This window comes from Lepidochelys kempii, chromosome 4 (genome assembly GCF_965140265.1).
Source record: "Lepidochelys kempii isolate rLepKem1 chromosome 4, rLepKem1.hap2, whole genome shotgun sequence".
NCBI classification, from domain to species: Eukaryota; Metazoa; Chordata; order Testudines; family Cheloniidae; genus Lepidochelys; species Lepidochelys kempii.
Genome location: NC_133259.1, coordinates 46,213,641 through 46,501,998, shown reverse-complemented (window position 1 = coordinate 46,501,998; position 288,358 = coordinate 46,213,641). Strand labels below are relative to the sequence as shown.

At 39.4% G+C, this 288,358-nt stretch overlaps 1 protein-coding gene and 1 long non-coding RNA gene across 9 annotated transcripts; one reads left to right on the top strand and one right to left on the bottom strand.

Annotated features, from left to right (window-relative positions):
- Nucleotides 1-64,018: 64,018 nt before the first annotated feature.
- On the bottom strand, nucleotides 64,019-132,921 carry PCDH10 (protocadherin 10). Of its 7 annotated transcripts, none has more exons than XM_073341124.1 (6): nucleotides 129,465-132,921; nucleotides 127,608-127,666; nucleotides 126,891-126,997; nucleotides 117,670-117,975; nucleotides 115,157-115,189; nucleotides 94,677-96,116 (listed from the first exon to the last, which is right to left on the bottom strand). In XM_073341124.1, the coding sequence occupies exons 1-5, from the start codon at nucleotides 132,063-132,065 to the stop codon at nucleotides 115,176-115,178; spliced, it is 3,087 nt and encodes a 1,028-aa protein (XP_073197225.1). In that variant the 5' UTR covers nucleotides 132,066-132,921; the 3' UTR covers nucleotides 94,677-96,116; nucleotides 115,157-115,175. The 7 variants fall into 7 exon arrangements, with proteins under 7 accessions (XP_073197223.1, XP_073197227.1, XP_073197225.1 ...); XM_073341125.1 differs by lacking the exon at nucleotides 94,677-96,116 and adding an exon at nucleotides 111,806-111,869; XM_073341122.1 differs by lacking the exons at nucleotides 94,677-96,116; nucleotides 115,157-115,189 and adding an exon at nucleotides 64,019-64,553.
- A 2,138-nt stretch (nucleotides 132,922-135,059) lies between these two features.
- LOC140910384 (uncharacterized) lies at nucleotides 135,060-165,566 on the top strand. Of its 2 annotated transcripts, XR_012158558.1 has the most exons (5): nucleotides 135,060-135,414; nucleotides 136,294-136,491; nucleotides 147,948-148,087; nucleotides 162,199-162,256; nucleotides 165,391-165,566. It is a non-coding gene; the product is annotated as an uncharacterized lncRNA (long non-coding RNA). The 2 variants fall into 2 exon arrangements; XR_012158559.1 differs by lacking the exons at nucleotides 135,060-135,414; nucleotides 136,294-136,491 and adding an exon at nucleotides 142,890-143,012.
- Nucleotides 165,567-288,358: the final 122,792 nt, after the last annotated feature.

Below are 288,358 nucleotides of genomic sequence, written 5' to 3'. Positions count from 1 at the left end.
TCATGTCCTTACCAAGCGGTAATAAAAATAAAGTAGTAATATATTTTTGATAGTAAAGAAGAAAAGACAGCCAACAATTGTTTTTCTGATATTTGCAAGTTTTATCTGTCTAGGAATACTGAGAACCAATTTCAATCCATTATACAATCCCTCACAGAGTAATATTACATTACAAAAAAAAGCAGAAATATACATTTTGGGCTCTGGCTTTTATAAGTTATAACTATTGCAGCTTTGAAATATATATATATATCTCAATATAAGTGAATTTGGAACAACAAAATCAAGTTTTGGCCAGTTTCACAAAAAGTGCAAACATGGTTTGGGGGCAAGCTGCTAGCCAAAGAAAAAATGGTCACATTATTAAATCCTGGGAGTAGCTCAGCAAACATATGAAGACTTGAGGAACTTCAGCGTGGAGATATTAATAAAAAAATCTAATTACACCCACAAATATCTTTTGCCTTATAATATCTAAGGTGTATGATGCCCAGGACTCTGCTTCCACATACAAATTGTTCTTGAGAAAACTGACCAACATAAAGCTGATCTACACCACAGTCTGCTATTGCCTCTGATTTTTTATTCATCAAGTGACAACCAGGAACTTTCCTATATCCACCCATGTAAATCAGTAAATCAGGCCACTGCAAATCCATTGATTTTTTTCCCTTAAAAACAAACTCTCTAAGCCTCAGGGAACCATTCAAATCAATGTACAACAACTGAGGAATACTCCCATATGCCACTGTAAATATATGAAAATCTGTCTTAAACAAAGCCTTCCCTTTAAAATGAGTTTTGATTTAATCAAGTTATGAATATTGCCTGTTGAGTCTAAGTAACTAAAAAAATGACAGAAAATTCCACGGGGGAGAGTTCAAAAGTTCAATAATCGGATAGGGTGTTTGCTGTCCAACCCCTTCACTTTCAAAGAATAAAGGGCACTGCTGTGGCCTCTTTCCCAAATTAGCATCCTTAAAGAGATACTTCTTGAAAATAGTAGATACATTTGAAATTCTGACTGGTTATTATTGTCATGAAAATAATTACTTCACAGTGAATATAATAAGGAGCAAGGGCTGAAAGTTAGAGCCAGAAAAATTAAAATCAGAAATAAGGCACTTTAAAAAAAAATCTGTGCAGGTGATTAATCATTTGAATGAACTACTAAGACACATGATGGATTCTCCATTTCTTGACATCTTCATATCAAGACTGGATGCCTCTCTGGAAGGTAGAGAGACAAAGTGGGTGAGGTAATATTTTTTGTTGCATCAACTCTTGTTGGTGAGAGAGGCAAGATTCTGAGCCTGCACAGAGCTCTTCTTTAGGTCTGAGAAACATACTCCGAGTGTCCCAGCTAAGTACAAGGTTGAACAGATTATTTATTCTAAGTAATTAACACATATTTCAAGGGGCCATTCAGGATGAAATCGTCTGTTAACACCCCTCCTGTCCTAAGGGGGAAAGAAAGGGGGGAAGGGAAAGGCAGCTGAGGGAGGGTGTGTGTGTGTGTGTGGGGGGGGTAACAGTGGGTTATAGATCGTTGTAAGAAGCCATAAATCCAGTGTCTCTGTTCATGGTTTTTAGTATCTAGCAAAGCTATGAATTTAAGCTCATAGGCTCATCTTTTGAAGTGTGGTATAGGTTTCCTTAGAGGATGAGGACTGATAGGTCAAATTAGAGTGATCGCTTAGGAAGGTAGTTACGCCAAGTTATTGGGCTCAATGCAGGGGTAACTGGGTGAAATTCTATTACCTGAGTTATACAGGTCAAAATAGATGATCTAATGATCCCATGAGGCCGTAAAATCCATGAATAGTATGTGAATGTGTACATATACTGCAAAATGTAGAGTAAGTGTTGCCTCATTGGAGGCATAACAGTTCTGGTCTCACTCTTAAAAGGACTGTTAACTAAACAATTTACCCATGACTATGGTTTAACCAAAACAAACCAACCACTAACACTACTTGAATTTTACAGATAACTAAACTATTGTTAAAAAGGATTTTATCCATACTTGTTATACTCAGCTATCATGCTCTGGTACAGGGATTGTCAACCTTTGGCACGTGGCCCACCAGGGTAAGTCCCCTGGTGGGCCAGGCCAGTTTGTCTACCTGCCACATCCGCAGGTTCGGCCAATCGCAGCTCCCACTGGCCGCGGTTTGCAGCTCCAGGCCAATGGGGGATGCAGGCATAGGCGCCGACTCTGTGACGGGAAAAAATTGGTGGGTTCTCTGCACCCACCGGCAGCCAAGCTCTCCTCCCCACCCCTCCGCTTCACCTCACCTCTACCTCCACCTCCTCCCCTGAGCGCGCTGAATCCCTGCTTCTCCCCCTAGCTTCCAGTGCTTATCGCAAAACAGCTGTTTCATGGCATAACAAGCTCTGGGAGGGAGGGGGGGAGGAGCGGGAACACGGCTCACTCAGGGGAGCAGGCAGGGAAGAGGTGGGGCTGGGGCAGGGATTTGAGGAAGGAGTCCAATAGGGGCAGGGAGGGGGCGGAGTTGGGGCTGGAACTTTGGGGAAGGGGTTGAATGGGGACAGGGCAGGAGCGGAAGGGGGCGGAGCAGGGTGGAGTCAGGGTGGGGCAGGAGCAGGTCAAGCACCCACCAGCGTCAGCAGAAGTTGGCACCTATGGCTGAGGGAAGTGGAGTGGGCTAAGGGATGTGCTGGCCGCCACTTCCCGCAGCCCCCATTGGCCTGGAGCGGCCAACGCGAGCTGCAATCAGCCAAACCTGCAGATGCGGCAGGTAAACAAACCAGCCCGGCCCTCCAGGGGGCCAAAGGTTGCCAATTCCTGCTCTGGGACATTCCTAGAATCAAAACCAACAATAAAATGCACTTAAATCAATGGTTCCCAAACTGTGGGGCTTGCCCCCCAGTGGGCCATTGAGGAACATTGCGGGGGGTATGCAGTGGGGCCTATGCCAGGGGGGCAGTGAGTGAGCGCCACCTAGCCCCACTCCTGCTCCAGCTCTGCTCCACCCTCATCCTAGCTCCAACCCCAGCCCCAACCCCAGCCACAGCTCCGCTCCACCCCCTGCTCTGCCCCCAACCCAGCTTCAGCTCTGGTCCACCCCTAGACTAGCTCCACCTCTAGCCCCAGTTCCTCCCCCATCCCCAGTTCTGCCCCCAGCTCTTCCTTCAGCTCAAGCTTCTCCACTGAACCAACTGTGCAGTAATGGAGGGGGGGGCACGGACAGATTCCATTACTGATGGGGTGTGGGGAGTGACAGGAAAAGTTTGGTCACCACTGTCTTAGAGCCATTTAGAAAAGTTACTGGGAGAATAATGCTTAGGTTTGCCCCTGTAAAAGGAATTCTTTCTTCTTCCATCAGTTAAAGGGAGTTTGCCAGGGCACATGACTATGTCTGTGTCATAAAACCAGATGTTTATGGGGTCAACAATGGGTGTTTATTCTTTTTCCCCACTTATTTCCTTACACAATCATCCTTAGAATGAATTTGAACAAAGTAGCACAAGCTTTACTGATTTTAAGGATCTGACAATTGTTCAGGGAACTGCTGAAGAAGAAAAAATTCTTTCTGATTCTTTTCCTTATGTAGCAGAATTTTCACTACCACTAGCAACAGTTTCCCTTGTGACAGTAGGAGAAATTCCTTTATGGGTCACATGTTTCTGCCATATAGGAAATTTTATATGAAAGAACTTTTTGTTCCATTATTAGACAACACATGCCTTTAATACTGTTTTTTTTTTTAAGTGGGGATCAAATAACAACCAGCATTTATGCTTCTGCTTTAAAAGATCATTTATTTATGGTATTTTTAGAAACATATAATCTTCCAGAACATTAGCAACACAGTTAGACTTTTCTTCAAAATCCTTTTTAAAATCTTCTGATAAAGAGTAACTTCTAAAGATACTTTATCTTTGGATGGTTTCAACTGAGGCAAGCAATGTTTGCAGTGATTGTCAAGAGTTCCTGCTTTAAATAGCTCTAGACACCTAGGGCATTTTGCATGACCCTGCAAAGATTTGCAGATGTGTGTGATGACCTGTCCTTCATCAATATTTTTCTCTGCTCTTGCTTGGAAAAAACTGACTGGCTGGCAAAGGCATCTTAACCTTCCAAATGTGAACCTCCAGGGACAATTGAAAAAACATTTTGACATTTGGAGAGATGGTCAAAGATTCTCCTTAGCAGCCTGAACATGATAGTTGCACACTTAATTACAGATAAAAAGATTTATGAATGAGGAATGAGTTATACTTTATCTTGTGTTCTTCTTACCACATGACCAACCATATTAGAGCTGTGATGAACCCTTGGTAAAGTTGATAGGCAATGAGGCACTACTGGGGTGAATTGATAGTACCTGCAAGAATTGGCTGTGATATGGTCTTGTTCAACTCAGGGAACTATTCACTCACTAGGGAACTACTTTTTTCTTATAGGGAGCATATAGGGTTAGAATCAATAGATTGACAATTAGTTCATATATCAGAGATAACATCCATTTTCTTAAAACATACTCTTCAGTTATATCCACAGTGCTTCACTGAAGGGGCAAAGGGAAAAAAAAAGACAGAACATGATATCACAGTTGTGTTCCCACCTGATGTCCCCCCCCAACACCCGTATTCACAAAATCCTGGGTAGAAATGTAGTAGGATAGTAAGTAACTGGAAATTATGTAATCCCCACATTGCTGTGGTGCCAATGCAGATGACTTTTATTTCCCTGCCACAAATTGTTGCATTAGTTGGTGTTCTACAAATCACTCTTCCACATATTTGATGTTAAGGGGCTCAGAATGAGTGACAAGTACCACATGGTTAAATGTTTGCTTACATACTTGTTATATAATTCATTGTGAACTAGAGGAAGATGGTGACAAGTGCACATCCATGCCAGATGTGATTTCAGCTGTCCTGCTTTTACTTTCTAGCACAGGCTTTTGTTTTGTTTTTTAACAAGTGACTACCATCCTCACTGCAGTCTTTTTATCCCCAGTCAACAGTGTACACCACCTTTAAGAAATGTTTCAGAGTTTACAACTTAAGCTGCCTGGGTTTTCCACGACAGACGCTTGAATCACACAATGTGCATGTTGTACAATGTGTGTTTCCTGGATCAAACAGGAAAAAAAAAAGCTATAATACAAAGAGATATTCTGCATTTTGGGTCACATGCACACACACACACACACACACACACACACACACACGGAAACCAGTCATTTGACTCTGATACATTTTTGTTTGTTTTTTTCTTTCTCACCTGTTTCAGTTTGCTTGCTCATGCTAAAAGTTTGTTGATCTAGTTTGCTGCTTCTCCACTTCTACTACCTCCCTCTAAACCTACTGTACCTTCATATGAGGCTCTAGTATTTTCATGTAACTGTCAACTTCTCTTCTTCCAGATAGAATCCTCCTCTATCCATCTTCCCTCTGAATCAAAGATTTTTCTTCTAGAAATTGTTTTTTTCTCAGTACATATACGTAGATAAGGTATCATGCTATGACTGCTCAGGTAGGATTTTCAATAGTTCTAGAGGTTTTTAGTATGGTATTTACCATTCTTCCAATACTCTAGTTTCTTTTTCAGTGTTTGTAAAAGTATGGAGCATTCCAATCATCCTGCACTCCTCTTCTTTTTCTGCCTGCATCAACACAGGTACCTAAGGTTTTTCCATGTCACCTGAGTTCTGGATTTACTTTGAGGGGTTTCAGCAATGGCTTCATCACTTTACTAAAAGTTTCCTGCCCAAAAGCCAGTTCATGAGGATCATCTTTTCCTTTCCTAAGCCCTTGTATGGATGATGCAATTTAATACTATAAATGAAAAAGGTAAATGAAATGGTAATATTGATCTGTTCCTGAGCCAGAAATCAGAGTTAACAGAAAGGCCTAACTATGCCACCCTTAGTCCTGAATATGAAGCATTCAGATTCTACAGTCATGGGTTACATCAAAATGCCGATACAGATAGAGATGAATTACAGAGAATCATAAGACTTTCTTTAACATCCCACTCTCTATGACATGTGAAAAGTTGTTTCAAAATGTAGAAGACCAAAGAGCAATAGATTCCATGGAGAAATTATTTTAAAATATTTTGCCGAATGTAACAATAAATGCAGAAAAATGTATGATTTAAGCAGAGGTGACCCTTTAAAAAGACTAATAAAGGACTGGCATGTTGTACTTTCTTCTTTAATTACTTTAAAGATAAAAATACCTCAGCTCCTTACACATTGTTGTCATCCTCCAAGTGATTATTTTAGCCTCTGTCAAACCAGACTCAGTTTGGCTAGTAACAAGGCCCTTCATTTCCATTTTTGTGGATTTTTACTAAAAAATTCACAAGTTTTACAAAAGCTATTTGATTTTTACTGATTTTCACCCAAATTTTGGACCAATCAAATTTATGTAATTACTGATTATGTAAAGAAAGCCCAATACATTACATTTGGCAGATGTGTTTATATTAATAAATTAGTCTAAGTGTAACTGCGAGGCTGTCTATTAAAGTAAGGCAATGTAGTAGAGAAGATGCTTAAGCATATATGTATGTCAGTGCTTGCGTCCTTAAAAAAGGAAGTGCTGAAACTACCCAGACCCAGCTCCAGAAGGAAAGATGATAGCTCAGTACCCTGGGCACCCCAGGTTACCGAGCAATCATTCCTTCTTCCAGAGTGGGAAGCTGACTCAGAAGGAGAGAAGATGGCTTGGTTAGCTGGGCCATCCAGATTACCAAGCAGCCATTTCTCCTTCTGCAGCAGAAAGCTAGGTCAGAAGTACTCTTACTTGTCTAGTTTTTGCTTTTTTTTCTGTTCTCTGTCCCCCAATATTTACCCCAAAACAGCAAAGTTGATTAGTTACACCAATTTTCCCCCTTATTTATTTGTATAATAAATACCAATAAAATCCTTGGAAATTTTAAACAAAAGAAGAAATGAAAATGAAGGAATCTTTGCTACTAAGAATTACAATATAAGTTTGGAGGGAATCTAGCCCAGAGTAAATGAAACAATAACTATGTGGCTACAATCTTCCCCAACTTTTGCTTCAGGGGGATGAGTCCTTGCTGATGTTGATAATTGACTGAGGGTAGGATTTGTAAGAGTGTAATAGCCAAAGATATGGTTTGATAGGACTATCTACATTAAATACAGTCATAATTAAGTTGTTGCATGCTTAAGTGTTTATTGGTTTGGACCTTTTGTTGGTGTAGTGACATGGTAAGAAAACAAAATATGAACAGTCCTCTACCAAAGATTGTGTCTTTTCCAAGCATATACTGATGTTGACTTAATAATACAAATGACAAATTGTGCCCTGTCCAGATGCAAGGCATTAATTATCATAATAAATAATAAGGATGCAGGAGGAAAATGTTTTATAATGGATCATTAAATTATAGGCTCAAAATTGGTGTAACTAATCAACTTTGCTGTTTTGGGGTAAATTAATATTCATTGTTGTTTAAGCTCCATAATATTTTGGATTGAATTATGTGTCAATTGGAGAAATCTTTCATTATATGTTACAAAATGCAGTTTTATTTGTCTGGTATATAGAAATAATTGTTGTTTCCTTTTATCTGCAAATTACAACATATTATGATAGTTATATATAATTTGGAAAATAAATTCCACCTCAATCAGTATAAGCCTTGTGGAACATCCACCAAGGATCTAGAGATGATGTGAGTCATTCACTTAGCAGATATCTGTATTCCCCTATAAAATTAATATGGTCACTAGAAAAGTTAACTGGATATATTGCTAATTTTAATATTACTAAAAGTTTGTTTCCAAGGTACATAGACAGAAACTTAAAAATATGTTGTTTTTTTACTTTATTACAATTAAAACATTTTCTACATAGTATAAATTAAGAAAACAACAAGGAGTCCGGTGACACCTTAAAGATTAAAGATTTATTTGGGCATAACCTTTTGTAGGTAAAAAGCCCACTTCTTCAGATGCATGGAGTGAAAATTACACATGCAGGCATTATTATACTGACACATGAAGAGAAGGGAGTTACCTCACAAGTGGAAAACCAGTGTTGACAGGGCCAATTCCATCAGGGTGGGTGTAGTCCACTCCCAATAACTGATGAGGTGGTGTCATTTTTTTGTGGATGCAGACTAACATGGCTACCCCCTAATACTTGACACCATGCAAGGCTATAAATTAAGAGTAATCAGTCTGAAAACTTATACCTGATTTTCTTTGTATATGCATACATGTATTTGAACTGCAGTGAATGTGCATTTGTATTTTATTCATAAACAAGGGTTAGCTGCTTCATCCCAGATACATGGAATAACACTCAGTAAGCTCTGCGATACAACCGCATTTGCTCCAACCCCTCAGACAGAGACAAACACCTACAAGATCTCTGTCAAGCTTTCTTACAACTACAATACCCACCTGCAGAAGTAAAGAAACAGATTGATAGAGCCAGAAGAGTTCCCAGAAGTTACCTACTACAGGACAGGCCTAACAAAGAAAATAACAGAACGCCACTAGCCGTCACCTTCAGCCCCCAACTAAAACCCCTCCAATGCATTATTAAGGATCTACAACCTATCCTAAAGGATGACCCAACACTCTCACAAATCTTGGGAGACAGGCCAGTACTTGCCTACAGACAGCCCCGCAACCTGAAGCAAATACTCACCAACAACCACATACCACACAACAGAACCACTAACCCAGGAACTTATCCTTGCAACAAAGCCCGTTGCCAATTGTGCCCACATATCTATTCAGGGGACACCATCACAGGGCCTAATAACATCAGCAACACTATCAGAGGCTCGTTCACCTGCACATCCACCAATCTGATATATGCCATCATGTGCCAGCAATGCCCCTCTGCCATATACATTGGTCAAACTGGACAGTCTCTACGTAAAAGAATAAATGGACACAAATCAGATGTCAAGAATTATAACATTCATAAACCAGTCGGAGAACACTTCAATCTCTCTGGTCACGCAATCACAGACATGAAGGTCGCTATCTTAAAACAAAAAAACTTCAAATCCAGACTCCAGCGAGAAACTGCTGAATTGGAATTCATTTGCAAATTGGATACTATTAATTTAGGCTTAAATAGAGACTGGGAGTGGCTAAGTCATTATGCAAGGTAGCCTGTTTCCTCTTGTTTTTTCCTACCCCCCCCCAGATGTTCTGGTTTAACTTGGATTTAAACTTGAAGAGTGGTCAGTCTGGATGAGCTATTACCAGCAGGAGAGTGAGTTTGTGTGTGTATGGGGGTGGAGGGGATGTGAGAGAACCTGGATTTGTGCAGGAAATAGCCCAACTTGATTTTCATGCACATTGTGTAAAGAGTTGTCACTTTGGATGGGCTATCACCAGCAGGAGAGTGAATTTGTGTGGGGGGGTGGAGGGTGAGAAAACCTGGATTTGTGCTGGAAATGGCCCACCTGATGATCACTTTAGATAAGCTATTACCAGCAGGACAGTGGGGTGGGAGGAGGCATTGGTTCATATTCTCTGTGTATATATAAAGCCTACTGCAGTTTCCATGATATGCATCTGAGGAAGTGAGCTGTAGCTCACGAAAGCTTATGCTCTAATAAATTGGTTAGTCTCTAAGGTGCCACAAGTCCTCCTTTTCTTTTTGCGAATACAGACTAACACGGCTGTTACTCTGAAACCACTCAGTAAATAAACTATTTCAATAGTACTCTTCATCCCAAAATGTTCTGCACGTTGCACACACACACACCCATGGAAAGGCAGCCACCTTCGGTGTGGAATATGGCACGCATTCTGGATCAGCAACAACACTGCACAACAGATCGTAGTTAGAAAGTCATGAATACCAAGTTCACGTTGAATTGCAGTGCTAGTTAGGTGGCTTTCTGTGACTACTTGTTGGAATTTGGATAAGATATCAGCTTAGACACCCAACTTTTCAGGAAAGCACTATGAGGTTTTAAAGGAAAAAAGTGGTCATCTTATCTTTAAAATGGAATCTCCAACAGCATGAACCCCTTGCTTGAGTTGGTGCTCAAGGGCTCATGCAGTTATGGCTCAGTGGTGACAAAGCCACTTTTGAATCACCAACTTTTGGGGGTGTGGGGCAGGGGTTTGAGCAGGGAACAGAATGTTGGTGCACTGTCCTTGCTGAGTGAGGAGGTATCTGAGTAAATGTTTGGGCTGTAAAAATTTTAATTGGAGCTGATTTTTTTATATCTGATGGTATGAAATCACCTGTTGTCTCTTCATCCTCAGAAAGTCAGTGCCTCATTGTCTCCACTGCAGATGTGAAAATACTGTGTCTTATTTATTCTGAAAGCAAATGGGCTTGTGAATGACAGGATGAAGTCTTTGCCTGGGGAGCTGGTTTTAATGGTAGAGATCAGAGGGCCCTCTTTGTATTTTGCTCCATACTCATTAGCACTGTCAGAAATTGTTGTATATGAGAAATCATATTATTCTGCTCCTCCTCCTTTGAGATGCCAGTGATTACTAAGTTGGACTGACATGATCTGCCTTCCAAATCTATTAAATGTTCTACTGCTTTTAAAATGCTTTTTTGCAGCTCTCACCTCCACAACACTCTAACCTTCATTATAATACCTCTATAACTCAGCACTGTATAGCTGATTTTATTCATAGAAGAAAGGGATTTTAACTTATTGTTATCTATCCCACATTCATTTCATTATAGTAATTTTAGGGTAGATTCCCTTTTCCCTAATCTTCCAACACTAGCTTCTCCTCCTGTCTATGGATTCCTTAGCAGGGACTGTGATGGAACTGTTAATTAAAACAAACGTTCCTTTTTCAATGAACACCATCTTGCTGGACCCTGTTGTATGGGATCAGAGAGGCAGGCAACAAAAACAGCTAGATTCTACACTCCAGTGGTATCAATTGGTAATTAGCAGGATCTGCCTCACTGGAGTGTAGAATCTAGCTGTTTTTAGACGTTTTAAATCTAAAATAAATTAGGTGAAAGTAGAGCTGGGCAAAAGGAAAAATAATTTTGGAAATGGTTGAAATGGTTAGTTTTGGTTATTACAGCACTAACCAGGACATTATTTAAAATATATGTATCTAATAAAAACACACTGCAAAATGAAACAAGGAAAAACAATTTTGATGAAAAAAGAGATTTGTTTCTGTTCAAACCAAACTGAAGTTTTTTTGTTTAGTTTTTGTTTTCCAATTTTTTGTTTATTACTATCTCAGCTCTAGGTGAAAGATTTTTAAAAAAATTAATCTGACCTGGAAATACATGATTGTGAAAACATTGGTAAAAGCAAGGACAACATTATCTTTACCAGGCATGATGGAAATTAAAAGTACTATAGTAAGAGCAGTAAATAAGGCTTTTTGATGAAGTCGTAAATCACCATGGAAATGAAACAAAAGGTCTGGAAAATTGGAGCACATCTATATTTAGAGTTACAGAAAGCCAATCTGGATATTTTGTAGAGGACACTTGCTAGAGAATCTTCTCCTTTTGGGTTCTTTCACTGTCCTGGATTTTAGACTGTCCTGAATTTCTTCGGTCTCTGATTCTGGAACTTCAAATCCTTGTTTCTGAGACCAATGACAACAGGCTGAAGCTATAACTAGACTTACACCAGGCAAGAAAGACCACTGGGAAGGCGATGGAATGAAGAAACCAAGCTTTCCACATTCCTTTGACTAGGCACCCAGGTCTAACAGTTTATCTGGAAACGTAGGTACCTTGCCTGAGCTGTAATGCTCCAACACTTCTAACATGAGTGAGTACAGATAGTCCTTTCCTATGTCCATTTTGTGTATGGTTTTGAAATATTAGTCTGAGACAATACCTGGATCCTTAATCCCAAAAGGAGGCTACTTGTTAAGAAGAGTCTTTTAAGCAAAAGCCTCTTTAAAAAGAATATTTAAACGAAAGAAAGGGAAAGGACTCTTTTAGAATGAATGTGTAGCTTATTTGATTTTTCATACATTTTAAGCTTAGTCAGTTTTTCTTCCTTTGTTATTTAATAGACATTAAAAGGCTGGTTGTTCATTGTCAGCTGCTTAAGTCACTGAGCACAGAAAAAGAACCTGGAGAATACTTTTTTTACTGGTACAACATTAGGCAGTTAACATCTCAAAACCCCTTTTTCCCTTAGTCTGAAAACACCTGCTGCCTCAGATAGGCAAGTGTCATGATAAACTCTTCTCTCATTGGTGAATGAAAGTGATTAATGGACTTTTTTGTTGTTGTTGGGGCTGATGGGATGAAGCTAAAGCTTATTAGTTTTCCCCTAGTGGTTCTAAGAAGGTGCACCAATCTGGTAGACCACTCATCTGCTTCTCTGTTGGCAGAATCCTCCATTTCATATATTTTCTACACCCTTTGCCTTCTTGTCTCATGTACCTCAGTTTGGCATAGATTAACATTTGGGAAAATATACAGATTTGCTTTTGGCAGACTTGTGCCTACAACAAGTTTTGGAGACAAATTCAAGAAGATTCATTATTACACAAAGAGCCTGAACCAATTGTCTGGGTCAAGAAGGGATTTTCTTCCTGTAGCATATTGAATGTGTGATGTAGTTTCCCTCCCATTCTCCCATCTAGTGAATTCTACAGATATCAGTATTTTTTTTTTTCAGGAAGGCCGGCTAATGGGACCCTATTTGTGGCAGGAGTATGATTTGCATACTGTAAGGTGGGAAACTATCCCAATCCAACCAATTTAGGGTTAATCAATTTTCTCCTTTATTTTGTACGTTTTCAGATATTACTATAGTGCCTTTTAGTTTGTGAACATATGCTTATGCCAAACAATAAACAGAAAAGTTGGAAATGGTAGGAGGCCCAAGTTACCGCATTCAGGGGCACCGGGAAGTTCGCCTGTTCTTCATGATAGTCATTGCCACCTCTGATAACTGGTGTGGTTCTTCAGTCCTGTTCTTTTAGTGTCTGGTCCAGTGTTTGTCCAATTTGCAGCTTGTTCACTTGGGTCTTCCACATTACATATGTTTTAATATTTCTCCAATCAGCATTAAGCATGTCAAGCATTTGTTGTAGGTAACCCATACAGTGCACATGCACAAGCTTCAATTTTAACACCTTTTTTGTTTGTTATTCTGTTTGTGTCACCCTGCTCCTAGGTTTTCCTAGTAAAGGGAGTTTCTTGTCATAATCTGTTTGTGTACTTTTCTACATAAAATCATCCACTACAACATTTTACCTTTGCCCTGTCAGAAACAGCAAATTTATACATGATTAGAAAAACTGGCAAAAACCACCCTCATGACCATAAGGCCTTGGCCTAAGTGTTATCTGTTCTAAACTCATTCACTAGTCATAATTTGTAAATTATCAAAGTTTAACTAACAAAACTTTAAATCTTACCATTTAGCAATGCTTCCTTTTTATATTTCAGTATCATAATTCAGTGTGTGTACATTATATCACATACACTGGTGTGGTGGAGGGGGGAGAAGGAATAAAGAGCACCATGATCTCAAAATATCAATATTTTCTTTATAATTTTTAAACATGAATTTTCAGAGATTTTTCATTCATGTTTTTAAATCAAAAACAAAAACAAAACCCCATTGTTAGTAAATTTTCTCTGTGTTGCATTTTGAGGGATGTCTTAATTTTAAGCCTCACTAATGATCATTCCCCAACAACAGTATGGCAGCAGTGGGTTCGTTTTGTTTTATTAGGACTAATGTTGTAGAACTGTGAGACCTTTAGGGTGGATTCTGTAGTAGTTAGGGTTGTGCTGTCCATTCTTTTTTCTTCAGGAATGGGGTTCATGTTAATTATTAGTAGACTAAAGGACACACAGGAGTAAGTCAGGTGTGGGGATGGGTCTCAAGATAGGGTACAATGAATCTGATGAATCTGACCCCTTTAATGCTTGTGGCTACAAAGGGGTCACAGCCTAACTGGTTGCACACAAGCTTTGTGCCCAGGCAGTTTTCAAGGCCTTTAGTGATGTTTCAGACTGCAGGGACTAAGAGGTGCTGAGTAACTATGATCCATATTAAAATCAATAAAGTTGTGGCCACAGGCCTTTAAAATCCATAGTACTTGTCTGTGTGCTTATTTGATGCTGTCACAAATGGCACCAGCAAAATCCATTATTGTTTGTGTCAAGCATTTAGAAACAGATGTAAGGCTCCCCCAAGGGAACACAATTATTTACATCCTTTTGTTGTTTTAATTGGCAAGAGGTGTTTTCTAGTTGAGAATGAGTCTGGAGAGAGTGGACAATTAAGCTGTATGATTTTGCACCAATCTCCATTGGTGATCACATAATTACCCTTCATTTTTAAGTCACTGTCTATTGTGGTCCCATTGCAACAAGCAAGCAAGACCCCATCACACAAAAGAGTACTCCCTTAAAAAATAAAAAAAGATTTCTACCAGCAAGAAAACCATACATACAAATGTACAATTGTACCATTCTTAATACAATTAGGCTCTTGGACACTAACACAGTACAAATAAATAATAAAATGTGCAATATCCAGAAATCACATTCAGAGCAGCAGATTTATATTCCAATAGCAACAGCTTTATGACCAGCTGGAACAGGGTACAGGGATTGCCACAGTTCACCAAAAGAATTTCATGTTAGGTCTCTAATGAAAGCCTCTGTCATGTTGGTCATCATAACCATTGTAAAATGTATATACATGGGAAAATGTGAGGAGTTATGTATATATACTAAAAATATGTTCTCTATGCCTAATTAATAATAGGTCACTCAAAGATAGTGTGTCTTGAGACAAACTCTTCCAGACAGGGGGTGAGAGAAAATTATCTCCAGGGAAGACTTAGAATGTTAATAAATTCCTATTATATGACATACAATACAAGTCAAATGCTAAAGAAGAACTGTCAGAGACTTCATAAGGAAACTAACAGGCAGGGGTAAACAGCAGTGGCAACCCTATCTTGAGGTGAACATCAAAGGTCTATTCTGGTGTATTTAGGGACACAAAGAGACACCCTGGCATCCTTCACATAGGAGGAAACAAAGAACAAGTTTGCTTAATGAGAAAGGGATCCCAAAAAGGCTTGGTTGAAAAGTAATGAGATTTGGAAACAAGGTTAGGGTCAAGAGTCAGGTTAAGGGGAAACTGTGAATGGCTGAGGCATTTCTATTCCAGTTTAGGAAGCAGCTATACAGCTGTCAGACAAATTGATGCACTGATTGGTGGCTAATGGACTTCATCCAAAAAGAGTGGCAGGGTTTTCGTAACTCATGATTAAAAATATTTTAATAAATCAGTCAGAGCACAGGAATTGGAGTAACATAGCTGTACAGTAGTGAGGACAGTGATTCAACAGCATCTCTGTCCTCTAACTGGCTAAAACAATTCCTTTTCTTTGAAAAGAATTATCTGATACTATTTCTTTGGTTTTACTGGTCTAAAGCCTCCACTTGTATTCTAATTAAGATTAATGTGTTAGTGAAAACTTGTTGACATTGTAAAAGTTAATAACCCAAGGCAAGTCTGTGTAAAATGCTCTTGAAGTTAACTTAGTTGAAGTAATTGTAATACAGTTAAAACTGAACAACACGGAGCACACTGACAAAGGCAAAACAGCTTGGGGTTACTGCTGGAATTGTATTAGCCTACCGAGTAATGATGTGGTATGGCATCACCATAAAGAGCACTACATCTTATTCCATTCCACCTGGAGATAATATAATGCTTGCTGCTAGTTCCAACACAAGAAGTTGAGGCGGACTATTGAGTTAGAGTAGACTATGATTGGAGGCAAGTTTCTTTTAGCACTGCTTGTTGTTACAACTAAAATTCATCATTGTTTAATTATAAGCCATTTTTACATTATCACCATGCTGTTTTCTTTTATCCTGAATATCTAGATAGCACTCTTGCTGCTTCCGCACTATCCCTCCCCATTCCTCCCCAGCAATAGGATCTCCATGTGGCAGTTTGCAAAATGTACAGATTCTGTTTTGGATGCCACAATCAATCATACTTCAAATCAATGATTCCATAGTTTCCCCAATCCAGCATTTGCTTCCTGTAAAAGCTGCAAGATGTTTTCCATCTGCTTCTTTGCTGCTGTGTCTGATGAAACTTTTCCCAAGCATGCTAGGAATGAAGGTTTGAATTACTCCTACCAGACTGCAGTAATGTGCATCCATTTGCATGGTTAATTGTAACAGAATCAATTGACGTTTTTGTCCTCCCATGACACTCCTTTAAAGTTTTGTCCAATTAAAAGAAAAAAGATTGCAACACTAAGAAGATATAGGATCTTTGAGGCAAGCAGGATTTATATCTGTGTGCATGGATAGTGTCTAGACTACCACTTTGTGGGTACTATGATAATACAAATAATAAATAAAATTGAAAGATACGAAAAAGATTTAGTAAATTTTAGCAGCTGATACCATGTCACACATTCTGCTTCAGCACTTATTATTCTAGTCGCTTGATTCCTGTGGGGAGGAAGTAATGTAGTATAGTAATACTATATTATGGTAATAACATTGTGCATTGTAAAGGTGATCAGATTATCTTCATGTTAATACATCTGTGAATTTAATGAAAGGTGCTGTTGTCAGTCTGCATGGGAGTGAAGCACCCTACAGTGCAAATGGCCTGGATAGTTACATCCCATTTGCTTCATTGAACAAAAAATATTCCAATCCAGTAGACAGAAGGCAAAATTCACCACTGAGGCATTTGTAAAAGGGCTTGGTCAGAGAGAGAAAGCATGAAATGAATTTATGACAAAGAAATCTGTATATTGCAGGAACCTGTATATTGCAGGCAGATTTCCAGGCCCTCTTTCACAAGAAGAAGCAATGAAAAGGTAAAGAGGAAGAGTGAGAAAAGGAAAAGGGTAAGTATATTTCTATATATGATGGCTCTGCCCTGCAAACTGGTAGCTCCCTTAACTGCCATTATCTTTCGTTGGAACTCTCAATATGTGGGTTCTACACCTCACAGGAACAGCCCTTCATGACAATGAAGAAAAGACCCCCAGAAGAAAAATAAGCCATTCTAAATCTCCTCTTTCCCAAAAGCTGGTAATACTATGGGTGACATTGTTCTGACTAAAGTGAAATGAAACACGTATATTATTCAATGAAGAGTGATGAACCCAAGCTACGTGTTGGTTTGAGATTTGGTGAATAAAAAAAAAAAACACATACAAAATCTAGGTTTTAAGTACATTTAGGCATATGTTTAAATCATGTCTTTTATGTTTGAATAAATGTATTATGAAAAGAGCCTGAAGGGCACCTTTTTATGATGTGATTCTTTATTTTAAACAAAGATTTAACCTATTGCACAGCAAGGAAGTAGGCAGTTATGGACATTATAAATATTTTTAAAGTTATATATTTCGTAAACAGCATTGTATTTTAGCTTTGTTGTTATATGCTAGAAAGACTAAGTTATATACATTTGACCTTTAATGTTACATTTGTCCATGAGTATACAAAAAACGGTTGTATTTTTTTTAAGATTTCTGTTCTACAGCTTTGTCATTTAAAACCAGTGGTACAATACAGATGGCATTACTGATATTCCTCTTGCTACATCAGGGCATCAAATAAATGATTTATTTGTATTTATGTGTGCCTTTTCCAAAGACTATAAAACTCTGCCATTCAAGAGAAAGTTTGACTGTTTAATCCTATATGCTGTGTACCAGATCCCTTTTCTCTAAGAGATTTTGTTGTAGTCACAATTGAAGCAGAAGTTACTGCTTTATTACTGATACTATGATGCACTTAAGTTAATTTTTGCCATGCTTGTTCTGCAGCATCTCTGTAGCAATCACCATTGACTAGCCATATTTAGTCATTTGCACAAAACTGTTTCACTTAAGACAATATTAAAGAAGCGCTAGAACAATTGTTATTTTAGTTACTCTCTACAAACATTAACCACATAGAGTGCTTAAGAAGAGTGCTAGACTGAGAGGCCTTCACTTCCTAAGGCTATTTCTCTATGAAACAAGACTAGTACAGGCAACACATGGTATCTGAATTTCTCCATACTGCCTTGTCAATATACATTTTCTAGAGGGAACACCAGTAGGGGCAAGATGCTAATTCCACTTTTAAGACCAGGTTAGTTTATGATCTCTGTGCTGAGGCCACCAATAAGGATGCCAACTAGTAACAAATGGAGCAGTGATTATGCAATATGCACACTTCATAAGAACTGAACTAAGGCCCACACATTTCATATAGACTAAAAACAGACCTAATCTGGATTCGATCTGAATCAGCTCCCTAGGGATCAAGGCTCACTATCATTCAGTCTCCTGATTTTTCCAGTCCTTCTGTTATAAGAGAAGCAAGACTGTAGCAGAGACATACCTTGTAGGTGTCAATCCATTGAAGAGAATGAGAGATTTGGATGCCAAAGAACTGCAAGGTCAAGCTTATTCATAACACACAAAACCAAGTCCCTGACCACTCTTTAAAGATTTCATGGCACATGAGTGGAAAGTGTTTGTTAGTGCCCTATCCAAATTCTAATTGAAATTATTACAGTTTGGCTACCCATAGTTTCTTCTGGTGCATTTAGCATCAAATGTCCTTTCTAAAAACTGCTGTGAAACATTACTGACACAGAATACCTGTCATACTGCACTTCCACTCCATGTGGCTATGGTTCAGTGGTTGGCAAGAGATTTCATGACTGTATATGCAGTCTGTAAGGCATTTGGGGATTCTTCTGGAAGAGTGGAAGTATAGACATGTAAACTGTCACAACTACCAATTTCAGACTAATCATTGAGATATTGCCATAGTTGTAATCCTAAAATTAAGTGCATTGGTTTCCTTTGGGCTTGCAGAAACACTCATTAATGTTGTGTTCTACTCTACTTGTATACTCTACTCTGCCTATTTTGTTATAGTGAGCAAGCAAGGTATTGAAGTGAATGAGGATTCTTTCAATCCTACAATCTCAAAAAGATACAGAAACTTGATTTTGTTTTCAGTGGCTCATACTGCAGAAAAACTGGTATTTTAGCATTACAGCTCTTCTGTCGAAGGATTTATAAATTGTTTGCATGCTTTTTTTAGCCATAATCTATAGGGATTTCTTTAATATTAATAATTACTAAACAAATTTAAATTGGGAGCCTATACATTTTGATCTGTGCTTTTAATGTCACTTCTTAGCCCAGTCCAGCTACCCAATACAAGTAAGGTTTTCAATAACATTAAAACTACAATTAACTGCCCCTTAGATTTCACAGACTGGCTGTGTGTTAACTTGATTTGTGCGGCACAGAGAGGAAAATGGAATTCTAAAGAGCCGGAAGGAAACCACAAAACTGTCAAAACTACTTTAAAATATTTAATGTATTATTCCAAAGGTTTGAACATCCGTGTGTGTCTCTCTTCCTTAATGTCTAATTAGATACCATATAAATTGAAGACGCAGTCTTTCAAAGACAATAACTTTATTCATACAGGTTCAGTTCAATGGGATGTTTCATTTGAGTGAGGGTTTGCAAGATCAGGCCCTCATTTACTTTAATTGAAAACATTTACCTGTTTGCTTCTTTCTTACGTGTGGATGGTGAAAACTTTAGAGGTTCATTCACGTTTGGTGCAATTCCACTGACTTTAAGATAACTGTATTGATTCCAGTGGAGCTCCATAAATGAACTTGGTCCATTATTCCTTGACATTCTATTTTCTGCTGATTTATTTTGTTATTCTTTTAATAATTAAAATCTGTGTATGATTTCTTCATTAAGTAACCAGCGGAAATAATAATTTATTATTTAAACAAGTGAGAAAGCAGATACAATTTGAGCTATAGTTGATTTTGAAAACAGTTCATTTTTGTTTTTGGTTTTTTAAGTGACAGCAACAATTTGTCAACATAGATCTTTCTTACCCATTTAATGGAAATGGTAGCTTCTGTAAAATGTGTAACTAGAGTTAGGTTGTACAATACCGTTTCTATCAATCATAATTCTGATTTCAAGCAAAGAGCTAAAATTCCCCTAATAACTTCTAACAATCTGTGGATTTGCAATGTTAAATGCTATTTGCTATTTTCATATGTTCAAGCTATGTGATGTTAGTTCCAGCTTAGTTAGACAAGCCATATATGAAGTGACTGCTAATCAGATTTTTCTCTTATATCTTCATTCAGATAGGAGTACAGGCAGATGCAGGAATCTGTTCCACACCTAAGGGAAAGGAACCCGTGCAGTGCACTGGAAATGTTAACCTTGTGAGCCTGACTCAGATGAAGGGCACAGTGGGAATCACCTCCCACCAAAGAATGTCAAAAAAGGGGTTGCACAGCAGGATGTCACAGCTTTGACACAATTGGAAGCAGTGGAGAAGAGAGCTAAAAATATAGGAAAACAGAGTACCAAGACTGAGACAAACCAAAGTATGAGGGTGCATCAGAAGGCTGCAAAAACTACAATACCTCCAGAAACAAGCCACAGGTTGTCTCAGAGCTATTGTCCTCAATGGTAAAGGGTGGGAAAATAGTTAGGGTTTTGACAGAACTCCCCCGAAAGATATTTTCAAGGGCAAGGGGATATACAATCTATCCCTAAAACCATGAGTCAATAAAAGCAGAAAATAGAAAATTAATTATAGTAACCCCTACCCTGCAGATGGAGGGCCAGATAACCCAAATAACCAAAACCATAAAAGAAACCTATGCAAAACAGATTAGCATGCTTTCCTGTCTCTGTATGTGTAAAGCGTGCAGTGTAAAGCAAATACCCACTAGTTACTATTACAGAAAAGCAACCCCCTATAGTTGTACACAAATAACTTCACAGAGAAGGTTTATATAACAACCGTCCCCTGCTGCCTCTCATCCCCCCCCCCACACCAAATTTTAATAAGAAGCTTATCATTGTTTCATAGTCAGGACTGAAAGTAAGACATTCCAGAAATTTATTCTCACGGATAAATTAATTTCCTTCAACATAACGCTCAATAAAATGGGTTTTGTGTACAGAAAGCTTTATGTAGAGTGATGTTTGAGGAGCAGGAGAAAAGAGGCTGGGTGGAATCATAGAATATCAGGGTTGGAAGGGACCTCAGGAGGTCATCTAGTCCAACCCCCTGCTCAAAGCAGGACCAATCCCCAACTAAATCATCCCAGCCAGGGCTTTCTCAAGCCTGACCTTAAAAACCTCTAAGGAAAGAGATTCCAGCACCTCCCTAGGTAACCCATTCTAGTGCTTCACCACCCTCCTAGTGAAAAAGGTTTTTCCTAATATCCAACCTAAACCTCCCGCACTGCAACTTGAGACCATTACTCCTTGTACTGTCATCTGGTACCACTGAGAATAGTCTAGATCCATCCTCTTTGGACCCCCTTTCAAGTAGTTGAAAGCAGCTATCAAATCCCCCCTCATTCTTCTCTTCTGCAGACTAAATAATCCCAGTTCCCTCATTCTCTCCTCATAAGTCATGTGCTCCAGCCCCCTAATCATTTTTGTTGCCCTCCACTGGACTCTTTCCAATTTTTCCACATCCTTCTTGTAGTGTGGGGCCCAAAACTGGACACGGTACTCCAGATGAGGCCTCACCAATGCCGAATAGAGGGGAATGATCACTTCCCTCGATCTGCTGGCAATGCTCCTACTTATACAGCCCCAAATGCTGTGAGCCTTCTTGGCAACAAGGGCACACTGTTGACTCATATCCAGCTTCTCATCCACTGTAACCCCTAGGTCCTTTTCTGCAGAACTGCTGCCTAGCCACTCAGTCCCTAGTCTGTAGCAGTGCATGGGATTCTTTCATCCTAAGTGCAGAACTCTGCACTTGTCCTTGTTGAACCACATCAGATTTCTTTTGACCCAATCCTCTAATTTGTCTAGGTTCCTCTGTATCCTATCCCTACCCTCCAACATATCTACTGGTCCTCCCAGTTCAGTGTTATCTGTGAACTTGCTGAGGGTGCAATCCACACCATCCTCCAGATCATTAATGAAGATATTGAACAAAACCGTCCCCAGGACTGACCCTTGGGGCACTCTGCTTGATACCAGCTGCCAACTAGACATGGAGCCATTGATCACTACCCATTGAGCCCTATGATCTAGCCAGCTTTCTATCCACCTTATAGTCCATTCATCCAGACCATGGAGGTGGAATTTATGCAACTCTTCAGCTTTCAGACTGTATTAAAAAATTGGCTTTTCACTTGTATCAAAGGTAGAGAAGCTGGACCATATTCTGACCTCACCTAAGCAGGGTAAATCCAGAGTATCTCCAAAGTCACGTAGATCACTGGAGTTATTCCTACTCTATACCTGTATACCTGACATCAGAATTGGGCCCACTACATTAGGGGGTGGGGGTGGGACTGGAAGTGTTTATTTCTCTCTGATCTGACCAAGGAAGGTAAATTTATGTGTGGTATAATTTCAGAGGCATTTGATTAGCTAAGGAAGAAACGCAGGAGGAAGAGTCCAGTTTACAATGAATATCCAAGTGTTCTGGCATTCTTGTGAAAGTGAACATTAGAAGCTTGGGCATGACCACACTCTCATTATATATATTTTACATGTGATATTAATGTTAAATGTCCTGCCATTTAAGTTAAAATGAGCTAAAGCTATGGAGTTTATAACTAGAATGTACGAATATTGAAAAGAAGTGGAAAACTTACATTTACCAAAATTATACCTAACTTTACAAGTTCAAAAACGTTCTCTAAATGTCGACTCACCTAAAAGATGGATACTAGTCCCATTTATACTGATATTACACTGGTGTAATTCCATTTACATCAATGGAGTTATTCCTGATTTTCACAACTGTGAAATCAGACCAACAGGGTCTATGAGGCACTACTTTATCTTTACTGAGGGATAATCTTCTTACCGTCCTTTCTAAGATATTTATTTTAGGAATATTCTATTTATTTCAGGACTTGATACAAGTGTCATGGTTGGTCCCATTCATGTCTGCAATTGGCACACATTCAGGTCATAAACCAAATAAATACACACAGTTAAACATTAGATTTGAAAGTCCACCTACATAGTAAAATATCATTAGTCAGTGAATGCCCCAGCTCAGTTATTTGTGGACAAATTCAGTGCAGTTAGCTACATTATCAGCAGACGATAGTATATGCTAGGAAACAACAGTGAAGCAAATTGATGATATTCACAAATATTTTCATTGGACAAAACTTATGGCTCTGTTCTGGCTTTTTGACTAATGCATGCATACTGTAGCAATGCTATAAGCACAAAAGGTTGTGAGCAGGCTGATAAAATCCAGGGCCTCAAGGTATGTAGGCAGCTCACACTGTGCTCAATTGCGTGAGTGCTAGCTACCTCTATTAAGCAGCCTGGTATAAAATAAACAGTCGCCTTTGATGTATACTCTGTTTTTCTGTTCCTAATGCTGTAGTAGCTGTGGTACCAGTCTTCTCCTCACACCAGTGTACACCTTCCTTGTATCCTGTACACCATTGTAAATGTGTTGGTTTTACCACACAATCCAAATGGTATTATGGAATAATTCATCTAAACATATTGGGCTGATGGTTTATTTGAAAGCAGATTTGAACATGAGCAGGGGGACTCCATCCTACTGACTATATAATTGAACAGTGGACAATCCACAGTGGACAACAACAGACAATCCAAACTTTTCATGCTAATATCCAATAAAGAGCTTCTTCCAACTCTGAGTAAGGCACAGGAACTGCACAGAGATTAGAAGAGATGCTCTGTACAGTCTACTCTTGCTGGTATACCAATTATGCCAATTCTAAAGCTTAAAAAGCTTCTACCTTCTGTTGTGCCATAAGGATTCTCCAATCGGTTGAGTTTTTAAAACATTTTACTGTTAAGCTCCCTCAGAGTTCAGCCTGTCACAACAGCAACTACAGAATAAATAGAGCCTTAAAGGCAGTTTTCACCCAATACGTGAGATCCTTCATATCTTTTATTGTTCTTGCCAATGCACAATATGGAGATTTTCTACTTGAAACAGATTGCCCATTGTACAACTGAACTCAAGAAAATAGAATTCCGCTGTGAAGGCACTAATATATATTTTCTGAGGAAAATAGGTGTAGGAGGAGATGAAAATGCATGCTCATGTTTCCAAGGAAAGCATGTTGATGCCTAATGCTTAGAGAAAAAAATAGTAAAAATGTATCCATTATAAAAATATGTTGCTTAAGTGCTTTCAGGGGAACATCAGTGAGACCTTTGGTGATCTGCTGAGTAAATGCCAGTCATGCAAGTTAAAGTTGCCCGAGAGCAACTTTCAATGACACATCCAATTTCAGCATTTACAACGCATGAACTATTAAACCCTACCAATATGACTCTTTAAGGCAATCCTGTTCAAAGCTATGTGCTGACTGACACTGAAATATAAAATAGAAAAATATTTCCTTAGTGCTTCACAACACATTTTTGAGAAAAACACTAGTGGATACTAGGGACTGGTTGTGATATTGATCAAAGAAAAAAAATAACAGTATTTCTATTCAATGGCCCTCCATAGCCCAAAATGACCTGTCATTTAATGTGGTCTGTTCTCTTTGAAAAGCAACAGTAACAGTGGGAAGAATTTAAAAATGGAACAAATGAGTTTTCTTTGGATCCCAAGCCATGCTTGTCTTACACAGATGTGTAGTTCCATTGATTTCTAAGGGACTAACAACATGATTAATGGTTTGTTTACACAGAGACACTCAGGAAATTAACCTGAATTAATTTTTAAAGTGGATTAAATAAACTGTATTAAATCTCTGTGTGGACACACACATTCAGAAAATTAAGATAAACTGAATTAATGCCACTTTAATTGTCAATAGCTAAGGGCTAGCCTACATATGAAAATGAATCCAGCGTAAAGTAGGATGTGAATTAAATGGTATTAACTATTCCTGATTAACTCCATGGATTGATGTTGTTACTCTAGAATAAGAATGCCTTATTCTGGATAAGATTATTCATTTTTATTCCAGAATAAATAAACGGTGTTGATAAGAAATCAATATTCCAGAATAATTTCCTGTGTAGATAAATCATAAAGCAGATAAGATATTAACCTATACACATAAATCTTTATAATTACCTGTAATTTGTTCATGTACCTGTATTATGTAATATCATCTTTAGTTGAATATATGACAGTGTAATTCTACTTTTTTTCTGGGAAAATGAATTACAAATTAATGTTTAGTAGGCTTATTTAAGGAACAGAATTATAAATCTATTTTTCCTGAGAAATTTATATTGTTTTATGTGAGGAAAAACTTGTTCTTTTGGGTTAGTTTTTCTACCCTGCATATCATCTTATTCTGCACTGCTGACAGATTTCCTGAAATGTACAGAAAATTTGGGGAAAATAGAACTACAGGATGGCATTTGAATTCAAATGTACAGACTTTGTATACAAAATAACACACTGCATTTGCAAAAAGCAAAAGAAGGTTAGCCCTTGAGACAGTCATCTGAATGGGTTATGGCTTGCCTACTCTGGTACTCTAATGACAGGGTAACTGTACCTTTAGGGTGAAATCAGTGGCTTAAATCCCATAGATTTCAATGGGGCCAGAATTTCACCCTTAGTACAACTGTACTCTCTCAGTATGATCCAGGAATTGCATCAGTGCTGTTAGAAAGTGGGCAAGCAGCTCTGAGGCAAGTTGCAATTTACACCAAGGTGTCTACACTAGGATCTAACAATTTTAGTGTAAGACAAGGCCTTAGGGCAAAAAGTCCAACAGACTGTAAAGGGATTCCTAAGGATATATTTATCTAGAATTTTATTTACATCAGGTATATCTTCTTGTCCATTAATAGATTTTGGTCACAACCATAGGAGGTTCTGAGTGTCATCAAAGCCCATTGAAGCCAGGGGAGTTGAAAACAATTAGCACTTCACTGGAGATATGCAGCACTTTAGCATTTGGAGGGATCTGGCCCTTTATTTGCAACATGTATAAACAAATGCTTAGCAAATCAGAAGATTCTTAATGGATTATTCAGTAAATCATGTGAGACTAAATTAGAGTTTAATTTTAAGAAAGGATAGAAATTAACTCTGATCAGACGAGGATCATAAACAAGCACCAAAACCAGTACTGCAAACAGTATCTCTCCCAAACACTGTTCTTTGGGCAAAAACCAGTGCAGTCCATCTCTTATTCATCTCTACTTCAGAAAATCTAGTTATTCTTCTACAGAATTATCTTACTGTGAATGAACCCAGATACTTTTTTGCAGACTTCTATTGCTGCATTTACGTATACTTGTCAATTCTGAGCCATATGGAACTCTTCTCACTTTATCTACTGACCTAAATCAAGCAATACTGAGTGACAAATGCCCCAGGACCTTTCATGATAGAATTATTGAATTTTGTTGCCTTTCAACTGAAGATGGCAATTATTAGGATTACATTTAGTCTTATTTTATCAGAGTATTTAGAATCAGTTGTGATGAAGTTATGTAATATTCTAAAAAAAGTTTTCTGCCTGTGTGTTAAACAACTAGATACTAATCATTATAGAATAGACCAAAGTAAATTGTTTACCAAACTGATTTCTCTGTTCTGGCTTCGACATTTCCTCCCCACACAGCTATAGTAACCTTAAATTAATCTGGGTACTTTAGAGCTAAAGTTTAAATTAACACATTTCACTAAGTAAAGAAAAGCTCAAAATAAAGACTGGAAAACTGAATCTAATGACAATGAGGATAAATCAAGCGTATGCTCAAGTGAACTTCTATATTATTCAAAATGAGTAAATGATTATCACTTTTCAAAGCTCATTTGGACAGATTCTGCTAAATTAGACTGATTTAAACTGGAACAAACTCCACTGTAGTTAACGGAGTCACAATAGTGTAAATCTGGAGTAACTGAGAGCAGAATCTGACCCAATGTACTCAGCTAATGGCTCACAGAAAGCAAACCAGCATCAAAACCAATATCTTTTATGAATATGCTGTGTGCATGTGAGACACAGTCTATCCAATATTCACTTAGGCTCAAAACCTCAAGCCCAGTGCCTGACCTAATAACTGGGCTTGTGGGGGTCATGCCATGTCCAGCTCTCCTTCACTGGCATAATAAGAACCAAACTAGCTGCAATGCAGAAGGGACCTCCAGGGACTCAGAGAAGAAGGCTAGATTTGGCCCTTAAGTAATAAAATACACCAGGGTGTGTGTCACACTCAGACATCACCACACCTTGGACATATTGCTTATGGGTGAAGGATGAGTACTGTAGGCATCGGGAGAGGACCTAGTGGATTAGAGGACCTAAACCTAGTGGATTAGCAATATAATATCCCAGTACAACAGCTATGTTTTAAAACAACATTATTTATATAGGGCCATTTTAGAATCATAGTAAGAAACTGTATAGTGTTTGTGTGTTGGGATATGAAGTTGTTACTTCAGCAGCGATTATGGCTTTCACTCCCTTGACCATAACCACCACACCAAACTGGAGTAAAATGGCAGTACAACACAAACACTGGGGACTGTGTGATTGCTTAGACTACTAAAATAGCATTACAAATACAATTTTCTGAATTATTTGTACAGTATTTAAAAGAATGTATTGTTACCCAGAAATGTAAGAACGCTATTAATATTAAACATTCAAAACAGACACAAATGATTTGTTAGTGTACTTTAGTCCTTACTCCCCTGCAGAACCCTGTGAAGCTATTTCTTTGAGAACCTCTATGTGCAAAGTCTCTGGTTTAATGTAAGCTAAACACACACTAAGTCATATGAATTCTCAATTCAAGTATTGAATACTCAAATATAAGAAAGAAAATACAGTCCTAGGCAGATGTAGGCAAAGCATTTAGGGAAGAAAATGACAAAAATACTACAAATATACAAAAAAAAAATCACAACAACAAAAAAGTATGTACTGTGCCTGAAGACCTGCACAGAGAGGTGATAAAAGGATGCAGTTCACAGCTCAAACCTCTTGGTTTAGAATGAAAAATTAGAACAAAGCTTCGGAGGGGTTCAAAGTGCATCCAATTAAGAATAAAAGAAAAGATTTGTGCTCTTACTTCATATAATTACTCTGCAAAGAGTTGACATAGAAATACTTTCAGAATCCCAAGATTTAGACAACTTAGGAGAAGAAATGCTAACATTTTGCAGGTTTCAGAGTAGCAGCCGTGTGAACTATATTTTCCACACTTGCTTTTTAGACTTGCACCTGTGTTAGTTATCATGAACCAACTTTATTTTTGTCATCACTTGGGCTCCCTAGCTCAGAATAATTGTTTTAAAGTAGGTCATGTTGTAAAATTAAAAAAAAATAATTTTAGTAGGGGTCTCTTGCTATTGGGATTGAACGTTTCTAGAAAACCACTAATGTGCCTCCTGTTATGCTACTGATGTTATGAACCTGCATGACCTGAGGCCTCAAGTCCATACAAACCTGGGGCCTGATCCTTATTTACTCTAAGACTGCTTTACACTGTGGTTAATTACATTCACATTCACTTTTAGGACTCTTTACACTGCCAGAGTGGTAAAAGGGGTCTTAGTGAAAGAGACAATCAGGTCCTGTATATATATTACAAAATAATATGTACCCTTATGATTGGGAAAATCTTTTATTGCACTAAGGCCTTGTCTACACACAGCAGTTGTAGAGCTCTCCTAGTGCGGATATAGTTATATCAGCATAAAGGTGCTTTATGCTAGCATAGCAATTCCCATCTAGGAAGGGGAATAAGATATATAGGTTTTAGATACCTTTATATCAGCATTCTTCACCCAAACTAGTGGCTGTGCTGATAACTTTTTTTATCTGAAATAATCACCCTAACTGAAATAGCTGTACCAGTACAAAAACTGTGGGTAGATCAGGCCTAATCATTTGCCTTGTCAGCCGGAACTCTGAAGTTGTAAGTATCATTTTTTATATGTCATCCTCTTCCCACATAGAATTAGCAGTGTTTTGTAATGTATATGGAGGGAAGAAATAGGATTTCAGGTGAATATATTAGTTCTCCTCTGCCTCAGAACCTCTAGCTAATGCCTTGATCTTCTCTTTCCTTTACTATGGAAACTTACTCTTTTCAGGACACTTTTCTTTTCCTCTCCATTTCTTCATCCAAAAAGCCACAGTTAAAAGTCATCTTCTCTCTCAACATCTCTGACCTGGCTCCATTACTTGTTCCACATGAAGTTCTAAATCTCAACTTCGTCTTTAAGACTCTACACATCAGATGAGATTTCAATGCCATGGAGTTCAAATCCAAATCCTGTTTATGAGTCAGCATCAAACTCTAACCCTAGCGTAAACCTAACAGTATTCAGATCCAGATCAGGTTTTATTTATTTCAAAGCTAAGTCATTATGAGGAATCTGGTCTCAAGAAAGGATGTTGAGAGTTTTGAGAGTTGTGAAAGAAAGATGTTTTTTCCTGTTATTTTGAAAAAAGACTTGCAGTAGTCAATGCAAGAGATGACCAAGTATATTCATATTGGCTAATTATACACACATGCAAGCTGCATATTATATATAAGCCCATGCAATACTTAATATGACTTCTAATAATATCTCTAGTACTCTAATGCCTTTGTCAGTTTTGTTGTGCAGTAGGATGGAAAGGTTCATGCAGATGGTTTTCACAAAAATAAATTCATTGAAGCATCTCAGAGGTACTTGAGTACAGTCAGTTTTATATGTTGCCTGATTAGTGTATCTAGCAGATAGATGTTAAAAATATTGCCATTTTCCCCCTTCTCAGAGAGCAGTACACTAAGCTAATCACACAGATGGAGTTTCATATTTTCATTGTTTTAAGTGTGTGTGCAGTCCCCCTAATGCAAGAATAAATCTTTCAGAACCTATAATGCTTCTCTAACTCAGCACTGGGTGACACCAGTCATTCCTTATTTCCTTCAAAAGTATGTGCTAATCACATATCTTATATGTAACTGTACTCGGTGTTGCTAATGAGGAAGATGCCTATATTTTACCATGTTCAAAATCATTATATTTATAGTAAAATATTGAAATTAGCACTCACTGGCTCTAGTGTGCATGCTCACCCCCATATTCTCCAGTTACTATTGTTAAGCAGCATTCTTTTTTTTTTCTTTTTATTACCAAATCCATGCATTCTAACAGCTGAAGGCATTAAAACCAAAGTAGCCTGGAGCAGTATAACGTCTGCTTTTGTTCAAAAATACGTGACTTAATAGAAGCTGTTGTCTAGTTACATTGACATTTTTTCTGTAATTTGATTGTGTGAACTTTAAAAATAAGGGCTTCACTTCTTAGTGTGTTTCTCTTTACTCCCCAGCCACAACTCAAACTTCAGTAATGCTTTTCAAACAGGACTGGCTCTAGGCACCAGCAAAGCAAGCACATGCTTGGGGCGGCACCATTCCAGGGGAAGCGTTCTTCCGGCCACCCTTTTTTTTTTTTTTTTTTTTTTGATTAGGCAGTTGCGCTCTCAGAGCTTGGGGCGGCAAAAAACCTAGAGCTGGCCCTGTTTTCAAAAGTGGGTACTTCCCTGCGTGGACTGTATACTACTTCAGTCTGCAAACAAAGGGAAAGCATAAAGGGACATCTGCACTGCCAAAGTGAGAAGTATTTTGTTCCTGAAGCATATTACTTATGATCATACTTCTCAAGAAAAGCAAATTCATAGGGTAAGTGAGAATGGTATGTGTCATAAATATAAAGGGAAGGGTAAACCCCTTTGAAATCCCTCCTGGCCAGGGGAAAGCTCCTCTCACCTGTAAAGGGTTAAGAAGCTAAAGGTAACCTCGCTGGCACCTGACCAAAATGACCAATGAGGAGACAAGATACTTTCAAAAGCTGGGAGGAGGGAGAGTAACAAAGGGTCTGTCTGTAGTCGTCTTGGCCGGGGACAGAACAGGAATGGAGTCTTAGAACTTTTAGTAAGTAATCTAGCTAGGTATGTGTTAGATTATGATTTCTTTAAATGGCTGAGAAAAGAATTGTGCTGAATAGAATAACTATTTCTGTCTGTGTATCTTTTTTGTAACTTAAGGTTTTGCCTAGAGGGGTTCTCTATGTTTTTGAATCTAATTACCCTGTAAGATATATACCATCCTGATTTTACAGGGGGAATTTCTTTATTTCTATTTACTTCTATTTTTTATTAAAAGTCTTCTTGTAAAACACTGAATGCTTTTTCATTGTTCTCAGATCCAAGGGTTTGGGTTTGTGGTCACCTATGCAAATTGGTGAGGCTTTTTATCCAACATTTCCCAGGAAAGGGGGGGGTGCAAGTGTTGGGAGGATTGTTCATTGTTCTTAAGATCCAAGGGTCTGGGTCTGTAGTCACCTAGGCAAATTGGTGAGGCTTTTTACCAAACCTTGTCCAGGAAGTGGGGTGCAAGGTTTTGGGAAGTATTTTGGGGGGAAGGACGCGTCCAAACAGCTCTTCCCCAGTAACCAGTATTAGTTTGGTGGTGGTAGCGGCCATTCCAAGGATAACGGGGGTAATATTTTGTACCTTGGGGAAGTTTTGACCTAAGCTGGTAAAGATAAGCTTAGGAGGTTTTTCATGCAGGTCCCCACATCTGTACCCTAGAGTTCAGAGTGGGGGAGGAACCTTGACATGGTGGCACAGCGGTGGGATTAACCTGAAATCATTTTGAGATCCAGTTGAGATTTTTTGAACTAGAAATACAGATTTTAAAAAGGAATTTTTAGGAAGTCCAGAAGGCAGCTTTGAAACTGAAAGCAGCTTGGTTTCTCTCTGCTTTGTGGCCAAGCAGAGACAAAAGGGGATTATCTTGTGAATTGCAGATTTTCTTTGCCTGGAGGCAGGGTACTTAACTCCTGCAGGGAAATTCACAGTCTTCCAACCCAGAGGTTTTTTTTTTTTCTTTTCTTCCTAAAAGTAAATAGGGGGTGTGTGCTCTACCCATTTGCCTGGAGACAAAAGTGGCAGGGTTTTTTTTTAGGATTTTGATTTTTTTTTTTTGTTTGTTTTACAAGGAGCACAGGTTTGAAAAGAAATTTTTTTTCTTCTTTGGGCTGGGTAAGCAGGTTTCCAAGTAGTTGGAGGGTTTTTGCTTTAATTTGGGCCCAGAGCAGAGACAAGGGAATTGTCTTTTTCTGTAGGCTGACAATCACTATCAGAGAATAGGTATTCTATTCCAGCACAGCAAAATTTTACAGCCAAGTTTTGTTTGTTTATTTCTAAACCTCGGGTGTAAAGTTAGTTAAAAACAGAGAGGTTAGAATGGCCAAATCCTCATATCGACTACAGCTGGAATTAGCCAAATTTCAGGCTGAGGAAAAACAAAGGGAACATGAAAGACAGATAGAACTCATGCAGCTGAAGAAGGAACAAGAAAGGGAGGCAGAACAACACCAAAAGGCTGCCCACAAGAGGGAAATGGAGGCAAGGAAGCATGTGGAGGAGGAGAAGGAAAAAGAGAGGAAGCATGTGGAGGAGATGGAGAGGATAAAGGCCCAGCAGAATATACCAACAAACCCTAGCAATCCTTCTCCAGGTACCACTTCCCATCCCAGAAAGTTCCCCACCTACAAGGCAGGTGATGATACTGAGGCCTTCTTAGAAAACTTCGAAAGGGCCTGCCTTGGGTACAACATCTCTACTGACCAATACATGGTAGAGCTGAGGCCGCAGCTCAGTGGACCCTTAGCTGAGGTGGCAGCTGAAATGCCTAAAGAACACATGAACAAGTATGAACTGTTTAAATCCAAGGCGAGAGTCAGAATGGGGATAACACCCGAGCAGTCTCGTCGGAGGTTCCGAGCCCTAAGGTGGAAACCAGACATGTCATTTACCCGACATGCCTACCACATTGTAAAACATTGGGATGCCTGGATATCAGGAGCAAGTGTTGAATCTCCAGTAAATTTGCCCTTCCTAATGCAAATGGAACAATTCTTAGAGGGTGTTCCTGAGGAAATAGAAAGATACATCCTAGATGGGAAACCCAAAACTGTAATTGAGGCAGGAGAGATTGGAGCCAGATGGGTGGAGGTGGCAGAGAAGAAGAAAACTGGTCGCAGTTGGAGCGGAGACCAGAAGGGACCACCCCAGACCACACCCTATTACCGGGGGCCGCCCAAAGCCCCACCTACCTCCCAAAGAACCCTCCAGACCCCTTATCGTCCCACCACCCCGTTCTCCAGCAACCCTCCTCGCCCCAGTGACCCGTCAGCTGGACGATGTTTTAAGTGTAACGAGCTGGGGCATGTAAAGGCCAACTGCCCCAAGAACCCCAACAGATTACAGTTCATTGCACCGGAATCACACCAGAGGTCCACAGGCCCAGATACCTCCCAGATACCCTTGGAGCGGAGGGAAACTGTGAGCGTGGGTGGGAAGAAGGTCACCGCGTGGAGGGACACCGGAGCACAAGTGTCAGCTATCCATGCTTCCTTAGTGGACCCCAGTTTAATCAACCCAGAGATCCAAGTGACGATTCAACCCTTCAAGTCCAACTCTTTCAATTTGCCTACAGCCAAGTTGCCTGTCCAGTACAAGGGCTGGTCAGGAATGTGGACTTTTGCAGTCTATGATGATTATCCCATCCCCATGCTGTTGGGGGAAGACTTGGCCAATCATGTGAAGCAGGCCAAGAGGGTGGGAATGGTCACCCGCAACCAGGCTAAACAAGCCGTGAGGCCTAGCTCTGTTCCGGAAACTTCTATCAGGACCCAGTCAGAGGTGATGGACCTGGACCCCAGGCCAATGTCTGCAACAGCAGTAGTGGATCCAGTCCCAGAGACCCAGACGGAACCAGTCCCAGAACCGGAACCAGCCGAACAACCAACACCAGACCCCGTGTCAGCACTGAATCCAGTACTTGCAACCTCAACACCAGAGGGCCCCACCGAACCTGAACTGGCAGCAGCCGATAACCCTACACAAGAGGCTCAGCTGGAGCCTGAATCCCAACATAGTGCACCAGCGGAGAGCGGTTCACAGTCAACAGAAACAGCTCCATCCCCTATATCGCTTCCAGAGGGACCAAGCCTAGGTCCACAATCCCATGAGGAACTGATGTCTCCAGCATCAAGGGAACAGTTCCAGACCGAACAGGAAGCAGATGAAAGCCTCCAGAGAGCTTGGACGGCGGCACGGAGCAACCCACCGCCTCTCAGCTCTTCTAATCGATCCAGGTTTGTTGTAGAAAGAGGACTTTTATACAAGGAAACTCTTTCTGGGGGACACCAGGAAGACTGGCATCCTCAGAGACAGTTGGTAGTTCCAACTAAATACCGGGCCAAGCTCTTGAGCTTAGCCCATGATCACCCTAGTGGCCATGCTGGGGTGAACAGGACCAAAGACCGTTTGGGGGGGTCATTCCACTGGGAGGGAATGGGCAAGGATGTTTCTACCTATGTCCAGTCTTGTGAGGTGTGCCAAAGAGTGGGAAAACCCCAAGACCAGGTCAAAGCTCCTCTCCAGCCACTCCCCATCATTGAAGTTCCATTTCAGCGAGTAGCTGTGGATATTCTGGGTCCTTTTCCGAAAAAGACACCCAGAGGAAAGCAGTACATACTGACTTTCATGGATTTTGCCACCCGATGGCCGGAAGCAGTAGCTCTAAGCAACACCAGGGCTAAAAGTGTGTGCCAGGCACTAGCAGACATTTTTGCCAGGGTAGGTTGGCCCTCCGACATCCTCACAGATGCAGGGACTAATTTCCTGGCAGGAACTATGAAAAACCTTTGGGAAGCTCATGGGGTAAATCACTTGGTTGCCACTCCTTACCATCATCAAACAAATGGCATGGTGGAGAAGTTTAATGGAACTTTGGGGGCCATGATACGTAAATTCGTAAATGAGCACTCCAATGATTGGGACCTAGTATTGCAGCAGTTGCTCTTTGCCTACAGAGCTGTACCACATCCCAGTTTAGGGTTTTCCCCATTTGAACTTGTATATGGCCGTGAGGTTAAGGGGCCATTGCAGTTGGTGAAGCAGCAATGGGAGGGATTTACACCTTCTCCAGGAACTAACATTCTGGACTTTGTAACCAACCTACAAAACACCCTCCGAACCTCTTTAGCCCTTGCGAGAGAAAACTTACAGGATGCTCAAAAAGAGCAAAAAGCCTGGTATGATAAACATGCCAGAGAGCGTTCCTTCAAAGTAGGAGACCAGGTCATGGTCTTAAAGGCGCTCCAGGCCCATAAAATGGAAGCATCGTGGGAAGGGCCATTCGTGGTCCAGGAGCGCCTGGGAGCTGTTAATTATCTCATAGCATTCCCCACCTCCAACCGAAAGCCTAAGGTGTATCATATTAATTCTCTAAAGCCCTTTTATTCCAGAGAATTAAAGGTTTGTCAGTTTACAGCCCAGGGAGGAGACGACGCTGAGTGGCCTGAAGGTGTCTACTACGAAGGGAAATGTGCTGGTGGTGTGGAAGAGGTGAACCTCTCCATGACCCTTGGGCGTATGCAGCGACAGCAGATCCAGGAGCTGTGCACTAGCTACGCGCCAACGTTCTCAGCCACCCCAGGACTGACTGAACGGGCATACCACTCCATTGACACAGGTAATGCTCACCCAATTAGGGTCCAACCTTACCGGGTGTCTCCTCAAGCTAAAACTGCTATAGAACGGGAGATCCAGGATATGTTACAGATGGGTGTAATCCGCCCCTCTGAAAGTGCATGGGCATCTCCAGTGGTTCTAGTTCCCAAACCAGATGGGGAAATACGTTTTTGCGTGGACTACCGTAAGCTAAATGCTGTAACTCGCCCAGACAACTATCCCATGCCACGCACAGATGAACTATTAGAGAAACTGGGAAGGGCCCAGTTCATCTCTACCTTGGACTTAACCAAGGGGTACTGGCAGGTACCGCTAGATGAATCTGCCAAGGGAAGGTCAGCCTTCATCACACATCTCGGGCTGTATGAATTTAATGTACTCCCTTTCAGGCTGCGAAATGCACCCGCCACTTTCCAAAGACTTGTAGATGGTCTCCTAGCGGGATTAGGAGAATATGCAGTCGCCTACCTTGACGATGTGGCCATATTTTCGGATTCCTGGGCAGACCACCTGGAACATCTACAAAAAGTCCTTGAGCGCATAAGGGAGGCAGGACTAACTGTTAAGGCTAAGAAGTGTCAAATAGGCCTAAACAGAGTGACTTACCTTGGACACCAGGTGGGTCAAGGAACTATCAGCCCCCTACAGGCCAAAGTGGATGCTATCCAAAAGTGGCCTGTCCCAAAGTCAAAGAAACAGGTTCAATCCTTCTTAGGCTTGGCCGGTTATTACAGACGATTTGTACCGCACTACAGCCAAATCGCTGCCCCACTGACAGACCTAACCAAAAAGAAACAGCCAAATGCTGTTCAGTGGACCGGAAAGTGTCAGAAGGCCTTTAACAAGCTTAAAGCGACACTCATGTCTGACCCTATACTAAGGGCCCCAGACTTTGACAAACCGTTCCTAGTAACCACAGATGCATCCGAGCGTGGTGTGGGAGCAGTTTTAATGCAGAAAGGACCTGATCAAGAATTCCACCCTGTAGTGTTTCTCAGCAAAAAACTGTCTGAGAGGGAAAGCCACTGGTCAGTCACTGAAAAAGAATGTTATGCCATTGTCTACGCTCTGGAAAAGCTACGCCCATATGTTTGGGGACGGCGTTTCCACCTGCAAACCGACCATGCTGCACTAAAGTGGCTTCACACCGTCAAAGAAACTAACAAAAAACTTCTTCGGTGGAGTTTAGCTCTCCAAGATTTTGATTTCGACATCCAACACATCTCAGGAGCTTCTAACAAAGTGGCTGATGCACTCTCCCGTGAAAGTTTCCCAGAATCAACTGGTTAAAATCGTCCTTGAGATGTGGAAAATATTGTTAGTCTTTATGTACTTGGTAGTATATTTAGAGATGCATGTGTCTTATTAACTCTGTTTTCCTAGAGCTCCAGGAAGAAATCCCAGCCAGTGTTTCACCCTAGCTGAGATTTGGGGGGCGTGTCATAAATATAAAGGGAAGGGTAAACCCCTTTGAAATCCCTCCTGGCCAGGGGAAAGCTCCTCTCACCTGTAAAGGGTTAAGAAGCTAAAGGTAACCTCGCTGGCACCTGACCAAAATGACCAATGAGGAGACAAGATACTTTCAAAAGCTGGGTGGAGGGAGAGTAACAAAGGGTCTGTCTGTAGTCGTCTTGGCCGGGGACAGAACAGGAATGGAGTCTTAGAACTTTTAGTAAGTAATCTAGCTAGGTATGTGTTAGATTATGATTTCTTTAAATGGCTGAGAAAAGAATTGTGCTGAATAGAATAACTATTTCTGTCTGTGTATCTTTTTTGTAACTTAAGGTTTTGCCTAGAGGGGTTCTCTATGTTTTTGAATCTAATTACCCTGTAAGATATATACCATCCTGATTTTACAGGGGGAATTTCTTTATTTCTATTTACTTCTATTTTTTATTAAAAGTCTTCTTGTAAAACACTGAATGCTTTTTCATTGTTCTCAGATCCAAGGGTTTGGGTTTGTGGTCACCTATGCAAATTGGTGAGGCTTTTTATCCAACATTTCCCAGGAAAGGGGGGGGTGCAAGTGTTGGGAGGATTGTTCATTGTTCTTAAGATCCAAGGGTCTGGGTCTGTAGTCACCTAGGCAAATTGGTGAGGCTTTTTACCAAACCTTGTCCAGGAAGTGGGGTGCAAGGTTTTGGGAAGTATTTTGGGGGGAAGGACGCGTCCAAACAGCTCTTCCCCAGTAACCAGTATTAGTTTGGTGGTGGTAGCGGCCATTCCAAGGATAACGGGGGTAATATTTTGTACCTTGGGGAAGTTTTGACCTAAGCTGGTAAAGATAAGCTTAGGAGGTTTTTCATGCAGGTCCCCACATCTGTACCCTAGAGTTCAGAGTGGGGGAGGAACCTTGACAGTATGATTCAACTGCATTTCAAGAGCAAATCCACAGATGCTATAGTTGATAGTAATAGCAAGGTATTTCTTTTTATAGATATAATGCATCTGGGCTTCAGGGATGCCATTCCCCATGAAGATAACTCTGGATCCTTAAATAACTTCAAATTCACATTACAGAGTTTAGGATAGCCATGGGATATACATACAAAATGAAAATATACTTCATACAGCATGTGAAAGGTGAAGTTTGTGATGAATAAAACTAAGTAAAAACCATCATGAGATTTTATTAAAAGCTTTGCCAAATCCACATCTGCTTTGTTTGTTTGTGAGAGCCAGAACAAAAGATAAAGAAAAAGAATATTTTATAAAGACTGAATGCTAGCTACAAGTGTCTCAGGAAGAACTCTGTAGCCTACTGAAAATAAACAGCATTTTGACAATGCTACATTCAATAAAAAAACAAAACATAGAGTACAAACTTCCATCTCCTCTCCCACACATAAATACACATTTTTCATAATATTTTTAATAAACTTATCTTTTTCTCTTGAAGTATTAGCCAGGTTCCTTATACATTACCAGAAGCTACTAAACTTTTCATCGTTTCCTTGGATTCCTGACCCTACTTTCAACATCTTGAATTAAAGTGCTTAATATATTTGAGTGAAAATGTTCTTTATATGTATCTAAATTGGTTTCTCCATGAACACATAACTTCTAGTAACATATGGGTGTGCTTGTTTTTAAACTGAAGCCCAGCCAGAATGGTTCTTCCAGCATTGTTCTGAATCAGCAGAAACACAAACTGTGTGCCATTAGAGTGACAAAGGCTAAAACAATTAGCTTTAAATTTGATCACTAGCTTCACCATCCATTTACTAAATCATGTTGAAACATTTTAATATCCTTTTATTTGTTTGTAACTGCAGGTGCCCTATGAATTAGCCCTAGTGTTCTTGTCTGCTACTTTGACTTGTAAGCATGCATACAAAGAACACATTATAGACTTGAAAGACTGATTGTCTCCATTGTCACATCTCTCTATAGTACTGTATAATTGTTTCAACTGCTAGTAAATACTAGTGATGCCTTAGTTCTGAAAACTGGATAAGTTTCTACTAAAACTGCCTAAATGCTAGTTATTTTACAGCAGGAAGAAGAGGTCCCATCAAAGACATTTAAGTCCTAATACATTCTTTTCATGCTGACTGAGCTATCAAAGACATTACCCCAAGGCTATAAGTTAAAGAATATCAAGTCGAACAAGTAGACTACATTCTGTAGATGGATTATAGTGGAATCTGTTATAAGGATTGATTTGGGCAAACCCTGTTTTCATCATCAGATCAGAAAGATCCAGAGTCAGAAAATAGTGAGTGTCAGCTTCCCAAAATCAGAAAGCAAAATCTTCATCTTGTAAGGAAAGATTAAAACTCTACTAGGTATTTGAGTACCCTGGTGGCTTAGCTGAGTGCCATTCAAAGACAAGTTTTGAAACAGCCAGTGGTTCCCCATTAGTAGAGTTAAACTATTCATAGGCTCTGCTGTGAAAAAACACCCCCCTGAGCACAGCAAGTTGCAGCGCTGTAAAGCACCAGTGTAAACAGTGCCCCAGCCCCTCGTTGAGGTGGGTGTTGTAGAGCGCTGGGAGCTCTATGCTGCGACCACACAAGGCACGTTAAAGTGCTGCCGCGGCAGTGTTTGTTTTAGCGTTGCCAGCGTAGACGAGCCCTGAAGCAGAGATCCCCCAGGGTCAACATGGGTCTGCCGTAAAAGACATTTTGAACTGACTGATTACTGCATCTCTGTCACCTTAGCAACCACAGATGGTAATTCATTTGTGTGTGTATGCTTGCTTGCTTTAACCTGTAAATAATGTTCTATTATGTCTATTTCCTAGTTAATAAACCTTTACTTAATTTATTACAGGATTGGCTACAGCTGTTGTCTTTGGTATAAGACCTAAGACACAGATTGGTCTGGGGTAAGTCACTGGTCTCTTGGGATTAAGAGCAGCCTGAATATTTTGTGATTTACGGTGTAAGTGTCTATTTATCATTAAGTCCAGCTTGTCTGGGTGGCAAGATAGTCTGGATAGTCTAAGGGGATTGTCTGTGACTCTATGGCAAGACTGTTATAGTGAGTCAGGAGTTCACATTTGTCACTGACTTTGTAAAATCTAATTACAGAACATACCGCCAGTTTGGAGTGTCTGCCCTGTTTTGACAGTCTGCCCTGATGTAGCCACTTTTGGTTGTGAACCACTCGAGACAGAGTGACACCACTAATTCAAAGATTTCACTTTCCCAGAGAATGCTGTTGATTAGAGGACCATGCCATGGTCTTCTGCATTGCTTGCATCCAATTTCATAGTATAGGGACATTTCCGTAAGTCCATTAGAGACACAGAAAAGCAGCTGTGCTCTGTGTGGTCGCTGAACCAGTATTACTATTTTTCAGATACTTTGGAGTTTGCCTACCTCTCTTTAAAGCCCCTGCTGCTTCTACACTTCAATATTTTCTTTACAGCCACTAATTAGCATGCTAGTGTGTAGCAGAATTGACAGGCAAATTATCCTTTAAAAGCATTAAAAATATTCTTCAGATAAATTATATTAAAATATGTGTGAGTAGTGATTATTTCCTGTCCTGGGTCTTGAAAAATATCATTTTTAAGATCCTCAGTAGAAATTAGTATGAATTAACCCATCATTTTTATTTCTTTCCCCCTGTACAATATGAACAATAGGAAGGCAGAAAGTTCTAAAAAGAAAATAGTTCTGCCCTTGGAATACTAGCAGAACCTCAAAATATCAGCCAGTCTTAGTACACAATCAGAGCAGGGGAACTTTTACCAGATCCTGCTCTTTGTTTTTTGTAGATCGAGCACATCTGCTCCATTCTAATGCCATCCACAATCAAGTTTTAACTCATACATAGGCTCATACACAGGTTTGTATAATGCATTTTTAGCAGCACTGTACCTCATTTTGACTTTTAGGTACCAAATGGTATGCTTAGCTAATTACTCAAAAAACATAACAAAGGTCAAAAAATAAAAAAATACATTACCTGATGTTCTTCCGTGTTGTTATGATACTTGTTTACTAGGGAAGATTATTTCTACAATATTTGCCTGTGAGAGGGGGGATTTCTCTTCTTCTCTCTGCACATAATCATCCTATAGTTCACAAACTTGAATTTAAGTAATTAATATAAAATAGCACTTCTCATTAATTCTTAGGATTTATGTAAAACGTTAAAAAAGAGATGGCTCTCAGTGAAGTAAATTGAACTCCACCATGCCACCTCCTCACACAGTAGCATGACTTTACACCAAGCTCTGGGGTCAAGAAATATAGGCTTGTCAGACTAAAAGGGCCAATCCTGCAGCACCCTTGCAGCTCTGCTCTACTGGGTGGTAGCAGAAGCACCTTATCTGATTTCAGCTATCATTTAGAAAAGGAGTACTTGTGGCACCTTAGAGACTAACCAATTTATTTGAGCATAAGCTTTCATGAGCTACAGCTCACTTCATCGGATGCATCCTGTGGAAAATACAAAAGATGTTCTTATACATACAAACCATGAAAAAATGGTTGTTTATCACTACAAAAGGTTTTCTTTCCCCCCACCCCACTCTCCTGCTGGTAATAAATCTACAACCTATCCTGAAGGATGACCCAACACTCTCACAAATCTTGGGAGACAGGCCAGTCCTTGCCTACAGACAGCCACCCAACCTGAAGCGAATACTCACCAGCAACCACATACCACACAACAGAACCACTAACCCAGGAACCTATCCTTGCAACAAAGCCCATTGCCAACTGTGCCCACATATCTATTCAGGGGACACCATCACAGGGCCTAATAACATCAGCCACACTATCAGAGGCTCGTTCACCTGCACATCTACCAATGTGATATATGCCATCATGTGCCAGCAATGCCCCTCTGCCATGTACATTGCTCATACTGGACAGTCTCTACATAAAAGAATAAATGGACACAAATCAGATGCCAAGAATTATAACATTCATAAACCAATTGGAGAACACTTCAATCTCTCTGGTCACGCGATTACAGGCATGAAATTTGGGATATTACAACAGAAAAACTTCAAAACCAGACTCCAGGGAGAGACTGTTGAATTGGAATTCATTTGCAAATTGGATACAATTAACTTAGGCTTGAATAGAGACTGGGAGTGGCTAAGTCATTATGCAAGGTAACCTATTTCCCCTTGTTTTTTCCTACCTACACACACCCCCCACACCCATTCCTCAGACGTTCTTGTTAAACCCTGGATTTGTGCTGGAAATGGCCCACCTTGATTATCATACATATTGTAAGGAGAGTGATCACTTTAGATAAGCTATTACCAACAGGAGAGTGAGTTTGTGTGTGTGGAAAAATGGGGCGGGTGGGGAGAAAACCTGGATTTGTGCTGGAAATGGCCCAACTTGATCATACACATTGTAAGGAAAGTTATCACTTTAGATAAGCTATTACCAGCAGGAGAGTGGGGTGGGGGAGAGAAAACCTTTTGTAGTGGTAAACACCCATCTTTTCATGGTTTGTGTGTATAAAAAGATCTGCTGTATTTTCCACAGTATGCATCCGATGAAGTGAGCTGTAGCTCACGAAAGTTTATGCTCAAATAAATTGGTTAGTCTCTAAGGTGCCACAAGTACTCCTTTTCTTTTTGCGAATACAAACTAACACGGCTGTTACTCTGAAACCAGCTATCATTTAGGTATAGAGGGAGTGAGGCATTCTAACTTTGACAAGAACCAAATCGTATAGGATCCCTATAGGAGACACTAAACTTATTCTTAAAAATGGGGCCAATATTTTCAGATATGAATAGTGATTTTAGGTGTTTGAACTTTTAGGTGCCCAACTTGCGACTGCACATTCTGAAACATCAGGCCCTTAAACTGGACACTTTTGAAACTCTTGATATGGAAGGTATATTGTTGGCATTTAGCCATTGTCCCATTGTCGGAACTGCTATGTCAAAACCAGTTGTAGTGAATATATTTTTGCCCATTTAAACAGATTCACAAACCATTTTGGACAACTAAACAAATGCAGGGGAAAGACTTGCCAAAGAGCTGTCTCTATGGAGCTCCCTATTAACCACACATCTGTTCAGGCTCACACCCTTCCAGTGTTATTTTACATCAGTCAGTTCACTGTCTCTAGAGCTGCCCATCTAATAGGGTAGCATGTGAACATATTATGCACTTGAGATCCTGCAGCACAGTAGAATTGACTTTCTTTCACCATCCCTGAAGAAGAGCTCTGTATATGCTCGAAAGCTTGTCTCTTTCACCAACAGAAGTTGGCCATCAAAAGATATTATCTCACCCACCATATCAGCCAGGCAAAACACATACAAAGTTCTAAGAAATCTAAGAGAAAAGTAAATAGCTAGAAAAACCTGTGCAACACATTATAAGACAGTGCAATTTGTACTGATTACTGTTCTATTTATATCAAAAGAGCAGTATATATGCAGATCTGGCTGTTGGTAAATGTCCATATCCATAGCTGCAGCTAATACTGTCCTTGGGGAAGATTTTTCAAAAGCATCTGAGGGATTTTGGAACATGCATCCCATTGAAATCCATATGGACCCATGCTCCAAAGTCACTTATGCACTTGCAAATGTGAAAAGGCTTTTATGACACATTTGGGATTTATGTTTTTGTTTGTTTTTAACTCTTCCCTATGGTTCTGATTGTCCAGTTCACATAGATCCCTAGCCATTTCTTTCTAGCATATTAGAAGCTAACCTTATTTGAGAAGAGCAGAATGTAGGACATTTTTAAAAAGTCATCTGAAATGGAGATGTATATGTTAGACAAACTCTTCAGGAAATATATTTTTCTTCATTCATAACCTGTTCTGGACTGCTGCACTCACAAATTACATATAGCTCAGTGATACAACTCTATATACTGGGCCTGAAATTATTGCAGCATTTTGCAGTTAGGGTTGCAGTATTTCATGGCCTGTGGCCTGCCTTTCAGTGAAGTAAAAGACATATCACAGGCTAGCTGTTCAGTTGTGACATGCCTTAGCCTAGGTCTCTCAGTCAAAAAAACAGAGTGTGACATGCTTTTCACTTCACTGAGAAGCATGCCATACATCACAAAATGCTGTAGCCCTCTCTCACATTGTGTATAAACACCTTTTATTCTGCTGTGTTCTCTCAAAGAGCAATCACCCTAAAAACCTGCTAATTTATCAAAATTCCTACAAGAAGCACTGCTAATACTGGGATGATCTTATTTTCATAATCTGTACATTTTTAAGAGTAAGCAATGTACATGTAATCTGAAGTAGATCAACACAACAAAGATATTCATATTAATAAATGTAGTATTGAATTATACATAAATCAATCTATGTTCCTATGTTGCATATACCAAAGTAGTATCCCAGCACCTAAAATTACCTATATTAAATCTCCCAAAAGATGAGGGAGATTTCTAAAGAGACAGTAGAAGTTAGCTGCCTAACCTCTCACAGGCTTTCAATGGGAATTAGGAGCCTAACCTCTATATGTGCATTTGTGCGGCGGGGACCAAACCCTCATCCCTACATGCACTATACATGGGAAAGGGTAATATATTCATTTATGGACTCAAAAAAAGAGAACACTCAGAAAGTATCATTAATATTCAGAAAATGCCTTGATTGTTGGATACTGACAGCCTAAATCTGCTCTCACACCGGTTTTACACCAGTGTCACTCCAGTCATTTAAATGGAGTTACTCCTGATTTACCATGGTGTACGAAAAACAGAAGTGAGCCCTCCATTTAGATCATAGTTGGCTAAAAGGTATGCATATCACATCCACTTTAATAGCTCCTATTGATTACATATGCAGAGGGTGATGTGCATTGCTTGTTATGGTAAGTACATGAAATACATATGAAATATGAATCCAGTTTTCTAATTTCATATACAAATGTGCAAATAACTGTTGTGCATGGATGAAGGTTCTTACTTTCACATTATTGTGCATCCTTAATTCAGGGTCTTTGTGAAGAAGTATTTTGAGAACCTTTAGAAAACTGGCTAGGAGGGAATGCTTTTAGGTAGTGTCCTAATTAAGTTTTTGGGAGACAACAGTGACTTTAGCAAAGCTACCTCCATTTATAAGAGCATTATACTTGTGGTACATTAGAGAGCAGAAGTGGGTCTATAGTACAGAGAGCTGGCTTTTATGATAGCCTCTGCAGTGCTTTGCTCATTCCATCAATCAGAGATTCATGAAACAGATCTGAGGAGAAAACTGAGTTCTAAGACATTGTTAGTAACCAGGATTTCTAGACTAAGGACCGCAGCATCAAGTACTAAATGATTAAAGCCCCGATCCTGCAGTGAGCTCCAGGGCATATGCATAGAGCTCATAGAAGACTTGGGGCCTAACTGAATTGTCTGAAATTAAATAACGTTTGCATAAGTTTGCTCTCTGTCATGACAGAAAGAAACCGTACCTCATTTATCTGTTCAGATTTCATATGCTTTCCTTTACGAAGGGTTTATTTTGTAAGATTACTATAATGGAGGTAAAAAAAATAATATTATGTTACAAAAGTTAAACTTACTTGATCAAATTCAAACTGCAAACCATTGCATTTCATGAAGTCATATAATTCAACCCTCCAAAGTTATTTCTTATGCATTCTCTAAATATATCAATACAGTATGTAGTAGAGCATAGCAACTGCTGGCATACAAAAAAAAAAAGATGAAGTAATCTAAATAAAGGCCACCTTCTACTCTGAGAGCTCAGTTCCCCATGTCTCAAAGGGACTTAGGAACCAGCTCTGGGTTGGAGGCAGGCACCTGTTTCTCTGTGAGCCTTCTCCTGGAGTGATGTTTCTATGCGAGGTGGGGGAGTAGAAGTGAAGTCATATTTCCACTGCCAATAGCCAAGTGGTTTAGAGCACTCATCCATGATGTAGGAGACCCATATTCAAGTCCAGACTCTGTCCAATTCAGAGCAGGGTCCTGAACCCAGTTCTCTTGCCTCCTAGCTGAGTGCCCCCAACCACTGAGTTATGGGGTATGCTGGGGGAAATGTCTCAATCTGTCCCGTTGGAACTATTCTACTTTATATAAATACATTTTCATTAGGTGACAGAGAGAGCATGACTATAGCCCAGTAGTTAGGGCACTCACCTGAGAGACCAAGATTCCAGTCTTATATTCCATTGAATATTTAAGTATTTTATAATACTATAGGGCTCTGAGAATGTCTATCAGATTGGGTTCTATAGGTGAGATAGGGAGGGGAATGCCTAATTTGAGAATCCCACTGGGATTTTAGCTCTGAGCAGCTTGGCAGCGTCAAGATTTAAGCAACTTTGTGCATGCACACCACCACCACCAGCAGCTTAGGCACCTAGAGGACTTCAGGTAACTAAAGAGTTAGACAGCAGCTAGGCAACAGTTTGGATAATCTAAATTTTAGACTTTGGCACCTAAAGAGACAGTTAGGCACCAAAATCCCTTTGTGGATCTAGCCCTTAGGCATTGATCCTGGAAGCTCATACACACAGGTAGATCTCTAGGTCTGGATGATACTCCATGAAAGTCAACAATGGTCCATTTAGGTTTATTAACTTGCAGGATGGGGGCCTTTACACATTTACATAACCTTATTTGCATGAGTAACCCCATTGAAGTTGATAGGACTATTCATATGAGTAACAACATGCATATATGTTAAGTATTTGCAGGATTAAGATCTATTTCTTTTACTTTTATTTTATCAAGTCCAATGTGTGAAATCATCTATCCTATCTTTTGAGGACCACTATATATACAAAACTATTGATACATGAGTCCAAATTTTACTGAGTTACACTTATGAAAATCTGAAATAACTCCACTGAAGTTCTATACAAGCCAACAGAATTTGGCCCACAGTGCCTAGACAGTGAATAATCATATAATAAGAGGAATATTTAGGTAAAGGTATCCAATTTTAAAAAGTAATTGTACAGTATTTTAAACTGCTTCTATTATTTTTCCACTTCTGCCCACACACAAACTAACAAAAACAATTACCTTTGTAAAGTAATACATTGAGGAGATCTGTGAGATGAAAGCTACTGCCCACAGACTTGCCCAGTTGTGACCACTGAATGTTTTTGATGATATCTCTACTCATGTTCTACAGTGAAAGTGGAAAAAAAACCCAAACACTATTTGGGCTTTTCATTGTGACTTGCTTAATCTAAATTTTGTTAGGGACTCAGTGTGTTTGATCTAGGAAAGTAATTTAGAATGGGTTTCAGTAAATCCTAAAATGCAGTTTTAAGCAGATAAATTTAATAGCTCCAAAACAATTATAATCATCTTATGATACAGCAACGGTTAAAGTCAAAAAAGGATATTTATCCACATAGCTAAGCATATCAATAACAATTCTGTTTTTATTTGTAGTTGCTATGGTAGTATCTGTGCCAAGTTCTGCAAACTTCACTGTCATGGGTTGTATATACCCCTTGCTGGTGCAGCAACCAAGGGTTTAATGCAGAAACTGCTGGCTAGCACTGATTGGCAGCTGCACAGCAGCTGGGAGAATAAAAGAGCTGGGAAGCAGAAGGGCAGGGTGGCTGCCATAGAATGAAGGGTCTGTCTGCAAGAAGCAAACTAGAGTGATGATAACCCAAAGAAGAGATAATGATAGGCAGAGGCTGCAGAAGCCTGCAGAACCATGGGAGGTAGGAAGGAGCTCAGGGAAGAGCAGGAGAATTGTGTTGAACTGATTCTGCCTGCCTAGGTAAAGGGTCCTGAGCTTGAACTCAGTGGAGTGGGTGGGCTTTGGTTCTCCTACCTATTGCTTAATGGGGATTTAAAAGAAAAAGGGGTTTCAGGCCCCTGAGGGCAAGTTCCAGATAAACCATGCCAAACATAAGGAGAAGTCCGCACGCCCCAGTGGGACAGACATTAACATTCTTGCTTCCGGAATAGGACTATAAAGACTCAGACAACAAAGGTGGACTGACTGCTCCACTGATCTGAGCAGACTCTGCACAGCACCATGCCTGACCGAAAGGGGGTGCTGACACACTGGGGCACCAGCTCCCACTCACTGATGTAAGTAAGTACTTCTTTACTTGCACAAATAGACATTCATGTGTGTCAGTGGGACAATTCTTGTCAGCAAGACTTGAAATAAGAGAATTACTAAACTATTAAGCTATAGTACTTCCTTATATGCTGTGATTAAACAGCAGGTACCATATTAGCTGAAAGAAGTTCTTCGAGCTGGGTGGAGAAAGGTGATTCTACTTTGTGGAGGATTTCAATATTCTGAGATTTGGGATGAGTCAAATGTGGAATGAAAACCAAAAATTTTGAGGGTCTTCATGGAAGAGAGTGGAGCCCTGGTTCTGAGGCAGTTTCCCTAGCAGGGAGCCCTGGATCTATGGGCCCTGTAAACCCTGGCTGCCAAGGCACAGCGAGCTTGCGTGGCAGTGCTCCCTGGACTGGCAGGCTCTCAGCTCCCTGTCATCATTCATGGCAGGCTGAAGAGGAGCCAGGTGCCTCAGACCTTCCAAGCTTTTGGCTTTCTTTCAGCTTAACAGGTTGGGCTGACAACAAGCCAGGCCAGTGAGTTAACAGGAAACCAGATAGGTTTATGTCAGAACCTGGACTGAGTTCCATTGCACCTTTACTGAAATCAAACCACCTCTGTGAAAAAATTAGTTTTTGACAAATCAGTGTTCTCTGATGATAAAATGTTCTGTCAGATTTTTCTGACCAGCTCTAGCACTGTTGCCAATACCTTATAAGCAAGCTTTTTTATATTTTGATATTGTCCAGTTCAGTTACCTTCCACTTCCTGTAAGTTATTTTTTCCCTACTAACACTCTGGGATTTGTTCCTGGTCTTACTGCAGGTCCCAAAGAGTGTTTAGCAGGGCTCTTGGGCAGAGCCTCCCTTCCTCCCAGGCACCTTATCAGCAGCATCCTACCTCCTCTCCCAGGCCTCTATTTCTGCTTCTTCCCTGCCTCCTCAATCAGCTGCTCTGAGTGAGGCAGCAACTACAAAGGAAGAAGGTGAAGAAAAGGCATCTGCTATGCTGTTCATCAGCAGTGAAAGCAGCTCTTAGTGGCAAGAGTGTAAAACAGCAAAAAGCCTTATTCCTTGCACTTATTCAATCCCCTTTCTTTAGGCCTGGTCCCACACCACTGAAGTAAGTGAGAGATTTGCCATAGACTTGAATGAGAGCATAACTGAGCCCTTGAGCAGGGAAGCCTAGTGGAAGCTCTGTCTGCACACATGATCTTGGGCAGAAGCCAGTTAACTAAGTCTAACAGAGGGAAAGGACAAGACTAAAGAACTCCACCAGTTATCAGAACATTTCTAAAGTAATTTATAGGGGTGATCTTCCCCATGCTCTGTTCTGCAGGTAGACGTGGGAAGAGCAAAGGCCTTAACTAATAATCCTTTAGCACTAGCAATTTCCAACGTATTCATAGCCTGGTTGCATGCATTTTCCAAAACTAAAGAGTTAACCTTCCAAGAACATTGAAGTGATTGAGTGAGAGAGATGGATCAAAGTGGAACTTATAAGGGACTGCAAGTGACCTTTACTTACACTCCTTCTGACTCAGACTTTCATTTAACTTCAGTAAGAAAATGGTGCTACATGTATCTCATTCAAATTACACAAAGTCTTTATTCTTTCCTTCCTTGAATATGGGGAGTATTTGAAGAAATCAATAATGTGGCAATACATGCTGGCAATTACTCAGGTCAAAGGGAAAGTGGAAATTCTATAATATGTGGCAAAACTCGCATTCCTTCCCTCTCCCCCCCAATAATCAATATTTGAGTTTAAAACTGGGATGTAAGTTAGAAGTGCCTATGGTTGGCTTTAAACTTAGTGCTAACACTGACCTTAACATACACTCTCAGCATTATCCACTAAGCCATTTTCATCTTTTCTAAATCACTCCTGACAACTCACCTCTTGCGGGATGCACAAAATACATGAATCAATAATATCCTCCATCCCCCTCACTTTGTATTTGAAAATATTTTCTTAAATAAGCCACCAAGATGTGCAAGAACCTAAACTGTATACTCAGATTGCTATATCCATCAGTCTCCCTTAGCCCACCCCTCACCAGTTCTTTGTCACCCTCACTTGGCATACACCATCTAAAACTTAAGCCCCTTATTCTGTAATTGGATGGACAGACCCTGTGGATTCAGCAGGACTGTGGTCTTAAACAAAGACGTGTACATGCTTAACTTCAGTGGGACTGTTCACAGTGCTTAAAGTTAAGGATGTGCATAAGGTTTTGCAGGATTTGAGCCTAAGTGTACACATTCTCAGGTAGAAACAGTGGGCTGGATCCTAACCTGCATTAAGGCTATCCTACCAAGCCTCAGTCTGAGGCATTCCTTGTGCAGGGAAACTTCAGGTATTGCAAGCTACCATTATGGAATGGGAATATAGTTAGGGCACCACACCTTGGCAATCCCATTTCCAGAACTACTCCTGGGGACTATGGGCAACCAGCATAAAAAGAGAAGCATATAGACTACTCTCTTTTATTCTGGGCCCTGACCCAATAGCTGGACAACCCCAAAATCAGACAATTGGAAAAGACAGTACAGTGGAGGATTTGACCTGGCATCTTTTTGTATTTTGTGGAGCACCCACCATGCATGTGGGTACTGTGAAATATAATCCATTATTGGTTTGTTTTGTCATTAATAATTAAACCTAAATCTAACTACAGTTATACACCAATCAATATAATTCAACACTTGGAGAAAGCTATTTGTCAAACAGCAACATAAGTAATGCATACAATACTTATGTTAGTGTCATTTTGACATACTGTGAATTTCACTCTCCATTCTATAGACACTGACAATTCAAGAAAGCCAAACTCAGTCAAAGATTTTCATAGCAATCTTCATTGAAGAATAAAGATCACCCAAAGTAAGTTTCATAAAAATTACCGTCGGCTACTGCAGAGTCAATAGTTAATCATTTCATCCAGATGAAATTAGAACAATTTTCAACTATCCTCACTTTAAATTATGTTCTATAATAACTTATTTTGTAGGAATTAATGTGGCTTTGATAGAGAGTTATGTTGACACTGACTGCAGGGAGCAGTGTATATGGAAAAAGTTATATCCTCATAAACCTCAGGTCTCTAGGTAACCCCAAAGGAAAGAGAAATGAGCATTAGGTCTCTATGCATGTTGTGAGTGTATGAACTGGGGGTTTCAGTTGAGAGGTCTAATATATTCAAACATTTTGTCAGATTTATGTTCCTTAGCCTGTGTTCTTTCAAAGGGAGACATTTCAGGCAAAATTTTAAACAAACTTTCTTTATTACACAACTTCTACAGCCCCACTTTTAGAGCTAGTCAGAAAAATTCTGTCACAGTTCTTGTTGGATCCTTTGTGCCTGCCTTAATGAGAACCTAGTTGCACAAAATGTAATTAGAGCGTTTCTTTATGATGATGTGCTTAAGTCCCAATTTGAAGTATTCTATACAAACATAACAAGTGTTGACATTCTGCAAACACTGTCACGCTTAAATTTATTTGAATTGCTGAAAACTCTTTACCTGATATTATAAACAAATTAGTCGAAGGAATGTTCACATAAGCACAGCTAAGCAAGGACTGAGTTTGTACTTCATGCCTGTATTTCCAATTTGTGCCTCAAGGCACTTCTGTAACACAAAAATAAATATTACATGAAAAATTTAGACACTAATCTTATTAATTCTTGTCCTTGGTATTTCAACTTTGGTCTGTTGGGTCTACCACATGTTAGTGTGTTAGGTTTTTTAATCTTTACAAAGCTCTAATCTCTTAGATAACTGAACTTCTATAATCTATATTGATGTAATATAAAGTCAGAGTTTTGTGCCAAGCTGTGACAGGCAAAAATCATTACACATTGTTCTTCCTTTTCTTCCATGGACTTTCCCATTTCCATATATTAGAATGAGTCCAATTTACTTCTCAATTTAGCTATTCCAGGAAAAGTCACCACCAGATTTAAAACAGTAGAAATGTTTTTTGTGCTAAACTCAATGATATTTACAAAGAGGTCAAGCCAATTTTATGGACTAGATGTAAAGCTGTCTTTTATTCATACTATGCCATCAAACAAATCTAGCTAATACAGTGCACAGACAAAGCATAAAAAAACTGCTAAGAGTAAGAATTGGGCTATAACTGTAAAAGAACCCTATATAAATGAGCTAAAGTTATTATGTAGGTGGTACGCTCATTTATATTATAGTTGCACTGAGAAATACTGCTATATATTTAAGTGTCTGTCAGTGTTTTCATCATAAATTCCATTTTGGAGGGGTTTATAAATCATCTATGTTAATTTGGATTGGACTGAAATCTGGTATAATAGTATGTTCTAGATGCAATTCTGCTTTATTTTAACCAACATTTTATTTAAATCACTCCAGACATTAAGAAAAAAGTCAGCACATTAATATTAGGCTTTTTGATTGGAGAGAAAAGCAGTAAAATGAATTAATTTTCAGGCCATATTACTCCATAAACTTGAGCTAAAACTTGTAAATTAAATGTTTTAAACTGTTCACTTTTTACATGTATTTAACTCTAACCAGAGTAGCTTCACTTCCAAACTTTCCTATTGTATACAGTGTATTTAATAATCTTTGTACTATCCATCTAGTACAGAGTAAGTTAAATCATACTGACTATACATACTACATTGTTTGGAACAATAAGGGTCTGACTGCTACTATCCTGAGCAATGATTGCAGGATTAAACCAATTACATTAACTTTTGCCTTAGCTTTATAATAAAAATACTATGTTCATTCCATTCGTCATAAAGTCTTTTTTATGACGAACTCTTACTGTGAAACTCATGATGGAGTTTCTCAAAGGAGACTTCAGTGGGCTTTGGATCAGGCCCATAATAAAGCTTCACTGCTTTTAGGGGAAAGTCCTGGCCTCACTTCCTCAAATGCAGAGGCCATCACGCACGCACACCGAACCAGTGCAGTTCAGTTGCACAAGGAAGCAAGCAGAGTCTGCAATTTGGTCTGCTCTTCATATCACACAGAAGCATAAAATGGGTGAGGGCTTGAGAAACCTTCCAAGGAGAGATGGTTCTAATGCAGCAAAACCTACTACTGCAAAAAGCTGAAGTCATTATTGTGGAGTGGTTGATGTCTGCGGTGGAGGGTTTCTGTCATCACTTGCTTCTATGGAGCTTCCCAGGCCTCAGCCCATCTGCTCATGCTGGACTATTGGAGAAAAGCTCCACTACAGCTACAATCTAACTCCACCCTCAACAGTTCCACTGGGGTAATCCTGTTGATATTAAGTAACCAGAAGTCAATGGTACATATTAAGTGCTGCCTTTCAAAAGTATTATCACTTCCTCACCTTCTCTTCTTGAGCTTAACTATAGGAGGGGGGATGGAGGGGGAGAAGAAGAATAACTTCCAATTCCTCAGAGAGGATGGATGAAGAGAAATTCCTGATTTCAAAACAGCTTCCTTCTGGCAACAATTATGTCCTCTCAAAGAGCCTTCATTAAAACACATGGATATAGCTTCCAGTAGCGGAAGTGAAAAAGGCCCCTGCTACCCACTCCCAAAGTGAATGAGAGAGGGATCCTGTTTCCATGTAGGCTCCCTCTTGTAGTATTGCAACTCTAGTCATAATGCAGTATTCTTGGTTCTCCCCACCCTTCCTGTTTCTTCTCTTTGTGAGAAAATAATCTTCTATAGAAATCCTTGCCATCCTTTCTATGGAGAATTCTGACAACTATAATGGCATATGTTCCTGTTTAATGTCTCCTCTTTTGCCTTTCCTGGGATTGGCATCTAATCTCAGTCAATGCTTTTCCAAATCCCAAAAGCATACTTTTGGGTAGTAAAAGTGTGAAAGAAAACTGTGTTCATACCATACCATGACATGGAGCAAGGGGAACTTAAAGGAATTGTGAATGGTCTGATTAAAATTGAAAAATGGATAGCTGGCATTGTGCATTGCAGCACAATTCTCTGAGCGCTTTGTTGCCCAGTTATAATGCAATGCTATCAGTGCTCAACCTGGATGAGTCCAGATGTCTATTTCTTTCTGATTGCCCCTAGTTAATGGTTGAACAAAGGAAAAAAGCTGGAGTCCTGTGATGTTTGTGGAGTCATTTTATTTCCAGTTCACGTGCTGAGGGACATAAAGATGATGAAGCGGACACTTTGACCCACTCAGCAAGGAACCTAGGCACATAACTTTAAATCCATGAATAGACAGTCCAAGGGACTGTTGTGTGCTTAGAGTACCTTACTGAAGCAGAGCCTTTACCTGGCACAAACAAGGACATTCAGAATTAAAGTCAGACTTCAAATTGTTTCACCTACTTGCTACACAGAAACCCTGGACTGCACACAGGCAGTGTTTTGAAAAGCTAAGTGAACAATTAGCCTAAAGTCTCTAGTCTTTAAGTTAAATATCTAGAAATAAATGAAAGCCAGAGGTGAGTAAACATCCCACAGTTTGCATTTATAGTACATCTAATTCATGGACAATACATGACTGTTCACGGACTGAGAATGTCATTGACAATTCTGAGGCCAGATTCTTTTGTTGGGATAGAAGAGATACTTCCTGCCCCCTCATCCTTGGGTGTGAAGGTCCCGCTCAGAGCAGAACTAATGTGCATCCCCACATGCAAAGGGCAGCAGGTATCTGTGGGTCTGATCACACAGGTATTCCTCTCCTGTAATGGGTAGAGCTCCACTCTGAATTCCCAATGTGGAGGGGGGAGGGGGTTGGAGAATGACATAAGGGAGAGAATGGGAGGACCCAAGAGTGGAGGGATGATAAGGACCCAAAGAGGACTATAAACTGGGGTAGACTCTGCAGAACAGCTACAAAGCCACTCTGTAACTTGGGAAGAGCATTCCATCCCTATTTCATAGATTCATAGATTCATAGATATTTAGGTCAGAAGGGACCATTATGATCATCTAGTCTGACCTCCTGCACAATGCAGGCCACAGAATTTCACCCACCACTCCTAAAAAAGACCTCACACCTATATCTGTGCTATTGAAGTCCTCAAATTGTAGTTTGAAGACCTCAAGGAGCAGAGAATCCTCCAGCAAGTGACCCGTGCCCCATGCTACAGAGGAAGGCGAAAAACCTCCAGGGCCTTCCAATCTGCCCTGGAGGAAAATTCCTTCCCGACCCCAAATATGGCGATCAGCTAAACCCTGAGCATATGGGCAAGATTCATCAGCCAGATACTACAGAAAATTCTTTCCCGGGTAACTTGGATCTTACCCCATCTAAAAACCCATCACAGGCCATTGGGCCTATTTACCATGAATATTTAATTACCAAAACCATGTTATCCCATCATACCATCTCCTCCATAAACTTATCGAGTTTAATCTTAAAGCAAGATAGATCTTTTGCCCCCACTACTTCCCTCAGAAGGCTATTCCAAAACTTCACTCCTCTGATGGTTAGAAACCTTCGTCTAATTTCTAATCTAAATTTCCTAGTGGCCAGTTTATATCCATTTGTTCTTGTGTCCACATTGGTATTGAGTTTAAATAATTCCTCTCCCTCTCTGGTATTTATTCCTCTGATATATTTATAGAGAGCAATCATATCTCCCCTCAACCTTCTTTTAGTTAGGCTAAACAAGCCAAGCTCCCTGAGTCTCCTTTCATAAGACAAGTTTTCCATTCCTCGGATCATCCCAGTAGCCCTTCTCTGTACCTGTTCCAGTTTGAATTCATCCTTCTTAAACATGGGAGACCAGAACTGCACACAGTATTCCAGGTGAGGTTTCACCAGTGCCTTATATAACGGTACTAAAACCTCCTTATCCCTACTGGAAATACCTCTCCTGATGCATCCCAAGACGACATTAGCTTTTTTCACAGCCATATCACATTGGCAGCTCATAGTCAACCTATGATCAACCAATACTCCAAGGTCCTTTTCCTCCTCCGTTACTTCTAGTTGATGCGTCCCTAGCTTATAACTAAAATTCTTGTTATTAATCCCTAAATGCATGACCTTACACTTCTCACTATTAAATTTCATCCTATTCCTATTACTCCAGTTTACAAGGTCATCCAGATCCTCCTGTAGGGTATCCCTGTCCTTCTCTAAATTAGCAATACCTCCCAGCTTTGTATCATCTGCAAACTTTATTAGCACACTCCCACTTTTTGTGCCCAGGTCAGTAATAAAAAGATTAAATAAGATTGGTCCCAAAACTGATCCTTGAGGAACTCCACTGGTAACCTCCCTCCAACTTGACAGTTCACCTTTCAGTAGGACCCGTTGTAGTCTCCCCTTTAACCAATTCCCTATCCACCTTTCAATTTTCCTATTGATGCCCATCTTATCCAATTTAACTAATAATTCCCCATGTGGCACAGTATCAAACGCCTTACTAAAATCTAAATAAATTAGATCCACTGCGTTTCCTTTATCTAAAAAATCTGTTACTCTCTCAAAGAAGGAAATCAGGTTGGTTTGGCACGATCTACCTTTTGTAAAACCATGTTGTATTTTGTCCCATTTACCATTGACTTCAATGTCCTTAACTACCTTCTCCTTCAAAATTTTTTCCAAGACCTTGCATACTACAGATGTCAAACTAACAGGCCTATAATTACTTGGATCACTTTTTTTCCCTTTCTTAAAAATAGGAACTATGTCAGCAATTCTCCAATCATATGGTACAACCCCTGAATTTACAGATTCATTAAAAATTCTTGCTAATGGGCTTGCAATTTCTTGTGCCAATTCTTTTAATATTCTTGGATGAAGATTATCTGGGCCCCCCGATTTAGCCCCATTAAGCTGTTTGAGTTTCGCTTCTACCTCAGATATGGTGATGTCTACCTCCATATCCTCATTCCCATTTATCATGCTACCATTATCCCTAAGATCCTCTTTAGTCTTATTAAAGACTGAGGCAAAGTATTTGTTTAGATATTGGGCCATGCCTAGATTATCCTTGACCTCCACTCCATCCTCAGTTTTTAGCGGTCCCACTTCTTCTTTCTTTGTTTTTTTCCTATTTATATGACTATAGAACCTTTTACTATTGGTTTTAATTCCCTTTGCAAGGTCCAACTCTACTTGACTTTTAGCCTGTCTCACTTTATCCCTACATATTCTGACCTCAATAAGGTAGCTTTCCTTACTGATCCCTCCCTTCTTCCACTCCCTATATGCTTTCTGCTTTTTCTTAATTACCTCTCTAAGATGCTTGCTCATCCAGCTTGGTCTACAACTCCTGCCTATGAATTTTTTCCCCTTTCTTGGGATGCAGGCTTCCGATAGCTTCTGCAGCTTTAATTTAAAATAATCCCAGGCCTCCTCTACCTTTAAACCCATAAATTCTTCAGTCCAATCCACTTCCCTAACTAATTTCCTTAATTTTTGAAAGTCAGCCCTTTTGAAATCAAAAACCCTAGTTGCAGATTTATTTTTGTTAATCCTTCCATTCAGTTTGAACTGAATTAGCTCATGATCACTTGAGCCAAGATTATCCCCTACAACCATTTCCTCTATGAGATCCTCATTACTCGCCAAGACCAGATCTAAAATGGCATCCCCTCTAGTCGGTTCAGCAACTACTTGTTGAAGGAATCCATCAGCTATCGCATCTAGGAAAATCTGAGCCCTATTATTATTACTAGCACTCATCCTCCAGTCTATATCTGGGAAGTTAAAGTCTCCCATGATCACACAGTTTCCATTAGTATTTACTTTATTAAAAACATTAAAAAGGGCTCTATCCATATCCAAATTAGATCCCGGTGGTCTATAGCACACCCCAAGCACTATCCTAGGGGAGGCTCTAATAGTTTTCTTCCCCAATTTAATTATTGCCCAGACAGACTCAGTCATATCCATTTCATCGCTTCTTATTTCTTTACATTCTATCTCATCATTGATATACAGTGCTACTCCACCACCTTTACCTTTATTTCGGTCTTTCCTAAACAGCACATACCCTTCAATACCTGTAGCCCAGTCATGACTACTATTCCACCAGGTCTCTTATACCTATAATATCTGGTTTCACTTCCTGCACCAGTAACTCTAGTTCCTCCATTTTGTTACCTAGGCTCCTTGCATTAGTGTACAAACATCTTAATTTTTGCTGTTTGGCCTCACTCACATTCTGTACCCTATTAGGCACGGTTATTTTACTACCAGTATAACCTATTAGACTTGTATCTACACTGCTCTTCCTCCTACCTACAGCTGTATCCACTCTTACTTCATTTTCTTTCCACTCTATGCTAAATTCTGGCGTGGAGATTACCTGGACATCTCCCAACCATCTCCCCCAAATTCCTAGTTTAAAGCTCTCTTAATCAGTTGTGCCAGCCTCCATCCTAGAAGTCTATTTCCTTCCCTACTCAGATGAAGTCCATCCCGAGAGAACTGTCCTCTATCCATGAATGCCTCCCAATGGCCATACATCCCAAAGCCCTCCTTATAGCACCACTGCCTAAGCCATCTATTGATAGTCATAATCTTGTCACACCTTTGTTGCCCTTCTCTAGGAACAGGCAAAATCCCACTAAAGATCACCTGAGCCTCAATTTCCTTAAGCGTCCTCCCCAGCCTAACATAGTCTCCCTTAATACTTTCCAGTGAGAATCTAGCCGTATCATTTGTTCCCACATGAAGGATAATTAGGGGATTCTTTCCCGCTCCCTTTAGAATCCTTTTTAACCTCAGGTCTACATCCCGTATCTTAGCACCTGGAAGACAGCACACCCTCCTATTTTCTGGATCAGCTCTGGTTACAGGCCTATCTATTCTTCTCAATAAAGAGTCCCCAATCACATAGACCTGCCTTTTCCTAGTGACAGTGCTATTCTCCAGTCTATCCCCTGTTCCCTCTGGCTGCAAGTTTTTTCCATTCCCATTCTCCCTTGTAATCCTTTTTACCCCATCCTGTATCCTCCTGGGGCTCATATTTGGTGTAATCTCCATTAACTCTTCCCCTTTTCCTATAGGACTAACCGCTCTTCTCTTCTTCCTTGCCCTGTCACCTTCAGTGACTACCTGCTGAGCCCCTTCTTCATTTTCCAACTCTGCAAACCTATTCTGAAGCTCTATTTCTCCTTCACTAGCCCGTCTTTTCCTCTGCCTAGTTCTTTTAGTCACATGCTTCCACTGACCACTTTCCTCACCCAGTCTCCCCTCAAAATTCCCTAGTCCTGCTTCCATCTGCAAGTCTGAGCTTTTCCCTTCAGATACCTCATGTCTTTGCTCCATAATCTGCTCAAACCCCTTCCTAAACTCTACCAGACTTTCCACCTGCATCTCCAAACCTCTGATCTTTTCCTCCATCAGCTCTATCAGACGGCATTTCATGCAGACAAAACTCTTACCAGGTGCCCCCTCCAGGATCATGTACATACCACAGCTTCCACATCCAGTCATCTTCATTGTGTCATCTGCTACATGGGTCACTCCCACTGCCACCTCTGAATCTGTCATAGCCTTCCCACCTAAATCCTGTTAATCTGGGAAACACAAACCACACCAAAACACCACCACCCACAGCAAAACCAAACCCCACACAAGCACCACAAGACAAACTCCCCTTTCAAACTCCCCTTTCAAACTCCCACTCAAACTCCCCTGTTTACAGCTCTGTTTGCTAGCTCCTGTGCTGCTGCAGCTGTCTGTGATGTCATGTCATACATGTCTTCCCATCTTGCCGCTCTGCTAGTTGAGCTCAAGGATTAGCTCCTAATGGCAGATTTTTCTAACTGAAACTGAACATTTTAATGGACCACAAATCTCGTAACCCATCATACTTGTACATAAAGCAGATACAACATAGTCATCACAAAGGGTTGCAGGAGAAGAGCTGGGGGATAATTATTTTTTTTCAGGTCATCAAATAAAGTCAGAAAAAATATTTGGTTCATTTTCAAAAATGTTTGGAGTTCGTCAGCAAGTTGGAATCATCTGTTTTGAGCCAGGAAAGAGTTCCCTTTATAACACTCAGCCCAGTGGCTAGGCCCATGCCTGAGGTGCAGGTTTGAATCCCCATGCTGGAATAAGACTTGAATTCTGATCTCCCCGCTGAAAAACTAGTGCCCTAGCTTCCAGCATATAGATTATTTTGTGGTGGGTTGCTTTCAATCTCTCCTGTTGAAGCTGCTCCACTTTGTTTAAATATCTACATATTCATTGGGACCAAAAGAGTAAGAACTGTAGGCTAAAGATTAAGGCATTTACCAGGGAGGACAAAAATATGGATTCAGATTCCTCCTCTAAATCAGGCAGTGTACAGCCTTACATCGTGTGACCTTGAGTTTCTTGGTGCCAGGTTGTTTCTTTTTTTTTTTTTTAAATGAAGATTAGTAGGCCAGATGCTCACTTGGTATGAGTCAGCATAACTCCATTGACTTGAATACAGCTCTGCCTCTTTCTACAAGCCAATCTAGTTCACAAACTTTAACGGTATCTTCTTGTAGATTTACAGATTATAGGCCAGTTATTCAGAACAAGAGAACTGTAGTTTTAACATTGCTATCTTTATGACATGGATGAAATAATAGATGTTTGAAAACATGGAGCTGCTCCTGCTCCCTTTGAACTGAATAGCAGAACTCTGGCCAATTGTGATGGGAATGGGATCAGATCAAAGAGGCATTTATTCCTAGATGGGAAAAGAAAATGCATGAAGTCTGAGCTCTAGTCTGACCTTTATCTTCATATTTGATGATTCTCAAATGACCAAAAGGTTAACTAAACTCTAAAAAGGTCACCTGTCTTTAATCTAGCTACATAGGTCCTTTTCTGGTGTTTAATAATTATTCAACTTTTGTTCATTAAATATCATCCCTCCTTTGTGATTCCCATCCCCCTTCTGTGTTAAGAGCTAACTTAATTTTGTTTATTAAATAATTAAAACTTTTTTGAAAAGTGATGCAATTTGTTTGCTGTGGGAAATATTTGTTAAACTATATTAACATTCAACACAATCCTCAAGATAAATTCTTTAGAAGAATTTTTGTTGTTGTTGTTGTTTCTACTATGTAACACTTCCTACAATATAATGACACCATAATATTATATTCTAGTTTCATTCTAGTTTGGAGTATGCAATTAATGTACTTTCAAAACTGAAAAGTCTTTTTTTTTAAATCCTATTCATGTGAAATAAAAAACTGATAATCTTTAAAACTGGCAAACACACCAGGCTCAAAACATGTAAAATTATATATTCAACCAAATCATACTTCAAATGGCACAAAAATATAAGTTTGTTAATCAAAACAAAAGGCTGAGTAATATATAATAACAAATATTCAGGGCAGAAAGAGTACAGGAAAGTGTACAGGATGTCTATGGACTTCTAAATGATGCAATGGAATTTGAGAGGGAAATAAGTTTCCATTTAGTTGACTCAATCATATTGCTGTGCACAGTCTAGATAACCAAATGTTTGCGGTCATTGTTACTCATCGTTTCTCCCCATCCCCTTCATGTGTTTGTTATACTCAGAAGTTGCTTATAGTCTAAATTAGACTGTAAATTCCTCATGGCAGAGACCGTTACGGGTTTCCAATGAATAATGACCAAACACATGCATGTGAAAATATGTTGCTTGACACTAGATGACTGGAATCACTGGTACAAATGTTGCTCCTTTCACTGTTTACATCACTTGTCAAAATTAAGTTGGGTCAAATAGAAAGATGTTATAAACTGATGGCAGTTCAATTATCTATGTGAAATAAAGAGGTGCAGTTTTTAGTGGATATGTTTTCATATCACAGAAATAATTACCTTTGACAATGACTGTCAACCATTTTTTGTGAATCTCAGCACATACTTCAGAGATTCAATGATATAAAAATTGTATTACCTTCTCATCCCTAGTCACCTTGAAGTCAGGGTTCAGGCACATTGGCAGGACACTGTAGTAAATGCATGGTGTGCATGCGGCACATGTTGTATGGATAAATAGCTGGCTTGAGTCTCTACAAGAACTGTCAGTCTGGCACCTTTCACCATAATCAAATGCACTAAAGAGCTTTTATAAAGTTCATTCATGAATCTTTATACCTTGTAACTTAATTTTCATTCTTGTTTAGAAAGAATATTTTGGATGGGCAGGAGAACAGTTAAAGAAGATCTCCTTTGACCTTTAAATAGCTCTTTCAGCTATGCAAGGGGCACTGAGTAACTTTCTCAGAAGGCAATTGCATTTCCTTCAGAACCTCATCCCAGTGAAAATAAATATAAATGCCAGCCAGGAAAAGAAAGATGCTGCAAGTGCTTTCTCCATTACTCCTTGTAGATTTACCGGTTTAGAGCAGGATCAATACCCAAATACGTTTCTTCACTCCTCCTTTCCCTCCCCCCCCCACCCCAGTTTTATGAACTAAAGGGAAAAGAGAAAGGGAAAGAAGGGGAAATGTTAGCAATCTACGGGGTAGTGATCTTGTTTAGACCTTCCCCTAATGCTCCGGTGTGTCTAATTATAATGCACTATTTATGAAGATCAGGAGCAATAGTTAACCACCTCTCTTCCCCCATCTCCCAATGTGTGTACATAGAAATCAGTTTGGTTTCACCAGGTGTGGGGATGTGAAATAAATCAGGATGATCATACTGGCTTCAGGAGATTCTCAGCTATTCTCCCAGTACCATAGAAACCCTTCCACAGGTACACCATGGAGGTGTGGACAGACACAAGGAACAGGCTTGGAAAAGGGGAAGCTTTCAAAGCAACATCTCCTAAAACCCCATGAACTAGGCAACACAAGTTACTGCTAGTAGCCTTTTCATACAGTGATCTCCCTTGCCTTGTTGGACCATTTGAGGCAACCATAGGCAGATATGGCATGGCAACATGATTCCTGAAGGAACCAGGATACTATGGGAACTGGAAGAGCAGTTGCTCAAGAAGCTGTTTGGATATTCTTGGCCCCTAGTGGTGTCCCAGGAGCTGTATACATCTTGGGACATCTCCTGGTTTTGAGGGTGAATACCATAGTTGATTTGTCTTCTCAACAGAACAACTACAAAGAAACTCTGCGTACTGAAAATATTCATATCGGTGTATACGTTCCTATGTGAAGGCCACTAACCCATTGCAAATTTCTATGTTGTCGTATTGACTTTGGGTAGTCTTAAAATTCAGTGAATGATTTTAGAGGCTCCAAATTTACTAAACTGATGCAGTTCATCTCTCCAGAAGTGGGAAGGACTAGGGACTAGAGTGAGCCCCAGGAAAGCCACATCCCTGTGTGCTGCTGACCACAGCTTTACAGGATTCCTGTTACCCTAAACAGGTATATTTTGAGGTTGGGTAAGGGGACGGATAACAATTCCTGGGTCACTGGCTATGTGGAGCTAACGTTCAAGTTCTTTCACCATGCAGGAGAATTGAGCCACCACCGGGACTACTGTCAAAGATGATCTCCAGGTTGTCAGCCAGGTGACAGGGAGAATGATGGTGCTGTCAACAGCAATAAGGAATGGAGGAGGTGCAAAGAGTTTTAAAATAATGAGCTTTTTTAGCTTTATTAAGCTTGAATTGTTGGTGAACTATCCAGGAAGAAAAGGCAAGCTATTACAGGGGACTAGATAAACAGGGTAGTCTAGGTGCAGGGAAGATTTGAGCCAGCCTAACACTGACATTTGAATTAGGGTAGGTGACACTCATTCTCCATAGCAAACCTTTTACTCAACTATTTTATAATGATTTCAAGACATACAAAATGGCTTGGAGGATCAGTAGTGCAGCATATGTCTCCTCTAGGTCATTAGTTCAAATCTGGCTCCAGTAAGGAGTGATGGAAATAATTGTCTGACCACTGTTTGGTGACCTATTATGAAATGGGTTTAGCAGTCGCAGTCTACTTTCTAGCATAGTGGTGTTCATACTATACATGGCACTAATTGGCTCCCTTGTTAGCAATTTCAGCAGAGAAGGCAAGGAGTGAATGGATATGGAGACTAAAGTGCCTTCTTAGACTCCAGGTCGGGTTTTAGGCACAATGGCACAGATTTTCAAAAATAAGTCCTTGGATAAATGCCATTTTATTTAGATTTAGTGAGTGAATGTTCCTTTTGTCATGCATGCAGCCAGCATCCATTAAAGAGGCATGGTTATACATTTTTTGTAAATAATGGTGTACAGTGGAAGTTTTCATGCAGCCTTGGTACAGCATTCAAAACCCAAGTCTAAAACAGAATGCTGTGAACAGTCAAAAGATATAAAAGTGCTGTAATTATTAAATCATTTGTATAGTTCTCTAGAAGTGCCATTTAGTTTCTGTTTGAGCTTCTGAATTAGTGGGGGAAGGCTTTTTTTCAGGCAAGGTAATTTTAGTGAAAGCCATATTTCTCAAAGTGATTAGGCATTTTTACTTAGTCCACATAGAAGCCGCTTTACAAGCAGCTGCTTTTTTAAAGAAGAGGTTGCATTGCAGACTGCTTTTGAAGTGCAGTTACTTTGATCAAACAATTTCAGAATGTTCTGTGAGACAGTACAACATGGCAGGGGGCACTGTTTCTTTCAGCTTTCTGATACATGCTTTGCCCTAGAACTTTGCAGTCCTGGAACTTGGTCTTCTCTCTGAAAAAAAAGAAGTGTAATAATAATATTAAGAATGAAAAAATGAGAGGAGAGAACATCTGAAAAAACAAGTGATTAAGCAGCTGTAACCTTAAGATTACTAATTTCAGAGTTATCTTTGCCAAAGAGTCTTGAATCCCAGTGTTATATTTAAGAACACTCCATGACTTACTCACAAAACCCCAGAATGTTGAAAGTAATTGGGGTCATTAGATGGCAAGTTAGTGGCTGTACAAGTGGGTGAGTAGGTGGCTGGATAACCACATTGAACTACAAATATTAGGCCTTATTTGCCACTGCCTTGCAAATACATAAATACTTTTAAAAAATCAGTACCTAAGAGGCATGATTTCCAACTGTCACTCCAGTTTTGAAGTCAATTGTTACACGACAGTAAAACTGAAGTAACACAGTTATGAATCATGCCACTACCATTGTAGTGACCATACCAAATGTGGGGCAGCACAAAATGAGGTCCTGAAAGTCCTAGGAAAGGATGGCATAATGCTGTAAGGGGATATGTAAGAGGTGGGGATCTGGAAGCACACTTCAAGGATACAGAGGACCATAAGTAGGGTCTCTCCTCACTAGGACTACAGGGCCAACCACATAAAAAAAGAGAAACTAGATCTATTTGTTTTGTACATTATTTCTAAATGAAGAAGCAAATAACATTTCTTGATAAAATGACACACACGTGTAACTAGTTTCAGAGTAGCAGCCGTGTTAGTTTGTATTCGCAAAAAGAAAAGGAGTACTTGTGGCACCTTAGAGACTAACAAATTTATTTGAGCATAAGCTTTCGGCTGTAACTCACGAAAGCTTATGCTCAAATAAATTTGTTAGTCTCTAAGGTGCCACAAGCACTCCTTTTCTTTTTACACATGTAACTAGTTATTGACAGTCTCCTTTAATATCTAGTGAGATGCATACATAATTAGTGAACTCCAAACTACATTTTAGTTAAATCATCCACTTCTTGTCTGGGCTTACTGTTTATAAAGGTACAGATTGCATGTACCCATTTGTTTTAGCTCTAAAGATTCAGCTGCAATTTGTATTTCATGAACATTTGCTTCTTGTCTTTTTTTTTTCCAAAAAAGCCATTTTCAATGCGAAATAGTAAGCACTAAAAGTTTGTTTCTTCTTCTAAAAGAAAGATGACAAAACATGAGAGAAGGATCCAGTAGAGGAAGATTCAGAAAGACTTCTAAAGCACTCAGATGGCATGTCTGGACTACAGAAAGACTTTCTGTACAGATCTGTCCATGTGATACTTGAAGCACAGCTGAAGACGATCATGAGAAGAAGGTGAATATGAATAATAGAACTGTAGTCCACTTTCGCTGTGTACTGTTTCTCTAAGTCTATAAGGAAGTCAGGTGAAGTTCTAGGTAGAGGCTGTGCTTCACTGCAATATAGACAGAATAGATGAGGGATCCTCCTGTCAGTACATATGCAGCACCATATAAATAGTACAATACATTCACACCGCTCCAAAAATGATGTCATGCTCGGGAATGCATTAGGAGGAATTAGGCCATTGCTATGATCTGTGGGCTGCCCCCATCTGATCAATAGAAAGTTAGATGAGAATTTCTAGCTTTGGATCTGTGGAACCTCAGAATTTCACTGAAGGAGTAAATTTCATGCTGCCACTATCATAGAACCAGTAGCAGCATTTCAACAGAGTAAACAATGCAGCCAGTTCTTGGGAAGTGGGTGAACATGGTACTGTCCAGAGACTCAAAGGATGTGAATTCATTGCGGCTATGGAACTCCCATGACATAGCTATGACAGATATGGCAATTTCCTAATATATCCCCAAAAGACATTGTATTAATTTCATGTATTATTGTCGGCCAGGATTGGATGTAACCCCTTTAGGTGGGAGATGTGACTAATGTAAGACCTAGGAGTTCAAGAGATTATACTGAAAACATGTCGTACTTTTGGGATAAAAAGTGTTAAGTGGATTTATTGGGGAATCCCTAGGGAGAAATTAATACAAATTACTCACCTCTGTTATACAAAAAACTCAGCCTTTTGTTGGTATGACCTGAGGAAAATGTCACTGTCAATATCAAAGACCCATCTTGTATAAAGAAACAGTTTATCTGTCCAGTCTTTGTTCTGATTGTGCATCCAAGATGGATATGAACTTAACCAAGTGGGGTGGGGAATGTGGATTTTGAAGGACTGACATCTACCAGAGCCCTAGATTGGAGCTGGGGGTGACCTCTGATCACCTTTAACATGTGTGTAGGTTTTATTATTGTTTAAATATATTTCCTCTGTAATGCTTTTACTGTTAGAATGAGAATGCTTGCTTAGAAGCAGCTGTATGGTAACTTATAACTGCTGGCAATACAATGGTCATAGCTGCTGAAGAGACAGCAAAACAGAAACACTGGCTTTGTAGGCAGTCTGGCTGCTGGGAATATCACAAGATAGGCACGGAACTGTGCAGCCTTAAAACCTCCAGACAGGAGAGAGTGAGACACATGTTTCTGCCCAAGAGGTGACAGCCAGCAGCCAGAAACCTTTTAGTGGGCACCCTCAAGGGACCACAAAAGGGGAATACAGGTGTAGTTACCCTGAAACTGTGACAGTAGCACCTTCCTTCCCTCATGGTGGGGGGAGGGGGAGGGAAGGGACTGAGGCTGTCATGCATCATTCACAGGAGATGCAGTCTGACCAGGGTACCTGGCTCATTGTGGAGAATAACAGGAGGTACCATGTCAGCTACCCAAATCTAACTTTTTGGCCAAAATGTCATATTTTCATGCATGAGAGAAATTCAGATGAGCTCTAAGCTCAACTTCTGATTTTTATTTGCCATAGATCTCTCCTGCATAAGCACATGCTATTTTCTTATCACTGGTCTCTCTTAAGAGAGAAAGCACATGTCTCAATTAGCCTGGGTCTGGAGAGACCATAGGGCCAAACCTTCATCCCATTGAAATCAAAGTGTTGTCACTGACTTCATTAGGACTAGAATTTGACCCCTAGTTACCACAAAGGACATTTAAAAGAAAAGGTCATGATTTACCCCAAAATATAGCATGCCATCCTTATAGATATGAGGCATGAAGCTGGAAACCAGTGATTATTCTTCAGTTGTCAGCCTTCACTAACCAAGCCTTACAAGTCACAGAAGTGGAGACAGCCATAACACTTTCTCTTGCAAGCCAAAATAAAGAGAAATGGACTACATGGGTGATATACTGGTAGCAATGAGTGATGAATTATGGATCTTGGATTACAGGGTGATGAAAGGAGAGTTAGAATTTAGCTATGGATAAGTAATCTAAATATTAGGGCCTATAGGTCCCACTTCAACAAGGTACTTAAGCAGGTGTCTAACTTTAAATCTACAAGTAATCCTATTTATATCAAGACTGCCAATATAAATTAAATTAGGCATAGTCTTAAATTCCTTGTTGGATCAGGCCGCAGTGATTAAATAAATCAATCAATCTGAAAACATCTGCTCAATGGTAGCAGCAGTCAAAAAAGCTATCAGAATGTTAGGAACCATTAGGAAAGGGATAGACAATAAGACAGAAAATATCATAATACCGCTATAAATCCGTGATATGCCCACATCTTGAATATTGTGTGCAAATCTGGCTACCCCATCATCATTGCAGAGTCCTAGATCCTGAGCTCCAGCCCAAGCCTGAGCAATTAAACAGTGCTTTAGCCCAAGCTCTGGGATCCCAAGTCAGCTGGTACCGGGGGGCGGGGGGGTCTAATTGCAGTGTAGGCATTAACCCTTTCATCACCTGTGTGGAATAATCATCCCCATCACAGAGAGAGAAATATTGGTGGCACTCTCCTATGAATCATATAGATCACTGAAGCACTTTTATCTGTTCATAACAGTACTATTATGTATTATCTCAGTCCCATATACCCAAAGTCTGTCTCTGCAAAATTATGGAATAACGTAAACACTTTATAGGTGTTTAAAAAGATATTGTTTAAAATCCTTATAAAATATTTACTTCTGGGTTTTTTTTAATATGCACCATTTATTAAAATTCCTGTAATTATCAAAAATCTTAACAAAATCTCCAAGACACAATGGAAAATAGTAAACAAAAATATTACTTAGAGAACAAAATAATAATTTTTTCTCCCTGTCCCCAAACCAAAGCCTCAGTGTTTTACTGTATTTCTACTCTGTTTTTACTCACTCATAGATCAGATGAAGTCCACTGATGTATGGAGGTGATTTTCAACAGCACAAATTGAAATTAGGTGCCCAGCTCCCATTTAAAGTCAAATTAAATTTTAAATGATCCTGATTTAGGACTGAGGGGAAAAACTAAACAAAAATGGAGAAAGAACCTCTGGATTTGGTCCACTCATAATAAAAATTACAGGGCCAGATCCCAAGATCCTTACTCATGTAAAACGCCAGTTGTCAACCTGGGGGGGGGAACCACACCTCATCAATATACATAAATAATTTCAAGATTCAGCAAGTGTTGCATCCAAAGTAGTTTTTTTTTTCATTACAGATATTCAATTATTCATTATGTCTCTATTTTTAGACTAATATCAATAAGGAGAGTAGGGAGTCTGGTTTCTGTTTATTGGATAAAAATGGCACTTAGGTCAAAATCCTCCTTCAGAGCCTTAGGCGAAATGTATCCAAAGTAATGATCCAGAATATGTCTCTGCTACATAGCTCTAAGTCTGTCAGTTACAATCCTTCATTCCTTTTATTCTTGAAACTTGTGTGAAGAGACAGGATGTTACTATTTAGGGTTTGAGGGTGAAATTAACAGAGCAATTTAGGCACCTCAACTCCCTATGTGTGGTACAACTGTGATTCACAAAACTCCTTCTTGGCTGCTGCAGAACCTCCAAGGTGCCTAGCTTTCTGCTTAAAAGTTCCGTAGGTTTTAGACTGGGGCACACACACTGTTGCTTTCCTCTAGGCACCCAGCCTATCTGCTGACTAAGCCCCAGAGCAATACACAAACTAGGGGAAGAAAGATATTCATCTGCCTGAGTGAAGTGCAGGACCTGATTTGATAGGCAGCTTCTTAGCTTGCCTAGCAGACTGAGTCCCATTCAAAATCTGACTAGACAAGGAGGCCATCATAACTCTCAGCCCAGTGAGTCAAGCACTCAGGATGTGGCAGACACAGATTCAATTCTTCTTTTTCCTGGGGAAGAGGGTGACTGGAGAAAGGATTTGAACCAGGGTCTCCAGACCACTGAACTATGGGATCGTCTGACACTTGAGAAGGGGAGTTCTTCAATCTCTCTTGTTGAAACTGTTTGATTGTGGATAAATAATAAAAGAGTGATAAAACCCAGAATTTGCCACCTCCTAGCTGGTTGCCCTCACCACTGAAGTTCAGAGTCATTCTCTCACTCCCTCTGGTCCAATGACTGTTCCATTGTGGATAAAATACCTAAATAGTCCTTGGGCCAGAGATTGTGATTGTAGTTCAGTGGTTACTCAGCGAGGAGATACTGAGTCCAGCCCCCAACTTTCAATCAGTCTTTCATCATGTAGCCACAGTAGAATAACTTCCCTAGAAGACCCTGAGGGGGCCCCATGTCAGATTATCTCAGAGGTCAGTGGTTTGAGCATCTATCTCAGAGGCAGGAGAACCCTGTTCAAATTGTTTCTCTCTGTCTGCCAGAGAAGGAAAAATCAAACCTGGGTCTCCCACTCCCAGGTGAGTGCTCCGACCACTGGGCTAAAAGTGTTTGTACACCATTTCGCACAATAGTTTTCTGATATCACTTGAGGCCTCTAAGGATAAATTTACACTGCAATCAGGTACCCATGTGGGGGGATGGTCCCAGAGCTCAGGCTCCAGCCCAAGCCTGAACGTCTATACAGCAAGTAAACAGCCCCTTATTTCAAGTCCTGCAAGTCCCAGTAAGCTGGCACAGGCCAGCCACAGGTTTTTAATTGTCCTGTAGACTTACCCTGAGTGCTACTGAAATACAAACAGAACAGGTGTTTTTTTGGGGAGGGGCTGGAGAGGGGACGACAAGATCCATTAATACTTTGTAGGACCCAATGTCTTAAATAAAACAAAAATGTACAAACATTTTAGATGTTTAGAATGCAGATGTTTTCTGTGCAAATTCAAATGGAAAAAAGAGAACATTTCTGTAAACAGTAGGTTTTAAATAAAAATTGAAGATTTATGCACGTAATGTAACTATTAAAAATACAGATGAGAAGTTTTTACACATAAAAGGTCCCTCTACATTTTCATTCATGGAGGAATTTGCATGAATCTTTTAAATAAAGTATTAGTAGCACAACTGTTATGCATCTTTGTGCCATGAAAAAGTTCATAAAATGACCAGATATACATGCACCATTTGCCCCTCTTTGTCACTCTCATTTCAGCACTCTGCCATAGAGACACAATCTATCTTTCTAAGAGCAAGGAAGACAATACTGACCCCTAACTGTGCCCTGGATCCCACAATACATCACAGGAGCAGTCCTTTTGAAGTTAATGGAACTTCATGTGCTGTAAATTAAGCACCTGTTTAAGCACTTTCTTAGACTGAGGCTCTTACACAGATAATTCAACAAATAATGGCAATTGATTGTGGTGAGTGAGTGGCACATCAAGGGAGAGGTAATAGTAAATAGTGGGAAGGGAAGATGAGAGCATTGTTTTAGGAGAAAAGGAAAGCAGATAGTGAAAGTGTTTGGGAAAGTGTTAGATCTTTCACAGATTTTTGAGTAGAGAGAACACATGACCCCTGCACATGGACTAATCACAACTGCAGTCCCTATCCTCCTGCAAGCACAGGGACTCCTTTCTAGTGAAAAGAAAAGGAGTACTTGTGGCACCTTAGAGACTAACAAATTTATTTGAGCATAAGCTTTTGTGAGCTACAGCACACTTCATCGGATGCATGCAGTGGAAAATACAGTGGGGAGATTTTATATACACAGAGGACATGAAACAATGGGTGTTACCATACACACTGTAACCAGAATGATCAGGTAAGGTGATATTACCAACAGGAGGGGGGAACTTTTTGTAGTGATAATCAAGGTGGGCCATTTCCAGCAGTTGACGTCTGATTTGTGTCCATTTATTCTTGTGCACATGATGGCATATATACCAATGTGATATATGCCATCATGTGCCAGCAATGCCCCTCTGCCAAACTGGACAGTCTCTACATAAAAGAATAAATGGACACAAATCAGACATCAGGAATTATAACATTCAAAAACCAGTCGGAGAACGCTTCAATCTCTTTAGTCACTCGATTACAGACCTAAAAGTGGCAATTCTTCAACAAAAAAACTTCAAAAACAGATTCCAATGAGAGACTGATGAATTGGAATTAATTTGCAAACTGGATACAATTAATTTAGGCTTGAATAAAGACTGGAAGTGGATGGGTCATTACACAAAGTAAAACTATTTCCCCATGTTTATCCCCCCTCCCCCCCACTGTTTCTCAGACGTTCTTGTCAACTGCTGGAAATGGCCCACCTTGATTATCACTACAAAAGGTCCCCCCCCCCCCCCCGCTGGTAATAGCTCACCTTACCTGATCACTCTCCTTACAGTGTATATGGTAACACCCATTGTTTCATGTTCTCTGTGTATATAAAATCTCCCCACTGTATTTTCCACTGCAGGCATCCGATGAAGTGAGCTGTAGCTCACGAAAGCTTATGCTCAAATAAATTGGTTAGTCTCTAAGGTGCCACAAGTCCTCCTTTTCTTTTGCGGATACAGACTAACACTACTGCTACTCTGAATCCTTTCTAGTGGAGTCCTCTGAGACACACGCTACCCTAAAGAGGGCAGGCAAGGACGTGGCTATACTGCCACCTCCCTTTTTTCCTTATCCCTGGACAACAGAGATGGCTGGTTGACAGAGGAAAGCATGCTGCACCACCCTAGGGGAAGGTGTAACAACTGCACACCGCTGAGTGTATCTGCGAATGGAAGAGAGAGAAGGGGACACATTCAGGAGAGATTTAGAATCTGAGGGACTCTAAGATGGGGACATTTACACCTTGCTCCTCGCACCTCAGCTAGTAAGACACAGACTCCAAATTTTGCCCATAGAGACCTAGCTTACAATAAATAAATGTGGTTAACATTTACATCAGAACATGTTTTGTATTTAGAGTAACCCTGTTGCTCTGTGATGTGGCTATTTCCACATGCTTTTCTAATGGATATCAGAGCAAAAATGTGTCAAACGTGTGAAATTCACCTTTATGTTCTTTAACTTGGTGAGAGTTGGATTTCTATAGTTAAGATGCTGTTAGATATTTTGAAATATATACATTCACATTACAAAACAATGCATTATGCGAACATTTACACAGACAGGTTTATGAGTGGTGTTTAAACCTCACTTGATTACCTTAAATGCTTTTAAGTTGGCTCTTCCATTTATCATGCAATAATTCTGTAAAAAAGAATGATGACACTGAGTTGTGCTAATTCAAATAGCCATAATGCCTGACTTTTTGGTTTCAAACAGACAAGAATTTACTCTTTTTTTTCCTTTTATCCCTTTCCACGTGATAAGGAAAAGTCTGGCTGCATTAAGCAGAAACTTGACACATCTGTCAGTAGAACTACCATCTCCCCTCCTGCACTGAGGAGCCAGTTGTCTGTCATCTGGATCTCAATGGACATGGAGGTTGGGCTCTGGAGTCTCTATCTGTTTCTCCAGATGGCAAGCCCACTCTCGATGTGCCATTCCTTGCTTGACAGCTGGACTAGATGATTCCTTCATCAGATCGCCTTCTGTTTTACCACTAGGGGCCAGGTGTCATTCTTCAGGGAAGAGAGTTAAAGCTTTTGTCATGGTATATTTCTCTTGTTTTACTTAACATCTACTCACCTTTTAGTATTAAAAAGAAAAATACAAACTGATACGAATATCCCTATGCAGAGTTTTCATGTTACCCAAGACAGTCTCTGTGGCTGCAAAGATCCTTCAATAATCTGTCAAAAACTGACATCACTGTGTAAAGAGCTGTTCATTTCTATATCTTATTTTGGACTGATGAATGTGCCACTTCTATATCCTTCAGCTCATAATAACATTTGCCCTTTCATGTTCTCAGTTTAAGCCACTGGGAATTCAGAGCTATTTTCCAAGCATAATTATACCAATCTGCATATAAAAGGCTATCTGTCCTACAGAAGGTTCAATAGAAAAAGCAAACTCTTCCAAAGAAGAAAATTAGAAGTAAATCCCATAACTAAGATTCAGTAAAGTTAATACATTTTTCATCTGATGTGAACAATCTGTGGGTTTGTAAAGGCACTGGAAAATTGTCTAAGCTACTGCTCTGTATCAGTATTGTGTCAAAATGTAGCTGGTACAAGGTCCTCTCAGCTTTGGAACTAGTTCACCCCTTTGGTGTATAACACTGCTACTTTGAGAAAGAGTGCGTGGGTTTTGGTTTTGATTTTAATTTTTCTACCAGTGTATTATTGGTTGTGGAAGGAGTAGTTTATTTCATTATTGCTTATTTAGGAATTATCAAGGAACAACTAGAGCAAGAGGTAAAGGCTCTTTTCTAATAGATGTGTAATTCTTTATTTTATTTATTGAGACTTCTTCACAGTAACTTGCTTTTACAGATGTTCTGATCCCATTGGAAATACCAAAGTCCTGTTATTCCAACAGTTGACTTGCATAAAATGTAGTCACAAATATTATCATGAAACTAGGGGACACCCAGGAAAAAATAAATTGATTTGTAGTATTGCCAACCCCAAGCCTTCAAAAATAGTCAACCCTCTCAAAACCATGAGATTTACAAAAATATGCTTGGGATTGTTTTTAAAGCATCTTTTGAAACTTTAGGGGCATGTTCTCAGGCTTCTCTCTGTAATGATGACAGTTTGACAGTTAGAAACTTCCTTTTTTGTGTATGTTGTGTATGTAAATGAGCTGAGATTCTTACATATATGCAGAATACTAAGAGCTGGGACATTAAGAAATACACCAAATATCACAATAAAATCATGACCATCTTCTCTCTCTTTCCCTCCTTAAGTTCTAATAGGACTTATATCTGGGGTTTCCAAAGTAGCTTAAAGGATTTAGGCACCCAACTCCCAAATTTCCCTTAGGCTCCTGAGAAAATCCCAGCCTGTATCCTCTGTAGCTGGTGGCCAAAGGGGGCAGCTTGAGCATGCATAATTGAGTGGGTCTGAACTATTGCGGCCACGGAGGGCAGTCTTTCTGAGGTAAGAAACACATGCAAACTGAGTATATTATTATATACAGACAGTAAACAAAGACTCCTCACATTTGTCCCCTGAACAGCAGCTTGAAGGCTAGCAGCTGTAACGAGGACTCTACCAGTTCTCTACAAGTCTCCAGAACCAGCAGCCTATTCCCTCCTGTGGGGGCAGTTTCTGAGGCACGAGCCACCCCAACACTGCTCCCAGGGGTGTGGCCACAGCTCCCAGGAGACAGACATTTTCTGGCCATTGCAAGTGGCAGAGTGGGAGCTTAGAACTGCCTTTCACAGCAAAACCAAGGATTTGGAGAACTTGTGATTTGGATAGTATGAGATAAGGAGCTGTCTGATCATTCTGTAGAGGAGTGGAGCTATGGCTGTGGGAATGCAGAGAGAAAAGACTTTGGATTAACAATAGCAAAACAGATTGGCTGGGACTCTGGACTACTGGACAGGGTTTTGGAGCGGAGCCCGGAGCTTAGGCACGGAGCAGCGGAGCTGCAGGTTTTTGCCTGGAGCTGGAGTGGAGCCGGAGCACAGCTCAAAAGCCCTGCTACTGGAGAAGGGCTCCTTTAAACAATCTTGAAGAAAACAAAAAACAGAACATAATCAATCCAAATTTGAACAAACGTGTTGGTTAAAGGAAATTAAAATCAAATGCTCAGTAAGTAAGAAGAGATGTTGTTTTTCATAAAGTGTAAAGAGCTACCATTCATTCCTGGTATTATATAAGCATTTCTTGCTTCTTTTTTGGAATTGCCTTAGTATGTTTATATTTCAAAAATGTTGTATATTCTAGAAAATGAGAACTGGCTTTTAGCACAGAAGCATTACAACATATGTAATCCCAGTCCTAAACACTTAAATGTGCCTGTCTGTGCCAGCTCTTAATTACCAGCTCATTAACACTCAGGTGTCAATTGCTGGTGGCAAAGGCAATACTCAACTGGCCTGGTTTCTGTCATGCACAATGTAATTAAATTGACCTCAGCAAAAGGAGCCCAGTACTTGCCTGATACCACTTGGACACTGGTTTCAGGGACTAATCACGGTAGTGTAATTTGGTGAATCACACAGTGTAATGAGGGAAAGGCTCTGGAGAGTAGAAAATTGTACTTGCATATGTAATAATGACTTTAAGGACAATTAGAGGAATAATCACTGCTCTGTTTTGTTCCAAGCTAATAATGAACTATGGTAACTATTTGATTTTTGCCTTGTTGATCTAAAATTCTAGATGCTGTTGGGAATCCTTTTAAAATAATGGTTACCAGCAAGGGTTGGTTGGGTGTTTTTTTGTTTGTTTGTTTTTGTTTTTAAGTATTTCAACACTAAAGATGGCATCTCACCCTCACTCTAAGGCTACATCTAGACTACAAAGAAGGGGTGTGATTTCTAGCTTGCATACATCGTCATGCTATACTTGCTCTAGCTCTCATTGAGCTAAATGTTCGTGTCGCTGCGGTATCATGGCCAGCAGTGCCATCACATAGCTGTGCTGAGTAAGCCCTTATGGGTGCAGGTGGGCTTGAACTTGGCATGGATAAGCTGTGCCTGTGCTGCCCACGCTACCCCAGCTACACTTTTATTTATACTCACGCTAGCTCCCATCAAGCTAGTGTATGTGTGTGTGTTAGAGCTGGGAATCACAGCTGTAGGTATGAGTGTAGATGTAACCCTCACTGTCACGGTTAGAGCTTAAAGAGTTAGCTGGGTGCGTAGTCCCTGAGCAAGCCACAGTGGGTCATGTCAGCTAGTGGATATGATTACACAACTTTGGAGATTACTAAGGACAGCAGTGTGCACCCATTTCACTGTGACCTGTATATATGGAGGGTGGGATAGGGATCTCAATGTTCCCCAATCTAATTATTTATTATATGGTCCTCCTAACCATAGTAGCTGAGCCCTTCATGCTAATTAATGGTTTTTATCCTCACAATATGTTTGTGAGGCAGAAAAGTATTATCCCCACTTTACAGATAGGGATCGCTTTACAGAGGCACGTGGTAGATTAAGTGACTTGCCCAGTCACATGAGGTCTGGCTAGGAGGTAAACCCAAATCTCCATCCATTTCCATGTGCATTTGGCCATCCTTCTAGCACAGTATATTTCTTTAGAGTCATGGAGCTTTAGCTCCATGTGGGCTGATGCCCCTCTTCCCCTTACTGTTTCATTCTTTCCTGGTGCCCCCCTTTCTGTCTCCACCTGTTCCCTCCTTTTTTATTATATCATTAGATTTTGTTTGCTCTTTGGGACATGGAAGCTTTTTTAGAAATGTTTGTACAGTGCCTAGCACAATGGAGGCCTGATTCATGACAGGTCTCCTAGGTGCTAAAGAAATACAGATAGAGATAAATAATAACCCAGTGTCTAAAACCAGTTGAGAGTGAAATGCATATTCTGTCCAATTACATTACTATGGTATTATCCACCCCCAAAAATCCTCATACACTTACAATATGTGGCACTGTATTTTTATTATTATTATATTCTGGAACTTTCTGTTCTAGTGACTTTATGTATTTTTATGTATGGGTTGAAAAGCATAGAAGCAATTTAAAGTAAATAGTAAAACTAAAGAGAGATTAAAAATCCAGAGGACAATTCAACTTGGAGCCACACATGTTTTAAATATAATATAGCCACTGATCCTACAGATTCTATAGCTCAAAATTTCACTGATGTTGATGGGCTGTCTGAGTGTAGGGTATATGTAGAATCAAGTATATTGTCATGGCGAATGGTTTAAAAAATATTCATGACAAAGAGTGCAAGTCATCTGATGAAAAGTTACTGAGCTGGGAAAAGAACAAAGAAAAAACCTCTCGTGCCTTAAGAATGATGTAAACAGATTTGCTGACAAGTTTGTTAGATATGTAGAAGGAGAGAAGTCATTTCTAGTGGCATTACAAAATTTAATGAATAGATGAAAGCATTTTGTTGATGATGTGTTTATTAAAGATTGTGAATTCAAGGGGAAGTGATCTAACAAAGGAAGAACAATGCTGTGCACAGCTTATGAACAAAAGAGAAAGAGCTCTCTTGAAGAGTAACAGGCAGTCAAGGAAAGATGTTTTCCAGTGAAGTGCTGACAGATACAGAAGGTGGTCTTGAGTAAGTTGAAAGGTACCCACCATACAAACAAGGGTGTGTCAACACTGTCTCATGAGTAAATTTCCATCTGGAAATAAACACTCTCTTTAGACTCAATAAACAAACTGTTAGAGGGGAAAAAGCTAACGCCTCCAGTAGATATTCGCAAACTGATCCTATGTTTGTTGACCAAGGAAAAGCAGGAGAATGGGCGTTGTGTGTTACAATGGTGGTAGAAGTTAGGTCTGACTTTTACATGTTAAAAAAAAAAGTCTGCTTTTCAGACACACTAAGTAGCTATGGCTCCCATTGACTTGGATGGCAGCTCTGGGCATGAAAATCTGTAGACATTATGAAATGCTTTCAAGTAAAACATAGCTCAAAAAGACATTTAGAAGGGTGTTTGAAGCCAGCCAATCCACGTTTCTTGGGTCCAGGTTGCAAATGAGATTTTCACAGCTAAATATGGGAGAGGGGAGCCCTTCTTCAGCTTGCACTAGGACTAATCTTAATTACCTCAGAAATAGCTCACTCTGTGGCCACAATTCACCCCCAAGGGAGGCAGCCCAAAAATGGGCTGAGTGCACAGGGTGGGGGGACCAGAATGCAGTCTCACAGGAAACAGCCTGCTGTCATCTCTGGGTCTGTACCCAGTAAAACCTGTGCATGGGCTAGCCTCCTGAGGTAGTTTATAGTCAACACCCAGCCCCTCCCCAGCTGGCCTTCATCTTCAATTAAGCCTGCTCCACCCTTCAGGGAGCATAATTGGTGGCTCAGGCCAACATTAACCCTTTCATTGCCTGTATGGATTATATACCCCATAACATAGCAGTTAACACTGTTTGTACTGAGGAGCCTGGAACCCCCATCATCTCAGGCATTGGCACCCTGACAGCAGGACTGTCTGGCTATGTAGACTCCCTCCTCAGGCCGTATGCTACCAGCACTCCCAACTATCTTCGGGACATCACTGACTTACTGAGGAAACTACAATCCATCAGTGATCTTCCTGAAAACACCATCCGGGCCACTATGTGTGTAGAAGCCTTCTACACCAACATTCCACACAAAGATGGACTACAAGCCGTCAGGAACAGTATCCCCAATAATGTCACGACAAACCTGGTGGCTGAACTTTGTGACTTTGTCCTCACCCATAACTATTTCACATGTGGGGACAATGTATACCTTCAAATCAGCAGCACTGCTATGGGTACCCGCGTGGCCAAAGTATGCCAACATTTTTATGGCTGACTTAGAACAACGCTTCCTCAGCTCTCGTCCCCTAATGCTCCTACTCTACTTGCGCTACATTGATGACATCTTCATCATCTGGACCCATGGAAAAGAAGCTCTTGAAGAATTCCACCATGATTTCAACAATTTCCATCCCACCATTAACCTCAGCTTGGACCAGTCAACACAAGAGATCCACTTCCTGGACACTATGGTGCTAATAAGCGATGGGCACATAAACACCACCCTATACAGGAAACCTACTGACCGCTATGCCTACCTACATGCCTCCAGCTTTCATCCAGACCACACCACATGATCCATTGTCTGTAGCCAAGCTCTATGATACAACTGCATTTGCTCCAACCCTTCAGACAGAGACAAACATCCACAAGATTTCTATCAAGCATTCTTACAACTACAATACCCATCTGCTGAAGTGAAGAAACAGATTGACAGAGCCAGAAGAGTACCCAGAAGTTACCTACCACAGGACAGGCCCAACAAAGAAAATAACAGAACGCCACTAGCCATCACCTTCAGCCCCCAACTAAAACCTCTCCAACGTACCATCAAGGATCTACAACCTGTCCTGAAGGACGACCCATCACTCTCACAGATCTTGGGAGACAGGCCAGTCCTTGTTTACAGACAGCCCTCTGTAAACAAGTAAATACTCACCAGCAACCACACACCACACAACAGAACCGGGAACCTATCCTTGCAACAAAGCCCGTTGCCAACTGTGTCCACATATCTATTCAGGGGACACCATCATAGGGCCTAATCACATCAGCCACACTATCAGAGGCTCATTCACCTGCACATCTACCAATGTGATGTATGCCATCATGTGCCAGCAATGCCCCTCTGCCATGTACATTGGCCAAACTGGACAGTCTCTACGTAAAAGAATCAAAATTAGACATCAAAATCAGACATCAAGAATTATAACATTCAAAAACCAGTCTTAGAACACTTCAATCTCTTTAGTCACTCGATTACAGACCTAAAAGTGTCAATTTTTCAACAAAAAAAACTTTAAAAACAGACTCCAGTGAGAGACTGCTGAATTGGAATTAATTTGCAAACTGGATACAATTAACTTAGGCTTGAATAAAGACTGGGAGTAGATGGGTCATTACACAAAGTAAAACTATTTCCCCATGTTTATCCCCCCGCTCCCTACTGTTTCTCAGATGTTCTTGTCAACAGCTGGAAATGGCCTACCTTGATTATCACTACAAAAAGTCCCCCCCCACCCCCGCTCTCCTGCTGGTAATAGCTCACCTTACCTGATCACTCTTTTTACAATGTGTATGGTAACACCCATTGTTTCTCTATGTATATAAATGTATATATGTATATATACATATATATATATGTATATAAATCTCTATGTATATAAATCTCCTCACTGTATTTTCCACTGAATGCATCTGATAAAGTGAGCTGTAGCTCATGAAAGCATATGCTCAGATAAAGTTGTTAGTCTCTAAGGTGCCACAAGTACTCCTTTTTTTTTTTTTTTTGCGGATACAGACTAATACGGCTGCTACTCTGAAACCTGTCATTGTTTGTACTGAGTATTTTTGACCATTCTTAGAGTATATTGAAATATTTGCTCATCATTTCTGTTTTCTTCAGAATAGCATACCTTTTGTCATCTGTTTTTTTTTTTCTTCCTTGAGTAATCATGCCATTATTTTTAGATACATAGTTTGGCACAGATCTCAGCTATGACCAAAGAGTGCATAATACAGCTTAAGAGTGGGGATGCAAAGTGTCCTTTATGATACTTTGATCCTTGGCTAGCTGGGTGGAAATCTGAATCCCTGGTGTAACTGAGAGAAGTCTGACAATTACTCCAAATTATGGCAGCTGCCAAGAGCCCCAAGAGACCAATATGTCAGCTAGGTAACAGTAGGTCAATGTTTCCCAAACTTGGGACACCACTTGTTCAGGAAAGCGCCTGGAGGGCCGGGCCGGTTTGTTTACTTCCCGCGTCCACAGGTTCAGCCGATTGTGGCTCCCACTGGCCGTGGTTCGCCGCTGCAGGTGAATGGGGTCTGCGGGAAGTGGCACGGGCCCAGGGACATACCGGCCACCGCTTCCTGCAGTCCCCATTGGCCTGCAGTAGTGAACCACAGCCAGTGGGAGCCACGATCGGCCGAACCTGTGGACGCAGCAGGTAAACAAACTGGCCCGGCCCACCACGAGCTTTCCTTGAACAAGCAGCGACCCAGGTTTGGGAAACACTGCAGTAGGGCATAGAGACGCTCCAGCCATGCACCTTTTCCCTTGACCACAACTGCTATGATGGCAGCGGGGAGAAGGAGTGATGTAGGAGCCAGTAAACTGTCTCTAGGCCATGAGAAGATTCATTTACCTTGAGTTGTTACTCCTGTGGTCAGTTATGCCATTTGAAGGGCTCAAGACCATCAGAAGATTTGGTCTTTTTGGTAAGATCTTCAAATGCTCTCTTGCCTTTGTATGCCAAGTTAAACAGCCTTAAAAACCCTAGATCCACCCAGAGGAGGACTCCCCTAACCACAGTATCAGAGGAGACAGACATAAGGCTATTATTCAAAAACCCCTTGACAAAGTCCTGATGCAGAGGGCATGCAGGGGTAAGGCTGGAGGTATGAGACTTTTAAACAGCGAGTATTGCAGCCCTTAGGGCAACTCAGGGAAACTGCTGTAATGTAGACAGACCCCCAGGGTCTCTAAGTTATGCCAGGGGCCAAGGGGTAGCTCAAGATCAGGAGGGCCCAAAGGTGGCTTAAAGTCACATTAGGCCCTTCTCCCCTGGACTGCGAGTTCTGTGCGCTGCTTCCTAGGGTAACTTGGGTGGACACTCCGAGCTCAGGAGTTCCAGCTCAGGTAGACATACATGTGCTAGCTCTACTATTTAAGCTAGAACCTAAACATAGTCATGTGGCTACAGTACCTGCAGATTGCCAGGGGTCAGGCGGGATTGTACTTGGGTGACTAGCTATTTACATATAAAGTGAAAATATGTAATTTAAAAACCTCCTTTAGAAACTAAACACCCACTTCTTCCATCTTGCCTCCATGGAGTTAATTTTTACCATTAAAAATAGCTTTAATGGAAGCATTAAGAGATGCATATACTGTACCATAACTGTATAATTATGTGATCATAGTGCTATGATTTTAGTCCATTCTGTAGTATTAGCCAATGGAATCTGAGGACCTTGAGTATAATTAGTACAGAAAACTAACTGATGTCAATTACATTGGGCTTACTGCTGCTTTGCATTGTCAAAGTGGTACAAAAGAGCCAGAGGGCACTGGGGAATCTGTCTCTCGGTTTGACACTAGCATTCTGTGTGTCAGACCTTTATTATGTCTCCTCACATTCTCTCCACTCTCCTATGGTTTGTTATTTCCTGAAACAGAGAGGCAAAGCGTAGACTGGATCTCCCAAAATAACAATTGGTAAAGAAATCCCATTGATGTCAAATGCATAGTTGGGGGAGAGGGTGGAATTTATCAGATAGACTTTCTGAACATTCTGGCATTATGGACTTTCCTGCACCAACCAACATTAATACCTGTAAATCTTTTCCCAGTGATCTATTCTATTCTAGATCGGTTTCTATACCAGATTCACCATAATATCTGAGCACCTTCCGGGGGTGCATTAAGCATTGTGACTAAAAGCTGTTACATGACTAAAAGCTGTTACATGTTGTTCTCTCAAACTCTTCAAAGGGTCCATCAAGGTCTACAGATCATTAAGAAGTATCCTTTCTGGTTGATATTCAGAGTACAGATGAGCCAGGCACAAAACTGGTTTATAAGTCCTGAGTAGCACTGTCCCAATTAGGGAATCCCTACTGTTCAAATCCATATTATTTCCTGCACATTGCTCAGCCTGATTATCCTGTTCAACTGAGTTACCTGACAGAATTCTATGACAAGTCCTTCTACTGCAGATGCCCCACACCAAATTGGTTCCTTACAGACCAGTAGCAATCTGGAGTGGCAGGTTCCATATTGCAATTGTCATGTGCTTCTAAAGAGGGGCTCTGCATTATTCTTCTGGATGAGGATAAGGTTAGTACACTGATCCAGGAATATAGGCTTCTACATCCTTCTAGATTACAGTGGAAATCATGATGGGAGTTTGATCTTGAAGTAGGGCAGTCACCATATCGAGCAGCTCCCCTGCAGCAGGCCATGTTATGGCCAATGCACCTGTCCCCCTTTTCCCTTCATTTGCCCCCCGCCCCAAAAAGAATACAGTCTCTCACAGTGTCCATTCAAAATTCCACCTTTGGGTATAATTTATTTATATATGTGTGAAATTATCACAAGGATTCTTCAGATTAAACTCTGCTTCTCCAAATCTTAAAGTACAATAGAATCATTACATTTTCCCCTGCCCACTCCAGGGACATCATTTCCAGTTCATCCACCTGAGAGTCCATCTCCACTCTGTTCTCAGTCTCTTTGCCTATGTTCCAGGGCCCCACCCTCTAGGCCATCCACCTGAGAGTTCCCAGAATTGCTTGCTTCCCATAAACTCTTCTCCAGTAGCCTCAAATCAGGTTAGTCACAAAAGGGCTTCCCTCGATGTTCTACTCACTCTCCCTGCATGTGGGTCCTACTCCTGCTCCTGGGATCCACCCTGCAGCATCAAGCCTCTTGTTTCAGGCTCAGTTTCTCCTAACCAGGTTGATTCTTACCCTTCTTCCTGGGGCCCCTCTGTACAACCCCACATGTAACTCAGCTGGGATTTCCCAGCTGTGGCCAGTCTCAGCAATGACTTTCTTCACTTTTTGTTCTCCCCAGTAGCTCCAGATATTCTCAGCCATTCCTGTCTCTCTCAGGCAGCTCTCACATGCCACTCTCTTGTATCTTTTCATATGCTTCAGATACCTTCTCTTAGACCCAATTGGAGGCAGATAAGTCACAAGTGCACTGGACCCTACCTCTTAAAGGAGACAGTCACCCTGTGACATATCCCTGCTTCCAGAATTCCTTTAAATCCTAGTGGACCATAAACATTTCCCATAAGGCATTGAACCCATGGAGAGGCCCATGGGATATCTAACTACAATGAACTATACTTATATAGATGGAGCATGCTGCTGTATGACACGGTCTCCCACAGTATTTTTGTCAGCAAGTTAAGGAAGTATGGGCTGGATGAATGCACTATAAGGTGGGTAGAAAGCTGGCTAGATTGTCGGGCTCAACGGGTAGTGATCAATGGCTCCATGTCTAGTTGGCAGCCGGTATCAAGTGGAGTGCCCCAAGGGTCGGTCCTGGGGCCGGTTTTGTTCAATATCTTCATAAATGATCTGGAGGATGGTGTGGATTGCACTCTCAGCAAATTTGCAGATGATACTAAACTGGGAGGAGTGGTAGATACACTGGAGGGGAGGGATAGGATACAGAAGGACCTAGACAAATTGGAGGATTGGGCCAAAAGAAATCTGATGAGGTTCAATAAGGATAAGTGCAGGGTCCTGCACTTAGGATGGAAGAACCCAATGCACAGCTACAGACTAGGGACCGAATGGCTAGGCAGCAGTTCTGCGGAAAAGGACCTAGGGGTGACAGTGGACGAGAAGCTGGATATGAGTCAGCAGTGTGCCCTTGTTGCCAAGAAGGCCAATCAAATTTTGGGATGTATAAGTAGGGGCATAGCGAGCAGATCGAGGGACGTGATTGTTCCCCTCTATTCGACATTGGTGAGGCCTCATCTGGAGTACTGTGTCCAGTTTTGGGCCCCACACTACAAGAAGGATGTGGATAAATTGGAGAGAGTCCAGCGAAGGGCAACAAAAATGATTAGGGGTCTGGAACACATGAGTTATGAGGAGAGGCTGAGGGAGCTGGGATTGTTTAGCCTGCAGAAGAGAAGAATGAGGGGGGATTTGATAGCTGCTTTCAACTACCTGAAAGGGGGTTCCAAAGAGGATGGCTCTAGACTGTTCTCAATGGTAGCAGATGACAGAACGAGGAGTAATGGTCTCAAGTTGCAGTGGGGGAGGTTTAGATTGGATATTAGGAAAAACTTTTTCACTAAGAGGGTGGTGAAACACTGGAATGCGTTACCTAGGGAGGTGGTAGAATCTCCTTCCTTAGAGGTTTTTAAGGTCAGGCTTGACAAAGCCCTGGCTGGGATGATTTAACTGGGAATTGGTCCTGCTTCAAGCAGGGGGTTGGACTAGATGACCTTCTGGGGTCCCTTCCAACCCTGATAATCTATGATTCTATGATTCTATGAACGTAAGCAGTGCAACATGCACTGCTTGATGCAAGCACAACAGCGTGAAAGCGCTCTCCTGAAATAGTTGTACTGATCTAAGTAAACCAAAATAACTTATATTGGTGCAACTTCCATCTGTAGACAAGTTCTGACTTGTGACACATCTAAAATTGGATTGTAATCTTTTGGGGGCAAGGACCATAACTCTCTATTTGTTCAGTAATGTGCTAGCACAAGTTGAATTATTTATATATATATATATATATTGTATTCCATATGAGAACTTTTAAAAAATAATATTAATGAATCATTAGCCAGGTTCCTTGAATATTAACCTGACCCTGAATAAGCAATATATGACATAGTGTCTTTGTCTTAATAAAAAGTAAAGTTAGGAAACACCAGAATTAAGTTTGCCTGTGACTAAATTATTTCCTCTTATGTATATGCATTAGGGTACAATCTTCGATTACATGATCACATACACCTTTTTCCACAAGACCCCTGCCTCATTCAATTTGCAAAATGGATTGTACTCTGGCAGTGAGGTAGAAGTTCAACTTTTCTTTTTATCCTCATCGTTTGTTGTGAGCCTTCATTACTGTACCCTTCCAAAAGGTGAAATCAATATGGAATATGTTATTTCTTTATAGCTTCTCTGATGATGCTCATGGACTCTCCTGGTTGTCTTAAAAGCATTCATGAGGCAAGGAAGTATTAGTATCCCTATTTTACAGAGAAGGACTCAAGGCACAGAAAGACTAGGGCCAACATTTGCAAATCTATCCATTAATTTTGGCTGCCCCAATAATCTGGCATTCAATTTGACACAGCTAGGGCATAATTTTTCCATTTTTCTGAATTTCTGAGAATCTGAGAAAATGAGCAAGGATCATATGTACTCAGTCACTACACAACCCTAATACATTCCCTGAGCACTAGCCATGCTGTACATTGAATATGAGAGGGGTCCTGAGTACTAAGTTTTGCATCCTTAACATTATTTAACACAGGATGTTTAATATGTATGAGTGGGGAATGGCAAGCAGGGAGGCTGTTATGCAATTTCTTTGGTGGTTTTGGGGATGAAAAATGAAAAGAAAATAAAGGGCTCCCATCATATGCATCTGTAATAAAGTTCACATAAACCATCATCTGGGTTTGAATCCAAGATCTTCAGATTTATAACAGACCTTTGCGACTTAAGATAAAAGTGTAATTCTGTTAGCTGTAGTAGGCTGTTATCCTCTGTTGACAAGCTCTAGAAGGAGATGCATAACACAGTGAACCAGTAAATTACAAACGAGCTTTACAGACTGCATAGTCAAGCACATAGAGTTGGTAGCTTGTATGTTGGCAGCATTGTGGCTATATGGATGAGACCACATTAGAGACTGTGGCTCTATTCCCAGCTCTGTGAGAAATTGCATTGTGCAACCTGTTTGTGGACCTGAAGAAGTGCTCTGCATAAGCTCGAAAGGTCTTCTCTTTCACCAACAGAAGCTGGTCCAATAAAAGATATTATCCCACCCACTTTGTCTCTCTAATTGTGCAACCTCAGTAATTCCTTCAGTAAAATGAGGAGACTAGTACTTTTATCCCTCTTAAACCAGGGATCTGAGGCCTTGCTTAATAATAAATTATGCAAAGTACATAGGATACCTGTTAGTAGAGAAGGTGAGTCTCGAATACATGGTTTCTTGGCTTCCACGCACGTGCTCCTTCTTCTAGGCTAAAGGTTATTCTGATGGATTAAAATAGGAGGACTGTTTCATCTGTGTCCAGTCTGAAGGTTTCAAGTCTGTATGGTTACTTCAGAACAATACAGGAGGTTCAGTGTGGCATGGGAGCATTCTCAGTGCTGTTGGGACTTTCATTCACAACATTAAGGATTAAATGTCTAACAAATTCTACTGTGCACATGCAAATGGTCGTTTTGTTTGGCTTATTACTGCCAAATCAGGACTGATTTTTCATGGTCAGATTTTTCATTTCTCTGACCCCAAGAGTATTCCCTGGATCAATGTCAAGTCCCTGCTCCTAGCCACTTGGGTGCTAGAGGTAGTTCAAAATTATCCATTTTTTTTAAAGATTGGCAAATATCCAGAGCCCTGAAATTCACAGATATTCTCTTTATATCAGCAGAAATCCACATCCACGGATGTAGATAGCTGTGAATCATTTTTGTGGCTCATGGATCAGATGTGATACAAATTTTGTATCTGCACAAGGCTCTACAAATATCCTATTTTTCACTAGCATTATTCTTGGAAACAGTGGAACTTTTTGGCTAAAACTTTGAAAAAAAACTTAAAACTGAGGCTGAGACAAGCATGGAAAAATTTTGCCCAGATGTTTGCTAAACTTTAAAGTTATAAGTGACTGAAAAGCATTAGGCATCCTCTATGTAAGCCTTACACCTGCTCCACCTATAATTATATTAGTAGTATTAATTGAGTACAAATTTAAACTGACTGGCCAATTTTTAACAATCCACATTAAGAGAAATGCAAACTGTAAACAAACAGTATTAATAGTGAAAGATTGTTAGGTTGTTAACATTTTTCCAAATCTAATCATCTAAATGATAGTAATAAGGATATATGTTTGTAAATAATGATTTACTGCTCCTTTAAAGTCAGCAGTATTTGTTTTATTAACAATATATACCTCAAATGGAATGAGACTGATTTTGGGGTTTTTTTGGATGAATCTTTCTGCTCTAGGGTCTGATGGAGGTTTATGGTATCACTATAACGTATACTGTATTTTCTCCTTAGAGTGTATTAATTAAGTATTTTCCCTCTCAGTCCTTCTCTCTCCCCCCTTCACAATCGTAAATATAAATCAAATAGAACATTCTCATAACAGCTGAATGGTTGTGAGTTCCAAGGGCAACATTGACCGCCGTCTTCAGGGTGTGTAATGCTCACTTACATTCTTCATCTTTTCCCAGCTACAATAAGGCAGAATAAACACATTGCTGTCACAGTTAACTCTTTCTCTCTCTCTTTCTCTCTCATGATATTTATGATGATGAATAACAGACTATTATTATGTACCAATTCATGGCATCTGTGAGACCAGTAAAACTAGAGTTATTACCAAGAGAAAAAAAGATCAAACACTTCCATAAAATTCTTTGTCCTATGTAGATTCTACACCAATATACATCTGGAGTTAACTCCCTGATGTCAATGGAATTACTATGGACGTAACTGGAAGCAGAATTTATCCTACAAACTGCATCAGAGACAGGAGGCTTTTTTTTTTTTACACTGAGATATGAATGCAAAATTAAAACATCTCCAAACAGGTAGGGATGGTGTGGGTGTGTGTGTGTGTGTGTGTGTGTGTGTGTGTGTGTGTGTGTAGGGGGGGCACATTACAGCAGTGTTTCTAACAGAAAGGTTTTGAGATCACCCTCCCACCCAGACATAAAAGGTAGTAGCATTGCACCCTGGAACCTTGGGGTGGAGTGAATTACATCACCTAGATTGAGAACCTATAAGCACAAAGATTTAGTAGTGTCCAGTACAGTTAAGGCTGAAGAGCCGTTTCTATAATAATTCCCTGTAAACTTTCCACATTCACTCTTTGGGCTGATATTTTCTATTCTTACTTTCTGCCTACAGATTTATATTTATTTTCCCCCAGAAAGCATGAGCATAACTCTTTGGCCAATTTTGAGTTCTTTTGTGAGTGGAATCAACACACCTTTTTCATTTAAAAAAAATAATAATGTTTTTTTTAGACACAGTTACACCCTGAAATTTGAAGCTTTGAGCACAAATATAATCCTCTCTGCCTTTGCTTAATTTGAGATAAAATCTTTGGAATTAAAATATGGCCATGTGAAGCCTTCACACTGATCAGGTGCAGTAGAAGATTTCATTAAGTTTATACGTGTTCACACAGCTATAGATGCTGCATGCATATCTTAAATACACAGTGAGCTGGGTTTTCCCTTCTTGTCTTCAAATAATTTAAAAGCTCATCTGGAGAAGCTGGTGAGCTACACATGCTAAAAAGCTGTGTGGAGAAATACAAAGCTTCATCCTATTCGTATTTAATCAGTGAGATTTTGGATAGGCTTCAATGGAAACAGGTTTGGGCTCTGAATGCACAAAGCAAGTGTTAATAATATGTTAAGGTTGCAAGATCAAGCACTTGAGTCAGGAAATTCAAAAAGTTAAGATTGTTCTGGCTACCTTCACTCTGCGATGTTGTCAATGTAACCCTTTGTTAGTAATGTTTATTACCCTTTTTCATTAATGTAATTCAAAGAACAGTTACTAAAAATAGACAGATTAACTCAATTTTGTTGTCCATCTCACCAGAGCAATCTTTGTTTTTGGCCTTTCCTGACTTTTGTGCACTTGAGTTCAGAGATGTATTGTTTGATTAGCACATGGTTTTATTACATTTGTGCATATTGCAGATTTGCATTGTGTGTGTATGTGTGTGTTTTTCTTCTTCTCATTGAGTTGCAGCAAGAACAGTAAATGTGTTACCTAAATCCAGTGTTGATGCTTTCTGGGTAACTAACTTAACTAGCCTACATCCAGTGGATACTTTCATCAGTTCAGACACACAGAACAAGAACACTGCCTCTGTAGCTTCATCACAGTCTGTTTCATCTTCACTCGGTAAAATTTCCAGCATTTAGGTTTCTAAGGTTTCAGACAGGATGCTTCCTGGATGAGGCATTTGCTTCCTGGAGAATTACACCCACATAGCTTTCATTTTTTCTAACGTTTCAACCAACATACCATATCATGAACTTTATTAACAAATTCAAATTCAAAAACAATTTCAGTTCAAGAAAGCTGTCCAAATTTGTTTTTGCCCATTTCTTACATATGAGGATATCTACAAAGACATAGATTTTCAACAATGGATTTTAAATGTGTGTGTGTGTATATTTGTATGTGTATCTATTTTATACCAAAACAGATGAGCAGATTAGTAAGAAAATAAAAGGGAAGAGCTTTTTAAGAAGCTTTTGGGCTCTGGTTGTCGGGATCAGTGGAACAGATTAAACTCAGTTTCAGAATTTGTTCATAGTGGTAATATCATAATGAAGTCTTAATGGCCTGCTGCACCGTACTTCAAATAGATTAAACAACTTTCCCATATTTATAGACATCTGGTGCCAATGTGTTGCAGTAAAACTGAACATTAAATTTACATCAAAGTTGCTCATTTTGAATTAGGACTTTAAGATTTTTATACAAAACATCTTCTGGAAATAAACTAGAGATCCAAACATAGAACAATGGGAGGGTATGCCTAGCCCTTTAAAAAAAATAAAATAAAGGCCATATAAATACATAACAGCTTTGCAATACTACTAGGGAAATACACCATTCCAGGAAGAATATATTCATCTGCCCTTAACCATGAGGAATGACAGTAATGAAAAACATGTTTTTTCTTATCTGTGGTAAAATTTTGTATGTCTGGTGTGTGTGTGTAAGTAATATAATACATAACAAAGAGGCTGAATTCCCACTTTACATGAAAAGCTTAATTCAGTCTTCATTATGGAGCCATTACCTCTATAATAAGTAATCTCATTTTTTATGTGTACATGTGTTTTATGTCAACATTTGTTGATAGTAGGGTACACCTCTGAAAGAAAGTCAGTTGTAGCTTTTCAGATTTTAATTAAAATTATCTCCATATATTGTGGATATTATTTATAAATTAGAATCCTCACAAATAGATGAAACTGTATTAATCGGTATGTAGGTCATTCAACATTCTTTTGTAACACTATGAAATTTCTCAGCAATAAACTTATATTCACTTTATTAATTTTCTAAATACTGGTCAAGTCAGCTGGTAATACATTAAGTGAAATACTTCATTTTTCCTTAGAAAATATAATTTAATAAAAGCCTATTTTAAACTAGCTGATTTTTTAAAAATAGCTAAAGAGTTTATTACATTTTGAGATTCTGGCACAAAGTCAGCCAGGAAAGGCTTTGAAGAAACTGAATGGGCAAGCCACTTAGAAATCCTCTCATATGTATCTAAAATGAATTTAAAATAAATAAATAAATATTATCCTCTCCTTATCCTTCATAGGATCTGATCTTGCAAGCCTTTTCTGCATGTAACTCCGTTGACTTCAGGGGCAGTTCTGCACAATGAGAGCTTGCGGTACCGGGCCCATACGTTGTAATATTTTTTTTTTTGTATTAGACAACTAATTCAGAGCTATATTATTCCTAACCATAATGTAGCCATGCAGTAAAGGCAAGATATCTCAATCCCTGCACATCCATTTGGAGAAGTGGTTCTCAACTCCGGTTCACCGCTTGTTCAGGGAAAGCCCCTGGCACGCTGGGCCGGATTGTTTACCTGCCGCGTCCACAGGTTCGGCCGATCGCGGCTTCCACTGGCCAAAGTTCACTGCTCCAGGCCAATGGGGGCTGCGGGAAGTGTGGCCAGCACATCCCTCGGCCCGCGCTGCTTTCTGCAACCCCCATTGGCCTGGAGCAGCAAACTGCGGCCAGTGGGAGCCGCAATCGGCCGAACGTGCGGATGCGGTAGGTAAACAAACTGCCCGGCCCACCAGGGGCTTTCCCTGAACAAGCAGAGGACCAGATTTGAGAACTACTGATTTAGAGCAATATGTAGATCCAGGCCTTGGTGTTCAGATGAATGCAAGTACATATTCAAGCTTCCCCTGGGAGCAAGAGGGTGGGAACTGAAGAAAGTGCGCAGAGACCTAATGCCAAATTTTTTAAGGTCTTTAGATTCCTAAAGATGCAGACAGGCTAGTGATTAATTAGGCACTTAGGCACTTTTGAAAATCCCACGAGATGTCTCTTTGCATCTATAGGTGCCTAAATACATTTGTCAGAATAACAGCTGTGTTAGTCTGTAACAGCAAAAACAACCAGGAGTCCTTGTGGCACCCTAGAGACTAACAAATTTATTTGGGCATAAACTTTTGTGGGCTAAAACCCACTTCATCAGATGCATGGAGTGGAAAATACAGTAGGGAGGTATAAATACCCAGCATATGAAAAGATGGGAGTTGCCTTACCAAGTGGGGGGGTCACTGCTAACGAGCCAATTCAATTAAGGTGGAAGTGGGCTATTTTCAACAGTTGACAAGAAGGGGTGGAAATCACTTTTGTAGTGCTAATGAAGCCAATGAAATCAAGGTGGCCCATTTCAAACAGTTGACAAGGTGTGAGTATCAGCGGGGGAAATTAGTTTTTGTAGTGACCCATCCACTCCATCTTTATTCAGGCCTAATCTGATGGTGTCCATTGCAAATTACTTCCAGTTGTGCAGTTTCTTGTTGGAGTCTGTTTTTGAAGTTTTTTTGTTGAAGAATTGCCACTTTTAAGTCTGTTATTGAGTGTCCAGGGATAATGAAGTGTTCTCCTACTGGTTTTTGAATGTTATAATTCTTGATACATTTTGAAATTAAGCCTATAGATCTGTTCACCCTATGTAATAGCCAGCACAACTGCCTGAATGCAAGGTGAGGAGTATGCTCCCCTTCCAGTGCAATAAAAGGCCATGAGAAGGATTGTGTCTCTCAGGGGAAAAATGCATCCCAGGCAGAGCTTGGTGAAATTTTTCATGCAAAACTTTATTTTGGCAAAAAATGCAGATTTGGATCAGATGAAACTATTTGCAAATTCAAGTCAATTTTGGCAATTTTTTTCAGTCAAAAAACAATTTAAAAAGTCAGAAATCTGGATTTTTTTTCTTTCAGAAAGACAGTTTGTTTCAGAATTTCCCTCAATTTTATTCTTTAAAATTAAATCTAAAAAAAAAAAAAATGTTTCACTTTGGGTCTACAGAAACAATTTGATCTGCACAAAATGAATCTATTCTTTTCCATTTTGGCTCACAGAAAAGTTTGAAACATTCTCATTTCAGGGCGACCCAAAATATATTTAATTTTTTTTTCAGACCTGCACCTGAACTGATTATTCCACTATTTGGACACATAGTTCCTCCTGTGGCAGTGCAGCTACATGATGCTTTTTACTATCAGCTAAGTGCTACAAACACAATCTAGACCTAAACAGGGTTCAGTCTGACCACTGTTCTACATGTGGCTCTCCCACTGCACTCAGTAGGATTATCAGTGTGGACGGATAGCAGGATTAGTTAAAGTAAAAAATGAAATGGATGTATGCAAGTACATATACAGTACTGAGTTCATGGAACAAGGCTAATCATCGAGCTGTATGAAATCATTTTGATATGGTTATTTTAAAAAATTGCATGCAAAGTATGAATGAGGTTTAAGTAAATAAAAAACACTTCAATCGTCTATTAAAAAAGAAAAATGTGATTTTTTTTCTCCCAAGACTGAAAACAACCTTACTTTACAGTATATACCTCAGTTTAAAGAGAGGTTTAGGAATAAAGCAAAACCAGTTCCAGGAAGGGCAATTACTTTCTTGCCTTAAAAGCAGCAACAACAAATTAACAGACTTCTTCAAATGAAATATACTTCACGCATTTCATTACTAAAATAGCCCATTCTTCATAAAACTAACAAGGCATGTAGGTGACTAAAGTCCCATTACCTAAAACTAAAGAAACATCCTACTGCTGTGTTTGTTCAGATCAACAGTTATTTTCTGTGCTTTTTTGTGATTTTTATATATACATTTTAAAAATGATCCCAAAAAGTTTCTGTAAATTGTACAAATAAGCTAGAAAATATGTGTTAAAAGTGTTTAACAAGCCTATTTTGTTATATTTATTAAATAAACTGATGACGTTAGGGCTCAATCCAGGTAGCATTCTGTGCATGGAACTCTCACTGAAAGCAGTTAGAGTCTTGTGTGGATCAATAGTACGGCAGACTCCATACAAAAGATGTGCATGTCTCTATGTAATAGCAATTGCCATTGGAAAAAAAGGAAAAACAACTCCCACCACTTGGAGGCCAGATTCTGTCACTCTTCCTCATGCTGTGCCATATACTCAGCACTGACAAGGGCTTTCAGAATCTGGATCTAAGGGCCTGATCCAAAGTCATAGAAGTCAATGGGAATTCCGTGTTCTATGGACATCAATGGGCTGATAACACAAAGTTCTATCATTTCTTTTCAGTATTTGACAGGCAATAATTAGGAAACATAGAAGGAACAGTACAGTAGAGAATGTAAAAAAGGAAACATCTACTAGATTTTACACTTGTAAATGATACTTCAACTCTGTGGACTTGAAAGTAAAGTTAAACTTTACTTTTCAAGGCTTTTCTTTTTGAACAAGTTTTTTATATATGTATGAACAAAAATCGGTGCGATAACATTTCAGTCTGTTGAATTATTAAAAAAGGTAAAGACAATATGAACAGTCTTGATCCTGCTCCCAATGAAATCATTGGCCAATTTCCCATTAATTCCAGGGAGAGTAGGGTCAGTCTGAGAATGTGCCATGTTCCTACTCCAAATCTCTTTAGTGTAAAAAAAGAAGAAAAAATAACAGCTCAGCCAACTCTATGCCTTTGTGATTTGTCTTTTATCAAAAACCATTTCTAGCCAAGATATATATATATATTTGCTTAGGTTTGCACAAAATTATGTCAAAGAAAGATGTGTGTGTTAAGAGTTTTGGAGGATTTCCTTAGAACAGTTATCTTCAGTTACATTACATCTTACATTTCAAAATGTACAGAGACCCAGTGTTCTTTTTAACAACATATACAGGTGAGTTTATAGATCCTTTATAAAAGGTGTTGTGATACCAAATTAAAAACCATAGAAATAGAATCAAAATAATGGAGATTGATATATACTTTTGATAGTACATAGTCAGTACTCATTCTGATAAAACGGACAGCTGCATCTTTGGCATTGAAAATTCAGTACAACTTCTAAACAAAATGTTGTTTCTTACAGCTTTAAAAATAACAAAAACAAACAACAACAACAACAACAAAGGAAAAACAGGACTGACCAAAATACCAAAATTGGGGAAATATTATTAAAGATTTATTTATTTTTAGCAAGGATAATTTAGGGACCCTGAATTACCTTCTCACTTTAGTGTATGGTTTGGACTATATGAATCCATTTAAAAATCAACTAAATTGTACCACATTTTTCGGAAAATTATATATAATATAATATATATAGATTTATATTTATTTAGAAGCTTTGAAATAGTACAGTAAACACTTTGCAACACGTGTATAAACTACAGAATGTCTTTGATATTTTGTGGGTCTGCAGATTAACAACATTTTTGTGACCCACAGGTGAAAGGATTATGATCACAATCTCTCTTGTAAAGTTGGAATAGTTTGGGGAACACTTGATCACACAAAAATAATATAAAACAGTCAAGTTTAAAACAGTGATATTGCATTTATAATGCACATTTCTTTTATCTGTACGATTGGCTTCTTGTGGTGAATATAAACATCTAAAGGGCTCAGTGACATTTTGGAGAGAGAAAGATATATAGTGCTGTAAACAGGCACACACTGATCAGAAAGGCAAGATCAGTTGCCTCTGAAGTTTCTACAGTTCCACACATTTCAACTCATTTCTCAGGCCTGCTGAGAGCAATTAGGTCCTATTGTTGGCTATGATGTCTCCAACAGCACACAAATCCTTCAGTTACATAGAACTGGATGGCCAAGATAATGAAGTTGAAAAGTTGATGCTTTTTGTTGGTCGACTTTTGTGCAAATCATGCTGCTTCAGGTAAATCCTGTAGAATTGACTAGCATATCCTTTTCCGCGCTGCAGGAAAGAAAGAAAAACACTTCTGAGGAAAAAAAATCAGTTCCCAACACTTCATTTTAGTATTTCTTAACGTGTAGAGAAACAATCAAAACTTGTGACAAACTGTCACTTGGAATTCCCATTGTAGCAAACAGTTTAATGGTGAATCGCTTTTCAGAGAACACGCTTTCTGTGGTTTGATATTCTGAAAACCAAATGTCGCATGCTGTTTTATTATCTGTCTAACATGTCATGGCAAGTATTCCAATGTGCCTTTATACAATCAGTTTAGGAATAAGGCAAAGAGTCACACTTGCAGGTTCACTACTATTGATATTTCCAAGTCTATTTTTTCTAGTTCATCTTTTTATTTGAAACAAGATCAAGAATCTCCAAAAGAATCAGAAGCTGACTTTCCTTCCCTTTCAAAGAGAATCATTATCCTCTTCACCAGCTGACCCTTTCTTCTGGTTTGACAGAGAGATGAAAAAATATGCATAAATTGTACAATTTAAATCCAAACATTTACTGTCACGCTGGAAATTGAACTAGTGTTACATAGGTGAAACAGGTCAATGCATTAGCAAACCACTATCCTAATCCACCAGCTGTGGTAGCTATATTAGCTCCAGACACTGGCTATTTTAACTGTAATTGGGAGCAAAGTTAACAAATGACTTGTACTAGCATTCGGAAAAGATACAGAGTCAGATTCTGTTCTCAGTCACACCAATACTGCTAAGAAATGGAACTAGCTCAGTGGATTGAAGTCTTGATTTTTTTTTTTTGATAAATCAAGTATTTCGTGATAAATTCAAGTTTTAACCTAAACTTCAAATTGGCAAAGTCTGATGTAGAGGAATCAAAGATTAGTCCATTCATGGAAGTGAAGTGTTACAAAGTAAAAGAAATCTTCCTAACTTTATAATGACTTCATATATGTAAATCGCATAGACCTATCCTAAGTCTCAATTTTTTTTTTTTTTAAAAAGACACCGATTAGGTTCACCTAACAAACACTGTAAATCAGTACAATATAATTCACAGTGAGTTAGATTACTTATGGGGAAATCTATTAGCATACGTATTATATATTCATCTAATCTAGTCTGCCTAGATAGACAATTGTGGGGCACTCATGATTTACAAATATAAGAGATGAAGTCTATTTAGTATATCATCCTATCAGTTCAACACAGCAAACTACCAGATCTGTTATTAACATTACAACTAAACCAAAATAAGAAATATGTTTTTTTAGTGACTATGAATTGTAAAGATTTTTTCCACTGGCAAAATGCATCAAAACAGATAAACTAATGCGATACTTTTCTGATAAATATTCACCAAAATTAGTAGTGTATATCTGTTATAAAACTATCTAGTTTTTTGTCTGTTCTGTTGCAGTTGAACAGTGGGGGTGGGGGGGGGGACTTTACAATTCATATTAACCACAATAAACAACAATAAAAATAAAAATTCTTATTTGGCTTTAGTTTTGTAGGCCTGTGAGTTAGGATTTAAAGGTCCTGACTGAGTCTTCTGTAACAGAATACTGTAATAATTTGTGTGTATATTGTGTGATGTTGCACTCTCTAGATAGATAGATAGACAGATAGATAGATAAATATGATTCCCCCAGCAAAATCACTGACCAAGTATTCTACAGTTGGTTAATAACATAGTAAAAGCATCCCAACTGGTTAATAACTTAGATTGGTTAACAATTAAATCACATAGTGTTTTAATATGTGCTGCAAAGAGTTGCAGGAGACACATTAAAGAGCCACTTACAGCTCCTGATCCTCAGTCAGAGTATCACACCATGCACACAACTGTCAGATTCTAAGTACTGGACTTCACATCCTTAAATAAATAAATACCATATATAGTTCCTTTAATCTTCAAAGCTCTTTATAAACACTCATATATTAATCTTCGCAATATCCTGGTAAAATAGTTAAGCACAGTAGCCCTGACTGCCTGCTGCTATTGAAAAAGCCATGGAAGGGGACAGATATGCAGGAAATCACTATAGGGATTCCTGTCACGCATTCCCTTAAGACAGTTTAATTTGAAGCCCAGTGGAATTTGCAGGGGATGAAGCCTCCCACTCCTGCAAATCCACATCAGGGACAACTGCTGTTCTATTAAGGTCTATTGGCCTTTATTTCCGATCTGGCAGTGTGAGTGCACTGGAATCAGGGCCATTGTTTAGGTCTCTCAGAGCACACAGCATGACCTCTCTGTTTGCCTAGGCTTTCCTTAGAGGTGAATGAGTGCATTTTTGTAGTAGCTGGCTGGTGATGTCTTTGCCTTACCCTGTGTCAGTGTGTAAATGTTCTTATTTAATTACTATTTTTAATTTATGTGCTTACACTACAATTAGCCCATTTTATAACACTAAGTATATATCTGCAATGTCTGTGGCTTGGGAAGCTGCAAGTTCCTTATCCAAATCTTTCCTGGTCCCAAGACCTAAGAGAAACCCTTCCATATGGAACACCAACAGAAACAGATTTACTGGATTCCAAGAGTGGTGATCAAACCTACCTCCTCCTCATTGTTCTGCAGGGGTGTGTGGCTAGAAATTCATGTGTAGAGAAATTTGTCTGAATCTGTATTATCCTTGTTTACAGATGGGGAAACTGAGTCAGGGAGGTAAAATGAGAAGAAGGATGGTCTTGTGGTTAAAGCAGAGGGCAGGAAGCCAAGAGATCTGGAAACTGTTCCTGGCTCTGCTAAAGATTTTCTGTGTGAATTTGGGAAAAATCACCAAACCTCTCTGTGCCAAAATTTCTCCTTATGTAAAATAGGAAAGCAATCTTATTCATAGAGGTGTTTATTCATAGAGGCTTAAATTGCTATACTTCATAATTCACTTTGAGATCCATAGATAGAAAGCACTATAAAACTGAAAATTATCAAAAGCAAGGTAAGAGCCAGTATAAGAACTCAAAAATTCCTGGCTCCCAGTCTTTATCTCAGACAACACTTCTTTCTTCATCCCCATTTTAACTGTTCTTGTACTCTGTTCTCATTAATGAACTCTGAAATCTAATGGAGTAGAAAGCTTTATATATACAGCCACTGGGAACGATGGGTTTTGGTTACAAATGTTGTAAATTCGTAAAGTTTAATAATGTTACTACCATACTTACATGAGTTCAACTCCTGAATAAGTGTCTTGGGGGTGGAAGAAGAAGGAGGACTACATAATCAGCACAAATAGAAAGCAACTTTAAAATATGTATTTTTCTTATTAGCATACTGGTGTGATGGGTGCATAAACCCCACACTAGGACTGAAGAGCCTGCAAAGGTGGAGGTGGAGTTTAAAAAGAAGCCAGACAGCTCAGAAGAGGGCTGACAAGACAGGAAGAAGGACCTGTCCTAGAAGCTACTGAGAAGGGATGTTGTGGCAGTGCCTCTGAGAAAAGAAGATCCTATGTGCTGGGCCCAGACAGACTAAAGGTGCAGTTAACACCTTATTTTAAGTAGCTTTTGCTACAGACTGCAAGGCTTGGACTATAGAATGAGGGGTAGGAAGTGGCCCAAGGAAGGTATCTGTAACGTGCTCCTGGTGCCTGCCCTTTGGTAACCCTCACAGGACCCTGGGCTGGAACCTGTGCAGTGGGAGGGCCCAGCCCCCTCACGAGCCCTACTCTGCCTTAAAGAAGAGCTGACCCCCTAGCCACTATGTGATGCTTCCATCAAGCACCAAGCATTATAACTTGTATGAAGGGTAGTTCAAATATTGTTACAGATCCATAATCTATATTATTTTTGAGGTAGTTGTCCTTCTCCAAAGCACCAGGGTTTTGAATGTTACTGTGGAAGTATATAAAATAGAAAATTTATAATAGATTTCAATAAAAAATTGGAAACAGAGTACAGCAGCCTTACATTAGCATTTATTCTTCCATTAATATGAATGCATAGCTATCCCATTAATAGTTACATGTAGAGATTGAGGAAAGAAGACACACAAAAGAGTGTGTGGAAGAAGAAGAAGAAGAAATGAAAAGGGAAGAAAAATAAGATAATATGAAAAATAAAAGAAAAAATATAACAACTATAATTAACAATTCTGGCTTATAAACAACAGAAATATATTGAACAAAACAGAAGATGTATCAAGATACATTCATAAGAAACCTTTCCATCACAAAATCTCGCCCTTATACTCTTTTCCCATTGCCTTCTCTTGTGTCTGTTTTCTCTCATTTTGCCAAGGAAACTCTTAGGTCTGGATTATAGCTAGATTCTAGGTGGGTTATGAAGAAGGGAAAGGGTACAAGGAGCGTTCCTTACTCTAATAACTCCCAAACAGGGACTTGCCACATTTGCAGACCTTGCGCTTCTCTGAACAGAAGCATTTAAGCATTGCTAGCCACCCCAAGAAGGACAGGAAGGAGGCAGGGCTGTGATCCTGAAGCTTCCCTTCACAATGGCCAACAGACAGCGTCAGTTGCAAAAGGGAGTGCATGTTGCACTTCTTTTATGGCATAGCTGTAGTCATGTCCACCCTATGCACTGACAGTGCCAGGAAAAAAAAACATGGCATAATACCTGTAGCAGTGTGACCCCATACTTCCCCCATGATGGGGCAGTACCTTTAAGATCCAATTGAGCCATGACATTGAAAAATCTTCAGGGAAGGGACCATGTAAAATGCCATGCATACTAATGCTGCTTTATAAATATTAGTGCTACTGCTATCAAGAGGAGGAAGAAAAAAATTAATCTCTTCAATCAAAGGTTTCAGAGTAGCAGCCGTGTTAGTCTGTATTCACAAAAAAAAAAAAAAGGAGTACTTGTGGCACCTTAGAGACTAACCAATTTATTTGAGCATAAGCTTTCGTGAGCTACAGCTCACTTCATTGGATGAATTCAATGGAAAATACAGTGAGGAGATTTATATACACTCACAACATGAAAAAATGGGCATTATCCATACACACTGTAAGGAGAGCGATCACTTAAGATGAGCTATTACCAGCTGGAGAGCGGGTGGGGGGGGAGAATGGCCTACCTTGATTATCACTACAAAAGGTTTTCTTCACACACACACACCCCCGCTCTCCAGCTAATAATAGCTCATCTTAAGTGATCACTCTCCTTACAGTGTGTATGATAACACCCATTTTTTCAAGTTCTGTGTGTATATAGATCTCCTCACTGTATTTTCCACTGAATGCATCCGATGAAGTGAGCTGTAGCTCACGAAAGCTTATGCTCAAATAAATTGGTTAGTCTCTAAGTTGCCACAAGTACTCCTTTTCTCTTCAATCAAAGACATCCATGTAACAGAAGAACAGAAAGGAAACAAGGCAGCACTATACATGCTATATTTACTACCTGAGGACCAAATTAACCTTTAGTGTGGAGTTTAAGCACAAAGACTTTTATACACCTTAACCCCATATAGCAGCTGTGCTGGGGATTGCCATCTGGGCTGCCATGCAAGGGCACAACCCCATGCACTTCAGTATTTGTCTCCACGCTGTCGAAATGAGGTAAGCACAGAGGGTCACTTTGCAGGGTGAGGTGGGTATGTTCCAAGGATGGAATGATGTTTATTCAGATCCAGTGGTCTCAATGTCCCATGCCACTGGTACAGAGGGTCTGTGCTTGCTACTGCTGCCATAGGAGAGAAAAAAGCAGTCATGGGGCTGTGTGGCAGACCTCCCCAACCTTCTCACATTCCATTCACAAAGAGCCCAAATACTGAGGCATTATAAAGATACAGCAGATTTCTTCCATGGATAGTATAAGAGTCCTACGTCATATTTACATTACGTTTATCTTGATTTTCAATTTGCATTATTAGTTGTCTTGAACTGTCTTTATATTTATATAGTTTGTTTGCATTATTATATTTTTTAAACACAGAGAGTGATATCTGGCACTATCGAACTCCCATTGATTTTGACAGGGCCAGGATTTCACCAGGGATGCTGCTGGGGAATGGATTACTCAAATGACTAGCAATATATGTCTGCTCTGTATTTCTGGTGCAAAGTTAGCCCAGTTTGTTAGTGGTTACAATTTATCTGATAAAAAGAAAAGGAGTACTTGTGGCACCTTAGAGGCTAACAAATTTATTTGAGCATAAGCTTTTGTGAGCTACAGCTCACTTCATCAGATGCATGATGGTAGCTTGGTGCTCTATATGAAAAGAATTGGCAGTCTCAGTCTAGTAATTAGTGGGCAGGTGTCCACATCACAAAACCACTCCAAATGTCCCTTTTTAAAGGGAGGTCAAGGAGTGAATGGAAATGTGGAGTGAACTACCACAATTCACTCCACATTTGTGGTTGTTTATCCAGGTAAAGGATGAGATGCATTGCTGAGGTGGGGATGTGGGAAGGGGAAGATTACACTCCTGCTGCCCATGTTAAAGCTGTTCTGTGGACAGAGAGTGTTCCAGTCACCAAAGCTGTCAATCCAATACATTTCCCAATCCATATAGTCATTTTAAATGTGTAATATTTAAAGAGAATTTTTAAATGATTACTGATGATATCTTATGAAAATGCCATTAAAAGACATTCCAGATATTTCTTATTGGGATACTGTCAGTCTTGTGCAGTCCCCAAATCACTAGTTCGCAAATGTGAAGATAACATTTTCCCAAATATTATTTCCTTACTGATTAATGCAGAGGGGAAGTTTTTCTTCTTTAAAGAGCTTAAATGGGAGGTTTTGTGCTCCATGCATATATCTGTACATTGCCATGTTTGTTTTTAGAGTTCAAAAGTCATAATTTAGGATTTTATTTTGCTTAAAAACTTTCTCTGCAGAACAACAAAGTGTTGAAAAAAGGACTTTGGAAAAATACTCATTTTCATATCCAGAAGGAAAAATCAACCAAGTTTACCCATGTGGTGGCTCTCATGAAGTGAGCAGAATAACATCAGGGCTCAATAACTTCTTAGGGCTTCACTGTGTATCATTTAGATACAGTTAACATAGTAAGAAGTGGTATAAAGATACAACAGCCCAGAAGTATTTAGATGTCTATCTGCCTCTTTAGGCACTGAATTCCATTGATTAGGTGCCACTGACATTTTCAAAAATGCTGCTCAACTGCTGCCTGATCCTGTACACACTTAAGTTCCCTAGATGCCTACGTTTCTGATGGTCAGCATTCACAAAACTGCCTATAGCCTGATGCTACCCTGCAACTAATGAGCAGCTCAGAGCCCTGGCTCAAGCCAAAGTCCCGGAAGCCCTGAACTACAATTCTCAAATGAGATTGGGGGACTGCCTATCTCACAAGTGGGGGCTGACCCTATAGGCATGCTCTGAGCATGCCTAACATCTGTTAACTGCCAGCCCCACAGCAGGATGGCCAGATGCAGGCCACTGATGAGAAACTGCACCAAAGTCAATCAGGGAACTGGGAAATGTAGGATGTGTGAGAGAGGTATCAAGCGTGAGCAGCAGACAGAGAGAGAGAAATGCTTTTGACTGCTAGGTGATGAGCTACCTAAGCAGCTGACCTGGAGTATGGGTCTAACTCCAGGAGAGGGTTTGTGTCTGAGGATCCTGAGCAAAAGGAAGCACATTAGGACAGCTACTTAGGCCTAGGCTCCTCTTCTCTTTCCTCTCCTCTTCTCTTCAGCATTTAACTCCTAACTTGAATGGTTTCATGATTACTTTGCTGGCTTCAGAGGATCTTTTTCTTAAGCATTTAACGTGTTGTCTGGGCACCTAACTCAGGACTGAGGATTCAACTATCTGGCTGGACACCCAGAGTTTTGGCATTTTAATGCTGAACTGAGCAACACCTAAGTACCTTTAAGGATCTGGGGGCCAACACCTCAGACTGAATATGAAGAGCCATTCTTCAACTACACCCAGTGGCGTTGGAACAATATTTATAGTGGGGGTGCTGAAAACCATTGAACCAAACTGTAAACCCTGTATATCATGGAAACCACTTCAAGATGGGGTGCTCCTGCACCCCCAGCACCCATAGTTCCAGAACTCCAACTACATGTTTAGGGAGATCAGCCACTTCTCTTGGCCAGTGTGTGTATATGTCTGGGTGTGTCTTTGTGAAGTGGGATCCTCACTATCTGTTTGGATAGCGGAGTAGGAAACGCATAGTACATGCTTTGTCTTATGCACAGGGCTGTGCCTGTTAGAACTACTCAAAGTCAGGAAGGGGATGAAGAACCTGCCCCCTCCCCAGCCAACACATATTGTAGCCAGACAGAATTTGTCCTTTGAAATCTGATAGCATTTGGACTGATATGTACAATTACTCAGATTGTGTAAAATCAAAAGAGAACATGAGCATTAGGTCTGCAGGCTGTGAATAAAATAATGAGGCTGAAATACAAAGGATTAGTAATTGCTATGCTGAACCCTTTCTCACAAGCATCCTTGCTTTTATCGAAATAAATAAATCCTAAAGATCATTACATTCTGTTCACTACATTGAGGATTTTCTACACACTTAGAATTTTCTACACTAGCATATCCAAGAGTTATCTTGCCCATAATAAATCATGTAGCCACATATAGTGCCCTTTCCTTTTGTCTTGCATAAGCGTGTATAAGATTTAATTGTCCAAATTCACTGAAATCAATTCAAGGACAATGATTCCAAGGCAACTGGAGATTTGACACTGATGGACATTGCACTGATCATACAGTGTTTACAGCCTATTGAGAATTACATTGATACTGATGATATTACCCCCCGCCCCATTCCCCATTAAAAGGGACACATCACTTGTCTAAATACAAGAGGGTCACTTTGCAGTGCTTTTTCCTACTAGAAATTAATTTTGAAATCTGCACCAACACCTAAATGGATAATCAACTTGTTTTTGAAGTTCATTGTCCAAATTCTGTATTGACATACACTCAGTCAACTTGACTAGCTTCAGTGCAGGATCTAACAGCAGCCGTTTTAAGAAATTTAATTTCCTCATTTTAATATGCTTTTGATGTCTAGGCCTTAGAGATACACTGACTTCATTGGGGATTGTATGTGCACATCTGTGTGGACTAATGGACCATTCACATTTCCATTTTCATTCCCAATCATAAAAAAGAAAAAGAAATAAAACCATACAGTGACCATAGTTCTGAGAATAAATTCCTCAATATTTTGCTACATTGAGGGCCATTCCAACAATTTGCCACACAGTGCAGTCTTGAGGTACCATACTCCCCCACTCCATACTTAGAATACTTAGTGTGATAAGAGACTGGTATCTGATGGCAGATGCCGCCTTTGTAACACAACTCCTATATGATATTAAGATTTTAGCCATTTCTCTAATGCTTATTTTTAAGATTTCAGTAGTGCTTGGCTTTTGCTGGTCCTTTGTCCGGAAGGAAATTTCACTTGCTATGAATTAGACCTGATTCAATAAAGTGTTTAAGCACTGTTCAGGGCCATACTTAAGCAGGTGCTTACCTTTAAGGATTGACTTCAATGTGATATAGGTGCATGCTTACAATTAAGCGAGTGTTTAATGGGATGTTTTCCTGAATTGAGTCCTGGCTGTTTGTTGCTACCAGTGTTCAATGCATGCATGGTACTTCTGTGTGTACTTGATTTTCTGTGCTAAATGCTGAGGAATTTTTTAAACTGCCAAGTACAGCCTGGTGGCAAAATATATGTCAGATTTGATTAATCTTCTAGTTGTCATTATTTGCTGTGCAAATGATGCCTTCCAGATACTACTGTTGAAGGCAGAGAACAGTCAGCTATTCTCTACAATGAATCAAAGAAAAGTGAAAGCCAGTGTTCTCACAAGAAGTACCAACCAGTAGCAATTTTTTCTTCTCTGTTGTACTATAACCATAATATCTTCAGATAACATGGTAGATAATACACATAGCATCACTGTCTTAGAGACAGAGAGAATCATAGAATATTTCAGACTGAATATTTTCACCTGAATAGGTGACTCATGCATTCTGATGGGACTGATTTCATTATTCCTGAACCATTCCTAATACATGGGTGTTATATCTAGCACTGAACATCTCCAGTGAGGGCAATTCTAAATTGTCTATTGGCAACCTATTCCATTGTGTAAGTGTCCTAATCCCTAACTTACATTTTTCCTGCTTCATCTTAAACCACTCATTCCTGCGCTGTACTCATTGACTAATGACCATAATTGATCTCTATCCTCTTTGTAACAGCTGTTTATATATATATAAATAGCTTTCATCTCCCTCTCAATCTCCGTATCTCTAGATTTATTAATCTTCGCTCTCTTAGCCTTTTGTCTGTCTTATTTTCAAAATAATTCAACATTTTGACTGCATATTTCTGACAGCTATGAATATTTGTCTTTTTTTTAATTGAGAAGCCTGAAACTGAACACAGCACTCTGATACAATATTACACCAGCACTGCATTTCTGTCTTGTGCCCAGTTTAACATTTACTAAAACCTTTGGTGCTTTTCTGAGGTAGTATAATCTGTCTGGTATTCTTTTATCTAAGCATTTTATTTGTCCTTGTTAAATGAAGCTACAGGTTTTACTGAATACCATACTTTCAAATTTCCGTTAGTCCTTCCAATTTACCAAGATTACACTGTGTTTTATTATATTCTAGAAAGCGTACGTAATGCTCTCCAAGATTCAAAAATATGATTATCACATATCTCCACAGTATCTTCCAAGTCAATAAGGAGTCTAGAATAGATCACTTCAAGATACTACAAATATCTTCTCCTTAGCTTCATATTAGCCCATTATAACAACAATTACTGGGTTTTTTTGTTATTTGTGAGCTAGTTTTTTAAAACTCATCCTTCCTTTTTGCACTCAAAGTTATGTGCAGCACATTTAGATGTCATGTGAGTATGAAAATTTGCTGTCATTTAGATGTAATATGAAAGCATAGCCAGGCAGTTGAACTGACTGTTCTTAAGGGTTCAAAGGTCCACCTGAAATATTGCAGAACTTGGAAGGAAGGCTGAGGTGAAGCACTGTTCATTATCAGTCCCTCTTAATCGACTTCACATCCATCATTATACATTACATTATTTCAGTTTACCTATGAAAATGTCATGTAAAACAATAGGAAACTCTGTATCAAGAAGATACGCTTGACCACATTTCTGAATTTTTGAAACCAGCAGATTGGATTGCACACCACAGATCTGGACAGTACATATTGCATTCTTAAATACTACAATAGAATATGTAAAACTGGCAACTGTGTGTACAGGTTTTACTTTTGCAACTCATGCATGCACACATTTTGCAGGTAGAATTTATTAATATGTTTTGAAGATTTGCTTCACTATGTTGGCTATATTTTCTGTAACCAATATTGTTTTCCTATCAAAGAAATAAATTAATTTAATCTAATTCGGTTTTCATGAATCCACATTACTCACCACTCATCATGTTATTTTACTCTTGGTGCTTACAAACTGAGTCTGACTGCTTTATTAATTTTTTCCAGCAATTTACCAGGAACTGAAGTTAACCTTAATGGTCTACTTACCTGGGTCTCCCTTTTCCCTTTTGTACAACAAGGTACTAAATGTGTCATTTTCAATCCTCTGAGACCTCACTAGACTGCAGTGACTTCTGAAAACAAATTAATTATATTCACAGTAGCTTCATGCCAGCAGCAATCCCCATTGCTAGCATGAATCTCTTGGCATGATCAGTGGCTGTCATGTGAGAACAGAGTTGAAGCACAGTCTATGAAGAAGTGGGCTTGCCAGGTAACAACGTGGTACTGGACATTAGAGTGTTCATGTGTAAATGTAAAGATATTAGTGCAGTTACTCCTGAGGACCGCTTTTCCTTGTCTCCCCCCACCCCTCCCCCACCAATTATTTATCACATTCTTTGAAGTGTTGTCCTCTTTCCTTCCCACAGGGGAAAAATACAGTTGGGAAATGGGATGTGCCTTTACAAATGAAAGTGGGGGAAGGAGAAGCAGAGAAGCCTTTTGGAGGGATGTTTTCAAGGTTTTGCTGTGTATAGAATTGTGAGAAGAGAAGCAAAGGAATAGGAGCTAACTAGTGTGGGTGTGTGAGGTGGATTATCCCACCATGGAATGAGCTGTGAGCAAGAACCACTTGGGGTCCCTCCTCCATTATGGAGTGCATATGCTGAAGCTGTGGTGAGGAGACTCTACTTTGGATAGAGCCAAGGGTAGGAGCAAGTTCTGTTCCGCACTCCAGTGTCAATCACCAGTGAAAAGGACAGAGGCAAGTGGGCCTTCATAATAAATGTGAGGATAGCATTGACTTCTATATAACATTGCATGCCTACCATGAGTAACATTTTCAAAGCCACCTAAGTGATTTGGGAACCTAAGTCCCATTATCAAAGACACTTTTGAAAATGAGACTTGGACTGCTAAGTCACTGAGATGCTTTGAAAATCTTACCATATGATGACAGACCCAGCGTTCTCAAAAATATCCAACAATGGATTCAGCAGATTTTTTGTTAGTTTCTTTAATATTTTAGTGTTGGCGATTCAGAAGATGACCCTCTATTTTCTGAGGGTATGGCTACACTGCAGTTAAAAACCCAAAGCTAAGGAGCTGTTTTACTGGGGTGTAAACATTTGAGCTCGAGCTCTGAGACCATCTGACCTTGCAGGGTACTAGACTCCAGGCTCCAGCCTGAGCCCCAATACCTACATCACAGTAAAACAGCCCCTTAGTCTGAGTCAGCTGTCATGGGCAAGTCACAGGTTTTTAATTGTAGTGTTGACACACCCTGATACTACTCAACCACTGTTTTAAAATGGTGTATGTGTTTGGTGGGGTGAGGGGAGGAGGCTATCTGCTGTCTTTCAATGAGATGTAAAAACAAGATTCTAACAACTTGATATCAAAGAGCATGGCACCTGTCATAAAAATATGGGGTAAATTCCAGAAACCTGGTCAAATTTCAGTTGCTTGCCTAACACCAAATCCCTCTTTAAACCAAACAGAAAATGTATTCTTTACTTTTTGCCCTAAACTGTTGTGAGTTGCTGATATTTGCGGTATTTCATCCCAGAAGTGGCTGCATTTCCGTGGTGGAGAAAGTGTTCCCTATACTTACTACTGAAATCCTCACTATTTTATAATATAGAGGGATACAATGAAGTTCTGTCTAGTGTTTTAGCTATATAAAAAGACTCAGCTAAATATTGCCTAAATAAGGCAGCTAATATTCCTGGTTTAGAATGGAAAATTGAATGAGTCTCTCATTTTTCTTCATGTTAAAAAAAATGGCTCAATTCAATTAAAATAACACCACTCCAGGGTAAATTTTATTAGGCCATATTAAAATGAACATATTCAGTTATTGCTGCATTTTCTAAACTTTTCCTTCTTGATTTTGCCATGTGACTTACCCATTTCCTCTCTAACTATTATTGCATTAGATACCCTGTAACCATTATTCCCTTTGAGTGATGACTGCAAGAGAAATACAGTCACATGAAGAATACAAAATAGTGGAGAATAGGAGTTTTAAAAACATTACATACGTTACTCAATAACGACTGAGCAGTGAACGATCATGAGTAGTTTATGAAGGGTCATAGAATACTTACTGTAACCAGTGAATACATATTACCTCTCACTCTTACCTTATTCATGCCTATAACAAGATTTTTAAGTACTTTATTTTATTTAGAAACATAGCTAAAATTACTTTTAATGTCCCACAACAAATTTAGGCTGATAAGTTTTACTCATATAACAACTTTTGTCTCTCATCATTTTAAAAATGACAGTGGTAAAGCCAAGCGTTCCTACTACTGCTTAGAAGAACAAGCCAAATGCACAATTGGGTTCTGGGCATTAAAAGCTATCTATTCAACTCAGCCTCCAATTTTTGTGTGTGCAATTTTGCATGCTTAAATCATTTTCACAAAGAAGCCTGGATCCTGTAATCTGAGTCATATAGTTGTCCAGGCAGAATTCCATGCACTTTACTGGGACTCCATACCAATGTAAGGGGATCACCTTTATGGGTCAGATTACAGGATGAGGAGCAACATTTTTAGCCATCTTTGTGCACAGAATTATAGAATTTGCACATGCATAACTCACTCACGCATGCATGCAGAGTTTTACACATACATATTCTTTTGCTTGCACACACAAATGGTAGTACTCAAACTTGTGCATTTCAGTGCAGACGTGTTTGAAGCCACCTTTGAAAAATTCAACCTTTACAGTCAATTTTTAAACGTAAGAACCCAATTGCACATGAATTTTTGGTGCATGTTTGTATATATTTAATTGCAAATATGTACCACAATTTTACATGAAAATTCTGCATTTGCATGAGAAAAATCACAAGATAGAGGCCCAACTAAGCCTTATGGTACCAATATCTGCTTTATTTGTACAACTGTGTGAGAAATTATAAGTGCATAAATGCACATGCAAAAATGAGTACAAGGCCACTATCTCTCCTTTTAAAAATCAAGCATCTTTTTTTTTTTCAAATGTTACTAATGTTTTTAAATAATGCCACAATATTGGTGAATATATGGTTTGTTTGGTTTACATGGTTTGTATTATATTTTAAAGCTATGGTAAAACTATGCAAATGATTTTTCAGAAAGAAGGCATAAACACACAAAAGGAAAAGAAAAGAAAATTCTGCTTCCACAGTACTGAGCACATAAGAGCCTCACTAATTACATGATTGATTTTGAATTTTACAAAAAATACAATAGAATTCTTAATGAAATTTGTTTTTCATATATTTGCTTTTACTTTTGTTGAAAAGTGTTCTGTGGTATATATGCTATCATGAAGTAATATTTCTCTATGATACTAGGGACACCCACAATCCAATAAATAAATACATTAATTAATTAAATAAAAATCCTTATCAACACACTTTTATTCCTTGGGAAAAATCACCACAGGGCAGTGACTGACTCAGAGTAATGTTAAAAAGATATGGAACACTTTTTACTTCTGCGTCATTTATTCTAAACCAACTCAAGTTGATGGATAATGACTACATTTGGAAGGATCCGATTTTTAACAGTAAATGTCGGTAAACACTGATATGTCCAAACCAATAAAAAAATATATCCACTGATGATAATCAGAATTTCAGAAAACTAAAGTAATAAAAATGCTGCTTGAGAACTTATTAGTGTTTGATTTAAGGATATTTACTTTGTATATTTTAAGACATGATGTTGACAATTTATGTTTTAACAGTTATAAAGCTTTAACTTTTTGAATTTCAACATCTACTGTCATTAAATAATTATTGTCTGAGCCCCCGCTGTCTGATCTCCCCCAGTTTTCCACAACTGTGAAAATTTAAATTGATAAAAAAAAATGTTTAAAAATAAACATTGACATTATCCATCAAAATTATAAAAAACATAAAAACTGAATTCTGCTAACCCTAACAATGGCTATGGGAGGGAAAAAAAAACATACCTTATGATTGTTCTTTGATATCTTGTTTAGATTAGTTGATAGTCCAGTTCCTAGGCAATCAGTTCTTCAAAGATATATGCATATACTTAACTTCATGCATAAGAGCAATTTTGTTGACTTCAATGGGAAGTTAAGCTACATGCATGCAAAGTTAAGAATGTACCTAAGTCTTTGCAGGACTGGAGCCCTAGAGTTCATATCAAACAAAACCATAACAATTGTGGTCAAAGATTATAAATGTAGAGAGACTCGAGGTCCAGGTTGAGGCACATTGGTGAATAGTGTAGCTAAGCTTGGTTAGTTCCTGCCTTATATTGCCGCTGTCCATGTTGTGCCTGTTCTGCTTCTGATAAGAAAAAATAATTCTCTATTGATATCAATTCACAACTCTCAGAAACTCTCAAAAGTATTTTATCTATCTATCTATCTATCTATCTATCTATCTATCTATCTATCTATCTATCTATCTATCTATCTAAAATATGTATCAATGGGTCAATCAAAGATGACCCATGATGACCCACAAGAAACACAAACTTGCTTAAAAAGGATGAAAGTCAATGCATTTTTAAAATTAAGGGTCAGATTCTCAGCTGCTGGAAATCAGTATGGCTCCACTGAATTCAATTAAACTATACCAGTTTATACCATCTCAGGATCTGGTCCTAGGTGATTTGGAACAGGTTGATGGTCTAATCCCTTTGGGCCAGAAGCTACAATGAGGACTGGGGCCCCATTGTGCTGGGTGCTGTACAGATATGTAGTGGGACACTGTCCTGGCCCAAAGAGATTAGACCACAAAAACAACAAACATCTATTAGCAGAAGAACAACAAAGGTTTAAAATTAGAGCTGGGGAAAAAATACAATCCTCCCCCACCCCAATATTCATTCAAATTTTTTAATGAATTTGCTTTGGCCCATGTTCAGGATTTGATTTCTGTGACTCTTCAAATGACCAAGTTTTAATAGGAAAGATGTTTGCTGAAAGTTAGTTTCCAAGTCCATGCCTGACTACTTGAAGAAAATGAATTTTTAAATTTGCATGCCCAAGTATTCAATTTAGTAGAGCTTGTGCATTCATCCAATCAGAAATGTGTAAAGCACCCTGTGATTTATTGCCTGAGTCACAACTAAGCAGAACAGCGTGAATTTCAAATATTTATGATAAATCCACAGAGTGAAAATTTTGAAAAGATATTAATCAAATAACCTAGTATAACAAAGGAATTTGAGGATATCATGATCTGCTCATGGATATTCCATTAGCATAAAAATGAGCTAAATTCACAGGAACATAGGAATTGATATATTGAATAAGTTCAGTGGTTCAGCTAGTCTGATGTCCTGCCTCTGACACAGGCCCGGGCCAGATGCTTTTGAGGAAGATGAAGTAAAACCTATAATGGAATAACCTGCTCATAGCAGAAGTTTCTTCTGAACACTCTTGAAATATGAGGATTTATATCCCTTTCTATAACACCATACTTTCGAATGTAATTGCTGATGTTCTCATTTATCCATACAAATGTCTGATACTATTTTTAAATTCTACCAAGTTCATGGTTTCAATTACATCTCATAACAATGAATTCCACAGGTTAACTGTGAATTGTATCAAAAGTAATACAAAAGTTCCCTTTTTATGAATTTTAAATTGATTGGTTTGCGGTTGTTTTGTTGCCCCCTCATTCCCTTGTTATAAGAAAGGGTAAATGGGACTGCTTAATTTACTTTCTTTGTATGATTTATTATTCTATATTCCTCATGTTGCCTTTCATATCTTCCCTAAACTATTCAGTATTAATCTTCCCAGTACTATTTCACACAGAAGTATTGTCATGCCTGTAATCATTATGCTATGAGGTTTTGTGTGTTTGTTTTTTGTTTGTTTGTTTTTCAGTTGGAGTGACCAGAAATGAACACAGCAATAAGGTGAGAGGGTATGATGAATTTACATAATGGCATTATAATATTTTCAGTATATTTTCTATTCCATTGTACAACATAGCATTTTCTTTACTGTTGTAACTACCAGTGCACATGAACCAGATGCTTTTCATTACATTGTCCTCAGTGATATTAAAGTATTTTTTTCCTCAGTGGTAACAGTTAATTTATAATCTATAAAGGTACAAGAATAGTTCAAATGACTCCTTTCATTATGTATGTTCCCATTCACCTAGTTTTGCTAAGTCCCTCTGAAGTTCCTCATAGTCTACTATAGCACTGGTTCTCAGCCTTTGCAGACTACTTTACCCCTTTCAGGAGTCTGATTTGTCTTGCATACCCAAAGTTTCACCTCACTTAAAAGTTACTTGCTTACAAAATCAGACATAAAAATACAAAAAAGTGTAAGAGCACAGAATTAGTGACAAATTACTTACTTTCTCACTTTTACCATATAATTATAAAATAAACCAAATGGTATACAAATATTGTACTTACATTTCAGCTTATAGTATGTAGAGCAGTATAAACAAGTCATTATCTGTATGGAATTTTAGTTTGTACTGACTTTGCTAGTGGTTTTGATGTAGCCTGTTATAAAACTAGGCAAATATGTAGATGAATTAATGTATCCCCTGGAAGACCTCAACATATCCCCAGGGGTACATGTACTCCTGGTTGAGAAACACTGTACTATAGTATTGACTAACCAAAATAATTTACTGTCTTCTGCAAATTTTACCCCCTCGCTTTTCATCCCTTTTAAATATATTAAGCAGCATGGGCCCTTGTGGAACCCCATTGTTAACCTTCTGCTGGTGCTGAAAACAATCCATTTATTCCTAATAATTTTCTGTCTCTTATACAGTTTCAAATGTGTGATAATACTTTACTCTAACCCCGTGACTATGCTTAATCACTTTAATAGCCTCTTATAATTTGTCTGAACTTTCAAAAAGCTTTTGACAAAGTTCATCATATCAACCAATTCTTTTTTATTCACCATTGCTAAAATATCCTCAAAGAATTCTAATAGATTGAAGAGACAGGGTTTGCTTTTACAGAAGCCATGCTGGTTTGTTCCTAATATATTATATTCATAATTTTATATTGTTTTAAAACTCCATCTTTCATTACTACTTCAGCCATATACCTGGAACTAAACTGAGAAGGCATACTGGCCTGTAATTTTCAGGAGCATGCTTAGTGTCTTTTAAAAAAAACAACACTTTTTATTAAGGCAAACTTACAATAAAACATTAGCATACTACATTGTATATTACTTATTCAGGATGAGGTCAGTATTCAAAGAACTTGGCTAAATATTCTGGCTTGCTGGCTGGGGACCCCTCCTCCAATGAAAAGTACTACATTTTCCACCTATGAGACACCCCCCACAGTAGCTGATTTTTGTTACAAATTCTGCCATTTCATTCTAAACTTCCTTCAGAACTCTTGATGAATACCATCCAGTGCTAGTGACTTGTTTGTCTTTAATATATCCATTTATTCAAGCCCCTCATCTTTTCACACCTCAGTTTCATTTTCCTCACCTTTACTTGAAAAAAATTGGCCTGGGGTAGGTAGCTTCCCTAACATTATCTTTGTAAAGACCAATGAAAATATACTGTTTAGCTTCTCTGTGATATCTTTACCCTCAATATTTGCAGATCAACAAACCTACCTGTTCTCTCACAGGCTTCCTACCTCTGACATACTAAAAAAAAAAAAAAAAAAAAAAAAAAAGTGTATTAGTTTTCATGTCTTTGGCTATTTGTTCTAAAAAGACCTTCTTATCTCTCCTAATTTCAGTCTTACAATTTATCTGTTTTAATTTAGGATTCTTTCTACTGGGTTTACTTAAGCTAAGTATCTTTTTAATTGTTACCTATTTATCTCAAGTAACCCTCTTCTATTTGCAATTTAACCATAAGTTTGTTTTTTTTTTCTTACCTTCCTGCTTTCTTTTCATTTAGGGTTTTGCATATGTCCTATGATTCTGGTATGGTGTGCTTAAATAGCAACCACGCTGAGTCTTGAGGATTTTATTTTCCTCACTTGCGGATGTCAGACTAGCTTCTTTAAAAAAAAAATCACCCTTTCTAAAATTTATTATCACCATTCCATTTTTAGGTGCTCCCTTAAATATAAACTTAATTATATTGTGGTCACTATTAATTAGTGCCTCAACTATAATTATTTCCTGAACTGGACAATGCATCTCCTGTGCATTCCTTAAAACTAAATTGAAAATAGCCTCTCCTCTTTTCTTGTTCAATGAATAAATTGTTCATTGTGAATTATCTGCTCAGCTCTACAGAGTAATAGGTTCACTTTCTTTTTTTTTTTGTTCTTTTATTATTTGCTATATATTTTAAATTCTAAAATTGTACCAATGCAAACATTAAATATGGGAAAATAGAAGACAGAAATATTAATTTAGATTCTGTTGAAGGTTTGTATTGGAAGTCCAGTGAAATTCAAAGTCCAGATTTAATTTTGCTGAATCCAATTCACAACATATCGCTCACTCTTTCCAATGTTACCTCAACTATTTACTTTCCTCACAAACTATGGCATGAGAATATAAATGTATAAACTATGGGACAATTTGCTTACAGATTGACAAACTGAATAGCTTATTTTAACTGTACACAAATTTAAAAATTAAACTAACGGGAAAAGGCACATTTACTTTAAAATAATCAACCTCCAAACCGTAGAACAATTAAACAGAAGCATCAGTTTGGCATTGTTATGGATAATCCTCACTATAACAAATGTATCTAAACTGAACAAAAACAGAGACATTCTCATAATGCGGTTGGAAGTGCTATAAAATCCAAACATTTTAGCTGAAATTATGAAGATGAAATTAATAATGCATGGCTAGAATGTGCCCTATTACGAAAAGACACTTTTGGAAGCCTGGATGGTTATGGGGATTGGTAATGAAAAACATAATTGTTCACTACAAGGTCAACAGTTCACATCTGACCTTTGTCAGAAGAGTATAGGAGACATTGCTAGCTGATGGCTGGGGGGTTTTTTTTGGCCTATGTGAAATGAGATGCTTGCCTCAGGCCAGTTCCTTTTGTGAGTGTGCACATCACAAAATCAATAATTTTCTAACCTTTTTCGTAGTTTCAACAGAAAATCCAAGGACTGAATGGGTAAGAAGACTGAACTACCATCACACTTTGAAAGGTACCCTCATGCTACCAGGACAGAGCTGAGGGAGATCAAAGAAACAAGCACCATTGCTGTCCATGCTGAACCTTTGTGGAAACAGACTTCAGTTTCCAGAGCTCTCGGTGCAGCACTTTTGACAATTACTGAATTCATCTGAAATTTAAAAATTAAATAAAAAGCCAACTCCAGAGAAACATTCCTCACCTCACCTACTGTCCTAAGGGACAGCTGTTACTCTAAGAAGGATCACTGGTATAACACTGCTCTCCTTAGCTCCAGTCACACGGACTAAATGAGCATCATAAACTCTTCAAGTCAAGGGAGATCTTGTAATGGCTTAATAAAGTACAATGGGCTAGTAAATATAGTGGTAAAACATCTTAGACCAAAGTACAATTTTAGTACACCTTTTAGCTCAGAATCCAAAATGCATAATTAACTATCTTTCCTATGTCCACACACTGTCTTCTGTGTCACCCAACCACAATGATGACTATAAAAGAGGTAAGAATTCAGAACAAGATAGAAAGCATTGAGCAGAATATGCAAGTTTATATCTTGTAGGATGACCAAGAAAGTAAAAGATAGTGAGAACAGTGTGGAAAAAAAAAAGAAAGAAAAGACTCATCTGCTGTCTTCCAAACCCTGCCTCATGTTAGCAATGTAGGTATGATACCAGCACTGCTTGATGAAGTGATAATGTTCAGTATCAATAAGAAAGTGAGGCACCTGGAGCAGTTAAAATGTAAAGAAAAAATTAGCTTGCCATCACCTTATACTGCTTTTGCTGCTAACAACAGTGACCTACTATCATGACACAAAGTCTTTTCTTTTTTAAGTGCATTCAACAATGTCCTTTTCAGTGGTATCTGAATCCAAGAGCAGTATTTTTTTTCTCATTGCCTCCAATACTCTGACTGTATTATTCGTAGTAAGGATAGCAGAGAGCCAAGTTTTATTCCCTCAAAGGGAACATTTTGACGCAGCCTTTTGAATAGTACTTACTCAAATACGGTGGTTTGTAAGGCGCTCGTGTATTAGTCAGCAGTCCATCCAACTCCTTCCTCTCCAGAGTACTGTGAAGGGCCTTCTCCTTGCCGAAGGTGGAAAAGGACCTCTCTGTCCCAGGCTGAGCTTCTGGTGTTTCAAACACTTCAGTGTCCGGAACAGAGTCCATACCGGGCACATGCAGATTGCTGCGATAATCTGCAGCCTGACGTCCATCGGATGGGACAAAGGAGGGCATCCAGCACCGATCCGAGTGGCCCAACGCTTTACATTCCTCTGTGCAATTGGAGAAGAGATCCATGCCTGCAAGCAGGAAAGAGAAAGAAACTGTAGATATAAGCTTCAGCATCATGACAAGCTGCTGATAGATGAGAAAGAACATGGTGGGTGAAAAGAGAGATAGGAAGAGAAATCTTACTAGTACGCTTTCCACTGCCTTCATTCCACCAATAAAAGATCGGATCATTTTGGTCTTCACCAGTCAATGCCACCATTTACAAAGAGAGGAACTGCCAGAATGTCAGAGTGTGCAAAACAATCATGAGAAGAAGTGTGATGATGATTCACTTCTCAGAATCTCTTGTGAACCTTACTTCCTAGAACCCATTCAGGTACAAGACTAACTCAATTTACAGGTGATGGCAGCAGATCATCGCTTGTTAATACTTAATAAGGTACAAATGGGAAAAAATTGATGAACATGGATCTTACAAAAAGAATGAAATTTCAGTAATAAGAAATCTGAGAATTCACTTTTGAAAACTAAATACTTATGACTCCTGTAAAGCAATTGTTTGTGTGTATATGAATGTATATAGACAGAGACTATGAATTACTAAAAGCAGTTCTGACAAAATAGGTGAATGTACGTATCAATTGAATGTGCGAGAAAAATGATTTACTAAGACCATCCTTTTAATTAATTCTTCAGAGTTAGTTATCATTGCCACCACAGTGGTTCTTACCATCACCAAGCCACTCTAGTGACTGGAGAGAGTCCCATAGTAAATTACTGTAATTAGTGGCACGAAGGTAGCTGTAGTCCGATGTGACATGGCTGCAGATACTATTGACAAATGTGTTAATGCTTACTATATCAGCAAACACTTGTCTCCACCAACTGAAAACTGTTCGCTTACAAATCCTTTAAAGGTATTAAGATTTCAGTGACAAGCAATACTTCCACTGACTACCTTCAGACCGGTATTTCAACTGAATATTTCCTGACTTTGATTCCTTAAATTGTTGGCTTAAATTTCTTAAGGGAGTAATGTCTTAAGTCTTTGGAGTAAAATGGAATAAATTCTGTTCTCTCAGATTGATATTCAACAGCATACAGAAAGAGCACAATCATAGAGAGGTATTTTTTCCCTTTATTTGTAGAGTAAACTGAATGTTTTAGAATATGTATGTGTCAAAAATGAACAAGATCAGTTATAAATATTGTATTTACAACCAGTGCATTAGAATTACAAAAAAGTGTCATAACTCACTGAAAGAGAACTAGGAAAAAATCTGAACACCTACAACAAGATTCATGTATTGTAGCTTATTCACCAGTCTACACCATAAAGAACTTGATTAGCTTGAACTTCTGGGTGAGGATTAGTATTTAAAATTCTGCCACAATTCTGCATTGCAATTTGATTAATATTAGTAATAGTTATGTGTTATCTCTCACTATGGAAAACAATGTTCCAGCAAATAAGAATCCCCTTTGAGTTATCAACAAGTGTTTGAGAACTGAGGGCAATCATTTAGATAAATGATAAAAAGAAGAAGCAAGCTTTTATCACAGATTAATCTCACCTTATAATGACTTTTTTATTTTAAATTAAGCTATCTTTGTTACTAAGTCCAGCTTCGATTATACCCTTCCATTGATAATTGATACGCAGAAGTCTGGAAATAAATTACTGATCAGTGAGCTGTTGATGAATGCAAACGTGAACTGCAACTGGAATTAAGGAAACAGACAGGGAACAGCATGCAAGACATACAAATTGTTTATGAGGTAGCTGGCTAGTTTAGTTCTTGATATCATAATGGTAGCATCTATTACAAAAAAGGGATGATAAATAAAACAGAGAAAGAAAGGTTCACCCATGTACACTCTACAAAGAGGTGGCCACACACCATCAATACTAACACTAGTATTAGAACAATTCCAATATTTTTTTTTCTATGCAGAGTAAGGCATTCTTTATATTTTAAGGATTTTTGCAAATGAGTAGGTAGATGCAACACTTAATTCAAACTGATATACTCAGTTTTCAGATCTCCTAATGTAAGTCAAATGTGAATAATATCCATATATTTTGTAGGAAAATTATTACAAATTTCATTTCACTAATATTACCTCAGTGACCAAATTAATTCAATGTCTTCTGAAACTGAACGGTGATGGGAAAGGGAAAGAAAAGCTTGAGGATAAGCACTGAACTGTTGTTTGTTTGTTTTGCCAGTGGGAAGAGACAGCTTTAGATATTTATTCAAGGGCAGACCTTTTTTTTTCCCCACTTCTCCCTGGGTTTATTTTTCTCCTGGAAAATTACCTGATATATTAACATTTTGGTTTTATATCAGCTCCTAAACCGGAAAATTCTGTCTATCCACCTATTACTTCTTAGTTTCCTTTGATTTCTGCTTGTCAACTGCAGTGCATTGAACAAACAGGTTTATGTAACAGCTTATTATAGGACCTGAAAATGATGTTATAGCCACTACAAATCAACATTTTAATAAATGAAGAAATGAAAACAGGGGGCTCTGAAATATATGTTGCATGTACCAAATCTGATTTATCTTGAAGGAAAGAGAAGGTACCAGAAGATGATTTAAGAATAAAGATCTAGCTACTAATATCCACGGCTGGAATAGACAGCCAGAATTCAAGTGTGTATATAGGTGGGTGGCTGGGGAGCAAGTGTCCAGGGATGACTGCTCCCATTTCTCAGTGGCTACATTCCCCCAAACTTTAATGGGTGCAGAATCAGGACCTTAGATATTAATATATTTAGAGCACAGTAAATTCAAATTAGCATTCTAGTTTTGAAATTTCATGGGTACCTATACTCAATTTTATTAACTATGATATAATAGCTAAATATTCGTCCTTTTTAATTATGGTATAATGGGATGACATTCTCGCAAATTGTTTCTAACAGAAAGTATTCAATGCACAAACCAATAGAGAAAGGAAAATGATTGTCTATTTTTCCGTGTTGCAGGAAAGAGGCTATATCACAGAAAGCAAAATAAAGCATCCGGCACAGGACTCCTTCATAAACGAAACACAGTATTTGTGATTTATAACAAAAAAAAATGTTTAGGCAGTATAACACTTCCATTGCATCTCCTTCATATATCCTGCCAGATGTACAGTCGTTCTGGACTAAACTATCCATCATAATTGTAAATCCACAGTGAAGAAATATTTCATACTATAATTGAATTGAAAAATATAAAGTACCAGATAAACTGAGATTTTAAAGGTGAGAATAAATTCAATATCTGCATGAAAAGAATATAAATATCTGGCACAGAGTTCTCAAATAGCAATATATGATAAACACTGCAATTTAATATATGCATGAAAAAAGACCAGGAGATCATTCCTTACCCTGTAATCCAGTTATTGGATAGGTCACTGGACAGTGAACAATTTCACATGCCACATGGCCTGACATATTTAGGATGGCCAAGGGAGATAGGGGTTGAGGGTAGAGTTTTAATGCTAACTCTCATTCCTGAATTTGTTGGTTTGGACCAGATTTTCTGAAGTATCCCTTTTATCTCAATTTTAAAAAGACAAAACCAAAAATGTCTATGAATATGTATGTTAGTTGGCATGAAAGACTCTCTTTAGATCAAAGAGATATTTAGGCAATTTTTGAGATTCATTTTTTAAATAACTTATATTTTAAATGTAATTAAAGAAAAATGATCCACATGCCAAACCTTTAGAGTAATTAATAAATATATTCAAACATATTATTAATGCTAATTATGTAATAAAAATAGCAAATACTAATAAAGTGTTAACAAAGCAACTGTTCTTTTTTCAGAGGGTGTTATTTTCTACAGCATCATTTTTTATTGATAATGAAAGCATACTGGCAATTTCTTCTGTTATGAAGCTAGCCTTCACAAGGCAACTGATGTACTGCCCTGCATAAAACTGTCTCCATCCTCACAACAGCATGAATAAAGACCTAAACATCCCCAAGATAGATTCAGTTCTTCCAAATAATAACTTCAAAGTCTAATCTGGATCACTGAGGAGCAAACATCATTAAGAATGCAAGAATCCTGCTCCCCCCACCCCCCAAAATCGGCTAGAGTCAAAGCACTTTTCTAGACCACTTTATGTTCACCCTCATGGTTTTTTTGCCCAAATGATCTTCAGAACAGTATTTAACTGTTCTATTGGAAAGGAATACTGATTTTTTTCTGTCCTTTCACCACTGGAATCTCTTCTTTTTATTTCTCAATCTGTTTTCCCCATACCAGTTACCATATGCTGCTGTTCCTGCATCCCACAGGATAGACACATTGGCTCGTGCTAAAGCCGTTGCACAAATCACTTGATATGAGGGTGTGGAATGGCACAACTGGCACCTTAAACTCTTAGAAACTCACCAGATGTCTTTGTAATGCCCCGTCTCTTACAGATATAGGCCTGGTCTACACTACAGAGTTAGGTCAACGGAAGGCAGCTTATGTCGACCTAAATCTGTTAGCGACTACACTAAAATGGAATTTCCACAAATATAACTTGTCCACTACACCGACTTAAGCATTTCATCTCCATGAGAGGCATCACGCTTAAGTTGATGTAGTTAGGTCAACACAGTGTCAGTGTAGATACTGTGTTGCTTATATTGACTATAGCTGCCTTTCAGAAACCATCATACAATGCCCCACGCTGGCAGTTAAATCAGTGCAAACATTCCTGGTGAGGATGCACACCGCTGACACAAGAAGCATAGTGTGGACATGTAAAACTGAATCAATTACTGTGGTGGCTGTATGTCAACGTAACTTAAGTCCACTTAATTTTGTAGTGTACACTTGCCCATAGTGAGAGGAAGTCTAATTTTAGATCTTAGCCTTGCGGTCTCTGGTATTGCATGTTTGAACTGTTTACAGAATAGGAAGACATACTTGCTAATGGAACAATGTGGGTGTATCGTTATATCTACAACGTTTTATATACATCTCTACCTGCAAATATACCTGCCCAATTATGTTACAAAACTAATTCCATAAAATGTGTAATGTAAAACTAATGATATACAGAACTCAGCAGATCCCAAGTGAAAATCTAGTGTCTACAAGCCATTACCATCAGATGGTTACTTGGTGACCAGCTATATGAAATGAACTGGCAGCATCAGTCCAAGTCCTTGTGGACAGGTGTCTACCTCATAAAACTTAAACACATATATATGCAGAGCAGTAACTGGCATCTATGTTGGCAATCCCAAAAGAGAGGCCAAGAATGTAATTAGGTGTGGAGAACAAATTAATTTCATTCTTAGAAGAGATTTCTTTAGAATATGATTGATGCACATTTAGGGGTTGATGTGGGAACCTACAACGGTCACTGCTCTAGCTGTATCTGTTCTACAGATAAATAAGGACTTTTCTTTCCAAGACGCTAAGTCAGAGAGAAAGGATGGTCCAACAGTGAGGGCACTAGCCTGGGTCTCAGGAGAGCCTGTTCCTTGCTCTGCCACAAACTACCTGTATGATCTTGGGAAAGTCACTTATAGTAGGATTTTCAAAAGCATCTAGGCACCTAACTCCCACTGATTTCAATGGGAGTGCCTCAATTCTCCAACTTGAAGTGGGACTAATAGTAGTTCAATACCTCACAGGGGTCTTGGAAAGATAAATACATAGAAGATTGTGAGGTATTCAGATGCTACAGTACTGGGGGCCATATAAGTTCTAAGACAGACAGACAGAATCAAGCACCTTTCACATGCATTAAATTCAATCAATATTAAGAAAATATGAATTAAAAAAAATGAGCCAAATTCTTGGTTCAGTCACTGATGCTACAGTTTACACCAACAGAGGATCTGGCCTATAATATTTCAAAGGATTGTAATAACTTAGTTCAATATACCTCCTAAGCAGTTGAGCATGGTGGCTCTATCACACAGTGAAAGACTCCCATTATGCATAAGTATCTGTGCCATGGTTCCCAATTATTAAACCACTACCTCTTCCACAGTCACTTTGACCAGGCACTGGACTACCACAGGACAAATGGTAACAGCAGGAGCAGTCACACAGTATGTAAAGTGAAGTGCAAAATGCTTTTCCAAGCAAAGCCACCTGCAGTGTGAAAATGACTAGGAGTATATTTAATTTTGCCGTAGGAACCATTTATCAAGTATTTCTGGACATGAATATGATGCTATTCTGTGGCAGGTACTATCTTGAGAAGAAGAGAGACAGATGATAAAATGATGATGAGGAAGAAAAAAACAAAATATAAAGAAAGGCGAAAGAGAAGAAAGCAAAAGGAAACAAATATAGAGCTAGAGGAAGAAATAAAAGAAAATGCAAAGGAAGGATGGTGATAATAGCATATAAGCAGAAAGGCGGAAGAGAAGCATAAGGGGATAAGAGAGCACAGTTGGGCCGCACATATATAATTTTTCACTGAGATGATGTTGCTCACCATTATGTTTTTGTTTTTCCTAGCCTTGCTGTGGAGCAATGTGTTTTCTCTGCTAATTTGGAAAGAATTGAAAATCGAAGAGCTACATTTAAAATTAATTGAGAAGCAATGTCCTCAGACATTGAAATTCAAACAAGATTTACTCTCATCCTTTCATATAATTCATTAAGAAGTACTGAAAGTGAATACAAGTTTTATACTGAACTCCTTCTCTGTATGTATCATCATCACTGGTGCCAATGTCTGTGTAATGACGGCAAGATTCAGCCCAGGATTTATATAAGACTTTACTACTATATGTATCAAATAGACCCAAAACACCCTGTAGAAATTTCCAGTATACCTTGTAAATACATATTTATTACCCGCTTTGTAAAAATCCTTATGCAAAATAATTATGCTAAATGCACTGTAGTAGTTTATCAAAATTGGATGTTGAATTTTGTATGTTTGTGTTTTCAGTTTGTGATATTAATTCTGATTAGACAGAAAGCTTATTGTCAAATTTCATTTGTTCATATCAAATCTCTGTTTTAATTGCATGAGCCCATAAATCATATTAAACCATTATTTTAAAACAAATTAAATGTCTTTAAAAGAGCAAAGCAGATTTTTTTTTCCTCATTGTAAAACAAAAACAACAAAAAGAATTGGCTCAGTCTGAAAACTGGTGCCAAGTTTGAGAATGGCTTCAATGTTCATGTCTGAATTATACTACTTTAAAAAGGAGGAGGGGGTGGGGGAAGCAGAAACATAAGTATAGTAACAGAACTGGATGATTTCAAAATAAAATAGCTTTTGGCTGATGTGCAACTATGTGATTATATTGCCACCATCAGTCTTTCAAATCCAGCCCCTTATGCAGCTGTTTATTCTTTTCTCTCCTGTTTGGTTATTATGGTTCATTATGCTGAGGGACTAAACTGATTGAAATGTTCATTGAGACGAGTGCTGCAGTAAAACACTGTAAAAAAAAATAATGAAATGCAGCTAAGTTAAAAAAACAGAGGGAGGGGCAGGAGGAGTGGGAGCTTTTTATAACTCTCTAGCACTGATTGCTGCGCATCAGAAACTGTGTGAAAGAATGGGTGGGGGAAGGCTAAATGCACTGCTTTTTAAGACAACAATAAATCATACACCATATATAGGACAAAAATGAAAGGGGGCTCTGTGTTCAGATGTAAACTTCTGGCAAGACCTGGTTTGTTGTCAGGTTCCCAGACACAAAATAGACACTCTGTTCAACTAGTGGGAAGCCCGGCAAGGAGCGGGGAGCTCCGGAGACTCTTGGCTTTTCTCAAGTCTCATTAGGTCTGCATATTAATGACTTGCAGCAATATAAAGGGGCCCTTGAGTGTCCCGTTTTCCCCTGGTGCCTGGGTTTCCCATGGCAAAGGAGACAGTGGTAAGAGCATGAGAAGACACAGAATGTTAGCAGAGCAAGGGACTGTAGCAGCCACAGCTCCTGGGCAAGATAGGGAAACAACCATCATTTCTCTTTGATGCTTCTGGGAATGCTGGTCTGAGATCAGTGAGAAGGGGATAAGAGGAGGGAAGTGAAGGAGTTTGAAATCACCTTGCATAAAACACTTGCAGCAAATACCTGGGCCTTTTACAGGTTGCAGAAGAAGGAGAAATAAGTTATAACTAATCTGAGGTTCCCACACCACTGGTCAATGTGTTCAACAGAATTATTAGCTGAAGTGTACTTTGTGTGTGTGTGTGTGTGTGTGTGTGTGTGTGTGTGTGTATGTTTTACAGCCAAATACACAGAGCCTATCTTTCAAAAAGAATTTACACTAATATGAGAGCATAGAGAGAGCAACATACATGCAGAAATAATTCCACTGTTTAAACACATCTATCTCCTCTAAATCATGATCTAACAGTATTTTTAAACATTTTTTTCTTTCATTAGGACTGAAGGGATGACCACTGTATACCTTTTACTCATTAACAAGGACATCATTATATTACATAGTCCCTTTATTTGAATTACAAAACAAGCCTCAGAAAGTCTGAAAGTATAACACATTACATATTCAAAGCACTCTATGTGTCTCCACTGATCCCAGCAAAAATCCTCACAATCTGGCAGTCATTCAATCAGAGAGTTCAGTCTTTCCCTTGGGAACTCCCACTATGCTTCACACTACCATGCCAGCTACAGTCACTAACCAAAGTTGCCCAATACTCTGAAATTCCTCAAATCGGCTGTTGAAAAATCTGTGGTCTGCTATAAAGATATACCAACAACTTTGCTTTAATGTGCAGGAAGAGCCAAGGATACAGAACAACTTGCAGAAAACAGCTATACTTCTCAAAAGCTAGTCAGGGTTGAGAAACAATCTCTTGACTATCTCAGTATACCATCAAGTTGACAGTAAATTCATCCATCCATACATTATATACATATGCTGTACCTATAAACACTCATGTTATATTATTTATAACCACATAATTGCCCTTTCTGGCTCTCTTATTAAAAGATCAAATATTTAGATTCCCTTATCAGACTTACCAGAGGATTGACCTCGATTAGTGGCATCATGATCACTGTCTCCTTGCTCGCTGTCTCCATGACCACTGTCCTTAGAGCTTACTATGTCTGCTTCCTGGAATGCAGAACTAGAAACATCAAAAATCTTATGAGAATAAACATGAAGAGGGACTCATAAAACATTCTTCTGCCATCACATGGCCACACATGGTGCTGCATTCATCCAGGCCTCCTCTCTGCAACACTATTTCTGCAGAACCAGTCTGTCCATCATACACAAAACTTGTATATTCAGGCATTATTAATCCAACCGAAATAGACAGTAGCCATTATTACACTGCCTGTGTTACATGTAGTTGTTGTAAATAATTTGGTACCATTTGCTTAAGCTGGAAGTCTAAATTAACACTCAGATAAATCAATATTGTCTGTCAGAATGTACGGAGGGACTCATAAGTATTTAAAGCACATTTTTGATGAGTACAGAATTAGAATTTGCTCTCTTTTCAGATGGCTTAAAACAGATTCACAACTGCCATAATTCAGAGATGTTTATGTGGCACTGCTTATTTTATTTAATGGTATCTCTAAATAAATTCATAATTTTAAATACATATTGGTTGTTTAGCTATTATTTTACATCTGAAGTAAACACATTTCTACATCCCCACTCACACATGCTAAAATACGTCTTGGATAAATTCCTACATTAAGAAAACAAGAACAAGGAGCTCATACCTGTTTACCCGTCGGGGTCTATCAACTAGATAACTGAGCTCTGCACGCTGATGTTTTGTCTAGAAAAAAATAATTGGAACTTATTTGAACTCAATATTTTTACAACCAACGACATCAGAAGGCACACACATTCAGCCAGGAACACTCATCACAAAGGTACAGCTATAGGTAGGCCATAAATAATTCTTTCCTTACATTTAAGGGGTCAAACCCTGGTGGCCTTACTCATGCAAGTGGGACTACAGATCAATAAATAAGGGGTTTCCTCAGTTATTTAAGGCCAACTCCTGATCCCCTTAATCATGCTGAATAGTATCTTACACCACAAGTGTAAGTTAATTACACTGAAATCAATGGGGCTACCTGTGGTGTAAAACACCACTCACTGTGAGCCAGGGGGGGGTCTTAATCTGTCCCACTGTGTTTTTTAAATATCCTATATGAGAAAAAGGGAGAGTAATAATCAGACAGATTGAGTCCTGAAAAGAAAATATGGGATATCCTGTTGCCCTCAAAAAATACCAGAAGCCACATCTCTTTATAAACATCTGATGTAGGGTCTACACTAAAGGCTAATATTTAAAATATTTCAGAAAGATTTTAAAACAATTTTAAACAAAATATAACAATATCTTAACTGGCCTTGAAGTATTCAGCAAATCAGTATTAAGGAACACTGCTTTTTCTTTCAGTGGTGCATCATCATAATGTACTGGTGCACACATTAGTTAAAAGACAACAGACAAAATGATTAATAGGAGAATGTTAAGTCTTGATATAAGCTTCCACAGAAATCTTTACGCACTAGATAGTACAATATAGACCACATGTTTAATGGGTGAGAATGTTAAGCCTTGATATATGCTTTCACGGAAATTCTTTTGTGACGTTTTATTTTCAAGTTCTCCTTCAGTATAGGAAAGAACTGTTAAGGCAGAGTAAAAAAAAAAAAAGTCAATTAATGAACACTAATTTTCACATTAATTAAAGCTCCTGCCAAGTATAGAGATGTTCACAAACTCCAGAGGGGTTTCCCCCACAGCCTTAATTGTACATGCAAAGATTTGTAGAAACACATATAAATGCTTTACTTTTTTGCATTAGGAAAACTCTGAATTCATTGTGCAGGTAACTTCATTAATGCCAATTGCAGTGATTTTGCGAGGAGCAATGCCTAGAAGATGGAAAGGTGTTTCATTTACAGCATACAGTTAAAATAAAATTAGAAACTAGTATATCATTATGTTATTTTAATACAGAGACGCTAGCAAGCTTCACTCATATTCACGTGGTGTGGGAGTTTGGATGCAACAGTTTCTGAAATGCTGTCCAGTGCAGAACTAATGCTTCAAATGAAAAGAAGCAACCGACTCACTTTAAGGTAGATCACAGCTGAAACTATTATGCAGTGTCAGGCTCTCTTGTTGACAGGTGATGAAAACCATGCAAGTATTTATGATCAAAGAAGCATGAGGATAAGAGGCTATTATGAAGGAGGGGCAAAGAAAAACGACATTCTTCAAAGGGGAACGAAGGGAAACAGCTTCAAGAGACTAATTGAAAGCAAAGATGGGGTTGGGAAAAGACTGCAGTGCAGCTTGACAGTGACACTGACAAGACAAGAGAGAATCCAGAGTGGTTGAGACCTGCAAGCCCTAGGGAGAGTGAGAATCAGGGGCATCAGAGTACATAAGAAAACAAAAGCAAGCTCATTTTTCATTGTCAAAACCGTAAAAATAATAGCAAACAAGCAAAGCAGCACAGGGACGCATGCACCTGTAACGAACGTGCACAGCTGAGCGAAGCTTGCTAGATACGAAGGGGTTGGAGAGTGTTACAAATCCCTTTGAACCTTACCTCGTTGGACAATATGCTGCCATTGGAGATGATGTCTGGCTGCTGGTCCGTGTAACCTGTCACTATGGCCCCGCAGGGGTTGTGCTCAGTGTCAGTGCTCCGGGATGGGCTGCAGGGCTTGAGGAACATCAGGTCGGTCTTGGCTGACTCCGGAGTGAGGCAGACCTGGTAGCAGTAGTTCTGGTTGTGATGGTGGGATCCGAAGCTGCCCGATTCCTCCACGGGGACCTGGGCCGGGTTACTGGGTACGTTGGAGCTCTGCACCAGCATGATGTCCGACTTGCTCAGCTTCTTCTTGCGGGCCCGGGCTTGGCGGCTGCAGCAGGGGCAGCAGCAGCAGCAGCCCAGGCAGCAGTCGCTGGCCAGGCAGGTGTAGATGTTGAGCTTCTTCTCCTTCTGGCAGCGCACGGCCAGCACGATCATGGCCAGCAGGAAAATGAACGACACCGAGCCCAGGGCGATGATCAGGATGAGGGTCAGGTCCAGCGAGGTCTCGCCCCCGGCGCGGCTGGGGCGATGCTCCCCTCCCGCCCCGCCCGCGCCGCCGCCCCCCGCGCCCAGGCCGCCGCCTCCCCCGCCTCCCTGGCGCTCCACCGCGCTGTCCACCAGCACCACCTGGATGGCGGCGGTGGAGGAGAGCGGCGGCTGCCCGTGGTCGCGCACCTCGATCACCAGCTCGAAGGGCCGCTGGGGGTCGCGCTTGGCCGGCACCTTGCGCGCGGTGCGCAGCTCCCCGGTGCGCCAGTCCATGCGGAAGAGGCTGGCCTCGTTGCCCCGCGCGATGCTGTAGGTGAGGCGGGCGTTCTCCCCGTCGTCCGCGTCCACCGCCGCCACCCGGCTCACCAGGTAGCCGGGCTCGGCGCTGCGCGGCAGCACCTCCCGGGCCGGGGTGCCGTTGCGGCCGGGCAGGGGGCTGACGATGGCGGGCGCGTTGTCGTTCTGGTCCACCACGATGATGCTGACGGTGGCGTTGCCGGCCAGGGGCTGGGGCTCCTCGCCGGCGTCGCGGGCCTCCACCTGGAAGCTGAACTCCTTGAGCTGCTCGTAGTCGAAGGAGCGCAGGGCGTAGAGGAAGCCGTTCTCGGCGTTGATGGAGACGTAGGTGAAGACGGACATGCCCTGGATCTGGCTCTCCAGGATGGAGTAGGCGAGCTGGGCGTTGGCGCCCTGGTCCCGGTCGGTGGCGCTCACGGCGTAGATGTAGGCGCCCGGCACGTTGTTCTCGCTCACATAGACCTGGTAGAGGGGCTGGCTGAAGCGCGGCGCGTTGTCGTTCACGTCGCTCACCCGCACCTGGATGGACTTGCTGGTGCTCAGCGCCGGCTCGCCCAGGTCCCGCGCCACCACCGTCAGGGTGTAGGCGTCGCCGCCCGGCTGCTCGCGGTCCAGCGGCCCCTCGGTGACGATGGTGTAGTAGTTCTTGAAGGAGCTCTTGAGGCGGAAGGGCGCGTCGCCCTGCAGCAGCTCGCACTGCACCTGCCCGTTCTCCTCCGAGTCCCGGTCCGAGACGCTGAACAGGGCCACCACCGTGCCCGGCGCGGCCGCCTCGCTCACCGCCTCCTTGACGGTGGAGAAGCTGATCTCGGGCGGGTTGTCGTTGGCGTCCAGCACCCGCACCAGCACCTTGCAGTGGGCGGGCACGGCGTTGGGGCCCAGGTCCTTGGCTTGCACGTACACCTGGTACACGCTGCTCTCCTCGTAGTCCAGCTCGCCGCTCACCTCCAGCCGGCCCGTGCGCGGCGAGATGCCGAAGAGCTCCCGGGCCCGCGCCGAGATGTGGCTGCTGAAGGAGTAGATGACCTCGCCGTTCTGGCCCTCGTCCGGGTCGCTGGCGTTGAGCTGCAGCACCAGGGTGCCCGGCGGCGAGTTCTCCGGCAGGGACACGGTGTAGACGGGCTGCTCGAAGGCGGGCACGTTGTCATTGGAGTCCAGCACCCTGATGGTGAGCAGGGCGGTGCCGGTGCGCTGCTGGGGTTGGCCCCCGTCCACCGCGGTCAGCACGTAGCGGTGCACCGCCTGCTGCTCGCGGTCCAGGGGCTTGTCCAGCACCAGCTCGGCGAAGCGGTTGCCGTCGCCCTGGGTCTGCACGTCCAGCGAGAAGTAGCTGTTGGGGGTGATCTCGTAGGTGCGCAGCGAGTTGGTGCCCACGTCCGGGTCGAAGGCGCTCTCCAGTGGGAAGCGGGTGCCCGGCGTGGCGCTCTCGGAGATCTCCACGGTCAGGTCGGGCTCCGGGAAGGAAGGCGGATTGTCGTTGATGTCCAGCACCTCGATCTCCACCCGGAACAGCTCCAAGGGGTTCTCCAGAAAGACCTCCAGGTGCAGCTGGCAGGAGGGGGGGTTCTGCTTGCAGATCTGCTCCCGGTCGATCTTCTCGTTCACGTACAGCACCCCGGTCTCCAGGTTGAGCTCCAGGTAAGGGCTCCGGGAGTTGGGCACCGTCTGGAAGCGGCGAGCCGAAAGTTTTGTAATGTCCAAGCCCAGGTCCTCGGCGATATTCCCCACGAACGTGCCATGCTCCTGCTCCTCTTGCACCGTGTAGTGAAGCTGAGAAAGGGCTCCCTCCACCATCCAGAGCAAGGCAAGGAGGAATAGCACAATCATCTCCAAAAGGGGAAAGAGATCCCCTCCAACACCACTTCCTCCTTCAGAAACCACCACCTTCCCCTCTCAAAATACTGCGGGCAGTGTGCGTGCGTGGAGGGAGGGGGATCTGAGTGGGATTTCGATCTAGGGGTTTTATTATTATTATTCCTTCTGCTTCATATTAGGAGTTTTTCTTCCCCATTTCCCTCTTTTTTATGATTATTTCACACGCTGAGCAAACGAAGAAGATAGGCGTTCCCACCTCATCTGTGATCTTCAATATAAATGGCCAACTAATAATACCTAGAGCTGTATGGAGATAGATAGATAAATAGATAGATATACACACAGTATACACAGTAGCCCGCTCTTATTTATTCCGAGAGTCTTGGCACTGCACCGCTGCAGCGGCAGTGGAGGCAGCGGCAGCAGCAAATCCCAAGGAGGAAATTTTTATATTTCAAGATTGTCCTCGGTTTGCCTTCCTGATGGGAGCAGGAGGGGTAGAGGCTGCTGGAGGAACCGCTGGACATGCCCTCTTTAGATGCAGAAAAAGGCAGAAAAAATGAAAAAAAAATATAACCAGCAAAAGGATCTAATATCAAAAAGGCAGAGAGAAGGTTTGCCGCCCAAAACTTTCATTCTCTGAATTTCTCTGGGATTTTCTCCTTTATTATAATAATAATCATTGTTATTTTATATTTTCTTTCCTTTATTTATATTTTCTTCTTTTATTGCCATTGTTATGATGATAGTCATCGTTTTGCTCTTTATTGAGGTGCTGATTAGTCTTTCCTCTCTTGCTGCTTTTTCTTCTCTCTCACGCGCTCTCTCGCTGCAGCTCTCCTCCTGTCCCAGCTCCAGCTCCTGTGATCTCTACTGGCAGTTTCTGAGCTCCGAGCGCTCGGCTTTTCTGTTTTTGCGCAGCGCCCTGCTCCTGCCAACCAATGAGTGTGTAGCAACACCCACAGGGGCGACAGCCTATTGGATCCAGCGCACGTCAAGCAGGCTGCATCACAGGGGAGAGAGGGGGGAGAGCCCAGACCTCTAGTTGGTTTGTGTGCATGCTACAGAGAGACACAGAGAGAGAATAACCCTGCAGGTCCCGAAGCGCTTACTGGGGAATCTCTGCCTCGGAAAGTTACTATTCCCCTGCTGCAGTTACTGAATAGGGAGATCACCTATCGTCATCAGTGCAAACCAAGACGACAATAATAACCAGTTTTCCCCGTGGCGGAGGAATTTCCATCAGCTACTAACTTCTTCTTCTTCTTCTTCTTTTTTTTTTTTTTTTTTTCCTATTTGGCCAGCTCTATATCTGGTTCAATGGTAAAACAAACATTTTAAAAAGAGTAAACAAGGGAAACTTGTGCCTTATTTTATACTGGGCTGCCTTAAATAATTGGTTGACAACTGAGAGAGTGCAAGTTTCCATCACACTCCTACACTTCTTCCCAGTTCATCTAATTAACACCGTTCTGAATTTGGGCCAAATCCTGGCCTGATTTATACCCTCTGCAGCTTCACTGTCTGAAGTGAAAGAGATGGTACAAGATGTGAATCAAAGCAGAATATGATAGTTTGCGTTATGGAGTGGAATAAATGTCAACAGTGCTGGATCTGAAATTAGCTTGTGTGTGACGAGAAGGGGGTTAGATGGGAAGAGTCAATAGAAGTTTGCCGATGAAAAATATTATTTAATACAATGCTCTGGGTACAAAGGACCATTTTTTATCGGTGTTTACTATTGTTTCAACTTACCTGACATGGAAAGCACTCTGATAAATGTTATTTAGTAGTTGTGTCACTATTGCAACTGTACAAAATATCCATTTTTGTATCCTTTGCTGAAATACTATTTTGCAACTTAAACTCAGCAACACACATTGGATAGTGCTAAGCCTTGTTCAACACCAGAGCGCTAGATTTCCCTGCCCCCTCCCCCCATAGTGGAAGGTCAGTAGGAGTAGAAGACTGTAATAAGTAAGGTCAATGACAATTTCTGCATTTATATCAATAGGTTTTGCATGCAAAGTCCATAGGTAACACACATTTTGGAGATATGTATGTATGTGTCTACATTACAATGTAAACCATCTGTTAAGATTTATAGATTAATTTTGATACACATGTTCATAAATCTAAACTGTGGATACGTTGGTGTTCCATATAATATACCCGGTGATTTATTAAACTGAAGTTCCATTTGTATAACTTTCTAAACCTTGTACAAATACGATGAAATGTTCATAGATTTCACTTTTTGCTAAATGCTATTTGGTTATTGTTTGTAAGGAACACCAAATATTAGGCAGAAAGAGAGACTTCTTGTAAGATCAGTGATTCGTGATCACATCTTTGATCATAACTAGTAAAACAGGAGAAGGATGGCTTCCTTTGATACATTTCAATAAGCTGTCCGTTCAGATGCATTTTCCTATTGTGGAAATAGAGGAAATTACATTTCGATACATGTTCATTTCGATACATGTTCGATAAAAATCCTCTACGTATTTAAAAATGTTTGTATTTATCTTTCTATCTATTCATTCATTGCAGTTTGGTCTTCTCCCCCTCCTTCCTTCGCTCCTTTCATGTAAATGGGTCTTATCTTTGAGCAGTTAAAGCTGGGTTACCAGAAAAAAAAAATGGCTAATCCTTTTCCAGCTGCAGTAAATTTACAACCCGGCAAAGCCAAGCTAAAGCCGCTGCAGCTAACATGATTTCAGCGTGATGTCTGGGGTTGAGAATGGAGAGACAGTTTATAAGAGGACCTGTGGATCAATGAAAAGGAGATTATGGCGTATCTGAATCTGAATACAGCCATTGGATCAATATATCATCCTTGTCGTCGTCGTGCCCCCCTTTCCTTCCTTCCGTTTTTACTCCTACGATCCGAAAGGAAGGACATGTAACTTGAAGGGGCTTTAGCTGACCCCTCGAAATTTTGGTGCATTTAAAAAAAAATCTCTGTATTTTGTATGCATTTATCTCAAATAAAGCCACATGAATGACAATGCAGATTGTTAAATCTGTTTCAGACAATCTGGGAATGGAAATTAAGAGTCACGCAAACACCGGCAGCTCATTGAAACCTGGAAATCTTAAAGATATACAATAGATGGACCGATCTGGTTGTAAATAATCACTGCATCAACTATAACACTTAAGTTTTATACAGATGTAGTAGCTGAAGGGATGAGTGGATTTGCTTTGCAATTGTAGGTAGCAGGCTCCTCCTAGCGGTTAAAGTCTCTCATTGCAGGCAAGATGTGATTTCTTTGCAGGTATTTCTGTGCAGGACGCTGGCTTCATTCCTCCTCTCCTCCCGGATTTCCCCAATGTCGCCAAAGGATGAAACTGTGAAGTAAGATGCTTTAATTGATATATCTCAATAGCTGTTTATATTCATTACATCACTTACTCAATTGTTGGTTATTCATATGCTTCTTTTTTGTATTCGCTTGCAGGAGCTGTAATCCAAAATATTCAAAGCACTGCATGCAGCTGCAGTTAGGGAATTTTAATTAATTTTTTATCTAGCCACCATCCAGATGTTGACCCAAGCGTACTTCATCTCGCATGAAATTCCCTTTCCACCCGCCCTGAACTGGGATCTTATTTTGCATTCCTTTGCATTTATCACCAACTTTAAGGTTTAATGTATTCGCTTTGCTCTGTTGATTTTCCTTCACAGGCAGCGTCCACAGCTCTTAGTTTACAGGGATTACATAAACAAATGGCTTTGTTGTTGTAATGACGGCTGCTTTGAAGTGCTATATAACAAACACAGTGCTGCCTCTCCACGGGAGCCGTAATTACAGCAGAGCAGCAACCTAGAGAGGGGGTGAACCATTAAAGTTACCCATCGGTGCTCACACAGTGGGAAGTCGACCCTACACTAGCAATTCTCTATCCCACCTCTCATTCCGTTGCAAACGAAAGTTTAAGGAGCACAGTTTGGCTCTTAGATTTAGTTGTTATTTTTCTATAATAAAATGTTTATTTTGGATTTGAATCATTTGTTTATTTTTCTTCCCCTTTGTTTATTTGTTCTTTAAAATGCAATAATTCCTCCTTACACGTGTAACAACAAACTTAAAAAAAAAACAACGGAATTTCTATCCTATTTTCCTTTGTAAGGGGGCCACTTCGTTAACCTCCGTCTAGATATATGAGTGCTTGCTGTGATTTAACATGACTTGAAAGCAATCTGTTTCTAATCTAAAGCCTCTTATTATTGCAGTGTGCCAGAGCTCAGTGCTCAGAATCAAGAAAGGTGATTTTTTTAAAGTAATTGAGTAAAAGCAGTAAGTCCAGATGTGACAATAAACAGGGACCCTCAAAAGTTTAAAGATCGCCCGCTTTGTGTGATTGAACAACCAATGGCCACCAAAGCCAAGGGAACTGCATTTCATCAAGAAAGCAAGCTCATCACTTCTAGGTAAACATTGGGTGTGTTTGTTGTCAGTGGTGGAGCATAAACAAACATTTTAACGTAATATGACTGATTTGGCTAATGGCACCCAGGATATATCCAAGTGAGAATAATTCTCATACAGCCAACATTAAAAATACACTGGAGCTGCTAGGCTAAGCAAAGAAGCCTGCTCACATAAACACTGTGGTTGTCAAGTATATAATACTTTGAGGACCTATGAGAACAAACAGATCCATTTTCTTTTTCTCAGCTCAGGACAGTGCCAGAGTTGTAGCAGGTAAGTGCGTTATCTCCACGTTTGTAAATCAAACACACGTCTCCATTTTGTTTAAGCTACATGCTATAGCCAGTATAGCGCTTCCTTCCTATGCAGGCTCAGTTGTCAAGCAGGGCCGGTGTTTTGTTAAACTGTAGCCAGTGAATTAAAAGCGCTGATGATCTGAAGCAGCCCTCTAATGCAAAATGACAAATTGCACTTAGGCAATACATGAACAAGAAAATGATGTATGGATTTTTACGCTGGTCTGAGCAAATGAAGGCAACATGAATTATACATCCTAACGCGCACTATATCATTTTCTTATCATACTGTTTCAGTTCTGAGGCCGAACACCACTCTCTTCGGTAGGTGGTATTGATTAATCAGAACACCCGGGCTATCTTTAAACCGGACATGCCTTTTGAGCCGGCACCAAAAGAGCTTTATGTTTGGATTTATTTATTTATTTATTTGCCGACGCCAGTGAGGAAAATCGATCCCAGCAGGTGGCTGTCACCTTTGCCATGTTAGAGAGAAAAGGTGCGTCATCACCCACCCTTGTCTCTCGAATATCCCTGGGATAAGCGCTGCTGCATACAGCCCTGCATACAGCTTTCCCAGGTATCATCTTTTCAGCTTCCATTTACTTCACCAAAGGGAGACTAATCTTTTTCAGAGCCGCATTTTGCTCCACCCTGCAACTTAGAACTGTAAATCAATGGTTTACAGCTTGTAAATCCTGCCTTCAGATTGGGGTGGAAAATTAGCCAGTGATCTCCCCCCGCATCCAAAACTGCCTCATGTTGGATCATCATTTAACTGCTTTCCCTCCAGAAACTGTTTTTTGTTTCCCTCACCTCTGCTCTACCCAAGGTTTTGGATTTAGGAAATGCTTAAACATTGTGATCACCTTTCAACAACCACATTTCCTCCTAAGAAGAATATATGGCTAATCAATATTCTGGGTTCATCATAATGTTCCATAAACCTCCATTTACAATGGTATTTATAGGATTTCACATATTTTCTTAATGGGGAAAAATCTGCTGCATGTTCATATCTAAACATTGATCATTTCTTTCTCTGGGACTGAAGAAGCTACAAAAGAAATTCTGTCATACAGCTCTTGATCCTGCCGAGATATGAGACCCGCTTAGACCCAGAAACCTTAGTTATCCGTATGAAAGTGCATCATATAGCTTACCCACAGTAGTACACTCCCAACCTCTTCAATCCAGATTCAGGTGCCTTTATTCATATTGAGTAGTATCTTATTCCATGAGCTATATCAGTGGGAGAACTCATAAAGTAAAATACTACTGAACATTAGTAAGGATGATGAGATCTGGCCCTTAGTAAATTGCTGTAGACAGCACCCATGGTCTTCAGGCTGGTGAATATCGTGGCACCTTTACTTCTTGCACCATTAAAATAACTTGTGGAGTTTTTTTAACTCTCGAAGGATCTATGGAGTGTTATTATTTGTCTTAATTTTAAATATCTGGATTTTCAAAACAAACAAACAAAACCCACCCAGGTCCTGCGTTGAAATAATTAATATCCGTTCTTAGTGCAGGAAAGATTACTGAAATCAATGATGTGATTCAGATTGTAAATAAGAGCTACAAGACACTGCCATGAAAACAAAACTGTCTGCTTTGCTGATGGGAAGCTATGTGGGTTTTTCCTGATGGGGCCTTAGGCTGAAAATCCTGCTTCAGACATTGATGCTGATACAGAAGGGTTTCAGAAATTAACTGAAAGGCCTGATTAAAGTTATCTGTGTGAGCAGGGAAAGGTTCACTGCCACCACCTCCACCACTCCCCTAATGAGTTTCTCTCTTAATTGTGTTTGATCACACAAAACAGGAAAGCTAGACCAATAGCTCTCAACCTTTCCAGATTACAATACCCCTTCCAGAGTCTGATTTGTCTTGCGTGCTCCAAATTTTACCTCACTTAAAAACTACTTGCTTACAAAATCAGACATAAAAATACAAAGAAAGTGTCACAGCACACTATTACTGAAAAATTGCTCACTTTCTCATTTTTACCATATAATTATAAAATAAACCAATTGGAATATAAATATTGTACTTACATTTCAGTGTATATTATATAGAGTAGTATAGACAAGTCACTGTCTGTATGAAATTTTAATTTGTACTGACTTCGCTAGTGCTTTTTATGTAGTCTGCTATAAAACTAGGCAAATATCTAGATGAGTTGATGTACCCCATGGAAGACCTTTGTGTACCCCCAGGGGTGTGCATACTCCTGATTGAGACCCACTGGGCTAGACCATTTGGCTAATAGATAAAAACTGTTTGCTTTAGTATTTATCTGAGGAACAGCCCCAGGGTCTGATCAATATAGCAGCCACCAAAATTCTTGTTGAGGTCACCAGTGATCAAGACAGTCACTGTTGGCTTTCCAAACAATGTCGGTGATGTGCAAGCATAAGCAGGAATTTGGAGATATCATGTTAATCAACCTCTTTGTGTTTATGTCTGGAGGACTCCTGGTGATAATAACTCATCACTGTATTTATGACCTTATGCTGCTATTTTATTAGTGCAGAAATACAAATAGTACTCTTACCTCTATGAAGAATTAAGCACTCTAGGACCTCTCTAGAAGGCCTTGGGAGTTTCCTCTGAGTAAGGACTGATGTCCCCACAGATAAAGGTGCTTTGCTGTTTTCTTAGGGCCAGATTCTTTCATACCTTCTGACACTGAATAACATTTTACTCACTAAACAGTGAAACTGATTTCAATGAGACTATTCAAGCAGTCAGGTACCACTCAGTGTGAGTAAGAGTAGCAGAATCCAGGTCATGTCTATTATGTCTCATTCTCTGGACCTCCAAATGACACTTTCACAATGTTTATATAAATAGACAGGATGGCCAAGGTTTTCAGAAGTGATTAGTGTTTATGGCTGCCTCAGTTTTCATGTGCACAACTAGAGACACCTTTAAAAAGTCTTATTTTCAAAGGGTTAGTGCTCCAAACTTCCAGAGACCTCAAATGGGGCACTGAAAAATTGAGTCACTCAAACTCAATAGTCATTGTCACTCTGCCTGGAGACAGGTTTCAGAGTGGTAGCTGTGTTAGTCTGTATCAGCAAAAACAACGAGGAGTCCTTGTTACCTTAGAGAGTAACAAATTTATTTGGGCATAAGCTTTCATGAGCTAAAACTCCCACATCAGATGCATGGAGTGAAAAATACAGTGAGCAGTACATTAAAAGATGGGAGTTGCCTTACCAAGTGAGGAGTCAGTGCTAATGAGGCCAATTCAATTAAGGTGGAAGTTGAGTATTCTCAACAGTTGACAAGAAGGGGTGAATATCAAAAGAGGGAAAATTACTTTTGTAGTGATAACAAGGCCAATACAATCAAAGTGGACGTTGGCCATTTCCAACAGTTCACAAGAAGGTGTGAGTATCAGCAGAGGGAAAATTACTTTTTGTAGTTACCCATCCACTCCCAGTCTTTATTCCAGCCTAATTTGATGGTGTCCAGTTTGCACATTAATTCCAGTTCTGCAGTTTCTCACTGAAGTTTGGTTTTGAAGTTTTTGTTGTTGAAGAATTGCCACTTTTAAGTCTGTTATTGAGTGTCCAGGGGGATTGAAGTGCTCTCCTACCAGTTTTTGAATGTTACAATTCTTGATGTCTGATTTGTGTCCATTTGTTCTTTTGCCTAGAGACTGTTTGGTTTGGCCAATGTACATGGCAGAGGGGCATTGCTGGCACACGATGGCAATATCACATTGATAGATGTGCAGGTGAACGAGCCCCTGATGGTATGGCTGATGTGGTTAGGTTCTATGATGGTGTCCCTTGAATAGATATGCGGATAGAGTTGGCAACAGGGTTTGTTGCAGGGATTGGTTCCTGGGTTAGTGTTTTTGTTGTGTGGTGTGTAGTTGCTGGTGAGTATTTGCTTCAGGTTTGGGGGGATGTCTGTAGGTGAGGACTGGCCTGTCTCCCAAGGTCTGTGAGAGTGAGGGATCATACTTCAGGATAGGTTGTAGATCCTTCATGATGCGATGGGGAGGTTTTAGTTGGGGGCTGTAGGTGATGGCTAGTGGCGTTCTGTTACTTACTTTGTTGGGCCTGTCCTGTAGTAGGTGACTTCTGGGTACCCTTCTGGCTCTGTCCATCTGTTTCTTCACTTCAGCAGGTGGGTATTTTAGTTTTAAGAATGCTTGGTAGAGATCATGTTGGTGTTTGTTTCTGTCTGAGGGATCGGAACAAATGCAGTTGTATCTTAGATCTTGGCTGTAGACAATGGATTGTGTGATGCGGTCTAGATGAAAGCTGCAGGCATGTAGGTAAGTACAGTGGTCAGTAGGTTTCTGATATAGGGTGGTGTTTATGTGATCATCACTTATTTGCACTCTAGTGTCCAGGAAGTGGGTCTCTTGTGTGGACTGGTCCAGGCTGAGGTTTATGGTAGGGTGGAAATTGGTGAATTCCTGGTGGAATTCCTCAAGGGCCTCCTTCCCATGGGTCCAGATGATGAAGATGTTGTCAATGTAGCACAAGTAGAGTAGGGGCTCTAGGGGATGAGAGCTGAGGCAGCGTTGTTCTAAGTCAGCCATAAATATATATACTGTTTACTGTATTTTTTACTCAATGCATCTGATGAAGTGGTTTTAGCGCATGAAAGCTTATGACCAAATAAATTTGTTAGTCTCTAAGGCGCCACAAGGGCTCTGCCTGGAGTTGTTCATGCCCATGAGTGCCATCCTTGGGGCAGATGGTCAAAATGCAGGGCAGACACCCCAAACTGTTGGTATGTTCTATAATTAGATTTCTCCAACCTAGTAACAAATGTGAACTCCTGAAGCACTTGTAACAGTCTTACCATGGAGTCACAGACAATCCTTTGGGGGCATTTTAGTCTACCTTGCCATCCAGGCAAGCTGAATTTAGGGATGGTTGCTATACAGCAAAGATCACAAAAGATTTGGTTGCTTTCAGTCCCAAGACACCAGTCACTTACCCGAGATCAATTTATATCTCTTATATCATACCAAAGACACTTGTAGCCAATCTGATAGTAAATGATAATAAATAAGAATTTATTAACATGGAAAAAGAAATTATAGAGGTTATAGCAGGCAACATATATACACAAATAAGTTACAGTCTATGGTTCCAAAAGGTGTCAGAGTTGTAGCAATCTCTCAGCACTGAGTGTCTTTTAGGGCTAACCCAGGCTGACCCTGGGGATCTCTGCTTCTGTTTCATAGCGCCAGCCCTTTGAGAGGCCAAACTGCAAAAGAGATGAACTATTTTCTTGTTTATTTTCTTCTTCCAGAGTTCAAGATGATGGGATGAGCCCTTTTGCATGTAGCATCTGCATAGGTGGGAAAGGACAATACAATCTTTGTATTGTGATGTCCCACAGTGCTCCATTTAATTTAGATAGCTTTCTTAATGATGATCCCTTTGGATGGGTTGACAATTTCAGGGCAAACATTTTTTACAGTTATAAAGCAAAAACTTTAATATTATCTAATACCATGTAATAAAGATATTATAAGTGAGATTAATGCATGCAGCAACTTGTAAAGGTTTCATAAAATCTAAATCGTACAACACATTGTTGTAAATTCAATACCCATCTTAATGATATTAAGACACAGGTGAGCTGTGGTGGTTTCCAGCAATGAAATTGTCAGTGCTTGGCTGAGGCCTAGTGATTTGGCAAGAGGTGGCACTTGGTCTGCCAACATCACAGTCACTTTTGAAATTCTAAGTTCGTTAATCAACAATGCTTTGGGCTTGATCCCCTACCCCCTTAGCTTCGTCTCCTTTGAAGTCATTTATGCCTGTGCAAAGTGAGTGGGAAATGCTACAAAATATGAACTTCCCACTCACTTATGTTGGTATTAGCATTTCACATACTTTATACTCATTTTACATAGATGTAAATGATTACACAAGAATACCAGATAATGTAGAATTAGGTCCCTTATTTTAATTAATCTGCTTACTTGTAGAAACGTGATGACATGTCTGCATTGTTGAGCTTACCTAATACCAAGGTATTTCTTGGCAAGTCTACTTTTTAATGTTAATGAGAAGTAAAGTTACATTACTTGCCATGTTTTTCATAATGTGTTTTTCTCTTTCTTTGCCATTGATACGGCGCTATTATGAGCCTTACCTACCATGAAGCACAACTACTATGTACTGTGAACCTCATATCATAAACTCTACCACATCACAACATTGTTTTGAACTTTGGTATGATTCAATTTAAACCATCCACTTTTTTTTAACCTGATTTAAACATGATGAACCTAAGATTAAATTTAGCAATTATGCATGTATTATTATTAGTGCAAATGGGACCAAAACCACAGTGGAAAATAAATTCCAGGTGCTTGAATTTCTTTCAGGTTTCTCAGTATTCCATCAATGATAATGTAAGTGGCTGTTATTCATCATAGGGAAAAATGGTGGCTGTTATTCATCATAGGGAAAAATGGTTTTGTTGACTTTATTTTCAACAGAATGCAAAAGTTGAACTAAGGTTAAGTTTGTGTTGCGGTTCAACCAGAAACACAGAAGTTCAAAGACATTCTATAATGTAAAAGTTTATTTGTATTCTTTTTTGTTATTGATATAGCACCACAGTTAGGTATTGCATTTTACAAACCAAATAAAGATAGATTCCTTTCCCAGAAGAGCTTACAACCCTGAGCTCCAAACTCACAAACACATCATCACCTGTGTAACTTTACTCACATGAGTAATTTCATTAATCAGATCCACAGACAGAGACAATAAGACAGACCTAGGGATGGGGAAGTGATAGCATGAGGGCAAGCACATTGTAATTATGCAGTCAATAGGGAGGATAGCACATTCATCTAGATGTTTACAATTATTATGGGTGAAACTAGTAATGCCACCTAGGTTAAGGTTGCCCCAAACTTCCCACTATAAGACCCTGTTTTCAGCAGCTTGTAACTTTGCCAAACTCTAACTGTTTGGGCTAAAATTTTCCATGCTGTGTGTCTTCTTAAGGCTGAACATGTTATAAGGTTTCAGCTAATGAGGTTCAGCCATTTCTGAGAATGAGATTAGGGGTAAATATGTTATTTGAAAATTTCTTACAAGCATTTAGTTGTAGCACCTCCATGCTTTGCAGCAGCGACTTGAAATTTGGTAGGAGCAGAGGGGAGGATAAATTGTCTTTGTCTCCATGTCATTGCTTTGATTTGGTGAAGTACTTTATGACAAAGGATGGGATATTCAGTGTGGCATTAGACCTATCTTTATCTTCAGAAACAATGGGGAGTCCGGTGGCAGTTTAAAGCCTAACAGATTTATTTGGGCATAAGCTTTTGTGGGTAAAAAACCCACTTCTTCAGATGCCTCTTGAGACAGCTTTTTGAGATGATGGCTGAATTTAATCTCATGTGCAGCACTTTTTATAGACTTCCATCATGCCTTTCATTTCAGGGCATTAAGGAAACTGAATGTGATCTGATGATGTGACTCAGTGATAGGAGAACTCTATATAATAGAACGGAAAACAGTTTTTAAGTTAATGGCGGATATATGGCATTTCCTATTTCCACAGGAGTTCAGCGAGGTTGTATCCTGTCATCGCTTTGTTCAATATCAGCATTAATTGGTTGATGGATAAACTTGAGGAGGCAGCTGTCAGTAGAGTTGAGCTGAATACTGATTTGCTTCTAGACCTTGAATAATGACATTGTCTTGTTGGTGCAGTTTGGTGAACTGCTGCTGCTGATGGTTGATCTGGTTGGGGAGGAAGCGGTGTGCTTTGGTCTAGTTATTAATCCAGATGAGAGTAAATCACTGGCCACTACCATCATGTAGCCTCCACTCCGTAATAACCTGCCCAGGTGGGATGTCAAGCAGAGGGCAACTGTCAAATACTTGGGTGGCATGGAGGATGTGGATGCTCATGTAGTAGCAGCTGCTGCCATGTTCTGGGTCTTTCAGTGGCCTCTGTGGAGTTGTTGTGGCATCAGTTTATCAGAAACCATGCAGAGCTACAGAACCATGGTTATACAAACTCTACATATGGAAAATCAACAAATTACAAAGCATGTTGACCAAGGAATGCCAATATATGGTCAGCAATCATGTGATCGCCAAAATTTTGGCAGCTGTCCAGTGCCTCAAACCCAGGGATGCTGAGCCAGAACTTTACCTACTGCACCATCACACCACAAGGGCAGCTGAGGGAAGTGCAGTCAACATCCCACCACCCACTGACTGAGTGGCTTTCAGCATCTTTTAGTGCCCTCTGACTCAGCTGGGTCAGATGACTAGCAGCAGACTGTTAATTGGACATCACCAGGCATAAATCTTCCTATTCCATGAGCAACTTGTTGTTAGGCCTGCTGCTGACCAGATCTCTGAGACCAAGTTCTTAACTCCTTGCCTGGTTCCTGATCTTGTTACCATACCTTCTTCCTAGTTCCTGCCTGGTTCTTTCTTTTTGCCCATGTTCCACTCCTGGTTTCTGTTTCCATACTCTCATTCTAGTGATTGATCCTGGTTTGACCCTTCACATGGCTATGAACTCAAACCCTGGCATTGACTCTGGTGTGGCTCCTGACTCTGATTTGGGATTGACCCGTGGTGTGGCTTTGGATTCTGACACTGACTTGGACCTTTGGTGTGATTTCTGACTGCAACCCTGACTCTGCCCCTGACTCTGCCCCTGGCTCTGACCACTAGGTCAGATCACCAAGTTATAGGCTGGGGTCAGCAACCTTCAGCATGTGGCCCATCTGGATAATCTGCTGGTGGGTCATGAAATATTTTGTTTACGTTGAATGTCTGCAGGCACAGCCCCCCCGCAGCTCCCAGTGGAAGCGGTTCACTGTTCCCGGCCAAAGGGAGCTGCGGGAAGCAACGCGGGCTGCGGGGACATGCTGGCTGCCACTTCCTGCAGCTCCCATTGGCGGCTGGGAATGGCAAACCGCGGACACTGGGAGCTGCGGGGCGCCATGCCTGTGGATGATCCATGTAAACAAAATGTCTCACGGCCCGCCAGCGGATTACCCTGATGAGCCACGTGCTGAAGGTTGCCATCCCCTGTTATAGGCCCTGACAGGGGCATGAGAAGCTCACCAATGACAAACATAAATTGAACATCCAGACAGATGGTCTTAAGGTTCTAGCTAGAGATTGACCTGGATTCTGCTCAATCTAGAAGGATGCTTTGGGATTTGCCTTGATGATGAGGGGGTAAGGGTTGCCCTGATGTCCCCATGAAAATACACCTAAATTTGGACAACTTTCTGAGTAGAGACTTGTAAAAGTTTGGCAGCTAAATTCTCTGAAGATTGTGTATGCACTGAGCACACTTCATCCCCTCACAACTCCATATATGTTGACCAGTCTGTGGATATGCCATCCTCCCTGTGCATGTTGAATGTGAAATGAGCATGTTCCGTCCCAAGTGTAATGGGGTGATCTTCCCTTTAAATGGTGTCTAGTAGTCAACTTGTCCCTATCACATGGCATGTCTTTAAGAGTCTGGGGTGCTCTGAAACATGAAGCCTGAGGAGCTATGAGGAGAGGGGAAAAGGGTCTTAGGAAGAAGTAGCATTTAGAAGGAATCTTGTTATTGTATCTCTCACTCAGCCAATAAGGAATGAGCTGGGAAAAGGGGCCAGCATAAATGCTGTCTCCTCCTTTGTAGCAGGACAGATATCTGTAGATGCTACAGGTATTAAGAAGGCTCCTGCAGGAGTTTATCAGGGAGAAGATAATAGCAGGTGAAAGTCTGCTTACTGAATGCTCCTAGCCTGAGGGTGGAAGGATGGAGTGGGAAAAGGACCAGCTGGAGGAGAAGCTGCCTGAGGCTCTTCAGATAGCCTAAACTACAACTCTGGCTCCAAAAAGGAGAGCTAGGAGCCTCCTGCCTTAAGGAGAGTGGGAGGGCGATTGTCTGAAGTACAACCCAGCTCTGGGAGGAGTGCTGGGGCCTCCTGAACAAGGGAGGAAACTGACCAGGACTCTTCCATCAAATTTTAACCATATCTAGCTTATAACAGATCTAGGACTTAGATAGTTGTCTAGGGTCAGATGGTATTTTCATGGACTCAGGATGGATATGAACTTGAGTGATTAAACAGTGAGTTACCCTTTGTAGAATGAGTGAATAAACGAGACCAGCAAACATAGCTTGAACAAATCTACTCTGTGTAACTGTCTGAAGAGATGTGAGTGCAATGTGCCTGCAAAGCTGTAACAGGCCACAAAGGGTTGTGCTAGAGAAGCAGAGCCCCATGATACCAAGGTTGCAAAGACTGAGCAGAACTTTCCCTGAAATTGTTGCTCCTGGATGCTATGTGCTGCTGGGCACAGGAAATGGAAACAGCAAACCTGTGTTCTCAATGCTGGTGCCAAGGTAGCATGGAGAAGAAAGAGAAGGATGCAGCCTGAGATGAATGCAGAGGATTAAGGGGGAAACAAGTAGAAGAGGAGTCAGGGAAGAGTGGGTTCCAAGAATCAGAGTGTGAGGAAGGGGCTGGGGCAATGTAGGTGCAGAATGGAATGGGGTTGGATAGGAGCAGAAGGGCACAGGGGTAGAAGTGTCTATAACCACTAGATAATACTCCCTTCCTGAATGTGAAACTCGGCCCAGGCAGCCTAAGTCTCTACATTCTTCTGTTGTCTTTAAATAATTGTGAAATCCACTGGCAAGGTGTGTATCTCATCCCCTTCTATTGATTGGTCCTTATTTAGGATAACAGCCAACTAATGCTATAAGTTACTTCATTATTTCAAGTGGAAGAGGTCTGTGGTATAGAACTAAGGGTCCAAATGTTGCTGATGATCCAAGTTTGGAGTCAGTATGGTTCCCAATGATGGAATTTCAGAGTTGTTGTGTTTTTTTTTAAAAACTTGGGAAACTACATTAGCAATAATAATAGTAAAATATTTTTATTTAAAAAACTTAAGGTCACAAAGTCAAATATTGAAAAGGTAGGAAAAAACATTAAAGATGTCCATGAAACCTTATTCAGCCCCCTCGCTGCATAAGCATTATGATATAGTATTTAAATACATGACCACATACTATTTGTTTTCTAAAGGATCCTAGCATCATTCCATGCACAGGCTAGATCAGGGCTCTTAATTGACAGAGATTGTCTTTATGACCCCTTGCCTCATTTGTTGCAGAAGCTGGAAGGTGTGCAGTGGGAATGAGGTAGGAGATTACAGGAAGAGAATGAATGGTCTCATATTAGGGCAACTGAATGCTGCCCTGGAGAACTGGATACTATCCCTCCCTATGCCACAGACTTCTTATGTGATGCTGGGTAAGTCATTTAAATCAAATTTTTAACAGGTGCTCACTGATTGTGTGTTCCTCATTTTCTAGATGCCCAGTGTGAGACATCTGGGGCTAGACTTGCAGAATAACTAAGTGCTCACAAATGCAATTGAAAACAGTAGGAGCCATGCTTTGGACACATAATGTGCTATAAACGTTATATACTCTGAAAATTCAGGACCCTAGGTTTCTCAAGTTGGGTAGCCAGCTGACAATTTTGGCCTTATTCTCTCTGTGCCACTATTCCCCAGCTGTAAAATCGGTACAATAATAACTCCTTTCCTCACAGGGGTGCCTAAACATAAATTCATGAATGTTTTTGAAGCACCCAGTTACTATGAAGAAACCCATAGAAACACTCAGGAAGAAATTATTAATCTTGTATTAAGTGCAGGGTTTGGATGCTATTAGTTAAGTAAAGTACTGGATGAGGGTGACCAAAAAAAAAAAAAAAAAAAAAAGGAATACCAGATAGTTACCTAGTCAGTGAATAGGGCTGGAGTCCTGTGGGAAAATAGTATGTGATCATAGAATTAGACAGTATTATAATGCACATATGAAAGGGTGGTGAACTAAGGTTGTTCAGTGTGGAAAGGGTATATAAACCCATCACTGAGTCAGCAAGGCTTAATGAGCTGCTGTAAGTCCACTCAGCCCCACGCTGCTTCACCTACACTCACTGTCAGGTAACTAAGGAGTAGTTTAAAAATGGAAGGAAGACAGGCTACTTGTTGCTGTCTGAGGAGAAAAGCAGACCTCTCACCCTTCATCCTGTGAGGAAAGGATGGCTCTTGCACTTCTGTAGGGATAGTGAACTGTCAGAGCTGTGCTAGAGAAAGGTAGGCTTTACTCAGGACCAGTGAGTTTGTTTTGAACTACATTTGATTATAAAGGACTATTGGCTCAAGGCTGGCTAATTGGGAGAGGGGCCTACCAACACTCTTTGCAGAGGACCCTGCAACAAGAGGTGTTGGAGAAACTGCATTGATAAACTCTGTGGACTTTTTTTACCCTGCTCAATCTGCTCTGCAGTTTTTCTTGAACCCTAAAGAAAGTGGGGCAACATTCATTCTGGCATTTCTTAACTTCTGAGTACTTAACTTTGCAATCTTAATTTCTTTCAACTCCTTTTTAAAATGTAATATATACAAATGTTCCTATATAGCTAAAGCTAAGTTTTATATGCAGCCAAAGAAGTTGGGTTTGAGAAAGGACTCAAGGAATAGGTGGTGGTTATGATTTGTTATGGGAGCACCAGGCAGAGGAGGTTGCTTTAAAGAAGGCATGGAAATTGCAGGGGTTCGGGGGAGACCATGAAGAAAGAATTCTGTTGTGGTTTGGGCTAAGCAGAGTTCAGGGAAGTTGTGGGGCCGGGGGGCAGAGAAGAGGCAGTAAAAGGGACAAACAAAACAAGCAAGTAAGAGGGAGCCAACTTGTGAAAGATCTTGAATAGACAAAGGAGACACTTGAAAGTGATCTGGGAGTCAGTGGAGATGCTGTAGGAAGAGCTGGCACCACTCAAAAACATACTGGCTAAAAATGATGGGGCGGGGGGATGTTCCATCTGATTATCTGAGAGCTCCCCTATGATTTCTGGTGTAAATCTGGCATGCCTCCTGCTTGAACTGCAGCCCCCACCATCAACACTGGGCATGGTGAGATGAGAGCTACAATGGGAGTCGGAAAGGGCATGTTGGAGCAGATTTCCGGTACTATTGATAATATATATTCTCTGCTGCCATAAAGGGGTGCGGAGAGCTCAAGACAGTAGCTTTTAGAGGTGTTCCTCATAGCTTTAAAACTTAAACGGGTGCTGGGTGGCATGATATCTAGGAGCCTTGTAGCATCCAACTTCACTGTCTCCAAATGGCACTTGACCATGGTGGAGAATCTAGGCTAGTGGTGTAACTTACTGGAAAACTTGATTATGCGTCTTTCATATGATGACTTGCAGTTGACCCTTTGCCATGTTTGGTTACACATAATAATGAGGAAAAGTGCAAACTGAAGGGAAAAAACAGTCTATCTTGGAACTACCATTGTATATTGAGTTTGGCTAAACCTCATGATAAACAACTGTGGCGAGAAATGCTATTCCCACCACAGGCAAAGGATTGGAATGAAGAATAATAGCTGTCTACTCTTATTTTTAAAATACTCCTGTAGGATTCATAGAATCATAGAATAGCAGCGTTGGAAGGGACCTCTGGAGGCCATCTAGTCCAACCCCCTGCCTAGAGCAGGACCAATCCCAACTAAATCATCCCAGCCAGGGCTTTGTCAAGCCTGACCTTAAAAACTTCCAAGGAAGGGGATTCCACCACCTCCCTAGGTAAAGCATTCCAGTGTTTCACCACCCTCCTAGTGAAAAAGTTTTTCCTAATATCCAACCTAAATCTCCCCCACTGCAACTTGAGATCATTACTCCTTGTCCTGTCATCTGCTATCACTGAGAATAGTCTAGATCCATCCTCTTTGGATCCACCTCTCAGGTAGTTGAAAGCAGCTATCAAATCCCACCTCATTCTTTTCTTCCATAGACTAAACAATCCCAGTTCCCTTAGCCTCTCCTCATAAGTCATGTGTTCCAGACCCCTAATCATTTTTGTTGCCCTTTGCTGGACTCTCTCCAATTTCTCCACATCCTTCTTGTAGTGTGGGGCCCAAAACTGGACACAGTATTCCAGATGAGGCCTCACCAATGTTGAATAGAGGGGAACGATCACGTCCCTCGATCTGCTGGCAATGCCCCTAGTTATACATCCCAAAAATGCCATTGGCCTTCTTGGCAACAAGGGCACACTGTTGACTCATATCCAGCTTCTCGTCCACTGTCACCCCAGGTCCTTTTCTGCAGAACTGCTGCCAAGCCATTCGGTCCCTAGTCTGCAGCGGTGCATTGGATTCTTCCATCCTAAGTGCAGGACTCTGCACTTGTCCTTGTTGAACCTCATCAGATTTCTTTTGTCCCAATCCTCCAATTTGTCTAGGTCCCTCTGTATCCTATCTCTACCCTCCAGCGTGTCTACCATTCCTCCCAGTTTAGTGTATCTGCAAACTTGCTGAGGATGCAATCCACACCATCCTCCAGATCATTAATGAAGATATTGAACAAAACCGGCCCCAGGACCGACCTTTGGGGCACTCCGCTAGATACCGGCTGCCAACTAACATGGAGCCAGTGCTTAAGTATATTAAGTGGAAATCCCTGATCGGAGTTCTGACGATTTAAACATGACCAATGGTTCTTTGTCAATTATATAAACACATATGCAGATAAAGTCATACTGCCCATCTTTCACTTTTCAGCAGGCAGTAATTATTCTCTATCATCTTGAGTGGTAGTGCTGAGGGAGGGAGAAAATTAGAAACAAATCTGATTGACATTCCAATTTGTGAAAGCCAGCCATTTTCTTAAACATGACCATGGGTTGTTAGTGAGGGGGAAAATGTTTAGATATGTTTGGGTTTTTTATCCTTTTCCAGAAGAATGCTGTGTGCAAGTCTTCCTTGTTTTTTTTTAATCCAACTTTTGTAAGTATCAGAAGTGATTATCATGGTGAGGGGTTATTTAATTGCTACACATTTTTAGGGAAGCAATGAGGCCCCTCTGAACTAAGGAGAATAAGGCCTAGGTTTTGTTACTGGCCTAGTGATCCTGAGCTAGTAACCGAGCAAGTCACTTTACTCTTCTGTGCCTCAGTTTCCCCATCTGAATGGGGATATTGATCCTTATCTTCTCCGTGAAACAAATCCAGGCCTCTGTGAAAAGTTCTGCATAGAGCTAGATATTACTCTACCATTATCTTACTGGAGAACTTGATAACACACTTCAATCAAAGGCTATCTGGCTACTAACAGCTATCTATGGTAGACATCACACAGCAGGATTTGGACCACAGTCATTGCAGAAAGTCAATGAGGTTCTTCATTATTCCTATTATGACATCACTTTTTCCTTTAATTTCTGATTTTGAACAAATTACGACTATTGAAATATTGAAGTTTGCAGTTCAGAAATAATTGGCCTTTGGGAGCTTCCACTCTTCCAATCAATTTTTCCATCCTTAAAAGATATATTCCCCCTCACCTTACCATGTGAAGCTCCAGCATGTTTTCCTTTTGTGAGTGTGATAGGATCAACAGCTGAGCATGTAGACAATACAATTTTGCTTGAAAAGTGATAGCAGCAGCCTGAAAGGGTGGTATCCTGGTAGTTATTCCATCATTACATTATAGTACTATAATATCCATGTAAACTCTGTCTGAAGACATTTACAGTTTAAGACTAGCTTGGAAAGACTAGATTTTTATTGGAAAATGTTGGTCAATGTCCACTTCACTGTACACTTACCTGCAAACTTTCCATCAATAATCAAAATTTACAGGTAGACAAAGTAAGAAAAATGCTGCTTGAGAATGTATTGGCATTTGATTTAAGGTTATTTACTTCATATATTTTTTGGCATGTGATGTTAACAATTTGTGACTGCTTGTAAAGCTTTAACTTTTTGAATTTCAACATCTGCTATGACTAAATAATTGTCTGACCTCTTCATAATTTTGCACAACTGTGAAAATTTAAATTGAAGGAAAATAATGCTAAACTGGCTTATCTTTCTATAATCCTGTTAACTTGTGCTAAATATTCCATAACACTTTGCAAAGCTGAAGACCGCTTTGGCATTAGAACATAAGAAACTTGTCAAAAGCAAAATACACTAATGTTCTACTCTGGTACAAGCTGGGGAGGTACCTTCACAGACTGGTACCTGCAATGTTAGTATCCAAGCAAAGATAAGGGAAATAGAGAACAACAATTTAAAGAACTAGTATCTGGGAGGGGGGTTGATTTTCAGTGACATGTAGAGATTTTTTAACTCCTAAAATCATCCTATAAATACTACTAGCTGAAATATTTAGTAATGTGGAAGCACACCTTCTGTGTAAGGTAAACTTTGCAATGCTGCAGAAGATAGCTTCCCAGAAATTGATATCCTATTGAACCTTTTTTCTGTACTATTATTGGCTTATGGCAATAAACCTGAGTCATATTGGTTATTTGGTCTGAGTAGATTTTCATAATGGCCCAAAGTATGGTCAAGCAATTGACTATACAATTTACCAACATAGAGAACCTTGCTCAGGCCCTCAGTACGCAAGTAAATGTCATCCTAATGACTTAATTCTCATCTTGTGGGGATGATGCTAGAAAAGTGTAACCCTGCATGCAATAAATGCAATAAAATTTAGGGCCCAATCCCGTTCCCAATTAACTCAATAGTAGGGTTTTGTTTTTGTTTTTTTTCATTGACTTCACTTGGAGTGGATCATATCCTATTTATAAATACTGCTCCATTTGTCTTTGCAAATGTGTGTGTGTACACATGCATGAGCATGTATATCAGTCTGTAGGTGACAATTCTTTGCTCAGATATGAACAATAATAAAATTTTCTCCTGTCAAATGTCCTATTGCTGTCAATGGAAGTTTTGTTTGAGGTAACAAATACAGGATTGGGTCCATGGTCAGTATTTGGCTAATACCTATGCATTGGTTTCTGGTAAACCATGAACTTTGTTTTGGGTTGGATGATTCTATATTGTTTTCCTTGCCATTTATATATGGAACATAAATTATATTAGCCTGATCCTGCATTTCTCTAAGACATACAATTTTGTTTGAAGTCAGTTAAGATTTTGGGTGTGCACTAAAGATTCCCATTATGGAGAAAAATTAAAAGTGTAGGTTGTTCCATCTCTGTATACTACAGATGTGAGGACTTTGATACAAACTCAAGCCCTTACTGTGTTTGCTAAAATCTTTATAAATTTCTCTTGTAAACTGCAGCACAACCATGAACTATGGACTCACCTTTTGTGAGTCATTTTATTTCTATTCTGCTACCCCCAAATTATCAAAAGAATTGGATTGCATTATGGAAGAAAACAGTCAGATTATGAGGTTTATAAAGAGCACCTGGACAATTTGCAAAAACATGTAAATAAATAAAAAAAAAACATGTATAGTTACTTGGAGATTGTAGTCAGTTGTTTTCATAAACCTAAACTGAATTCTCATCAGGTGTGTGTGTGTGTTGGTTTTTCTTTTTTTTTAAATGGGATTGTGATGCAACTCTTCAAACCAATGTGAAGACACCCCATTTACTTCAATGGTGTTTGGATCAGGCCCTTATTCTCTGAGAAACCCTGTAGTTCAATTAAACACAAGTATCTGGCACAGACTGTGGATAGGGTTTGTTATTGTGGTTAAATGTGAAGATGGAGGCTTACTAATGATTGTCTACTTGCAAGTTTTGTTCTAATTCATTATCATTCTCTTCACCTTCTAGCTGTTTGTATATAAGGATTTTCAAGTAAATCCCCTTAAAGTGTGCTTTTGTGTTAAGGTATTTAATGTCAAAGGTCTTTGAATAGTTTTTATGAAAGAGGACTTGTCAGGGCATATCCTGCAGTGAACACCTGGGAACTGCAGGGTTCAGCTAATGGTGACTTTGTGTTAGTCTAGAATTTTACTCACTGGCTTTACATCAAGACTCCTTTTTTCTTCCCTTCAGTGTATTTCTTATTTGTAAAAGGGATGGTGTTTGAATATTTAAGGACCTATCATGGATTAAGATTTTATGAATCACAAGCAGAGTAAAATGTCTCTTCTTTCATGAATACGATGAAGGAAATTATATCTGCATATGGTATACATGTTGAGTATCTGACGAGTAAAGCCTCTGAGTGCGAGCCTCCCCCCCCTTATAAATTAAAAACCTTTTATATATTTAACACCATTAAAATGCTCGTTGCAAAGGGGGGTTTGGGGTGAAGGATGAGAGCTCATAACCCCCCCAATATAATAACCTCAACCTCTTGAGGGGTCCCAACCCCCAATTTAAGAGCCCCTGGTGTAATAGTTCTGAAAACTAAATACAAGGAATTAATAAAAGTTAAATATGACTTTAAGGGTAATACAGTCAATTATTACTATTACCAGCTGAAGAGCAGATTAATATGAGAAAATAAAGTTGTCATTGCCTAAATTTAGCTGTACTTACCTAAAGCAAAGTTTGTCTCTTAAATTAAGTTGGGCAAGGTCAACAAGGGTGAATGTGGATAAACTGGGTCAGCTCTTGGACTAAAAAAACATAAGGTTAGTCTTTTCATTGACATGAACAGTCCCATAGTGATCCCATAAAATCCATTGCTGATAATAGTTCAGTTCAAGTGACATTAAACCAACTCTGGTGATAGCTTCCATACTTTGATGTAAGGCACTGAAAATTGCATCTCCATTGCTGGTGGTGACTGCAGTGACCCTGGGCAAAGGAGTTGTTGACAGAAGGATTATACATTGAGGGTTACATTGAAGGGCAACTTTACTTTCTGCTAAGAGCTCCTGGCCTTCATGACCAAACCACCATGATGCTGATGCTTATATATTGTATTTAATTATATTTAATAGAGTGATGCATATTATCACTGTGAAGCCCAGGAAATCGTATTAGATTCAGCTCACCATGATGGTACCAGAGTACAATTAAAAAAAAAAAAAAAGCCTGCAAACAGTTGCAAGCTAACTGTCTGATTCTGCATCCATTAATGTGAGTAACTTCACTCATGAGAATTCTCACTGAATTCTCATTTACTCATATACACACTTGTAGGATAAGTCTCTTAAATAATTCCCTTAAATAAAAGTCCTACATAATTTAATAGGGAAGAACACCCCCACCCAAAGTGCTAACATTTTTAAGTTGGCCCCAAATATCCCCTAAGTTTGTGGGTAGCGTTGTCCAGGGTTTTGATTCAGGTCCATCTCTAAGATCACCATTGTCTTGATGGCTTAAATTCCTATCTTGTTGTCAATATGTAGCACTTTTCAACTTTGAAACAACTTATAAATCTTCAGAATATGCTTAGATGTAGGTAAGTAGTAGTATTTCCATTTCTACAGATGTAAAATATGAGGAAGTGGGATTGCTGATTTTGCTGAATATCCTAGATAGCATCCGTGTCCGAGGTGGTGGTAAATGGAAAGAGTTCTTGGCCTTCAATTTTGTGAATGGAACCAACATGTGGTTTAGTAATTACATGCCTTAGCAATTCTGAATAATTTCCAGGTACTGTATGTTACCACAAACTCAAATGTGTCTTATGGACTCTATATTTTGAAATTTCTTCGAGAATTTCTTCATTTACACTTCACCTCAAGAGTTCTAGTTCCTTCAATTTACATATTTTTTTAGGTCTCTCTCTCCATCCATGTGGGGAGAGATGGTTGACCATGGTTGGGGTGGGGAGAGATGGGTGAAGTAATACAACACATAAGTCCATTAATGTCAGAATTAACTTGTGTAAGTCTCCTGCACATTTACAGAAGGACAGTTTCATTGTTCTTCCATGGGCTTGTGAAGTGGGGCAGCTGTCCCACTCCATGAGAAAAAGGGCTGGAACAAGCTAGAGAGGGTGTGCAGATCAGCAGCCAATCAGCAAAGGCCTGTGAAGAGCCAGTCAGGGTCGGGCTGGGCCCTATATAAAGGCTGCCTAGCAAAGGAGAGAGGAGTCTCTCCCTAACTAGCAAGGGAGGAGGACTGGCCCCTGAGGTAAGGAGATAGCACCTTGCACAGAGTAGTGCGGGGCAGGCTGGGGAGAGCTCTGGCCCAGTTACCTGCCAGGCTGCGGCCATCCCCCTAAAAAGCGGTCGAAAAGGTGCATGGAGCCAAAGAGGAACTGGCCCAGGGAAGATAGGTGGACAAGAGGGGAGAGAAGGAGGGCAGAGACAGGCTGTCACTGGAGAGTCCCGGGGTTGGGAGCCAGAGTAGTGGGTGGGCCTGGGTCCCCTTTCACCCCTTACACTGCACCTGACCACAGAGGAGTGTGGCTGAGACAGACTGCAACTTGCCCTGAGGTGAAGGGCTAGACTTTGGGGTTGTGGTTGGCCACTGAGGCAGGTGCAAGCCGAAGGACTGTTACCACCCCTCCTGCCCCCCTCCCCCCCCAGAAGGGGATGAGAGTGGAGTAGTGGATGCTGCTGGAGGGCAGTGTCCTAAAGTGGACACCACCAAGCAGGGAGCAAGGCGGTTCCCAAATCAGCAGAGCAGACAACGGGCGAGACACCATGTGCAGAGGGCACTCCACAGCTGACTAGAGCTATTTCCCAGAGCAACCAGTAGGAGGCGCCAGTGGTGGTGAGTCCTGACCCCGTCACAACTTGCAATGATAGTTCATTTAATTGTTTTGTTTGTTAGAGTAGAGAATCTCCAAGCACCATCCATAGGGAGTCTCTTTTAAAACATGGCTCACTAGTAATAATTGAGAAACGTTGTCACAGAGAATTGGTTGAACTCAGGCAGCAATCCAATCCTAGCTGCATTTTTGAAAAATTTGTAGAACTTAGAATCCCTTCTGGTGAAATAACTTGACAGTAATGAAGAATTAGAATTTCACCAGCCTTATTAGCTGTACAGTTGGATGCTGAGAAGCAAAGGCTGAATGGAGTTTAGCTAGAACTCAAATGTTCATTTATCTCTTATCTTTGTCTTTTTCTATATTGCTTTTGGTTGTGTAGCACTCTTTGAATGACACAAGAAATGATTGTGTTTCTGACATTGTAGCCCTCAATTGTCATCTTTAGTCCTCTAACTCTTAAAGAATAAGGCTTTAAAAGAGATTGGCTTCCATCAGCTACAGAGCCTGCCTGTTAAGGAAGATGAAAAAATGACAGTGGAAAAAATCAAATAGGATAATGTTGTTAAATTGGCTGAATAAGTTCAAGATTCCATTTCAAGCAAATGGTTCACACAAAACAGGTGGGAGGTTTTTAATACACATTAGCATGAAAAGTAATTGTGTTAATGTTAGGGTTGGAAAGTGTTTGAGTATCCTTTAGGTTTCCATATTCCTTTACCTCCACCTTGATAACTGTGAATATACTAACATGAGAACTAGTGAACACACATTAAAACTTGTAAAAGTTATTGACTGCAGGCATTCCTTTTGTTGCTATTTTGTGTTCTTTAGTCACTCACTCAGTTTAACATTTGCCTGGACCAGTGGGGTGGGGCGGGGGCAAGAACGTTGAAAAGTCAGTGTTGTTTATTTAATTGGCTTGCAGAGACAATTCCCCCCAGTTCCATTCCAAGTTAGATTCATTTTTTCTTTCCTGGAAAACATTGAAATAGAACATATGATACTTTAGAACTGATATGAAATGAAATGAGCTGAGTAAAACAGCTGCCATTTTCACTCAATAGACCCTAAACCTTCCAGTGAAATAGTTTTGAGCCTGCTGAGTAGGAATGGTTTAAAGGTCTATTGTAAAAGACAAGAATTCTTTTCATTAATTAGACCAGTCAGTCTGCTTTGTATCTGCAACAATGAATAACCTTTCATTCTGGGGGTGTAGTTAAGCCCTTAAACTAACTTGATTTCTTGCTCCATTCTGCTAACACATAATTTCTTACCTTTATACGTATTATTGTTCAATCACTAAAATGCTTCTATTTTTCTTTTAGTTTAGGACTTGTCTAGACTAGGAACACTTGCACCAGTGATTAGATCAGTGCAACTCTCCAATTGCAAAACAGTATATATACCAGTTTGACTGCACTTATCGGGGGAGGGTGGGTGATTTACCTGGTCTTACACTAGTTTAATACACATATTGGGGGGTTGCAATGGTGTAGCTACACAAGTGGAAAAGAGAAAAATTTAGTACAGACAGGGCCTTAGTCAATATTATTAGGATAATAAAAATCATATTATCTGCTTATTCTTCGCAATCTGTTCTGAGTAATCCCCAAGTAATGGGGGTAGGAAGGGAATCCATTTCTACTTATTTTTGTCAGATACTTTAAGTTCTGAGCACTGCAGTTATTGTCTAAAGAAAACAAGTCTGTATTAGAGAGATATGCTAAGGAAAGTGTGTGTGTTAATCTAAATTTGAACAGTACCTAGCCCAACAGGGGTCCTGATCCTAATGGTGGCCTTTAGGCACGATTTATTATTAAAGCCTCTGTTAAAACATGTACTTATGTTCTGTATTCCTTGTATGGCACTAGTGCTGAACATTGGTTTGGTTTCTTGCTATTGTACTGAGTTTTCTGTCAAAATATACTGGATAATATATTGAAATGACAGCCACTTGGCAGGAACCCACTTGCTTAGAAATATACTAACTAATTTTAAGTTTCAGAAACTACAATTTAAAAGAGTGTTTTATGAAGAGGAGTTGTTGGTATATCTACAGGGATCCAAGTCACACCATTTCAGATAACTACTAAAAACCTCATTTATATTTAATTTATATTTGAAGGGAAGTGTCTTTCCCCCAGTACAGGCAGATCCTCCATTCTCATCTTCATCTACTGAAATTTTTATGAATGTAATATTGAACTCTTTGCTCCCATAATCTGTAGATGAGCTTCTTGACTATATTCCTGAGGGGGATCTCTGCACAGGTGTTCTGCTTCTCAGCTAGTGGGGTATACCCTCTAGATTGTTCCACCGTGCTCAGAGATACCAACACTCCCTTCTCAAGGATAAAAAGAAAAGGAGGACTTGTGGCACCTTAGAGACTAACCAATTTATTTGAGCATGAGCTTTCGTGAGCTACAGCTCACTTCATCAGATGTTTACCGTGGAAACTGCAGCAGACTTTATATACACACAGAAATCATGAAACAATACCTCCTCCCACCCCACTGTCCTGCTGGTAATAGCTTATCTAAAGTGATCAACAGGTGGGCCATTTCCAGCACAAATCCAGGTTTTCTCACCCTCCACCCCCCCACACAAATTCACTCTCCTGCTGGTGCTCAAGGATAATAATTCTCTTCTCATCCTGTGGGTTTTTTCTCATTGCATCATTAGAAAGTACTGGCTTTAGTCCCACAAGAGCTTATTTCCTTCTCTATAGGCCTCAGTTTCCTGCCCTGAACTAGGGTATCTACTATCCCACTAGTAACCTAGAGAAGGGTAGTGGAAAGGGAGGGACCTGGGCCCGCCCTCTACTCCGGGTCCCAGCCCAAGGGCCCTAGGGATAGTGGTAAACAACTTGAACTAGTGTTTCTTCCCCTGGGCTACTTCCCTCTCCTGCTCTTCAGCTTGTGGGGCTTCCTCTCTCCCCCCCAACAAGCCAGGTGTCTCTTTACCTAGGGTCTTGGTCTTCTAGCCAGCTACGGCACTCCTTCAAACTGCTCTCTGCTCCAACTCCTTCCCCTGGCTGATTGAAGCAGGGGTTTTTATCAGGTGATTAGCTTCAGGTGCTTTAATTGGCCTCAGGTGCTTTTAATTAATAGAAACCTTTCTTCCCTCTACAGGGAATAAGGCTTCTCCTCATCCTGGGACTTGCATATCTCTCATATCACACTCCTGCTGCCATCTGGCCGTGCTGTATCACAACACCATGCACAATCAACCTGTGGAACTCATTGCCGGGGATGTTGTGAAGGCCAAAACTATAACAGAGTTCAAAAAATAATTAAGTTCATGGAGATTAGATCCATCAACAGCTATTCATGGGGTTGCATCCCTGGCCATCTGAGTGAACTGGGTGTCCCTAGTCTCTCACTGCCAGAAGCTGGGAGTAGATGACCAGGGATGGATCACTCTAACTACCTATTCTGTTCATTCTCTCGGCAGCATCTGGCATCAGTTACTCTTGGAAGACAGGATACTTGGCTAGATGGAACTTTGGTCGGACCCAGTATGGCCGTTCTTATGTTCAAGTGATTTTAGCTTATGCATTGCTGCTAAGTGGGTACTGCATGAAAACAGAAGTCAAGCTTGAACCGATATCCTAGCACTGGCCAGCTATCTTAAGTTGAAAATACCACAAAACTCATGTCAGACTTTTTGTGTGTGGATGGGAGCTCAGTTAAGGGAAATGCCTGAATTAAATCTTCAGTGAAGATGTACATGATGGCGACAAAGGGTTTCTCAGAATGAACTACTAAGCTATGCAGGGCTTTAGCTGAGATCTGGAGGAGGATGCTATAGAGGTAGCACTGCTGACCACCTGTTTGGGAGTGGGGAGTCTGCACATGGAGGGAACCCTCTCTGCACAGCTCAGGCAGTGGGGTGGGGGAAGAGATGATTTGGGCTGTCATTTTTGGAATTTTTTTAATTGGGAGATGGGCAATTCGTCATTACAAGTTTGTAGTGCTTAGACTGCTAAGTGAACCTGCAGATACTGGTTCTTGTCTAACTGCTACAAACTGAAGCCTGAGAAACTTGCAAGGCCCAGTGTCATGTTAACCTACTTGGTTCATAATGGCCAAATGCCTTAAAAGCTTTAGAAAGTGACATCTTGACTAGATACAAGACAGTAGAGAATTTTACACTGCAAACCTAAAAACCTATTTCTCTCTGGGATTTGGACTGTGAAAGACTTGCTTTGTTTTTGAATCTTAATTGTAGTATATTATGGAAGTTGAATGCCAGTGTAGGTGTACTGGTATATATATTACAAATGATACAAAGCAATAAACTGCTCTCCCTTTCTCTCTGCCTTGGGAGAATAAACTTTAAAGTCAATGATCATGTGTCATCAAGGTAAAACAGTCTTAGAGCCAATTTTTGGAGTTCTTGCACAATGAACATCAGTGAAGTGTTCACCCTATTAGACAGCTCAGGAAAACAAGCTTTTGGAGGGTCATAAGCTTTAGCTTGTAACCTTGCTGCCATTTGTTTGGTAGGGTCACTCTTCATTGTAAGCTTGAATGAGCCTGTTAGAACTGCAGTGAAGAGTGAGTCTGAAGAGCATATTGAAATATGCACCATTGAGCCAGCAAGAAAATGTACACTTTTGCAAGTAAGGAGCTAACAGAATTGTTGAAATAAAAGGTCACTTTTAGACTGTGATCAGTGCATTGTGATCTTGGTGAACAAGATATTTTTGTGGGATGAGTAAGAGGTGAAGGAAGAAAACCAAGTCACCACTTTTTCCCCTTTAGAATTAGTAATAACACTAATTGAACCTTTAATACTATGTTTAAATGCTCTTTCAAAAAGCATGTGAAACTGGAGAAAAGGGCTAACATGATTTTTAAATGCTTTCATTGTTTTTTTTCGGCGGGGGGACAAGTGTCCAGACTACAGATACTTTGACTGACTTCAATGCACTTTGGCTCAAGGAATGAGAGGTAAGGAAGTTGAAAGGAAGGCACCCCACAAACACCCATTTTAGTTTTTGATTGCTGGAATTGATAGCACAGGGGCATTGCTGTTCTGTGTGGCATCCTGTTGACCTTAACAGCACTTTGAGGATGCAGCAGTCTGCACATGTTCTGTTAATGTCAGGATCAGAGCCTCAATATCCATTCTCCTGCCTGCCCCACCTCCCCAAAAACAAAAAGTATCTAAATCACTAAAAAGAGAGGGGAAGTTTATTTAAATACAAAATTCAGAGGAAAAGTTGTCATCACCAGAATACTTGTAATTCTGAAGTATGTATTTGTGGCACAGGCATCAGAAACTAAAGAAAACTTTAAAACAGAACAGCTGTATTTTATTTTATCCTCTGGCATAAGCTGCCAAGCTTCTGTAGGGAAAGTCAGACACTTTTTAAAAAAACTATAAAGACCTTTTTCCCCTTAGAACTAATTTGCAAATGATCTGGCTGAGACCAGTGAGGGATGGAGAAATCTATCAGGAAACTGAACCAAAAATAAAACTTTAAGTATATATGAAAGTATTCATTGTTTTCTAGTGTGAAATTGATCAGGGACAGAATAACTTAGAAAAACTTATGAACTGTACTCAAAAGCTCAACAAGTATTTGGGCTCTTTTTTTAAGTCGCATGAAAAAAATAGCTGGTTGTGGTTTGTTACAAATTATACCCGATAGGTCACGCACAGGAACTGCTGCAAATTATACCCGATAGGTCACGCACTGTTCGAGCCTAGGCTGAGGCACACGAACAAAGTCCACAACTGCAGAATTTCCAGAGACACTAAGTTTATTACGCTTGAGTGTGGTGCCCCCCTGCTAATCAAAGGTTATATGCCTTTTAGCAAAACATGCTGCCCTCGTGCATCAGAAACCTTAGCCAATAGACAAACCCTTTCCTTATCTACCACCTATCTCTGCTAGGTACATTCCCCGTACTAAACCATTACTTCAACTACATTACAGGTCCTAAAGCAATGCATCAGTAACTTTTCTTATCAGGATGGGAGGCTCACATAAAGAACAGGAGGCAGGGAGTTAGGAACAGACAAAGAACAGAAACCGGGAGTTGAAACAGCCTGGAAACAAGGGGGGAGAGGGGTAGGAGGGAGGATTTTCACAGGAATGCAGTATCTAAGAAACACACCTCCTGGTGCATGATGTGCTTGCTTTTAGACAATGGTGGGCCCCAAACAAAATGGAGTCACATATGCTAAACTTTTCCTTAACAGGTTGCTGAATTTTCTATTCCTAGCCTGGGATTTTCAAAGTTGTCTTAGCAAGTTAGAGAAATATATCGAGACTTGGGCACTTCACTCCTTTGAGTTCATTTGGAAATCCCAGCCTTGATTTTGGTAAAAAATTTGACATAAAATTAGAGGGCATGTTAACATCTGCTGCTGCAGATATATCCAAATTTGAAAGAAAACTATGAAGAGCTCAGTTACTGGGCCAATTTCTCTACTGGCATAACTCCATTGAGCTACACCTACAGAGAATTTAATATATAAAGCCTACAGAACAAGCAAGATACTAATATTATCTTACTTGCCTTCTATTACCTTTTTTAAACCTGGAGTTGCATCTGCTACAATTGTTACTAAATTCTCTACCACTGATAGCAGCCTATATAGTACTAATCCATTTGAAAAGTAGTAAACAAAAGACATTATGATCTCTCCTTTGTTCTCCTCTGTGCTTGGCTAAACTGTATATTAACTGCTGATACTCTGGATGGCTGATACTATAGTGAAGTTCCACAAGTGACAGTTAATGAGGGTGAATTTTTATTTTTAGGTTCACTCTTTATTGTAATATGGCTCAGCAAATAATCTTGCACATGCCAACTTTTTTGCTTCTGAGGTATAGGTGAATGGTTCCTGTTTTGCCTAATTGATGATATTTGGTGGTAACCATAATGTATGACCCATCCCATTTATCAGAACATTTCAGTTTCCCTTCTTTGAAACTGAATAAAAGGTGCAAATATTATTCTACACCACTTGAATAAACAAACCTAAGATCTGACCGTGCAGGCCATAATATTGGATTCTTTTAAATCAATCTAGCTGCTTATTATTTGCTACTTTTTGTTCCTTTCCTCCAGTTTTCTTCATTCATGTTTCTTTATTCATCATGCCCAAAATTTATGAGCCAGTCCAACCTGACCAGATTAAAAAACAAGCTTTTTCAGACAGGCTTTAGTGGCCTAATGTGACATAAAATGTCACTGGAACACAGATCTGTTTTGTATTTAAGCCCCACCCTCTCCTGTTTCCAGAAATTCTTACTTAAATGGTATTAAAACAGTTGGAGGCAGATTAGGGTGTTTTGGGGCCCTGGTCCAGAGCAAGTGCGGTCCCTCCCTACCCCTTCTGCCTGCAGTCCCTTCGCTCACCCCCTTCTTGGCACTCCTGTTGTGGAAATGGGGTCAGGGCATGAGGACTTCCCCAACCCTCCTGGTGGGGAGCAGGGTCAGGGCACAGGGACTTGCCCTGCTCCACTTGGCTCCAACCCCATGTGCCTTGCCCTCACTCCCAGTCCCTAGCAGGAGCGCGGCTGGGTGGGTGGAGCATGGCAAGTCCCATTATTCTGACCCCGCTCCCCAGCAGGAGTGGCGGGTGGGTGGGGAGTGGGGTTGTGGTGCCCATTTTTGGCGGTCCCCCCAATTGGCCATGGCCCTGGGCATTGGTCCAGTGGCTAATCTACCACTGTATTTATTACCAATAAAGATCCAGCACAATCAATTTCTGAGTCTTGAAAAAATGTAAGAAAGCTAAGATGCTACCAGAGATCCTACAGTACTACTACTGTCAAAAATGACAGTGGCTCAAATAGTTGGAGGTGATGAGTCCTTGCAACTCCTATTATAATTAAATGGAGTTGTAGATTCTCAGCACTATTCCACTATATCAGATTTGGGCCCTGATTCAGCAAAACACTTAAGCAGATCCCTATTCGCTTAAGTCCATCCTTCCACAGGAAAGCACTTAAGCATAGGTTTAAATCCATTGATGCTGATTTGCTGAACTGGGGCCTTAGCTCATTGACCTAGTATATTTGACTAAGAACTGTAAAGTAAAATTATGCCAAATTTCTTTTTTTCAGCGTTACTGAGCACCCACAGTTCCATTTGATGTGAATGGAGATCTACAGATTCCCAGCACCTGTGGAAAATAAGGCATACAGTGTTCTAATAGCATATAAAAGAAAGCCACTTGGCATCAGTGATCATTTTAAGATATTCTAAGAACTATAAAGAACTGTTTGAATAAAAATTTACAATAGACACATTCAGTCTAAAAAGGTGTGTAACTCTGTAATATAGTTACAGGCGATATTTGGCTAATTTAATTTAGATTCTTACCAGTAAATAACTGCTTATAAATACCCGTCTTGCTTCTCTACTCTAATGTTGTCCACAACAGATACTAAACAAAACGGTACAATAAAACACTTCTACAAGCTACACTTTCAATAGCCTATAAGGCATATTATGATAATGTAAAACGCATGCAGTTGTTACACACTGACAAATACTTAACAATGTGGAGGTTAGTCATGGTCGGAAGGCTGTGCGGAGCACACCTGCTATGGCCCTGGAAATAGAAGGATCAGGAGTAGACATTGTTTATCTTGTGGTTCTAGAAAACCTTGAAGGAAACTGTCTGGGGGAAGGAGGAGGAGTATCTTACTGTTCCACTTTTGAAAGTTCTCTCAACACTTTTTCCTACATTTCCCTGAAGGAATTTTTTTAGTTCCCTCTTAAAACATCTGTTGCATTATCAAACACCTTGAAATTAATTTTCATCTATGTTGTCTTCCTGTGTCTGGCTAAGAAAACAGAGCAGGGCATACATTTAGAAGTTATTTTGAACCAGAGTTTTAATAAGGAATAATTTTAATACAGACAGGAGAGAATACATGGTCTATGGTTGTACTAGGGCTCCAATTGAACCTGAGTAATTGTATGCCCTACAAACAGTTTTTGTTGTCCTAAGACACTAGTTCTAGCTGCATGTACCTCCTTCTCTAACTGATGGGGTACTCTATCCCTCTTCCTAGATTCCAACCAGTTTAAAAGCAAGAGTGCCCTCTATGAACTTAGGATACAGGAGATTTTAAAGGCACAAATCCGAGCTAGGCATCCAACTCCTGACAAGTCAATGGGAACTGGGTGCCTAATTGCCCTTTGTCTTAAATCCAGTTCCTGTCCTGTCCAAGCATAGGCCACTGCAGGAGGCGACAGGTATTGTCCTGAACATACTGCCTCTTGGGAACCCAGTTTCCACAAGAAAACCAGACTATGAGGCCAGCACCAGTTTCATGCAGAGTGCAGGCAAGAACAGATGTGATGAGGGACATAGAATAGTGATGACAAAAGGAATGTAGTAGAATTCAGGGATATGACTGAGAAAAGGGAAGTAAGAACAGATGGGATAGAGACAAATACCAGAAATTTAGTTGCAACCCATGTAACCCCAGGTGTTCAAATGCCCAAATTAAATTTTTGATTTTTACTTTATAGTTTCATCTTTACAATTGTTACTTTTGCTTTTGTCGTATTAGTAATAGGGGAAGTGAGCCTCTCCCAACAGACAGGTGGCAAATTTGTGACTGCTTGTACCAGATTTGAATGTTGCCTCATTTCTTTTCAAATGGAGATGTTTCCACTCTGATCTTCAGTATCTTTTTGCATTCTTGACTATTTGCTTTTGGCAAAATTCAAGAGTTATATTGTTTTGCAAGATTTTGTGTAATTCCAGTCTAGTTATGAGAGGCATTTTTTAAAAAAAATCTTGTGCACTTGACATTTTATACAGTACAAGACAGCCATATTTGACAATTTTTAGACTGTGGAAAGAAAACAGCAAAGGACAAAGAATAGTCAATCATAATTATGACATTGTTCTTTGACACCAATATCCTATTCTGATACCAGCATCACTCCTCTGCCAAGTAGTAACAGATATTCAGGTTCTTGTAGTCTCACTTGCTAGTGGAGGTTGAATCAGTGATGTGAAGTCTGTTTTCTAAATGCAATTTGTTTAATTTATACTCAAACTCCAGTCCTAGAACACAAGAAGTCAAACAGCATACAGGCAATATCCTTTGACAGAAATCTGTTTAACATCAATATCCAGCTCCCAGAGAGCTGCCTCAAGAATTGACTCTAATCCAGAGATCAAAATGCACAGAGCAAACTCTCCTGCTGCTCACACATCTCCCTCTCCAAGGATCACTGCCACCACATAGAAACTTGTCTAACAAAAATGTAAAACAGCCTGTGTTCCTAAGACTGAACACTTTTTCAAGACTTTAACAAAAAATCCTAGAAGACTAAATGTAATTGACATATTCCACGAAATGATGTAAATAGGTACACCAGTTTGATGGAGACAAAAGCACTGAGGGATCTATGTGCTCTGGCTTTACCAACAGAGGTGGCATGAAAGAGGATCAGGCTTGACTACAAGTTAAAATCTTCCATCCTGTGACCCAGACAAGACAGAAGTCTGAACAGTTGGCACCTAGAAAGTGGCAAATAATGGATCTTTCAGTTGCATGGAAGATGGGACAATGAACAGTTCACCATTTGTTTTGGGCTGCCCTAGCTCAGAATGATTCTGCAGTGAAGGATTATGAGCACATCCATGAACTCTGACTGTTCAGATCAGGTACATCCTGCTGCTATAAAACCCGGGGCAATGCCTTAAGGGACCTAATGAACCCCATCATTGTAGGACTGGAAGGGACCTCAAGAGCTCATCTAGTCCAGTCCCCAGCATTCATGGACCACTCATTCTCCTCTGCTGTCTTCTGAGAATGATTCAGCAAGTCCACCATATCACTTACATCTTCTATGGTCTTTAGGATTGTTGGAGTTAAAACAGCAGCATGGTACAGCCAGTAATTTTCCCTGTGCTGCTGCCAACATTTTTTTTCTGATTGAGCAGAATCAAAATTCAACTTCACCCCCTCTGAAAAATCATTCTAATGGCTTCTGCCTGAACACTTTGGTATGTTCAACCAGTTCAATCACATTTTTCGTTTAGGTTCCATATGTGACCATAGAACACACCCAGTTTAACATTCAAAACAGTGATGCATTTCTTCAAAGGAAGAAAATTAAGTAGTAAAAAAAATCCTATACTTTATGAATAATTTGCTGTACTCTATCTTTGGTCCCTTTCAAGACCATTGGAGAAACGGCAGGTGAAAAATGGTAGAAAGACTTTGATGGGCAGGATTCAGAATATAAAATACTCTGGAATTGTTGACCACTAGCTCTGCTGTTCTAAATAGAGCACAAAAATAACAAATTGTAGACTTTGAGAGTTTGGTGGTTTTTCGGGGAATCTGCTGCCAGCTTAACAAAAGAATGTTTTCGTTTATATAAACCAATAACATAAAAGGGAAAAAATCAGCTTACTTTGTCTCCCATTGATTGGTCTTCTGGAGCCAGACATACTTACCATAAAAACACTAAAGCATAGTCCATAAAAAATCAATGCCAGACATAATACAGTGCATTAATTAATATATTTTTGCTCCTCAAGTAGGTATTTACTGTACTTACTATTTCCCTATTAGATCTTCAGATGATAAAACCTAATGAGCCCTCACTTTAAAACCCTGAATGTGAGATTACTTCAGATAAAGAACCATTAGAACTTGCATTCAGACTCCAGCAAAGTCCACTAAAATAACTTCTATTTATTTCAGAAATTGTTCCACCTCTCCAAAGGCTCTAAAGTGTGTAATAGAAAATCATCATGATTATTATGGGATTAAATGGATATCTGAGTAAATACTGTACAGTACATCTGAAATAAACTTTGAAAAGGTGTTGGGTTAAAATTTTATTGCCATATTAAAGAAATTGATTTTTGTAAATATCAATTATTTTGTTTCTCTAGATATATTTATCAGAAATGGAAAATTAGATACACAATGTTTATAATGACTTGTTTTTTACTGTTGTGTAGAAATCTGATCAGAGAAATTTGGCAGTGAGATTGTAATTATATAGATATATTTACTATAGTTTTGAAACCAACATAAAACGACTAATGCGCGCGTGTGTGCGCGACCAAATTCTCTCCCCATTCATAGTCCAGGTAAAAGCACAAGGATGAGGCTATGCAAGAGTCAGGGGTTGCAGAACTTTTTCCATCTCTAATTATGGTGTAGCTGTAGAATTATTACATAAACACTGCTGCAGCCTTAATACTGTTGTGGTGGCTCCTTTGGCTGCTGTCCCCACCTTCCACAATGGGATTTTCCTGGTAGAGGCACAAAGAAGCAGATTCACTGGCACTGCTTTGGCTCACCTGCACTGTCTCCACAAAATCCCACAAACAAAACAATTCATAAGTGCATTATTAAAGAAAGATGGTGATTCCAAAATCTATGGAATTGCACTAAAATAAGACCATTCCAAATGGAACTACTCCAGATTTACCCTGGTGTAACTGAAAATAGAATTTGTCCCAAAGAATTTAGTTGTGATCCAAACATGTGTTTAGGATGCAATGATCAGGGAAAGAATAAATCAACAAGGAAAGGGAATGGGGAGGGAAAGATGACTAAGTAGCTTTTGTGCTTCTTTCATCTCCAAGATGGACTGCCACACACTGGTTTGGTTCCTGGAATAATTTGGCGTTACCAAACATTTTCAATACACCTCAGAAACAGCAGATACCGCTATGTTTGGAAGTAGCCAAACTTGTCTGCAATATTTCTGATTCTTAGATTCTCTGTTTGCCATTGAGTCCTTATTATATAATGAAAGTGGGTTATTAAAGTGCAGGGTTTAAAAAAAACAAGCCAAAAAAACCCTTTCACTGGCCATATTAAGATTTTCATCATTATTTAATCTTTACCAATTGCTTTCATTACTACTTCATGTTCTGTTCTCTTTTCACTTGTGGCCTTAGAAAGTTTGGAGAATTTTGATAATCAGATGTAGTTAGAGTGCACCTGCAAAAACGGGCAGGGTAGAAGAATTATTCCTCGTGTATGTGGATTCTCTAAAGTACTTGGTATGTATTGTACATTCTGGAACTTTATAAGCAACATGTGAAAGGCAGTCATTAATTTCTCTCACGTAAAGTGCTAGATTAGCTAGGATGCTTAGGCTTTGGAAAGTCTACCTAGTAATGCAGGTTGCAGCATGAGTAGGATACTGAGACTGCAGTAAATTCCCTTGAGTCAACTCTGAGGCTGTCACAGATGCTGCATCCCTCTGCAGCAAATTGCTACAAGACGCAGGGAAAAGGTTCAACAGAGCAGTATAGAACCTGGAGTTATCTTACTGTTAACCTTGACCACTTAGTCCTACTCTTTGCTTTCTGTCTCATAGTCAGTTTTGATTCATGATGATCTGCCTTTCACCCCAAGACAACTTGGCTTCTCTAGAAGCCTCCTGCGTGGGACTTTGTCATTGTTAACCAGTTCTCCTTTAGTCACTACTTTATTGACATTGGTTACCCTGGAAGTATGACAAACTTGTATTCCCCCTCTGTGGTCCACTGAGGGCACTCACTTAAGTATGGCTTCTTGCTCCTTACAGTCACCTCTTTTGAGTCAAGGCCTATGTCTCTCTCCCTTCTGACTGGGGTTCTTCAAGGCTGCATAGTTAGATATCCCCAGAAGCCAGACTGCCTAAAATTCCAGTGTTTGCTTTCTCTCTGGAGGTTACGACCAGTGTGTTGCCTGCTGTTAAGTTACCACAGTTCTTTCTAAGCAAGCATACTTATTCTAAGGATGAAAGCATTGAAGAGAAAACATAATAAGCCTACACATGAGCTAAAAAGCTTACCAGAGATTAACCCCACACCCAACGATGGGCTCTGATAGGTGTCAGTCCTTCAAAACCCACAACTGCGTCTTCCCATGGTTACGAGTTCATAACTGACTCAGCTTTAGAATGAGAACTACAGCTCACTTTTTCAGCTTTTGATTGACAGTTTCTGCGACCAGGTAATCAGCAGACAATGACCCCTTCCTCAGGGTGTAGCAACTGGGCTTTTTCATAACCAAGGGTGAGGAATGTGCATTAACCTTCCCCTAGGTTTTTCCCAGGAAATCCATTTCACACACACTGTTCCAAAAGTCCATTCCTGTCTGGCACACCTTTCAATAAAGTCCTCTGAACTCACAGGCCTCCCATCACATCTCCCCCTTAGAAAGGTTACATAAAATCCTGGTTCACAATTATATGTAAACTTTGCATTTTAATACAATGGAACCCCAAAATACTTATTCTTAATTAAGTCTTATAAGAACATGCAGGAAATCACCGTATGTCACAGACCTTTATAAAATATTCTACGGAATTAGTGAGACATGATTTTCCTTTACAGAAACCATGCTGTTTAGCCCATCATATCTTGTTCTATTTTAAATTAGCATTTCATGGTAGTGGTTATTTCATAATTAGCCTTCTCAGTGTCTCTTTGCTGAGCAGAAGAATGACATTTTTAATACAACTCTTTTAAAAATAAAGGGCCAGACCCCAGTTGAAATAAATCGAGTGCTCCCCTGACATCAGCTGGTTTAAATTTGTTTAGCTCCACAGACAACCCAGCCCAAATATTTCCTTTAAAGTTTTCTTTTTCATTTTAAATTGAATAGCACTTAGATTAAAGAAAATGAGCCAAAAATAGACAGGGCAGTACATATTTAAAAGGTCTACAGTACAGACCATAGAGCTAATGTGAATATATGTGAAGAACTGTCATTGGAATTGATTTCTTGAAGGAGTCTCCAGAAGGAGCCCGTTGCAGAGAGTATCATGCATTGTATCAACATAGGTGCTAGGATTATTTCCAGTATTTATCTTCATGATCTGATATATAATTTTCTCATTTTCCCATGTTCTCAAGTTTGTTTTATTTTGTCCTTTCTGCTCTGTTCTATCCATGGCTAACACATTTATCTCTGACGGAGTCAGCAAATGATTGTGCGGCAGGCAAAAGCCTAATATAAAAACATGGCAGAAGTTCAGGCCAATGACTCAGGACTCAGCAGGCAAGCATTTTATAGTCTGTCACTGCTCAGTGACAACTGATACAGTGGCTCAGGGATGAACTGTACTTTTCTTTATCATTGCTGGACAATAGAGTTTTGTTTCAATGATTTTCTGTCATCCTCTGAGACAGATAGGGTCTGTGACCGCTAGTGTAATAAGAGAATAAGGTTTTCCGCAGTAATTCTCCTACTATATGGGGTAGGCACCTCATTGTTTTCATTTCACATTTTGAAAGATGAACCTTCAGGGTTCAAGGGAGTCTAAAACAACAAAATTCAGATTTAGAGGGGGGATGTGGGGAGAGGAAACAGCCATTTCTTTCATAGAACACTTGGTTTCTGCTTGGAGTTAGTGCATGTCTATGACCTACTCATTTCACTGCTTGGATTAAGGATAGGTCAGGTTGAGTGATCTGTAATGGATGATATGTTGAAATCATTTGCACCTGCCACAGAAGCTGAAGGATTCTTATTTGATTGCTTCAGGGGAAAAAAAAGGTGGAATAGACATACGATTCTGACTCTCCACTCTTTTATGCCTTTGACTCTATTGAAATCAAGAGTTACACCCGTGTAAAACTGGTACACTGGAGCAGAGAATCAGGCCTTAAGTGTATGAAATCGATGCTTTTGTAATACAATAATATAAAATTATAGGTACAAAACTTTCTTTGAAAGTATGCTTTATTATGAATAATCAGTAGTAGTGATCAATGCTAGAATTTCTTATCTATACAACATTATTATTGTACTTGGTTTCATGTCTGAATGAGCAAAACTGTGTATGAATTTTATAAGCCTTCATGTTAACCCTATTATTTTCAGAATGCATGCTTTTTCAGTGGGGCCTGACACTTGCTGGGTTAGATTGTCTAAAGAAAGCTTTATCATTTATTTCACTGCTTGATCACTTTATGTTGAATTGAATATTCCGAAGAGTGAGACAATATGATGTCATGACTGATGATTGTAACTACCCTGTATAATGCATGGTTGATCAATTTAAATGACTGATTTCTGAATTTTTCTTAATTTTATAAATTTCTGCATCAGTGACTTATAATTTAGCAATGTTAATCATGCATATCAGGGTAGTTATATTGGCTTTACAAAGCTGCTGTAGGGTGTGCTTGAGGCTTTATTTTAGTTTGTGCTTGATCATATATAATCTTAAAGATCTTTTTTTCTGCACTATAAGATAAGTCTGTATGGGATTTGTAAGATGTTTGAGTCTTACATATTCTTTTTGTCTAAATATAGTTAAAAAGGATATACGCAAATTTATGAAATGTCAGTGTTTGTTCTTTGTACTCATATCTCAACAAGATAAATGGTTTATATGGATAGTGCCCAGTTCACACTAGGCACTCAAGAATGTTTAGGACCACATCCTTAGCTAGGTATACTGGTGTAGCTTCATAGACCTCAGTAAGCCCATGTCAATTAATACAAAGCCAAAAAAAAAAAAAAAACTTAGAAAAAAGTAGGTCCAGATCCACTGCTGGTTAAAGTGTAACTTTCTTGATTATTTTCTTAATGTCTGTCTTAGATTTTCATTGTGACTTAATGTAATCATTGCAAAAGAATATTGATGTGTTAGCAATAAGCAGATTTAGATTCTCATGCAACACTATAGAAAACTCGGTCCAAGAATATAATATCCATCCAATAATATTAAAGGAAGTGACATGAAATTGCAAGTCCAATAATAAGGATTTAAAATTCATCTGTAAACTTGGATTGTACCCCACAATCTGAGAATTGCAAATATTGTTCTTGTATTTAAGAAAGGTGGAGGAAGTGATCCCAGAAACCATAAGCCCATTAGTTTGAGCTCAATGGTATGCAACGTCTTAGAACTAGTTTGGCAAGAGATGGAAGTTTAGATCTAGAGGTAACTGGACAAAAAATATAACATGACTCTACAAAAGGTAGATCATGCCTGATCAACTTTTTTTGTTTGTAGATAACTAAATGATTTTCTAGGCAAAGCAGATGCAATAGGTCTAAGCTACTTGGATTTCAGTATGGCATTTGATGCAATTCAACAGGGGAAGTTATAAATTAAATTGGAGAAGATGGAGATTAATAAGAGAATTGAAAGGTGGGTAAGGAACTGGTTAAAGGGGCAACTACAATAGGTCTTACTGAAAAGTGAATGGTCAGGCTGGAAGGTGGTTACTAGTGGAGTTCCTCAGGGATTGGTATTGGGACCAGTCTTTCTTAGCATTTTCCTTGATGACCTTGGCACAAAAAGTGGGGATTTGCTAATAAAATTTGTGGATGAGACAAAGTTAGGAAGTAGTGCCAATATGGAGGAGGAATGGAATATCATACAAGAAGACTTGGATGACACCCCGGAGTAAAAAAAAATGGGATGAAAGTTAATAGTGCAAAGGACTATAGTGTAAGGACTAACCTGAGGATGTGGTCAGTTGGAAGTGACAGATGAGGAGAAAGACATAGGTATCCAATATTTACATGATCTAGGATGTGAACATTATGCCCTGAAAAAGGGACATCACTTAAAATAAGAGGCAAATGGTTACCAGTGAGGCCTGCTTAATGGTGTCAGGCAAAATACCTAAAAGTAAAGCTCCATTTTTTCAATTTACAATGCTCCTGAGTTTCCTTTCTATAAAGGACATAATAGGCTTTATTTGTGTGTGTGTCTGTGTTATATATATATATATATATATATATATATATATATATATATATATATATATAAAATAAATAAAAAAGAGGGAGAGAGATTTTCTTACTCAGGCAAAATATTCCAATTTTGCCCTGGTCAAGGACTGAAGTGTTAGGAAACTGATCCAAAGCCCATTGAACTCAATAAGAGTCTTTCTATTGACCCTGTGAGCTTTGGATCATGCCCTGGATCCTTGAGAGGGTATATTCTCCCTTAAATGTTAGAGTCAGTCCCATGATCTTTAGACATATGCATCCATAACAAAGTAGAGAATAGTTTTTGTTTTGTTTTTAAAGTGAACAATTTTAATTTTCTTTCCTGTAGAATAACTTCTTGTCTGATTTCCACCAAACATTTCATAAAAGTTCCCTCTTGGGCTGAAGCTCTGTTTATCAAGTTTCAACTTACATGGATTTTTTTTTTTTTTTGGTCAGAGTTGTGAACTCCTAGATAAAGAGGCTTATGAGGAAAGTGCTGACCAACACATTGCAAATGTGATTCTGTAATGAAAAATTGTGAATATCCTATTTGCTATTGGATGTCTGCATTGTTATTCATACAGCCAGAGTATGTATGTCAATGGAGGGAAAAAATCCGTGCACAACACATACCTTTAGGAAACTGCAATGATGAAAACTTTTCAATATTTTCTTTCTAGGAATAATGAAGATTGCAGTGTCTTTTTTTTTTTTTCCAAGCAGGATAATGGCAGTGATTAAAACACTTGGGGAAAAAAACAACACATCCCAGCTCTGAGATTTAATTTTAACACCTGTCTCATTACCATAACACATGGAGAAATGCACAGTGCACCACTGAATTGCCTTGTATATGTATGGATGGCAATACAAGTTTTTCTGGACCTGAGCCACCATTGCCCTGCACCTTCCTCAGTCATTCATACAAAGTGAGTGTAAAACACTGCCATTCTGACTTGATAGCATTTTACACTCTCTTTGCCCTGTTGTAAATGAAAACATAAGGGACAGGGCAACAGAAAACCATGGCCCATTGCATTTATTATATATCCTAAATTAAATAAAACATTCAGTATAGGTTAGGTAATCACATTACAGTGAAATATAGCCAGAGATGGCAAGGGAAGCTTGTTTTGGCTGAGCACAGCTTACAATATTTTCTTTGGATGGATAAATGTTAAATTGGATGTTTGTTTGGAATGCTGACGGACAAGGACGTGGTTTCTCATGATCTTAATATTACTGAATTCTCCCTGGCATGCCAATAGTACTAATACACAAGCAACTATATACTTTTTGCCATGTCTTCCACCACTTCTATGGTGTCTAATGCTGTTCTCTTGTCCTACCTCAGTCTTAGTGAGATGGCAATCAGTCCCATGTTTCCAAGAGACCACTAACTCTAGGGTTGCCATGAAGTCTGATTTTGTGGGTTTTTTCAGTTGCTGAAGATTTTACCCCAGAGCCACAATATGCTTCATAATGTCAGCATGGCTAATCTGGACTGGACATATCTCTTCTAAGAGGTGAACTGGTAATATGTTCCTTCAACCCCAGTATCAAGTTAAAAATTGTATAGGTTCATTCCATATTCACCATGTATCAAGCTTCTGCTGGGCTAGCTGTGTGACTTTTATGACCTCTGACACTACCCCATGAAGAGAGTCGGCTGATATTCTATTTCGGTAAGGTATTTTTGTTCTTTTCTTGAGGCTGGATGCTCTGCACATCCATGAATAACCCATACATATGACACGTGGTCCCAAATGCTCAGCAGGCTCTCAATAGGTTTCTTTCATCAGGTCCACGTGTGCAGGCTCTCATGTGGCTGAACTCTGGACATGCTGGCCCAAATACTTTTTTCTATTAAACAACCTGTACAAACTTTTCAGTCCTTTGATCACTCATTTTTTTTTTCTAGTTGAATAGTATTTTTTGCTTCCGAGGTCCCACAGAAATCTGTTGCTTTTTCTAAGAACAAATCAGGTTCCCATAATAACCTCTCTTTCAATCTTTTGTCAGTCATACAGAACACATTTTTGTCTCTAAACATATCATTTTCACTGTTTCTAAACCTCACAGCTTTGTGCTTTTGGACTCAATTCTCTTTTATATAATTGTCAATCCAATTTGCTCAGAAATGAAGATCAGACCTAAATTGGTGCCATGGACAAACAATGTTCTTTTTGTAGTGACAAAAAGTTCTGAATGCTGTTCAAACTTTATCTCCATTATTATTTTCCTGTGATGTGCTACTTCAAGAACTTCCCCAGCCACTAAACTAAATAGGCTACTTTCATATAATCTTTTGTATCCGCTCCTGAAGCTTTCATAACCATTGGAAAGGACTACAGCCAACTCCTCCAGCTCACTGTTATGTTGGTGGCATTTTGAACTAGTCCTCATTGTGTGGCTCTGATTTAAATTTATTTTTCTTCCCTCCAACTCTCTGTAGTTTTTAATTTCTTGTGTGTACTCATTATTACTTAGAATCTCTTCATTGTTTGTTTCTCCATCATTCATTATTTTGTTTAAAAAGTTTCACTATCCAATCAGTGTTTAGAAACACTACCATGTGATTTCGGTGACTAACCAGGAAACAAGAAGAAAGGATCGTGAACAATCAATGTGACGTCTTCAAAAAATACACCAACACTGTTGTTCAACCAAACTATTTGTACCCTGAGACTCAGAAAAATCAGATGACTTGTTCATCCATGTCAATGCTGGCCTAGCCCTGGATGGCTCCTGATCAAGTGCTCAAACCACTGAACAATGCAGCCTCTGTTGCAAATGTCAATTATCAGAGAAATTGTATATAAAATAGACAAATTAAGATGCAATCCCTGTATATCAAGAGAGACGTCATTGTTTGTTATTTATTTGTTGCCAGAAAGCACTACTACAATACCACAATCAAAATTGTGCTAGGTATCGTACAAACACACATTGACAGAATCCCTGCCCCCTAAATAGGCAATACAAACAAAACATGGGAAAGGGGAAAAGAGGCAGAGAGGAAGTAACTGATGCAAGGTCACAAAGTGGCACAGGTGGGAACAGGATTTACGTCTGAGTCCCAATCCAATGCTCTGTTCACTAGACCACTCAGATTCTCAACTAGATCAAGTGAAAGAGCAATTAAAATTGCAAAATATTTCTGATTACAAATCTATGAATTATGAAATCTTAAGTACAACTTAATGCAATAATAAAACTTGGTGAGAATGAGTAGACTAGGCATTGCAATGTTATGCACGTTACTTTGAAGCCTGGAAGAGGAAAAAAAGTAATGGCTTTTGAAGTTTAAAAAAAAAATGCTTGTTGAAACATAATAGCATGCCTATATGCCACTGAAACAGGAGGCAGAACACAAAACAAATGAATGAATATTCATAAACCTAATAAGAGAATCACAAGGACAGCTCATGTACCAGACCGTACATGAATGTGAATGACAGAAGTTAGAGGACAGCCACTGAAAGTTGCAGCAAAGTTTTGTCATTTAAGGAAATATAAAATAAAGTTCAAAGAGGTTTTATGGTTAACAGAAAGGCTAACTGAGGTTTGTTCAGATTCCCATGAAAGTGTGTGTTAGTAATTTTTGACATAACCCATACAGGTTATTACACTCATGTAAAGGCTATTCAAGGGAAAAAAAAGAGCTGGAAATACTAAGTGGAAGAAACTTTACTGCAGAGATTTGCAGTTAAGACTAGGAGGCAAGAATTTCCATCTGTGTGTATAAATGTTTAAATTCTTTGCTTCTGTGGCTGATAGGGATTTTAGCTAGAAGGTGAGAGAACTTTCATAAGGATAAACAGAAGCTTAATCCCTGTGGGTCTGCTTTTTGCACATGTTCAAGAAGAACTCCTTGAGTTTAGAGTTCTATGGTCTCTAAAACCTTGCCACATGCTCAGCAGTCTCCATGTGACTTTTCCCTTCAGATGGAATACTATTACGGTTTATATAAATAAAATAGCACATCTGGCTCTTGGGAGTGTTTAACTTCTTAAAACCTATAGTTCCCCTTATTGTTCCTTTTTTCAGCACAGGAGACACTCATGGTTTAATAAGTTACAACTGGAGGAAGTCAAATTTTCCAATGAAACGTTTTTTCCACTGGAAAAAGGCATTTCATTGAAATGGAAACTTTCCACAGAAATGTCAATTTTGATGAAATCTTGTTGGTTGTGGGGACAGTAAAGCATTTTGATAAGATCATAACATTCTGTTTTGGCCTTAGCAGAATGGAACACTTTTTTTCTTTTGAAAGGACCTTTTGTTTCAAAATTTATTTTATATTCTAAATTATAAGACAAACTTGGAATAATACTTTGATTTTTATCAAACTACAAGGTTTTGATTGACCCTATTTTTTTTCCAAAACATGTCAGAATTTCCCTCAGAATTGACACCTGGGAGTTTCAACAAACTAGTTAAAGCCTCATGGAATTCAAAAGAGGGGCGGCTGAGAGGAGATAGTATTTGAGCCTGACTGGCACCTGTCAAGGTTCCTTCCCCACTCTGAACTCTAGGGTACAGATGTGGGGACCTGCATGAAAACCTCCTAAGCTTACTTTTACCAGCTAAGCTTACTTTTACCAGATTAGGTTAAAACTTCCCCAAGGTACAAACTATTTTACCCTTGGACTTCCACTGCCACCACCAAACTTTATCTGGGTTCCTGAAAAAACATAGTTTGGAAACTTCTTTCCCCCCAAAATCCTCCCAACCCTTGCATCCCACTTCCTGAGGAAGGTTTGGTAAAAATCCTCACCAATTTGCATAGGTGACCACAGATCCAAACCCTTGGATCTTAAGAACAATGAAAAAGCATTCAGTTTCCTTACAAGAAGACTTTTAATAGAAGTAAAAAAGAATCATCTCTGTAAAATCAGGATGGTAAATACCTTACAGGGTAATTAGATTCAAAACATAGAGAATCCCTCTAGGCAAAACCTTAAGTTACAAAAAAGACACACAGACATTCAGCACAACTATTTTCTCAGCCATTTACAGAAATAATAATCTAACACATACCTAGCTAGATTACTTACTAAGTTCTAAGACTCCATTCCTGTTCTGTCCCCAGCAAAAGCATCATACAGACAGACCCTTTGTTTTTCTCCCTCCTCCCAGCTTTTGAAAGTATCTTGTCTCCTCATTGGTCATTTTGGTCAGGTGCCAGCGAGGTTACCTTTAGCTTCTTAACCCTTTACAGGTGAGAGGATTTTTCCTCATGCCAAGAGAGATTTTAAAGGGGTTTACCCTTCCCTTTATATTTATGACAGCACCTATATAAAGAAATAATGTATATGAGCAGGCATACTTGCAGTGGTAGCTCCAAGAGAATGGAATAGGCTATAATGGGAGGTCTGTCTTAAACACAGACTGCACAACAAAACAGAATTGAAACTCTGGACCTGCAGTTCCAAAACAGAGTTTCCCTTCCAAGTTAAAAGAGCAGCTCCCACTGTGCAGCAAATACACAAGTAATTTAATCACAATCTGGCCAAATAAGCAGAACTCTTCCAGAACTCGGTAGCTGCTTGTATGTGAACTGGAACTGAAATAGCATCTGTAATCAGTCATTGGTCACTTCAGTGAAGCTACAGGTTTGGTGGTTCTTATTTGGTGCCATTACTAGCCAATCTATTTCTGAATTATAATTTGCAGGCCTAATCACACCCTGATGCAGAAAAAACCCTGATGCAGACTGCTAAAAGGGAAGAAATCTCTGAGGTGGTTTCTAGTGGAGATTTATCCTGGATAGGGAAATGGAGACACAGAAGGCCTCATTAATGGACCTGCAGCCATTTATACCATCTACATTAAAGTGGCCACAAAGCAGCTACATGTCCCCCATGCTCACCAGGAGAATACTCTTTGTGCAAAGGGCCTTCCCCTATTAGATGTACGACTCACTTTGTAACTTCCTGTCCCCTTTCAAAAGCTTCTGGTACATGAAGTAGTCTGGAGTGTATTAACAGCAGGTAAGGGCCGTTCCTGGGTTGGCATTTGTATATATGGGTGATCCAGTCCAATGCCTCTGCTATTCTGCAGGTGCCTCAAGGCCCATAATGGCTTTGGGCAATCAGACACCGGGTGCAGGAGTACACTGTCCCCTGACAAGCCACTCACATCTTTGTCTCTGCAATGGCACAGGGACGGATTTTATTCACAGGAAGAGTATGTTGATTTGCCCAAGGTCATTTGAAAATTCCTAACTTCCAGTCCTATGATCAGTCTGCTAGAACACACTGCCTCTCCCATAAGGAATGATCTGTGTGGAATTAGATAACTACAATGAAAGCACACATACTTACAAATACAAAATCACTTCTCTCTTGCCGTTCTTCCTCCATTCTCACTCTGTATACTTATTTTTATGCTAACATTTGATATGTGAAACAGATGACAAGATTTGCTGTGCTTGGTTAGGAGTTAAGGGTTTTTAAAGAACTACTTCACAGTAACCTGTTTTATTTTTGTGTGGTTGGGGTCCTATTTGTAAACATTGTTCTTCCATTTGGTCCATTTATACATGAATATTGATTTTTTTGCAGATTAAAAGAGGAGAAATTGGACTTTTCTGTGGCATCTGGTCTTTGGTGGTTTATTTCATCATATTTAGTCCCACACATAAGATCTTTTCTGGGACCTGGATATGTACGAGTTCCTAAGTGAGTCAGTAAAAAAAAATCAATCATAAAAATCACTTATTCACCAAAAATAGCCTCCTTTAAATTGGGTTAACTAGTTACTACAGCCTCGGGCCTCTGCATCAACTAGTTTGATAATTACCTTTGTACTTGTCAGAAATGGAGAAATGCCAGAGGCAAACTTTTCTTCACATAAGACATGCACATGAGTAGCACATCTACCCCCACTCGCTCATGCTGACAATACACGCGGGGAGCGTGTGTGTGGGGGGAGATGATGGCACATTGTAATGGCAAAAGACTCTTTTAGAAGAGGAAGGAATCCACTTTCAGAGCCTTTCCTTGTTTGAAAGGAGAAAAAATGGTTTAACATTCATTTTACTCACTGCTTGTCCTCAACTCTAAATTAAACCATTCTGGCTGTACTCCACTTGCACAAACGTAGTATTTATATTTAAGATAATCTAAGCAAGTCCCAACCTATTCTTATTCCTTCCTTTCCACACCCTAACCCTCTGCCCACAAACAGCATTTTCCCCGCCTCTTGAAACCAAAGTGGTGATTATGAGAATGGGTGTTGGCTTTAAAAGAAAATTTATACAGCATTTGCTACTTTCCTTCTCCTCTTTCAAAAGGAAACTTATAGATATTGCATTCTTTGGACTTGTGAGTGGCATGGCCTTTTCTCCTGGGGTATAAGTAATTAGTTGAAATGAGATGAAGTTAATATAAATTCCTTCAGAGAGGTTATACCAGGGTTAAATTGATAGGATCCCTGGGGGCTTGTCTAAATTTACAGCACTGCAGTGGTGCAGTTGCACTAGTGCTGCTGTAGTGCTTAGTGAAGATTCTACATAGGCCGAAAGGAGAGCTTCTTTCATGGGTGTGGGTACTCCACCTCTCTGAGAGGCAGGAGCTTTGTTGATGGGAGAAGCCCTCCTGTCAATCCTGTATTGTGTACACTAGGGGATAGGTCTGTGTAACTATGCTGTCGGGTATGGATTTTCCACACCTCTGAGCTATATAGTTATACGGACAAAAGTTGGTAGTGAAGATCAAGCCTCAAACTCCAATCCTGTAACTGGATCCACGTGGGTATTCACCTGCATGGATGCAGACACTAGCTAACTTCTGTCATAAATATAAAGGGAAGGGTAACCACCTTTCTGTATATAGAACTATAAAATCCCTTCTGGCCAGAGGCAAAACCCTTTCACCTCTAATGGGTTAAGAAGCTAAGATAACCTCACTGACACCTGACCAAAATGACCAATGAGGAGACAAGTTACTTCCAAAGCTGGAAGCAGGGGGGGAACAAAGGGTCTGTCTGTGCAATGCTTTTGCCGGGACCAGGTCAGGAATGCTCTTCAGAACTTCTCTAAAGTTAGTAAGTAATCTGGCTAGAAATGCGTTAGATTTCCTTTTGTTTAAAAAGCTGGTAAAATAGGTTGTGCTGAATGGAATGTATATTCCTCTTTTTTGTGTCTTTTTGTAACTTAAGGTTTAGCCTAGAGGAATTCTCTATGTTTTGAATTTGATTACCCTGTAAGGTATTTACCATCCTGATTTTACAGAGGTGATTCTTTTACTTTTTCTTCAATTAAAATTCTTCTTTTAAGAACCTGATTGCTTTTTCCTTGTTCTTAAGATCCAAGGGTTTGGGTCTGTGTTCACCTAATGCAAATTGGTGAGGATTTTTATCAAGCCTTCCCCAGGAAAGGGGGTGTAGGGCTTGGGGGGGATATTTTGTGGGGAAGACATCTCCAAGTGAGCTCTTTCCCTGTCCTTTGTTTAACACGCTCGGTGGTGTCAGCATAAGGTTCAAGGACAAGGCAAAGTTTCTACCTTGAGGAAGTTTTTAACCTAAGCTGGTAAGAATAAGCTTAGGGGGTCTTTCATGCAGGTCCCCACATCTGTACCCTAGAGTTCAGAGTGGAGAAGGAACCTTGACAACTTCAAAGGGAAGGTGCAGTAGTCCTTCTAAATAGACCCAGTTGCATATTTGGGGTCCACTGTATCAGGGAATTTTCCTATAAAGAAAACTGGTTAACTGTTAAAAATGCTGCCAGGACCCCCACACATGAACTAATGGCAAATGACTATAAGAGATCATTAATAACCATTTATACAGGTGGTAAAACATGCAGGGTTGTACAACAATCAGTTTGCTGCCAAACAGACAACAGGTTCTCTCCCCAGACAGTTTATGCTGTCACGGCAGACCTAAAGCCAAATGGTATAAGGCAAGATAGAACACCCACAGCATTGTGAGTAAATAGAATAATAAAGAATAAAGGCTTCTGAAATGTATTTTCATGTAAATCAATTTTAAAATTGGCTCCACTCTTTACCTATATTTTATTTAATAACTAGGTGGTCAAAAACTTGACCTGAAAAATTTGCTATGAATTTTTTTTAAAAAGCATGGTATGGCATATAACTGTCTGTGCCCATCAAATTTGTGTTCCCTGTCTCATTTGCTCACGTAGGGCTGAAAGCTGTTCATCTAAATCAAAACACTATTATCAATATTAGTGTATAAAATTAATTACTATTCATTTAATAATTAAGCTCCTAACTAGAAAAAGGCTAAGGAATCAAAGTTGGGATCCAGATTTTGTTAAGGCTCGCATTAGGGGTCTAGAATAGAGGCTAGGATTTGGATTCAGACTTAATAGGTGTGACTACACAGCAATAAAAAATCCACGGCACCAAGTCTGAGCCTTGGTCAGCTGACCTGACCTCATAGGGCTTGGGCTGTGGGGCTCTAAAATAACAGTGTAGATGTTTGGGCTCAGGCTGGAGCCTGGGCTCCGAGACCCTGCAAGAGGGGTGAATTATAGCCTGGCAAACCTGACTCCTCTGAGCCTGAGTCAGCTGACCCAGGCCAGCCATCACTGTGCCATGGCTCATTTATTGCAGTGTAGGAAGATCCAATGATTCTGAACTATGGGGAGCTGTTATTGCAAGATCTTGGTTGATGTGGTGAAAGTCTCAGAATAGCGCTTTAGCCAAAAACTCAGTGACTCAAGCCCAAATCCATAAAAGGACTTAAGCCCTCTAGGCCCAGATAGATTTAGTCCCTAAATCTCCACTTTAGGCACCACTGAGATCCTCAGAACCCCTCATCAGCTTCCACTGCCCTGTAGGTCCCCAAATTTTGCCTTAAGTCCTCTTGGCTCCTAAGTTTCTGTCACTGGGTATGGGCACATTTGCTCATTCTAGCTCTAGATCAGTCTTATGCCTGAGCCCCAGCAGGATCCTCGAACCAGGTGAAGATAGGTGTTTCCCTGATTATCTTGCCTGTGAAGTCCCATCCAGTAGGCATGTTCAGAGCACACATACTGTATCAGTACCCCTAAAGAATCATGGGGAAGTGGGAGATCTCTTAAGCTTTAGCCCAATGGTTAGTACTCCCCCAGGATTCAATTCCCACCCTTCCAACACATGATGGAGAGAAAGGTAGGATTTGAACATTGCTATCCTATCAGGTGAGTGCCTGAACCATGGGGCTATGGAATATTCTAATACGGTGCTTTCTCAATCTCTCCTGTTGTTCAAACTGTTCCACCCTGTTTAAAAATACTTAGTTATTGGGTCACTTTGACAGTATGAGAATGCTGCCTTAACTACCAAACTACAGAGTCAATGTGGGAGATCCAGGGTCCAGTCTTCCTGCTGCTATGGCTACTTATTTATATCCAGTAGAACCGTTTCAAGAGGAGAAATTGAGAAAGACCCATATCAATATAACCCAGTGATAAGGGCGTTCTTTTTGCGACATGAGACCTCAGATGGAAATAAAGGATTTGAACAATCAGGTGCAGGGGAGGGAATTGGACCTGAGTCTCTCACATCCCTGGTGAGCACTCCAACCATTGGGTTGGAAGTTACAAGGGAGGCAGCAGCACCAGTGTCGTCTCCTCTTTTGGTGTCTCTTACCAAAAGGGGGTGGAAGGTGGGAGATGTGGCTCTGAAACAAAGATAGGTGCCTCCAGCCTGCATTTAGGTACCTAAATACCAGAGAGGACACACCCCTCCGTCAGCACTGCTATTGGCTAGTTTAGGTAGGGAGTTTGCTGTTTTTTGTGGACCCCAGTCTTAAGTGCTTATCTCTCTCCATCTGTTGTATAGGGAGCATGGGCACACAACCCAGGCTTTGTGGATTTCAGTGATTTTTTTTTTCTAGCTGCAAAAAAGTTGTTTTGTGACACTCAGCATTGTAATGCCTAAGTCCTTTTGTGGATCTGTACCTTAACCTCTCCATTGCTCCACTTTCAAACTATATAATAAAGTCAATAATATTTACCTGTTTCATAGGGGATGGTGTGAAACCTAATGACATATTTGAAAAGGATGATTGACAGTCTGTGGAAGAGAATCTACTATGTTGTCTTTTTATACCACCTTTTGCAACTTTTTGCATGAAAGTGGATTTGCTAATTCAGATGCTTCATTATAAAGAATTTTCAGTTTGCCAGAATTTCATGAAAAAAATGATGATTTTGGAGATGCAAAATTAGATTAAAATAATTGGCCAAAATATTGTCAGGCTCCAACAGTAACTCTAAACCTTCCTTTACAGTTCATCCAACATAGAATGATAAAGTAAAGAGATGTTGCACCACCTTTACATAGGGAAGTTCATTTGTAACCAAAAAGTTCTTCTGGCTCAGGAAACACTACTTTGATGAATTTCTGATCCAGAAGACATGCTGTTTTATTAATTAGTGTACAAGGAATTGTTAGGTTAGATGATGATGTTCAATTAAGTATAATGAATATAATTAATATAGGTGCTGTTTTAGGTTGTTGAGTTAATAGTGCCATTAAATGCTGCTGCTGTTTTTGTTATAGTAGGATCCCAGAGTTTAAGATAATAATGAAATTAAAAAGTTTGAGTCTGTGCACCAAAGATCTTTTTCTCTCTCTCTCTTTTTTTTTTTTTTTGTTACATTAGATACTTAATTTAACCAAGAGCTCATAACTTAAACACAACCAGTAATTGTAACTCAATTACTGTATGTATGTAAACTACATTACACTGAATTCTGGTAAATGTTGTTTCATTTTCATTTTTAAAAAAATGCTCTTAAAATCCTTTTCACAGTAAAAGGGTGGATCTAATCCCGTACTGAAACATAGAGGATTCATTCATTCATTTAACTCCCATTGATATTAATGGGTGTTACCTATGTAAATCTTTGTGCCTCAGACAATGAATTCTCTCAGCAAATAATTGTTGAAAGGGAAATTGGCTTCTGTGAATGCAGTTTTATTTTGTGTTTTTACTGAATGTTTTTATTTCCAAGAAACAGTCAATGACCCATGAAGAAACCTGCAAAAACCAAAAACACTACAGTTATTCAGTCATGTAGATTACAGTAGAAAGAATGAACTGAAATGTCTGCATCTCTAAACATAGTATTAAGTGGTTATGTTGGATATACTCAATTCTCCTGAGCTTTGTCTTAGACCCAAAGGAGCATAGGAGTTGTACACACACAGGTCTCATTTCTATTGATCGATGGTCATAGTCTTGTGGGTAAGGTAATTAGAAGTTGCAAATTTATGGTCCCACTTCTTCTGCACACTTCCTGTGTGACTTGGGGCCATGTCACTTCAGCTTTGTCTTCACTGGCACAAGTTCTCCCTTCCCCCACCACCCAGTGGGGTAAGTGTACTTTAGTTACCTCATTGTAAAATCCTGATCGGAGACAAGGCATTTTGTATTGGTCAACTAACGTGAAAATCTGTATTTGAGATGTGTGTTATCCACTCTTCTATATGGCTCAGAAACATGGATGACTTGCGCCAAACATGCCAAAAGACTCAATAGCTTTCATATCAGATGCTTATATATTATTCTTCAAATAAGATTGCAAGATAGGGTGACAAAAGTGGAAGTGTTACATCATGCTGGTATGTCATTCATAGACATGTTGATTAGTAGGAAAAGACTCAGGTGGCTCTAAAATGTCAAGTGAATGCCAGATTACATGATTTCAAAAAGTGTGCTGTACTCTGAAGCATGCGAAGGGTCTAGAAAGAGGCAGACCGCTGTGTAGATTTCTGGATGCTTGCAAGGATGACTTAGTGTCCTTTGGAATCTCTGTGGATGATTGGAAAAGGAGTGCAGAATGCTGCTCTGGTTAGTGGAGTCAGTTTGTAGATGGAATGAGGAGTTGCTAAGCAGACTGGATCAAGCTTTGTGATGACTGGTGTCAGAGGAAGAAAACATCTGCTACTCTGATTCAGAGCATTGTTAATGTATGGGTGTGCCCTACCTGTGGATGGGACTGTCATTTGCACATCAGACTCAGCAACAATCAAAGAACTCCTCAGTACATACCCCACACTCTGTAAAGAGCAATGGTGCCATTGACCACAAGGACAGCACTATGTCCCCCACCCCTGTGGTTAACCCCTCCTAGTTTACCTAGCAATAACACTGTAAAACTCCACTCTGGTTTAACAGTAGCATAGCTAATATGCATTAATTATCCCATGGTAAAAATACTTTTTTTGGGACATTGGCCTTAATCTCCATGTGCCATAATAGCTATTATTCCCCATCTGTAAAACAAAGATGGTAACATTCTCTCTCACGCTTTGTCTCCCGCACTGAACCTGTGATGCACAAGACAGATCTGAAGTCCTGGAATGCCATTTTGGCTACCAAAATAATAATGCCATTCCAGCAAATAGGAGGACTTGAACTCATGATCTCCCACATCCCATGTGAGTATCCTAACCAGTGGGCTAAAGAGGCAGCATTTTTCCCTCTAGTGCTCCCAGCTCTTCTATGTGGCATTAGGTGGGCCTCTGAACAAGACTACTGGATCAGGCCCAATATGCAAATTAGATAAAGGAACACCTATCTTGCCCCTGATTCTGGATTGCAAATAAAGATAGGTGCCTATCTGTATGGGAGGAGCAGGGTTTAGGACACATCCCTCTCATTGTCATTGCCCATTGGCTAGTTTAGTTGGCTTTCCACCTACCTTCCTGGTTTTTGTAGATTGCTATCTAAGGAACCTTTATCTCCCTATTCATTGTATAGGGAACCTAGGGTCCTAACTCAGGTGTTTTGGATATTGTTGTTTGCGTGATTTATTCTTCCCCCTCTCCCTCCCAGGTAACTAAAAGTTGTGTTGCAATGCTGAGAATTGCGATGCCTAAATCCCTTTGTGGATCTAGCCCACAGTGCTTAGCAAAATGAGAGTCCAGATTAGTTAGGGCCTCTATGCGCTAATGGAGTTGTGTCAAAAGAGCTTCCAGTTATGTTCAAATAGTCAAGCCTTTTCTTTCATTCAGTAACCATTGGCACTGAATCTCTGATCTACTGCATCACTCATCACCTTTATGCAATTAACTAATCTGCTAAAATCTTTTTTAATGTGGTGTTGGTTCCCACTTGTGATAGACCAGCATTGGTTTAGAATCTCTTTTGTTCTAAGTATTCTACATAAAAGGTGAACCTTTTAAGGAGATATGACTGTTTCTATATACAGACTTCCATATTAATTTTTGTGATGAAAGATTTATCTCGACCATCCTATTTCCTTTGAGCAAAAATGAAATACAAGCTTCTGCTAAAGGGTTTTTCCCACAACAGAATTACCCTGCCTGCCTCAGTTCCTGCCAAGTAGTTATTGCTACAGCATGGCTTTTTAAGTGAGCCACATCTGGGTTAGACAGAACCCAACAGCAACCAATTGCTGATTCACCCTTTTATGTGGCTTAAGGTACAGAGAGAACAATAAGCAGCTATTTTTTTCTACACCTTTTTTCCTTCCCTAGTTCTGTAATGTACAAAAAATGCACAACTCATACACCTGCTCTTATTAGCAACTTTCTGGCTACTACTAACTCTCTCCAGTCCAGGGTTGTCCATTTAGAGGAATTTTTTTCCAACATGTCTCTGAGACTGAGTCTCTATTAAATTTGGCACAGTCAAGAGCCTACAGTCCTAAATTGGCTGCTTTAGAATTAACTATTTCCTGCATTTTTTTTTCCAGTAGGGAAGAGTAGCTGTTAAGATTTCCTCTATTTGTTGCTGAGGAGACAGACTATGAGAATGTATGCTGACTTCATGAACTGTGTGTGAGATTTTTTTCTTCAGATTCTGCTAATAACCTAAAAGGGGTACTAAAATGGGGAAGGATTGAAAAGAGAATACTGCAATGTTTTAGACACAAAGAGGAAACTGTGGTATAGTTAAATACCATCTCTCCCTTGCACACAACTTAAATGACAGGGAATTTTTAATAAATATAGAAATGTCACTTGGATTTTGGAGACAGCATGGTATGAAACTCAACCCTCTGTTTAGGAACCCTGCACATCTCCCATGTCCCTAAACAGAATAGATATAAAACCTAAGAGAATAGCAAGCTGCTTAATTTATTGCCATAAATTTCCCTGACTGCTCTTCTTTCACTGCTCCCAGATTTCTTAAAGTGTATATGTAGGGAGCAGGGGAGTTTATGTATATGATTTCCACTTGTAACAATAGGGGACTTTTCTGGAGACTCAGTCACGCAGTTAACTCTGTGAGGCTGGGGTGCAGTTGACCATTCCAGCACTGCACTGGCCGTCAGTGAGCAGTGTAGGCAATCCCAGGCAAAGTGACCCTGCTGGCCACATATGGAGCACACCTTTTTTTCCCTCTATCCTTCCCAGGGTTTCCTGGAGGTGGTTTCCCACCCTGCTGGTTTTTGGCTGGTGGGTTTTGGCTTAGGCCTGATCCATGTCCTCTAGTCCTGTTCCATCCCTATTGGGTTTTCTATCAAACCCAGGCTGACTATCCACATAATGGTATACCAATTTCCCAGCTATTATTACATCTCTAATATTTCTGTCTACTAAGCATGATTTCAGGTTGGGGTGACAGAGTTTACAGAATAATTCTATGCCTCATCAATTCAGAGTTCTCATTGATTCTGGAAGCCCCCCAGTTAGTTCCCCATGTCTTGCATAACCTTTAATTTGAGCTGATATCTCAGCATAGGTCATGTCTCCTTTTTCCTGAACTCCCCAAACCTTCTCCTATACGCTTCAGGGGTCAGCATAAACTAGTGCAATAAAACTTATTTACATTGCTTATAATGCTTATAGTCCTGTCTGTCCATCAGGGTAAAAATGTTCAAAGACTGACAATAGAGGAACTAGTTACCATGCTATGTTCTCCTGGCCCATCTTGTTCAATTCACGCTCCATTTCAAAAGTATTTAGAAAAACATCCATGTCATCCTCCTCCCTAAAACAAAGTAAAAGTGGAGTCTATGCTGCCCCCGGGACAGGCACATGAGGTCTGGCTTCACCTTCTGGAATACAGTTCTGCTGATGCAGCATCTCTTTCTCTGTCCTCATGCTGGTATAGTTCTCCTTCTGTTCTTTCTCATTCTCTGGTCTGCTTTCTCTTGCTTCCAGTTTGCAGGCTGATGGATTTCCAAATGCAGTCAGTCCTTCTACAGGTAGACTGAGAGAGGATACAGCTGGAGATCTGTCTACATTTCCACTGGGACATGGTTGTTGCTTTTGTCAATCTCTTCCCTGTTTCCCTATAGGGAGTTGGCTCCAAGATTTCCCCTGCCTGCTAGACTCTCTGCAAGTGGGCTGGATGTTCCCTGCAAACGTAGACCATCATTTTTCTTCTGGTCAGAGGAATACAGCAGGCCAATTAGTTTACCTTTGTCTGCTTCTCAGTGTTAGAGCTGCCTTTCTGTGCACTAGCTTAAGCAGCTAATCTTTCTTCATCTGTTCATAACTCATTTTCCACTGTCCCTTTGTTATTTCTTTCCTGAAAAGATTGCGCATTTCTTCTGTGCTTTTCCATTCTACAGTACTTAACGGCAATCCACACTGCACCAGTATTCCCTCTCTGGCCCATGAAGGGCACCAACTCTAGGCTTCAACCATCACCGTTCATGAAAGAGACATGGGTCTCTACCACCTGACCAGGATTTTTCCAGGCTGCAAAGTTCTCTGCTTACATTGTGATATTCCCAACAAGCCAGACTGTCTGAAAAGGCCAGCGCCTGCTCTTTGCTTTATTTTCAAAGGTTTATGAACAGTGTAATTGCCAGCAGTTTTCATACAGCCCTTTCTAAGCAAACACATCTATTTTTAACATGAAACCATTATATATATATATATATATATATATATATATATATATATATATATATATATATATACAAGTTCCTACTCACATGCTAAAAACCTACCAGAGATCACCAATTAGTTTTAAGGGGCCTCACTAGGCCAAAGTCCTTCCAGGCCCTGCCAAGAAGGATTGCACCCCCCGCCCTCCCCTTGGCCAGAAGATTCTGTCCATTTGCTGGATCAGAAAGAAGTCCCTAAATCAATTCAAACTCAGGCTATTTAGCTCTAAGGTCCATTCTTTTTCTGTTATCTGGCAAATCCAGTATAAGCAAACCTGTCTGGGGGTGTTACAGTGTGAGCAAATTTCCCTAATCACCCCACTCATCCCCCAACCCCTCCCCCCCACACTGTTCTTAGTTTTTTGGAGTCACTATGGTCACCCTCTCCCATGGAATTGCATGCAATCTGTAGGCCACAATGATACATAAACTTAATACGGTACAGTCTCACAAAGACATTGGAGGAAATTGGTATAATGTGTCAATGTTATATTATACCAGTTGTGAATTTGGCCCATAGCCTGAATTGTTAAAAATTATAAGTGGATGACTAAACTTTTTTTGCTTCCTTTGACCCTGTAAAAGAGTAAAATGAATGTAAACTGAACGAATGAGTCCTGAGAGATGGTCTGAATCAACTAGAAAAAAGTCGCTTGCTCAAGGCTTCCACTTCACCTTCTGACAGTTCTGTAACATTTTAAAAAATGTTCATTCCTGAATATGAAAGACCTGGCACACCTGAGAATCTTGATGATTCTCCCTCTCCCAGGCTGAGGATGTTTAAAAAGTGGATCCCTTGATGTCTTATTGACAAAACTCAAAAATATCCACTGTTGCAAACAGCATTAAACTTTGGCTGCTTGCTGATGCTGCTCTGTTCCTAAAATTTCCACCAGTAGGATCATCTTAAGTATCCAAAAAAACCAGATTCCAACCTTAGATCTCAAAAGCTCATCTACACTGGCATGAAAGGTTAATGTATTCTATTGTAGGGTTCTCCACATATCTTATTTTATTATGCCAATTGCCACTGTGTAAAGAGAAATTTCTCTCTTCCATGTGTGGCAAAGGGATACAAAAAGGGGAAAGTCAGAGAATGGTGGGAAAAGCTTCCTTTTTGTATGTGATTGAAACTATACTGTCAAAGGGTCACTGCTACTTATAAATGAGAATTAGTATTCGCTCACTGCACATTCACAATTCAGATGACAAGAAGAGACTTTTAAGAGGTGATCTAGTGTTCCCAGAACACTGTTTATGCCAAGTGAACTAAAGAAACGCCACTAGTTCAACTAGTAGATACTTAATATTGTCTTCTCGGATCACCAGAAGAGAGACTTTTTGGCTGCAGCAACAGAGCTGGCTAGATAGCAACAAGGCCAGCAGATATCCGCTTTCTCTGCTGTCACCAGTAGATATCACTGCAGTCAATTAGAATTACTACCAAATATTTCAGGCTGTGACATGTGCAACTTTTTTGTATTTGTCCAGGCAACTGCCCAAAGGTCACACTAATCCATGACTGAGGAGGAGGACTTGGCAGTGGTTTAACTTGTGCATCGACTGAACAGCAATAATAATCAGTTCAACTGCAGTCTTTCTGGGTAACATTGGACCTATCCCTCTGCTTTATAGCATCATTACTTAATACTTAATCAGTGCCAGGAATAACTTTTGGGTGTCTTGTTTGGGCTTTTTTTTTTTTTTAAAGCCTGTATAAACCTAAGAATAATTAAGACATGGCACTCTTTAGGAAGTGAGGCAGTTAAAATAAGAGAAGTGGGGAAAGAATGAGACACATGTATTACCATTGATCTAAAGCCTGGCATGTGTATTGTCCACAGTGCAAGTGTCTCTGAACCTGGCTTCATGTTAAAGGCCAAAATTTCAAAACTGCCTCTACCCAACTCTCCTGTTCTCCACCCTCATACAAAGTAATACACCTGAAATTGTACAGTCTACATCTTATTACAGTGTAGACTATTTTTAAAGTAAAGCTTGGGGGAAATGGTTGAGAAAAGGGATTATTATTATTATTATTTTTTAAAAAAGCCCTATGCACTTATGAGGAAGTGTATTATTACTATTAATCCCATGATCTCTTTAACTTTTATGTGTACTTTTTAAATCCCAGGGAATAATTTTATTCACTTATTCCTAGACAAAACTTCAATATCTTGCAGTGAAGTTTAAAAGACTTTACCATATGCACATTCCTCCAAAATAAATAAAAGGTATAACACTGCATGTGGAGAAACTGAAAATGAGACGAAGTGGTTAGATGAGTTGCTCAGGGTCACACACACAGTTCATGGTTGAGCTGAGGCCAATTACTTGCATCATCATTTGCATGCATATATATGTATTGGTATATAGTCATGTCTGTTCCTCATTGGATGAATGGGCAAGCATATCCAACATGAATAATTGCAAATGCAAATTTTTAAATTCAAGGTTTCTGTGAAAGCCCATGAATGCAACATGGCAATTAGCACTAACAAAACAGCATTGCTCAAAAGTTCATGGGGAAACAAACCCTGAATGTGTATGAATATAACTAAAGCAAAACCATGTAAATATTTTAATGGCTATTCAAGAAAATGTTAGTAGTTTTGCCAAGGTTTATTGCAAACTATAGCATTTTCCCAGACTCAAATCTATGCAAGAAAAATGAGTCTTGTAGCCCTTGTAAACAAATATGAGGTGATCGGGGTTGTTTACAATTTTATTTGAGCACAGATTATGTATTCTAACAATTGGGCATGTGCCCAAAATTTGCAGATGGAAAATTAAAGGGTTGTCTGAAAATGTGCTCCTTAAGATCATAAAAATATGAAGGCCAAATTTTCACCTTTTTATGTCCATTCTACACCCTGGATTTCAATGGGATTAGAGGTGTGCCACTTAAAACAAATCTAGCACTAAGAAGGCAATAGCCACATAGTCCTTTTTTCTCAAAGTTAGGAAAGCAGGACTTGAGTCCAGGTATGAAGCCCTATTTCACATTTTTATAAACCCTTCATATGCGTGAATGGATGGGCTTCAAGGTATTGGTTATGGAATACGGAGCCTTTCAACCTCCTGCTTTAAAGAGACCATTTCCAGCTCAAAACAACAGTGACTAAGTTGTTACTATCTGTCTGCATAGTGGACGGTATGAAAGGAGAGGCTAGAAAACTACCTTAGGACCACAAGGTAGTTACTCCAACTCTAAACTGAGCACGTTGATCAGGGAGAGTTTAGAAGTTTATACTGCTACTGCCCATGTTATATCTTTCCGATGGAAAAGAGTTTTCAAGGCTGTCAACCCAATATATTTCATACACACAAATAGTTAATAGCTGTTGTCTGGTAGCAACTGCTTTAGTTAAGGTCACATTTTAGCACCCTGTTTTTATATGTTTAGAATTCTGACAATCTCCTGGAAAACTAAAACTTTCTATGCCTTTGCCTAGAGGTGAATATTCTTTTCCAGAACATTTTAAAGAAAATCACTTCAGCCATTCTTGAGTAATTGCAGAATAATAAAAAATATACTTTGTCAGCATTTCAGGACATGTTTTGCTCACTAGTAACCTTAACATTGCATGAATGTAGTTATTTTTATACTTTTAAAATTTCTTAAAGGAGGAAGAATACCAGACGGAGGAAAGGCATGGAATATGTTTGAAACTCAAGGCCCATTGAAAGTGGTGATCAGTTATCTATGATATGTGTATCATCCATCCTCTCTGCCTAGAATGCAAAATTTTAGACCTACAATAAATATTTGTGGATAAACAAATATGCTACCTTGTCTGTGAAAAATCACAGCTCTCTGCATTCAATTACTTTAGTACTGGTGGCTGCATAATCTATTTTACTTTTTCGTGCTGTGCATACATATTTTTCTTAAATAAAAGAAACCACCTTCCTGTTCTTCTGAATTTGGAAAACTCAGAAATACACTTTAATATTCCAGTATATTTTCAACATCTTATCTATAGATAATGTTTGTGCTTGCTTATAAAGAAATATATAATAAAATACTACACAGCTCATAACTATCTCGCTTTCATGAACATATTTAGAGTTTTTATAAATCAAACAGAGCAGAGTTGTCTGAGGTCGTTATTCAAGATTCAAAATTGATTCCCTAAAATTTGATTTCTCAATTCACCAAAAAAAAAAAAATCAAATCTTATGACTACAATCTTGAGTAGTAACAGGTATGAGAGAAATAACCTGTGTTGAAAGACTCAAAGAAATGTCGGAAGGAACTAGGGAACTGAAAGTCTGTGTCATAAATAAATGACAGGAATATATATAAGAAGAAAGATTAGAAACGTGTATATGTTGAGGGAAATGTGTGATTAGATTGTAGTGACAGATATGATTATAGAAAGACATTGACTGGGAGATAAAGAACCTGATTATGATCTTAAGTGTTTCTTAAGATGGTGTTAATTACATTGACTTCCATGGACTTTCTTCTGTTTTGCACTAATAAAACTGCAAGAATAATCAACCCCTATATTCATAGTTTATAGAGTTTACAGACATGGTAGAGAAGATAAAACAAGAGGATATGTGATATGTTAAGGACTAACTGCTATTACATCAGAAAGAAATAGTAATTTATCAAGAGGAATGGGTGTTTTAGAGTGATGGAGAATGTGTATTGAATTCAGGACTGGTTCAGTATTAAAAGGAAAAAGGTGGTGTTTTGATGATGATCTAGGCTTTCTGGCCAACCTGAGAAGCTAAAATTACTAAACTTTTTTCAAATAAGCAGGATTTAACTATTGACTGGGGGAAATTAGTGGAAAAAACTAAGGAATAACACACATTAATGAAAGTAGGATGAGATTGCTTCCTTCAGGTGGTTTGTTGACTAGTTAATAAACCGACAGTATGTTTTGGATCTAGTAAAGTAAATAATCCAAGTGCAATAAATCACCTTGAGAGAGGAGAGAACCTAGTACATTGTACTAGCTAGTGTTTATATTGATTGATATATCATTACTAGTATGGGTGACTGATAATTGAGTTAACATATTGCTAGTATGAGGATACCTGTGTATAATCATAAATGTACTAAACCTCTGAGGATGCCCAGTATGAACTAGATGGTCACAGTAGCCTGATCAGGCTGACTGATCTGAATACTCGAGTAACTAATAACTGTGCCGATCCTTCTCACTAACTTATGTGACACCTGAATGCTTATGATCATTACATAGCATATAGGTAGCACTGCTCTCTACTGGATAGAACCACAGGTCTGCCTGAATGTAAATGAATGTCAACTCCTTGAGGCTGACTTTCAGGGGATAGTACCCCCATACACAGGTTACTCAAGATGGATAATGATCACTTCTCTAAGTAATAATCCCTGAATATCTCATACATATCAAGTTCCTGAAGCTCTGCAAAACCAGTCAAGACAATTGGTTCATAATTACATCTAAACTTTGTCCCTCTTCTATCATTCAGACAAACTAGTCCAAATTACCCATTAGACTCTTTATTTTAAGACCCATTACTCATAATTGGATCAAACGCTGCCCCTCTTCCATCATTTGAGATAGCAGCCTAATGGGTAATTTTGGACTTTTTAAAGACTATTACTCTCTCCACTTTGATTAGTTCACTATATCACAAAGCACTGAATACAGTAATATTGCCCCTAATTAGCCACCCACTTAATTAAGGAGGTTAATTTTTAAAGCCGCTAATCACAACACAGATTATCATAAATTATTGATTCAATAATACACCTTGTTTGATACAAATGATTATTAGTACATTCAAATTCATTTTCTAAATACCAGCTATGAGGCCACATCATCCCCTCTCTTTCCATGGGAGAAAACCCCCTGCTTTTCTTAGTGATGGAGATGGAGAATGCCACTTGTGGTTTTGTGGTCCTTTTCCCTCTGACCCTGCAGAAGACACTCTGGAGGACTGCAATCTAAAGCGTGGGAGTGAAAGGCTGGGGTTGGTTCATAATATGACTGATGGGCCATTCCTGAAAGGTTTTAAAAATTAACTTTATTGGCACTACTTTGAGTTCCTCTATCTTCTAAGAATGATCTACAATACCTTTTCTGAACATTGCAATTTTAAAGTCCAGTAGCCAGGAATCTTCTCTTTCCAATAGTATTTAGTGCCCATTTGTAGCACTGAAGGGACCACAAAATAAGGCTTTAAACTTGTCACTGTTCAGGACTGAACAAAAATATGCCTGCTTAAGTTCTAGGATAGGCAATAGTCAACTCACTAGTGACAACCTTTTTCCATAATGAAAATGTCATAACTTTAAAGCCTTATATCCTAGGTTTGTAGGGCTGGAAATCAGAGCTTCATACCTTTGGAAGAGATTGAAGTATCCTGTTCAGACAATGAAGCACTTGTATCTAGCTTCAGAAAGCCTCCTAATAACAGATTTAACAGTTATGACATTTTGGGGTATAGAAAATAGTTTTGGATACCTTAGAGACATTTGTGGTTCACCTGGAGCCCTGTACTGTTGGACTCCTTGTAACTAAAAGGACTGGTTTACAGGTGGTAGGTTATTTAAAAAAATATAGTAGGTCTGTAAAACTATTTTTAAAAAATCACAATCACAAGATTTTTAAAAAGTCGTGATTAATCACACCTGCTAAACAATAATAGAATACCAATTTAAAGTTATTACAAATATTTTGATGTTTTCTACATTTTCAAATATATTTTAATTATAACACAATACAAAATGTACAGTGCACACCTTACATTATTTTTTACAAATATTTATACTGTAAAAAACAAAAGAAATAGTATTTTTAATTCACTTCATACATGTACTATAGTGCCATATCTTTATCATGAAATTGCAATTACAATGTAATTATTTTTACATAATTGCCTTCAAAAACAAAATAATGTAAAACTTTAGAGCTTACAAGTCGAAACATGAAGGAGAATAATAATGTTTAGCATATCTGGCATGTAAATGCCTTGCAAGACTGGCTACAACAGTGCCATTCAAATACCTGTTCTCATTTTCAGGTGACATTGTAAATAAGAAGTAGGCATCATTATCTCCCATAAATGTAAACTGGCTGAACAAGAAGTTGGACTGAGTGGACTAGTAGGCTCTAAAGTTTTACATTGTTTTATTTTTGAGTGCAGTTATATTAAAAAAAACCCAAATTCTACATTTTGTAATTGCACTTTCATGATAGAGATGGCACTACAATACATGTATGAGATGAATTGAAAAATACTATTTTGTTTATCTTTTATACAGTGCAAATATTTGTAATAATAATGTAACTTTGTATTCTGTGATGTAATGGAAATCAAATATATTTGAAAATGTAGAAAAACATCCAAAAATTTAAAATACAATTAAATTGGTATTTTTTTATTGTTTAACAGTACGATTATAACTGTGATTATTTGTGACTATTTTTAATCTTGTTAGTTTTGCATTAATCACAGGTAACACAAACTACTGATAGCCCTAAATCAAACTTTCTCACACTAATATATTAATTCCTTATTAACGACAAGATTGGTGCTTGACCAGGGGAGTAATGAGGTGTACAGTGTTCTCTTACACCACTGTGTAGGCTACTCAGACTGGCAATCACAGTGAGGAGAGGAGGATGGAGACGGTAGGCACCATGGCTTTGGGGATCCCATATATATGCAGTGAGTAGGCTGAAGTGCTGAACTCCAGTGTGCTTTGAGCAGTGCTTAGCTGACACAGGGGGGAAATAATGTGCAGTTGGCCAAGGCCAATAGCAAGTTCCTTTCCCACAATGGAGCTAGTGGGAAAGCAAGGAATGAGCTATGACTGAGTCGTGATTAACTCTCTGCTCTGCTCCTGGGACACTGCTACCATACGTTGGCCTCTTCTCAGAGCACAGTTTAAAGTAGCAGACCAGACCAAATGTGTTAAAAACAATCTCTAAAATCTGTAAAATATTATTTTGCAGTATCTATGGGGAGGGGAGGGAGGAAGAAAATTGGGTGGGGGGGAGGGAAGACTACAAGAGCAGATGTTTAATATTTTTATTTGCACTCACTCGGTTTGAGCTGCATCTCTGACTGTTGGCTCTGCCACTTAGAGCAATGCCAGATTCCTGTCAATAAAACCTGTTTACTACTTCCAGTCATCATGTATTCATTCTATATCTCCCTCTCCCTGTGGTTCCTAATTTGCAACCACTTGGGTAACTCTGGTTGCTATAATCTCAACTGTTCTGTTATCTTTGAGTTTAAAATAAAAAGGAAAGTGGAGTGGAGAGATGCTTCTCACACTGAATGTTAAGCTGAGACAAAAATTTTAAAAATAACACCATGAAAAAATAGACTGCTGCAAAATTAGAACTATGGAGAAGAAATTCCTGTGCATTCTCATTAGTTTCTCAGGAAAAGAAATAACCATTTTTTCCCCCTAAGAAAATTGACACACAAAATGTAAAGATTGCATTTTCAAATGCATTCCATTTTTCTTCTGTTTTGCGGATCAAAATGAGAAAGAAATAGAGGGATAGAGACTTGCATGGCCTTAACTATAAGTGGTTGTGATTAAAAACTCAGTTTTCACTCAGGGATACACGAGTGCTGATTTTGAATGGTCACTAACTTCAATTGCAATCAGTACATAGCATAAGCTAAAAATGAAGAATTAGTTAAAATAAAGAAACTTGTAGTTAACTGAAAGGAAAATACTGTGTAATATCACCAAGCGTGTGCTGATTTGTGTAATATTGAATCAAACAAATCAAAAGCTAGTTGGTTTTCTCTTATTGTAGGTCAGTTATCCTGTTCCATCATCCAGTAGAATCATTCATTTGTGGAACCAAAGTATGTTTGCATCAACTGATATAGAACTACGTATCCTCCAAGGCCATGCACAAACTAACTTCCCTTTCCTCCCATCTATATTTTACACTTCTTGTTTGCATTGACCAAACAGCCTTTTTATGTCCTGTTAAGTGCCTGACGGGGTCAACAAACACATGGACAAGGTTGATTCAGTGCATATAGCATGCACTGGATCAACCTTGCATATAGTAGAACTTTTAGAAAGTCTTTGTCAAAGTCCCACATCAAAGGCTCTTAAGCAAAATAAGCAGTCATGGGATAAGAGGGAAGGTCCTTTCATGGATCAGTAACTGGTTAAAAAACAGGAAACACAAGGTTGGAATAAATGGTCAGTTTTCAGAATGGAGGGAGGTAAATAGTGGTGTCCCCCAGGTATCTGTACTGGGTCCAGTGCTGTTTAAAATATTTGTAAATGATCTGGAAAGAGGTGGCAAAATTTTGCAGACAATAAAGTTACTCAAGATAGTTAACTCTTCACAGTCTACTTTGGATTTACAAAGTCAGAAAACTGGAGGACGGGGCAACAAAATGGCAGATGAAATTCGATGTTGATAAAATGCAAAGTAGTGCACAACGGAAAATATAATCCCAACTGTAGATACAAATTATGGGGTCTAAATGACTATGCTACACCTTTAAGCGGGGTTGGGGGGAGGGGAGGATTTTCTGGTTTGCCAGGGGAAAGGGAATAGCAATTGATGGGTGTGTGGAGGGGAGTGAGAGGCTCAGATGCTACTGCAAAATGGGGGGGTGATCAGCGTGGTAATGCTGACTCATCCCCAGGGACTGGAAGGACTGGGGAGTTCAAAAGGAGAAGCCCCCTTTTTCCCCAGAGCAGTACCCACCCTCCCTCCACTAGATGTGGCAAAATACAAAGTTTGATCAGCACTTTCTATGGGCATTGCATTAGATGCTACTTTTTTTAGGGGAGTTGGGAAGGAATTTTTCCCTCACCACCAGTTTGACCTAGATGAGTAGGATATTTCACCTTCCCTAAGGCAGGTTCAGGGAGGGCTTTGCTATAGTGAATAGGGAAGGGAGTTAGGTTATGATGTTGCAACTCACTGTGTAGGTGGATGTCCAGGGCAGTTACTCCATAGGGAAGGTGTACAATGACCGGATAAATGGATTGGTAAAGGATTTAAAGAGGAGGTGTTAAAGGAGCAGAATGGGGGAGCATTTTGAGCACCTATGACTGTTACAGCATGAAGCCAACCCCCCTTTCTTATAACCCACCTTTAACCCTTGTTTGAGGGTTTGGGGGGGGAGAGATGGTAAGGTCCCAGCAATAGGTTGGCTGGGTGACTTAAACGGAAAAATAAAGGGGAGCTGGCAGAAGCCCCCTGGGTAGATATTGGAGCTACCTGCACGGTACACTTCTGTCGGGTAGTCTCAGACATTGAATAATGAAGTTGTGGCCTGATTAAAACACCCAGTGTCTCCTGTCCTCCTATCAGTGTAACCAGACAATTAGGTGTTACCACTCAGAGATCTGGAGGTCATTATGGATAGATCTTTGCAAACATCCACTGAATGTGCAGTGGCACTCAAAAAAGCCAACAATGTTAGGAACTATAAGAAAAGGGAAAGATAATGAGACAGAAAATATTGTAATGCCACTATATAAATCCATGGTGTGCCTACCTCTGGAATGCTGGGATCTGACAGAGGTCTATAAATTCATGAATGTTGTGGAGAAAATGAATAAGGAAGTGTACTTTATTCCATCACATAACATAAGAACGAGGGGTCACCCAATTAAGTTAATAGGCAGCAGGTTAAAACATAGAAAAGTACTACTTCACACAACAATCAACCTGTGGAACTCCTCACCAGGGGATGCTGTGAAGGCCAAAACTGTAACTGGATTCAAAAGAGAATTAGACAAATTCATGGAGGTTAGGTCTATCAATGGTTATAGCCAATATGGGCATGGATGCAAGCCCATGCTCTTGGTGTCCCTATGTCTCTGACTGCCAGATGCTGGTGGGATGAATCACTTGATTGCCTTGTTCTGTTCATTCCCTCTGAAGCATCTGGTATTGGCTAATGTCAGAAGATAAGATACTGGACTAGATGGACCATTGACCTGACCCAGTATGGCCATTCTTATGTCATACACACTCTTCCGCACAGCTCCTAATTTCTGGTACTCAGTCCTACAGGTACTTATATGACCCCCTGAGTGTTTTAGTATTAGAGCATATTCCTAATATATATTCATTATCACAACAATTCTGTGATGTTCGGAAGTACCATTCCCACTTCACAATGTGACCGGTCCAAGGTTGCAAAGACTGTAGCAGGAACTGCAGTTAGATCTTTTGAGAGCCAATACAGTATCTTAAACAGAACTCCATCTTTTCTCTCCATCACTCCTTCTTAAATTCCTCTCTCTCAAAAGAGTTTTATATATGTGTAGGCTGGTGGGCTACATTACCAGCATAGGGAATACAGTCAGTCATGCCTAGTTCAGTTTATAGACCTTACTTCAGGGCTCAGTGTATTCTTAACAGAAAACATGGAACAGCAACATAAAGTAATAATCCTGTTCCTCAAGGTCAAGACCAGAACCTCATAGCCAAAGAATTTTGAATTTCAGGTGGGTTTAAGATTTAAATGCCTGGATCTGCATCCATTTACAATTATGGTCTGGATCCAGTTCAGAAACTAGAAGGAGCCTATTTTCTGACTTCAGTAAAACCAAATCTAGATTTTGATCCAACAAATCAGAAACCTCATGAGAACTACTGAGATTTCCACTCTTCAAGATGAGAACAACCTGTAAGATTTTGGTACCCTTACATTTAACCCCAAATCCTACTCAAATTCAAATCTTTGCCTTCATCTATCCTGAATTTGTTTCCTGACTGGAATATTTCTATTAATACTAATACTTTATGACTTTACTGTTTATGAACAAATCTCCAAGTCCTTTCTAGCCATATTATATAAAATGCAGTATTGAATAAAACAGTTTGTTTAACATAAATCTGGAGGATGAGGAGCACTGATTCTCTTAAACTGAGGATGCAGCATCCCCAAACTTTATATTCCAGTCTGTAATCAATTAAAGAAAGGAATACTTCAGTCTGCGTTGTTACTGCAACTAAGGGAGTATCCAAATGTAACTTTTTAAAAAAAAATTCTCTGATTTAATATGAGGTTATACCAAAAAGCTTAGTCTGATTTGTATTAATTTCCATATAGTCAAAAACTCTTGTAGGTTTAAGTGCAAAAAACAGTGGCTTCTTGAAAGTGGCTGAATTAAAAAAAAAATACAAATCAGAGCTCATAAGTATTCGCAGTGAATTATGGAAAGGAATATTAGCCAGTCTCAATGATCAGATTTTACACTATTGGTTTGAATACCATGGTGCTTTTAAGGGAATTTAGGTGCATCTCATGACCTATTACTGAACATTGTTCGACCCTGTTGTAACTTCAGAGCCAGATTTCCAAAATTAGGTGAATGAATGTATTTGTGTGTTTGCATGTAGATCAAGTATTGTTTGCATATGGTCTGTTGGCTAGAAGCTAGATAGCTAATTAGGCTGTATGTTGAAGGTTAACACAGTAAGTTTTAAATATCGTAGGCTACAAGCACTGGAGACCTTTCTAGCAAAAGTGGGAAGTGACACCAAATCTCACCAAATTCACCTGAGAATACTATCTGTGGTTTTACCTACCTCATTAAGAAGATGAGCTGTGAAGCCCAGTCTGATATTTGTGTCCATGGTGCATAGAGACAATCATATCAAGACTCCTTGGAATGATGGATTCCTTTGGACGCTTAATAACCAAAGTTATCGAATCCAATTTCGTTAAAAACATTCTGATGAGTTGTAGTTCTACTCTCAGGTTTTAAAAGATAAGAACCAAGATAGTTAAGACACATAGAAGTATTTGGGCTTTAACTGGTTGTTTGCTATTATACAGCATTTCTAAATGTATCTGTGATAATGTGTTTTTAAATCTTAGCAAATATTTAAGGATATTTTTCCCCCCAGAAATTCGTAAGGGTATTGATTCCACAATCTTGAATGTAGTCATTTAGATAAATTGTCTATTTGACTAATAATTGTGTCCTCACCGGCATTTGCAAATTTGATGAATAGAATATAAAATGTCTGAATACTGACAAAAGGATTTCTGATTATCTTGGATATATTATCTTCCCCGTGGTTTGTGGTCCTAATCACAGATTAAACATTAGACATTAAGGATTACTTATGAAAATGAAGGAAGTAGATTCAGTTGTTTGACTTCTAAGAGGGTTTTAAAATTAATTTTCTTTCAGTTTAATACACATTCATATTTAACAAGACAAATTTACAATTATTTCAGTGCTGCAGCCAAAACAGAATTTAATTTGGAATGTAATATTTATATTTTAACTTTTTAAAAGTACGTGACTCTGCTTTGTGTGTGTGTGTGTGTGTGTGTGTGTGTGTATAGCGTATTGTTTGCCAGGTGTCCGATAATTGTTTAACATTAAGGTATACATAAGTATTAGTCTTGCTCTTATTTACTCTTTTTTACTTAGAATAGAATATCAGGGTTGGAAGGGACCTCAGGAGGTCATCTAGTCCAACCTCCTGCTCAAAGCAGGACCGATCCCCAATTAAATCATCCCAGCCAGGGCTTTGTTGAGCCTGATCTTAAAAACTTCTAAGGAAGGAGATTCTACCACCTCCCTAAGTAACGCATTCCAGTGTTTCACCACCCTCCTAGTGAAAAAGTTTTTCCTAATATCCAACCTACTTATTTGCACAATATTCTTATTGTATTATGGTAGTGCCCGGAGGACCTAGCTCCATATTCTGGGCACTGTACAACCATATAACAAATACAGTCCCCACTCCAAAGTGTCTACAGTCTAATTATAAGAAACATAACAGATAGACACAACAAGCAGATGTGAGGAACACCAGGTAACAGTGAGATGACTCTGATCAGCATAAGTAGCAGTGTCACATTTTTCCAGACATCATGGCAGAGCTAACTTTTAAGGAGGGATTTGCAGAAGGACAATGTGGTTGCTCTTCAGATTATCCTTATTTTTTGTTGTAATTACTGACCTGAAAAATTTTGTAATTTATATAAAATAGAGATGGAACATACCACCTTTCTTATTTTCCTTGATCAAACCCTAAGTCTCCAAAGTACTGTACTGGTTAATATATTTTGTCTGCTTAAGTACATTTGAAACCTGTAGTGAAAATAATATACTCAATCACAGCAGTTAAGGAAAACAAATAGAGTAAACTTTTTCATAATACCTACAGTTACAACATACTTTTTCTTCAGAAGTTCAGCTATTACTAAATTAGTCAATACAGGTGTTATATTTGTGTGTTAGCAAAGCATTTGATATGGTTTCTCAAAATTTTACTTGAAAGCTAATTCAAATTGGCTTGGATGGAACTGTGAGCCAGACTTTCAAGGTATTTAGGGAACTAAAGAGGCAGATAGGCACTTAGTGGTATTTTCCAAAGTTCTATGGCAGGTGCCTAAATACCTTTTCAAAGTATGTCCCTCTGTCCTGTGGATTGAAACTTGGCTAATGGATCAGAAATGAAGAATAATGATAATGACCATATATTGAGTATGGAGGTAAGCACTGCGGGTAACGTAGATCTGAGCTATGTGCATTTTAACATGTTCACAAAAAGTTTAGCAGGGTGAGCAAAGAGCATGTTAATAATGTTTCTATAGGATATTATAGGCTAGAATAAATTGTGGCTTTGAAGCCATAACCTTGACTTTGAGGCAATATTGAGCTGAACCCTACCAGAAAAAGTACCAGAGACCTTGTAACACAGGCACATTCTATGCTAGGGCTGCATATATGGAGTGAGCAATATATTCTAACCATTATGGCAAAACACTTTGATTTCTTTGGAACACCTGCCTCACTCTGAGTGCTGGTACAGAAATGGAGGTCTGGGGCTATGGTCCTGTCATAAATATAAAGGGAAGGGTAAACCCCTTTGAAATCCCTCCTGGCCAGGGGAAAGCTCCTCTCACCTGTAAAGGGTTAAGAAGCTAAAGGTAACCTCGCTGGCACCTGACCAAAATGACCAATGAGGAGAAAAGATACTTTCAAAAGTTGGGAGGAGGGAGAGAAACAAAGGGTCTGTGTGTCTGTCTATATGCTGGTTTCTGCCAGAGATAGACCAGGAATGGAGTCTTAGAACTTTTAGTAAGTAATCTAGCTAGGTATGTGTTAGATTATGATTTCTTTAAATGGCTGAGAAAAGGATTGTGCTGAATAGAATAACTATTTCTGTCTGTGTATCTTTTTTGTAACTTAAGGTTTTGCCTAGAGGGGTTCTCTATGTTTTTGAATCTAATTACCCTGTAAGATATCTACCATCCTGATTTTACAGGGGGGATTTCTTTATTTCTATTTACTTCTATTTTTATTAAAAGTCTTCTTGTAAGATACTGAATGCTTTTTCATTGTTCTCAGATCCCAGGGTTTGGGTCTGTGGTCACCTATGCAAATTAGTGAGGCTTTTTATCCAACATTTCCCAGGAAAGGGGGGGTGCAAGTGTTGGGAGGATTGTTCATTGTTCTTAAGATCCAAGGGTCTGGGTCTGTAGTCACCTAGGAAATTGGTGAGGCTTTTTACCAAACCTTTTCCAGGAAGTGGGGTGCAAGGTTTTGGGAAGTATTTTTGGGGGAAGGACGCGTCCAAACAGCTCTTCCGCAGTAACCAGTATTAGTTTGGTGGTGGTAGCGGCCAGTCCAAGGACAACGGGTGGAATATTTTGTACCTTGGGGAAGTTTTGACCTAAGCTGGTAAAGATAAGCTTAGGAGGTTTTTCATGCAGGTCCCCACATCTGTACCCTAGAGTTCAGAGTGGGGGAGGAACCTTGACAGGTCCCTCCTCATCTAGGCTAAAAAAAAATTCCCCATTGAAGTCAATGGAATTGAAATTCTCCTACCTGGGTTATGAGGAAGGTAGAACAAGAAATCCTTGTCAATGTGTTTTAACCCTGGCATGGTATTCATGGAGAGGTCTGTTTTTCCAGGGTAATTTTGCAGTCCCAAGAGAGAAGGTTCCAAGGTTGCTGATCCAGCTAACACTTATGCACATGTTTACTTTTAAGCTTGGGAGTAGTCTGAAGTCAATGAGACTGTTCATGTGCTAAAAGTTAAGCGTGTGCACAAGTGTTCACAAGTTTGCAGCATCATTCATATTGACCCTTTAAAAGTGTGCTGCTTTGGCTAGATGAACACTCGTGATAGAAAAATACGTGTGCGTGTGTGAGTTTTAAAGGTTACATTTAGTGGTAAAGGGCTTTCCAACTTACAGGGAGAAATGGGAGGTTTTATGTTGACTTCAACAGGACCCTGGATTTCTCTCATGAACTTTCAGAAAAGTGTGTTGAATAAAAAGTATGTATGTGTATGTATAAATACACAAACCTGTCCACATAGTACAATGTAATGCTGTATAAAAGTTCTGAGACTTTCAAAAGCTCTTATTTCAATGCTCAATTAGTACCAGAGTCAGAATATAATACTTATTTCATTATTTTGTTTATTTTTTTGCTGCTGTGATGAGTAACTTTTTGTTTAATAGCACTCTACAATTTAGTATGTCACTCTGTGTTGACACACAGACAATTTCCAATCTAACTTAATGATCCTGAAAACAATTAATGTACAGGGTTAATTTTGGGGACCGGATAGAACTACTAACATGTTTAAAGTTAAGCATACTGTTTGTAGGATAAGGGACTAAATTGATCAGGCATAGGATGCAAGACAAGTTACTGGATAGTGGGCTTGGGGATTACTGAAGATGGAAAGAGGACTGCTTGAAGTGGATTTAAAGTCCGGATTCTTCACAGTACATACGTTATTTATCTTGGAGTTAAACTGGAGTTCTTAGTGGCATTTGTAACGTACATAAATATTTGACATCACTGCAGGCACTGAATGTCTTTAACTTCCTGGGGTATACTCAGAGGTATTAGCGTCTATGGGGATGGAATAACTGAAATTACTTAAATTATTGTTTTTCAGTGGTGGTGTAGCTGTGGCGGTTCCTGCATAATAGAGAGACAAGGTGAGTGAGGACATCTTTTATTGGACCAATTTCTGTTGGTGAAAGAGACAAGCTTCAGGTGACCTGCAGAAAAGTTCTTTGTAGTTCAAAAGCTTGTCTCTTTCACCAACAAAAGTTGGCCCAATAAAAGATATTATCTCACCCACCTTGTGTCTCATAGATGTTATTCCATGAACGGTTATTTTTCCTTTTGCAGGATTCATACTGAATTGTCTTCCAGTTTCTTCATCATAATTTATGGCATATGTACTATTTTCCTTCAGTTTCCAATAAAACTGATTTTAAATACATATTTTTGTTTCTTGTTTCTGCACTGACACCAGACTAACACTTCAGATAGAGTTTGCTACTTGACCTGGGCTTCAGAACCAGGTATGGGAACATAAGAGCTGAAAATATTGTGCTCACTCATCCATTTCCCAGGTATCTATATACACTTGAAAAGAAACTGAGCTTAGCTGTGACATCAGGCACCTTGGCAGCACTCAGACAGAAAGGAAAACAAATAAGCCAAGAAACCTCTCCAGAAGAGTGACAGTAGCAAAAGTCATTTTAGAAACAAAGGAGCTTTGTAAATGAAGAAATGTAGTAGTTAGTTAGTACAAAAGGTCAAAACGCTGTAGCCTTTTTTATAAAAGGGAAAATAAAACAATGCTCCTCCAAGAAAAAAATTCAGTGTACAATGCCCAATCTACCTTTAAATCCTGTGCTAATGTTTAAGTGGAAATTTAAGTTGTTATGTATTGACAGGCGTCTACAGGGTAACTTTACTTTTTACATAGTTAAACTTTTTATCCTTATTCAATTGAAGCTGCTGTCTAAATTTCATAAAGACAGCATCAGAAAAGAGGATTTTAATTTATGTTTAAGGACAAAATTAAATACACACTTCATTAAATACACACTCACTCAGGTTGCACTTCATTTACTCCTCTTCTCCCAGGCAAGTAATTATGAGGAACAAAAAGTTTCCAACATAGATGACCACATATAATATATACCAATGCCAGACCCTGACCCTGCAACCACCTTAGGATATGCATAACTTTACTCATGTGAGTAGTTCCAGTAAATTCAGCTGGATTGTTCCTGTGCATAAAGTTTCTTATGTATGTCAGAGTTCTCAGGATTATTGTCTTTAGGCGTTATGGAGAGAGAGAGAGAGAGAGAGAGAGAGAGAGAGAGAGAGAGAGAGAGAGAGAGAGAGAGAGAGAGAGAGAGAGAGATATTACACAGCACAAAAATATATAACATAATTTATAAAGAATTTGCTCCCTTGCAGAAAAGTAATACTATTAACATTTCAGTTTCAAGCAGTGTTCAATAAATATATAATCAGACTCATAGAAAGGGCAATACATAATTTTATTAATCTTGGATGATTCAGCATTGGGAAAAATGCTATTCTTTTACGAGACATTACTAAATAACTAGATTGCTATCCAACATGTTGGATTTTATTTTTATTCTTTTCTCAGAAATCTCAGTCTATATTCAGGATGTCCTTTTACAATGATACATTTTGTCCCAGAATAGCTGTTCAGCCATAACCCTAATTGCACTTTTGGGTTGCAAAAGCTACCCACAGGTTCCTCCTCCATTTTTTTTTAAGTGTCATCTACTGTACAAGAAATAATGTGAATGACATACTGCTTATTGTATTAAAATCATCCCACCTTATGTTTGTTTACTGTATTGAGATTGCAAGTTCCTCCAGGCAGAGCCCTTACCCTTATTTTTATTTGTAAAGCTCCCAAACTTGGTGTTAAATGAATAAATAACACAAATTCTTAAAAATAAATAAATAAAATAAAGGTTTACTCTTTTGGCCAGATGAACACCCCATTGGGGCACTAAACAATGCACTGCATTTCATGTTAAATGTAGGTCTGCGTTTACTTTCTCTCCCTCAAAACCACAGGTTTGTTTTTTTAGACAAAAGCATAAATAAGCTTATAATCAGACCTTAGTATAACTTCCCTTCTCTGACAATCCAAAGCTTGACATTAAATGATCTACTTTTTTTAATGGTTACCCAGTTGTGTTTGAAACCACCGCTTTCCCCTATAATTAGATTAGAAAATAATTACTGTATCCACTGTACAATACAGCCTTGTAGCAAAGTTGGCAAATGTTGACTTTTCATTGAAGACCACTGAAGACAGAGCTGCAGACGTAGTTACTTAGCACTTCAATGAGTCAACTCAACAAGCAGGGTGCTGAAATACATCAACCAAAGAAATAAAAGCTTAGAAGCATGTCAACATCAGAACACTGTCATTTGCTGCTCAGTGATAAAGTGAGGGCAGCAGGATGATGCTCCTAGCAATTATTGAAAGCAGATTAAATCTTTTGTGGGTGTCATGGACACCACAGCTGTGATACAACCTAAAGTTGTTTCTTGGCAAAGAAGAAATCATTGGTTTGAAAGAAATAAGTTTTATTCCTGTTTTCAACCTCTGGAAGTAAATGAAGCTTATTTGTGAAATCCATTGGTTTCTCTCTACTAGCAACAGTTACTGCAAAGACATTTGATGCAACAACTGAGGTGGAGAAAAATGGAAATTTGCAGGGAGCTTGCTTTGCAGGCAGCTTTTACTTACTATAAAAAAAGGAGAAAAAGCAATGCCCAAGGTGCAGCCTGCAGAGCTCTAAAATATCATCTGTGGCCACCCTCTTTTGTAACTGCAGAGTGAGGACAAAGAAGATCAGCAAAAAGTTTTCATTGCTGGTGAACTCCTACAAACAGGCAATTTTTTTTCTCCTTAATAAAGAAAGTTCACAGAATCAAGGACAACGGTAATCAGAATCAGCATTTGCCAAGAATCCTCTGAGGTTACCATGTTTCCCCTCTATATGGAGGTGATGTTTTTACTAATATATGGCAAATGTCTATTTTAAAGCCATGTACTGTACAAGCAAAAGCAAGGATTAAGAGTGTGTGTGTGTGTGTGTAAATTATTCATTTATGTAAATTTACTCTGAGATTTTGCAAAGTTGTGGTGGTTTCCGAGTTGCAAGGTTTGGGTATCTTTGAACTGAAAAATAGTCCTCATGCTGTTTTTTTTTTAAACAAAACACAACAAACACATGTTTTAAGATCAATAGCTAGATTCTAAAGTGAGATAAAGCACACCTCTCAAAAACATTCTTCATTCCTTTTAAAAAAAAGAAAAATATTGACTATCCTATGGGCCCTTCTTCTCCGGCACCCATGTATAGCTCCACCAACTTCAGGGCACCTCTGCTTGGGCAGAGGTCCACCTGAGTGGAGTCAATCATAGAATGGGAGACCGAGTAGGTCTTGTAAAATAAGCAGGTTTATGTGTGAAGATAAAGGGCCAGAGGGTACCTTTAAGCCATGTTACATTTTATACATGGCAGGGGGGGATGTGAGGGGATTCGGTGGAGGCTACACAGCAGGTGCAGCCACAGGAGGAATTTTAATTGGCACAGTCAGAATTCCTTCTAGGCCTCTAAAGGAGAGCACACTAGATTGGGAGCTCTGCCACCCTTTGAAATGATGTGGGGTATGCCTCTTCCTTTGGCTCATCTGCGAGGGGATAGACAAAACCTGGCTCAGAAAATATATTTTAAGATACATAGGGATGTGAATTACCCCCTTCTCAGTAGGGGATGTTTGCCTTATTCCAGAAGTGCTTGAAGGCTATTGAATCTGTGACTGGTTGAACCCCCCCTGATGTGCTGGGGTCTCACTGAGGTTACTCTTTCCACCAGCCTGGGTTTCCTCACCCTGTTCTGCTGTGCCAGGCCCTCAAGCCTTCTCCAGTGTGTGTGTGTGTGTGTGTGTGTGTGTGTGTGTGTGTGTGTGTGTGTGTGTGTGTGTGTGTGTGTGTGTACATGTGTGTGTGTGCACACACACACACAGGTAGGGACACACCCAGCTACAAATGGATAGAAACACTGAGATTAGCTCTGTCTGGGAGGATTCAGCTCGGGGACTACCCAGCGCTCACTTGCACACCTCCTTTGGGGTATAAACCCAAAATATATTTTCTTGCGCTGTATAGAAAGATCTGCACATTGCATGCTCATAAAAATGTACCCTCTCCCCTCAACGTAGAAAGAGAGATGCACAGGTTTTTGCCCCCCTCCATCCCAGATATTAATTGCACAAACTAGGTTTTGAAATAAGAAATAAAATTTACCTTTTGTAGTTAATAAACTTAAGTGATGATAAGAGATTACTGAGCAAATACAACAAAAGACACAAACTAAGCTTAATACACTCAGGATACAAAATTTAATTTCTCACCCTAACTTGTTTTAGGCAGGTTGCAAAGTTTCTGTAGCTTAGAGTTCCAGTTATTTCTCTTTACAGACTAGACCCCTCTCTCAGTCTGGACTTAGCCCCTGTCTTTGCAAAACAAACAAACAAAAAACACCTGAAGGGAATCTTCCTTCTTGGATAGGAAGGCAATGGAGAAGAGTCCCGATTGCTTTACTTCCCAGCCTTAAAAAAAGATTCCCACTTTATGTAAATTCTAGTTTCCCAGTCTGACCCCCACACCCACACCCCTCTTATTGGAAAAACACTGAAAGCCCAAGATTTGGGTCTAGTACCAGGTGACCCAATCACCTGACCCATAGTGTCAAAGCAACAACCCAGGGACCTTCTCAGGAAGGTGGGAGATTCATATTTTCCAAGTCTTGTTGTTCTTCCTAATGACTCATTGAGGCTGGTTGCCGACTATCTGGTGGGCGTTCCCCCAAATACACAGCTGTAATTGTTACATAGTCAATATTCCTAATCTCCGATATAGAAATGATACATGCATACAAATTATATAAACACACTCAGTAGATCATAACCTTTCCAATGATACATGACACGACCTGTTATGCCATTATTTATAGAAATATTGTTATGATATAAATATATGGGGTGCAGTGTCACAGAATCTTAAATATTTTTCTCAACTGACACTTATCTGCTCTTCACCCATTTCCACACACCGAACTTCATCCTAATTACGGTGAACAAATGTCCCATTTTTATAGGGAGAGTCCTGGTTTTTGGGACTTTTTCTTATATATTTGCCTATCACCCCCTACCCTTGTCCTGTTTTTTTCACAGTTGCTATCTGATCACCCTATCTTAATTCAAATATTTTCTAAAGAATTGTGCTAGCACCTTTATAGAGTAGAAACCCCCCACATGCACTGCTCCTTAGAACATTCAGTTTTTCACACAGACAATGGACAAATGGGGTGAAGACTGGATATTTGCCATCCACAGTAGGAAACATCTGTTTGCAGGTGCTAGCAAACATTAGAAAGAAATATGTATTTCATACTAACTGTGGTGTTATCAATCTACTCCTGTGAGTCCACTCTTATAGGCCAGTGAGAAAACACTAAGCACTGGCTGAATCCAAATACCATCATCATCAATGTATTTAAACAATCGTTGCCCTAATGATGTCCACCTTTTGGTCGCAAATTGATTGAAAAAAAGAAATGTGAGATCAGTCATTAACTGATTAAATTTATATGAAAATCTACTTTTTTAAAAAAAGAAGCTTCTTGATATAACATTGACTTTAGCTCTGAGAGGTAATGGCAAACAGCTGGAAAAGAATCTCACAAATAAATTTCAGCTCTTGCTTTGATTTAGAATATGCTAATAAATGTGTACAAGTGGCTGCCATTAAAGGAAATAATCTGGAGAGATTTCTAAAAATATGGGCCTCTGTTAAGCGATTTCCTGCAGGGCACATAAAATCATAGCTTGCAAGAGGGCTGTTTTATAAGTATTTCCAGTTTGGTTAGCATCTGGTAGCTGTAATAGCCTTGCTTTGTTATACTAGATGTGTGTGTCTTTAGTACAAACACAAACTTTTCTTTTTTTAATATGCTGTATATATTTTGTTTGGTGTAAAGGGCTAAGTACCTATCTCATCACATCTGAGTGCAGGAAGATGACTCTAATGCAGAGTTGAATTTCAGAAGTTCTGGAGAGGAAGAGCCAAGTTCTCAGCAGGGTTAGTTTGAGGAAAAGGCCAAAAACCTGAATTTTCATCAGTGTCTTGTTTCCTTTCTGGGTAACTTGTGTAACTCACCAAATGCATGAATTGCAAGGTTTACAAACAAAAATACAGTTTGCTTGATTTTTCTCTGAAAATGCAATTTAATGCAGCTAATTTTTTTCTTTTTGCAAGTATTTGTGGTACTAAAAGGTGATCTTATGCTAACATTTGAAAATCCCAAAAATGACACAGCGGTGGTACTTAACCAGTTCACTTCTTTTGATGAATTATGTGAAATGAGTTGATCTTCCAGTTCCTAAAGAAACCTTCCCCCAGTTGTATCCCCTATTAGTAACCTCAGCAGAGAGGCTAATGAATATATGGACATAGCTGAGTAACCCTTCATCCTTCTGTGAATCCAGGCCCAGGGTCTTTTATTAGGGTGTCATGTGGAAAATGTCCCTGCCACTGTTCATGATGCAATGAGAGGAATCCATCTCAGTGAGTAGGAATGGGTTTCAAAACAATGCACCCCACAACCTCAAAGGTGGGGGAATTTTGTCTGGATTGGCAGGAGTGGGGGGGGGGGAAGGGTAGTGACTCCTTTTAAGCACTCCCACTCCACCCATGGGAGTTGGGAGAGGGGAAGGAGAAGGCATCACCTGAATGGGAGGTCTCAGGTAAGCCATTGGCCCCTGCACAGCTGGGGCGGATATATAAACACTGTTCCTCTACCCTAAGACTCCTGTCATGCCTGGATTAGCAGGTCCCACCTTGCCACACCTGAGATTGGTGGTAAGACTGGGTTTTTTGGTCTATTGTGGGCATTGCACTAGTCACCCTTTTGGGGAAGGGGTGGACTGTGAAGGGATGTTTCCTTATGGCATAACTGGCTAGGGACCAATAGGTTTTTTTCACCTTCCTCACAGCAGCTCAGGGACCTGGGGGAGGTTAGATTCAAGTTGTCACAACAGCAGGTGGCAGATGTCCAGTGCAGGAAGGGAAAAAGCAGAATCAAGATTTAAAGCTGTTGTCAACTGAAAAGGAAATGCTTGAAGATGAACTCTAGAGGGCACACAAAAAATCTTAATAAATTTAAAAATAAGTGAAAGTAAAATAGTGTTAAAATATGTAGAGACTCAGTGTAAGTAAACATTTTAATGGCAAGCACAGGAAAAAAGGAATAATAAAAATATTTGGAGGAACCCTGGATGTGCACTGACAGTACAACAGAGAAAACGCTGAATGAGGAAAACAAATCCTTTCGTTGAGGGTTATTCAGAGACCCGAGCAAAGAGAACAAACCACTTCTTTGTGGAGGAAAAAGTTGGGCAAAACCACAAAAGATCCAGGAAGACTGTTAATGGTAAAATGACACCAAGCATAGCAGTCTGTTAGAAATTTTTGAAAAGGAGATCTCCATACTAGCACTGCTAACATAAGAGGAAAAGCATTCTTCTGAATGGGACCACAGTGAGGAAAAGGCAGCCCTAGAAAAAGATCTGCAGGACTTTAATCATGACAATGTGTTCAATAAATTTGTTAGTCTCTAAGGTGCCACAAGAACTCCCTTTCTTTTTGCGGATACAGACTAACACAGCTGCTACTCTGAAATGTGTTTTATGAGGCCTAAGGAAAGAAAGTTAGTGACCTATATTTATTGAATATTGAGGAAGAATATAATGTGACACTATAAGCAAAGAGAACCCCAACCCTGCTACAAGTTGGTATAGTGCACACGCTGCTAAGGTATGGAGTAAAACGCTAGAACTTTCTGTTCATAAAAAAAACATTAACCGTTGGGTATGCATGTATGTGCCTGATTTTACTCCAACAAGATTATACACTTGGTACTAGTATCTGTGTATCACTTGTAGCCCCTTGTCTGACATCTATCTACATATGTATCCATATGCACATATGTGGATATATAGATTGCCATTTAGTAGCCACAGACCCTGAGCATACTTGGCTATTGAATGAATTTTACATTGCCTGAGTGAATTTGCTGCATGAACTGCACACCATTGCACAATCAAATGTTTATAGTTACTCTATCATGTTATCTATAGGGAAGTCTCCACCTTGCCAAGTCATTAGGAGCTGTGAAAATCTGTTTTAGATGAAAGTTTCTCTTAAATCACACACACACCCGTATCCAAAGAATTCTTCCTGCCAGGGGCAGTAGGCTAATGGAATACTTAATCAAGGGTCAGACAGGTAAATTGCTCTCCTAGACAGAATACAACCTACCCTTTACTTTCTCTTAGTAGTAATTAGGAATTTCTCTTTCCACACGTAAAAGTGTGCGCATCTTTATGACCCAGGTAGAATTTTATGTCTATATTAATTGTCAGTGAATAATTCTTTCTTAGAATCAATGGGCTTTCACACAGAGAGAGAAAACCAGGCATTTTTCCTTATATGTAGAACTATAATTGCAAAGGCTTTGTGGAATTCTGTCAGAAAATTACTCCTAGGAAGTTTACATAAATTTGAGAGTTTTCATAAGGAACAAATAGAATAAATGCATGGGCAAAATAAATAACATTCTTAAAGGCTACAATATTATGTAGAAAAGTGTTTGAAAGAGTTCATCAAATACTGTACCCCTACAACTATTTGACATACTTTCTTAAAGTGTCTAATTTTCTCTCAGCTCTGTCTAACCCTCAGGTCAGTCTGATGTTTAATCTATTGTGAATCAAGTCTATGTAAAGACCAGGTAGAAGTCCCATTTTCATCAGCTTATGTCAAGTTGGAAAAAAAAATTAAGTTTCCAAAATCTTGTGTGTGTCATATTGGTGCAATGGATGTTGCCCTAATTACGGCAATGGGAGGGATAATAGAGAATATATGTTCATTACTTAATTAGAGGGAATATTCCCTTAAAATTGGGTTTTAGAATATTAGTAGGGAAGGAAGAAGACAGGAATAGTAAAAAAGTTATTTAGGAAGTAAATGTATAAGGCAGGGAGAAGGAAGAATTATGTGGAGCCATGAAAAAGCAAGGAGTGGGACAGCAGAGGATGGGGAAAATGTGAAAGAAACAAAGAGATTGGAAAAGAGATGCTGTTTCTCAAAGAATTTAATGAAGGAAACAAGAAAAGTGGGATGAGAGGGAGAAAGCAGTAGTCAAAAATGAAAAGAAAAAGAAAAATTGTATGGAAATTGATAGAATGAGTCAGATGAAAGGAAAGCCAGGAGATTAGAAATAGGGAGAAAAGGAAGAAAAGATGTACAGATTTTAGGTTACAGAATAATATCTAATTTATGTTCTTATATTTTATTGTATTTCCCTGGCAGATGTACTTTATCTTAGTATATTGACCCTAATGGCACAAGGACAAGGCAGTATGAGAATGATAAGAGGACTTTGGTCTCCAGAGCTGTCAATATGGCAGCTTTTACAAGCACTAGATTCTTTAAATATTATTAATGTACAAGGATGGGGGGAGTGTTAATTCCCACTATCCCATGTTAATACATTCTGAGATTTTTCCTGACTGATAGTCCTCTATATGTTCGTGTGTGTGTAATGGACACATACATTCCACCATCCTTCATGTGGCACATCTCATATATGTTCATGCACAAACATGACCGCTGAGTTGCCCTTTCAGTTTTAGCATGTCTGTTTTAATTTGAATTGAGAAAACAAGTCATGGGTTTAGGAAACAGACTCTATTCTTTCTTATTTGAATCCATGATCGATAGCTTGGAATAGCTCCACTTGGAAAAAAAAATCATATTTACTTTTTACATGTTACTTTAAACATGTTAATTCCTGTTACATCTTCCTTCCCTCTACTATCACTGGAGGGTCATTAAAACTCACTGACAATCCTCTCTCACATGGATGCCTCACAACAGTTCTAATTATGTTTGTTTTTGTGTGAAGGACTTTTAGGCTCTAATTTTTTTCATTTAAATTGTCATTTAATAGTTGTTTTTAGTTTAGTTTCTGATTTTTGCATTTACTTTTTTTCCTCCGTTGTTGAATGAATTACTGTGATAATGCATGGCGATGATTAACTAAAATGGAAACAGAAGAAAGATTTGCATCTCTTTTCTTTGTTTTTTCTCCTTCTGTCTTTAAAAAAAATAAAATAGGCAACTTAAAAACTGTCTTTGTAATTTATATGTGCATATTGCAAATGTATTCCTTTCAGCAATAAAAAATCATTTTTACCTTCACTCTTTCAAAAACCATTAAGAGCTGGTAACTAAGTTAAAAGAAAGAAACATTATATACAATGCTGGAGGCAGCTTTTGCTACTAAGAAGTGGCACAAAGAAGTGGTTATATTAGGAAGTGTGATGTGAAAGTAGACACTTGCCCTAGAGGGAAAGCTGCCTGGCTGCCATTAGGCATGGTCTACTCTGAATGCAACATTTACCTTTCATTAGCATTAAAATTTTGGGAACTCATACTTGAAAGCAAATATCAGTAATGGTGATAGTGGTATTTATTGTTCTTAGGTTCTGCGATCATACAGAATTTGGCTTACTAGGTAGAGAATACAAACAAGATTTAGTTAGGATTCCCAGTCTGGACAATGACTCAAATAAGCAATGAAATTGGAAAACAACTAAGCATTGCCTGGTGTGGGAGTTCTGCTACAGAGGTATCTAATGGCTTTAGCTATATCCTGCCCTTTGATAGGCCTCTGCACTTTAGACAAAAAGATTTAATTGAAACTCCAGAGGTGAATAAGTTACTTTCTTTACTTATTCAGGTTTCAGAGGGTGTAATGATGGTTCTGGTGGAACACAACTGTGAGTGCCAATTCAGTACAAATTGCTTAAAACAGGGCAGCTACAGCCCAAGGCTGGGGTTTCTATGCACACCAAGGCAAACTAAACCAGCCAAACAGAGAAGACTTCGGTTTTGCCCCACTGCCTAACCACAAGTCACACAAGCAATTCCCTTAGACACTCCAGTTTCCCAGTATCACTACCAGTGCCACTTGTTATGGGGACAAATGGTTATGAAACCAAATACCCCAGTAAAAGAAAAAAGGTTCTCTCGATCCCAAAGGACCAAGCCCCAGACCTAGGTCAATATACAAGTTAGATCTTACCCACAAATCACACTGTTGCCAATCTTTTAGAATTTAAAATCTAAAGGTTTATTCATAAAAGGAAAAAGAAATAGATGAGAGCTAGAATTGGTTAAGTGGAATCAATTACATACAGTAATGGCAAAGTTCTTGGTTCAGGCTTGTAGCAGTGATGGAATAAACTTCAGGTTCAAATCAAGTCTCTGGAGTACATCCACAGCTGGGATGGGTCATCAGTCCTTTGTGTAGAGCTTCCGTTTGTAGTAAAGTCCCTCCAGAAGTATGAAGCAGAATCAAAGACAAGATGGAGGAGCTGCAGCAGCTTTTTATAGTTTCTTGCCATGTGGTCTCTGCTTTCTTTGTCCCAAGGACAAACTGTCCATCACATGGCATGGGAAAACCCCAGAGTTCTGTCCATAGGCATGTTCCTGCACGCCTTGCTGAGGAACAAGGTGTATCTGTTTTTTCTCAATGGGTCAATTGTATAGCTGATGGTCCTTAATGGGCCATCAAGCAGGCTAGGGCTGACACCAACTTGTCTGGGGTGTCACCCAGAAGCACAGCATAAGTTTGAAATACAGACAGTATAGAGCCAATACTTTAAATACAAAAATGATACAAGCATACAGACAACCAGACAACCATAACCTTGTCTTAGACACCTTTTTTGACCCCCTTTATAGGAAATTTAGTGCTACTACAGGATCTTAGTTGCAACAATGATCTATACGGTCCCAGATTATGTCATTAACGTCACAGAGGGATAGCCGTGTTAGTCTGTATCAGCAAAAACAACGAGGAGTCCTTGTGGCACCTTAGAGACTAACAAATTTATTTGGGCATAAGCTTTCATGTGCTATAACCCACTTCATCAGTATTTATTCAGTTACACTTGTCTGACATGTACTTTGAAAGCTGAAACTTTCTCATGCACAAGTGGCATCATAATCATGTGATTGATTATGATCGGGTGCCCACTGAAGTCTGGCAAAACTCACACAGGCATGAGATTAGGTCTCACTAAAATAAAATAAAATATGAAACATCCCTCAAGGAAGCTTTACTAAAAGCTGTTTCACTATTAGAATAATATGTTAACATTTTTACAGCTGGTGAACCCAGTAAAAAGTTAAATTTGTCAATGTGCTAACGCCAAAAAAAAAAAAAAAAAAGCAAAGTTTTATGGATTCACTTTGATTTCCCCAATCCTGGAGGAGCCAGCAAAAAAACAAAAGAAAAGAGAAAATAATGCTTAGCATGTGAGGGTACATTTACTTTGAACTAGTCACTTACCTAGTCTTAAAAGGCAAGTAGATTTAAAAAGAAGTATCTTTACATATTTAAATATCATTCTGAGCATTTAAAAGTTCTATTCCAAAGTGATGTTACTTTAACACAGTATCAGACAAAGAAAAAAATAAAAATTTACTTTGGCTAATCTAAACAATGTTATGACTCTTTTCTCCAGAGAGAGAGAGATTCACACCCAGTTTTTTTCATACATTAAACTACACAGTCACCTGCAAAGAGAGAGGCATTTACACATTTTTTTTTTTATTCAGGTGTTTGTTTACAGTGTGTTTGAGCTCAAATACTCTTACATGCTACAGATCCCTGCACCTTCCTCTGAAACATTTTATGCTGGCCACTGTCAGACATAGGCTACTGGACTAGGTACACCATGGGTGTGACCGAGCATGGCAATTCCTTTGTTCCTACAATAATCATCCTTCCAGATAAAGACTGGATACCATAATATAGTTCAAAGTCAATCAATACAACTTCTTAACAAATTGGAGTGGCTGCTGGAATGGCTCCCTTCTTGCCAATGTGTTTAGTCCGCAATGCTCCCTTACACTCTTAGCCCAGAAAGTGAGACTTTTTAAGCCTTATGTGAATATAATGTGGTACATCAATATAATGTGGTACATCATATTCTAATGCTGCAATAATGAATCTAGAATTTGCAAGCATACAAGCCACCTACTGTTTGTGAGTTTAGTAGTGATTGAATTGTCTAGCTGGGGATGCATATAATTCTAATATCATTTTGAATAACATAGCCTTGATTTTATGAAGCCTTGTTGAGAAAAATAGTCTGAGATAATGCAATTAATAAACAGCAAGATTTTAGGGCTTGATTGTTTGAGTGGTAGGAGTTTCAAATGTAAAATAATGGCTCACTTTCAACAAGCTACTAATTGTAAATCAAATCCTGAGATGTCTTGTTGGAACCGTAACTGTAGATGAGCATCATTATTGTTTTCAATTTGGTACTTGCATTTTGATAGAAAAATATATCATACGGCTTTCATTTTAAAATTGTATTTATTGCATAGTGTTTATTATCATGCTCCTCCTTTTTACTTAAATGCCCTGTCAAAGAGTTTTTACTTTAATGGGAAAATAGATTAAATCAAAACTAAAAGCGTATTTTCTTAATTTTTATCATAGCTTATGGTGTATGTGTGGGAAAGAGAGAGAAAGTGTTATCTTTATGGATTCATTTTTTAAAAAAATACTGTTTCCAGGAAAAGAACTTTTAATGACCCTTTGTTCAATACGTATTTGCTGTGAAAAGATTATATAATGAGAAAAAAGGCTAAATATATGATTCAATTATTTCGGATAGGAGTTTGTCTAAAGAAAAAAGACTTAAATGAACAAATGTATTATGGGCAACATTTTCAAAATCATCTGCATGATTTCAGAGACTAATTCACATTAACTTGCCAAGAGACTTGAGCACTTTTGAAAATGTTATCTGACTTTGTATGAAAGGTTCTATATATTAACCTTTTAATTTAATGAGGGGATAATAATTTATTTTGGATAAGTAGCCTTACAGATTTTTAGATATGTTGTTATCCACTGCTCCCCAACATCGATCTTTGTCACCTTTGCCTCATCTTATCCCCTAACTAACTTCCCCACTGTCTTAATCATCTACCTATATCAGGAGTGGCCAAACCTACTGACCCTCTGAGCCACATATGAAAATCTTCAGAAGTTTGAGAGATGGACACATCTGCCAGGTCTCAGGGCTTCAGCCCTGTGGGGGGTGTCTGCTGGGGCTCAGGACCTCAGTCCCACTCCTCTGAAGCCCTGAGCCCCAGCAGGCACTTCCTGCATGGCTGAAACCCTGAGACCCACCTCCCTGCAGGGCAGAAATCCCTACCCCCACCACACCACCTCAGGGGAGAAGCCATGAGCTCCCCCTGCCCCAGTCTGGTAGGTAGAGAATGCAGGGGAGGGGGATCAAGATGTGGGCACACTATGGATTTATATCTTGGCCTTATGATTTTTCTATCTTATTTTCTATCCCTTTCCTAATAGTTCCTAACATTCTGTTAGCCTTTTTAATCGCTATTGCACATTGAGCTGAAGTTTTCAGAGAACTATCGGCAGTGAGTCCAAGATCTTTCTTGAGTGGTAATAGCTAATTTAAAAAACCTCATTATATATGCATAGCCAGGATTATGTTTTCCAACATGCTTTACTTTGCACATATCAACACTGAATTTCATCTGCCATAACTCTTTTCAGTTGGTTTTCGACTTATCTATCAACTGCAAACTTTGCCACCTCACTGTTCTCTCCTTTTTCCAGAACATTACTGAATATATTGAAGAGCATACGTCCCAGTTCAGATCCTTGGGGGATCCCCACTGTTTACTTCTCTCTGTTGTGAAAACTGACCATTTATTCCTACTTGATTGCCTGTCTTTTAGCCAGTTACTGATCCATAAGAGGGCTTTCCTGTCATCCTGTGAGCTCATAGTTTCCTTTATAGCCTTTTCTCAGGGTGTCAAAGGTGCCCTGAAAATCCAAATACACTATATTGACTGGATCATCCTTATCCACATGCCTGTTGATTCCCTCAAAGAATTCTAATACATTGGTGAGACATGATTTCCTTTTACAAAAGCTGTGTTGACTCTTCCGTACAATAATTTCTACCAATTTTCCCTGTACTGAAGTTAGGCTCAGCAGCCTATAAGTGCCAGGATCGCCTCTGGAGCCCATTTTAAAAATCATTGGTTACTGTCCAGTCATCTGGTACAGAAGCTTGTTTCATCAATAGGTTACACAATACAGTTAGAAATCAAATGTGAGATTACAGAAATACTTTCAGAACTCTTAAGTGAATACCATCTGGCCCTGGTGACTAATTACTGTTTTAATTTACCAATTTGTTCTAAAAAACCTTTTTTTTTGACCTATCAGTGTGGGTCACTACTTCAGATTTGTCACCCAAAGGGATAGCTGTGCTATAGGTGCCTCCCCCAAATCCTCTGCAGTGAAGACAGACATAAATAATGCATTTAGCTTCTGTGCAATGGCCTTGTCTTCCTGGAGTGCTCCTTTAACACCTTGGTCGTCTAGTGGCCTCACTGCCTGTTTGGCAGAATTGCTGCTTCTGATGTACTTAAAAAAAAATCTTATTTTTAATTGTTGTGTTGTAAATTAGTTCTCAAATTCTTTCTTGGCCTGCCTTGTACTTTTACTGTTAAACTGTCAGTGTTTGTGTACCTTCATATCATCCTAACTAGGATTTGACTTCAAATTTTCAAACTTTTTTGGGTGGAAGGGAAGGAAGAGGGAAAACAAAGCCCCTATGGACTTGGGAGACATCCATTTGCTTGGGAGTTTGGGTAGATATCCAAATAGTTGTTGAGCACAACTTCAGAGTGTGTGTGTGTGTGTGTGTCTCTCTCTCTCTCTCTCTCTGATTTGAAGTATCTTTACACCCAGTACTGTAATTTTGGGGAATAAGGCAAAACTAATACAATCTGAGAGAGTGAGCTGTCAAAAATCTCAAATTATTTTACCTAGTACAAAACTCTTATTTTGAAAAAATGTAAATCCAGCATGGTACACACAGTAATACATTGATCTATTCATATGATTATAATAGAAATAGAAGATAATGAGTGTCTATTAAATGGCAGATATGCCATAATTTAAAACAGCATTTTTATATTAAAATGTATGATGTGTTGATGCATTGTCTAAGAAAGGAGGATTTGGAGCTTCTCTATTTTATTATTTTCTATTCAGTCCATTAACTTTTTTCTTATATTTTCATTTAAATATGTCTTCATTATGAATATTTTAGATAACTCTATATTGTAAGCAACAAGCTTTGGTAGAAATCTTGTTTCAAATTTATTTTTCATAACAAATCTGATTCCCACCTCCTGCCCTAGTGCAGATTATAGCAGGCTTTGGGCTGCTCTAGCTTGTACCAGCTGGCAACAGCCCAAATGGGGACCAAACAGCAAATGCTTTGCAAAGAGAGGATGAGAAACTGGTTCAGTGTGCACTGAGACACCATTGTAGTGGAGGTATCACTAGCGGGTAAATTATTGGTATTTCCTTTGTGTTATTCAGTCAGCACAGAGGAACAGACTCAGTCAGAGAATCCAGATTTATAGGTGAAAACCTCTGTAGTCTGGCTCTGCCTTCAGTCGTCCCCCCGCCACCCCCCCAAGACACTTATCTTTATTTGACATAGCCAGCAGTGTGAGAGAGGCAGGAGCAAGAGGAAGCACTTGGTACTTGGAGTGAAGCCACAATGATGTTTATTTAAACAGCTTAAGAAGATTTGCAATATGTGTCTGTATGAGAGAAGAGAAGGTTTCTGAGAGGTTTTCTCACCCACTTGGTAGACCTGCATAATAATCACTTACTGCCTGCCCAGCCCCCTCCACACTCTTTATTTCTGTCCCTTTGTGCTACCACCAACAGGGAAAGGAGCAGTTTTTTTTCCCCATCCCTATTCAGCTGTTCATTTCTCCTCTCCATCCCAGTGCAGTTGGATGGGCAAATAGATAATGAAAAAGGTTTCTCCTTTCTGATACTCAGTGTGTTAGAAAAAAAAAAATAAAAGCATAGTAATTTAGAAAACAAACTCATTCCAGATCCAGGCCTATTTTTTTATTCATCAGATGCGGAGGACTAAATAATAATAATGTCCAGCCCCATTTCTAATCCAGGCAAACGTTCAATTCATACAGAGAAGAATTTATGAGAAAATTCATTCATACATCAGGCCTTTGAAATGCCTAACGTCTTAATGAAATAAGCAAGCTCTGAGGCTAGATGCTAGATGGCAGTATCTTATTAGAATTTTTTAAAAATTAGTTTAATCTTAAAAATTATTAGGAAAATGGAGAACAATCTTAAGTACCAGAAGTCCTGATCCAAAGCCTATTAGAGTTCTGTTGACTTAGTGATTCAAATACTAAAAACAAATATCTGAACAGAATGCAGGTCCTTTAAGTACAGTATGTAGAGATTATCATGTACTCTATTCCACCTGGAAACATATCATGGTTCTGAAATTATTAACTGCCATGTTTGTTAATCGTGCCACTAACAATTGTTTATACAAGTTGCTATGTCCAGGAGCTGGTTTTGGGATCAAAATGTCCATCAGACAACAGTGGCTGATAGCATGAGATTACAAGGCACACATATTCAACAAAATCAAAACTCACTTATGGGAAGTTCTTGTTTTATTCATGGCATTTCAAATACTTTATAGTTCAAAGGTCCATACTTAAGAAATATTTTATTTAAAATCAGTGGTTGGCATTTGGTAATGTGATAGTTGTTGCAATTTTGCCAAATTAATAGTTGTTTAAAATTAATCCCAATGTTATTTTTCCTGAAAAGCTGTTTCCAAGATGTGACTATATTTTATTTCCATGTATTGACATCTTATGATGATTGAATTAAAGTTTCTATGGGAATCAGAATTTTGAAATTGATTTTTTTCAATATTAAAAATCAAATTTAAAATTGCCTTTACTTATTTTCATGTTGCACTCCATATGTTTTATGGAAACATGCTTGAGTGTGAACTTGATGTAATTGGAATATGCTTTATGCAAAAGGTCTCCTGTAAGGTATCATAACAAAGCTTATAACCTACTGAATATATACCTCCTATTTGTGAGCATGTGTCATTCTTGTATCTGAAGCTAGAAATATGAAGCCTAACTCTAAGGTCCTATTGGAATTATGTAAAGTGTGGGCCCTTAATGGTGGTTTAGAATCTTGATGGCTTCCATTGAATAGGACAATTGGTTGCAAATGGTTTATTTACCTGCATACCTTCCTGTGTATGTGTGGACCAACCCAGGAAGAATGAAGGCTAGGGGGGTCTTACAGTGACATGTCACCATGTCACATGATGCTGGAATACAACTTAATCCTTGTACTTTTCCATTGATGAGGCGGGGGTGGGGACAAGCACAGACAAAATATTCCTGCCTTGTGCCAAAGCTATAAAAGGGGGTGGAGCAGGACAAAAGGGGCTGCCCGTCACGAGAGAACCCCTGCTTACCACCTGAGAGATCTGCTGGAACTAACTAGAACTGTACCAGGGGAAAGGATTGGGCCCAGACTAGGAAGGAGTCTAGTCTGTGAAAGAAGCTTATTGGAACATCTCTGAAGGTGAGATATTACCTGTAACAGATTTCTTAATCGTATTAGGCTTAGACTTAAGTGGTTTTGCTTTATTTTTCTTGGTGACTGACTTTATTCTCTCTGTTATTACTTGGAACCACTTAAATCCTACTTTTTATACTTAATAAAAACACTTTTGTTTACTAATTAACCCGGAGTAAATGATTGATACCTGGGGAGTAAACAACTGTGCATATCTCTTTATCCGTGTTATAGAGGGTGGGCAATTTATGAGTTTACCCTCTATAAGCTTTATATAGAGGAAAATGGATTTATTTGGGGTTCAGGCTCCCAGAAATGCTGAACACTGGGTTAACTGAGAAGCCCCTGGGCTGAGTGAATCTCAGTTTCAGTGAACCACAGAGAGGCGTGGCCCAACCTCTGGGTCTGTGCTGGAGCTTACTGGAGTATCTAACTCAGCAAGACAGGAGTGGAGAGACACCTGTTTTGGAAGGAGGGTTGTTCTCAGTGGTATTCCAGCTCATTGAGAGACAGTCTCAAGGGGAGTCCTGACTGAACCCATCACACATATATGTTACATTGTATTTCTTTGTATCTTTTCTATTTTCTTATAAAAAGGCCTGAAAGAGGGGATAAAGTGATTGGAAATTAAGGTGAAATCTTGAACTTTTGTGAATTCCACAATATATTTATCTGTGTACAGTACCCTATATGCTTCAAAACACTTGTCAGCACTTTTTAATTAATAACAAAAAAAAACCCCTTGTATCTGTAATATGTAGATTGCACTAATCTTTCATTACCAATCATCTGTGCTTGTATTTTCACCATCTTTAAAATAAGTATGTACATTAATATATAAAATATTGACATTCATGTGGCCCACGTACATACTGGCAAGGACAAATTAGCAATGTTTGAATAGGAGAGATGTTACAATCAAGAAAGGTAAGGAAGAACAATAATCTTGTCTTAATTTACCAGAGGGTGCTGGAGAGAAAACAAAGTTGAAGGGCAAGACTGAGGGTCTATGAGATAGTGAAAAGCAACACACTTTGTAGCACCCCTTATAACGCCTTTAAAAGGCACCCCCCAGTGCCATGCTGCCAAACACATCATACCTAGGCTCCCAATCCCATTTTTCTAACTGTGCTCCCAAGTCACCTGATAATATCATTTGTGGGTCAAAAGGACATCATAGATTAAAGCCAACATCTTTGATAATGAATGGAAATAAACTGGAACCCAGTGCAATTTCTGGAACACAGGAATAATACTTTGTGGGGAAAAATTGGCTAAGTAAATAGGCAGCTCTCTTTAGCTGCAGCTGAAGTTTCCAAAAGGTCTTCAGATATAACCCCAATCAGAAAACACTGCATTAATCTAATCAGCATAAGAGAAAAGGAACAATTTAAAAATGGCAGCTTAGAGCAAATCTCACTGAATAGCAGACCTTTTTAAAAATTCAGTGTTTCCCAAAACACAAAGTTATTTCTTCTCAAAGTACATAATGAGTGACAGAATTTTCTTTGTAAACCTGCTATTTGGGGGTTATGAGAGCAATAAAACAAGCCAAACTCTGAAAAATACTACATTTGCATAACTCAAGAATGGCCAAACCAAATATTTCAGGTTTTGGAGAAAAGAGGATGTTTGTTTAGCTGACACTAAATGTGCTAAAGGCTTTCATTCTAAAGCTGACTGTTAAGGTTTCATAATGAAAGTGCCAGTCCATCCTGAATTATATGGTACTTACAGTACACTGCTATACAGTATTTTATTGTAGAAATGCATTACCTATTCACTTTCCACCATATTGTATTTAAATTATTCCACATCCATATTGAGGTGCTTTTAAAAGAATTATCAATGCTATGCCTTTTACATTTGCATTAGTATATTCAAGGATGAGATTTTCAAAAATGCTTAAGGGAATTAGGTGCCCAACTCCCACTGAAAGGCAAAAGAAGTAGGACGTGTAAGTGCCTGTGAAAACCCTGCCCTAAAATTTTAATTTGGAGACAGTTCTTTTTCTTCCTAGTCAGGGACCTTCATATTTGGTCTGTTGTGTAGCGGTGGTTTTGAGGAAGAGCCAGTACCTCCGTTGTGCCACCTGTACCAAAGGGAACATATATAGAAAAAGGTGATGTTAGTTAATTGAATTCAGCATTCACATGATGTTAGGATAAAGCAACCCTGATTTAAAACAAAACAAAACAAAACAAAAACCCTAAAAACAAAAGAAAAAAAAAACACGCACACAGAGCAGCCCTACTGTCTATTCTAGTTTCTTTATATAGGTTAGGTTCCGGAGAAAGGACATTTTGTGGTTACTTTTGGACTGGCATTCAAGGGATATGACTTATTTCCCAAGCATGCCATATACTTTGTGAGACACTAGACAAGTCACTTAACGTCTCTGTTTCCCATCTGTAAATTGAGGATAAAATAAATGAATTTATTCTCACAACATCCGTATATGTGAGGTGCTCAGGTATAATGGTTAATAGTGTCTTGGCACGAGGAAGCAGCTGCACATGCTTATTCTCCAGATGGACCATCCCCACCTGCTTGGGTGATAAACTACCAGGCCTGATAAGTCCAGCCGCAGTAGCCTTGTTTGAGTCCCGTTCTGCCTTGGAACCAGCTGTGCTACTGACCTTCAGCTCCGATTCTTGGTTCTGACTCTGTCTTGTCCATTGGCTCTGGCATTTGGATTCTTATCTCTGGTTCTAACCTTTTTTTCTGCCCACTAGGCCTGACTCTTGCTCTAACTAGTCCTGACTCCATCTCTGACCGCTAGGTCAGACCTCCTGTGACCCAGTCTCCTGAGAGTTTGAGCAGCCTATTCAAAAAACTGAAACAGAGAGGAGCAAGAGCTGACAAGTATCCAGCCTGGTGACTGGTATGGATCCCTCCCAGGCCAATATTTCCCTGCCAGAGAGAGTGAGTGTCTTACAATCACTACATATCCAGGTTGCTGCCCTGCGGCAACAGAATATGGCACTGCATGGACAGGCACTACTGTCACTCACTCTGTCCCCCCACGAGCCAAAGATTCCTTTGCCTGACAAGTTATTTAATAATAATCATGGCAAAGAGATTCCTTCTCCTCGCCTCCTGTGACTCAGAGTGCATTATGACCTCTACCTGCATGCGCTCCTTAGTTAGGGTTAGACTATGTGATTAGCAAAGAGTCAAATCAAAGGATGATAGATAGGCACACCAACCCAGAAAAAGCACTGGAAGGCATTGACCTTTAGAGAGATACAATGCCTCCTGGAGCCTCCTTGGTTGTACTTAGTTACCTTGAAGTCTTTTAAAGGGAGCAGCATTCTTCCCTAAGTATAGCTGGCCAGCTCTGCTGGCTGTCACATGGGAAGATGGCATTAGGACTGTGCCCCCTTTCCTGGGAGAAGCAAACTGGAAGCAGCCCCTACAGTATTCCTTAATAGTAGAGCATTTTAAAGCACTGTACAGTTTATTATCAATAGAATGAGTTGGCCATTTAAAAAAAAATCTAACTGCTGTTTGTCTCAGTATACTTTATCCCTTTTAGGTGTAGCTGTTTCAAAGATCAAATTTAAACGGTTAGAATCCTTCCAGAACAAATACACTAAAATTCTCAACTTCAACGTTTGTCTGCACAGTTAATCACTGTCATTATCAGGATCAGAAATGTAATTACTATTTTTATCATATTTATCTTGCACAGTAGCCACTATCTCTAGAGCACATATGTTTTGACCTCATGCTCAGGGAGGTCATTCTGTCCTGACGTTTTCCTGGCAAGCACATGGAACCTATCCATGGCTTCAGTGCTGATCACTTGTTGCTCCTCGCTAATCATCTACAGAATATGTCTGTATAAAATGTGAGTCTAACCTCCCAGAATTTTTCTATTGTTTTATTCTGTATCTCCCCTCAGAAATTTGCATGCAAGTAAAGAGCGTTCTATATGCTTATGGATTTCATAATGGCAAACAGTGATGTTGAATCTTTCTTCTTTTTTAAGATTGTTGAAAAAGTTTGCTCCAGTGAAGCTAGGATTCATTGATCCACACATTGTAGAATTGAGATGGTATTGGCTGGAAGAAATTCATATTTTATTATCTTTCTTTCTCTCATTAAATGTTCACTGCTGGGGAATATTCCAGCATTATCAACAATTCCAGAGCTGTTAATGGAAATCCATTAGAGTGCAAGTAAATTTTAATGCAGGGAAAATAAATATTTTTTTAAGAAATGCCTGAAAAGAATTGCAGCATTCCAGGGATATTGTGCTCTTTAAAAAATAGGTAGTTTAATATTAACATGCTTGAAACAATGAGATTTTAGAGATTTATATATTACTAGTAATTTCAGTGTGTGGGCTCCTAATGTGTTTAAAAAAAACAAACAGGCTCTCCTTTTTATTCTTATACTAGATAGATTGTATTCTGAATATGAAGCTGTAAGTTTTGGGGGCAAGGGTCAACAAAAGAGACCAGCTTCCTCTGTCATTAATTTGCTTTTTTATCAATTCTTCCTTTGCCATTAAATGGAAGCTTTTGTCTGAAAACCTCAATGAACTCATTAGAAGCTGACATGCTGTCTCATGCCATGTGTCTTACTGAAATTTTTTAAACTATCTTTCACCAGCAACAAGTGGGGGATTCAAGTGCTGGTGAAATTGCAGAGTCTTTGGCTGCAAAATGGGCCCTGAAATAGTGGTGTCCTTGCTGTGACTTTGAAGTTAGTACATAAAAAGACCTTTTCCCAGGTTTTCAATATCGTAGAGTTTCATTATGTTCCTTGAATCCCTGCTGGAGTCTACAGAAGCTACAAAATCAGTGTTGCTTTTGTAGCTCTTACATTAAACTGTTGCTTCCCCAGACTGAATCTACTAACAGCTATTAACCAGGCACATAGTTCCTGTACTAGAACAAGAAACTTTCAGGATAATTAAGAAATTAGCTATTTGTTGGTTCTAGAAGCATTTTAAGGAGCAGTGAATTCCCAAAATAAAGGCGTCATGTAATTCTATATTTCCTCTTATTTATTTCCAGATCAAATGCACTCTACCTGGGATCTGATAGGTGAGCTAGGTTCTTTATTTGTTAAACATCTTGCCCAGTAATACAGAGACTACAAGCCAAACTATGCTCTGAGGCATCTGTACAGTTCCATTGTCTTCACGTGATCTTCAAAGGTTCAACTGATTGGAATCTAGTGAGCGCAATAACAGAACACAGTTCAGTCTTTATAAACATGTTGGCCATGTGGTGCATATGTGCATAAAAACAGTAACAACTTATTAATTACTAAAGCAAGCAGATTTAACTTAATACATACAAAGAATAGATCTTGTGAGTGGCAAGTGCCCCTTTTACAGACTTTTCAAAATAGAACAATACTTTAAGACTGAAACTCCTAAAGATATTTCAAAGCTCAATTCTTAGGGAGAGGCAAGATGGGTGAGGTATTTTTTTTTTTATTGGACCAACTTCTGTTGATGAGAGAGACAAGCTTTTGAGCTACACAGAGCCCTTTCTCAGGTCTGGGAAAGGTACTTAGAGTGTCACAGCTAAATACAAGATGGAACAGATAGTTTAGCATAAATAGCTAGCATATAATCTAAGGGACCTTAAAGTGATGTCTGGCTCCACCCACATAGTTGTTACTGGGGCATTTAGTGCACTGGATGAACATGTTGTAATAAATATGTGTAGGATCTATGGATCTTGAAAGGTGTGTTGTGGGGAGAATTGATCATTGTAGCAATGGAGATATGTATGTTTTCCATCTTTTATGAAACCAGACAATCACTACACTCTTGAATGAACTCAGATAGGAAAATAAGAGCAAAACATCTTATTGTGTGTGGGTGAACACTTGTCTTAAAGTAATCACTCTCTATCTGACCTATCAATCCTCCTCCTAAACACTTTCAAAAGATAAGCCTGGGAGCTTAAATTCATATCTTTGCTTAGACACTAAAAATCATGCTCTTAAATGAAGATACTGAATTTATGACTTAGTACAACAATGTTATAATCCACTAACCCTCTCCTCCCACCCCCATTTTTTTTCTTCCTATGACTACAGGGGTATTAATGGGTATAGAGTCAATGCTGATGTAGATACTGCCTTGTTTACATTGACTGTTACTGGCTTTCAGAAGCCATCCCACAATGGCCATACTAACAATAGTTAGTACAAGTGATCCTGGTAAGGATGCACACTGCTGACACAAGAAGCGTATTGTGGACATGCAAAATCGATTTAATTACTGTGGCAGCTATATGCTGATGTAACTTAGGTCAACATCATTTTGTAGAATGCCCTGAGGAAGTCACCCTATCCTGCTCAACAAAACACTGGGTCTCATAACAGTATACCAAAAGACCAGCTATCAAAACCAAGGATCATACAGCCAGCTGTGTCATTTATTGCAATACAGTGTTATACTGGACGCTGATTAAGATGACATGTTGTTCCTGGGTTTTTATATGCCCAGTGCCTACTCTGACTCTGTGATATCTTCAAGCTTTATTCTGAGGAGTGAAAGGACCACATATAAAGTAAACAGTATACCTTGTAAACATACACATCTATATTCAGACTATATTCTCAAAGGATCTCTGAGATCATGGTGATGAGTTCATCATAGATATCTACACAAATCTTTCCAAACAATGGGAAATAATCTTATTAAGTAGGAAAGGATGGGAAAAAAACAATCTGCCAGGCACCTGGATTCTGGCCAGAATCTTAGTTAATTTGTAATTACATATCTAATGAAACAACCAACAGTTCATCTGTTTTTTTTATTTATCTTGTTTTAATCATAGCAATATCATAAAGATTCACCTCAAAACAATATTATTAATTGCATTGAGAGAATATTTTCTGAAGGTCCTAAGTCAAACCAGTTATACAATATACCAACCATTCCAGAATTACATTCCACATTACATAGAGTATTTAAGAGATTTAATTCCTCATAGTTTAGCTTTTATGAACATCCCCTTGCTGTAATATTCGTAAAAACTTCAGTAAATAAAAATGTTCAAGTATCTCATGTCTTGTGTTTAGATTTGCAAATGAATTGCCTGAACTGATGTCTTGCCTACCCTGAAATTAGGTTTAAATATATAAACATAATAAAGAGGTATCTCTTGGCTCACTGATAGCTCATACCAAATACAAGCAATTAACATTGTCTTGGTAAATGAGACCTGCTGGGGTTTGTAGCATTTACTGAGCTTCAGATGCTGAGCTGATCATGGGGTGTTTTTCAGGGAAGCTCACAAACAGTGAGAAGTAATTGGATACTATTAATTGGTGCTACTAACTTCAGAATAAAGACTGACTGATTCCACAGAAGGGGGAAATACGAGCCCTGTGCAAATAAAAGGCGAAGTGCAGCAAATCTCGTATTACAAGGAGGTTGCCCTAATTTCTATACTTTTCAAAAGACTGCAGAGCCCAGAAGTCCATATGTATTTTTCATAAGCATAAGTCTGGTTTTGTCTACTGGGAAATGTGTGGGCTTGAAAAATATTTTGCACACATGGACCAGTTGATGATGGGTTTTTTTTGGACAGGGGGAACAGGGAATGGCACTTTTAGTCAATCCTGTTTTTAGGAAAGGCAGATTTTGTGTGATCTGGATGGATTTGTAAACCTATGTAAATTGTGTACTTTGCCTACAGATTTCTGGGACGGGCAGGACAATGGAAATCGATATGTGGAATCCATTTCTGCCTCATAGCATATCTCACAAATTACACAGTACGTGAATCTGACTGTGGAAATGGGTTTCCAAACTTATGCTAATTAAAGACATGGATAATACTTAGTGCATTATCTAGCCCCAGATCTGGAGCTGTATTAAAGCAGTTGGTTTGGTATGCTTTGTTCCTCGTTTCTAATCACCGAATAAATACCTCTGAATTCTACCAGGGCAAGGAAATGAAATTTGAGCTATTTGTGGCTAAAAATGGCCTATTTCAGTGAAAACAATGCCCCCTTTTGGAGACCTGTTTACTCCAAATATGAAAGTGGTTCACAACTGAGAAGACACCCTTATCTGGGGTATAGAAATATCAGCATATCAAGATTTTGACATCACTTCTTTTAAGCTGGTTATCTAAGAACTGTCCTATGGAACTGAGGGAATAATTCATTCCTAAAACCAATGGGTACTTCCAAACAATAGTTGTAATATTTTATAACGTGTATATTATTTTTTTCTGGCAATATTGCTCCTTGGAAGGAATTCTTCCTGGAATAATTGACAGCATTATGCATGTTAATTTAGAACTGCACCATCATTTTGGTCAAGACATATCACCTTTTGGAAAGAACATTTTTATATCTTTTGAGTACCAGTGCATGTAACTGGCTATACTTTCACATGAAAATTGTTGTTCCCCCCACCCCCAACTATTCTGTTCAGACTGTACTTAAAAAAAAAAAAAAAAAGCACATTCTATTCCTTAGTATATGTTTTTATCTGAACCATTCCAGCACAACAATGCTCTTGTTATTTACGTTTAAAATAAATGATCTGACAGCACACTCTTCTGATGAATACATAAAAAGAAATACAAAAAGTTTCATCAAGCCACTTGTCATCCTCAATTGTTCTTGTGCTGTATTTGTGTTTTGGGTCTATGCCCTCGAGAGTTCCTCATTTGTTACGTTGTGCACCCTTTCTGTAGGGAAAAGGATTGATCCTGCTATCTCTCAGGTGCTTTAAGAATATTGATATTCATGGGATGTCTAGTAGATCTTACATGTGCAGTCACAACTTAGGAAATCCTTGTAGGGTGTTTTTTGGTGTTTTTTGTTTGTTTGTTTGTGGGGTTTTTTTGCGCTAAAGTTTCTATAATGCATTGAGAGCTTCTGAGATCCCTCTACTCCCATTGATATCACTAGAAGTTGAAGGCAGTCAGGCCGATGTAGGATCAGACTCCATGAAATGATGAAAATGTAGGTGGTAGTAAGCCATAAAGTTAGTATTATATAGTATCTGAAGATTCTGGTTATCTAGTAAAGATATAGATTATTGCAGGTCTTCAGATATCTGTATACTAAGCCCTACGCTTATCCATAGACCAGCACTGCAGTGAACTGCAGCAACTGGGAGCTGTGGCGGGCCATGCCTGCAGACAATGTCAGCAAAATGTCTTGCACCCCACAATCAGAATTCCCTGATGGGCTGCATGCGGCCCGTGGGCCACAGGTTGCCCACCACTGCCCTAAATTATCTGCTTCTAAATCCCAGCTTGGTGCTCTTCACCCTCTGTTCTACTGATAAATTGCTCTTGCTGATTTTCTTGTGTACTAGTCACTCCTTTATGTCTCTGTCTCCTTCCTGAGGACCTCCATTTTCCTTCCTAATTTAAAGCTCTCTTGCCTAGCCCTATTTAGCGTTGTCTAGGAAATTGGTGCCCCTATTGTTCAAACAGAAGTAATCTAAGCTTCTGCTCCATGAGTCCAACCCACCTACGCTACTTCTTTAGGTATTGACTTATCACCACAATCCTGATGTCTTGTTTTATTTACCCTGGGTCCTGGCAGTATCTCAGATATGACAATAAACCAGTTAGAAGAATCTTGTTAAGCTGCACTTTGGTAAATTACAAACTACTAGTCTCTAGTAGTCTCCTCATGCACCCTGGGTGGTGTCCTGCTATGGTCTCAGGTTGTTCTAGGCTGGGCAGCTGTAAGTTTGATGGGGTCAGAACCTCCACAAGGTCTCCACACTTTGATCACCCAAGTTTTTTTTTTTTTTAGGTCAGATGCTGCTAGGCATCCTTCTAAGTCTTTTTGGCCAGGAAGACAGTGCTTGGTTCCTGGTGGCAGACTCAGCCGCCAGGCTAGTGATCCTTCCCTCAGGTAGGGAGGCAGCCTCTTTGTCAAATAGCTGCAAACTGAACCTAACTCCTTCCGTTTCTCTTCCCTCCAGGCTAGGCATTAGCTGCAAGTATAACGAGGTGGGGCTAGCTGGGCCCAAAGGTGTTCTTTAACCCCTTCCATGCTGGTGGGTGGTTTCTCTGCTTTACCACACCTGTACAGTGGGCAGTACCCATTCAGGTGACCTCGTGCTCCCTTCGGCCAATGTGTAAGCCACTGACCCTTCCCCAGCGCACACATTGTTGCACATTTTCCTCCAGCTCTTAGCTGCTTTTGTGATTGTGCAATTAATTCTGTTTCCTGATGCATATGCACAAGGTTGTAAAGATAATCTTAACTGTGGCATTTCCTTTCTTTTGAGTGCTTGACTTTGCAACTTTAATGCTCTTTTACATTGTTTTGATGATAGATTTAGAGAAGTGGTTTGAAATATTAATACATACATGATAGATTTTATTTTTAATTTCAAACTCTCCCTTCTCTATATGTCAGTAGAAATAGTTAATTAACTTGATATGGATCTTTTTCAAGCTGTAAGCATTCACCAAAGAATGGATTTAGTAGTATATTTATATGGTAACTGTACTGAAACTGCTTGCTTAATATATAGTGCAACTTCTTTTCACACATTTCCAACTATATATTTTTGGGTAGGTTTTTTTCCTTTTGTTTTTTAAAACCTTTGGGGGGGGGAAAGGGGGATTGGATTACATTTCAGCAGAATTCAAGCTTTTACACTTAATATAGATAAGGAGTTTGAAAATGAATACTGTCAAGAATAAAGAAAGATAATAATGTACAGTAGTTACAGGGAAGTGTATTTGAACAAATTAGTTAGTTAAAAGAGTAACATTCATGTAGCATTTTAAACTGGAAACATTTTTTTGCCTCATTATAGAAAATTCACTTGCATCTTCTAAAGGTATTTAATAACCACACAACCAGACTGAAATACTCACCTTACAGTTCCAAATTTAATCTGTATTTTTTCTAAGGAATCATAATGCAAGGTGTGATAGATTTTTCACTGACAGAGATCTCCTACAGAAGTGCCTCCAATAGTGTAAATTACCTTTACCTTCAAACTCAAATGTGAACAATTGACATTTGTATCTATCCCAATTAAGAGTCGTATGATGATTATTACATGCGCACACACACACTTAAGATAACTGTAAAATCTCACTACATCATCCTGGGGATTCCTAAAACAATGTTATATTAATGGAATATTATAGAAATCAGCATGTCAAAATAGAGACTTTGTTTGCTTTTTATGACATTTCAAATAACAGCCCTCTAAGAGACGTACACTATTCTGAGCAGTACTCGCCCAGATGATACTGGCTTATCAGTGCTGGAGAGCCTACCTTTGGCATGTTCCAAAGGGAACTTCTAGTTTTTGTCTCATTATCTTCATGGGACATTGAAGTGGCACACCAAAAAAAAAAAAAATCCTTTGTTATTTATTACAACAATGCTTCAAGGAGCCAAATGCTTGGCTCCACCAAGTCGGGGGCCTTATTATGCTAAGTACTGTACAGACATGGGGTTTCTCTACATGGTAGTTTAGTGCATGACACTCTGGTGAGAACTAACTAGCCCATATGGATGCTCCTGGTACACCCTAAAAGTTTCCTAGTGCACATTAATGTTGTCCCATTTCCAACAGCATTACAGCTGCACTCACTAGGGAACTTTTAGTGCATGCCATCAGGATCCACACAGGCTAGTTAGTGTGCACAGGTGTTCACACAAGAATTAGCCTGCACTGGTGTGGACTAACAAACTATGTAGAGAAGCTTGTAGAGTAACAGAGGAAGTGCTAGTGTACAAACAGTAAAGCTATTCCATTATGTGATCCTTTTCTCAGAATAAAATATTAGTTCTTCATCATGATGCAATACAATGTATTTATCATTCCTGTAATCACAAAAAGAAAAGGAGGACTTGTGGCACCTTAGAGACTAACACATTTATTTGAGTATAAGCTTTCGTGAGCTACAGCTCACTTCATCGGATGTACCTCACAAAAGCTTATGCTCATGTTTGTTAGTCTCTAAGGTGCCACAAGTCCTCCTTTTCTTTTTGCAAATACAGACTAACATGGCTGCTACTCTGAAACCTGTCATTCCTGTAATGTAATTCCTCATTTCCTTTTAAATCATGTGAGGGTAGAAGTTATGACTCTTACTTCAAAATCCACTTTCAAATCATTACAAAAATTTCCATATGGGTAGTCTTTAAAATGACACATTTGTGGAAAATTTCCTGACCAGCTCTACGCACACTTTTTTGGGGGAACCGGGGTGTGTGTGTCAAAAATGTAGATTTGTTCAAAATGGAAACTTTTGAAGAAATTTATCTGTTGGATCCAAGATGAAATTCTGGTCAGAGAGCGAGACCTACCCCAGAGTAGCCAAGTGGTAGGGCATTAATCTGGAATGTGGGAAATCCAGATTCAAGTCCCTGCTCCAAATCAAGCAAGGACTGTATACACTAACTACTGAACTACTGAATAATTTGAAGTCTTTCTCATTTTTTCATGAAAAATTTCAAAAGGACATAATTTCATTCTACATGGGGGAAAAAACAAATATTGAAACCTCAAGTTTTTCAGGAAATGGAATTCTTGTTTTCTGACACTTCCTAATATTTGATATTTCTTATTATAATGATTTTTCTCAGGGGATTCTCTCTCTTTCAACGGGACTCCTAATCTTTAAGTGGTGTATTGGTGCTTACATGGATTTTGCCAATGAAAAGGGCTGTCATCTCAGTGGCCAGAGATTAATCATCTTTCAAACTTTTCTGCATCCTCAGTCAGCAGGCTGAGGAAAAAAAAAAACTAGATTGCAATAGAAAAATACTATACACAACACTTTTGGGTCTGCTGTAGTGCAGCCAATATCAAGCTTGAGAAACATGCTGTGTTGCAATTGCTTATCATGTGTCCTTTGCCGTCAGTGTCTTAAAAGAATTGCCCTGGCACAATATGCTGTAATTGCAACTACTCAATGTCCACCTGAGAAATATTACTTTTACTATGAAAAGCAAACGGATAGAAAAGGTTCCATGCATCTTGCTTCTTCAACACCATGTATCAAACCGCATAGAACAAGACCACCAAAGTACACAGAAAAATGAGGAATAGTTTATAGCAGTGGTGGGCCGCATGTGGCCCAGGTTACCCACCACTGGTTTATAGTATGTTTATATTTAAACCTAACACTCTTTTCTTTAAAGCCATTTCCTTCCCCTCCTCATGTATATACTCTCTTCCTCTCCTCTTCTTCCAACACTCCAGTATGAGTCCCAAATCCCTTTAAGGTAAGTTATTGTATACAGAAAAATCTGTGTCCAGTGTGGTTTCCTTAATAAGAACCAGATTTTTAAAAGAGCACAGCTTAGATAATCAGGGCCAGATTTTGAAAAATGCTCAGCACCTGAGTAGCTCTCACTATTATCCGTGGATGCTGAACACATTTGAAAATCTGATTTTCAAATTTCTAAGTAGCTTGACAGGTTTCAGAGTGGTAGCCGTGCTAGTCTGTATCAGCAAGAAAAACGAGGAGTCCTTGTGGCACCTTAGAGACTAACAAATTTATTTATAAGGTGCCACAAGGACTCCTCGTTGTTTTTGCTAAGTAGTTTGAGGTATGTTTAAAGGGTCCTTAATATGAAGTACTCCTGTTAGTACCTATTTTTACTGTTCATGACATGAGCTCATCTGAAATATTTTCCCTACATGATCTTTTGATGAAAATGGAAAAAAAAAATCTTTAGGTTTTATCATTTTCCATGGACATTTTAGAGCTTTTGGCTGAAAATTTCAAAACCAAAAATTTGTCTGAAAATTGAAAGATCTTAGCCAAAATATGTGAATTAAAAAGAAAATCCACAGAAAGCAGAAACTGTTTGAAAATATTTGTTTAGTCAAAAAAACCCATCTTGTTTGGAAAATAGTTTTTTGATGGAAAATTTTCTACTGGCCCTCATCATCAATATAATTTACAAATGGACAACTGAAGTAGGAGTGGATTATTGCCTGCCAAAAAAGGTACATGTTTAGGCCCAGTGCAGTTGTTAGTGGACAATTTTCCTAATGTGGGCATTACTGGCAAAGACTCCTCCTCATAACATGTCACTTCTGCTTGTGGCAGACAACAGTGAACTGCTGCACTGTAATCAGTCGCATTTGCACATTATATACATGGTGTGCGGGTGGGAAACAGGAAGCCAAGATTATGGTGATAGGGTAGTAGCATTTTAAGTATAGACATCTGGTTAAAACTCAGTAAATCAAAGCATGATGCAAAGGAGATTGTTTAGATGGAGAAAAGGGTTCATTTGTGGCAAATCATGGCTGGGTTTTTCCACCTATCTTTAGGCACTGATATGGACTCCATTATTGTAATATCTGAGTGCATCACAATCCTTTAATGTATCTGCTCTCACAACAATCCTGAAAGGTAGGGAAGTGCTATTCTTACCATTTTACCTATGGGCAACTGAGGCACAAAAAACCTAAATGATGTACCTAAGGTCTCATAAGTAATCTGCTGCAGAGCAGGGAACCTGACCAGGGTTGCCCAAATCCCAGGCTATGGGACTATGAGGCTTTTTTTATATGGCCTATGTATTAACAGGCAGAGAGTATAAGTCGGGCTAGCATGGTGTTGATATCTTACTCCAAAAGTGTCCTGAAAGAGAGAAAATAAGCAGCAACTTCTGACTTGCAACTATTATTGGAACGAGTACAGCCAAAGGAATTAGTAGAGAATGGTGTACTATTACTTTTGTTTCACACAGTCAACAAGCAGCAAAATTACAGCATTAGTTAAGCAACAAGAAAGGAAGATATCACAGGGATGGAGATATTTTTCCATTGTTATGTCAAGAGCAAAAGACACAACAGCCATTGACATCAATGATTAAAGGATTGTGCAGTTTGTCTAATATATCAGTAGGGAGTTATGTATGGATTTCATCTCCCCCTGCCTGGAAACCTCAACTATGTAAAATCACATAAAGCACAATCATAGTGAACATCAGAATGGCTCATATAAACCATGGGAATTGTCATACTAGGTCAGTCCAGTGCTATATCTAGTCCAATAGCCAGCAGTGCCAGAAGCAGAAGAAGATGTATGAATCCTTGGAGTGGAAATTTATGGAGTAAATTCTCATAGAGACAACTTCTTCCTTCACCATGACATTAGGGATTGTTTTTTTCCCAGAAACAGTAAGTTTTATATATCTTAAAGATTGTTTTATATCCCTTAAAAATCTTACCTAGTCTACCTGTGGATGTCCATCTTTTTTTACTCCTACTACACTCTTTGATATCTTTTGGCAATGAGTTCCATAGGTTGTGCACAGTATGACCCCAAAATTTGCCATCACTTCAGCTGATCTTGCACTGCATGTTTGTCTGCTGCCCAAGAGCTCCATACACATGATGGACTAGACCCTGAGTAGTATCAAAGGAGCGCTTGGTGCCCTTCAGAAAGAGGATGTGGCTTTAAGCAAACCTCTGCTGCTGAGCTGATCCATCCATCCATCATAAATGCTCTAATTATGTTGCCTGCTAAAGGCATTAAGGCAGTGTTGGGCAACCTGCTGCCCGCAGGCCGGATGCGGCCCATCAGGGTAATCTAATTGCCGGCTGAGAGACATTCTGGTGACGTTGACCGTCCGTAGACACTGCATCCGCAGACACTACCCCTGCAGCTCCCAGTGGCCACGGTTCACCGTTCCCAGCCAATGGGAGCTGTGGGAAGCGGTGGCCGGCACATCCCTGCAGCTCGCAGATTCCCACAGCTCCCATTGGCCGGGAACAGCAAACCACTGCCACTGGGAGCTGCAGGGGCCTGTGCCTGCGCATGATCAATGTCAGCAAAATGTCTCTCAGCCGGCAATTAGATTGCCCTGATGGGCCACAGGTTGCCCACCACTACATTAAGGGATGTACAGGAACCCTGGCTGTATCCTCTATGCTGGTAACTGTGGAAGGTAGTATAGCACCATTTCACCCAAAGATTACCTTATTCTGGAGGAATCATATGGTTGCTGACTAATTCCACTTTAATCAGCAGAGCAGTGCAAAACTAGCTATGTACTGGAAAATCAAGCCTGTTGTACACAATATAAAATGATAGCTATCAAATATATTATACCATTGGTTGCTCTTTCAACCCTTGGAACAATAGTCTTCCTTACTATAAATCAAGTTAATACACATACACAGCACCATATACAAACATATATATTAAAAATATAAATATAAGTCTCAAGGAATGTATAGTTTTGAAATAGAACTATTAGTTAAATTTGCATTCACTAATATCTTACAAATATTAACACACTTCCTGAGGAATTTGTTACTTGTACAAATGCTGTAAGACATTCTTCACTGCAGTTTATTTTAGAAACACAAGTTGCTTCATGAGGTTGGCTATAAATACTATCACTCCCAAATTATAGACAAAATAAGCCTGAACATGTTTACCCTGTAATATAAAAAGCTGAACTTATTTACATGAAGCTTCAGAAGGAACCCTTGGTCGTGTGCTGCTGATCCAACATGAGTGGGCCTGTCTGAAGGGGCAGGTAGGGAAGGGAAATCTCTCTGAGAAGCATCTTCTAAACAAAAGCTGGAACTTCAAAGCAGTGCAACACTTCTAGAATCCTGTAATAAATGAAGAGAAAGTACCTTGCCCATTTACATTTCTTTGTTCTTATTTACCATTTCATGTAATGTCAGGAAATTGCTAAATTTTCAGCATTTTCATTCATCAGGATTCAAAAACAGCACTATTATATACTTCACAAATTGACTGTATTAATACATATTTATGTTGGAAGAAAGTAAAGGAGTGATTGAAGGGTTATTTTTGAGCCAGTTTGGAAGTCTAGGAATAGTGCTCTGACCTGCCGGGCTGGAGGCCTTTTGACTCCAAACTTTTGTAGCTCTTAAAAAAAAAATACAACCGATTTGTAACACTTATATTTATTATGAATAATCAGTCACAGGTTCTTTCCCAAAATGGGTCACACAACATTCCCTCTCTTTCTCTCTGGGATTGAAGTGACAAGCAAAAGGGTAGTATAAATTCAATTATAACCTTTTAAAGAAAACAGATAATCGTAATACCTAAAATAATTAAACAGCATAAACTCTTCCAGATAAACAACCTATGAAGCCAATTGGGGCATGCTAATAAATTCATTTCATAGTTGTGCTATAAAAGGTGAAGAAGCTACAGGGAAGAAAATAACAAGAGGAGAACCCCAGAAGGCCACAGATCCAGCTGGTTCCAGATCAGAGTCTGAAAAAGGGAAATAGGCGTGGTTTCTTATACCCTACGTTATGCAGATGTCATGGATGTATACCCATATTTGTTCTGGTACTCCAATTATCATAAGGTCAGTGCCTGCCATATTCCATGTGTGGTATTCTCAGTGTCCATATTAACCATAATCCCTAATATTAAGCATTTGCATCAATCCTTTCTCAATTATTTCTTAACAATTTCAATATGTTAATTAGGTCTAACAACCTACCCATTGTCTAGCAACCTAACTGACAAAAATCCCCTAATCCCCCTTCTCATTGAATTTTGCAGTCTACTGTCCCTTCTTTTTAACTTCTCTGAATAAGAGTGCAAAATTAGGACCTAGGGTTATATTCCTTTAGACCTGTAGCAGGGGCGGCCAAACCACAGCTCTTTTACATTTAAAGTGAGGCTCCTGGAGCCCACCGTGCTTTTTCCCCCCTCCTCCCATTCTCCACCTAACTTATTGGTGGGATGGGGAAGGGGGGGAGGTAAGGGCTTCTTCCCTGCAGCAAGGTGGTGGGGCTCAGGGCTTCAGCCCTATGGGGCACACCTGTCAGGGCCCCAGCCTTGGCATGCACCTTCCATAGGGCAGAAGTCCCAAGCCCCACCACCCTGCTGCAGGGCAGAATTTCTGAGCCCCTGCAGGCATGCCTGGCTCTCGAGATTATGAAGATTATAGTATGCAGCTCACAAGGTCAGTAAATTTGGCCACCCCTGGCCTATAGTATTGTAACTAAAATGCAGCCATTAGCATAACTACTTCAAATAGGCCTCCTACTAATACAGCAAATCCTAAATATAGCAATCCTGATAACTCATTTACTTATGTTCACCTACTTGTCTCCTATACACGTTTCAAACTAATAAGCAGAACATCAAGGTCAGTCATATACCCCTTGTAATATCATTACACTATTATATTAATTTCAAAGAGCACATGCAGGGGAAACAGGAGAAAGGTCACAGAGCAACACCATGGTCTCTTGATGCATGAGTGATTCCTTTGTGTTTTGTACAGAATTAAGCACATTGTCAGTGCTTAAAATATATAATAATTAGAGATGTTTGGCATTTTCAAAACAGTCTCTATTAAATTTTTGTTAATATTTCAAAATATATATTTCAGTTTAGGACTATTAACATATCTCAGGGTGGATTTCCTAGGATATCTCCAATTTTCTTTTGCTTTTATCATAGGGACTACTATAAATTATCTTGCCATTGCTTTGGTATCAACCTGGGTCTTGAGTTCATTGGACAGTGTATGCTAGGCGGTGATAATTTATGATTAGCTTATATAAGTAAACTGTTTCTCTTTGTTTCTCTTCCCCTTCCCTCCACTCCAAAGGGTCAGACTAGGATATGTATGGATGTGAGGTTCAGAATGCAGAACTAACAGTCAAGCAGTTTTTTTATATGTAGTGTGACCTTATTTATCATGCCAATAAATGTTAGCTTTAAAGTTCATATTCTACTTTTGTTCACCAAATAATCATTCACAACACTATAAATAGGCCACTATGGCCACTATGGATGTAGAAGCGCTCTACACCAACATTCCACACAAAGATGGACTACAAGCCGTTAGGAACAGTATCCCTGATAATGTCACGGCAAACCTGGTGGCTGAACTTTGTGACTTTGTACTCACCCATAACTACTTAACATTTGGAGACAATGTATACCTTCAAATCAGTGGCACTGCTATGGGTACCCGCATGGCCCCACAGTATGCCAACATTTTTATGGCTGACTTAGAACAATGCTTCCTCAGCTCTCGTCCCCTAATGCCCCTACTCTACTTGCGCTATATTGATGACATCTTCGTTACCTGGACCCATGGAAAAGAAGCCCTTGAGGAACTCCACCATGATTTCAACAATTTATATCCCACCATCAGCCTCAGCCTGGACCAGTCCACACCAGAGATCCACTTCCTGGACACTATGGTGCTAATAAGCGATGGTCACATAAACACCACCCTATACTTGAAACCTACTGACCACTATTCCTACCTACATGCCTCCAGCTTTCACCCAGACTACACGATCCATCGTCTACAGCCAAGCTTTACGATACAACCACATTTGCTCCAACCCCTCAGACAAACACCTACAAGATCTCTATCAAGCGTTCTTACATCTATAATACCCAGCTGCTGAAGTGAAGAAACAAATTGACAGAGCCAGAAGAGTACGCAGAAGTCACCTAATACAGGACAGGCCCAACAAAGAAAATAAAAGACACCACTAGCCATCACCTTCAGCTCCCAACTAAAACCTCTCCAATGCATCATCAAGAATCTACAACCTATCCTGAAAGACGACCCATCACTCTCACAAATCTTGGGAGACAGGCCAGTCCTTGCCTACAGACAGCCCCCCAACCTGAAGCTAATACTCACCAGCAACCACACACCACACTACAGAACCACTAACCCAGGAACCTATCCTTGCAACAAAGCCCGTTGCCAACTGTGTCCACATATCTATTCAGGGACACCATCATAGGGCCTAATTACATCAGCCACACTATCAGAGGCTCGTTCACCTGCACATCTACCAATGTGACATATGCCATCATGTGCCAGCAATGCCCCTCTGCCATGTACATTGGTCAAACTGGACAGTCTCTACGTAAAAGAATAAATGAACACAAATCAGATGTCAAGAATTATAACATTCATAAACCAGTCAGAGAACACTTCAATCTCTCTGGTCACTCAATTACAGACCTAAAAGTCACAATATTACAAGAAAAAAACTTCAGAAACAGACTCCAACGAGAGACTGCTGAATTGGAATTAATTTGCAAACTGGATACAATTAACTTAGGCTTGAATAGAGACTGGGGGTGGATGGGTCATTACACAAAGTAAAACTATTTCCCCATGTTTATTTCCCTACCCCCCCCCCCCACTGTTCCTCAGATGTTCTTGTTAACTGCTGGAAATGGCCCACCTTGATTATCACTACAAAAGGTTTTCTCCCCCCCCCGCTCTCCTGCTGGTAATAGCTCATGTTAAGTAATCACTCTCCTTACAGTGTGTATGATAACACCCATTTTTTCATGTTCTGTGTGTATATAAATCTCCTCACTGTATTTTCCACTGAATGCATCCAATGGAGTGAGCTGTAGCTCACGAAAGCTTATGCTCAAATAAATTGGTTAGTCTCTAAGGTGCCACAAATACTCCTTTTCTTTTTGTGGATACAGACTAACACGGCTGCTACTCTGAAAACTATAAATAGGGTTGATTGTATTTTGTTAGGAGGGAAAAATCAAGTAAACACTGGTTTAAAAATCACACCAAGTAATCAAATAAATCAAATTCAGCTACTCACTTACAGAAAACATTTAATTCCTATCACATATTACTATACCATAAATTGAATTGATGTCTTTCACTCTGTCTCTTCTTCTGCTATTTATTCATGTTCTCCAAACATCTTCTATTTTGCAGATAATTTGTAAAGTTTATTTATATGAATGACATTTGTATTTACTAAGAATTTTTTAATAGTGAGAGCTCCATTTGTTCTAAAGGGCAACCTACAATAATTTATATGTATGTATGTATGTTTGGAGCAAGTCAAAAATTAAGAAAAGTATGTTAGAGGTGCTGAACAATATATTGTTCACCTCTAACTTGCTTTTACTTAATTTTTTTACTTCAAGTTTCAGTCTTTTTTTTTTAAAAATCATTGTAACAAAAAATAGAACAATTGTCAGGGTTCCTTCCCCACTCTGAACTCTGGGGTACAGATGTGGGGACCCACATGAAAGACCTCCTAAGATTATTCTTACCAGCTTAGGTTAAAAACTTCCCCAGGGTACAAACTTTGCCTTGTCCTTGAACAGTGTGCTGCCACCACCAACCGTTTTAAACAAAGAATAGGGAAAAAGTCCACTTGGAGACATCTTCCCCCAAAATATCCCCCAAGCCGTACACCCCCTTTCCTGGGGAAGGCTTGATAATAATCCTCACCAATTTGTGCAGGTGAACACAGACCCAAACCCTTGGATCTTAAGAACAATGAAAAATCAATCAGGTTCTTAAAAGAAGAACTTTAATTAAAGAAAAGGTACAAGAATCACCTCTGTAAAATCAGGATAGGAAATACTTTACAGTGTATTCAGATTCAAAACACAGAGGATCCCCCTCTGGGCAAAACCTTAAAGTTACAGAAAAACAGGAATAAACCTCCCTCTTAACATAGGGAAAATTCACATAAAACAAAAGATAAACTAATCTGCCTTGCCTGGTTTACCTATACTGGTTGCAATATTGGAGAAATGGATTAAGGTTACCCTTCCCTTTATATTTATGACAACAATTAACCCTGTTACTGAAATATTTTCTGGTATTATCACCAGTACAAATTTGCAAGAACAAAAAATTGCTGTGTATAAATTACAGTTATAGATAATTGCATACACTTCTGCAATCTCAACAAATTATATAAAATTACTCAAATATAGTTAAGTCTATAAATTCCTAATTTCCTGCCCCCCTCCCCCCCCGGGAGACTCCATTATTAAAGGTTGCATTACTTATTTGCCTCCACAGACTTAGGTTGAGTACATTGAAATAAAATTATCTTAAAACGTTGTAGACAGTTATATTTTTAAAGTAAGCACTTTGAAATGGTTTAGACATTTCAAAAATATATGACTTATGAGATCATTTCTAGATGTTCAGCTGCAACAGTTCTATGGCAATAGAAGACTGTTAAGATGATATCACCACATCACCAGCAGAATATCATCTTCATTCATTGGGTATGATTTATCACCTGCCTCTGAGTGGAAATCTGTTTCCTTAGAACTTCTTATTTTGGATGTTACTGTACTGAATGAGCAGAAGGAAAGGAGAAGAACATAGAAGAAGCTTTCAAACAGTCTCTCTAGTGGTCTGCAAATATTTTGAAAAATTGAATAAGGTTCAGGATTAGGTGCTGAATGCACAAACAGGGCAAGTGGGAAATTTAACACTTTTTAAAGATTTTTAAGTTAACTTATATTTTAGGACCCATGAAGAAACAGCCTTTTGATTCCTATTCTGCTGTAATGCCCAGCCATGTACTATGCTGACATACCACAGCACACTAATGAAGCATGGAATCAGCCAATATGGAGGTTTTTTGTAGTAAATGGCAAAGTTTTTAATTAATTTTTCATGCTCCTTACAAAGTCTCTCATAGATTTTTACCTCTTTCCTTTTATTTTTTCCTTACTGTTTGTTTTTCTCTCCTTTTCTAGGAAAGTCCTGTAGTCACTACACTTTCTTTAGACCTCCACTTCTTTCTCCAGCTGGTCATTTCCACAAGTGTATAACCTGCTGGCTCCAGACAGTCCTTGTTAAAGCAACATCACCCAAAACGTTGTGCCTACTGTTTAAAGTAGAATGTTCCCACTGAACTGGGAATGTTTTAAAGGGCATTTAGTATTATTTTCTGGAGAAACTCCTAGCCTATCCCCACCCACTAAAGCCGTGGTTCTTAACCTTTACTGCAGCCTGCACTCTTTTGGTTCTTAAAATATGTTCTTGCACCCTTATCAAAAATCATTGAACTAGGTCAGTTCTTTAAACCTAGATATATATTTTTTGTATATTACAGTAATTGTTAAAAAATGTATAATGTGAATAAATGCATAGGTTTGATGAAACAAATTAGTTTTACTTATGTGCCTGGGCTTAATTTGTGTTTTCAATGATTTACCTTCTAAAAAATCTGGCATGTGTTGCACCCCCAGAAAGGGCATCTCGTACCACCAGGGCGTGCGTTCACCCCAGGTTAAGAACCACTGCACTAATGCTATTGATGACCCTGAACTGAGTGGAACTAGTGTGATTTCTTGAGATCGAAAGGCAGGCAGTGAAGGGAAAGTATCAGGATTTTATTTTATAGTCTATTTAGGGAGACTACATGGCTTTGTGCCAAAGAGCTGTGCTCTCTGGGAAGGCCTTCTTTGTTCCTGCAGAAAGGGGATGTGAAGGCAGAGGTGGTGCATCTATGGTTATTCAGATCAATTGGCTGTTCTCCCCATCCCTTGCATGAGTGTGTGGAATATAAGGAAGCTATTGTACCCTGAAGCTTCTGTCAAATCCACTGTGGGGCTCTGTTGCTATTGAGTCCTGAGGCAATTTTTTCCTTCCTGTTTCCCACAGAGAATCTCTGCCCAAAGCCTGGGTAATTGTTTAGCTGGGGGGACATGTGATTTTGCATATATAGCCAAGATCCCCAGTAAATCAACTACATCCATTTCCATGAGCAGAAGAGCTGACCTTTCATCTACAAATAAACTGAAGGGTACTCAAAAAGAGAGAGAGATTGATTATTCTGACTTTTTCACTGTATAAAACAAGAATCAACAGTGAAAACTTAGCTATTATGAAAACATTTATAGTTGTATGAATATATAGAAAATTGAATACACTCTCGGAGGCGGAGGAGGATGACATGGCAATTTGAGATATATTGCAAAGCTGAGGGAGGTGAAGGAGAGAAAGCAGAATGGAAGCGAAAACAGTAGGATTCTTGAAGGATGGCCCCAGAAACCTTTTAAAGTACTTTGAGCACTTTGACTAATATCCACATTCTGGGTGGCCTGTTTTTTCTTTTCTCTGTACTAAATTTATGGCATGGAGTTAGCAGGGCTAAAGCAGAATTTATGTACTGGTAATAGCTGAAATAGGTGGTAGTATGAGTGGGAAGGCTGGGGTACTAACATTTATGAAAGAAGGAGGAATGTGGTTAATTAAAAAATAAATACATCTTGGAACAACACAAACATATGCCTAGCATAGTTCAAATTGTTTGGTTGTATATCCACCCCCTTCCTATATAATGTAGGTTCTTTGTTGCTGGAATGTGTCTTCCATGTGTTCCGTTGGATGCCTTGCAGACTTAGAGGAGCTGAATAAATAAACAATTATAATCCTCACCACCTTGGATAATATTCACACTGTTTATAGAGAGGGCAAACATACCATGAATTAAAGCTATTCAGAAAGGGGCATTACAATTAGAGCTGGTTAGATTATAAAAACACTTATCTGCAAGTATTTGTTTTAAACTTTTACTTGAATTTGCTTTGGTAGTCTCCATGCCCTCTGTAATGGGTGTTTATCCCACCCTAGCCTACTAGGGGTTAATGAGGCTGGATTGACCACAGTTTAGGGGAATTAGTGGCCTAACTAATCACCCGAATGATAATGCAACCCAGGTCAGAAGGAAAAGGTGGGGTAATATAAAGCCTCCAAGCTGGTAAGAGAAAGGGGCTGTAGAGAAGAAACTGTAGCCACTCTGTGGGCATTAGAGAGGGTGTAGGAAAAGGCTCAGGGAACTGACAGCAAGATTTAAGATGGTACAGAGTTTAACTGATTTGAGTGTTCCTGAGCTGGAACCTGGAATAAAGGGTGGGCCTGGGTTACCCTACTAGCCACTGGAGAAGTGATACAGACCAGGTAGTGGAGTAGAAAACTGCCCAGGACAATCAGTCAGTGGGACTTTAGTTATCCTGGAAGGGGAGGATTACTGTGACTTGGTCAAAGGTCCAAGCCATGAAGAGAGAGCACCCTGAATTGCATAGAGAGAGGTGGAGAGGGGGTCTCTGGGCATGTAAATGAGCAGCAGAAGGGGGTGTTGGACCTGGAGAGAGCTAATCCCCAGAGCAACCAGGAGGAGTTGCCCTGGAGGTGAGTGGAGGGCATTCAGTCTCTAGAATAAAATATTTGAAAGGATACTCACTAAATAATAATGAAGACATACAAGAAAATCAATCATCTGTTCCTGGAATTCTTTGTAAATAATTATTAAATGAATCCTAGCATGTTTGAAATTGTGATTTTTTTTTATAAGCAAACAATATAATAAAAGAAATAATAAAAAGGTAATGCAGTCCATAATGTGTGTGTGTGTGTGTACATAGCAAAGAATTATATCATTCTGCAAAAATACTGTGTCAATCTTGTGTCTTGACAGACTTTCAAGGGAATAGATGGATCAAATGCTGCTATAGATGTATTCTGGCTATCCCCTTGGAAAAGGTACAGTATTTCTCTTAAAACTGAGTACCTGTGTAGAGCAATGTGAGACAGATGTTCTGTTTCAGTGGTTTCTATGCTAGACGTTGTTTGCTTGTCTGTGTGCTTCTGTGCTAATTAACTTTTCTGCTATGCTGCTGAAAAAACAGGCTCTGGGAGCTCAGAATAAATCCATAAAATAAAGTTCTGCTTCTTGATGCTAAGATTGAAAATAAAGATGGACCCAGACCAGAGCACCAGATCAGACCGGTTTGACAGAGTCTAGATCTGGGTCTGAACCTGTTGACTTGGGGTCCATCCCCATCTGAACAAGAAGAGGGCATACACATAAAAAGGATTCAGTGTCTTTATTTTCTTCTCATGGCAAATTAGCTCATTAGGGGGTCCTGCTTCAGTTTAAGCAGATAATTGACTTCAGTGTGATTTAAGTATGTGATTAATAGTGTACTGAATTGGGCCTAAAAACAGTAGCAATATGCGACCTCACAAATTTTTCAGTCTGATCGCTCCTCTGCAGTCTGTGCTGCTGAAGATAATGGTATTTATTATGTTATTCAAAGAAAGTGGTGTTGGTGTTGTTTTTAATCTCCAAAGTTTAAATGTGACACCTCAGGGCCCATGCCTAACCTTAAAGGCAAAAAGAAAAGTTTACCAAATTGAACTAAGAACTAAGCAAACTAAACATATCTGACGACTTTCACAGTATGCACTCGGAGCTTAATAGCTTAAATGTTTTCTCCGTTCTTTTATCAAGAGAGCTCCATTTATCTCTGGAAGATAGACACACGGAAGGTAATCACAATAATTATTTTAGGATAGTTGGCTGAAAGGAAAGGGTAAAAGATTTCTGAAAGTCAGAATAAATAGCTAATATTAGTGCTGTCGATTAATTGCAGTTAGCTCACACAATTAACTCAAAAACAATCAATTAAAAAATCAATCACTATTAATCACAGTTTTAATCACACTGTTAAACAATAGAATACCAATTGAAATGTATTACTTACATATTTTGGGATGTTTTTCTACATTTTCAAATATATTGATTTAAATTACAACACAGAATACAAAGGGTACAGTGCTCACTTTATATTATTATTTTTGACAAATATTTGCCCTACAAAAATGATAAACAAAAGAAATAGTATTTTTCAATTCACCTTATACAAGTACCATAATGCAATCTCCTTATCATGAAAGTGCAATTTACAAATTTAGAATTTTTTTTTGTTACATAATTGCACTCAAAAGCAAAGCAATGTAAAACTTTAGAGCCTACAAGTTCCACTCTGTCCTACTTCTTATTCAGCCAATTGCTTAATTTGTTTACAAGTTTGTTTACATTTATGGGAGATAATGCTGCCAGCTTCTTATTTATAATGTCACCTGAAAGTGAGAACAGGCGTTCGAATAGCACTTTTGTAGCCAGTATTGCACAATAAGATAGTCAACACCTCAAAATTGGAGCTCTTAATGAACGATATCTTGCCAAACAAAGCAAACAAATGCCCTCCAAATTAAGTATCCCAAAGCACGTGCTTCCATATATCGTCAATTATTTGACAACGATTACCTTTAGTGATGGTCCGGGAATTGAAATAACTTCAGACAACTGTGTTTCATATAACGATGAAAATGTTACTGTTAGTTACCAAACAGAAGATGATAGATATAAAAAAAAGCTGGAAAGATGTAAATTAAAGAATCAACAGTGTACAAAGTTTACCAGTGTTGTCAAACTGAATATTTATACAGGAAAAAATGTAAGTATGAATCAAACAATATAGCAAATTTTACAAAACATTTCAATTGCTGTTAAGCCTTCAGAATACTTGGATGGGAAAATGACAAGGAAAACCTAAAATGTTGCAGAAGAAGTGCTGTTGGTGATTCATTAAAGTGTGTACCAGTCATCCTGATCCCAGTCCTCTGGCCAGCTGAGAACTGTCTGATGGAGTTCAATGGGAACTAAGAGTGCTCAGCTTTGCACTGCAGGCACTCAGCACCTCACAGTACTGGCCCCTCTGAGTGCTTCCCATTGACTGTCTTCCATGAGACTTTGATCAGGCTGTCAGTCAATACTAAATCAGTACCCTGTTATAATTCTAATGAGCACAGCAATGCTGGAAATATTGCTTAAAATGGGATGTAAAATTGAAGTTCTGACAATGTAGAGTTATTTTAGATTCCAGCACTTTATTTTAACATTATGACTCCTAATCTTGTTTAAATTCTTAAACTGAGTATAACAGTTGCTACTCTACTCTCCTAAACTATTGTTCAGTAGTGTTTTATTACAACAGTCTTGCACTCAATTTCTTATTGGTTATATGCTTGCTTAGACACAGTGAAAGAATTTAAGATGAGAAGTTCTCAGGTACAGTTTCCATAGCTGCCTAAGAGATCTGAATGCTTAATTTTCATTAACTTTAATTCAGGCATCCAAATCCATTAGGTGGCTTTTAAAATCTTGCCTTGTACTTAAGGGTTTTACTCTGAGAATTTATTGAAATAATAAATACTAAACATCTGGTAGTAAATGCAATATCTTTTTAAAGTTCAATTTTAAAAGTCCAAAGTAAATCTGTGCCTTCTAAAATTGTGATATGAAAAATAGCTGACATAGTTGGGCATACTTCTCCTGAAAAGTTGTAACCCACATTAGAATAACAAAATCCATAAATGCAGTACTGTCATAGTTATTTGTGCTTGCTTTATGTTGATTTTACAGCTGAACATGGAAACCCAGCTATCAAGTATATCTGTTTAGAGAGTGCTTAGTATTCCCCATCAGTTTATTAAAGGTAGATGTGTGAATGTAGTTCCCATAGTTACACTGTAGTTTCACTGTCTCTTCTTTATATGGCAACAGAACAGATGTGAGTTTCTAGCTTCATTCATATTCCTCTGGGGCACATGGCCTTTACATTGATACCATGACTCCTTTTCCTACTCCTAATCCTCTTGGTCCAAATTCCACACACCTATTCTAGGGGGTGCGGGGTGGGCAATCACAAAACTGCTATGATTTCATGGATGTTTTATGTACTCAAACAGTGAAGATGCTATACAAGTTGGAAATGTAGTGAAATCCTGGCCTTTCTGGAGCCAGAGAGTTTTGCCATTTAATTAAATGGGGCAAGTATTTAACCTATAGTGACTTGTCTTTGCAGAGTTCCTCGATATAACTAGGTGTATGCTGTGAAATCTAGGACTCTTCCCTTTGCTTACTGAAAGTAAGAGTGGCAGAATCTGGTCCTATATAAATATAGATATACTCTTGTACATTGATTATGGCAGACAAATAACATCAATGTAAAGAACAGTCAAGTGACTACAGATCAGTCTTCTCAGTACTATCGGATTTCCTGCCAGGGTTACCAATATATAAATTGTAAAATTCAATGGACCATGCTTGTCACGTAATTCATCTGAAAACTTCTTGAAGTCTGCTTCACCAAAGCTTCCGGAATTATCAATGAGAAATAAGGAGAAAATGGGCATTGGCACAAAGTAACTGCTATTAAATGTATTTTAAATTTAACTGTTCAATGACATGACATAACATTTTATTGCAATGGCACTTCTCAAAGTATTCCATGAACTTCACAGAAAATGATATTTCTTACAAGACTAAAAGCATATAATAAAGATCAGTTAAAATCAGTATAAAATTAAGATTAAACTCAACATGCTGTCTTGAAGGCCTTAAATACCATGCTTTTCAAATCTCTATTAAAATGCTCTAATTATATAGCTCTTCATAAACTGGAGACCTTGGCTATAGTGGAAATTATAAAGATGTTATTGGCTAGAGTCCCTACCAGTATCAGGTTACAACCGCAATCCTTGAACTTCAGAAGGATATATGGTTATATGGATATATGGCTTATATGGAACCAGAAGGATTGAACACTATCTAGGACTCAGTCCATTAAATATCTTCAGAGTTAAAATCAATCATTTCCCACTTTTGCATTCAGTTAAATGAATACAGATCTATTCACATTACTGGCTGCTGATCACCTACAATAACTGAGCTGTCATATCTAGCAATAATTGTAGGTGATGGATCAGGCTTTTGGTAGCCCATAATCTACTTATCTGTCAGCCTGGATACCCACTCACCATGGCATCTGAGTACCTCCCAATAAATTAGAAATGGAAGAAATGGCTTGATTAGTTTCAGATGTGTGGCTGAAAAGAACTTTTGAAGGAAACTAAGCTGAAGAAATGAATTTTAAATTAATTCTGAAACTGGAGAGGTCTGTGAAAGTGAATTCCATAATCTAGGGTCCAGTTCATGTATAGGTTCTGTTTCTTGCTTTCATGACCCTCCTTCTAATGGATGCAGTTTCATTGTTCCAGTGAAATAGACCTATGGTGGGAAGTCATGATCCTCTTTCCCTCTATGATCTTTTAGGTAGCTAGGGCCAGCGCTTTGTATAACTATACAGAGATCTTAACCCAGTGTCTGGATTCAGTTGAGGGCCAGTGCAAATGACAGACCATTGTGTATTTATAATGACACATATTGCTAAGAAAATGATCTCCTGCTGGTTGAGTCAGACTATGGTTTTACAGAGTGTGTGGCTTTCATTCCTAGATATAACAAGTTGCAGTTAAAACTGATTTTAAAATTGTATATTTTTCAACATTTTTTTTTAAATACAATCTTTCGAAAGTTTTCAGGAAAAAAAATTTTCCACAGTTTTTTGTTTCTGCCCTCAGCCCCCTTTCTTTCAGTGCCAAAAAAAGAAAAAGGTAGGGGGAAAGCAAGATGGAAAAAGGGAGACAAAAGTGCGTGGGGGGGGGGAGAAGTGGAGACAAAATTCAATGCTCAAAAATGTGCAGTTTTCAACTTGGAAAACTACTATTTTTTATGTCTTCATTGGGAAAAATTAAAAATTCTGCTTTTATTTTAAAAAATGGAATCTTTAAATTGAAACTTCTTTCTAAACTTACATTTTACAAAGTCCAGTTTTTGTTGTGGGGGTGGGGAACATTTCAAATACTTTCAATCATTTCTAGTTTCAGTAATAAAGTTGGAACATTTGAATGTGTTTCACTGTCTCTCTTCCCCTCCGTCCCTTGCAGTGTCCCCTCAGTCTTGCCTGTGTTCAGCTTTAGTCAGTTGTTCTTCATTCAAATGCAGATTTTGGACGAGGTGCCAAGAAGCTTGGGAGAGGATATCATTTATATCTAATGAAAAGGAATAGAAATGGATGTCTTCTCTGTAGTACTGACACTTCAGTCCATGTGGTCTCCCAACAGCTCCATATAAACGGTGAATAATGTTGGGGTGACAACTGAGACTCATAGGACTTAAATGCTGCTGGTTCTGGAGGTTGAAAAACAGTTGGTCACGATGACCCTCTAGGCTTGGTCTGAGATGAATAACCTAAGTCCGTGTCAATGTGTTTCTGTTCACCCTTCCAGTACCTTAGAAATGGATAGGAGAATAAGTAATCAGGAGTATTAACTAGTATAGAGAGATCTGGTAGAATACAAATGTACTTCCTTTGTCTATGGACAGGAAGAGTTCCACCAGAGCAACAAGTACTCTTTCTACAGGGCCTCACCTGTAGCCTGACTGACTTAATAAGTTAAGTACATGAAAATAGTCCCACCTTCATGTGATGAAGGTATAATTCATTGTAGTCAGACAAGCATGTGAAAGATCTGGCCATTGTCTGGCAATATACTTCAAATGGCACAAAACTGATTGTGAAACATCATTCAGCAGTATCAATCTGGGTCAAAGTGTCTTGCTTTAGGAGTCTACAGGAGCCTGAGTTAGAGTTACCAGCACTCATGATTTATAAAGAATTGGTGCCCTTGATGGTACTCCTTATAAAGGACTTTGGTGTTCAGTTGCCTTCGTGCTGGGCCTACGTACGCTGTTCGCTTGCCTGTATCAAACATACTAGCAAGTTATACGGTTCAAATTTCAGGGTGCTTAAAGACCATTAGAATACACAAGATTTAACCTCAGCGGAAGACAACTGACTGGCTTCTGATGTCCGGGCCTTGTCGTGGCAGGACAACTTGCATGCTCTAATGATCCCCTGAGTCTGTGTCGGCAGAGGCTTTTTGCCAGATTGGTCTGTATGGGAGGAGCCAAACAAAACAGACACCTTGGTCCTCCAGGTTGGGAATTAGACATAGGGCTGATAACCCTGTCCCGTAAAAAAACAAAAACAAAATATGTTTTGGAACCAGAGATTGAGAAATCAACCATTACTGTGTGTGATGGCCTTCAGGAGTCAATGATCCCTATGACTGCCAGTGGTGAAAGCTTAAAGAAAGCCACTGGCATGAAGACTGAAGTGCTAAACACCAAGACAAAAAAAACAAACTTGGTTTTTGCAACATACAGAAAATGTACGAAACAGGGAAGCTAGCTCAGGTCACAGCAGAGATGAGATGCTAGAGCTTACACATCCTGGGTGTCAGCAAGAGCAGATGGATGGGATCAGAAAGATTAACAGCCTCAGGAGAAACTTTGCTATATTCTGGACGCGATGATGGGCAACACCATGAGGGTGTTGCCATCCTTTAGGTGAAGGGAGCGGAGCATTTCCTGCTTGAATGGAAGTCCATCAGCAGCAGACTTATGAGAGCCAGACTGAAAGGAAAACACAATGTCACCCTTATTCAGTGCTATACTCTGACAAATGACAGTGATGAAGAAATAAAGGACAAATTCACCTTATATTACAGGCAGAATTAGACAGAGTACCACGCCTGACCTAATTATCGTCATGGCAGACCTGAATGCCAAGGTCAGCAAGGACAACACAAACAATGACAGAGCAATGGGAAGACATGGGTGTGGCACCATGAATGAAAACGGAGAGAGGCTTGTTGATTTCTACAATATGAATGACCTAGTCATCGGCAGAACCCTATTTCAACATTGTGAAATTCACAAGCTGACGTGGTGTTCTCTAAATGGCAGAGATAAGAACCAGACTGACCATTTATAATGATAAATGGCAAATGGTGATGCTCACTGACAGATATGAAAGTGAGAAGGGGTGCAGATGTTGGCAGCAACCACCACCTTGTGACAGCCTCCATCAAGCTAAAACTGAGAAGTGTTGGTCCACCAAACAAGGGACCTAAATGTTATGCAATTACAAGCTAAAGACTCCTGAAATACAGAAAGCATTCATTCTGCAGTTGTAGAACAGGTTTCAGGAACTTGCAGATTCTGATGAAAAGGAGGGGAATGCAGATGAGGAGATCAACAAGAAGTGGGACAAAGAAACAGTAATTTATAAACAGAGCAGTGAAGCCTCTCTAGGCTACAGGCAGAAGAGAATGAAGGAGTGGATACACTCAGCACATCGAATGCCATAGAAACCAGATGAGAAAAAAGTTTTCAACACAAAATCCCAGAAGCTAAAGGACAAATACCATGAGCAGTGTAGCAAGGTACACCAGGAGGTCAAATGCTTTGTGAGAGCAGACAAACGGCATTATATTGATAATCTGGCAACACAAGCCAAGGATGCAGCTGCCCCCAGTGAACAAGGAACCATCTACAAAATGACATGGCTTATCCGTGGTAAACGGCAGACACCAACACACACTCTTATCGGGGACAAACAAGGCCACCTCCTAACAACAGAAAAAGAACAAGAAATGAGGTGGACAGAGCATTTCAAAGAATTGCTGAACAGGGAGCCACCAAAAGAGGAAGCAAACATCCAGAGGCAGAAGAAGATCTTGAAATCAACACAGACACCCCAATTAAGGAAGAGATCATTCAAGCCATCAAATCCTTAAAAAATGGGAAAGCTCCTGGCAAGGATAACTTGAATGCATGATTGTTCAAGGTTAGCAACATCTATCCTGGCCCTTCTATTTACGTCAGTCTGGGAAAGGGAAAGGGAAAAAGTGACAGATGCATGGACCAATGGGGTTATAGTGAAGACACCAAAAAAAGGAACTCTGTGATTGTAATAACTGGCATGGAATCACACTTTTATCTGTGCTAAGCAAAGTATTGTATAAGATCATAGTCCAGCATATATCAGAAGCAGTTGATAGCATTCTCAGAAAAGAGCAAGCTGGTTTTAGGAAAGGGCGTGGATGCATAGACCAGATCTTCACTCTCTGAAACATAACAGAACAATGCTTAGAATGGCAATGGTAACTCTACATAAACTTCATAGACTTTGATAAGGATTTTAATAGCATTCACAGGACCAGCCTATGGTGCATTCTGTGGGCATATGGAATCCCTCTCCATATAATCAACATAATCAAAAGCTTCTATTTCAACTTTACATGCCATGTTGATCACAGTGAGCTCAGTTTTGAAGTCAAAACAGGAGTACATCAGGGGTGTGTCATGTCTGCAGTAGTCTTCAACATTGCCATTAACTGGGTAATACAACGTACAATAGAAGGCATGCCAAGAAGTATTAAATGGACACCCTTTTCATCCCTTGAAGACCTGGACTTCGCAGATAATTTCGCTCTCCTACCACATACCCAACACAATATACAAGAAAAAGCAACTCGACTCAATGCATACAGCCAACAAATTGGACTGAAAATCAACTGCAATAGGATAGATATCATGACCTTTAATATTACCTCACCATCCCCAGTATGTATAACAGACCATGTTCTCACCAGTGTAGAAACATTCACATACTTTGGCAGCATCATCAGACAAAACGGTGGAACAAGCCTTGACATTCGGAACAAAATCAATAAAGCCAGGAACACCTTCAGGAGCTTAAATAGTCTGGAAATCATCAAAATACAACACCAAAACCAAACTCAAGATTTATCAGAGCTGCGTACTTTCAACGTTACTTGATAGTGCAGAATGCTGGGGAATGAGAAAGTATGATATGTCCAAACTGTCTTCATTCCATACAAACTGCCTAAGAAAAATCCTCCATTTCTTTTGGCCCAGAACAATCTCAAACCAAGATCTATTGACATAGTGCAGCCAAGAGGATATGAGCACCATCATTGCCAGGAGGCACTGGCGATGGATTGGCCATGTGCTTCTGATGGAAACTGATTCCATCACCAGAGTATCAATCAGATGGACACCGCAAGGCAAGCAAAAATGAGGCTGCCTGAAAACAACATGGCAAAGAGCTGTGGAAGCTGAGCTGAGAAACCTGGGGCACAGCTGGGAAACCATTGAAAGACTTGCCAGAAACAGACCAGAGTGGAGGAGCTTTTTCGCTGCCCTAAATGCCAGAGGCATCACGGGAACATGATGATGATGATGATGAAGACAAGTGAATAGATTCTTGATTTAAATTTGTCAGAGACCTAGCTCATTCATGCCTAATCACAACAGGTAGAACTTTAATTCAGTTTTGTCAAGATTTTGTGCATCTCCCACCAAAGACGAGCCCGTTTATAAATATAAAATAGCAGAAATCACTTTGAGTTTTGTTTTTACTGATTTTAAGAGGGGAGAAAAGGGGCTGTTGCTCACAGGAATTACCTATGAGCTTATCGCCCTCCAGATCTTGGGGTATCTCAGATGGTTTCCAGATTTAAAACATCTGCCATGTTATCAAGGAGCAGTCATAAGTAAAATGAAGACTTCCTTTTTCTTTTCCTGCTGAAATATTGCAAATCATGTTCACTGATTTTTTTGTATGTTAATGGAAATTATATATATGAAACTGACTACTTTCTAGTTTTACAAGACAAATTAAGGAGCATGGATTTGAGAAGTTATTAATTTAGAGTTAAATATGGCTAGTTCTTATTTTTAGATCTAATTTAAAATATAGAATGTATATTAAAGTCTAGTCATTTAAATGATGCACAAAGTAGACTTATCTAGCCTAAACTCTAAAACGAATAAAGGATTGCATTCAAACTTTTTTCCTGTTCCTTTCCTTGACTGCAATGGTGGAAAAGGACAGAAGTGTTGGTGGCATAGTATATCCCTTTCTCTACATGATCAGATTTATTTTTGACATTGTTCTTCTGATTCACTGTGCTATAAAATTATTTGAACTGACATTTTTTAGGACATCTTATAACTTGTTCCTCATTTTCAAATGTTCATATAGTAAGATTATAGCCTATGTGTGATTCATGTATTGTGTATAGAATGTGGATTAATCTTTAAATTGTATCACTTTGAACCTGCCAACAATTCTGACTAGGCTTTTGCTGTGAATTAGAACACGACAAGACCAATGTCAATCTATGGAAAAGTCACTAAACATCTCTCTCAAATTACACGACTTATTGCAAAATGTTTTGCTCTTTTTCCAAGGGTTTGTATTGTATGCAAATTATTTTTTTCAGAGGTAATTGTAGTTGTCCAAGGCAATTTGATACTTCATGAAATTTACTAAAAGGTTTTCATATTATTTGCATCCATTGCTTAAAATAAAGTTGTAACAGTATCTCAAGATCCTGTAGTAATTGTAAATATATATTCTTGCAAGGTAAGTTAGGTGGAACCATTGTGTGTTGCTTCTATAAATAGCAATCATTTACTGTATGTGATCAGAATGGAACAACCTGATAAAGTACATGGAATTTAATCTTCAAACTAATCTTATGTTCTTCAGATCTGTTGGACATGTTTAGTTGCACTCACATACTTGCATATTTTCATAATAATAAAACCTTTATGGCCATTCATTTTTATTAACAAAGTGGACAGACTACTGAACTAATAGAGATTAGTAAAAACTCTAATATTTTAGTCAAACTTTCACAGTCTTGAAGATGAAAAATTAATTAAGTTGTGTTTGCTACAGGAACAGAAACTTCATAAAGGGCACATATTCATTTTCCTACCTATGAATAATTTATTTTAAAGAGAACAAATTATTATCTTTGTGCAATCTGGGATCATGTGGGGCATAATGAGCTCCTTGTAATGCAAACCATATACTAAGCTGTTACAGTGATAGGACACAGTAAGAATTTAGACCCCGATTTATTGTATGCTGTGGACTTGAAACTGTTGTTCTTAACACAGTATGGTTTTCAAATTCAATACTTTTTAAAGAGAAACCTGTGTTACACACATTCCATAGGAATGTGTCTAATCTTGCATTGCTATATTCTGTCAACCAGCTTTGAATGCTAGTTAAGACACTAATGAGATAATTTAGAAATATGATTTCTGTAATCAGTGATGCTGTAAAACTGGCTTAATCAAAACTTGTGAACATACTCAAATTTAGTATTCCAAATCCAGTTCTGAATTTTTGTAGTTTGTTCATATCTATTAACAGAAATACGATCTTTAAGCAGAGGTGCTCTCTTACTTACGTTCTATTCTCATCTTTGAAGAAACTAAACATTCAGAATTGAAAATAAAAAACATTATGGTTTTAGTAACTTAAAAGAAAGTTGCCGTATACACTGAATCTTGAATATATTCAGTGGAACTAAGATACTGGAAGAAAGCCTGCCAACTGCACTACACAGGCCCAAGGAAATATCCTTAATCTCTGGCCATATTAGTTACAGTAACTGTAGTAAATTTAAGATTACTACTGAGTGTTGATTCACACATCATAGCATTACAAGTTTATTTATTGTTAAAGATCAATGCCGTGGTCAGGGTGACCAAGAGAATGTATGTGCTTTAACCACTGCATCATCTTGACAAGGAAGGAGAATTTCAGCAGGTCTACCTCTACTTTTCACATCTCAGATTTGTATATTGGTAGGTTTGTGAGAGGAGCTGAATGAGAGAAGGCATGGCACAAATGTGATGCATGTGGACTTCTGCTTACCTGACTTTAGAACAAGTTGCATACCGTTTGCTTCACAAAAGGAGAAAATGTTCTTTTCTTATTTGCATACCTGTTTTTCTTCATCCCAGGGTGCTGAATACCAAGAAACCAACAGTGGGCGCAATTATAGATTCTTCTGGTATCAAGAAATTCAATTTACAGTTTTGTTTATTGTTAAATGTCAAGAGGCCATAGTTACATAACTGCAGGTATTTTGATGGATCAAGCCCAGCTATAGATGGCTAAGTATTTCAGTCCCATCTCATCTTTATTTATTTTCTTTACTCCTGGATGACAAAGCAGATAGGTTTCAGAATAACAGCCGTGTTAGTCTGTATTCGCAAAAAGAAAAGGAGTACTTGTGGCACCTTAGAGACTAACCAATTTATTTGAGCATGAGCTTTCGTGAGCTACAGCTCACTTCATCAGATGCATGCCGTGGAAACTGCAGCAGACTTTATATATACACAGAGAATATGAAAAAATACCTCCTCCCACCCCATTGTCCAGCTGGTAATAGCTTATCTAAAGTGATCATCAGGTGGGCCATTTCCAGCACACATCCAGGTTTTCTCACCCTCCACCCCCCCACACAAATTCACTCTCCTGCTGGTGATAGCCCATCCAAAGTGACAACTCTTTACTTTATTATTAGCCCAACTTTATTATCATGCACATTGTGTAAAGAGTTGTCACTTTGGATGGGCTATCACCAGCAGGAGAGTGAATTTGTGTGGGGGGATGGAGGGTGAGAAAACCTGGATTTGTGCTGGAAATGGCCCACCTGATGATCACTTTAGATAAGCTATTACCAGCTGGACAATGGGGTGGGAGGAGGTATTTTTTCATATTCTCTGTGTATATATAAAGTCTGCTGCAGTTTCCACAGCATGCATCTGATGAAGTGAGCTGTAGCTCACGAAAGCTCATGCTCAGATAAATTGGTTAGTCTCTAAGGTGCCACAAGTACTCCTTTTCTTAAAGCAGATAGGATTCTTTTAATGACATTTTTTTATCTATTTTCATGGTTCAACATTATTTACTGCTCCTTCCGAAGTGGGATTATCCAGTTAGAATTATTCACTTTTGTTTTATGATATCTAATTTTCTGAGCCAACTTTCCTCTTATTCCATGACTCCTGCCCCTTAGATGTTGTCATTAACCTCAGATATGGAACTTTGTCAAAAACACTTTCCAGAGTCGAAACAACTTTGTCATTTCATTAGAAAATGTGCAGTTGTGTTCTGAAATATTTCTTAGTTTGATCATCAAGGTTACTGTATCTTTCATCTGTGATGTGAAAATGTAACCATTTAATTTCTGGCCGGAATTTGCAATAATTTTCTCCTGCCACTAAATATACTTTTAGTCCCATAACTCAATACTTAGCTCAGGCACTATGCACACCATACTCACCTAAACCTTGTACAGCATACAATTGTAAAGTCATATAGCCTATCAGAAATGATGTGTGTGTTTTGGGGAGAGTGGTGTTAATTAAACCTCTGGGCACAAGCATTATATCATCACATTATAATTACCACCCTATCATTTCAAAAATCATTACCACCTCCCCTCTGCCTAAAGATATGACATATAATGTTTTGCCATTTGGTTTCTTGTAATACACATTCTATGCTTTTCTGCGGTGATTTTAGCTGGCTTTTGAGAGTGAGCCTAACGTTTTCTGATCAAAGCATAAAGCTGCACCTGTTCCACATTTGGACAAAGATGTGCAGCTCAGTTTAATATGTTGCTTTAAACATGACAAGAAAATTAAAACACTTAAAGGTTGGGTACAGACAACCTCTGGGAAGTTATTTAAAAATCAAAATCCCGTGTTTCAGTATAAAATATTTATTACAAAGTATCTCAAGTGGTATCAACTGGAACAATACATTACTTGTCAAAATTTCTCAAGTTTACAAATCAGTAGAATGGTGCAACTGGAGCCATTACCTTATGTTGCAAGACATGATCCCTCTTACAGAATCTGAGATAGCAGAAATCTGTTCAACATTAACTCATATAAAGGGTTCTCAGAAAAGTTCCCAAACTCTCATCTCGGCCAGGTCAAAATAGTTACAGATGATTCCATTGAATAATAGATAATGCAAATGGGGAGATCAGAGATGGTTAGTGTTGAATGAGCTCCAGCCATACATAGGCATTTTTACTGGACTTTGATATAGGGGCGGGGGAAATCTTCACTCAACACCAGGGCCCTATTCATATCCTGGCCCTAATAAAGTCAATAGGAATTTTGTCATGAACTTCAATAGTAACAGCATTTCACCTGTTAGAATCTGTTAGTAAATATTAATCCTTTAAGTCCTTTTCTTTTTGTACATTTGATTCATTTATATAGATGATTACTGAGAATATTTAACAAAGAGAGTGTTGAATTCTAAGGCACAGAACACTGGTTCTTGACCAATAAGTAACCCTATTTAGGAATTCTGTGGGTTAGACTGTATCTAATAATCCAGTGGTTCTCAACCAGGGATCCAGGGCCGCGAGCAGGTTTCAGGGGGTCCATCAAGCAGGCCCAGCATTACACTTACTGGGGCCTAGGGCAGAAAGCCAAAACCCCACTGCATGGGACTGAAGCACGGGGCCCTGAGCCCCACCACCTGGAACTGAAGCCGAAGCTTGAGCAACGTAGTTTTGCAGCAGCATCTGTGTCATGGTGCCCCAGGCAATTGCCATGCTTGGTACCCCTTAATGATGGCCCTGTCTTTTATATGTAGAAAACCAGCTGTTGTGGCACAGGTGGGCCATAGAGTTTTTATAGCATGTTGAGGGGGGCCTCAGAAAGAAAAAAATTGAGAACCTCTGTAATAATCCATGCCGTCTATCTATAAAACTTCAGATAGTCTCAGGGAACCACACACAAACAAAATGCTTACATACACATATATAAACTAATAAGGGACGATTGTTACAACAGATAGGGAAGAATGATTATGGGGGAAGAAAGACCTACTGAAAGATATTATCCTGAAGAATTGTTAGTCCTCTCAGCTGTAAATAATTATGTCTTCACACATAAATCTAGTAAACTGAGAATGTTTAGAAATGACAACACAACATACGTTTCTTTTGGAAATGAGGGTGCCTTTGTTTGAAAACCCTATATACTGTCACTGGTGTTGGAATTTAGTTGAGGAATGAAACTGTGCGCTCCTCCAATTACAATGAAGAAGAGACACAACTCTTTATCTTACATCAAAGGGTGGTAATGGATCTATTCTTTCTATAGAATATAGCAATAACTCTCCCAGTGAAGGTAATTTCTGATAATCTTTGATTACATAATTCAAATTTAGCCTGTTCAACAATCTTGAGTTATCATTAACTTGCATGCAACACACTGCCACAAGTTAATCCAGCAAGAAAATGGAGTTGCTTCTTCTAAAAACACTGGCTCCCAACATGCAACAACTTTGTGCCAGGCCAATGCTTCAGCTTTTTGGATTATATACATTCAAACTACTTTTTTTCAGCTGGTTCCTTTTTGGTTGTTTGGTACTCTCAGTGTATCCTATATGTGTATGTATTTCAGCTCCTTAACTGCTTGTCAGTCATTCCTTTGGTAAATGATGATGATCTGGCTCCGAGAGCATGCTTAATAGTGCCCTAAAATAATTGGTAATGGATGTTGGTGGTTCTGAGAGATGTTCAAAGCAGAATGGTATGAAGGAGAGTGGAGCAGAAAGGTCCCAGTATATTTATGAGTTGGCATCGTAATGTTCCTTTTTAAAATTGATTTATTTCATTCCCTGGAACAGTCATTCAATCCCACCTAGCATTCACTTAAAAGAGCTAAATTGTTTTTAATTTTGTGCCTGGGAAATTTTATTCTTTAAATTGTCATGTTTCTTTAAGAGATGTTTTTAGTGTGATCTGTTGTGTTAGTAAATTATATCAAAAGGCTTAGCCTTTCTTTGGCCACTTATGTCCGTCTGTTTCCCTTCTCTTGCACAATGATTAATTATCTCCAAAGAAAACTAAACCTAAAAAGAAAAACAAGTAAATGAAAATGTGATATTACATACACAGAGAGAAGAACATTAAAAATTATAAAAAACACCTTATGCTGATGAACAGCTAATACTATTACTTAAAGAGAGGCCTATTCCCTCTCAACGTTAGTTTGTCTGCTTGACTTTTTTTTCCAGCTGATTTTGAGACAGCTCTAATGTAATACCAGTTTGGTGAGTCATCTGCTATTCTCATTGTTTAAGAATAAAAAAAATGCTATCCACAAATCAAAGCACTTCAGTTAATAAGAGCTTAGATTCATGATAACAAAATAATATTATGATTCAAGATACAGTTAGACAGGCAGATGATCCAGCTATCACAGTAATGGCAACCAAGAGAATATGGCCTTGGGTTTATTCTTTGTAGTGTGTAAAACTCATAATTGGATGAAACCAACAGTTTCCTTTTATAACAAGGATTAATAAATAATAGGGATTCAAGTTTGTACCTAAAAATTACAGCTTTAAATGATATACTGGTAGAAGCCAAAATTACTCTGGGAATTAAGGAGAGTCTCCTGAACCTCCATGCCATGGGTTTGACCTTATAAAATTAAAAGTAGTAATCAAAGATCTCCTATAGTGAGCAAAAGATGTTGGAGTTTAGTAAGCTATTGATTTGTTGATACATAGAAGAAGTAGTCTTATTCTCATTCAATCATAATTGCTCTGTAGAGGTAACATCAGTAAAAAGATTGCATTGTACAAACCTGCTTTGTCCATCTATCCACTACAATATGCTACTATCCTACTTAGGGCAGAATACAAGAAGCAGGCATGTGTGTTTATCTTGACTACAATTGTATTAACATCATCATCTTGGAAATATACAGCAATAACTTTTCCAGTGAAGGTCATACTTCCTTCCGTAATCTGTATCACCTGGGGAAGGGCTAACCTCAGCCCCACCCCCTTCTACACAAGTAACCTCTGCAGCAGGAAGAAAGCCTGAGACATAAGCCCTTGTATCAGAGGCCTGGTGTGAGGCAGGACCTGCTCACAGAATTTGGCAAGAACAGGGCTGATATTGCAGAAATACACATTCCGAAGAAGTGCTAAGCAAACTACTCACACAAACACATCCTGATATTAAGTGGTACCAAAACACCCCGATATTAAGGATGGTATAAAAACATTCCCTAAGGATAACAGGAACACACTGAGCCCTCATAAAATAGAGGGTCAGGATAACCATACATAATAGAGAAGTTTTGATTGAACCAACATGTACAAAGTGATGGGTGATAACTAGCCCCGTCAGGGGGCAGTAACTAACTATGTCAGAGGCAGTACATAACTTGTTTGTATGAGGGTATAAAGATGTATGTCAGAGGGAGTACCTTTGTCCAGCCAAGGTGTCTCACAATTCACTAAGCTGCATCCGTTGTCACTGACATATATGTCTTAGTATCCTCGTAGAATCTTCCAGGTGCTATTACCGTGCTTTGATGACAATACACCTGGCCTGGTGCCTTTGTACCTTAACAGATATTGTGGTCATTGAGCAGCTCGCTCAAGGTCTGCTATGCTAGCTGTCTGTGCAGAGCAGGGGCATCACACAAGGAGAACACACACACGCAGCAAAAACATCTAACCGCACCCTGCTACCCATCCCTTGTGTGTGGTTTAAAGGAAGTGGGATAGAAAGGGCTGACTTATCACTGTACCAGACATAGGATCCCCATCACCCCCTTCTTTCGCAGATGTGTCTGAATCCACTTCCAATTCTGGAACCAGATTTTCCCCACTCCCCTGTATTCAGTGATTACCTACACTGGGTGCCTGTCAACTTGTAACATGAATTTTATGATCTAACCTACCCACCAGGTCCCTAGGCTGCCAAAGGGAATACAAAAAACAAAACAAAGCAAAACAAAACAAAACAAAAACAAACAAACAAACAAAAAAAAAAAACAACCCAAACCTCTTAGCCAGACCAATCTGGCAATGACCAAAACATTTCTTGCCAGCCACAAGAAGGCAGCTAGCATGATGCCCATGGCAAGGCCTCCAACCTCAATCCTACGCTAATTCCAAGGTGAGGAGGGGAGAGTATTTGCTCAGGGTACAGAATGATCCCAGATAGAGGGAAGGGTTTTAAGCTCATACTGCACTCTTTGTCACACCCCAATGGGCCCCTCCCTCAGGGGGTCCCCTGAGAGGCAGATCAGCATTGTATATGCATTGTATATTGCTAATGTTATTGTAGGCATTGCAAAGTATTCTGGGAAGGGTTAAAGGCGTGAGTGTGGGTGAAAGGTTCCTTTGCAGGTTGCAAAAGGCTGAAGAGGGAGAGAGAGAGAGAACAGAGAATGGGTTAACTCAACACCTCAGTTAGCTCCGTCTGAAGATAAGACACTGGCCCCGGTCCAAGGTCATGGGCTTGACGAGAAGTCAGCAGCTGCATTCACATCTTACCAAACCCCACGCCACCAGCTGTGAGACGAGGAGAACTAAGCGGAGCAGGGCTGCAGAGATTACAGTAAGAACGAATGAGATGGCAAAGACCAACAGGGGGAAAACAAAGTCTCTGGAGCCGGTGTGTTTTGGGAAAGCTGAGGAGGCCACAGCGAGCCAGTTTGGACTGGTACAAAGAGCACCAGGCACAGAAGCCACCGAATGAAAACGCCCCCAAAAGAACCCAGGACATAAAAACCCCCTCAAGAGCCACAACAAGTTGGAGATCAACAGCTGACCCTGGACAACCTGTGTGCACAGGACAAGAACTCCTGTCCACCCCTCCCCCTCTCCCTCTTACATTACTCCCAGTCTTGGACAGTCTAGGGTACATCGGGTGTGAGTATGAAAGTGGGTTAGGGCTTGGGGCACTAATGCTTTCTTCCTTCCTCTGAGTGATGTAGGGACCCACCCCCAGCACTCTCTGCTGTTATTTTATTATTTTATTAATAAAGCTTTATAATTTAGACACTTGGTGTGTTCCGTTATCTCCTCCCCAAACAATCCTGCGGCCTCAGCCTGATCACCTGACGCCTCAGGCAAATCTGTCACACCTTCTGTCCAGCCAAAGAGTCCCCCACCCTACTCAAACTCATGAGTACCAACAACTGGGGGAGGGGAGGGAAAGGAAGGGAGGCAATCCTTAGAAAACCTATGGCTCCTCTTTCTCCTGCTGCCCTCCTCACTTCTGAGCCTGCCAGGCAGGGGGTAAATTGCCTTAATCATATGGACCTGTTCATAGAATATAGGCATAGGAATATTTTCATATTAAGGCCAACTATTTTTCCAATCTAGATGCACTATGAAACAGATTCCTAATGCTTGCAACTCTTAATGCTATTATTCTATCATTTAATGAAAACAGACCCATAAGAGAGCAATTTGTATTGAAAAACATGGGAGCTTTGTCTGTATACAGGTATAAATCCTATAAATAGATAGTTAAGAAGCACTTAAGAGTATTGATCTTGAAATATTTTTACAGACCAGCGTTATACAGAATCATCCCATTCCACCTGTTTCCTCTTTTTTCTTTCATTTTTGTAATGCATTTATTAATTATTATAGTGAATATTAGCTTTGTTCACTAATCCCTCATGTAGTTTCCCTCTCTTATGGTGCACTTTTATCTGATTATTGCTGCTTTATTTTTGCTTCTCAAGAGACTAGGTCACTTTTTAGCTGTCAATATTTATTCCACAAAGGAAACTGAAAGTATTTCCTTTCCATTATTTACCTTAATGAATTAATATTGCCTGCTAAGAAATATCCAACCTCATGAGAGATGCTGGTGAAAGTGACAATCTGGCTAGAAAGTTTTTCCTTCAGAAGGAGAAGTATTTTTCCATTGTGCAAAAACTAAGTTACAGACACACAGTAATTTTCCAGGATCATGTTCAAATGGATCAGGTTCTGAATTATGTCCCACTTAGATATGTATACAGTCTGATTCATGAAAACATTTATGAGCATTTCTTCCTTTCTGGCTTTATTCCCCCTTGCCTCCTCTTTCAGATCCAACACCTAAAATGGAAGTTGCACCCGACCCAGCCAAAGACAAGCTGGCATTGAGAAATGCACATTGTATTCATGGGGAAACCAATTTTTCCCTTCATGTTAATTTAAGTAACCCACACAACACTTCCACAGCAAAGCAAAAGGGCAACAATCCTGAAGAATAATGGGTGTGTAAAATTTACTCATGCTTTCTATTGATTCTTCTTTATCTTCCTCACACTTAAAAAGTGTTTACATATTGATAGTAAAATAATACAAGGACACACTTATACATACTCAAATTAAGAAAATTTACTGTATGCTTATGGTTTGTAAGGGTGCTCTATGAGTTATGATATGAACTATGGATTTGCAGCAAATGAGGCAACAAAATTTTATTTTTAGAGATGATGAAAGGAGAGGATTGAAAGAAATTGAATGGAAAGCAGCAATACAGTATTTCCCACAATGTTTCACCAATAAGTCTTAGCTCTGTGTCAGTAGAGGGGACACCACTAGGGGTGGAGGGACTGTACAGAAAATATGCCCATCCGGTCTTAAGCTGTTAGTTATCAGCCTATGTGATTATTTTGTGATGTAGACAGTTATCAGGCTTGAGAACAGCCAGCAGCTTTTCATTCAAAAGTAAACTGGGCTAGATTGGAAGTCGGTGAGCTAGAAGTGAAAGACTCCACTATCCATTGCCAAATTCTTCTGCTAGCCACCCATCTCCCCAAAATGAAATACTATTACTAACTGTAAATGGAACCCTTCAGTAAAGAATTTTGAACAGTCAACTGTCCAGTATATGTTATTGTCACACATCTGAGGTATTTTCTATCTAAATAAAATGGCTTGAGTCCTCACCTAGAGACATTCACAAAAAAAGCAAATCAAATCTAAGAAAATCAAATAAATAAACCCTGGTTTACCCAAAGGGTGCTTACCTCCTCAGCAAACAAAAGGACAATGAGAGAGTTAAGATCTGGAATTAAATCAGAGCCTAAGTGGGACAGAGTGTGAATAGCCCAAGGCTGACTCTCAAGTCTGTGCACTTTGGAAGCATCCCCTCATAAGGTAAATTGAAAGATAATTGTTTAAGTATTAAATGATTAACTAATTAGCTAGGTGATGTAGCTGGAAATGCTAAAAGAAAGTCAGGAAAAGAACAGAGGGGAAAAAGCCAGAAGGAGTGGTCAGAGAAGCCTAAGAAATCAGAGAGGTGAGATTTCCCGCCATGCATTGGTAGTAGGTAAAGGCTTGGGGAAAAGCCTTATGCTCCAGGGAGCAAATATTGAGACATTGTTTACACCAGCACTTAAGTCAGTATAACTTATGCCACTCAGGAATGTTACTAAGCCACCCCCCTGAGTGACATAAGTGTTACTGACCTCAGTGCTGGGGTAGACAGCACTATGTTGGCGGGAGATGTTCTCCTGCTGACATAGCTACTTCCACTCCTTGGGAGTGGATTAGAGCATCTGCACTAGCACTCCTACAGCTGTGCTGCTGTCAGCCCTTTAATATAGATGTAACCTTTAAAAAGCCAAATGTAAATAAAGCACTTGGTGTTGAACTTGCTACTGGTGTGCATGAGGACGGTTTTCACGGAGGAATCTAGGGTGAGGGAACCCCACCCCGTTACAATGACACTAGACTCAGACTAGCTTAAGGAAAATAGGATTGTAACAGAATTGTGACACTTTGGTGTGCTGGTAAAATATTTATTTCCTGCCCATAGTCACATGACATGAATCAGAGTCACAAAACATTATATCCCTATCGCATTGCAAAGCAATATCCACTTACGCCAGTGGTTACTAATACAAGGGTAACTCACAATACCAGTAACAAATATATTATGACAGACAATTGGGGTCCCAATAAATATATATTTAACAGGAACCCCACTCTCTCAGTTCACCTGAATGTAGGAAGAAGGGACACGTAGCAACAGTATCATTGGAAGAAAGGATGAGTGATTTGGCTTACACTTGCCTCCTCTCCCCCACACACATGTGAAACCATCCTATTTTCGTAAAATTGGAAGTGATTTCCCCCCACCCAGCTTCTTGTCTTCCTATGTAACTATTGCTAATGAAAATGAGGGCATAGATTGGATAAGGTGGTCAGTGATAGGAGAAGATTATGGTAACAGAAGACTTCTAGCAGAAGTTTAAATGTGTTTTATTTAGTTATTTGTATTATTGTAGCATCTAAGAGCCTAAGTCATGGAGCAGGACCTTATTGTGCTTAGTGTTGTAGAAACACAGAACAAGGAAACTGTCCCTGTCCCAAAAAACGTAGTAGCTAAGTATATTTCAAGAAGCAATAGAATATTTACAGAAAGACTTGGGTGTGCAAGGGAACAATGAGACAATGCTGCCTAAACAGACAAGACAGACACAAGGTGTGGGAAGGGATAGAACACACAAAGGGAGTGAGCAATGTGATGACAGCAAATGTTATGTTCCTTTTTTTTGGAGGAGGAGGAGGTTGAGTTTACTTAGGGGGATCAGCTAAATGTAGAGGGAAAGGTAGGGAGGTGAGGGAAGCAGGACAGAGCAGGAGAGGAGAGTGACAAAGGAGTGAGGACTGCAGCTGAGGGGAAGAGACTGTGAGAAGGGAGGAGAAGGTATAAAGCATGCAGCCAATCAGCGCAGACAAAGAAATAGAACATTCAACAGTTTTGACTGAAAGGTCCCTGCTTTTGCTGCTTCTGTTCCCACCAGGTGGAGTCTCTGGGTGGCTTCTCTACAATTTTTCTCTAAGGCCACATAGTGGAGAAAGAGCAGGAATCAACTCTATCTTAGTGCCCCCAGAGTGTGTGTGGTGTTGTCCCTGAACAGCTATAAGTGCCAGGGGTGGAGAGGCCCAAGATGGATCCCATTTTATCCTGTTCCTCCCCGTGCAGCAGCCCCTGGTTCAGCTGTTGCTTGTTCATCCAGTCCTGCCAGCTGCCTATTTGTCTCACCATTCTCCTGCAGGGACACTCATATAGCACTTTTGCCTAAATAAATTTGATATCCCTTCTTATCATCCTCAGCAGAAAAATAGGTTGAAGTTCAGGTCTCTGCTCCTTTCCCTCTATTCACACTAGCTCCTACTTTAGTAAGCAGTTCCCTGTCCAGCACCACAGTTGCTGAAGCAGAATGAGAGGGAAGTGAGTTCAGATAGGCACAGGTTTCAGAGTGGTAGCCGTGTTAGTCTGTATCAGCAAAAACAACGAGGAGTCCTTGTATCACCTTAGAGATTAACACATTTATTTGGGCATAAGCTAAAACCCACTTCATCAGATGCATGGAATGGAAAATACAGTAGAAAGGTATAAATACACAACATATGAAAAGATGGGAGTTGCCTTACCAAGTGGGGGGTCAGTGCTAACGAGTCAATTCAATTAAGGTGGAAGTGGGCTATTCTCAACAGTTGACAAGAAGGAAGGAAAAATCTCTTTTGTAGTGCTAATGAGTTCAATGTAATTAAGGTGGCTCATTTCAAACAGTTGACAAGAAGATGTGAGTAACAGCAGGGGGAAAAGTTAGTTTTTGTAGTGACCCATCCACTCTCAGTCTTTATTCAGGCCTAATTTGATGGTGTCCAGTTTGCACACTAATTCCAGTTCTGCAGTTTCTCATTGGACTCTGTTTTTGACGTTTTTTTGTTGTTGAAGAATTGCTACTTTAAGTCTGTTATTGAGTGTCCAGGGAGATTGAAATGTTCTCCTACTGGTTTTTGAATGTTATAATTCTTGATGTCGGATTTGTGTCCATTTATCTTTTTGCATAGAGAATGTCTGCTTTGGATGGCTGCTGTCCTTGGTAATTCATCACTTTCCTTCCATTCCTCTAAATCAGTGGTTTTCAACCCTTGTTCATTTGTGGATCCCTAAAAAAAAATTGAATAGAGGTGCGGCCCCCTTGGAAATCTTAAACAGTCTGTGCACACACACGCACACATATCCCACGGCTCTGGATCACAGGTTGAAAACCACTGCTCTAAATCATTGATTTCATATGTTTCCTGAGGTTCCAGAGGGGCAGAAGGAAAGTTGTGTCTTCCTGATAATATTAGAGTTCTGTCAGTCACACATAACTGTGCTGGTCTTAGCCTATTACAATAAGTGGATAATTTTTAAACCAGCCCCAGGGGGAGCAGAGGGCTATTTACTATGTCAAGAGCATTACAATGGCTCCATGTCAAAGCAATTCCCGAGCATTCCCTGACTCATTTGACATATTTGTGGGTGACTCTGATGATTCAGGTTTCATAGTGGTAGCTGAGTTAAACTGTATCAGCAAAAAGAATGAGGAGTACTTGTGGCACCTTAGAGACTAACAAATGTATTTGACCATAAGCTTTCATGGGCTAAAACCCACTTCATCAGATGCATACAGTGGAAAATACAGTAGGAAGATAGATAGATATACACAGAGAGAACATAAAAAATGGGTGTTGCCATACATACTATAATGAGAGTGATCAATTAAGGTGAGCTATTATCAGCAGGAAAAAAAACCTTTTGTAGTGATAATCAGGATCGCCCATTTCTAACAGTTGACAAGAAGGTGAGAGTAATGGTGGAGGGTGGGAAATAAGCATGGGGAAATAGTTTTACTTTCTGTAATGACCCATCTGCTCCCAGTTTTTTTTCAAGCCTAATTTAATGGTGTCCCATTTGCAAATTAATTCCAATTGCAGAGAAGTTAAGAAACTAGCCCAATGTCACACAAAAAGTCAGTGGCAGGGTCAAGAATACAGATGAGTTTTCTTGATTCTGTGCTCTATCTTCAAAGAAGCATGGTTTCCTAACAGAAACCTGAGGGAATTGACACTGAAGTGTGGCAATTTTTTACAAGTCCTGCATAAGAAATACAGCAACTTCAAATGGCAGAATGAAAAGTGACAAGATGGCTAAGGTAATATCTTTTATTGGACCAACTTCTGTTGGTGAGTGAAAGACAAGCTTTCAAGCTTACATAGAGCTCTTCTTCAAGTCTGGGAAATGCACAAAATGTCACAGCTAAATAAAACGTGGAACAGATTGCTTAGCATAAGTAGTTAACAGGCCACTTTACTTGAATGATCCCTTGAAATATGTGTTAACAGCTCTCTAGTCATTTGAGGGAGAAGGTTCTGGGGGGAGTTGAGTGGCTTATAGACTGTTATAAGAAGCCATAAATCCAGTATCTCCATTAAGCTCATGCCTTTTAGTATATAGAAAAGTTATGAATTTAAGCTCCCAGGCTTGTCTTTTGAAGGTGATATTCAAGTTTCTGACTAAGAGGTCAGATACAGAGTGATCACTTTGTGAAAAGTGTTCACCCACAGGTATAGGCTGTGTTTGTCTTTTATCATTTTTCTGTGTAAGTTCATTTGAGAGTGTAGTGATTGTCTGGTTTCACCCACATAGTTGTTGTTGGGCCATTTAGTGCATCAAATGAGGTATAATATATATTGTGATAGGCATGTGCAGGACCCATGGATCTTGAAAAAAGTCTTGGGGGGAGAGAGTTGGTCATTATAGCAATGGATATATCTACAGGTTTTGCATCTCTTGTTCTGGAAGGGTCTGGTGCTGCTTTGTGTTGGTCCTGATCTGTGGGGAGCTTGGTTTTGATGATGAGGTCAGTGGTGTTATTTGAAGGCCAGAAGAGGGGATTCAGGAAAGTATTATTTCAGGATGTGGTCACCACTGATTATGGGTTGTAATTATTTGATACCCCATAAAGGTTCCAATATGGGGTGGTAGGTGACAACTAGGGGTATGTGTTAGAAAGTGGTTTTATTTCTGTAATGAAGTAGGTTCTCTTGGGGTATTTGGGTGGCCCATTCCATGATGCAATCAACTTGTTTTGTGAAGGTGGCTTCAAGTGTGTTAAGGTGTATATCCTGGACCTTTTCCTTACAGCATATTCTTGTAGACCAGTGGGCTAGCTTGTCTTTATTATATTCACTGCTTTGCATTGTATTCTGCTTTGCATTATATTCACCAGTAATGCAAGAAACCTATATGCTGTAAGACATTAGCTTCAACAAATTAGCATAAGACTTGAGGCCTATATGAACTTTGAACAGATAAACTTTGCACAGATAAATGGCCCAGTGGAAAACCCCAAGTATTTGGGGAGCTAAAAATAGAGTTTAGGGGAAGTTCTGACCACAGGTACATGAGTCAGCCACAGAAGTGTCCTGGCAATGAACTGATATACATAGTAGGTACATGAGATACATCTAAGGGTAGCCTGCTTTCTTGCCTATATATGTTTTCTTATAAGCTTCTTATTTTCTTATGGATTTGATTATTTGTTTTATTATAATAGGTTTATATTAGAGAATATTTTGACTGTAATGCAAGAGGCTACAGGCCATATCCTGTATGTTGAGCTAAGGCAAAGTTAGCCTATGTTTTTGGGACCTTTCACCTAGATAGATGGTGAAGAGCTAAAGCATAAGGTTCAAATATAGCTGCAACCTTTAACATAGAGGATGTGTTGAAGTAGTTTGACATGGGGCTTCCTAAATTCATACACTTTTGCCCTTAACAGGTACACCACAACTTGGAGCTTTGAAAGAACAAAAAGACGGGTTAGGACAAAAATAAGAAATGTGATTCCTATCCGCAAAAGGGCCATGGTAATGAATCGACATATATGATAATAAGTTGAGATCACTGATATACTAACCTAGAGAAAAAAAGACACTCCAACATCAGTAAGAAAATACAAATAAGGAAAAGGTGAAAATCCCCTACCGGATACGCATTGACCATAACAGCATCAGCATAAAATATTATAAAAAGTGGCATCCCAGCCTAGGGAGATGGTAGGAGAAGGAGATGTAGTTCTTGGGAGGTGCCAGAATGATGACCACTGGTGATGCGGGGGAAGGTTATGATGGTGAGGAAAATGATGGCTAACACTTCCGGTTGTTCTATAAGGTATGGTGTGAATATGGATGTTCAGACGTACATTCTGTAGTATCTCTATCTACCTTATTGATTTGCAGTGTTTGTGAGTGTGCTAAATGTATTCATAAATTATATTTGTACATATAAAAGAGTTCCTATAGTGTGAGTGTTGCAACTGTGCACATTGAGGTTCCCAACTATATAATAATTTAAATAATACGGGGCCTGATCTTGGGGCAAGAACCTGTCAAACCTCAAAGTGGTAACTGGGGATTCTTAAGTAATCAATGTAATTAATACATAATCTAAAGATCGGGCACATTCTATGGTACCTGAGTGCCTGGGTGAAGATAATAGATTTCTTCTTGTGTTTGGAGTGGTTACTGGAAATGTGAACATTGGTGTGACAATCCATGGGTTTCTTATATATAGTTGTCTGTAGGATTTCATTGTTGAAACTGATTGTAGTGTCCAGGAAGCTGATGCTGGTGGGGAAGTGTTCTAGAGAGAATTTAATGGATGGATGGTGGTTGTTGAAGTTGTGTTGGAAATCTGAGGGAGTTTAGGTCATTTGTCCAGAGGATGAAAATATCATCTATGTATCTCAAGTAGAACATTGGTTTCATGGTGCATTTGTCCAGAAATTTCTCTTCAGCATGGCCCATTGAAGATGTTGGCATATTGGGGACCCATTCTAGTATCCATGGCTGTTCCCATGGTTTAGACAAAGTGTTTGTTGTTGAACATATTGTCATGGGTGAGGATGAAATGAATAATTCTGGCAACGCGTTCGGGGTGGATATCTCAGTTTTGTCTATTATCTTGTAAATATTGGAGGTATGAAGTGATACCCTCATTGTGAAGGAAGTTGGTATATATGAAGGTAACATCATCATCACCTTCACAAACAACGTTGCTTCCCACCATCCCATTGACTAGAAAGGTGTTTAATGGGCCATTTCACCTTCATTGGCCCCTTGAAATATATGTTAACTACTTATGCTATTAGCTGTGTTTGTATTTTACTGTGACACTGAGAGCAAGTCTACACTACAAAATTAAGTCAACCTCCACCGTCATTGCCCGGGCAGCTGGACTCCAGCTGTGAGCCATGCCAGGCTGACAGCCAATAGATGATGTAAGTAACACACTGTCTACATAGACATAGTATCACCCTAACTACATCAAACTAAGTACTATACCTCTCACAATTTATGTCAGTATATATTGGGCAACTTACATAGGCGGGAGCAACATTGTAATATATACACTTACAGAGTTCAGCTTATGTAAGCTGCCTTACATCGATGTAAATCTGTAGTGTACACCAGACCTGAAAAAGAGCTCTGTGTAAGCTTGAAAGCTGGTCTCTCTCACCAACAGAAGTTAGTCCAATAAGATATATTGCCTCATCCATCTCTAATATCCTGGGACCAGCACTGGCTACACAACACTGCATACAGAATGAAGAGTGATGGATTAAGATCTGCTCCCTGTTCTGAGTACCTCTCTGGCCATGCCATCTTTAATTCCAAATTGCAATGTTTGTATGGGTTTAAGTCAGAGCAATAACATTATTTGAAAGTAATTTGTGTATTTAATATATTTACTTCAAAAACCCCTGGCTATGGCATAAAAGTAAGTGGGCTGTTTAGAGATTGCTGGATCTCTGCCAGTGTATTTGGCATACATTAGAAATTTAATTGTTTTTTTTTATGTGTACTTGGCAGTTGGTTGTCTCAGATCCAATAGGGCTTTAAAATCAAAAGTAATTGATTTGTTTTAATAATAATAAAAAGTGACTGACTTTTTAAACTTCTTAAGTGCCCTGTATGTACAGCAGAGTCACTCATAGTGCCTTGTGAATTTGTACTATATGACCTAATGAGCCACTGAGGAATATGGAAGTTATACTGTATACAGAACAATAGACACACTGTCTGCAGCTTTATACCAGAAGCAGGAGGATTGCCAAGAATTAAGAGACATGATCTGAGCACTTACCTCTCCAGCGTCATGTACTGCACCTTTAACATGCCAAAAGCAGGCAAAATATGGCATGAAGATAAAGATTTGTACATGAGCAACGTGAAAATTAGTATTCCTTTGTCTTTCCATGAAAATCCATTGATTCATTAATGTTTTTATGTTATCCCACGTATTCTGAATTGGACATGCATTATGTTTTTTTGCATACATTAAAAAGTTAAACAGGAGGCCTTTATTTTTAAAATAATTGGTCTTTGTTTCTTTAAATCTCTGTTGCAAACTGTAATGCATGACAAAATTAGTGTCACCTATTAATTTATGGGAGGGCGTTTATAAAATTCATAGCTGTAGCCAATGAAGAATTTCTGTGATATTCAGTAGCAGGATTGTAACAGGCTTTGAAGAAGGCTTCAGGAGAAAAAATATGAGACCTTGTCTACATTACAAAGATAGATTGACACAAAGCAGCTTACATTGACGTAGTTGTGCATGTATCTATCCTTATATTTTTCTGCCACTGATGTAAATGGCCCTTTATGCCAACCTAGTTACACCGCCTCCCCAGGCAGTATTGAGCCATGGTTGATGTTCTTAGGTTGCTGCAGTGAAAGGGTAGACACAGTGCAAGAGTAGTCGCTAGCCTCTGTTTGACAGAAGCTGGGAATGAGTGACAGGGAATGGATCATTTGATGATTAACTGTTCATTCCCTCTGGGGCACCTGGCATCAGCCAATGTCAGAAAACAGGATACTGGGCTAGATGGACCTTTTGGTCTGACCCAGTATGGCCACTCTTATGTTCTTATTACTTATGTCAACCCTAACTGTCCTCCAGCAGCTGTCCCACAGTGCCCCACACTGACCACTCTAGTCACCATTGTGAACTCCATTGCCCAGGGTGCAGAGATCGGAAGCCCTGCGCTCCCTTTTAAAGCACCACACATTTTTGAAATTCCTATTCCTGGTTGCCCAGCTTGGTGAGCACACCTAGCAGCTCTCCATTGTTGAGTGCAACTGCCCAGCTGACTATGCTGGCTACACATTCCAGGTAGACAGGAGTAGACAGGAGATATTGGATCTCCTGGCCCTGTAGGGGAGAAGAGACTGTGCAGGCACAGTTCCAAAACAGCTGGAGAAATATCAACATCCACAAGCAGACTGATTAAGGAATGCAGGAGAAGGCATATGACAAGGACCAGCAGCACTGCTTTGTGAAAGCCAAGGAGCTGTAGTAGGCATACCAGAAGGCCAGGGAGGCCAACAATAGATTCAGTACCATCCACATACCTGCCACTTTGACAAAGAGCTGCATGCCATACTTAGGGGAGACCTCACCACCACAAACAGCACCAAGGATACATCCCAAGTCACAGGCCCCTCCATGAAAAGCAAGGAGAAAATGGTGGTGGAGGAGGAGGAGTAAGGGAGGACAGGCAATGAGACAATCAAGCTTTGCAGCGAGCCTGGACCAGTTTTTGACTTCATAGCAGCCGAGCCAGTACTGCCAGTCAGGCACAGGGGAGACCAATGCAGGGTTGGGAACATCGGGTAAGTGTGTAGATACATTTTCAATTACAGGGAAGACACCCCCAAAGTAACAAGACACATCTTTTGACTTTTTCTTAATTTACTTGTGCTAGAAGAAGTGGTGGTACAACCAGAAGTGGCGGAGAGGCAGATTTGCTATCTGCTCTTAATTCCCCTCTAGAGGTAGGCAGGCATGTTTGGGGGCTCATGTGAAGCAGTTTGTTCATGTAGTCAGGGATGTCTCTGAAATTCTCCTGAAAGACCTCTATAAAACTTTGATGGAACTACTCTGCAATTCTTTGCAGAAGGTTTGTAGGGAGGGCTGCCTTATTTCTTCCTTGGCGGTAGAACACTTTCCCACACTACTCGGCAATAACCTCAGCAGGTACCATTGCAGAACACATACTAACAGCATATGGGCCCTGGTGCCACACCCCAATGGCCCCCTCCCTCAACGGGTCCCCTAAAAAAGGCAAATCAGCACTGTATATTGCTAACGCTGTTGTAAGCATTGCAAAATATTTTTAAAAGGGTCAAAGTTGTAGGTCAAAATAAGTGTAAAATAAAAAAAAAATATTTTGCAGGCTGAAGAAGGCCAAAGGAAAAAAAAAACAAAAAAAGAGCAAAGACCAGGTTAACTCCATGCTCTTGCTAGGCCCCAAAATAAAATGCTAACTCCAGCCAGCTCAAGGCCATGGCACACATCTAACTCTTGGCTGCCTGTCAAGAAAGAGGGGGGCCCAAAATCCACCAATCAGCCATTTAAAAAAAAAAATCAACTAAGCAAACCTGCAAAGCCAGCCCATAACAAGCAAGGCCAGCAAAAAAACAACAAAAAAAACAAAACAAAAACAAAAAAACAAAGAAAACCACCAACAAGGTCTAAAACTGCAAAAATTAAAAACAGCAGCAAAATGGGGAGGGGGGGGAAGCACCAAGCCTTGCATCCCTGGAGCCGTGGTGTTTTAAAAACACTAAAAACACCCTAAAAAGCCAATTTAAACTGGCACAAAGGGCACCAAAAACAAAGGTCCCTAAACAAAGCACATACCCCCTCCCCCCAGGCCCAAAACTTGAAACGCTCCTAAAAGCTAAAGGAACTTAAAAATCACAGCGGACCTGGACAACCTGTGTGCACAAAACAAAACTCCTGTCCACCCTTCCCCCTCTTCTTCTCATGTTACACCCAGACCTGCCCAGCCTCGGGTAGTGCATGTATACGTATAAAAGTGGGTTAGTGCTCGGGGCACTAACACGTTCTTCCTTCCTTCCTCTAAGTAACATAAAAAGCACCCATCACTCTGCGCTGTTGTTTTATTATTTTATCAATAAAGCTTTGAAATTTAAACACTTAATGTATTATATCATCTCCTCCCTTAACAATCCTGTGGCCTCAAACAAATCACCTAATGCTTCAGGCAAATTGGTAACAAAAATCTGTCACACTGGTGACTTCGGGATGCCAGCAGCAGCTGTACTCTCGCTGCCTTTGTTACCCTCAAGAGTGCAATATCAGCTAAATTCACCACCACCTGTGGAAAACTGTTCCAGTATTCAGTACCATTGGCCTAATCTTCTAGAATCATGCAGCCAAGCAATCCCCTCCTCATTTCCCCAAACTCCAGTGGTCCATACTCACCATGGCTGGTGCCATGATTACACCATTCACAAGCAATCCCAAGTAGAAGTGAGAAAGTAATATTTAAAACTGTGGGGAAGCAAGGGGAGTGAGTTCAGCATCTTATGTTTTGCTGTCTGTAGTGAATACACTTACAATGGTACCTCTGTGTGTGTGTGTTTTATATGCTGCTGCTGCTGTCATTGTGGCCTTCAGGGTCTCTCCCTCCACATCAGTGGAACATATGAACCAGATAAGGAGGGGAAAGGAGAGGACTTAGGATGACATGTTCAATGAGATCCTGCAAGCCAGTGCTACATCCGACCATGAGCAGAGGGCCTGGAGGATGAACATTGTAGACAGCCTGGAGAAGGAAAGAGTCAAAAGCAGAAAGTCCCAGTAGGAAAAGGAGAGGGAGATGCACCGAGATAAAATGGGCATCTTAGGCAGCAAATACAAATGCTGCAGTCTTTGGTGGACCAGCAAGTTCAACAATCCCAGACTCTCCTTCCTCTTCAGCCCATTGAGAACTCCATAGAGCAACTTCCCTTACCCACCCTCCCCCGCCCACATTCCAAGTGGCATCAAGAGTCACTGTACTATCCGTACCACACCATCCCAGGGACATTAAAGGCAATCACAGATGCACATAAACTGACCTGTAAAAGCCACACTTGTTATGTATGTAGCTGAAGTGGATATGAATGTTCTTTTCCCTTCAGAAGTTCCTTTCTCTCAGTTTATTACATTTGTTGTAATATTTGTGTTTGTTGTAAAATTACCCTTTTTGTTTGCACTGATTTTGTTACAGAATACAATTTTTATTTGGAACATAATTCATCTTTATTAGTTCACAACATATGCTATTGAGTGCTCAGGAGTTCTGAAAGCAACCAATTACCTGTTCCTGCACAATGTCACACAACACATAGGATCATTCATACACTAAATTAATAGGTGCATTGACAATGTTATATTCTTACATGTAGAGCAATCACCACATGATTCCTACTGTGCCACAAAAGAGCAGAGCCAGGTAGAGTACACTACAAAAACTCTGTGTCACTGATAAACTCTGAACTCTGTGTTCTTGCAAAACCTCCCTGAGCTGCATAGCTCAGCGCTGAGCTCTTCTAATAGCCCTTGTATCTGGCTGTTCAAATTCAACAGAAAGCTGCTCCACCTCCGCGTTCCATCCCTTCAGAAACTTCCCCCACTTTGCTTCACAGATATTATGCAGGGCACAGCGGGCAGCTATAACCAACGGGATATTTTTCTTACTGAGGTCCAATCTTTGAGTAAACAATGCCAAAATCCCTTCAAATGACCAAAAGCAGATTCAGATGTCATGCTGCTTCTGCTGAGCCAGTAGTTGAGCCATTCCTTGGCGCTGTCAAGATTGCTGTTGTACAGCTTCAAGAGCAAGGGGAATAAGAGATAGACTGGGTCCCCATGGCTCACTATTAGCCTTTCAGCATTCCCAATGGTAATCTGCCCAACTGGGAAAGAAAGTCCCAGCTTGTAGCTTTTTGAACAGTCCTGTGCTCTTAAATATGCGAGCATTGTGCACCTTCACTGACCAGCCCACACTGATGTTGGTGAAGCATTCCTGGTCATCTACCAGTGCTTGCATAACTGGAGGAAAGTTTCCATTTCTGTTAATGTATATTCTGTGTCAAGGCCAAAATAGGGATATATACGCCATCTATCGCTCCACCACAGTTTGGGAACCCCATTGCTACAAATCTGTCCATTATGTCCTGCACGTTAGCAACAGTCAGAGACGTGTGACACAGGAAGCGATTAATGGCCCTGCACGCTTGCATCACAATGTCCCCCACAGTGGATTTCCTGACTCCAAGTTGATTCTCCACTGACCAGTCGCAATCTGTTGTTGCGGGTTTCCTTACTGTGGTCACCACTCCCTTTTCCACTGTCATTGGAGCTCTCATTATGATGTCCTGGTACTGGAGAGTTGGGGTGAGCTCAGCACACAGATCCAGGAACGTGGCCTTGTGCGGCTGAAAGTTCTGTAGCCACTGCTCGTCATCACAAATCTGCATTCCAATGTGATCCCACAAATCAGTGCTTGTTGCCCAGGTAATATGATCCAATGTTTTATTACACTCACTGTAAAAATGTCTTTTCCCAACTTTGAACTTTGCTGTATTCAACTTTCATTAACTTGGTTTTGCTATGCTATGCTAGATTAGAGCCCTCCAGCTTCTTTAAACCTGAATATGCATTTCATAAAAGTATTTTCTGGAAATTGTTTTTGTTTCTTTGTTTAAAATAATTGATTTATTTGTATTAACTGTGATTTAGTTTAGAGTTGATAAAATATTATATATGAAAACTTCACTGTTTTCATAAGTGCTGGATGTTGGCCTAACTATGTTCCTATTCAAGTCAACGGATGTTGTACCATTGCCTTCAGTGGGAACAGTTAGTCCCAATACTAAGTGTTTTTGAAAATCCCACCTTAATTTTCTATCTGGGATCATATTCTGTTCAAAAGAAAATGATCTTGAATGCTTATGGTTCAAAGTCCTAACCGATAAAGCACAAGGTGGGGCACCAGTTGGTGTCTTCTACAGCCCACCAAAACATGTTAGAGAACAGGATGACTTATCTTTAATGAATAGGGGAAAAAAGCTGTGTGATAAGGGGGGATTTCATTTTGAGTGACACATACTGGAGGTTTCATACTGCCAGTAATAAAGCATTTGTGGAGTTTCTAAACAGTATATATGACAATTTCATAACTCAAAGTGTTTCATCCAACATGGGGGAAATCTATATTAGACTTTGTCTTGACAGATAAAGAGGAACTAAAATTAATAGCTTAGGTACAAGTGATTGTGACTTGATTATTTTTATAATGTGCAAACAGATTAAAGTCCAGACCAGTAATATATACGCTTGTTGCTGTAAAAGGGTCATTTTCATAAACCTGAAAACAACTATGAGTCAAATCTGCGGTAAGGAAGAATTTAAGAAGAAAAATTTTAATGATAATTGGAAATTGTTTAAGAACGCTTTACTAAATGTCTCAAAAGTCACAATCCTATGGTTGAAGAAGCAACTATTGGTTAAAACACTGACCTGGTTTAATGGAGAAGTGAAGGCAGCTATAGTGTGTGTGTGTGTGTGTGTGTGTGAACATGGTCTCCCAATGCAACAATGTGACCAGAAGAGCTAATGAGATCCTTGCCTGCATAAACAGGGGAATCTCAGTAAGGAATACAGTTTATTTTACATCTGTATTTGGCACTGATATGACTGTTGCTGGAATACTATGTCCAGTTTTCACAAATGAAGAAGGATACTGATAAATTGGAGAAGGTTCAGACAAGAGTTACAAGAATAACTAAAGGATTAGAAAATATGCCTCATAGAGAGGGACTCAAGGAGCTCAATCTATTTAGTTTAACAAAGAGAATATTAAGAGGTAATTTGATTACAGTCTGTAAATACCTACATGGGGACTAACATTTGATAATGGGGTCTTCTAGCAGAGAAAGGTATAACACAATATTAAAACAAATATATATGCTCTAGGAATTATTTTGGGGAAGTTCTATGACCTGTGTTATACAGCAGGTCAGACTAGATGATTACAATGGTCCCGTCTGGTTTTGGAAACTATGAATATATATGTAGCCGATTAGGGCATTATATGTATGGGAACAAAATATCTGAATAGCACTTGTCTCAAGTGGGAACTAGTCCAAGATTTGCATTTAAAAAGCACACAATACAAACCGTCCAAATATATGAAATCTCAGACTAGTTACACTTTAATTTCTCTCAAGAGCATTAGACACAGGATAACTATCAGTCCCTTCTAGAAATACAGACATAAGCAGCCCCCAAAACTATTAAGTAATCCAAACACAATGATTCATTCTGTATTAAACTTAATTTAATGTGCTTAATCCAACTTCATTATCTGATCCCCTCGTTCCCTTTCCATGCTGTTGATAACAAAGTTAT

Excerpts from the sequence above, each read along its gene's own strand:
- PCDH10 (XM_073341122.1), bottom strand. The coding sequence starts at position 132,065 with ATGATTGTGCTATTCCTCCTTGCCTTGCTCTGGATGGTGGAGGGAGCC. Across the intron at positions 127,667-129,464 it reads GCAGCATATTGTCCAACGAG|ACAAAACATCAGCGTGCAGA; the intron begins GTAAGGTTCAAA and ends ATTTTTTTCTAG. Across the intron at positions 117,976-126,890 it reads TAATCGAGGTCAATCCTCTG|GCATGGATCTCTTCTCCAAT; the intron begins GTAAGTCTGATA and ends TCCTGCTTGCAG.